This window comes from Phyllobates terribilis, unplaced genomic scaffold (genome assembly GCF_046119375.1).
Source record: "Phyllobates terribilis strain yellow unplaced genomic scaffold, ASM4611937v1 Scaffold_2__4_contigs__length_985480577, whole genome shotgun sequence".
Taxonomy (NCBI): Eukaryota; Metazoa; Chordata; class Amphibia; order Anura; family Dendrobatidae; genus Phyllobates; species Phyllobates terribilis.
This window is the reverse complement of record NW_027362762.1, coordinates 55,881,426-56,135,841: the sequence shown is the minus strand read 5'-3', so window position 1 is coordinate 56,135,841 and position 254,416 is coordinate 55,881,426. Positions and strand designations below refer to the sequence as shown.

General features: G+C 44.0%; 1 protein-coding gene across 1 annotated transcript; it reads left to right on the top strand.

Moving 5' to 3' along the window:
* The first annotated feature begins 58,414 nt into the window (after nt 1-58,414).
* RAB30 (RAB30, member RAS oncogene family) lies at nt 58,415-230,156 on the top strand. The gene is made up of 5 exons (XM_073661706.1): nt 58,415-58,633; nt 218,752-218,852; nt 226,000-226,083; nt 228,157-228,340; nt 229,002-230,156. The coding sequence occupies exons 2-5, from the start codon at nt 218,760-218,762 to the stop codon at nt 229,250-229,252; spliced, it is 612 nt and encodes a 203-aa protein (XP_073517807.1). The 5' UTR covers nt 58,415-58,633; nt 218,752-218,759; the 3' UTR covers nt 229,253-230,156.
* Nucleotides 230,157-254,416: the final 24,260 nt, after the last annotated feature.

Here is a 254,416-nt window from a genome sequence, read left to right as displayed (position 1 = left end):
TACTCTTTGCATCACACTAGCATCCATTATTTGTTATTTATATGTATACCTTTCCTTCATCTATTTACAAACAATGTGGGGGTTAGATTCACAGGTCTTCGTGTATGTATGGATGGTATTTAGTTGTAAATTTTAGTTACCATTGACAAGAATGTTTTTATATTGTGCCCTGGGCCTGATTTTTTTTTTTTTTGCATCCAACACATTCTCCTATTTTCTCATTTTAAATGATTTTAATATGTACAGTACAGACCAAAAGTTTGGACACATCTTCTCATTGAAAGATTTTCTGTATTTTCTTGACTATGAAAATTGTACATTCTCACTGAAGGCATCAAAACTATGAATTAACACATGTGGAATTATATACTTAACAAAAAAGTGTGAAACAACTGAAAATATGTCTTATATTCTAGGTTCTTCAAAGGAGCCACCTTTTGCTTTGATGACTGCTTTGCACACTCTTGGCATTCTCTTGATGAGCTTCAAGAGGTAGTCACCGGAAATGGTCTTCCAACAATCTTGAAGGAGTTCCCAGAGATGCTTAGCACTTGTTGGCCCTTTTGCCTTCACTCTGCGGTCCAGCTCACCCCAAACCATCTCGATTGGGTTCAGGTCTGGTGACTGTGGAGGCCAGGTCATCTGGCGTAGCACCCCATCACTCTCCTTCTTGGTCAAATAGCCCTTACACAGCCTGGAGGTGTGTTTGGGGTCATTGTTCTGTTGAAAAATAAACGATGGTCCAACTAAACGCAAACCGGATGGAATAGCATGCTGCTGCAAGATGCTGTGGTAGCCATGCTGGTTCAGTATGCTTTCAATTTTGAATAAATCCCCAACAGTGTCACCAGAAAAGCACCCCCACACCATCACACCTCCTCCTCCATGCTTCACGGTGGGAACCAGGCATGTAGAGTCCATCCGTTCACCTTTTCTGCATCGCACAACCACACGGTGGTTGGAACCAAAGATCTCAAATTTGGACTCATCAGACCAAAGCACAGATTTCCACTGGTCTAATGTCCATTCCTTGTGTTCTTTAGCCCAAACAAGTCTCTTCTGCTTGTTGCCTGTCCTTAGCAGTGGTTTCCTAGCAGCTATTTTACCATGAAGGCCTGCTGCACAAAGTCTCCTCTTAACAATTGTTGTAGAGATGTGTCTGCTGCTAGAACTCTGTGTGGCATTGACCTGGTCTCTAATCTGAACTGCTGTTAACCTGTGATTTCTGAGGCTGGTGACTCGGATAAACTTATCCTCAGAAGCAGAGGTGACTCTTGGTCTTCCTTTCCTGGGGTGGTCCTCATGTGAGCCAGTTTCTTTGTAGCGCTTGATCTTTTGTGCAACTGCACTTGGGGACACTTTCAAAGTTTTCCCAAGTTTTCGCACCGACTGACCTTCATTTCTTAAAGTAATGATGGCCACTCGTTTTTCTTTACTTAGCTGCTTTTTTCTTGCCATAATACAAATTCTAACAGTCTATTCAGTAGGACTATCAGCTGTGTATCCACCAGACTTCTGCACAACACAACTGATGGTCCCAACACCATTTATAAGGCAAGAAATCCAACTTATTTTAACCTGACAGGGCACACCTGTGAAGTGAAAACCATTTCCGGTGACTACCTCTTGAAGCTCATCAAGAGAATGCCAAGAGTGTGCAAAGCAGTTATCAAAGCAAAATGGTTACTTTGAAGAACCTAGAATATAAGACATATTTTCAGTTGTTTCACACTTTTTTGTTAAGTATATAATTCCACATGTGTTAATTCATAGTTTTGATGCCTTCAATGTGAATGTACAATTGTCATAGTCATGAAAATACAGAAAAATCTTTAAATGAGAAGGTGTGTCCAAACTTTTGGTCTGTACTGTATATACATATACAGTTAGGTCCATATATATTTGGACAGAGGCAACATTTTTCTAATTTTAGTTCTAGACATTACCACAATGAATTTTAAACAAAACAATTCAGATGCAGTTGAAGTTCAGACTTTCAGCTTTCATTTGAGGGTATCCACATTAAAATTGGATGAAGGGTTTAGGAGTTTCAGCTCCTTAACATGTGCCACCTTGTTTTTAAAGGGACCAAAAGAAATTGGACAATTGACTCCAAGGCTATTTCATGGACAGGTGTGGGCAATCCTTTCGTTATGTCATTCTCTATTAAGCAGATAAAAGGCCTGGAGTTGATTTGAGGTGTGGTTCTTGCATTTGGAAGGTTTTGGTGTGAAGTAAACATGCGGTCAAAGGAGCTCTCCATGCAGGTGAAACAAGCCATCCTTAAGCTGCAAAAACAGAAAAAACCCATCCGAGAAATCGCTACAATATTAGGAGTGGCAAAATCTACAGTTTGGTACATCCTGAGAAAGAAAGAAAGCACTGGTGAACTCATCAATGCAAAAAGACCTGGGCGCCCACAGAAGACAACAGTGGTGGATGTTCGCAGAATAATCTCCATGGTGAAGAGAAACCCCTTCACAACAGCCAACCAAGTGAACAACACTCTCCAAGAGGTAGGCGTATCAATATCCAAATCTACCATAAAGAGAAGACTGCATGAAAGTAAATACAGAGGGTTCACTGCATGGTGCAAGCCACTCATAAGCATCAAGAATAAAAAGACTAGACTGGACTTTGCTAAAAAACATCTAAAAAAGCCAGCACAGTTCTGGAAGAACATTCTTTGGACAGATGAAACCAAGATCAACCTCTACCAGAATGATGGAAAGAGAAAAGTATGGCGAAGGCGTGGTACAGCTCATGATCCAAAGCATACCACATCATCTGTAAAACACGGCGGAGGCAGTGTGATGGCGCGGGCATGCATGGCTGCCAGTGGCACTGGGTCACTAGTGTTTATTGATGATGTGACACAGGACAGAAGCAGCTGAATGAATTCTGATGTATTCAGAGCCATACTGTGTGCTCAGATCCAGCCAAATGCAGCCAAACTGATTGGTCGTCGTTTCATACTACAGATGGACAATGACCCAAAACATAAAGCCAAAGCAACCCATGAGTTTATTAAAGCAAAGAAGTGGAATATTCTTGAATGGCCAAGTCAGTCACTTGATCTCAACCCAATTGAGCATGCATTTCACTTGTTAAAGACTAAACTTCAGACAGAAAGGCCCACAAACAAACAGCAACTGAAAACCACCGCAATGAAGGCCTGGCAGTGCATCAAAAAGGAGGAAACACAGCGTCTGGTGATGTCAATGAGTTCAAGACTTCAGGCAGTCATTGCCAACAAAGGGTTTTCAACCAACTACTAGAAATGAACATTTTATTTACAATTATTTAATCTGTCCAATTACTTTTGGTCCCTTTAAAAACAGGGTGACATATGTTAAGGAGCTGAAACTCCTAAACCCTTCATCCAATTTTAATGTGGATACCCTCAAATGAAAGCTGAAAGTCTGAACTTCAACTGCTTCTGAACTGTTTTGTTTAAAATTCATTGTGGTAATGTCTAGAACCAAAATTAGAAAAATGTTGTCTCTGTCCAAATATATATGGACCTAACTGTATATATGTATGTATATTTATATATATATATATATATATACACAGTGGAGAATATAAGTATTTGATCCACTGCCGATTTTGCAAGTTTTCCCACCTACAAAGAATGGAGAGGTCTGTAATTTTTATCGTAGGTCACTTCACCTGTGAGAGACAGAATCTAAAAATAACAACCAGAAAATCACATTGTATGATTTTTAAATAATTTAATTGCATCTTATTGCATGAAATAAGTATTTGATCACCTACCAACCAGCAAGAATTTTGGCCCTCACAGTCCTGTTAGTTTTTCTTTAAGAAGCCTCCTACTCTGCACTTATTACCTGTATTAATTGCACCTGTTTGTACTCTTTACCTGTATAAAAGACACCTGTCTACACACTCAATTAATCACATTACAACCTTTCCACCATGGCCAAGATCAAAGAGCTTGTCTAAGGACACCAGGGACAAAATTATAGACCTACACAAGCCTGGGATGGGCAACAGGACAATAGGCAAGCAGCTTGGTGAGAAGGCAACAACTGTTGGTGACGCGCCCCCTGGGACATATTCCTTTTTGAGGGGAATACCCGGCACCGGATCAGATGGGGGGTTGTAGTCTCCGAGCGGCTGTGACCCGGCCCCGTGCCCAGGGCGTCAAGCTCAGTGTTATGTGGCAGTCCTACAGATGTTATTAGTTCTTAATGTCGACTACGCCACCCGTTGTGTTGCGGTCACTATGGCCGCCGCTGCAGCAGGGTCCGCTGAGGCTGATGGTGTAAGTGCAGCTTGTGATGGTATAACCCCCAACGGGTGGGGTATAGCCTCAGGGGGTCAGGTGCAGAGGATGGGGGTTGTAGTGGTGCAGCATAGATGTTAAAGGAAGACAGAGTCGGGTTGTGCAGTTTAGGGTATTTACTCACTGCTGATGTTCCGGTCACTCCAGCTGCTAGTGACCACCCGAGCCGTGCTGCGTCCACCAGGTCCTGGATCCAGCCAACCCCCAAACAAGTCCGGAGCGTGGCCCTGAGCTCTCTTTCTGTCCCGTTCTCTGGCCGTCCCCACCAGTAATCCACCTAGGTCCAGCTCCCTCGGGCCTTCTGTTGGGACACCCTTGGCCCTGGGTTCCCTGACCCTTCATGTGGTGTGCCTTCGGGGTGGATGTGATGGGTGGCCGTGGCAGATGCTGCCCACGGCCTCCGGTCTCTGGCTAGGGTGTGTTTTCTGCCCCCACCAGCTTGGGTTCCGGTACCCTGTGCCGACTCCTCACCCAGTGCTTTAATTTGGGTTCTTGGGTCCTCTCTGTTTTCCCCTCTGGGTACTCCTTCTTTGCTCCTCTCTCACTCAGGGTCTCTCTCTTGCTGCAGGCTGACTTCCTCTCTGCTTGCTGTCTGCTCCTCTGCAGCTGTCTTGCTGTCTGCTCCTCTGCAGCTGTCTTGTTCTCTGCATCTGACCCTGATCTTAGTTGGTGCCCACCTTATATACACCCTCTATGTGTGAGCTCAGGTGACCAGCACCCAATGAGCTCCTATCTTTACCCAGGCTGCTCCCCCTATCTGCCCCTACACTACATGGGATGTACCACCCCCCTCCCACTCCAGCCAGGAACAGACTCGGTCGTACCTGCACATTTCTAAGTGGGAGTACCGTCGGCCTGTTCCTCGGAAATGGGATGTGTGTAGTGCATGCAGCTTACCGAGCTCAGTTCCACACTCCATCCTTACCCGGGAGTGGAATATCACACCTCTGGGTTGAGGTGCAATACTCCTGTAGCAGCCGAATCCTCAGGGTGCTACATTCCCCCCTGGTAAATCACAGCACGTCCTCGGGCTGTAAGACATAAAACACCAAACATACATTTTTTTTTTATAAACATAAACATATAAAACATCATATAAAACTTTTCATATAAACATTCTCGTAGTCGTTTCTTGTTTCAGGTTCCTCCTCCGGACACTGTGCAACGTGTGTCCGGGAAAAGTACGACAGTCTCTTAGAAAAACTGGTTTTCTATAAAACCGGTAGGGGGCGCTTTAGGAAGCGCAACTATATACAGGGGAAGTTGGCCGCTCTCAGTCCTCGGCCAGGTATTGGGGAGGAATGACCGCTCTCAGTCCTCGGTCAGTGGGATTAAGGGGTAAACGGGTAAACAGTTCACTCATGCTGGTCCCAACGGGGACTATATATAAGTATCAACAGTTTCTTTGGTACCCGGTCGGGTAACTATTTACATCACTTGCTCTGCCGCACTCAACGGCGTCTTCCTCCTGCTCTTTGCTTATAGCTGGTTGTAACTTCAGACCCGTCCAGGCACGTATGCTGGGCGAACAGGTCCTCTCCCAGATGCGGCACTCTTGGTTTTACGGGTGCGGGCGCGGTGGTGGTGGCGCTCGGGTTGCCCAGGCCTTGCGGCCAGGCCTGGGGCACCTGGAAGGTGAAGGGCACCGTTAGGACGGCGGCGCCCTGGGCTACCTGGCCTTGCGGCCAGGCCGGAGGCTCCGCGGAGGTAGGGGGCGCTGTTGGTGATGCGACGCCCGGGAATTCTAGGCCCTGCGACCAGGCTGGTGGTACTTCCTGCTTGGTCACGCTCGGGGTCGAGGCGTGTGACGTCACAGGGGTCGCGGCGGCGGCTTCCGGTTGGGGCCTAGTCTGCGTCGGTGACATGGCGTTTTCGGGCACAGCAGGGGGACTTTCGGGCTCTGCGACGGGGAGCTGGGGCAGGTAAGCGGTGTCACGGCTTGGGGTATAGGCGTCCCCTTTACCTGCCTCCATGCGTTCGGCTCCCTCCTCGGCGCCGTCTCCGGCCTTGGGTCCTCCCGCGCCATCCTCAGAGGCGGTCTGCTTCCTCTTCCAGGGTAGCGTGCTCCGTTGACTGGTCTCTGCTTGCTGGGTCATCTCCCGGCTCCACTCCGCCAGTATCTCGCGCTGTACCCGGGCCATCCTCCGTGCGAGGCCCTCCAGGGCAGTCTGTGCACACTCCCGGTCTCGGGGGAGCTGTGCAAGGACCTCCACTAGGCCTAGTGGGGTCGTGGTGTCCAGCAGGCTCCTGACCAACGGGTCGGTGCTGCTCTGCTCTTCTTCCAGCAGGCTCCTGGCCAGCGGGCCGGTGCTGCTCTGCTCTCCTTCCTCGGTCTTTAGCAGACTCCTGGCCAGCGGGCCGGTGCTGTTCTGCTTTTTCTCCATATCCGGGTAAGCTTCTCCGCTACTCCTCGTTAGACTTCTTGCCTCCGGGTGCGCTCGCTCCAGACTGCTCCAGGCGGCACCCATCTTCGTTCTTTTCTTTCGTCTCCTCCCACTTCGAGGGCGGTCCCGGGGCAACTCGGTGACTGTCAGCTCCAGGGGTAGTTCTTTCACGCTGACAGACACCTCTAGCATCACAGTCTCTGTTGGTGGGGGCGGTTTCCACTTTTGGCGCCATTTTCTGTCCTGGCCCACGATGGGAGGTGGCCTCCTGCCCTCCTTTGGCACGCCCATAATGGCGTCCGCTGCTCTTCCAAGGCGGGAAATCTGCGGTTTTGGCGGGAAGCGTCGCCCAGTGGCGGGAAACTCTGCAGATGGCGGGAACAAGTTGGAAATGGCGGACAATCGGCGGGAAACGACTGGTGATGGAGTCCGATGGCGTGGACCCTCCGGAACCGGCGGGAGACTTCTTTCTGAGGTAAACTTGCACTTTTCTTCAGGCACGCAGTACCCGGGTGTTGCGGGCACGTAATCCTGCCGACTACGCCAAAGTTGACGCGCCCCCTGGGACATATTCCTTTTTGAGGGGAATACCCGGCACCGGATCAGATGGGGGGTTGTAGTCTCCGAGCGGCTGTGACCCGGCCCCGTGCCCAGGGCGTCAAGCTCAGTGTTATGTGGCAGTCCTACAGATGTTATTAGTTCTTAATGTCGACTACGCCACCCGTTGTGTTGCGGTCACTATGGCCGCCGCTGCAGCAGGGTCCGCTGAGGCTGATGGTGTAAGTGCAGCTTGTGATGGTATAACCCCCAACGGGTGGGGTATAGCCTCAGGGGGTCAGGTGCAGAGGATGGGGGTTGTAGTGGTGCAGCATAGATGTTAAAGGAAGACAGAGTCGGGTTGTGCAGTTTAGGGTATTTACTCACTGCTGATGTTCTGGTCACTCCAGCTGCTAGTGACCACCCGAGCCGTGCTGCGTCCACCAGGTCCTGGATCCAGCCAACCCCCAAACAAGTCCGGAGCGTGGCCCTGAGCTCTCTTTCTGTCCCGTTCTCTGGCCGTCCCCACCAGTAATCCACCTAGGTCCAGCTCCCTCGGGCCTTCTGTTGGGACACCCTTGGCCCTGGGTTCCCTGACCCTTCATGTGGTGTGCCTTCGGGGTGGATATGATGGGTGGCCGTGGCAGATGCTGCCCACGGCCTCCGGTCTCTGGCTAGGGTGTGTTTTCTGCCCCCACCAGCTTGGGTTCCGGTACCCTGTGCCGACTCCTCACCCAGTGCTTTAATTTGGGTTCTTGGGTCCTCTCTGTTTTCCCCTCTGGGTACTCCTTCTTTGCTCCTCTCTCACTCAGGGTCTCTCTCTTGCTGCAGGCTGACTTCCTCTCTGCTTGCTGTCTGCTCCTCTGCAGCTGTCTTGCTGTCTGCTCCTCTGCAGCTGTCTTGTTCTCTGCATCTGACCCTGATCTTAGTTGGTGCCCACCTTATATACACCCTCTATGTGTGAGCTCAGGTGACCAGCACCCAATGAGCTCCTATCTTTACCCAGGCTGCTCCCCCTATCTGCCCCTACACTACATGGGATGTACCACCCCCCTCCCACTCCAGCCAGGAACAGACTCGGTCGTACCTGCACATTTCTAAGTGGGAGTACCGTCGGCCTGTTCCTCGGAAATGGGATGTGTGTAGTGCATGCAGCTTACCGAGCTCAGTTCCACACTCCATCCTTACCCGGGAGTGGAATATCACACCTCTGGGTTGAGGTGCAATACTCCTGTAGCAGCCGAATCCTCAGGGTGCTACATTGGCAAAATATAAAGCAGCTCACTGTGTTTTGCATCCTGGAGGTGTTCAGAGCATGGAAACTCTGGTCAAGCTGTAGGAAAATGGGAAAAATGTGAAGAAATCCAGCTCCACGAACAGTGAATATTTTATTCACAAAAATGCTTAAGGGACATACAAACATACAGGGACATACAAAGTCAGCAGTACAGCTTACAAAGCATGAAACTGTTGGCACAACATTAAAAAATGGAAGAAACACAAGATGACTGTCAATCTTCCTCGGTCTGGGGTTCCATGTAAGATTTCGCCTCATGGGGTAAGGATGATTCTGAGAAAGGTCAGGAATCAGCCCAGAACTACACAGGAGGAGCTGGTCAATGACCTGAAGAGAGCTGGGACCACAGTCTCAAACATTACCGTTAGTAACACATTACACCGTCATGGACTAAAATCCAGCAGGGCATGCAAGATCCCCCTGCTCACGCCAGCACATGTCCAGGTCCTTTTGAAGGTTATCAATGACCATCTGAATGATCCAGAGGAGGTATGGGAGAAGGTCATGTGGTCAGATGAGACAAAATAGAACTTTTTGGTATTAACTCAACTCGCAGTGTTTGGAGGAAGGATGAGTACAACCCCAAGAACACCGTCCCAACTGTGAAGCGTGATGGGGGAAACATATTTAGAGGGTGATTTTCTGAAAAGGGGACAGGACGACTGCACCGTATTGAAGGGAGGATGGATGGGGTTATGTATTGCGAGATTTTGACTAACAACCTCCTTCCCCCAATAAGAGCATTGAAGATGGGTCGTGGCTGGGTCGTCCAGCATGACAATGACCAGGGCAACTAAGGAGTGGCTCCGTAAGAAGCATTTCAAGGTCCTGGAGTGGCCTAGCCAGTCTCCAGACCTGAACCCAATAGAAAATCTTTGGAGGGAGTATTGCGTGTGGCCTCCACGTGCCTGTATGACCTCCCTACAACGCCTGGGCATGCTCCTGATGAGGTTGCGGATGGTTTCCTGTGGGATCTCCTCCCATACTTGGACTAAAGCATCCGCCAACTCCTGGACAGTCTGTGGTGCAACATGACGTTGGTGGATGGAGCGAGACATGATGTCCCAGATGTGCTCAATCAGATTCAGGTCTGGGGAACGGGCGGGCCTGTCCATAGCTTCAATGCCTTCATCTTGCAGGAACTGCTGACATACTCCAGCCACATGAGGTCTGGCATTGTCCTGCATTAGGAGGAACCCAGGGCCAACCGCACCAGCATATGGTCTCACAAGGGGTCTGAGGATCTCATCTCGGTACCTAATGGCAGTCAGGCTACCTCTGGCGAGCACATGGAGGGCTGTGCGGCCCTCCAAAGAAATGCCACCCCACACCATTACTAACCCACTGCCAAACCGGTCAAGATGAAGGATGTTGCAGGCAGCAGATAGCTCTCCACGGCGTCTCCAGACTCTGTCACGTCTGTCACATGTGCTCAGTGTGAACCTGCTTTCATCTGTGAAGAGCACAGGGCGCCAGTGGCGACTTTGCCAATCCTGGTGTTCTGTGGCAAATGCCAAGCGTCCCGCACGGTGTTGGGCTGTAAGCACAATCCCCATCTGTGGACGTCGGGCCCTCATACCACCCTCATGGAGTCGGTTTCTAACCGTTTGTGCAGACACATGCACATTTGTGGCCTGCTGGAGGTCATTTTTCAGGGCTCTGGCAGTGCTCCTCCTTTTCCTCCTTGCACAAAGGAGGAGGTAGTGGTCCTGCTGCTGGGCTGTTGCCCTCCTAGGGCCCCCTCTATGTCTCCTGGTGTACTGGCCTGTCTCCTGGTAGCGCCTCCAGCCTCTGGACACTACGCTGACAGACCCAGCAAACCTTCTTGCCACAGCTCGCATTGATGTGCCATCCTGGATGAGCTGCACTACCTGAGCAACTTCTGTGGGTTGTAGAGTCTGTCTCATGCTACTGTAGCACCCCGAGGGCTCGGCTGCTACAGGGGTATTGCACCTCAGACCAGAGGTGTGATATTCCACTCCCGGGTAAGGATGGAGTGTGGACCAGGACTCGGTAGGCTGCATGCACCACACACACTCCATTTCCGAGGGACAGCTCAACGGTGCTCCCACTAGACAGAAGTGCAGGCACGACAGCATCTGTCCCTGGCTGGAGTGGGGAGGGGAAAGTACACCCAGTGGTGTAGGAGCAGATAGGGGTGGGTCTCTGGGCATAGGTAGGAGCCCATTGGTTGCTAGTCACCTGGGCTCACACATAGAGGGAGGTATATAAGGTGGGCACCATCTTAGGACAGAGTTCAGTTCAGAGAGGAGGAAAAGAAGACAGGAGCTCAGCCAGAGAGGGCTGACAGGGAGCTGTGGCTCAGTCTGGGCCCAGCTCCAGAGGCAGGCCTGGAGTGGAGGCCAGAAACAGCAGAAAGAGAGAGGAGAAGGAACGGAAAGGAAAGGAAGCAAGGAACACAGAGAAAGGCCCAGAGACACGAGGACAGAAGGAACCCCATATGCCCAGGAGATACAGGGTGAAGGGTTGGCAGAGCAGGGTACCGGAACCCAAATTGGTGGAGGCGACTAATCCTCAGCCCAAACCGGAGGTTGTTACCACATCTTGGTGCGACCCCTCACTACATCCACCAGGAAGGCATACCATATAGGGTCAGGGACGCAGAGATCAGCGTGCCCAGAGAAGGCCCGAGGGAGCTGGACAAAGGTGGGTCACTGGTGGGGACGGCCAGAGAAAGGAAAAGAAGGGAGCCCTGTGCCACGCTCTGGAATTGCCTGGGAGTTGACCAAGCCCCTCACCTGGTGGACGCAGCATGACTCGGGCGGTCCTAACTGCGCACAAGTGACCTGATAAAGAACTGTGAGTAAAGCATTGAAAACTGCAACTACATGTCTCTGTGGTTCATCGCCACACCAGCACCATCAGAACTGGGACACTCACACCATCACCACCATCATCTACTCTAGCTGCCCTGAGGCAATACTTCTCCCGTGGGGAGTTATCCCATTCTTGGCTGCACATATAACATCAGCCTCAGCGGTCTGCAGCGCAGCGGCGGTCCCCACTGACCGCAATCCACGGGTGGCGTAGTCGGACAATTACAATACAAATAGACTGCCACTGGTTTGACCACCCTGGGCACGGACCGGGTCACCGCCACACGGAGACTACAACCCCCAGCATCCTACAACAGGCCCGTTTCCGGGTTCCCCAGCACAGGCCCAGGGGGCGAGTCACTACCACGAGTGTGAAAGCATAACCAACATTCAAAAGTGACCAAAACATCAGCCAGAAAGCATTGGTACTGAGATGTGGTCTGTGGTCCCCACCTGCAGAACCACTCCTTTATTGAGGGTGTCTTGATAATTGCCAATAATTTCCATCTATTGTCTATTCCATTTGCACAGCAGCATGTGAAATTGATTGTCAATCAGTGTTGCTTCCTAAGTGGACAGTTTGATTTCACAGAAGTTTGATTTACTTGGAGTTATATTCTGTCGGCGAAGGGAGACGCACAGCTTCAGCTGCTTCACCGGGACATGCGCCGCGGCGGTTCAGGTAATGAACGTCGCGTGCGCGAGTCCCTGAATACACTCTGCCTGCGCTTTTAAAGGGCCTACATAGAAAAGAACACAGTACCTACAGTTAAATATGGTGGAGATTCAAAGACATTTTGGGGTTGTTTTGCTGCTTCTCGCACTGAGTGCCATGACTTTGTGCAAGGCATCATGAAATCTGAAGACTACCAAAGGATTTTGGGTCACAATGTAGTGCCAGTGTCAGAAAACTGGATTTGCGTCCTAGGTCATGGGTCTTCTAGCAGGACAATGACCCCAAACATACTTCAAGAAGCACCTAGAAATGGATCGAAACAAAGCGCTGGAGAGTTCTGTTGTGAGGTCTTAAAATTGCTGTTGGGAGAAGGCACCTTCAAATGTGAGAGACCTGGAGCAGTTTACAAAATAAGAGTGGTCCAAAACTCTAGTTGAGAGGTGTAAGAAGCTTGTTGATGGTTATAGGAAGCGATTGATTGCAGTTATTTATTCCAAAGGGTTTGCAACCAAATATTAAAGTTGAGGGTGCCAACAATTTTGTCTGACCCATTGTTGGGGTTTTGTGTGAAATTATGTTCAGTTTACCTTTTTTGTGTGTTATTAATACAATCCGCCAGAGAACAAGGAGAGTAATGAAGAAATCATTGAGAGTCTCGGAAAGACCTTTGCTGAACTGCACCTGAGAGCTGCATTATTCCATAGAACTTCAGTGGACCATTGCAGGAACTCGGTGCAACAGTCCTCAGCGGTGCAGGCCCCCCTGTGCTAGGTTCATGATCTTTGCCTCAGCGACCTGGATTCAAACTTAAGTCGTCAAAAAAGGCGTCAACAAAAGACTGTGGGGACAAAGAAAATGCCCAGGACTGAGGGCCCCCTCGCAGTAGGGACATGATTATCCCCACCCGCTGGAACTCATCCCCTGAAGATCAATGGTGCAGGGTAAAAAATAACCTACAGCACTCCCTGAACACCCTAACCTGGAATCAGGGTCTCTGTCCCTATATTATGCTGCTGTCAGATTACATAGAAAAAACCTGTTAAGAAAGTCCCTTTAACACTAACACCAATCCATGCAGGGTTGGACACAGAAGCTCCTTTCTGTTTTGGAGGTGGAAGTGGCCCCCTTACCTCTTGGGCCCCTGTGTAGCATAATGAATGGCTTCCTTTGCTCCATTGAAATACGCTGATTTGCTGTTCATCTTAGCAAATAGTGACATTGACTGACATGTTGTAATAAATCTTCAGCTATGCAAAAAAGTTTTTTTTTTTTCTGAAAATGCCTATGAAATACAGTGGTGGCCAAAAGTATTGGCACCCCTGCAATTCTGTCAGATAATACTCAGTTTCTTCCTGAAAATGATTGCAATCACAAATTCTTTGGTCTTATTATCTTAATTTAATTTGTCTTCAATGAAAAAACACAAAAAGAATTGTCCTAAAGCCAAATTGGATATAATTCCACACCAAACTTAAAAAAAGGGGGTGGACAAAAGTATTGGCACTGTTTGAAAAATCCTGTGATGCTTCTCTAATTGGTGTAATTAACAGCACCTGTAACTTACCTGTGGCACCTAACAGGTGTTGGCAATAACTAAATCACACTTGCAGCCAGTTAACATGGATTAAAGTTGACTCAACCTCTGTCCTGTGTCCTTGTGTGTACCACATTGAGCATGGAGAAAAGAAAGAAGACCAAAGAACTGTCTGAGGACTTGAGAAACCAAATTGTGAGGAAGCATGAGCAATCTCAAGGCTACAAGTCCATCTCCAAAGACCTGAATGTTCCTGTGTCTTCTGTGCGCAGTGTCGTCAAGAAGTGTAAAGCCCATGGCACTGTGGCTAACCTCCCTAGATGTGGACGGAAAAGAAAAATTGACGAGAGATTTCAACGCAAGATTGTGCGGATGGTGGATAAAGAACCTCGACTAACATCCAAACAAGTTCAAGCTGCCCTGCAGTCCGAGGGTACAACAGTGTCAGCCTGTACTATCCGTCGGCGTCTGAATGAAAAGGGACTGTATGGTAGGATACCCAGGAAGACCCCACTTCTTACCTCGAGACATAAAAAAGCCAGGCTGGAGTTTGCCAAAACTTACCTGAGAAAGCCTAAAACGTTTTGGAAGAATGTTCTCTGGTCAGATGAGACAAAAGTAGAGCTTTTTGGGAAAAAGCATCAACATAGAGTGTACAGGAAAAAAAAAGAGGCATTCAAAGAAAAGAACACAGTCCCTACAGTTAAACATGGCGGAGGTTCCCTGATGTTTTGGGGTTGCTTTGCTGCCTCTGGCACTGGAATGCTTGACCGTGTGCATGGCATTATGAAGTCTGAAGACTACCAACAAATTTTGCAGCATAATGTAGGGCCCAGTATGAGAAAGCTGGGTCTCCCTCAGAGGTCATGGGTCTTCCAGCAGGACAATGACCCAAAACACACTTCCAAAAGCACTATAAAATGGTTTGAGAGAAAGCACTGGAGACTTCTAAGGTGGCCATCAATGAGTCCAGACCTGAATCCCATAGAACACCTGTGGAGAGATTTCAAAATGGCAGTTTGGAGAAGGCACCCTTCAAATATCAGGGACCTGGAGCAGTTTGCCAAAGAAGAATGGTCTACAATTCCAGCAGAGCATTGTAAGAAACTCATTGATGGTTACCGGAAGCGGTTGTTCGCAGTTATTTTGGCTAAAGGTTGTGCAACCAAGTATTAGGCTGAGGGTGCCAATACTTTTGTCTGGCCCATTTTTGGAGTTTTGTGTGAAATGATCAATGATTTGATTTTTGCTTCATTCTCTTTTGTGTTTTTTCCTTGCAAGCAAATTAAATGAAGATAATAATACCAAAGAATTTGTGATTGCAATCATTTTCAGGAAGAAACTGAGTATTATCTGACAGAATTGCAGGGGTGCCAATACTTTTGGCCACCACTGTATGTCAGGAAATCTTTTGTTTGACATTAAGGGTATGTGCGCACATTCAGGATTTGAAGCAGAAATTTCTGCAGCGTTTCTGCATCTCCTTGGCAGGAAAAACGCTGCTGAAAAAACGCGCGTTTTGCCGCATTTTTTTAAAGCGTTTTTTAATGCATTTTTGTACATCAATGAATGCTTTTTGGATCTAAATAAAGTTATTTCAAAAGGAACGTGGGACATTGCTTTAACCCTTGGATTAACGTCAGAACTGGGGTGAGTATATTGGTTAATTAAGAATGTGTTTGTTGAATTTCAAATAAAGTGTTTACTCTGTGTCTGTGTGTTAATTTAACTCTTTGCTTTACTTTAATTAGGTTTGGTGATGAAAGGGTCTGATTGCCACTTGTCATCACCAATCAAAAGAACTAGGTGTCAGCTAATCCCATTCACCCAATCTTCATTAGCATTTCCATTCATGTAATTTATGCGGCAGCTGTGAGCTGCTATTTTTAGCCTAGGAAGGTGCCATTAGGCAAACATGGTCCCTGGCTATTATTAACAGCTCACAGCTGTTTTGTTAGCTGCTACATCCCCACGAATGTATCTGCAGCAGAGACTGGCGTGTCCACTATAGAAATTGACATGCTGCGGGTGAGTTTGGGTACGTGGCCACGGTCAGGAGCCGCTGCAGGTTTGGCGCTGCGTGTTTATACAGCGTCAAACCCGCAGCATCCAGATCTTACAGCATAGTGGATGGGATCTCTAGAAATCCCATGTCCACTATGGGTTCATCTGAGGCTGCGGATCACTTGTGGACACTGACATGCCGCACGTCTTTCAGCACCGCAGCATGTCAAATCCTCTTGCGGAGTCGCTAGTCTCTGCAACAGAAATTTGACTAGAATGTATTGAATGCGGTAAATACGCATGGTTCAGTGAACACATGTGGATTTACCTGCATTCAATAAAATGCAACGTTTTGGACGCAACAAAAATATGCTGCATCCAAAGCTCTGCTATGTCCGGATCGTGGGCACATAGCCTAAAGAATTTTAAAAAAAAATGGCTTGGGCTCCTGCATCATTTTCATAACCAGCAGAGTGAAAGCCGACTGCTGGGGGCTGATATTAGTAGCCGGGGAAAGGGCCATTAGCCAAAAATGTTCCCTCCCAGCCACAGCTGTTTGCTTAGCTTTTACTGGCTAGATTAAAGGGAGACCACAGAAAAGAATTGATGTAGGGTCCCCCTATAAAATCTAACGAGAAAAGGCTAAACAGACAGCTGCGGGCTGATATTGAAAGCCAGGGAAGGGGCCATGGATACTAGCCCCCTCCGCGGCTAATAATATCACCTCTCAGCAGTCCCAGAAATGGCGCATCCATAAGATCGCAAGTGGGGTAATGGGGTTGAGGTTCATGTCAGCCTTGTATTGGAGGCTGACGTGAAGCCCAGATTAGTAATGGAGGGCGTCTATAAGATGCCCCCATTACTAACCGCGTAGTAAAGTTTTCGCTGCTTTTTCAATAAAAACACAGCCAGAATAAAGTATTTTAATTAAATAAAATGACACATGGTTTTAAAAAATGTTTTATTTCACACTCAGTCCCCGAAGCCCTTGATCTTCTGTAAAAAAATGTAAAATAAAAAAACAACCATATCCCTCACCTATCCGCCGTCACGACATAGTCCACGATTACCGCCGTCACAAATGTCCCTCGGCGATCCGGGTCACTTCTACAGCAGTGACATCATCAATCACTGATGTCACTGCTGTAGAAGACAGCAATGTACACTGACAGGAGTGTAATCACTCCTGTCAGTGTACATTGCTGCTGCAGGAGTGAGGTCACAGGAGTTCATCAGCTGAAGATCAGCTGATCATCCCCAGTGACCTCAGCATCAGTACTGGTGGGAACATTCTTGAGAATGTTACCGGTGCCGTAAAGTGAGGTCACGTGAGCTCTCAGCTGATCTTCAGCTAAGAGCTCACGTGACCGTTTGCTGCAGTTCAATTAAAGTCAATGAGCGGGAAACGCTGCATAGAAAGGACATGCTGCGTTTTAAAACCCAATGCCAATCCTGAGCGGAAATTTCCGCATCATGTGCACAGCACATCAGGATTGCCATTGCAATAGCTGGCAGAGCGATTACCAAGCGGTTTTGATGCGTTTCCGCGCTGAAAACTGGGGCGAAAATGCATCAAAAACGCTACGTGTGCACTTAGGCGTTCAGCGAGGATCTGGTGCTTGATTCCTACTTGTAAGTTTCCATATGACCTCTGGGGGGCAGGATAAGTCTAGATCTCGAGCTGTTTGTACCGCTTTGATGCACTTGTGTATTTAATCAGTGTTTGTTTTATAGAGCTTTTTTTTTTTGTGTTTGCCAGAGGCTTCGTGGCTCCACCGTGCGGCAAGTCATCAAAAATACACAAGAGCCACGCGACGTTCCTCCGAGGAGAGCGAGAACCTGGGGCTTGCTGCATTATACCAATTCCCAATCCTCACAAATCTGCATTCTTAAACGCTTGTTATACATAGATCACGGAGGACAGCATCCTGCAAAATCTGTCACCTACCATGTGCCATTTATAATACTAGTGTCTTACGTGACAGAGGGGCATTGGACCCCTTAAGGCACCAGGGTCCGGGTGCAGCTACTACCTGTGCAGCCTTATTAGCTATGCCCCTGCTGTCTATCTGGAAAAGGGGCAAACTGACCAGAGAGAATTTGCTCCCACCTTGGAGAATAAGGCTACACACTCCTTAAACATTGAATTTTTTGCTTTACTTGGTCATGCTCACTCCCCCTACTGTCTTAAAAGGGTTGTCTCAAGTTTGGAAGTTATCCCCTATTCGTGGGTTCAACCGCTGGGATCCCCACCGATCCTGAGAACGAGGGCTGTGAAGAGCCCGTGTAAATTATCAACCACCACTCCATTCACACAGGGCTCTGCAGAGACTCAGTTCTCTGAATCAGTGAGGGCCCCAACGGTCAGACCCCCAGCAATTGAGAAGTTATCCCCTATCTAATGGATTACTTCCAAACTGTAGAAAATCCATTTAAACAGGTTGTCCAAGATTCATTTTTATTTGCCCAGTGGCTTGTAGACAAAGAAAATAATAGACACAGCAATACTGACCCTCAACAAGTCCAATGCTGCATCTCCGTTATCATGACACGAGAAGTGGTACTGTGCAGTATAAATATACACTGAAACTGCTGTATTCATCACATAGGATACACTGAGACTGCTGTATATAGATCACATGGGATAAACTGAGAGTGCTGTATATACATCACATAGTAGACATTGAGAATGCTGTATACACATCACATAGGAGACACTGAGAGTGCTATATATAAATCACATAGGAGACATCAAGACTGTTGTATATACATAACATAGGAAACATCGAGACTGCTATATACACATCACTTAGGATACACTGAGACTGCTCTATAAACATCACATAGGAGACACCGAGATTGCTGTATATACATCACATAGGAGACACACGAGACTGCTATATATACTTCATATAGGATACATGCAATTGCTGTCTATATATCACATAGGAGACACAAACTGCTGTATATGCATCATATAGGAGACATTGAGACTGCTGTATATACATCACATAGGAGACACTGGGACTGCTGTATATACATTACATAGGGTACACTGACACTGTTGTATATATCACATAAGATACACTAATACTGCTGTATATACCTCACATAGGATACACAGACTGCTGTGTACATCACATAGGAAACACTAATATTGCTGTATATACATCACATAGGATACACTAATACTGCTGTATACAACACATAGGAGACACTGAGATTTCTGTAAATATATTACATAGGAGACACTGAGGGCTCGATTCATCAAGAGGTGCACGCTTCTTTAGGAATCTGAAGTGTCTGACAAGTGGCGTGTGCATCCATGTGATTCACCAGAAATCTCACTCTAAGTCATGAATTAGATGACTTGTGGCATCACGCTTCCACCGCACCCCTGTGCTGCCCTAACTCCACCCATTTTATTCAAGCTGAGAGAAACTGGTGAGAAAGTCAGAGTTGCACCTAAAATTTGCAACTTTTCAAAGCTTTTACTACAGAATTCTGGCATGAAAGTGTTGACGAATTGGGCCCTGATACTCTTCTGTTAACATCACATAGGAGAAATCAAACTTGTTGTATACCTAACATAGGAGATGTAACGGGTCTGGGAGGCGGAACCTCTGGGCTACAATACAAGGGGGCGGTCCTTGTAAGGGAGCGGGTGGCGACCAGGCAGGCAGTCACAGGAGGTGACCTGGACAGTCTCTGAGTGAACGGGACAGTCTCTGAGTGAACGGGACAGTCTCTGAGTGAACGGGGCTGGAGGTCACGGCAAGTGACCGGGGCAGTCTCTAGGTATAGGGTTGGTACGACCTGTGGTGGCTGAAGATAGACGAGAGCTCCCAGGTGAGCAGGCGAGAGTCTCTGGATGAACGGGTGGTCACAGCATGTGACGGCGGAGCCTCCAGGAAGACCAGCGGACAGGCGACAGATGAGCGCTCCCAGGTGAGCGGGCAGAAGTCTCTGGACAGGCGGGTGGTCACAGCACGTGACGGCAGAGCCTCCGGGTAGGCAAACAGACAGGTAGCAGATGAGCGCTCCCAGGTGAGCGGGCAGGAGTCACTGGACAGGCAGGTGGTCACAGCACGTGACGGCGGAGCCTCCAGGTAGGCTAGCAGGCAGATAGCAGATGTGCGCTCCCAGGTGAGCGGGCAAGCTGGTCCATAGACAGACTGACAGGAGTTGGTAGGCAGACCGTCGGACCTCAGGCAGGCAGGCAGGTAGCTGATGTGCGCTCCCAGGTGAGCGGGCGAGAGTCTCTGGAATAGCTGGTGGTCACAGCACGTGACAGCGGAGCCTCCGGGCAGGCAAGCAGGCAGGTAGCGGAGAAGCGCTCCCAGGTGAGCGGGCAAGAGTCTCTGGAATAGCTGGTGGTCACAGCACGTGACAGCGGAGCCTCCGGGCAGGCAAGCAGGCAGGTAGCGGAGAAGCGCTCCCAGGTGAGCGGGCAGGCTGGTCCTTAGACAGACTGACAGGAGTAGTAAGGCAGACCGTCGGACCTCAGACTAGCAGACAGGTAGCAAGTAATCAGGCAGGAATCTGACAGGTAACTGGCAGGTAACTGGCAACGGGACCTGAGGGCTGAAGCACAGGTGAGACACAGGTGCAAACAACATTGCTCGGGCACCTCCATTTTGGAGGAGGTGCCTTATATATGATGAAGTCCTCCGGCCATTGGCCGGGGACTCCTTAGGACGACGCGCGCGGCCCCTTTAAGAGGAGGGGAGCGCGCGCGCCCTAAGCACAGGGGCCGGGAAGGAGCGCGCGCTGAGAGCAGAGCGGGAGGAGGACGCCGGGAAGGAGCGCGCGCTGACAGCAGAGCGGGAGAGGGACGCCGGGCACGGGGCAGAGCGGTGAGGGGAGCAGCGTCCCTGCCTAGCAGAGGGCAGGGACACCGGCACTACAGTACCCCCCCCTTTAGGCCCCCCCTTTTTTAGGCCAGACAGAAATTTAGCTAGGATGAGAGGGGCATGGATGTTCTCCCGGGGCTCCCACGTTCTCTCCTCAGGACCAAACCCCTTCCAATCTACCAGAAAAAAGGTCTTTCCTCTTACCCTTTTGGTGGCAAGAATGTTCTCTACCTCAAACTCGTCCTCAGCGGAAACCGGAGCAGGAGGCGTACCTGTAGACTTGGAAAAAGAGTTAAGTACCACAGGTTTGAGGAGAGATACATGGAAGGAGTTAGGGATCCGTAAGTTGGCCGGGAGTTTCAATTTATAGGCCACCGGGTTGATCTGACTGGTGACCTCCAGAGGTCCGATGAACCGAGGCCCTAACTTGTAAGAAGGTATCTTGAGTCGAACATATTTAGATGAGAGCCAGACCTTATCTCCTGGACGAAATTGAGGAGGATCCAGGCGTTTTTTGTCAGCGTGTCTTTTCATCCATTCGGACAACTGAAGGAGTGCGGATCGGGTACTCTCCCAAATGGAGGAAAATTTGCTAACGAGAGATTCCGCAGCCGGGTTGTCCACCGAGGTGGAGACAGGAAAAGGAATCCGAGGATGCTGACCAAAGACTACAAAAAACGGGGATTTGGAGGAGGATTCGCTCTCGTGATTATTGTAAGAGAACTCGGCCCATGGTAGGAGATCCACCCAGTCAGAATGGTGGGCATTAACGAAGTGCCGGAGGTAACTGGTCAGGTTCTGATTGATCCGCTCCACTTGACCATTGGACTGTGGGTGGTAAGCGGAAGAGAAGTCCAGGGTGACGTCTAGTAGTTTACAAGTGGCTCTCCAGAAGCGTGAGGTGAACTGTACCCCACGATCCGACACGATGTGGAGGGGCAGGCCATGAAGACGGAAGATGTGACGAATAAAGTCTCTAGCTAGCTCGGGTGCAGACGGGAGGCCTGGTAGGGGAACGAAATGAGCCATCTTGGAGAAGCGGTCAGCGACCACCCAAATGACCGTACAACCGGCAGAGAGTGGGAGGTCAGTTATGAAGTCCATTGCAATATGCTGCCAGGGGGCAGCAGGTACTGGGAGCGGAAGGAGGCGACCGGCTGGCAGATGTCTCGGAACCTTGTTGCGGGCGCAGGACACACAGGCAGAAACAAAGTCTATTACATCCTTGTGCAGGGTAGGCCACCAGTAGTGACGGGAAATAAGCTGGAGGGTCTTCTTCTGACCAGCGTGGCCAGCCAGTTTAGACGAGTGACCCCAGTGAAGGATCTTCTCCCGATCAGGTACTGATACGAACGTCTTTCCGGGAGGGAGACGATTTAGACTCACGGGAGCCACCTGCATTACTCTGGCGGGATCGATGATGTGTTTCGGATCTTCCTCGAGATCAGATACCAGAAAGGATCGAGACAAGGCATCCGCCTTGACGTTTTTGTCAGCCGGGCGAAAATGAAGGACAAAATCAAAACGAGCAAAAAACAAGGACCACCGGGCTTGGCGCGGGTTAAGTCTCTGGGCATGCTGGAGGTAAGCCAAGTTCTTGTGGTCAGTGTAAATTATTACCGGGTGAAGAGCCCCCTCAAGCAGGTAACGCCACTCCTCCAATGCCAGTTTGATGGCCAATAACTCTCGATCTCCTATGGAATAATTGCGCTCTGAGGAGGAGAAGAGTTTAGAGAAGAAGCCGCAAGTTACCATCCTCCCGGAAGAAGATTTTTGAGTAAGTACCGCTCCAGCTCCAGAGGAGGAGGCGTCCACTTCCAGGAAGAACTGCTTGTTGCCGTCCGGGCGATGCAGCACCGGGGCGGAAGAGAAGGCCTGTTTTAAGGAAAGAAAGGCTTCTTCTGCTTCGGGCGGCCACTGTTTGGGATTAGTACCCTTACGGGTGAGCGCGGAAATTGGGGCAGTCCGGGAAGAGAAGTGTGGTATGAAGAGGCGGTAGTAGTTGGCGAAGCCCAGGAACCGCTGAATGGCTTTCAACCCCTCCGGTCGGGGCCATTTCTCGATGGCAGACAGTTTCTCTGGATCCATTCGTAGGCCGGTCTGAGAAATAATGTAGCCCAAAAACGGAAGCGAGGTCTGCTCAAAGAGGCACTTCTCGTATTTAGCGAAGAGGTGATTCTGCCTGAGCCTGAGCAGGACCTGACGAACGTCCCTCCGGTGAGTCTGGAGATCCGGAGAGAAGACCAAGATGTCGTCCAGGTACACCACTACGCAGGAGTAGAGAAGGTCCCGGAAGATGTCATTGACCAACTCTTGAAAGACGGCAGGAGCGTTACAGAGACCAAAGGGCATTACCAGGTATTCATAGTGGCCGTCCCGGGTGTTGAATGCCGTCTTCCATTCATCCCCCTGACGGATACGAACCAGGTTGTACGCCCCACGGAGGTCTAGTTTGGTGAAGATTCTAGCCCCCCTCAGACGATCAAATAATTCTGGAATGAGCGGAAGGGGGTACTTATTCTTCACCGTGATCTGGTTTAGGCCTCTATAGTCTATACAGGGACGGAGAGAGCCGTCCTTCTTTTTGACGAAAAAGAAGCCTGCTCCCGCCGGGGAGGTAGATTTCCGGATGAATCCCCTGGCCAGATTCTCCTCAATATATTCGGACATCGACCGGGTCTCAGCAGCGGATAAAGGATAAATACGCCCACGGGGAGGAGTAGTACCGGGTAACAGGTCGATGGGACAGTCGTATGGTCTATGAGGGGGTAATGTCTCTGCCTCCTTTTTATTAAAGACATCAGCATAAGACCAATAAGGAATCGGAAGTCCAGGTAGATTAGCTGGGGTAGGAGAGGGACGGACGGGATGGACGGGAACCAGGCAGGTCTTATGACAGTCTTGTCCCCAGCGAAGGACTTCTCCGGTTTGCCAGTCAAGCACGGGTGCATGTTTCTGGAGCCAAGGCAGACCTAGCAAGAGGGCGTGAGAGAGTCCAGGCAGAACATGAAAGGAGATACTTTCAGAATGCAACATTCCCACCTGCAGAGTAATGGATTCGGTGATGAGTTGGATGGGGCGTGGTAAGAGCCCCCCATCCACGGCAGCCACAGACAAGGGTACAGCCAGAGGTTTGGTGGGGATGCGGTATTTCTCTACCAGGGACTGTGAAATAAGATTCCCGGCTGCTCCAGAGTCCAGTTGGGCTAGTTCGAAATAACGGTTCTCCCCGTAGACGATTGAAACTGACAACAGCAGGGATGGAGAGGATTTATTCTTGTCTAGGTGGACCTCTCTGAGCGAACCTAGACACAGGCGTTTCCCGACCTCTCCGGGCAGGCACGGATCCGGTGCTCCTTACTGCCACAGTAGAAGCAGGTCCCCTCGGCACGGCGTAAGTCCTGACGGGTCTTGACCATCTTGGTCTGGTCGACCTGCATAGGCTCAGGAGGGTGTACCTGGTTAGAGACAGAAGGAGTGACGGGTTTCTGAAAAGTAGGAGCTAGACGTAGTAACCTCCTCTCACGGGTGACCTCTCTGGCACGCTCCTGGAACCGTAGGTCAATCCGGGTGGCAAGAGTTATTAAGTCATCGAGAGTGGTAGGAATGTCCCGATCGGCAAGTTCATCTTTAATACGGCCGGACAGACCCTCCCAGAAGACGGAAACCAGAGCGTCGTTATCCCAGGCCAGCTCCGAGGCAAGGGTACGGAACCGTATGGCATATTGGCCCACGGTGAGGCTTTCCTGACGGAGGCGTAGCAATGATGATGCGGATGAGGTCTTCCGTCCGGGTTCGTCGAAGACTTTCCGGAAAGCCGTGAGAAAAGCAGGCAAGTTGGACACCAGGGGGTCTCCTCTCTCCCATAGAGGATTTAGCCAGGCCAGAGCCTCCCCGGTGAGATGGGACATGATGAATGCAATTTTGGCTCGGTCGGAGTTAAACTGGTGGGACAATAGTTCAAAGTGCAGGGTGCACTGATTTATGAAGCCCCGAGCCTGGACGGAGTCGCCTCCGAAGCGAGGAGGTGCAGAAAGCCGGGGTCCGGGGTAGGATACCATGGTATTAGTGGGCAGCGGAGCTGCCGGATTGCGAGACATGGCACTGGCGGAGGTTGTCGGTGGAGCAGTCAGAGTATCCAGGCGAGTATTGACATTCCGCAGGTGACCCAAGATGGACTCCTGTTGGGACCTTTGACGGGACAGTTCATGACACAGGTCCGAGAGCGAGGGAGCTTGGGTGCCACCGGGTTCCATGGCCCGAGCAAACTGTAACGGGTCTGGGAGGCGGAACCTCTGGGCTACAATACAAGGGGGCGGTCCTTGTAAGGGAGCGGGTGGCGACCAGGCAGGCAGTCACAGGAGGTGACCTGGACAGTCTCTGAGTGAACGGGACAGTCTCTGAGTGAACGGGACAGTCTCTGAGTGAACGGGGCTGGAGGTCACGGCAAGTGACCGGGGCAGTCTCTAGGTATAGGGTTGGTACGACCTGTGGCGGCTGAAGATAGACGAGAGCTCCCAGGTGAGCAGGCGAGAGTCTCTGGATGAACGGGTGGTCACAGCATGTGACGGCGGAGCCTCCAGGAAGACCAGCGGACAGGCGACAGATGAGCGCTCCCAGGTGAGCGGGCAGAAGTCTCTGGACAGGCGGGTGGTCACAGCACGTGACGGCAGAGCCTCCGGGTAGGCAAACAGACAGGTAGCAGATGAGCGCTCCCAGGTGAGCGGGCAGGAGTCACTGGACAGGCAGGTGGTCACAGCACGTGACGGCGGAGCCTCCAGGTAGGCTAGCAGGCAGATAGCAGATGTGCGCTCCCAGGTGAGCGGGCAAGCTGGTCCATAGACAGACTGACAGGAGTTGGTAGGCAGACCGTCGGACCTCAGGCAGGCAGGCAGGTAGCTGATGTGCGCTCCCAGGTGAGCGGGCGAGAGTCTCTGGAATAGCTGGTGGTCACAGCACGTGACAGCGGAGCCTCCGGGCAGGCAAGCAGGCAGGTAGCGGAGAAGCGCTCCCAGGTGAGCGGGCAAGAGTCTCTGGAATAGCTGGTGGTCACAGCACGTGACAGCGGAGCCTCCGGGCAGGCAAGCAGGCAGGTAGCGGAGAAGCGCTCCCAGGTGAGCGGGCAGGCTGGTCCTTAGACAGACTGACAGGAGTAGTAAGGCAGACCGTCGGACCTCAGACTAGCAGACAGGTAGCAAGTAATCAGGCAGGAATCTGACAGGTAACTGGTAGGTAACTGGCAACGGGACCTGAGGGCTGAAGCACAGGTGAGACACAGGTGCAAACAACATTGCTCGGGCACCTCCATTTTGGAGGAGGTGCCTTATATATGATGAAGTCCTCCGGCCATTGGCCGGGGACTCCTTAGGACGACGCGCGCGGCCCCTTTAAGAGGAGGGGAGCGCGCGCGCCCTAAGCACAGGGGCCGGGAAGGAGCGCGCGCTGAGAGCAGAGCGGGAGGAGGACGCCGGGAAGGAGCGCGCGCTGACAGCAGAGCGGGAGAGGGACGCCGGGCACGGGGCAGAGCGGTGAGGGGAGCAGCGTCCCTGCCTAGCAGAGGGCAGGGACGCCGGCACTACAGGAGACATCAAAACTGCAGTATATACATCCCAAATGAGACACTGATACTGCTGTATATATATCATATGTGATACACTGAGACTGCTCTATACACATCACATAGGAGACATTGAACCTGCTGTCTATACATCATATAGGAGACACTGAGACTGCTGTCTATACATCATATAAGAACACTGAGACTGCTTTCTATACATTAAACATGAAACATTGAGACTGCTGTGTATCCATCACGTAAGAGACACTGAGGCTGGTGTATTTACATCACATAGGATACACTGAGACTGCTGTATACAGATCACATAGGAGACACCGAGACTACTGTATACATCATATAGGAGACACTGAGACTGCTGTTTATACATCACATAGGAGACCCTGAGACTGCTGTATATATCTCACATAAGATACACTAAGACTGCAGTATACACATCACATAGGAAACACTGAGACCACTGTATACATCATATAGGAGACACTAAGACTGCTATATAAAGATCAAATAGGAAACACTGAGACTACTGTATACGTCACATAGGAAACACTGAAACTACTGTATACATCACATAGGAAACACTAAGACTACTGTATACATCACATAGGAGACACTGAGTCTGCTGTATATAGATCACATAGGAGACACTGAGACTGATTCTCTTCAATAGGAGCTGATCTGCAGTACAGGCAGTGTTACGTTTACTGCATACGCCAATGCAATATTTCATGGTTACATGAGGCCTGTCCCAAAGCAAGGTCTGATGATTCCAACTAAAGAGTCATATTATAATATAAAACTATCCCACTTCAGCGCCCTATAATAGTCAGATCCGAAATGGTTACCCACTGTAAGTCACTACATATGGCAACATATCCGTCCGCAGCGTTCTATGTAGCCTACCCCAGTAGTATCCTGTAATGGTCTGTGCTTCTGCACCGTCAGCTTATAATTTAACCCACTATTACAATCTATAATCGCCTATCCCTCTGCAGCATCCTGCAGTAATATAACCCAATCCTGCAATAACCTGTCCCACGCAGTGTCGTTTGGAAACCAACTTAGTATGGCATCCGGTAACAACTGATCCTACTGTGGCGCCCTCTCCGTTTGACATCCTATAATAATCTGTCCCGCAGCAGCGTCGTCCTCTGGTAACCTACTTCTGTATGGCATCCGCTAATACTCTGTCCCACTGTAGCCTTCTATGGTTACTGCAGCGTCCTCTGGTAACCTACTTCTGTATGGCATCCGCTAATACTCTGTCCCACTGTAGCCTTCTATGGTTACTGCAGCGTCCTCTGGTAACCTGATTGCACTTTGCAGACATTATTTCCATGTGAGACATAAAATAATTTCATTACTTTCATATTTTTGCTTCATTTTGAGAGATCAATGTCATCATCATTTCATCAGAAGCAGAAGAAGACTGAATTACCATCTCCTGGATAAGAAGAATAATCAGCTCATCTAAATTCTGTTCATACGCATCTTGCTCCAGGCTACCGGGAAGAAGCCGATAAACTTACTTATTAACAATAAGATGATCTGGGATTAGTCACAAGTAACGAGATCTCCCATTTAACCAGAGGCAATTTAGATAAGTGTCCTCTGCAATGCAGCAATGGATTATACACTGTCATATACACTTGGCCCGGGCTATGGAGAAACCTTACTGTAAGTGATAAAAGTCTCAAAAAGTGGCTAAAATAACTTCCAAAAAAAAACCATTCCTGCCCTCCCTTTAATGGATACAGCTGAAAACTATGGCGGAGCTGGGAGTTTACTGTCTCTCGTAGACTTGAACTTACAGCCTCATAGACACATGTGAGGTTGTGCGTTTAGGTTGTAAGACCCGGGCACTGCGATCCATATACGGACCAGAAAATATGCCTTACTCTGAGGAGAGGGAGACACCATAGTTGGCATCATTAGTGTGCGGGAGTACAAAGAGGGAACCACTTCTGTGTTTGGGCACTAAGAGGAGCACCGTTTCTGTATGGGACTTGAAGAGAGCATGTGGAAGCCAAAAATGATACTGTTATTGTGTAGGGCCCTATTACTATTTGGGGCACAATGTGGAGCACTGTTATTGTCAAGTGACGGACTGATGGGGTGCTGCGTACAGAGTGGGCATAGAAAAGTGAGGAACTCAAGCTGGCGAGAAGAGTTCCTGGCTAGGAGAAGTCTTCCTGGTGGTCTGGGCCTGAAAGAAAAGAAAAGAGAATGAACAAGTACAATTATTTTTATGATGTCCTTTCCAGTTTATTAAACCTATTAGTGGAGGACTGTTGGGGTGCCGTGTACAGGGGAGGTATAGAAAAGTGAAGACAACAAGTTGTCTCTGGTGAGAAGAGTTAAAGTTAGGAGAAGTCTTCCTGGTGGTCTGGGCCTGACAGAGAAGAAAAGAGAATGAGCAAGTACAATTATTTTTATGATGTCCTTTCCAATTTATAAAACCCATTTTCACATTCCCTATTATTGGATTTCCAGTTAATAGAGGGGGGGGATGTTCCTCTGTTTAGAATCCTCATCTCGTGGCCAAAGTGGAGAGTGGTTATAAAGAGCGTCTCTCTCACTGAAGATGACCTGTCCTATCTTGCATGGCATAAACAACGCACTGATATAAATGAACACTGTGTAATGCTTCATTTGTCCTACAGTGGCGCCGCAGGGAAACTGAACACTCACATGTTTCCCCACAGTTTACAGCTGATCGATGAGGATTCCTACAAGCGCAATACTTTGATAAGGATGCCTTCTAAAATGTTGGAACTGTCCAAGAAGCGGGCACTCAAAAAACTGTAGCAGAGAACCTACCAACGTATTAAAACAGTCCTGAAAGTCCCAACTTGTTTCTCATTTTCATCTTCATCCATTACTGAAGTAACAGCATAAAAAATGAAGATAACTTTGGCTACATGGGTATGAGATATATTTTATGGATATTGTGACTTTTCCATCAGTGCCATTTATGCTATATTGATTAGATTTGTCTTTAAAGGAAATGTATTATCCCTCCCTATACAGCTGTGTATAGGGAGGGATCTGGAGCTGCTGGGTCATAGGAGACCCAGACAGCTCTGATATGCAGCCAGGAGGCTGAAATTCCCCTGTAACCGGGGCTAATATACCAGCCCAGGTTACAAGGGAACTAAGATGAAAATAAAAATATTTCCATATTTAAATCCCCCCAAAGGTCTTTTTCTGATCTTATTTTGGGATTTAAACATTTTTTAGTGGTCCTACAGGGTCATAAAAAATGGGAAAAACAGATACTTGTTTCCCCTACTTTTCTACCGATATCACCTGAAATTTTCACAAAAAAAGAGAAAATATGACAGTGATATAAAAACAAATAAAAAGACACGAAAAGTACTTGAATATCCGAATTTTGTAGCTCTTTAAACTGCATGTATGGAAAAATTAAAAAAAAGTGCCTGGTCAGGAATGGGAGTAAATGTCACATTTTTTAACTGGCTAAATCAGATTTTTGTGTTAAACATATTTTTTTTTTGCTAATTTTTGCCTTTTTTTTTCATATAACGATCTTTATTAAAAAATAAAATAATCTTGCAATTTTCACACTGGCCACTTGGGCTTCTTTACACTCATATTTCCTATCCTAACAGGAACATTTTTCAGCAGGCTCCTTATCATCAGAGGCAGGATTTCAATGACAGGTAACACCTCTATATACTGCTGATAACAAGATCCACCAATCAGAATAGGCGATATCACAGCTGACCCTGCACGATAAATTTTGCACACGCTCATTCGATGCTTCAATATAAAAGTTAATTGTGGCTTAATTTTCTGAAACAACAGGAAGTTAGAGTCTAAAAAAAAGCCCTAGTGGTCTCAGTGAGAATTGCACTTTTCTATTTTTTATTTTTTTTTTAATATAGATTGTGATGTGTAAAAAAAAATAATATTGGCCAAAAATGTAAAAAAAAATAAAAAAATAAATTTAACTCAAAATCCTGATTTAAACAATAGGTCATTTTTTGAGGATAGCTCCCATTTAATCCCTGATGGGTGCGAGTTTCTATCACTGGGGATTCCGTCGCCAATCATGAGAGAGAAGGGATACAAATGCATGGTCGGGAGTGGAGAGGAAAAATTTCGAATGGACCGAGAAGACGTCAGTGGCATTAGCTTGCTTCTTTGGACCTGTCATGGTCTCATGCGTCTACTGTAAACCTCATTGATCAGTTAAGGTAATAGTTAGGGAAGACGCTTTCGTGGCAGGGATTTGACTATTTTTTAATGGTGAAGACGAGAATGCTGAAGAATAGTCCAGACATTGAGTTGAGCAAGCGATTCAATGTAGGAGAACTTATCTACTTGAATCTCCCTCATAAATGCCTTACGATCTGCAAAGGTTCCTCGATCTCCTGATTTTCTTCCGGAGTCCGCCAGCATTAACTCCACCGAACAAGCTGCGATGTCTTTTCTGCCATTCTCTAAGCTTTGTCCTCGAGCCTCGTCGCCACGTTCCGCGCAGGATATGAGCTTCTGAAATGTTTAAATGGTCACAAGGTTAAACTGTTGTCTCCCCAGAGCCGGTTGCAGCCTGAGGTTATGGCTGTAAACTCAGACATCTGAGAATTGAATTGTAGCAGAAAAAGAGGAAGACGGCAGTTCTCCAAGATTCTCCGCTATGTTTGATTTCATCAAGCGTGAATTAGCATAAGAAAAAAAGCTTGTAGTGACAGTTGACCCATTGTCAGAGGCTCAGTCTGGCAGGAGGTCTGACTTTTCCATTATCCGGTTGCCACCGATGGCTGACCCCCGTCTAAGGTACAAGATTGGGTCAGCGTTCCAGACCCCAAGAATCCCACGCTCATCTCCATTATTTCGTTTTCTATGGTCTCTCTCTCTCCTGTGGCCAAGAACTTGGCCTCTTGTTGCCGACAACTCATCCAGAGAAGTTTGAGTTCTCTGACAAAGTGTTAGGCGGTAAACTGAGTGTCTTGGAGAAGTCCAAGCTTTGGAACACTAGAATCTTTGTCCCCGTGATTCCATAGGTGTCTCTGGAAGCACCAGGCAAAAGCCTTTAAGGTGAAGTGACAGTGATATTGTAAACCTGGAAAAGCAGTGACATCAAAGAGCTCCCCCTAGTGGTAGCTGAAGCTAAACAGGATTTTATCTTGTAACTTCAACAATCCTCTGCATCACTCCAAATTGTCAAGAATATGAATGTTATTATCCTGTTCTAGCTCAAGCACCCACTTTTGGTTCCTTTTCCTACGGCCAGATTCCTTTGAGCAAGTTCACACCAGGTTCTGCTGTGACCCAGTTAATTACCTTTGACAACATCACCCAAGGCATATTACTGCCTCACCATCCATTATTCTCAGATGGTTAAACATTTCTTCAGCAACCTCCTTGCTTGTTTATCATCTATCTGCATTTACTTCCTGGCTGAGACCTGCAGTTGACCATTTGTCTGCGGTAACTATTCCGAACTCTTGTCTGCTATACTGTTGCTGTTCACGCTATAACACTGCAGCAATAGTGTGTAATCTTTTCTATAAGCTATTCAGTTTGCTGGTTCATCACTTCTGCCTGTGGTTAACCATTTTTTTGCAGATGGTCAATGGCAGTGACATAGGCAATCTGTCTACTGATAGCATACAACTCTGCCATTAACCATTTGCTTGCTGCAAGCCCCTAACTGACAATCCATCGAAAGTTTTTGGCTCTAAGTCTTCTTGGTGTTTCCTGCTCTGTTTGTTAGCCTGACATCCCGCATAGCCTGCTGTCCTGTTCATCACTCATCCACATGCTATCCGGCAAGTCCTGCCATTGCTTTCGGTCTTAAGATCTGGGAAAAATTCTCTGAGAAAAAGGGTGACTTACTGTAGAATAGGAGCAAGGCACTCATTAAATTGATGAGACCCCAAAATTATTTGATACCACAGTCCTTAAAGTTTTTGTCTATTCTAGTCCCCAAATTAATTTAGACCCCAGATCAGACACCTCAAGACCAATAAACGGCCAACAACTTCGAGACTCAGTGCAGTGGTGCCCAAAGGTGACGAAATCTCGAAAGTAAGGACCAAGACATAACCTTTTCAGCCGGTCCCATAAAGACCATATATCCTATATATCAAGGCCTTGTTCTTCCATACTAGAACACCAATTACTTTTCAGCTCAGCCACTGTGAAGAAACAGAGTCAGTTTAATCCTCGGGAAGTGTTACGTCTCCAGCAGAACAAGTGTCCCATGCTTCAAGAACCTCGCTGCTCGCTTCACGAGACAAACACAGTAACCGGCAAATCCACTAATTGGCGAGCATTTGCTTCTGAGATAAAGGAACGGCGCTGTTACAAAGAGAATTAATCCCCGTGTATTTTTTAGACTTTTTATTTTTAGACGCGCAAAGGGCAGGACTGTCAATTCCTCTTGACAAACGTTCCTCCGAGCGTGCAACCGCGACTACAGCGCTTGCTTACTCTTAATAATCCTTCCATAATCCCAAGTGCCGCAGAACAGACTCAGACATTTTATTATATGGGAAGAAGCTATAGCTGAGCTCATCCTAAACAACCTGGTTCAGGAATAGAATGCCAGAGCACAGTGAGGACTGACATAGGAAAAATGGAAAGCAAGATGGAGCAATTCCTACGCAACGCAATTTAGGATTGTGTGAAGGGGGAATTGCTTTTTTTGAAGGGTCAATGTAGAAAACTTCCTTTTCTCCATCATTCTTTCCATTTGTAACTGGATCCCTATAGAGTGACAATGACTGACACCATAGTTGTACCTGTAGTCCAAAGCCCGGAAATACCCCCGAATGGGGTGGGTTTACATAAACTCTGCCCCTTTATGGTCTGGGATAGCCTCAAGTTTGCCATAGGTTACAAAGTATTATACTAAGTGGAATATTCGGTGTTACAATGTATCCCACAGTAATGGATACGTTATAATGCCACTAGTGTTGAGCATTCCGATACTGAAATATCGGGTATCGGCCGATATTCACTGTATCGGAATTCCGATACTTAATTCCGATACTTTTATAATATCGAATACCGGAATCGGAAGTTCCCATAATGCCTGCGCTCTGCAGTGTCTGTGAAGGATGACAAGCTGGGTGGCAGCGCTCAGCTGCGATCCAGCTTGTCATCAGAATGCCATCCCAGCGTGGGAGAATTCTCCTGATTGTTTAAAAGCCGGCGCGCGGTAAAAAGCCGCCGGCTTTTAAACAATCACGCAGCCCCATACTGCTTCCCCGCAGCCTCCCACCCCGATCCTCCGCTCCCCTCGCCACCTCCCATCCCGATCGTAAATTAGGACCGGGCGGGGAGCGCAGCACCAAGGAGCGAAGGACCCGGGCGGGGAAGCCGGCAGTGAAAAGACTTCACCGCCGGCTTTCCCGTTCTGTGCTGCGCTTTCCCGCCGGTTATTTCAAATGAACAGCTGAGGTATCAGGTGATGCCGATCAGCTGTTCATTTGAAGTAGCCGCGGTGCCCTTAGAGGGTTCATGTGAGTTCATGCTTCACTGCATTGCATGAACTCACATGAACTTTCCCACGGCCGCACAGGTCAGCCTCACCTCCCAGACCCGTCATGATTAGTGTGTGCGGGGTGTGTGTGTGTGCGGGGTGTGTGTGCGGGGTGTGTGTGTGTGTGTGTGCGGGGTGTGTGTGTGTGCGGGGTGTGTGTGTGTGCGGGGTGTGTGTGTGTGCGGGGTGTGTGTGTGTGCGGGGTGTGTGTGTGTGCGGGGTGTGTGTGTGTGCGGGGTGTGTGTGTGTGCGGGTGTGTGTGTGCGGGGTGTGTGTGTGCGGGGTGTGTGTGTGCGGGTGTGTGTGCGGGTGTGTGTGCGGGCAGACATAGGCCGATGTGACACTACTACTCCCATCGGCCTATGTCTGTCCCCCGTCCACTCGTGCCAGCAGGATCAGCTCGATGGGAGCAGTAGTTCCCATCAGCCTGATCCTGCTATTTAAATTGCCCTACTGTGTCCCCAATAAATTTTAAATACATGTCATTGGTGGCCAGTGGTTACCTAAAAGAAATTAGTTCATACATTACCTGTCCCCGCCGATCGCCACCTAAAATAAAGTAAAAAATAAAAAACTACACCTATACTCACCAAGACACCTAATTCCCCGAAGCCATCGATCTCCTGTAATAAAATATAAAATAATAAACCACAACCTTATCCTTACCCCTCCGTAGTAGTCCACGAGTGTCCCACGAAGATCTCCAGTTCAGAGCAGCCACATAGAATGTGACCGCTCTGAACCGCTGCCGCCGCTAGAATGACGGGGCCGTAAGGGTTCACCGGAGTTCAGGCAGCGCTGCTCCGGTTAGCTCCTTTACGGCACTGCTGTATCGTGAGAAATTCCCACGGTACAGCACTGCCGTAAAGGAGGTCTCCGGAGCTGCGCTGCCTGAATGCACTCCGGTGACCTCAGTCAGTGGCTCCCGCTGCCGGGAGCGGACGTGTTCCCGGCAGCCTGAGCTTACAGCAGCCATGCACAGCTGTCACCATCTCCAGATGTGACAGCTGTGCATGGGAGATCAGCGCAGGAACGTGGACAGGTAACTATTTTTTTTTTAGTAAACTAAGAATTAAATAAAATGGTGTTTTATTTCAAATAAATTATTTTTTTCTGGGTGTAGTGTGTTTTTTCTTTTTAACACTTTGTAGGTTAGTAATGGGGGTGTCATATAGACGGCCATCATTACTAACCTGGGCTTCATGGCAGCTGGCGCTGACATGAACCCCACCACTATTACCCCCTGCCACCGCACCAGGGCAGCGTGGAAGAGCGAGGCTAAGTGCCAGGATTGGCGCATCCTATGGATGCGCCATTTCTGGGGCGGCTGACGGCTGGTGTTTCTAGCCTGGGAGGGGGCCAATATTCATGGCACCCTTCCTGGGCTATTAATATCAGCCCCCAGCTGTCTGCCTAGCCTTTGCTAGCTATTAAAATAGAGGGGACCCCACGTCATTTTTTTTTGGGGGGTCCCCCATTTTAATAGCTAGTAAAGGCTAGGTATTCAGCTGGGGGCTGATATTAGTAGCCTGGGAAGCTCCGTGGGTTTTACCCCCTTCCCAGGCTTCAAACATCTGCCCCAGCCGTCTGCTTAACCTCCGCTAGAGACTAAAATTATGGGGGATCCCACGCCATTTTTTTTTTAAATAAATCCTTTATTTTAACACTAAATGACATTTGAGGACTTAATAAAGATGCAGTCCCTAAATTATTATTTATTTTTTAATAAATTTTTCCCAAAACTTTTGACGTGGGCTTCGCCATATTTTTGTATGCCAGCCAGGTACAGCATCCAGCTTCTATGAACGCGCCATTTTCCGGGGCGGCCGCGGACTGCAATTTTCAGCGGGGGGGGGGGAGGGCAAAAAGCTTGGGCCTCCCTGCGCTGCAGATTCCATCCCCCAGCTGCCTAGTTGTACCTGGCTGGACACAAAAATAGGGAGAAGCTCCACGTTTTTTTTTTTTTAATTATTTCATGAAATTCATGGAATAATTAAGAAAAAAAGGGCTTCCCTATATTGTTGTGTCCGGCTAGGTACAAATAGGCAGCTGGTGGTTGGGGGCAGCCCGTTCCTGCCTGCTGTACCTGGCTGGACACAAATATAGTGCGAAGCCCCACGTCAATTTTTTTTTAATTATTTCAGGAAATTCATGAAATAATTAAAAAAAAATTATGTGGGGCTTCGCCCTATAATTGTGTCCAGCCAGGTACAGCAGGCAGGAACGGGCTGCCCCCAACCACCAGCTGCCTATTTGTACCTAGCCGGACACAACAATATAGGGAAGCCCTTTTTTTCTTAATTATTCCATGAATTTCATGAAATAATTAAAAAAAAAAATGTGTGGCGCTTCGCCCTATTTTTGTGTCCAGCCAGGTACAACTAGGCAGCTGGGGGCTGGAATCTGCAGCGCAGGGAGACCCAAGCTTTCTGGGTCCCACCCGCTGCAAATTGCAGTCCGCAGCCGCCCCGGAAAATGGCGCGTTCATAGAAGCGCCATCTTCTGGCGCTGTACCCAACTCATCCAGGGCCCTGGTGCGGTGGCTCACTGGGTAATAAAGGGGTTAAGGCCAGCTTGGCATTATCAGCTGGCCCTAAGCCCGAAATTCATGGGGTCACGCCAATATTAGACATGACCGCCATGAATTTCTAGTAAAGTATTTAAAAAAAACACAAACACCCAGAAAAAAGTCCTTTAATTGAAATAAAGACACAATTCTTTATTGTTCTAAATTAAACCATACTTACCGCCACACCCATTCCAGCTGAAGCCAACGATCTCCTGCAATAAAAGTAAAATAATAAAGCAACCTCATCCTTACCTTTCCATGGTTCCCAGGACAGCTTCAGCTCTGCTACATCGAGATGACAGGCTGGACCGCAGCAGAACGCTGCCATCCAGCCTGTCATCCCGCGGACACTGAGAAGCGCAGGCATGCTTGCGCTCCTCAGTGTCTTTCTGTGACGTCATCCAGATGAGCCGAGGTCATGTCCAATGAACTCAGCTCACCTCATGCACGTCACTGACAGCGTGGGAAAATTCTCCTGCACTCAGCGCTTCAGCGTGAGAATTCTCCCACGCTGTCAGTGACGTGCATGAGGTGCGCCGAGTTCATGGGACATGACCTCACCTCATGCACGTCACTGACAGCGTGGGAAAATTCTCACGCTGAAGCGCTGAGTGCAGGAGAATTCTCCCACGCTGTCAGTGACGTACATGAGGTGAGCCGAGTTCATTGTCGGCTCATCTGGATGCCGTCACAGCCAGACACTGAGGAGTGGAAGTATGCCTGCGCTTCTCAGTGTCTGCGGGATGACAGGCTGGATGGCAGCGTTCTGCTGCGGTCCAGCCTGTCATCTCGATGTAGCAGAGCTGGAGCCGTCGTGGGAGCCATGGAAAGGTAAGGATGAGGTTGCTTTATTATTTTTCTTTTATTGCAGGAGATCGTTGGCTTCAGCTGGAATGGGCGTGATGGTAAGTATGGTTTAATTTAGAACAATAAAGAATTGTGTGTTTATTTCAATTAAAGGACTTTTTTCTGGGTGTTTGTGTTTTTTTTAAATACTTTACTAGAAATTCATGGTGGTCATGTCTAATATTGGCGTGACCCCATGAATTTCGGGCTTAGGGCCAGCTGATAATGCCAAGCTGGCCTTAACCCCTTTATTACCCAGTGAGCCACCGCATCAGGGCCCTGGATGAGTTGGGTACAGCGCCAGAAGATGGCGCTTCTATGAACGCGCCATTTTCCGGGGCGGCTGCGGACTGCAATTTGCAGCGGGTGGGGCCCAGAAAGCTTGGGCCTCCCTGCGCTGCAGATTCCAGCCCCCAGCTGCCTAGTTGTACCTGGCTGGACACAAAAATAGGGCGAAGCTCCACGTTTTTTTTTTTTTAAATTCATGAAATTCATGGAATAATTCAGAAAAAAAGGGCTTCCCTATATTGTTGTGTCCGGCTAGGTACAAATAGGCTGCTGGTGGTTGGGGGCAGCCCGTTCCTGCCTGCTGTACCTGACTGGACACAAATATAGGGCGAAGCCCCACATCAATTTTTTTAAATTATTTCATGAATTTCCTGAAATGATTTAAAAAAAATTGACGTGGGGCTTCGCACTATATTTGTGTCCAGCCAGGTACAGCAGGCAGGAACGGGCTGCCCCCAACCACCAGCTGCCTATTTGTACCTGGTTGGACACAACAATATAGGGAAGCCCTTTTTTTCTTAATTATTTCATGAATTTCATGAAATAATTAAAAAAAAAAAATACGTGAAGCTTCTCCCTATTTTTGTGTCCAGCCAGGTACAACTAGGCAGCTGGGGGATGGAATCTGCAGCGCAGGGAGGCCCAAGCTTTCTGCCCCCCCCCTCCCCCCGCTGAAAATTGCAGTGCGCAGCCACCCCGGAAAATGGCGCGTTCATAGAAGCTGGATGCTGTACCTGGCTGGCATACAAAAATATGGCGAAGCCCACGTCAAAAGTTTTGGGAAAAATTAATTAAAAAATAAATAATAATTTAGGGACTGCATCTTTATTAACTCCTCAAATGTCATTTAGTGTTAAAATAAAGGACTTATTTTAAAAAAAATTGACGTGGGGCTTCGCCCTATATTTGTGTCCAGCCAGGTACAGCAGGCAGGAACAGGCTGCCCCCAACCACCAGCTGCCTATTTGTACCTGGCCGGACACAACAATATAGGGAAGCCCTTTTTTTCTTAATTATTCCATGAATTTCATGAAATAATTTAAAAAAAAAATGCGTGGGGCTTCGCCCTATTTTTGTGCCCAGCCAGATACAACTAGGCAGCTGGGGGCTGGAATCCGCAGCGCAGGGAGACCCAAGCTTTCTGGGCCACCCCCGCTGCAAATTGCAGTCCGCAGCCGCCCCAGAAAATGGCGCGTTCATAGAAGCGCCATCTTCTGGCGCTGTACCCAACTCATCCAGGGCCCTGGTGCGGTGGCTCACTGGGTAATAAAGGGGTTAAGGCCAGCTTGGCATTATCAGCTGGCCCTAAGCCCAAAATTCATGGGGTCACGCCAATATTAGACATGACCACCATGAATTTCTAGTAAAGTATTTAAAAAAACACAACACCCAGAAAAAAGTCCTTTAATTGAAATAAACACACAATTCTTTATTGTTCTAAATTAAACCATACTTACCACCACGCCCATTCCAGCTGAAGCCAACGATCTCCTGCAATAAAAGTAAAATAATAAAGCAACCTCATCCTTACCTTTCCATGGTTCCCATGACAGCTTCAGCTCTGCTACATCGAGATGACAGGCTGGACCGCAGCAGAACGCTGCCATCCAGCCTGTCATCCCGCAGACACTGAGAAGCGCAGGCATACTTCCACTCCTCAGTGTCTGGCTGTGACGGCATCCAGATGAGCCGAGGTCATGTCCAATGAACTCCGCTCACTTCATGTACGTCACTGACAGCGTGGGAAAATTCTCCTGCACTCAGCACTTCAGCGTGAGAATTTTCCCACGCTGTCAGTGACGTGCATGAGGTGAGCTGAGTTCATTGGACATGACCTCACCTCATGTATGTCACTGACAGCGTGGGAAAATTCTCACGCTGAAGCGCTGAGTGCAGGAGAATTTTCCCACGCTGTCAGTGACGTGCATGAGGTGAGCTGAGTTCATTGGACATGAACTCGGCTCATCTGGATGACGTCACAGAGAGACACTGAGGAGCGCAAGCATGCCTGTGCTTCTCAGTGTCTGCGGGATGACAGGCTGGATGGCGGCGTTCTGCTGCGGTCCAGCCTGTCATCTCGATGTAGCAGAGCTGGAGCTGTCCTGGGAACCATCGAAAGGTAAGGATGAGGTTGCTTTATTATTTTTCTTTTATTGCAGGAGATCGTTGGCTTCAGCTGGAATGGGCTTGATGGTAGGTATGGTTTAATTTAGAACAATAAAGAATTGTGTCTTTATTTCAATTAAAGGACTTTATTCTGGGTGTTTGTGTTTTCTTTTAACTTTGACTATGGGGTTAGTAATGGGGGTGTCTTATAGACACCTCTCCATTACTAACCTGGGCTTGATGTCAGCTGGCATTATAAGCTGACATCAACCCCAACCCTATTACCCCACTGCCACCGCACCAGGGCAGCGTGGAAGAGCGAGGCTAAGTGCCAGAATTGGCGCATCCTATGGATGCGCCATTTCTGGGGCGGCTGACGGCTGGTGTTTCTAGCCTGGGAGGGGGCCAATATTCATGGCACCCTTCCTGGGCTATTAATATCAGCCCCCAGCTGTCTGCCTAGCCTGTGCTAGCTATTAAATTAGGGGGGACCCCACGTCATTTTTTTGGGGGGGTCCCCCATTTTAATAGCTAGTAAAGGCTAGGTATTCAGCTGGGGGCTGATATTAGTAGCCTGGGAAGCTCCGTGGGTATTACCCCCTTCCCAGGCTTCAAACATTTGCCCCAGCTGTCTGCTTAACCTCCGCTAGAGCCTAAAATTAAGGGGAACTCCACGCCAATTTTTTTTTAAATAAATCCTTTATTTTAACACTAAATGACAAGTACAGTAATCAACACTGTCACTGTACTTCATATATATGTGACTGACATGTTTCTATCTATCTAATCTATGTGTGATTCTCTATTCCTTCTATTCTAAATTGTCGGGTACCGCTGCTGAATTGCCGGCCGGCTTTCTTAAAGAGACAGTGCATGAAAACACTATTATTTTTTTAAATAAATCCTTTACACTAAATGACAAGTTCTGTAAGCAGCACTGTCACTGTACTTCTTATATATGTGACTGACATGTTTCTATCTATCTAATCTATGTGTGAAGCTCTATTCTGTCTGTTATAAATTGTCGGGTACAGATGCTGAATTGCCGGCCGGCTTTTTTAAAGAGACGGTGCACGAAAACACTATTATTTTTTTTAATAAATCCTTTACACTAAATGACAAGTACAGTAAGCAACACTGTCACTGTACTTCATATATATGTGACTGACATGTTTCTATCTATCTAATCTATGTGTGAAGCTCTATTCTTTCTGTTGTAAATTGTCGGGTACCGGTGAATGCCGCTGATGAATTGCCGGCTTTTCATGTCATTCTACATTATTCTTAGTTGTTTTACTTCATGTAGAATTAACCTACAAGGAAAGAAAGGGTTTATTTTCATTCCGATATTTGTGTCCCATTGACTTGCATTGGTTTCCGGTATCGGAATCGGCGATATCCGATACTTTTTGGGTATCGGCCCGATCCAATCCGATACGATATTTCCTGATATCGGAAGGTATCGCTCAACACTAAATGCCACATATACCAGTTGGTTCTGTTCCCCGCAGGCTTCAGTCGCCGGTTCATTATTGCTTTCCCTGGGATTTTTGCAGGTTTCTCTTTGTTCTCGATGCCTTTGAACAGGTTGTCTGTTCTTGAGATCACCGGCCACGACAAGCTCTGCAGACGCTCTAATTATCCCCCATTGTCGCAAAATAGACATGTGCGTTTGCTCATTGTGTAATCACAGGGTTAACCCTACTATTCAAATGGCTGTACACTACTCTGAAATACTCTGCGCTGCTGTGAACTCTGCTCCTTCCAAGTTGCAAAACTAATTCTGTGACCATTCACAAGACCAAACGTCTTCTGTGCTAGTGGGCATCCAATTCCTACACCAGTGGCGTAACTTGGGTCCCAATGCAAAATCTGCAACGGGGCCCCCCAACCATTGCAAGTTTTTAATAGTAATAGTCTTTTAATATTGGCCAAAGGTACTTTCCCCTAGGCTCCAGGGCCCACCTACTCCTTTCACTATGATCTCCCACTAATGTCCAGTCCTTTCTTCAGACCATGACACTATTCCTGCCACCTACAACCCCGAGTGGCCTTCACTATTCCTGCCACCTACAACCCCGAGTGGCCTTGCCAGCATCATCAAGCATGTGTAAAGGTCACTGGCACTGCCTCCTACAAAGTTAGTGGAACTCTTTTTCCAAAGTTTTCCAACTTTTTCCAAAGTTTTCCAACTTTTTTTCCCCCCAAGTTTTCCAAATGGAAGCACAAGGAGATACAAACAGGCGCACACAATCAGGAGTGAATCCTCAAGATGTCCAGTCAATACCAGATCCTTTTTTTGTTGACCATCAGTCACTAATGTTGCAGTTCGGATCCTAACACTGCGCAAGACAGAAATTTACTTGATTTATACATTGAATTGCCTCATTCCACCACGGCCACAATTAAAGTAATTTTTAAAACATTCTGCTCTTATTTTTTTATATTTAATAGTTGAAGCCAATACTTCTCAGTTGCTCAACAACCACCCAAAATTAATAATTTTCACATAAGGTATTTTTAACTCCTATAAAATAAAAAAAATAAAAAAATAAAAAAAACATTTCATATCAAACAGCAGATAATAATGTTATTTATTTTTAATTTTTAATTATTTGTTAATCAACTCAATGATTTACACTCAACAGATATAGGTCATCTGGGCCATTCTGTGCAGCAACATTATATGGACATTGAGTCTCCATATTTATAGGTATCAATTTTAATAACCTTTTCAAGTATTCCGACAGCTCTAATAGCTTCTCCTAAACCTTGTCTTTCAGAGACGACCATTGTATGATCCTCAAAGGGAATCTAACGTGTCCCCAAACGCTATTGACTTGCAGTTATAGGGTTAATCTGCAGGTTAATAGCGTTACAAATTTGTGCTTCGGCCGCACTTATGGCGCGGCACCTGAGAAAAAATGAACTTTATTTCTCCTGGTAGCCGCCGGCTTTCAGTCATAGAGGAGTGTCCAGAGCAGTGTATCATCGCTGTAAGCACGCCCCGGCACGATGATTGACAGCTCACTCTGCATGGATGCACTGCACAGCAAGCTGGCAATCAAAGTGCAATTCCTGTATGTTTATTTGGCTCCTCGTGCCTTTAAGAATCACCATGTGTCTTATTTGTTTGCCGTCTTATCATGTGAACATGGAGCTGACTGCTCTGGAACAGACTGATAGTCAACAATAAAAGATCTTGTATCTCCTGCACGTCTTGATGATTTACTGCGGATTAGCTGCGCCTGTTCATACGTCCCGCGCTTCCAATTAGAAAGCTCTTTAGGATTACATTCCTCCTGGACAGTATCTCAGCCACTCCAAACCGCAGGATCCGGAGATCCGGCAGCACATCGGGTGGACAATAGGCGAGTCTTCTTCATCAACTATATTATCATTTATCAGTCGCTTATACACACTTACCCTATGAGCGCCTTCTCCATTTCTTTCATGGTCCTATCCCCTCCATATTGATCCATTTCTGCTACTGTCATCATTCTCAGTACATGACTGACCTCAAAGTTCACATGACACGATCGCAGTATATAGAAAAATATAGATAGCACAGGATCCACCATTCAAACTAGGCGATGTCACAGCTCACCTCCTCCTCCTGCACAATGACTGATAACACCTCTATATACAATAGATAACCCAGGATCCACCATTCACAATAGGTGATGTCACAGCTCACCCCTACGCCTGTACAATAACTGATAACACCTCTGTATACAGTAGATAACACAGGATCCACCATCCACAATAGGTGATGTCACAGCTCACCTCCTCCTCCTTCTGTACAATGACTGATAGCACCTCTATATACAGTAAATAACACAGGATCCACAATAGGTGATATCATAGCTCACCTCCTCCTCCTGTACAATGACTGATAACACCTCTATATACAGTAGATAACACAGGATCCACCATTCAAAATAGGTGATGTCACAGCTCACCTCCTCCTCCTCCTGTACAATGACTGATAATATCTCTATATACAGTAAATAACACAGGATCCACAATAGGTAATGTCACAGCTCACCTCCACCTCACTTACAATGACTGATAACACCTCTATATACAGTAGGTAACACAGGATCCACCATTCACAGTACGTGATGTCACAGCTCTCCTCCTTCTCCTGTACAATGACGGATAACACCTCTATATATAGTAGAGAACACAGGATCCACCATTCACAATAGGTGATGTCACAGCTCACTTCCTCCTCCTTCTGTACAATGACTGATAATAACACCTCTATATACAGTAGATAACACAGGATCCACCATTCACAATAGGTGATATCACAGCTCACCACCTCCTCCTCCTGTATAATGACTGATAACACCTCTATATACAGTAGATAACACAGGATCCACCATTCACAATAGCTGATGTCACAGCTCACCTCCTCCTCCTCCTGTACAATGACTGATAACACCTCTATATACAGTAAATAACACAGGATCCACCATTCACAATAGGTGATGCCACAGCTCACCACCTCCTCCTGTACAATGACTGGTAACACCTCCATATACAGTAGATAACACAGGATCCACCATTCACAATAGGTGATATCACAGCTCACCTCCTCCTCCTGCACAATGACTGATAACACCTCTATATACAATAGATAACACAGGATCCACCATTCACAGTACGTGATATCACAGCTCACCTCCTCCTTGTTATGCACACGCCCAGACTGGCTGGCGTGTGCGTGATTAGTGTTCCCACTGTACCATGAACTGAGAAGTGCCTGGAGGGGCGTAACTAAGTATCAACCCGATCCGACCAAGGTCGCACGGCGGCTCAATCGACTCCGTGCACCAAGGAGGAACCGGGCAGAGGGACCAGGTGCTACTCCAGGTCAGACCCTGGACACGGCTGTTGACCCACACCGGGGAATAAAGGAACAGGCAGGTTAGGCTGTCACACAGACAGGTGGGTATTGGCAGGCACGGCTGGAGTGCAGACAGGAGGATACTGGCAAGCACGGCTGGTATGTAGACAGGGGGGTATTGGCAAGCACGGCTGGAGTGCCGACAGGGAGGCACTAGCAGGTTGGAGCGCAGGCTGGATGGAGTCTAGTACAGACTGAGATTCAGGAACAGAACCGCAGATGCGGTAGACAAGAAGAGCAGAGAGGAACCGCCAGAGCGGTGGGTAAAGCAGAGCAGAGAGATACCGCCGGAGCGGTGAGCAAGGCAGAGCAGGGCGAAACCGCCGGAGCGGTGAGCAAGGCAGAGCAGGAGGAACCGCCGGAACGGTGAGCAAGGCAGATCAGGGCGAAACCGCCGGAGCGGTGGACAAGGCAGAGCAGAGAGGAACCGCAGGAGCGGTGAGCAAGGCAGAGCAGAGAGGAACCGCCGGAACGGTGAGCAAGGCAGAGCAGAGAGGAACCGCCGGAGCGGTGAGCAAGGCAGAGCAGAGAGGAACCGCCGAAGCGGTGAGCAAGGCAGTGCAGAGAGGAACCGCCGGAGCGGTGAGCAAGGCAGAGCAGAGAGGAACCGCCGGAGCGGTGAGCAAAGCAGAGCAGAGAGGAACCGCTGGAGAGGTGAACAAGGCAAAGCAGAGAGGACAGGGCTCTGTTCACACTGAACAGACTGGAAGGGACAAGCAGAACCAGATACACACAAGGTACTTGCAATGAAGTAGCGAGTGGACTCTAAACTGACACTGCAACAAGATACAGGAGCGAGTCTGGGTATGCGGCCCCCAGAGAGGCGGACAAACAGGCTAGGAGAATGTTCAGACAGGAACTGACACTGCAATGAGATACAAGAGCAAGTCTGGGCATACAGCCCCCAGAAAGGCGGAAACAGGCTAGAAGACACAGATAACAGGTCTGGGAATACAGCCCCCAGAAAGGCGGGACAGGCAAGAAACAGAAACAAGACCTGGCAACTTCAGAGTAAGAGCACACTGAAATTAGTGTTGCTCAGGCATCTCCTACCGGGTGGAGTGGGTTTAAATATCCAGTGACTCACAGCAATAGGCTGGGGACGCATGAGGAGTGTGCCCACAGCAGCTATAAGAAACAGGAAGTAACCGGGCCGCCACCCTAAGCAGTCAGACCAGAGCATGCACACAGTATGAACAGGAGCACGGCTTACAAACTGGACTGAAGGTTAAGTTTGCGATCTTGCATAGTGGGAGATGGTGCACTATGCAAGTACGCCGCCAGGTATGTTACACTCCTCCTGTATAATGACGGATAACACCTCTATATATAGTAGATAACCCAGGATTCACCATTCACAATAGGTGATGTCACAGCTCACCTCCTCCTCCTCCTGTACAATAACTGATAACACCTCTATATACAGTAGATAACACAGGATCCACAATTCACAATAGGTGATGTCACAGCTCACCTCCTCCTCCTGTACAATGACTGATAACACCTCTATATACAGTAGAGAACACAGGATCCACCATTCACAACAGGTGATGTCACAGCTCACCTCCTCCTCCTTCTGTACAATGACTGATAATAACACCTCTATATACAGTAGATAACACAGGATCCACCATTCACAATAGATGATGCCACAGCTCACCTCCTCCTCCTCCTGTGCAATGACTGATAACACCTCTATATATAATAAATAACACAGGATCCACCATTCACAATAGGTGATGTCACAGCTCACCCCCTCCTCCTTCTGCACAGGTCACAGAGCATGCCCCCTACAATTTCCCATAAAAATCAATGGCTCATCGTCAGACACCAGTTGCCATGTGAATGCTATAAATCAAGTCTCCAAATTGCTGTTCACAGCTCAGAAAAGCAACTCCGATAAGATAGCCAACCCTAGAATCATATATTGAAAATAATATAAAAGATTTATGATAATAACAAGAAGTTTCTGGATTAGCGTCTGATTTAATTAGTAAAAAGAAGCGACGTGATACATTCCCTTTAAGAGCGAGGAATATGGCCTTACAAGGTACCACCAACAGGTGGCGGTAGAGAGCCAGTTTTCTTCCCTTTGGAGCAGGTCTATAATTTATCCTCTGAGGTTACAGAACTTGGAGGAGAATCTTCCAGATACTGAATCTCACATAGTAAGATAAAATAATAGCTCAGTGAATGTGACTTTATTCATGTCTTTGATGCTCGGATGTGGCCGTCGTCTTCAGGCATCGCACAGATAACTATCAGCTCGTATTAGATAAAAACTTCCATCAGACGCAGATTCTGCCGCTGTGAATACTGCACATGTCAGCCACGTTACATCAAACGTTTTCCAGCACTATTTATTCTCATCATCTCTAATTTCCATGATTTCTTTAATTCCTTAAAGAACCTCTTAACCTAATGTGTCCCTGATGGCCTTTCAGTGGAATGTAAACTATTGTTCCCTGTTATCAGCCATTACAGACTGTAATGATTGCAGTGATCTTCAGTGGTGACTGATTAATCAAAGTGTTTAAGTGACTGTAAGATTTACTTAAAACTAGTCTTGTTATTTATTTATTTTTTTTAAGGGCAATCAGGAGTAATACGACAATAATAGGGCACGTATACCAGTGCAATACAGTGCTGTGCCCATTGTGGCAAGACGACTCGCTCGGCTCTCCCGGAGGCAGACTCAGGACACACGTTCTCAGGTTACCTTCCTGCTGATTTATTATATGGCATAAACTCATGCAGGGTTCCACAGGAGAAATAAACAAGACCCCCCCTGGGTTAAACGGGAAAACAAAACAAAATATAGCTCAGTCCATAGGTGAGCGGGTTCCGCCCGCTCTCGGTAGCACAAACTGCACAGGCAAAGTCCTTGTGAAAAGCTCTGCAGCTTCCACAACACTGTCTGGAGACTTCACTCTCCAGACCACACTCCAGAGAAAAAAAAAAGGACTGAGCTTTTACACATTGCTCAGCCACACCCTGAGGGGAGGTAGGGGAAATGGCGTCCCGCCCTCTTTGCCATTCCCATAAAACCGCACACCCTTTAAAAGAGTAAACCCACCAGCACATAACATGCTGGCAGAAATAAAGTAGGTCTTAGTTCACACAGGAGAGCATCCTGAGTGACACATACCTCCCCTCACATATAAAACCAGTGATACTGTCACATCATGTACACCCATAATGTTTCTATACAGTGCCCACATAATACTTCTATACAGTGCCCACATAATACTTCTATACAGTGCCCACATAATACTTATATACAGTGCCCACATAATACTTATATACAGTGTCCAGATAATATTTCTATACAGTGCCCACATAATACTTCTATTCAGTGCCCACATAATACTTCTATACATATCCAGATAATAGCTGTATACAGTGCCCATATAACACTTCTGTACAGTTCCCAGATACTAGTTCTATATAGGGCTCAGATAATACTTCTATCCAGTGCCCATAAATTACTTCTATAAAATGCCCAGAAAATACTTCTGTAAACAGTTTGATACAGTGCCCATATAATACTTCTATACAGTGCCCATATACTTCTATAAAGTGTCCACATAATACTTCTACACAGTGCCCATACAGTGGGTACGGAAAGTATTCAGACCCCTTTAAATGTTTCACTCTTTGTTTCATTGCAGCCATTTGTTAAATTCTAAAAAGTTCTTTTTTTTTTCTCATTAAAGTACACTCCGCACCCCATCTTGACTGAAAAAAAAACAGAAATGTAGAAATTTTTGCACATTTATTAAAAAAGAAAAATTGAAATATCACACGGGCATAAGTATTCAGACCTTTTGCTCAGACACTCATATTTAAGTCACATGCTGTCCATTTCCTTGTGATCCTCCTTGAGATGGTTCTACTCCTTCATTGGAGTCCAGCTGTGTTTAATTAGACTCATAGGACTTGATTTGGAAAGGCGCACACCTGTCTATATAAGACCTCACAGCTCACAGTGCATGTCAGACCAAATGAGAATCATGAGCTCAAAGGAACTGCCCAAGGAGCTCAGAGACAGAATTATGGCAAGGTACAGATCTGGCCAAGGTCACAAAAGAATTTCTGCAGTACTCAAGGTTCCTAAGAGCACAGTGGCCTCCGTAATCCTTAAATGGAAGAAGTTTGGGACCACCAAATGTCTTCCTAGACCTGGCTGTCCAGCCAAACTGAGCAATCGTGGGAGAAGAGCCTTGGTGAGAGAGGTAAAGAAGAACCCCAAGATCACTGTGGCTGAGCTCCAGAGTTGCAGTGGGGGGGTGGGAGAAAGTTCCACAAAGTCAACTATCACTGCAGCCCTCCACTAGTCGGGCCTTTATGCCAGAGAGGTCGACGGGAGTCTCTCCTCATTGCAAGACACATGAAAGCCCGCATAGAGTTTGCTCAAAAGCACATGAAGGACTCCTAGACTATGAGAAATAAGATTCTCTGGTCTGATGAGATGAAGACAGAACTTTTTGGTAATACTTCTAAGTGGTATGTGTGGAAAAAAACAGGCACTGCTCATCACCTGCTCAATACAATCCCAACAGTGAAACATGGTGGTGGCAGCATCATGCTATGGGGTGTTTTTCAGCTGCAGGGACAGGACAACTGGTTGCAATTGAAGGAAACATGAATGCGGCCAAGTACAGAGATATCCTGGATGAAAACCTCTCACAGAGTGCTCTGGACCTCAGACTTGGCCGAAGATTCACCTTCCAACAAGACAATGACCCTAAGCACACAGCTAAAATAACAAAGTAGTGGCTTCAGAACAACTCTGTGACCATTCTTGACTGGCCCAGCCAGAGCCCTGACCTAAACCCAATTGAGCATCTCTGGAGAGACCTGAAAATGGCTGTCCATCAACGTTCACCATCCAACCTGACGGAACTGGAGAGGATCTGCAAGGAAGAATGGCAGAGGATCCCCAAATCCAGGTGTGAAAAACTTGTTGCATCATTCCCAAGAAGACTCATGGCTGTACTAGATCAAAAGGGGGCTTCTACTCAATACTGAGCCAAGGGTCTGAATTCTTCTGACCATGTGATATTTCAGGGTTTTTTTTTAATAAATTTGCAAACATTTCTACATTTCTGTTTTTTTTTCAGTCAAGATGGGGTGCAGAGTGTACTTTAATGAGAAAAGAATGAACTTTTTAGAATTTACCAAATGGCTGCAATGAAACAAAGAGTGAAAAATTTAAAGGGGTCTGAATACTTTCTGTGCCCACTGTATAATACTTCTATACAGTGCCAATATACTTCTATAAAGTGCCCACATAATACTTCTATAAAGTGCCCACATAATACTTCTACACAGTGCCCATATAATACTTCTACACAGTGCCCATATACTTCTATACAGTGCTCATATACTTCTATACAGTGCCCATATAATGCTTCTATGCAGTGCTCATATACTTCTATACAGTGCCCATATAATGCTTCTATGCAGTGCTCATATACTTCTATACAGTGCCCATATAATACTTCTATAAAGTGCCCACATAATACTTCTACACAGTGCCCACATAATACTTCTACACAGTGCCCATATAATACTTCTATACAGTGCCCATATACTTCTATAAAGTGCCCACATAATACTTCTATACAGTGCCCATATAATAATTCTATACAGTGTACATATAATACTTCTATACAGTGCCCATATAATACTTCTATACAGTGCCCACATAATACTTCTATACAGTGCCCATATAATACTTCTATACAGTGCCCGCATAATACTTATATCCAGTGCACATATACTTCTATACAGTGCCCACATAATACTTCTATATAGTGCCCATATACCTCTATACAGTGCCCATATAATACTTCTATACAGTGCCCACATAATACTTCTACACAGTGCCCATATAATACTTCTATACAGTGCCCATATACTTCTATAAAGTGCCCACATAATACTTCTATACAGTGCCCATATAATACTTCTATACAGTGCCCATATAATACTTATATCCAGTGCACATATACTTCTATAGTGCCCACATAATACTTCTATATAGTGCCCATATACCTCTATACAGTGCCCATATAATACTTCTATACAGTGCCCACATAATACTTCTATACAGTGCCCATATAATATTCGATACAGTGCCCATATACTTCTATACAGTGCCCACATAATACTTTTATACAGTGCCCATATAATACTTCTATACAGTGCCCGCATAATACTTATATCCAGTGCACATATACTTCTATACAGTGCTCATATAATACTTCTATACAGTGCTCATATAATACTTCTATACAGTGCCTGCATAATACTTATATCCAGTGCACATATACTTCTATAGTGCCCACATAATACTTCTATATAGTGCCCATATACCTCTATACAGTGCCCATATAATACTTCTATACAGTGCCCGCATAATACTTATATCCAGTGCACATATACTTTTATACAGTGCCCATATAATACTTCTATACAGTGCCCGCATAATACTTATATCCAGTGCCCATATACTTCTATAAAGGGCCCACATAATATTCTATACAGTGCCCATATACTTCTATACAGTGCCCAGATAATATTCTATACAGTGCCCATATACTTCTATACAGTGCCCACATAATACTTCTATACAGTGCCCATATACTTCTATACAGTGCCCACATAATACTTCTATACAGTGCCCATATACTTCTATAAAGGGCCCACATACTTCTATAAAGGGCCCACATAATACTTCTATACAGTGCCCACATAATACTTCTTCTATACAGTGCCCATATACTTCTAGAAAGTTCCCACATAATACTTCTATACAGTGCCCATATACTTCGATACAGTGCCCACAAAATACTTCTATACAGTGCCCATATAATACTTCTATACAGTGCCCATACACTTCTATAAAGGGCCCACATAATACTTCTATACAGTGCCCAGATAATACTTCTATAGAAATTAATTGATCGCACACTCTCTGAAATTTGCTCTTTTGGTGTAAGTTTATTCACACAGGAAAATATATACAGTGGTGACAATAAATGGCGACAGTAAGACGTTTCGGCCACCCAGGCCTTATTCATTAAGTCGCTACTGCAAGAAAGACAAATAGCACGATGAGGATATAGAAAACATAAAAATAGTCCTATACAAGAAATACAGTTTAAAGGATACAAAAATACTGTGAAACTTTTAAAAAAAATACTGAATAAGTGTTCCTTAGATATCATTATACTTACTGTTGAATTCTTGCAGGAAGCTATTAAAGAAAGTGAGAAGTCTGTTGCCGCCATTGAAGCACAACTGTCTGCGAACCTATCTTCTACTGATTGGACTGCTCTAAAGAACAGGACCGATAAAATTCTCTTGGAACACCAGAAAACCCTACAAGAAAGGAAAAGACAAAAGTTCCATAGAGACAACGAGGACTATATTAATAACCGTGTGTACCGATGGAACGTCTCTGCAGGCCCTCAACCACATCGTCATTATCCGGGAAACCGCAACCCGAATTCGTACAGCTCTGGCAGCGACTCCTCTACTGGACCAAACGAACAGCGTTTTTTATGGAAAAATCGGAGAGGCGGACGCCAAAACGCAGACAAACTAGGAGATTGAGGAGGCGAAAGGATGACAACGCGCTCCCAGGTAAGAAGCCAAACCTGGTGAGGAACATTTCGGGCTATACCGAAAATGCGATCAATTAATTTCTATGCAATTTACGGACACTATCAGTCCATTGCATCTGCACCTCGATCATATTAGACAGTGTGCACGCTAATTTTCTACCTACTGGACTATATTTCTTAAGCGTCTGCACCAGTCTTCCTAATGTCAACTGACACTTTTGCATATGATGCCACGACAAGTCACAATATCTTGTCACTACTCACAACGTCTAACGAATTTCTCAAGACCCCTTCAGAGGAAATAAGGAGCAGGGACTACGAGAAAGAGAGACGACGACTCGTCTCCTATGACCTGCATGCAGTCACTTTAGCTGAGTACCATAAACAGGGGAAAATCCCCAGGGGCTTAAGGAGTCACCTCCGCCCTACATTGTTCTCTGACAACCCGGAATACTGTGAAACTTTTAAAAAAATACTGAATACACTCTCAGATTACAGCATTCAAAAAGAGTCAACTTTGCACTTGCTTCTCCGTCTTAGAGGGGGCATGCAAATCTTTGTGAAGACGCAGACTGGCAAAACAATCACTCTAGATTCTGCAGTGTATGCCCTGGACCCTGCAGAACTTTCAGTACTACAGAAAGGCTTGTCCTTCTGTCCAACGCCCAACTGGGACTCTTTCCAGTTGGAAAAGGACTTACAACGTTTCTACCGTTCCATACGTCTGAAGACCCATTTCGGTCTACTTAATGAGACCACCGTGAGCAGGATACCTTCACCAGGGGGTGACCCTGTCCCGGAGCTCTCCATCTCTCCCTCGGGCTACGCAACCCAAGCTCTTTTAATCCCCCTCGTACAAACCATGCAACAGAAACCACCATAGCTCTCATTGACAAAGACATTAAAAGCCTACTACACCAGCAACGTCTGGGGTTTTTCCCAACTCACCAAAATCTCACCACAGACGAGAAACAGGCCATAAAAAATCTGCAGAATAATAAACATATCGTTATCAAACCAGCTGACAAGGGGGGTGCTACGGTCATCATGGACCAGTCAGCCTACATTGACGAAATCCATCGCCAACTAGCCGATACCACCACATACAGACACATAAATCATGATCCCACCAGTATCATTCAGTCCAAAATCCAAACTACCCTGACCAAATACTTACACAAGAAAACCATTGACTCCAAAACTGCTACCTTTCTGACCAATACCCACCCCATCACTCCCGTATTCTACATTCTACCCAAAATCCACAAGTCCCTCACCAACCCCCCGGGCCGACCCATTGTGGCCTCCCCGGACTCCGTTTTATCTCCACTGGCAATTTATCTGGAAAAAATCCTGACATCACTGGTGAAAAAAACACGAGCTTTTCTGCTCGACACGAATGCCATTTTAGAAATAATTAGAAATATCCCCTGCCTCCCACAAGGAAGTCTACTAGTCACAATGGATGTCAACAGCCTATACACCTCGATAAGTCATAGCAAGGGCCTAGAAGCCACTTCACATCTCCTTCTACAATCTAACCTATCACCGTCATCGGTTGAATTCTATCTGGAACTACTTTCCCTAATACTACACGAGAATTTCTTCGTATTCAGGGACAAGTTCTTCATACAGATACGGGGGACAGCGATGGGCTCTAACGTAGCACCTGCTTATGCAAATGCATATATGCATAAATTTGAAGAGGATTTGGTCTACAGCCATGATTCCTTTAAACTACATTGCACCACTTATTACCGCTATATTGATGATGTCTTTCTCATCTGGCAGGGACTGATGGAGACCCTTACAACTTTCGTCACCTACCTTAACTCCATTAGACCTGAGTTACAATTCACCTTTAACCAAGACTTACACATACAGCGTTTGTTTACTATCACTACGACTACCTGGGCTAGACTCCCCCACGTGACCTACTGCGACGCATCACTCCTTAGTACCCGCCCTACGCTATGCCGGAGTCACACCTCCCCCTCTATGGTACTGCCCACCACATAGTGCGTTGTTTACCATTACTATGGCTACGAATGACAGCCTCCGTCACGTGACCGTGGCGCACCACTTCCGGGACACGCCCCCCCGTGATGCACTTCCGGCAGCGCGCGGCGCTACATACAAAAATACAAAAGGCAGCCGGGTCCCCACATTACCCACAGCACAGCGTGGGAACGCCGCTCATACACCCTCCGCAGCCACCACACGTGGGAACCTTGCCTAAGAGACGTCTATGACGCAGGAGCAACAGCCAAACGCTTCCATACCCCCATTACTGACACCATGTGCAATAGTCACTACCTCTATTTCAGCTCTCCACAGGCTGATGAACTCTGATACCACTGTGAAGGTATTCTTATCCATGGAATTATGTACTCATACTAGTACTTGATGACACTGACACGTATCCCCTCATCATTGCAGCTTCAAATTGGAACCTCCACTCGTATACCCTGGTGCCTTCCTTTGTCCCATTATCTAAACCAGATACAAGTAAGGAAACCCCCTACCCCTGTGGTTAACAGCTGGGCTCCCCCTGGTACTCTATGACTGTTTATGAATGCTTTTTACTGTTTTCACTCATTGTTCGTATAACTGTAACTACAACACCCCCCCTCCCCACCCTCCCTTTCCCCCTCCCCACCCTCCCTTTCCCCCTCCCTTTCCCCCTCCCCACCCTCCCTTTCCCCCTCCCTTTCCCCCTCACTTTCCCCCTCCCTTTCCCCCTCACTTTCCCCTTTCCCCCTCCCTTTCCTCCTCCCTTTCCTCCTCCCCCTCCCTTTCCTCCTCCCCTCTTTTCCTTACCTCCCTCCCCCACTACTCCTTTTACTTATACCATCTATCCTGATATTAACCTACCCAACATTTTTGTATCCTTTAAACTGTATTTCTTGTATAGGACTATTTTTATGTTTTCTATATCCTCATCGTGCTATTTGTCTTTCTTGCAGTAGCGACTTAATGAATAAGGCCTGGGTGGCCGAAACGTCTTACTGTCGCCATTTATTGTCACCACTGTATATATTTTCCTGTGTGAATAAACTTACACCAAAAGAGCAAATTTCAGAGAGTGTGCGATCAATTAATTTCTATGCAATTTACGGACACTATCAGTCCATTGCATCTGCACCTCGATCATATTAGACAGTGTGCACGCTAATTTTCTACCTACATATAATACTTCTATACAGTGCCCACATAATACGTCTATGCAGTGCTCATATACTTCTATACAGTCCCCAGATAATACTTCTATACAGTGCCCATATAATACTTCTATACAGTGCCCATATAATACTTCTATAAAGTTCCCACATAATACTTCTATACAGTGCCCACATAATACTTATATATAGTGCTCATATACTTCTATACAGTGCCCACATAATACTTCTATACAGTGCCCACATAATACTTCTATACAGTGCCAATATAATACTTCTATACAGTGCCCATATAATACTTCTATACAGTGCCCTCATAATACTTCTATACAGTGCCCATATACTTCTATAAAGTTCCCACATGATACTTCTATACAGTGCCCACATAATACTTATATACAGTGCCCATATAATACTTCTATACAGTGCCCACATAATACTTCTATATAGTGCTCATATACTTCTATACAGTGCCCATATAATACTTCTATACAGTGCCCACATAATACTTCTATATAGTGCTCATATACTTCTATACAGTGCCCATATACTTCTATACAGTGCCCATATAATGCTTCTATTCAGTGCCCACATAATACTTCTATACAGTGCCCACATAATACTTCTATACAGTGCCCATATACTTCTATAAAGTTCCCACATAATACTTATATACAGTGCTCATATACTTCTCTACAGTGCCCATATACTTCTATAAAGTTCCCACATAATACTTCTATACAGGTGCCCACATAATACTTCTATACAGTGCCCATATAATACTTCTATACAGTGCCCATATACTTCTCTACAGTGCCCATATACTTTTATAAAGTTCCCACATAATACTTCTATACAGTGCTCATATACTTCTATACAGTGCTCATATAATGCTTCTATGCCGTGCTCATATACTTCTATACAGTGCCCGTATAATACTTCTATACAGTGCACATATACTTCTATACAGTGCCCATATACTTCTATAAAGATCCCACATAATACTTCTATACACTGCCCAGATAATACTACAGTGCCCAGATAATACTTATATACAGGGCTCACATAATACTTCTACACTGAACCTGCATAATACTTCCATACAGTGACCAAATCATAATTGTGTACAATGCTCACTTAATAATCTTATACAGTGTCCACATAATACTTTTATACAGTGGCTACATAATTCATCAGACCAGTCGGTTCTGATACGGTATGTGTGTATAGGAGCTATGAATTATGGTCCTCCGAGCACCAGCACTATACTGGGCAGTCAGTTATCTCTACACCAGGCACCGATCTGTGAAGATTAAAATCAGTCTGCATAAATTATACAGCCGTCTGGTCTGTACATCTGTGAGGTCTTGTTTTTCACTTTTTTATTTTAATTATTTTTTGGGGGGTAAATTTTAGCATTTAAATTATAGTAATTTTTTTTTAAAACAGATTTTGCAAAAAAAATTGATTTTACCCTTAATTTATTATTTTTTTAATGTTGTAAAGTGATTATTTTGGATTTATAAGGGGCTATGTACTGTATATAAATATATATAAAATTATTATACATCAGAGGCTATATACAGTAAATATATATAAAATTATTATATATAAGGGGCTGTATACTGTATATACAGTAAATATATATAAAATTATTATATATAAGGGGCTGTATACTGTATATACAGTAAATATATATAAAATTATTATACATAAGAGGCTATATACTGTATATACAGTAAATATATATAAAATTATTATATATAAGGGGCTATATACTGTATATACAGTAAATATATATAAAATTATTATACATAAGAGGCTATATACTGTATATACAGTACATATATATAAAATTATTATATATAAGGGGCTATATACTGTATATACAGTACATATATATAAAATTATTATATATAAGGGGCTATATACTGTATATACAGTAAATATATATAAAATTATTATACATAAGAGGCTATATACTGTATATACAGTACATATATATAAAATTATTATATATAAGGGGCTATATACTGTATATACAGTAAATATATATAAAATTATTATACATAAGAGGCTATATACTGTATATACAGTAAATATATATAAAATTATTATATATAAGGGGCTATATACTGTATATACAGTACATATATATAAAATTATTATACATAAGAGGCTATATACTGTATATACAGTAAATATATATAAAATTATTATATATAAGGGGCTATATACTGTATATACAGTAAATATATATAAAAGTATTATACATAAGAGGCTATATACTGTATATACAGTACATATATATAAAATTATTATATATAAGGGGCTATATACTGTATATACAGTACATATATAAAATTATTATATATAAGGGGCTATATACTGTATATACAGTAAATATATATAAAATTATTATATATAAGGGGCTATATACTGTATATACAGTAAATATATATAAAATTATTATACATAAGAGGCTATATACTGTATATACAGTAAATATATATAAAATTATTATATATAAGGGGCTATATACTGTACTCGAATATATAAAAATGCCTTTTTTTTATTTCAACTTAAACTATCATGCGTGATTATTCTGTAGGGGGTACGGGCAAAAGTCTGATCTATCAAAATAAATATAATTATTTAACTCATAAGGTAAATGTGGCAAAGAGGAAAAAAAATGGAACTCCCTGAATTGCTGTTTTTGATTTCTGCAACCTCCTTCCAAAAAAAAAGAGATAAAATAAAAAGGGATCAAAACGTAATATAGGTCGTAAACTGGTACCATTAAAAACTCCATAAAAACTTCATCATACATTTAAAAAAAAAAAAGTATGAGTCTCAGGAACTGAGAACACTGGGAAAGCTGGGTGACGACACATAACTGTCCTAACTGTCGCTCAGCTTTCCCAGGATCGGACGGAATCAAGAAACTGCTGAAATAACATTTTTGAAAAATTTAGGAAAACCAAATCTGCCCTCGATGTAGGATCGGTAATGTCGGTTCAATGTCTTATATTTTACATTCTTTTTTAATATATATATTTTTTTTATTTAAAGGAAATGTCCTTGATCTCTCCTATAAATCCCGCCGCATCCTCTCGCTGTTCTATATCAGGAAACTTCCTAGCTTTTCCTTTAGGATCCGCTCTCCCTCCCAGTTCCAAATCTCTCCATGCCTCCTCCTGCTGTCAGGGTGCCTAATGTTGCCAAGTGTGGCCTCTGCTGGGAAGTGTAGTCCTCCAATCTCCATCCTCCCATAGGCTAGACTAAGAATTCCAGCCTGCAGGACTACAGCTCCCACAATGCAATGCAGCAGGCATCTACCTCAGTACAGTGATTGGACTGTGGTCCTGAGGAATGATGTCATTACAAGAAAGCAGAGGAGAGAGAGAGAGAGAACTCCAGGGCATTCATTGTGCATGGAGCAGAGGACAGGGCTTGCACCACATCCACAATACAGCATTGTCCCTATAGGCAGGAGCCTTCTTCTCGCCCCATGACCTGCTGATCCCATCATTTTACGCCCTATTCTTCTTGTGGTGTATGCATCCTACTCAAGGTGAGACCTGCATGCCTTTGTCTTATTGCATTTTGCATGCAATGATGCTGCTAAGTTGCCCTTGCAGGGATTGTCATCCTGGTCAGTGAGATGCTGCCAACTTCCAGGTGCCAGCCGCTGCCCTCTGCAATGCCGGATGAGCCTACGCTGGCGTTTCGCTGCTTTTCCTATTTTTCGACAGGCGGAGAAATATTTGGCTTGTAGGATCCTTGCCAGGCAGGAGGAGAGCAGCATCTGGATATCCTTAGGCTGTCACATTGTTATTATTGGTGTAGTAATGGGCAGCTCGGCAGTACCCGGTGCTACGATCAGGGGTGTACTTACTTACTACTAGGTAATATTAGTATTTGTATTATATTTAGTGCACTTTATGGGACGGCGGGTTTATGTGCATGGTATTCGGGGCTGTGGTCCAATCATAGACTGGAGTTAAAGGGGGATTCTATATCCTCCTTGGAGCAGATATATATATATGTATAAATATGTATATATAGTAGGTGCGGTATCAATAGTATTATTGCTTCTAATGGACTAATGACCATTTTTTTCTAACGGATACACACAATCCTGATGAACCCCGATGACTTTTAATAGGGTCCTGTACAGGTCAACGAGCCCCCATGGAACTGTCAATATCATTTAATCATGTATTATTATGATATTACGTAGTATTGTTATGGCTCATTATTTTTAATACACATTTATCTAGTTTATTTTTTTTCTTTATCATTATTTTATATTTTCTTTTATTACAATTTTTTTATGATTATTTGTATATATATATATATATATATTTGATTTTTATTTATTTTTTTATTATTTTACATTTTTCCTTTACTGCAATTAATTTTTTATGACTATTGTTATATATATTTTTGTTGATAGACTGTATATTCTAATCTATTTATTTTTTATCTATTGGTTGATATTTTTCTTTTATTACAATTAATTTTTTTAGAGTTATTTATATGTATAAATATATATATATATTTTAATTTTAATTTTTACCATTATTATGATTATTTTTATTATAATTATTGCTATATCTCTATATATTATTACTATTTTCTAAATTTTTTAAAATGTATTCATAGTGTGTTGTTATTATTATAATGATTTTTGCACATATTATTTTCCATTATTGTAAGGTTTTGTGACTTTATAGCACTTTTTAGCATGGAAACATGAGTTATGATGGGTAATAGGGCAAATAAACCTGTCGCCTATTTTTTATGATTATTTTTATTGTTTTTACTCATTATTTTATTCTTTACTCTTTTCTATTATTATTATTAGTAGTATTATTTTTTTTTTCTAGTATCTTGACTCTTTGGGCGATTATGTGTCCCCAAATTTTAGTTTTGATCTTCAGGTTTCTCATTGGCTTAAAGGGGAATATCACTTTAAGTGAGTGACACTTTGATGGATGGGGTCCAAATACAAGGACCCTCAACAATCAAAAGATTGATGGAGGGCCGACAGCTGGGGCCACAGTACTCCATAATGGATGGATGGCCCTTTCATTATAGCAATCAGCGGGGGTCCTATCAGTTAGAATGCTACTAATCCTTAAAGGGAACCTGTCGGCACGTTTTTTTAATATGAAAGTAGGTATATGACTGGGAAGGCCATTGTCCATCGATAAAAATGAGATCTTTTTTGCAGAGATGTGATGCACCAGTCCGGAGAAATTGAGAATAAAAGCCATATGCAAATCAGGCTGGAAGTGCACTGGGGGTGTGAGCTACTCTACATTGACACGCCCCCATTGTACTTCATTCCTGATTTTTATTTCATATGGCTTCTACACTCGATAACTCATGACTGGCACATCGGATCTTTACAAAATAGGTGTAATTTTAACTGGTGGACAAGCGATACCAATACTTTTATATGTAAAAAGGTGCTGGCACGTTCCCTTTAAATATTTGGATTCCCTCTGTGTATATTTCCACTGCGGCTGATGAGACAATCCCTTTAAGGAGTACTCCACTATCAATTCTCTGCCCTGTATCTGCCTTAGTCTAGGACAACCTGGAGATTTGTAGTTGCAATGTCGCACTACTACATTGCAAGTAATGCAGTCTGCAACAATTCAGCTCTGCTCAATCTGCGCAATTATATTGCAATTTGCACTGCATCATTTTCAGTCTTGCATCTGATAGCCCTAATCTGGGTTGGGGGTAGTACTTATTATTATAACTCAGGCTAAACTCTTCCATCCATCACAGCTGCAGGATGCGAAGACATATGTGTTTATAGAGCTGAGTTTGCAGTATGGTTTTACATAGGACTGCAGCTAAACCGACATGATTTCAGGAAACACACTGCAGTGCATTGGCTGCAAAAAAAAAAAAAAAAAGATGTGATGAAATGTGATTTTCTGCAAAATGCAACATGTAAAACCGCCCTAATATTGCACAATCAGCTCTGCTACATACTGTCTATGGCTGCTTGGGGCAGATAAACAAACATTGACTTACCCATCCCCCTTTCCGATGGCCCCCGAGATCTGTAAACTTTATTTTTACATTGCATAGTTTGAATACTTTGAGTGCTGAAAACGCTTTTGCTTTATTTACAGAACGGAAAATAATAATTATTAATACCGCAAAAAATTAGATGTAGCTGAGTTGAATTGGTTGCACGGTTATTCCAGGAGTTGGATACATTTACCTTTAAAACCACAAATGACAAACTCTTTTATTCTTGCTGCATGTATTTATGGAAGGTTATTATGGCGCTGTATATACAATAAAATCCCTTTAATCTCGTTTTCCTGTTTTTCTTTTTCTTTTTTTTGTTTTGCAGCAAACTTTTTTTTTTAAGTTCTGCCTATTTTTTATGTATTCCAGATATTTGCAGCGACTTTTTAAAAAGTTACAAACTTTTTGGGGCAAATGCACCTCACCCCCTCGCCACCCGATCCTCGGGTGATTTCTTTTTTTTTTTGTACAGCAGAAATTTATCCCCGAAAGGTTAGAATTGCTTGCTGCATTAAATGGATCATGTGACTTTTTGTTTTAAAAAGGCGCAAAAAAAGGTAAAATTCATAAATCACATGTGCCATTACGAAGAATTTGACGCAATAAACGGCAACAAATACAAAAAAAAAAGTAACTTAAAGAAAAAACTTTGCAAATGGTTAATCAAGCCCATAGGATCTACAACCCCTGGCAAAAATTATGGAATCACCGGGCTCGGAGGATGTTCATTCAGTTGTTTAATGTTGTTGAAAAGAAGCAGATCACAGACATGGCACAAAACTAAAGTCATTTCAAATGGCAACTTTATGGCTTTAAGAAACACTAAAAGAAATCAAGAAAAAAAAAGGGGGTACTCAGTAAGGGTAATTTTTTTCAGACCAAGCAGAGGCAAAAAAATTATGGAATCACTCAATTCTGAGGAAAAAAAATTATGGAATCATGAAAAACAAACACAAAAGAACACTCCAATACATCACTAGTATTTTGTTGCACCACCTCTGGCTTTAATAACAGCTTGCAGTCTCTGAGGCATGGACTTAATGAGTGACAAACAGCACTGTTCATCAATCTGGCTCCAACTTTCTCTGATTGCTGTTGCCAGATCTGCTTTGCAGGTTGGAGCTTTGTCATGGACCATTTTCTTCAACTTCCACCAAAGATTTTCAATTGGATTGAGATCCGGACTATTTGAAGGCCATGACATTGACCTTATGTGTCTTCTTTCAAGGAATGTTTTCACCGTTTTTGCTCTATGGCAGGATGCATTATAATCATGAAAAATGATGTCATCATCCCCAAACATCCTTTCAATTGATGAGATAAGAAAACTGTCCAAAATATCAATGTAAACTTGGACATTTAATGAAGATGTAATGACAGCCATCTCCCCAGTGCCTTTACCTGACATGCAGCCCCATATCATCAATGACTGTGGAAATTTGCATGTTCTCTTCATGCAGTCATCTTTATAAATCTCATTGGAACGGCATCAAACAAAAGTTCCAGCATCATCACCTTGCCCAATGCAGATTCACTATTCATCACTGAATATGACTTTCATCCAGTCATCCACAGTCCACGATTGCTTTTCCTTAGCCCATTGTAACCCTGTTTTTTTCTGTTTAGGTGTTAATGATGGCTTATGTTTAGCTTTTCTGTATGTAAATCCCATTTCCTTTAGGTGGTTTCTTATAGTTCCTTCACAGACATTAACTCCAGTTTCCTCCCATTCGTTCCTCATTTGTTTTGTTGTGCATTTCCTGTTTCGGAGACATATTGCTTTTAGTTTCCGGTCTTGACGGTTTCATGTCTTCCTTGGTCTACCAGTATGTTTGCCTTTAACAGCCTTCCCATGTTGTTTGTATTTGGTCCAGATTTTAGACACAGCTGACTGTGAACAACCAACATCTTTTGCAACATTGCGTGATGATTTACCTTCTTTTAAGAGTTTGATAATCCTCTCCTTTGTTTCAATTGACATCTCTCATGTTGGAGCCATGATTCTTGTCAGTCCACTTGGTGCAACAGCTCTCCAAGGTATGATCACTCCTTTTTAGATGCAGACTAACGAGCAGATCTAATTTGATGCAGGTGTTAGTTTTGGAAATGAAAATTTACAGGGTGATTCCATAATTTTTTCCTCAGAATTGAGTGATTCCATATTTTTTCCCTCTGCTTGGTCTGAAAAAAATTACATTTACTGAATACCACATTTTTTTCTTGATTTCTTTTATTGTTCCTTAAAGCCATAAAGTTGCCATTTGAAATGACTTTAGTTTTGTGCCATGTCTGTGATCTGCTTTTTTCAACAACATTAAACAACTGAAAGAACATCCTCCAAGCCCGGTGATTCCATAATTTTTGCCAGGGGTTGTAGAATTGCACATTTTTGGTCCGTCTCAAATATGTTCCAAAATATGTGCTGCCTGAGGGTGAAATCTGAGATGGAGTAAAATGTATGTAGGTTCATGAGAAAAATGTGTTTATTTTATTCCTTTTGACGTTTCAAATACTTTACTCTGTTTTATATTGTTTTTCTCTATTTTTCATCCAGAGCTGCATTCATAATTCTTCTGTTTGTATTTGTAAACAAAGAGCAGTTCAGTCTTTCATGTGTCATTCATGTATCCTAACAGATTAGCTATAATGATATATCCACATGTGATGATAAAAAAATCTGTTGCGGATTTTGCTGCTGATTTCTCTCTCTGGGTAAACTCTGTGACTTAAAACTGCATGAAGAATTGACATGCTGTGGATTTCAAAACCTGCCAATTTCTTCTTAATACAATGTTCTTATTGCAAAACCTCATCCAAATGGCTCTAATTACATTCCGCTGTTGATTTTCTGCGTGCAAATCCGCCCGTAAAATCAGCAGCAATTCTGCCCCGTGTGCATTTATCCTTAAGTCTCACCCTCGGTGCAGAAACTGACAAGTGGTGAGGATTTTAAATCCACAGTATATCAACTCACAAATTTTAACCATAAGGCGAAATCCTTGCAGATATACACAACAAAATCTGCATGTTAATAAATGTGGATTTTGCTGCTGATCAGCGCAATAATCTGCAGTGGAATTTATTTTTCTATGATTTAAAAACTTGGGACGTATTTACAGCAGAAAAAAAGATCTTCAACAAATCAGCGCCAAAATCTACTAAATAGAGCCAAATTTAGGCCATACTCGGACGTCCGTGAATCACTTACATGTTATGTTTTTCATGGTCCCATTATAGTTTATGGGGCTTTTCACATTGTTCGCTTGCTCTTCATGAATCAGGAGCTCCGTACAAGTGGCGTGCACATTTGTTTGGCCTCGCCACTAATTCTACTCCAGTCCCTGCTGGAGTAGAATTTGTGGCGTAGCGAATGCCCCCCTTCGTCCCAGCTACTCACACTTTGTTGGAGCTGGGTGAAAATGGTTTAAGAACGCCAAAAGTCTCATACTTTTAGTAAGTTTCGCCAACATTATGCGACTTTTCAAAGCTTTTCGCGCTCTGTTGGATCAGGCCCAAAGTGTGGAAAATATACTCAGATTTTTGGTGCTGAAAAGCTGCAGATTTCTTTTTAGAAATCCGCACCAAATAGGCAACGTGTGAACCCAGCCTTAACGTTCTGCCCCCTTACAAATGGGCTTTTTATATGTTTCTATGACTGTTTTCTAATCTGGAATTTTTGGTAATCCCATTTGACGTAGGATTAAAAAATATATATTTTTAATTTGTATAATTGTTTTATTATTTTGTATTAATCTATTTTTATTATACTTTTTTTTTTTTGTTAATTTAATTTCATTATCATTTATCGTTTTATTTCATTATTATTTTATATTTGTTTTAGTCTTTTGTTATTTCTATTTTTTTTTTTTTCTCTGCACGAAGTCACAAGTGAGCAGACGAACAAAAATCTGCAACCAATTAACCCCCTGAAGTCTCTGTAGAATAAGTTTCCTCTCCGCAGCCATATGGTGGGGGGTCTTCGACTTAATGAACCTTCTGGCCCCCACGAAAGTTGCATTCCAGGGAAATTGCGGTAACTTTATAGCGCCGGCGTAACATGGCGACTTGTGTAAGAGACATAACACATTCTTTTCTAAAGCTAAATCTGAGATCCGACGGGCTCCTTTTATTATAGAGCAGTGCATTGTGGGAACTCTGTCATTAGGTCACATGTCAGTGGGTGGAGAACAAAAATAATGTCTGTTTCCAAGGGCGACAGCAAAATTGTCACAATTATATCAATGGAGAAAATTCATTAATTCAGAAATTTACATAAACTGTTATAAAGAATTAGCTCTTCTATTTTTAATACACTCCCTAAAAAAATAAAAAAAAAAAAATGCTTGGAAATGCCACTTTAATGCAAATTAACTCAAATATGTTCCCTATTACGAGCCGGTTTTCGTGAACGGTGGCGGGAATGTCGGCAAATACGACACACTAGGCCTAGATTTACGGTTGCTAAACAGTAAAAGTGTTACCCATAGCAACCAATCAGATCATTTCTTTCATTTTCTAACCTGCATGGGATAAATGAAAGGTGGAATCTGATTGGTTGCCATGGATGGTTCATCAACTGGCTCCAACATGAAAATGGCGGCCTTTTGTATACGTCAGCGAGCATGTGTTGACACAGTGTGAGCAATTTTGTGTAGACTTGTAAATAAAATCGCTAAAGTAGGTAACTTATCACAAGATAAATATATATAAAGGCATGAATTCAGGTCTAAGATCAAACTACTGTTAAAGGCAATTTATTTATTTTCTACTTTTTTTTTTGTAAATTTTGAGAAAAAAAAAAATATCCCCCATCCATTTCCCCTAAAAACATGATCAAGTTTACTGACCCTCAATATCAGAATATAGAAACACTTACCTAAAGGGGTATTCCCATCTCCAAGATCCTATCCCAATATGTAGAAAGTGTAATAATAATAAAATTAGCAAATACCTCCAATTAGCAATGCAGTATAGTTCTACTGATTTACAATGTTGCTTATCCCATGTGCAGGGCATTGCAGTAGCTTAGGTATCCATGGTTATGACCACACATATAGTGACAGTTAGTTGTTAGTGATCGTAACCATGGATACCTAAGCTACTTCAATGCCCTTCACATGGGGTAAGCGACATAGCGAATCAGAAGAACTATACTACATTTCTAATTTGAGGTATTTACTAATATTGTTATTATTACACATAGTACATATTGGGATAGGATCTTGGGGATTGCAATACCCCTTTAAGCATCGCTATCTCTCTCTAGAGGGTCTGTCCTTTCTGTATATTACACAGGCCGGGGACTAGCACACAGTGAACCTTCACCACTCTCGGAGCCCACGAGACCTGGGGGGGGCCCCAATCTACTCAGGTTTCAATTTGTGACATTTGCCGTACATGTATGGCGGATGTGTACTCCACATGTATGATGCTGGGGGTCAAAATCGGAGCCCACTCCATACTGTGCAGGTGTCGGCTGTGATATACAGCCAACACCTGGGTCTAACGCTGTGATCAGAGTTATCTCCGATCACAGCAGTTTCACTTCTTAGATGCCTCTGTCAGTCTGGACAGCAGCATTTAAGAGGTTGTAAATTGGGGAAGGTGTTCCTTACGATGCCGATGACATTGTCATGACAACCAGGGGGCCTACTGAAGGCCCTCGTGTCGGCCATGTTTGTACAGCTACGTACATGGTCGGGCTTCCTAGAAGATTGGTAGTTTTCCAATACATTGCTTTACTACAGTATTGCAGCGTATTGCATATGTGATCAAGTGATCGCAGGTTTAAGTCCCCTAGAGGGGACCAATAAAAAAAATGGAGAAATAAAATAGAAAATATATTTAAACTAAATAAATAAAAGTTCATTTCACCTTCCTTTTCCTGGAAAGTAAATACAATCTAAAAAATAAAAAAAAATAAAAAATAGCGTATTCGGTATTGCCACGCGTGTAAATTTCCAACACTAATACAATAGGAAAATATTTATCCCGTTCGCTGAATGACAAATTGCGGAAAAAATCTAAATGACAGAATTCTTATTTTTTTTTATTTTTTAAAAAAGTCGCATATTGACCCCAAAATTACACCAATAAAAATTGCAGATTATACCAAAAAAAATCATCTCATGGCACAACTCTACAACTCGAAAGCGAAGAGGGGCCATCAAGGACTCAGTTGGACATAAATCTGGAGTCGGCCATTACACAGTCATTTATGCTGGGGGGGGATTTTAATTTCACCCTGCAATACAGTGGATTGTGGTAGGGGGAAGTTAGGCTTTTGGACCCTTAATAAGGGTTTAGGATGTAACAGCCATCTTGTCCAGCTTGACAAGAGTGCGTACAAGCTCTGTAGAAGAGAGCTTGTAAGCACTGCACATGTTCAGCTGTATAGCAGCGGTGGTCGGTCTCCATGCCAACGAGCTGTAAAGAGAAGAAAGGTGTTAATATCTTAAGAATGACTGAAAATTTTAAGAGGCAGTAAATTGCAAAATTGCTTGTATTTACTTGTACAATCTATCAATATCCATTTATGACTTTGGCAGTAACGCTTTAAGAGAGAATGACAGCAAACACAAAGTATATTGGAAAGTTGGATAACTTATAGTATTCCTCAATCCATGCAGTCAGAAAGTGTTCATTCACTTCTGTAGGTACAAGACTAAGTTGCAGCTCTCTTCAGTATGTAGAGATTTCTGATCACATCAAGGAAGTATTCAAAAATCAAAATTTTACATTAAGGGGATATTCATTAGAACATCCACGTCTGTATGCCCTATCAGGGCACATGCAAGTCACAGAGGAGGGTTCATACTTTATGACCTATTTCATAAGTGCAGAGAGCGACTACTTCGTTGGTGGACCCATCCCACCATATTTTACTTGCCCGATCATTTAAAAAAATTGCTTGCAACACCTCATTTCTCCAGTAGGGGCCATTGCAGAAAAATCACTCAGCCATCTGCAGATTCTCTTGTCAGTAACATCAGATCATAGGCGATCTTCATACACAATATCTACAATCATCAACCGATCCTAATTCATGGAATTGTTGTCAACCCCTTAAAGGATTTCTTTACGCTGAGTCTTTTTGCTGAGTTTATGGAGCGGCAACTGGGTGGAAATGCCAAATTTTTAGTAGAGTTTTGAGGAGGAATTTGGAGAGTGACTGTGCTCTGTTTGGAGCAGAAACTAAGAGGAAACTCTACAAATCCTACTAAAATAATGCAAAACTCCTCAAAAACTTTAAAGTTTTGCTCTGAAAACTCCTTGTGCACATAGCCAGTTTCTGCTTCAAATACTCAGCAAAAAAATTAAGTGTGCACACACCCTTGGGTCATTTTGCTGAGTTTTTGGAACAGAAACTGAGAGGAAACTCAAAGTTTTTGAAGAGTTTTGAGATTTGGAAGAGGATTTGAAAAGTTTTCTCTTAGTTTTGATTCACTGGCTATGTACACTTGGAGTCTTCTTGGAGCAGAAACTAAGATCCTTCTCAAAAATGCAAAACTCCTCAAAAACTTGGAAGTTCTGCTCAGTTTCCTCTAAAAAAAAAACTCAGCAAAAAGACTATAGGGTATACCTATAGGGTACGTTCTCAAAACATCTTTTAAACACCGGCGGACGCGTCAATTTTTTTCTTGTCAAAGCCGCTGCAAGAAAAAGTCACCGAGTCTTTTTCATGATGCGTCTTAGCTGACAGTTTTGCCATTATTTTTGCCTTTGGCCATGTTCACATGTTCAGTATTTGGTCAGTATTTTACATCAGTATTTGGAAGCCAAAACCAGGAGTGGAACAATCAGAGGAAAAGTATAATAGAAACCCACTTCTGGTTTTGGCTTACAAATACTGATGTAAAATACTGACCAAATACTGAACGTGTGAACATGGCCTTTCAAACCTGCCAGGGACCGAGACCGCGCTGTAGACTAGCTGGACATGCTGGTCCTGGTTGGCTCCTCCCCACCTGCTGCCCTGGATTGACAGGTTCGTGCGCGGTTGACAGGTTCACTTTAAGTCTGGCGTTTCATATGCCAGTCTTAATGATAGGCATGCAGGAGTAAGATGCGCTTAATTCACTAAGAAGCACCACGATGCGTAATGAATTAGTCACATCTTATCACTTGAGTCATGCCAGAAATGTGACTTCTCTTGAAGAATTTGTTGGGTGGGCTTTGTCATACCCCATCCTGCCCATGCTCTTGCTACCCCGCCCATGCTCTTGCTACCCCGCCCATGCCCTTGCTAGCCTGTCCATGCCCTTGCTACCCTGTCCATGCTCTTTCTACTTTGCCAGATCTGGGTGGGACTGCCATGAAAATTCCAAAAGTTGCAAAGTTTTTGTGCACTTTAAAAGTGTTTTACGCCAGAACATCTTGATGATTTAGGACACAACCGATCTGACCTGAGGACGCTTTTTGCTCTATCACTGGGTGCTATTTTCTACCTATATCAGCAAGTTTGCCCTTGGCCTTTTTACTTTGTAGCTGGGTAAATGGAGTATTGAAATTACGGCACCCATCTCTAGCAGCTGTATTTTTGTCACAGGGTCCCCCCGGGCTTCACTCTGTTCTTTCCTCCTCTTTCTCCAGGACTTTTCCTTTTAGGTGTAACTCTTAATTCAGTACATATCCTGATCTATGTCGGTCTGGGACGAAAAAAAAAAAAAAAAAAATCATATTAAACATAAAAACTAGAGTAGAAAAAGAAGAAGCTTCACATTTAAAATGGGTTTATGTTGTCTAACAACAACAAATTTAATTTGGCTTTAGCTGTAAGTCGGACATTCATCTGTTTGAGATGCCAGCGTTACATGGTAAAGTTCCCGTCCAGCTTGTTTCCTGCTTCCTAATTGTAGCTCTACAGGAAACTCTTCAGCAAAGTTGTGATTAGTGGTGTTCTAGTGGCAAACCACAGAGGACATTAAGACAACCTCAAGAAACTTGTGGTAAACCCACGAAGAAGATGACACTTCAGATGTCGATCCTGTACCTACAGCCAAAGATAACACTATAATCTGTTAGGGCTGAGACAGGAGACCAAAATGTGGCTGCATTTAATATTCCGTCACATGACCTGAACTTACAACATCTTATATGCCTATGCTGCTGTAAGTTCAGGACAACACATCTGCGGTCAGGTCATTAATCGTGGTTGTCATAGAGACCCTAAAATGCAGCTTGAATTCCTAATCTATCAATGTCATGTCTAGGAACTCGAGATATGAGATACTGTTTTTTTTCGGTCCTCTCTAGTAGATCTAGCTCTATGCTGCTGTAAGTACAGGTCCTAAGGTCGGAAGGTGGGCCAAGAATCATGGCTGCAATACAGACCCTAAATTGCAGCATGAATTCCTAATTTATCAATGTCAGGCTCACGAGTGTCTAGGAAGCTGAAATATGAGGCACTGCTTCTTTTCGGTCCTCTCTAGTAGATCTAGCTCTATGCTGCTGTAAGTACAGGTCCTAAGGTCGGCAGGTGGGCAAAGATTCGTCGCTGTAATACAGACCTTAAAATGCAGAACGGTTATATGAATTAGTCGTTGAAAAATAAGTTGACCTGAATTCTTGTCCTAACAGTGTTATACTCATAAATTTTTAGGAAGTTGAGATCCAAGGAATTGTTTTCATAGGTCCTCAGATCTGATTTAGTTATCCCTCTGCATCCCTGGATATAAATGAACACTAGGGTTGCTGACTTACAGAACCTGAGCCCATTTCTTCTTAAAAACTGAATTGTTAGCCTCGGAGGGTAAAATCAGGTCATAAACTCTATGGTGACCATAGCCTTAAGTCTCTCGAAGATACCGCAATAACAAGTCAACTGGTTTCATATAGCTATAATATGGGCGAAAATTAGGGTGGTACCATCACAGGACTTTGGTCTTCATACAGAGTTTGGCTGAGAAATTTGCATGGGCTTCATATCACGAACATATTGAATTTCCGCCAATATACGTTGTCTCCAGGTAGATGGCAGATATAATAAGAGTTTTCACCTCCCTGTAGTCTATGTCTGAATTCTAGGATTGTGTTTCTCAACATCATGCCATTATGTCTTTGGCACTCCTCATGATCCAGAAGGTTGTTGTCTTTGGTTTTTCCATTCAATATTTTGGTGTCCCCCCATTGACCATTTCCTAATAAAATAGCCTAGAGGAGGGAACTCTGTATCTACAATCTACCAATGATAACCAGTATAGGTAGAGGATCTGTAGCCCACGGTGGGTCTTAATTTGAAGCGCCCAACGAAGAAGAACATCTTACCTGAAACGAGGTGACATATTTTGGAACATGCTTGCATTAAAGAGTAAGTAGAATTCCCCTTTAATTTCCCAGCAGTTGATATGCAAAAAACAAAACGTTCCACTTTGTAATTTGTCGGATGTCTTGAAGTACTTTGCGGTGTAGGTTTTATGTACAGTTTGTTGCAGCAGATGACAGCACGGATCTAAGAGAAGTGATGTTAGGAGCCTTTGCTGAGCTCGTGGCATCCCGACAGCTTGGGATGTAACCTGCTTGCATTTTATGTATAATTAAACGGTACAATGTGGGCGCATTATGGAGCTCGGCAGGGCGCTCGGCACTGACAATAGGCTTTGAAGATTGTGTTGTGATTTTTTAAAAGGCCTCAGATCCATCTGGGGGAATATGATTAATTTTATTCGTATCAGGACTGGTATAATCAGGCTTATCTTTGGTCCTCACATCACTATGCTGGGTTAGAGGGCCAACATAGGACCCAAGGTTGCTCCTTTGGGACAAGGTCCTAATGTTGATATCGGCGCTCTACCGCAACATTACCCATTAGGTTCATGGTTGGTTGGACAGAATAGTACTGGCTCACCAAAGAATTCAAGATCCTCGTGTAGGTAAAGATTATCTCAACAAAATGAAGTCAATACAGCCGTAACATGGCCCATAAGGTCCAGCAGTGGTTGTGTGTGGACTAGCACACCAGAAGATTTATCGATTCTTCCATAAAACTCAGGTTTTGACTTGATAATGGCCCTTGTCCAGCCAGTCTAGAGGTCCACCAATGGTCATTTATTGAAGAACTGGTCAACCCAAATTATGGAATTATGGGTCCATGTTCTTGTAAAGACAAATAAGGTTTTTGAGGTCCAGCAAAGGTCATTATGTACTGATCCACTAGAGGACCCAAGCATTCTCGCATCAACGCAGGTTCTGATGTGATAATGGAGCTCATTAAACCAAACCATGGCATATGAGGACCACCTTTAGTCTTCTAGGGTTATTCTAGACTCTAGAATCTAGACCTTCACTGTACTTAAGAATTCTGCTGTGGACTAAGCTCCAGCCATACTAGTGCCCATTAGGTCCAGGGATGGTGGCACAGAGTTGGGTTGGCATAACCTTCACCCTCCATAAGCTTCATTGCTGTTTTTTTTTGGGGGGGGGGGGGGAAGACCCACTGCTGTAACTGGTGTTTTTCCTGAGATTTGGGTCTCATTGGGCACCACCAGAAATGGAGAGGTGCCATGCATGATCTGCTCTTTATTAATTTATGTGTGAGTTCTGAAAACAATGTGCAAGCTTGTTCAGTGATTTTTGGAACACCTATACACACAGCAACGTCTCCATTCCTCACATTGTTCGATAAGGCCTTGTTCTCGAGATAGATGTGGGTCCCAGTGTTGGAACCCGCATCCAACAAATATTTATGGCACATACTGTGCATAGGGATAGACAATTAGTAGATGCAACTTTTTTCAATTAATTGAACAGATGCGAGTAGAATAGAAATGTTAACAACCGTGGAATAAGACTATTCATAGACTTCTATTTACAGATGGGACGGAGGAATGGTAATATTTATCCAGGAAATTACCCATGGATTGTTTTGTTTGAAGTTTCCTCTTACATCACGTTAGTGAATCTTTGTGTCTTCGTCATGTGCATTTTGCAGGATTTATATCAATTATCCCATGTCATCAAAGAAGATGTTTTCTATAGAGTCTGAAACTGAGTAGACAGATGAATATCCTGTGTATTGTTCCTCCTGACAAAGCTGTGGCGAAACGTGGCTTGGCGCAGAGTACACTGAGACATTGCACTGTTTAGGTAAGGTGTTATTGTCTCCTTTGGATATGATACATGTGTGAATGGATCATAGTAACATACAGTACATTGTGATCTAAAGTGGATTTCTCACCAGATTTCATAGTACATACATTGCTAATTACACCGCGTGCAGAATTATTAGGCAAATGAGTATTTTGATCACATGATACTTTTTATACATGTTGTCCTACTCCAAGCTGCATAGGCTTGAGAGCCAACTACCAATTAAGTAAATCTGGTGATGTGCTTCTCTGTAATGAGGAGGGGTGTTGACTAATGACTAGTGTTGAGCGATACCTTCCGATATCGGGAAATATCGGATCGGATTGGATCGGACCGATACCGAAAAAGTATCGGATATCGCCGATTCCGATACCGGAAACCAATGCAAGTCAATGGGACATAAATATCGGAATTAAAATAAACCCTTTCTTTCCTTGTAGGTTATTTCTACATGAAGGAAAACAACTAAGAATAATGTAGAATGTATTGGGGGAGGTGGGGGAGACAATAAAGGCATAGAGGTTTAGCCCAGTCAAATGGAATAGCAGGAATTACTATTTTTTTATTATGTTCTGAGTTACGGAAATATTAACTATGTTAAGTATTTTTATATTTTGTCAGATATTTATGTTTCACTACTTCCATGCTCTTCACCTTCTTTTTTACTTCTCCCACACTTTCTCCTTCATCATCCTCAGCATCTTTTTCATCCACTTCTTCTTCACCTTCTTCTTCTTCACCTTCTTCGTATTATTCTTTTTTTTACATTCTTCATATTCTACTTCTTCATCTTCTTCATATTCTTCTTCTTCATCATATTCTTATTTGTGACAGGCATTCCTGTAGTTGTTATCTATAAAAGGTTGGACATTACACCTTTCGTTCTGCCCGTCACAAAAGATTTACAACAGGATTTGTCCGTGTTCAGTTTGGCCTGCAGCAGCAGGTCTTTTCCAGGGGCACCACGAGGAGGAACGGACTAACCCCCATACACTGCTTAGTCATCTTCTGCTTATAATTTAGATATTATCTTTTGCTCTGATTTTTAGTCTTATGCTTAATGTTCTTCCGCTTTTTGTTCTGCAGCTTCTTGTATTTCTGCTTCTTGGTTTTCTGTCTCTTGTTCTTCTGTATCTTGGTGCTTGTCTTCTCTTCTTTGTCTTCTTGGTCAACTTCTTCAGGGTCATCTTCTTGGTCTTCTTCGGGGTGGTCTTCAGGGTCGTCGTCTTCGGGGGTCCTCGTCTTCGGGGTCCTCGTCTTCTTCGGGTTGGTCTTCTGGGTCCTCGTCTTCGGGGTCCTCGTCTTCTTCGGGGTGGTCTTCAGGGTCCTCGTCTTCTTCGGGGTGGTCTTCAGGGTCCTCGTCTTCAGGGTCATTGTCTTCGGGGTCCTCGTCTTCTTAGGGTTGGTCTTCAGGGTCCTCGTCTTCAGGGTCCTCGTCAGGGAGATCCAGAGTGATTACCAAGAACCATTTCAAAAAGCTTGAACTTGGAAATGTAGCAGAAGGTACAAGAAAGCTGAGGAACTACCGAGGACCAGCTGACGGTACTGGAACCCGGATGGGTAGCAGAAGGTACAAGAGCCAATGGAACTACCGAGGACCAGCTGATGTTACTGGAACTCGGTTACTAAGCAGGAGGTACCTGTGCCAGAAAGCACTACCAAGGACCAGCAGACGTTGGTGGAACTTGGATACCGAGAAGGAGGCACCTAATCCAAAGGCACTGCCGAGAACCAGCTGACGGTACTGGAACCCGGATGGGTAGCAGAAGGTACCCATGTAAAAAAAAGTTCAAGGCCGCGAGCCGGCCGCAGTTACCAAAACCCACAGTCCTACAGGGGGTGCTTGTCCTATTGGCACTATGGAACCAGCCTTCATTGCCAGATCCCGCAGCCCACATAGGAGTCACCTAAACTGCAGGCACCATAGAGTCGGCTAACCCGACCGCAACACGACAGGACAACGCATTGGAGGCAAAGTGACGTTGACACTACCCGGAAACAGCTGGCGTGCTGGAACCAGGCTGGGCAGGAGGGAGTACCCGTGCCAAAGACACTGCCGAGAACCAGCTGACGGTACTGGAACCCGGATGGGTAGCAGAAGATACAAGAGCAAATGGAACTACCGAGGACCAGCTGACGGTACTGGAACCCGGATGGGTAGCAGAAGGTACAAGAGCCAATGGAACTGCCGAGAACCAGCTGGCGGTGCTGGAGCCCAGGGTAAATACTAAAAACAGAGGAGCCAGAGGTGTATTTGGAGGAGGTTTTAAATCCGTAGTACAGTGGATGTGGACAAAGCAGGAGAATTTGCCGGACACACAGCTGGGGATCAGCTGACGTTACTGAACCCCAATAACACTGGAGCAAGCGTTGACTGTGCAGACGGCACTTCTGAGCAGCAACTAGCGGTATTGGAGCCCAGGGTAAATACTAAAAACGGAGGAGCCAGAGGTGTAATTGGAGCAAGTTTTAAATAAGTAGCACAGTGAATATGGACAGAGCAGGAGAAATTGCCGTGAACACAGCAGGGGAACAGCTGACGTTACCGAACCCCAATAACACCGCAGCAAGTGTTGACTGTGCAGACGGCACTTCCGAGCGCCAACTGGCGGTGCTGGAGCCCAGGGATAAGAATGAAAACAGAGGAGCCAGAGGTGTAATTGGAGCAACTTTAAAATGTGTAGTACAGTGGATGTGGACAAAGCAGGAGAAATTGCCGTCCGTACAGCAGGGGAACAGCTGACGTTACCGAACCCCAATAACACGGCAGCAAGTGTTGACTGTGCAGACAGCACTTCCGAGCGCCAACTGGCGGTGCTGGAGCCCAGGGATAAGAATAAAAATAGAGAGGAGCCAGAGGTGTAATTGGAGCAAGTTTTAAATAAGTAGCACAGTGAATATGGACAGAGCAGGAGAAATTGCCGTGAACACAGCAGGGGAACAGCTGACGTTACCGAACCCCAATAACACGGCAGCAAGTGTTGACTGTGCAGACAGCACTTCCGAGCGCCAACTGGCGGTGCTGGAGCCCAGGGATAAGAATAAAAATAGAGAGGAGCCAGAGGTGTAATTGGAGCAAGTTTTAAATAAGTAGCACAGTGAATATGGACAGAGCAGGAGAAATTGCCGTGAACACAGCAGGGGAACAGCTGACGTTACCGAACCCCAATAACACCGCAGCAAGTGTTGACTGTGCAGACGGCACTTCCGAGCGCCAACTGGCGGTGTTGGAGCCCAGGGATAAGAATGAAAACAGAGGAGCCAGAGGTGTAATTGGAGCAACTTTAAAATGTGTAGTACAGTGGATGTGGACAAAGCAGGAGAAATTGCCGTCCGCACAGCAGGGGAACAGCTGACGTTACTGAACCCCAATAACACGGCAGCAAGTGTTGACTGTGCAGATGGCACTTCCGTGCGCCAACTGGCGGTGTTGGAGCTCAGGGATAATACTGAAAACAGAGGAGCCAGAGGTGTAATTGGAGCAACTTTAAAATCTGTAGTAGTGAGAATGTGGACAGAGCAGGAGAAATTGCCGTCCGCACAGCAGGGGAACAGCTGACGTTACTGAACCCCAATAACATGGTAGCAAGTGTTGACTGTGCAGACGGCACTTCCGAGCGCCAACTGGCGGTGTTGGAGCTCAGGGATAATACTGAAAACAGAGGAGCCAGAGGTGTATTTGGAGGAGGTTTTAAATCAGTAGTACAGTGGATGTGGACAGAGCAGGAGAAATTGCCGTCCGCACAGCATGGGAACAGCTGACGTTACTGAACCCCAATAACACGGCAGCAAGTGTTGACTGTGCAGACGGCACTTCCGAGCGCCAACTGGCGGTGTTGGAGCTCAGGGATTACAGTTCAGGTGGTAGAAACATGAACAGAACAGGAGACCTGGATACTGTTGCCAACCAATTATTTATTCTGGAAGAGGACTGGCAAATTCATGAGAGATCCAGGCCTTGTTCATTTTGAGAAAAGTAAGCCGGTCAACGTTATCGGAGGATAGTCGCATGCGACGGTCTGTTAGTACACCACCTGCGGCACTAAAGACGCGTTCCGATAATACACTAGCAGCAGGGCAAGCTAGCACCTCCAGTGCATACTGACTAAGCTCTGGCCATGTATCCAGCTTACAGACCCAAAACTTGAAGGGAGAAGAGCCGTCTGGGAGTACACTAAGAGGGCAAGACATGTAGTCTGTCACCATCTGACGGAAACGTTGCCTCCTGCTGACTGGAGCCGTCTGTGATGGTGTAGACATTTGTGGCGGCGGGGACACAAAACTTTGCCACATTTCGGCCATACTGGTCTTGCCTTGTGCTGAGGCGCTGCTTCTGCTCCCTCTTTGTGCAGAGCTTCCTCCACTGCCTCGACGCACTGAGCTGCTTTGTAAAGCACTAGCAGCACTGCTCTCGGTTGGAATGGAGAACATGATGGAATGCACCAGTGCGTCTTGGTACTCCCGCATTTTACGCTCCCGGTTCAACGGTGTTATGAGGCTTTGTAAGTTGTCCCGGTAGCGAGGATCTAGGAGGGTGGACACCCAATAATCAGCCGTGTTGAGAATGTGGGCGATGCGGCGGTCGTTTCTCAGGCACTGCAGCATGAAATCAACCATGTGCTGCAGACTGCCAACTGGCCAAGAAACGCTGTCCCCTGCTTGAGGCGTGATCTCTGCCTGCTCTGCATCACCCCACCCTCGCTCTAGATACTGACTACTAGAGCATTGTGTACCTCCCTCCTCTGGACAGATGTCTTCCTCATCCATTGACTCCTCCTCATCCTCCTCACAAAATGTCCCCTGCCTAGGCCTTTGTGAGGAACCACGTTGCGCAGACTGTAGAGAAGCAGATGGCATTTGTGACTCCTCATCCTCCACCTCTTCCAAAACCTCGTCCCTTAGTGCTTGCAGTGTTTTTTCAAGCAGGCAGATAAGGGGGATAGTCATGCTGACTAGTGCATCATCTGCACTCGCCATCCGCGTGGAATAATCGAAGGCACGCAAAACGTGGCAAATGTCCTTCATAGAGGCCCACTCAGTGGTGGTGAAGTGTGAACGGCGCGCACTGCGACTTGTTTGCGCCTGCTGCAGCTGGTACTCCATTACTGCTGCCTGCTGCTCACACAACCTCTCCAACATATGTAACGTTGAATTCCACCTGGTGGGTAGGTCACATATGATGCGATGTTCCGGAAGACATAATCGGCGCTGCAAAGCTGCAATGCGTGATCTTGCATTGCTGGAACGCCGCAAGTGAGCGCACTCTATGCGGACCTTGTGAAGCAGTGCATCAAGATCCGGATAGTCCCTCAAAAAACTCTGCACGACCAAGTTGAGCACATGTGCCAGACATGGGATGTGAGTGAGGTTGCCTAGGCCCAGAGCTGCCACCAGATTTCGGCCATTGTCACACACTACCATGCCTGGCTGGAGATTCGCTGGCACAAACCACACGTCACTCTGCTGCTTGATGGCATTCCAGAGCTCCTGCGCTGTGTGGCTTCGATTCCCCAAAGAAATTAATTTTAATACGGCCTGTTGACGTTTGGCCACGGCTGTGCTCATATCGGTCATCATAACAGGTAACCGTTCACGGGTCGATGTGGAGGTAGACCGTGACGGCTCCTGCAGCGCTGATTCAGAGGAACTGGAGTATGAGGAGGAGTCAATGTGTACAGACTGGATTCCTGCAATCCTTGGAGTTGGCAGAACACGTACAGCGCCACTCTCAAGATCTGTACCCGGCTCCACAACATTTACCCAATGGGCAGTGAGGGAAAGGTATCGTCCCTGTCCATGCTTACTGGTCCACGCATCAGTGGTCAGGTGGACCTTGCTACTGACGGCGTTTTGTAGCGCATGTTTAATTTTTCCCTCCACATGATGTTGCAGGGCAGGGACGGCTTGCCTGCTGAAATAAAAGCGGCTGGGCACGTTGTATTGTGGGACTGCCAATGCCATAAAGTTACGGAATGTGTCAGTCTCCACCAGCCTGAATGATAGCATTTCAAGGGCCAGTAGTTTAGCAATGCCAGCATTCAGAGCCTGTGCTCGGGGGTGGTTTGCCGAGTATGGGCGCCTTTTCTCCCATGCCTGTGCTAACGATGGCTGTAGACTGGCCTGGGAGTGTGAGGATGACTGGGAAAGTGGTGCTGTGGGTGGAATTACACTGTGTCTCTGTACAACAGTGCTAGAGATTCTTCCATGGCGATCCTGTGAGGAAGCCGAACCAGCTGTGTGTGAGCTGGAGGAAGAGGCTACAACACGAGCTGAAGAGGTGGTAGGTGGCGCTGTAGGTTGGCCTAGGTCTTCAGTGTGTTTGTGTAACTCCACCACGTGCTTGGTCCGCACATGTTTCCACATATTTGTGGTATTGAGGTTGCTGACACTTTTCCCTCTTTTCACCTTCTGATTACACAGCTTGCATTTGACAAAGCAAATGTCATCTGCAACTGTGTCAAAAAAGGACCAGGCACTGCAAGTCTTGGGAGCGCCCGCTTTGGATTTTGGAAGAGCCATGCTCCTAATGGGTGCCGAAGTGGAGGCTACAGGCAACCAAGTCTGCCCCCTCCCTCTCCCTCCTTTTTGGGCCGTTCGGGGAATCTCTTCCTCAGAGCTGCTCCCACCACCTTCCTGTCCCTCACGCCATGATGGGTCAAGGACCTCATCATCTACACCACCCTCTTCAAACAACTGCTTCTCCTGGGTAGTCTCGACAGCACAGTACGCACCAGAAAGTGGCACCTGAGTCTCATCATCAGATGCGTACTGAGGTGTGCTGCTGACCATAGGCACTGGCCCACCCGCCTCTTCAGATTCAGAGAGACAAAACGGTTGCGCATCACTGCACACTACCTCTTCTTCAAATTCTCGAATTCTGCTTGGCTGGCCCCCTCTTTCCAAGCCAAGAGATTCAGAGAACAGAAGTAGAGATGGCTCCTGTCCAGGGCTCTCTGACTGCCTGGGCAATTTGGCAGGTGGTGAAGAGACAGATGGGTGCTCTTCAGTGCTCAGGACCTGAGAGGATCTGGAACTAATTGAAGTCGATGCGTTAGCTGCCATCCATCCGACAACGGCTTCAATTTGGTCCTCGCGCAGCAGTGGGGTACGGCTAGCTCCTACAAAGCTGCGCATAAAGGACTGTTCCCTGGTAAAACTGGGGGATGCTGAGTCACTGGTGCCCGCAGCAGGCACAGAATCCCCACGTCCTCTCCCTGCAGGCACAGAATCCTCACGTCCTCTCCCTGCAGAAACTCCACGCCCACGCCCACGACCACATGCCTTACTCCCTGCCTTCTTCATTTTGGTAGACTGATAAAGATAGGCAGAAAAGTACTAAGGGCTTAGTGTGCTTATTCCTGAACAGCTGCTAACAGGTATAAGAAACACTAATTTTATAAAGTGTGGACTAGACTTTAATATGAGCTAATGTGGCCTACACAACTGTAAAGTGGAGTGTTTGGTGAACTTTATTTAGGTTTTTTTTGTCACAAAAAGACACTGGATGTGCCTAAAGATGTAATAACGATAGTATCACAAACTTTTTGTAGCTATTACAATGTAGGAAGGTAACCTACAATGCAATAGATGAGGCTGCAAAAAATAGGCTAATACTAATCTGGCTGGGGCTGCAGGGCCCAATGCTGCAGAAAGGCTCCTCTAACTACTCCTATATAGTGTGTTTGGAATCAATTTAGCTGAATACGGATGGAACCACCACACTAATAGGAGATATCAGGAAAAATTATGAATTGGCAATAAAGGACAATGTATGAGGCAGTGACACACACTGAGTGCACTACAACCAGACGGGGTTGAAGCACACACTACAGGGTGAGCTGCACTCACACACCAGACCTTGCAGACAGCGGTGAACAGTACAGATGCAGAGCACTGTGCACTAGCGCTGCAAGACCAAAAAAATTTCTCTATCTACTCCTATATAGTGTGTTTGGAACCAATTTAGCTGAATACGGATGGAACCACCACACTAATAGGAGATATCAGGAAAAATTATGAATTGGCAAAAAAGGACAATGTATGAGGCAGTGACACACACTGAGTGCACTACAACCAGACGGGGTTGAAGCACACACTACAGGGTGAGCTGCACTCACGCACCAGACCTTGCAGACAGCGGTGAACAGTACAGATGCAGAGCACTGTGCACTAGTGCTGCAAGATGGAAAAAAATGTCTCTATCTACTCCTATATAGTGTGTTTGGAACCAATTTAGCTGAATACAGATGGAACCACCACACTAATAGGAGATATCAGGAAAAATTATGAATTGGCAAAAAAGGACAATGTATGAGGCAGTGACACACACTGAGTGCACTACAACCAGACTTGGCTGAAGCACACACTACAGGGTGAGCTGCACTCACACACACAGACCTTGCAGACAGCGGTGAACAGCACAGGGAACTGTGCACTAGCACTGCAAGGCACAGTGATTTAGAAAGTAGCTTGGGTAAAGCAGTATAGAGCAAATAGGTAGCTAAAACTGTCCCTCAGAACAACAGCGTCCTATCCCTAACTGAATTCACAGCAGAGTGAGCTCAAAATGGCGGCGGTGGCTTTTATAGTGCATCATGACATCATTTCAGCAGCCAATCACAGCCATGCCATTAGTTAAGATGCCTACATGCCTAACAGGATGTGCCCACACTTCTTAGGATCGTCATTGGCTGAATAAAATGAAAATGTCTCATTGCATTATGGGAACTTCCGATTCCGGTATACGATATTGCAAAAGTATCGGAATTAAGTATCGGAATTCCGATACCGCGAATATCGGCCGATACCCGATATTTCAGTATCGGAATGCTCAACACTACTAATGACATCAACACCCTATATAAGGTGTGCTTAATTATTAGGCAACTTCCTTTCCTTTGGCAAAATGGGTCAGAAGAGAGATTTGACGGCTCTGAAGAGTCCAAAATTGTGAGATGTCTTGCAGAGGGAGGCAGCAGTCTTGAAATTCCCAAACTTTTGAAGCGTGATCACCGAACAATCAAGCGTTTCATGGCAAATAGCCAACAGGGTCGCAAGAAGCGTGTTGGCCAAAAAAGGCGCAAAATAACTGCCCATGAATTGAGGAAAATCAAGCGTGAAGCTGCCAAGATGCCATTCGCCACCAGTTTTGCCATATTTCAGAGCTGCAACGTTACTGGAGTATCAAAAAGCACAAGGTGTGCGATACTCAGGGACATGGCCAAGGTAAGGAAGGCTGAAAAACGACCACCTATGAACAAGAAACATAAGATAAAACATCAAGAATGGGCCAAGAAGTATCTTAAGACTGATTTTTCAAAGGTTTTATGGACTGATGAAATGATGGTGACTCTTGATGGGCCAGATGGATCGGCCAGAGGCTTGATCAGTAAAGGGCAGAGAGCTCCACTCCGACTCAGACGCCAGCAAGGTGGAGGTGGGGTATTGGTATGGGCTGGTATCATCAAAGATGAACTTGTGGGACCTTTTCGGGTTGAGGATGGAGGGAAGCTCAACTCCCAGACCTACTGCCAGTTTCTGGAAGACAACTTCTTCAAGCAGTGGTACAGGAAAAAGTCGGTATCGTTCAAGAAAAACATGATTTTCATGCAGGACAATGCTCCATCACATGCATCCAACTACTCCACAGTGTGGCTGGCCAGTAAAGGTCTAAAAGAAGAAAAAATGATGGCATGGCCCCCTTGTTCACCTGATCTGAACCCCATAGAGAACCTGTGGTCCATCATAAAATGTGAGATCTACAGGGAGGGAAAACAGTACACCTCTCGGAGCAGTGTCTGGGAGGCTGTGGTGGCTGCTGCACGCAATGTTGATCGAAAACAGATCAAGCAACTGACAGAATCTATGGATGGAAGGCTGAGTGTCATCATAAAGAAAGGTGGCTATACTGATCACTATTTTTTTTTGTTTTTGTTTTTGCATGTCAGAAATGTTTATAGTAATAGTTACCTGCACAAACAGATATCCTCCTAAGATAGCCAAATCTAAAAAAACAACAACTCCAACTTCCAAAAATATTAAGCTTGGATATTTATGAGTCTTTTCAGTTGATTGAGAACATAGTTGTTGATCAATAATAAAAATAATCCTCTAAAATACAACTTGCCTAATAATTCTGCACACAGTGTAGATCTCTTGGACCAGATAAAGATACTGTATTATTTTGAAAATGCATGTCACCATGGCTTTGTAATCCTTAAGGCTATGTGCCCACGATGCAGAAATGAAGCGAAAAATTTCCGCTTCATTTCTGCATGTCTATGCCCGTAAAAACGTGTGCGGAATTTGACACGCTTTTTTCGCGCGTTTTTGAAGCGTTTTGCACATGCAGAATTGCCTTGCGTTTTTTAATGCATTGAGAAGGCAATTCCGCCTGCGTAAACGCACAAATAATGGACATGCTGCGGATTTTTCCTCAGCATGGGCATAGAACATGCAGATTGTCATTGGGGGCCATGGGGGACAGATTACCAAGCGTTTTACAAGCGTTTACTCTGCGCCAATTCCGCAGCAAAAACGCTTGAAAAACGCATCGTGGGCACGCAGCCTTATACAGGTTTATCTCAATCCCCGCCAGCCTAGCCTCATTTATAGCTCCTCACTGTCCCTCTTCCCTGCAGAGATCACACAGTGTCCAGTACAAACTGCAGCTGTTATTCACACTGTGAGGACGGAGACTGAATAAACATACACACAGTGATCATTCATATCAGAGAGAAATCACGTGTTATATTCTTGTACATAGGGGCAGTATTATAGTAGTTATATTCTTGTGCATGGGAGCAGTATTATACTAGTTATATTCTTGTACATAGGGGCAGTATTATAGTAGTTATATTCTTGTACATAGGGGGCAGTATTATAGTAGTTATATTCTTGTACATAGGGGGCAGTATTATAGTAGTTATATTCTTGCACATAGGGGGCAGTATTATAGTAGTTATATTCTTGTACATAGGGGGCAGTATTATAGTAGTTATATTCTTGTACATAGGAGCAGTATTATAGTAGTTATATTCTTGTATATAGGGGGCAGTATTATAGTAGTTATATTCTTGTACATAGGAGCAGTATTATAGTAGTTATATTCTTGTATATAGGGGAGTATTATAGTAGTTATATTCTTGTACATAGAGGCAGTATTATAGTAGTTATATTCTTGTACATAGGGGGCAGTATTATAGTAGTTATATTGTTGTACATAGAGGCAGTATTATAGTAGTTATATTCTTGTACATAGGGGGAGTATTATAGTAGTTATATTCTTGTACATATGGGGCAGTATTATAGTAGTTATATTCTTGTACATAGGGGCAGTAATATAGTAGCTATATTCTTGTACATAGGGGGCAGTATTATAGTAGTTATATTCTTGTACATAGGGGCAGTATTATAGTAGTTATATTCTTGTACATAGGGGCAGTATTATAGTAGTTATATTCTTGTACATAGGGGGCAGTATTATAGTAGTTATATTCTTGTACATAGGGGCAGTATTATAGTAGTTATATTCTTGTACATAGGGGGAGTATTATAGTAGTTATATTCTTGTACATAGGGACAGTGTTATAGTAGTTATATTCTTGTACATAGGGACAGTATTATAGTAGTTATATTCTAGTACATAGGGGCAGTATTATAGTAGTTATATTCTTGTACATAGGGACAGTGTTATAGTAGTTATATTCTTGTACATAGGGGGCAGTATTATAGTAGTTATATTCTTGTATACAGGGGCAGTATTATAGTAATTATATTCTTGTACATAGGAGCAGTATTATAGTAGTTATATTCTTGTACATAGGAGCAGTATTATAGTAGTTATATCCTTGTACATAGGAGAAGTATTATAGTAGTTATATTCTTGTACATAGGGACAGTATTATAGTAGTTATATTCTAGTACATAGGGGCAGTATTATTGTAGTTATATTCTTGTATACAGGGGCAGTATTATAGTAGTTATATTCTTGTACATAGGAGCAGTATTATAGTAGTTATATTCTTGTACATAGGAGCAGTATTATAGTAGTTATATTCTTATACATAGGAGCAGTATTATAGTAGTTATATTCTTGTACATAGGAGCAGTATTATAGTAGTTATATCCTTGTACATAGGAGAAGTATTATAGTAGTTATATTCTTGTACATAGGGACAGTGTTATAGTAGTTATATTCTTGTACATAGGGGGCAGTATTATAGTAGTTATATTCTTGTATACAGGGGCAGTATTATAGTAGTTATATTCTTGTACATAGGAGCAGTATTATAGTAGTTATATTCTTGTACATAGGAGCAGTATTATAGTAGTTATATTCTTATACATAGGAGCAGTATTATAGCAGTTATATTTCTGTACATAGGAGCAGTATTATAGTAGTTATATTCCTGTACATAGGGGGCAGTATTATAGTAGTTATATTCTTGTACATAGGAGCAGTATTATAGTAGTTATATTCTTGTACATAGGAGCAGTATTATAGTAGTTATATTCTTGTACATAGGAGCAGTATTATAGTAGTTATATTCTTGTACATAGGGGCAGTATTATAGTAGTTATATTCTTGTACATTGGAGCAGTATTATAGTAGTTATATTCTTGTACATTGGAGCAGTATTATAGTAGTTATATTCTTGTACATAGAGGCAGTATTATAGTAGTTATATTCTTGTAAATAGGGGCAGTATTATAGTAGTTATATTCTTGTACATAGGGGGCAGTATTATAGTAGTTATATTCTTGTACATAGGGGCAGTATTATAGTAGTTATATTCTTGTACATAGGGGCAGTATTATAGTAGTTATATTCTTCTACATGGGGGCAGTATTATAGTAGTTATATTCTTGTATACAGGGGCAGTATTATAGTAGTTATATTCTTGTACATAGAAGCAGTATTATAGTAGTTATATTCTTGTACATTGGAGCAGTATTATAGTAGTTATATTCTTGTACATTGGAGCAGTATTATAGTAGTTATATTCTTGTACATAGGGGCAGTATTATAGTAGTTATATTCTTGTACATTGGAGCAGTATTATAGTAGTTATATTCTTGTACATTGGAGCAGTATTATAGTAGTTATATTCTTGTACATAGGGGCAGTATTATAGTAGATATATTCTTTTACATAGGAGCAGTATTATAGTAGTTATATTCTTGTACATAGGGGCAGTATTATAGTAGTTATATTCTTGTACATAGGAGCAGTATTATAGTAGTTATATTCTTGTACATAGGGGCAGTATTATAGTAGATATATTCTTTTACATAGGAGCAGTATTATAGTAGTTATATTCTTGTACATAGGGGCAGTATTATAGTAGTTATATTCTTGTACATAGGAGCAGTATTATAGTAGTTATATTCTTGTACATAGTGGCAGTATTATAGTAGTTATATTCTTGTACATAGGGACAGTATTATAGTAGTTATATTCTTGTACATAGGGGGCAGTATTATAGTAGTTATATTCTTGTATACAGGGGCAGTATTATAGTAGTTATATTCTTGTACATAGGAGCAGTATTATAGTAGTTATATTCTTGTACATAGGAGCAGTATTATAGTAGTTATATTCTTATACATAGGAGCAGTATTATAGTAGTTATATTTCTGTACATAGGAGCAGTATTATAGTAGTTATATTGCTGTACATAGGGGGCAGTATTATAGTGGTTATATTCTTGTACATAGGGGCAGTATTATAGTAGTTATATTCTTGTACATAGGGAGCAGTATTATAGTAGTTATATTCTTGTACATAGGGACAGTATTATAGTAGTTATATTCTTGTACATAGGGGGCAGTATTATAGTAGTTATATTCTTGTACATAGGAGTAGTATTATAGTAGTTATATTCTTGTACATAGGGACAGTATTATAGTAGTTATATTCTTGTACAGAGGGGGCAGTATTATAGTAGTTATATTCTTGTATACAGGGGCAGTATTATAGTAGTTATATTCTTGTACATAGGAGCAGTATTATAGTAGTTATATTCTTATACATAGGAGCAGTATTATAGTAGTTATATTTCTGTACATAGGAGCAGTATTATAGTAGTTATATTACTGTACATAGGGGGCAGTATTATAGTAGTTATATTCTTGTACATAGGGGGTAGTATTATAGTAGTTATATTCTTGTACATTGGAGCAGTATTATAGTAGTTATATTCTTGTACATAGGGAGCAGTATTATAGTAGTTATATTCTTGTACATAGGAGCAGTATTATAGTAGTTATATTCTTGTACATTGGAGCAGTATTATAGTAGTTATATTCCTGTACATAGGAGCAGTATTATAGTAGTTATATTCCTGTACATAGGGGGCAGTATTATAGTAGTTATATTCTTGTACATAGGAGCAGTATTATAGTAGTTATATTATTGTACATAGGTGCAGTATTATAGTAGTTATATCCCTGTACATAGGGGGCAGTATTATAGTAGTTATGTTCTTGTACATAGGGGGCAGTATTATAGTAGTTATTTTCTTGTACATAGAGGCAGTATTATAATAGTTATATTCTTGTACATAGAGGCAGTATTATAGTAGTTATATTCTTGTACATGGGGGCAGTATTATAATAGTTATATTCTTGCACATAGGGGCAGTATTATAGTAGTTATATTCTTGTACATAGGGGCAGTATTATTGTAGTTATATTCTTGTACATAGGGGAAGTATTATTGTAGTCATATTCTTGTACATAGGGGGCAGTATTATAGTAGTTATATTCTTGTACATAGGAGCAGTATTATAGTAGTTATATTCTTGTACATAGGGGCAGTATTATAGTAGTTATATTCTTGTACATAGGAGCAGTATTATAGTAGTTATATTCTTGTACATAGGGAGCAGTATTATAGTAGTTATATTCTTGTACATAGGGGGCAATATTATAGTAGTTATATTCTTGTACATAGGGGCAGTATTATAGTAGTTATATTCTTGTACATAGGAGTAGTATTATAGTAGTTATATTCTTGTACATAGGGGGCAGTATTATAGTAGTTATATTCTTGTACATAGGAGCAGTATTATAGTAGTTATATTCTTGTACATAGGGAGCAGTATTATAGTAGTTATATTCTTGTACATAGGGAGCAGTATTATAGTAGTTATATTCTTGTACATAGGAGCAGTATTATAGTAGTCATATTCTTGTACATAGGAGCAGTATTATAGTAGTCATATTCTTGTACATAGGGAGCAGTATTATAGTAGTTATATTCTTGTACATAGGGAGCAGTATTATAGTAGTTATATTCTTGTACATAGGAGCAGTATTATAGTAGTTATATTCTTGTACATAGGGGGCAGTATTATAGTAGTTATATTCTTGTACATAGGAGCAGTATTATAGTAGTTATATTCTTACACATAGGGGGCAGTATTATAGTAGTTATATTCTTGTACATAGGAGCAGTATTATAGTAGTTATATTCTTGTACATAGGAGCAGTATTATAGTAGTTATATTCTTGTATATAGGGGGCAGTATTATAGTAGTTATATTCTTGTACATAGGAGCAGTATTATAGTAGTTATATTCTTGTATATAGGGGAGTATTATAGTAGTTATATTCTTGTACATAGAGGCAGTATTATAGTAGTTATATTCTTGTACATAGGGGGCAGTATTATAGTAGTTATATTGTTGTACATAGAGGCAGTATTATAGTAGTTATATTCTTGTACATAGGGGGAGTATTATAGTAGTTATATTCTTGTACATAGGGGGCAGTATTATAGTAGTTATATTGTTGTACATAGAGGCAGTATTATAGTAGTTATATTCTTGTACATCGGGAGAAGTATTATAGTAGTTATATTCTTGTACATAGGGAGGAGTATTATAGTAGTTATATTCTTGTACATAGGAGCAGTATTATAGTAGTTATATTCTTGTACATAGGGAGCAGTATTATAGTAGTTATATTCTTGTACATAGGGAGCAGTATTATAGTAGTTATATTCTTGTACATAGGAGCAGTATTATAGTAGTCATATTCTTGTACATAGGAGCAGTATTATAGTAGTCATATTCTTGTACATAGGGAGCAGTATTATAGTAGTTATATTCTTGTACATAGGGAGCAGTATTATAGTAGTTATATTCTTGTACATAGGAGCAGTATTATAGTAGTTATATTCTTGTACATAGGGGCAGTATTATAGTAGTTATATTCTTGTACATAGGAGCAGTATTATAGTAGTTATATTCTTACACATAGGGGGCAGTATTATAGTAGTTATATTCTTGTACATAGGAGCAGTATGATAGTAGTTATATTCTTGCACATAGGGGGCAGTATTATAGTAGTTATATTCTTGTACATAGGGAGAAGTATTATAGTAGTTATATTCTTGTACATAGGGAGCAGTATTATAGTAGTTATATTCTTGTACATAGGAGCAGTATTATAGTAGTTATATTCTTGTACATAGGGGGCAGTATTATAGTAGTTATATTCTTGTACATAGGAGCAGTATTATAGTAGTTATATTCTTGTACATAGGGAGCAGTATTATAGTAGTTATATTCTTGTACATAGGGGGCAGTATTATAGTAGTTATATTCTTGTACATAGGGGCAGTATTATAGTAGTCATATTCTTGTACATAGGAGCAGTATTATAGTAGTTATATTCTTGTACATAGGGGGCAGTATTATAGTAGTTGTATTCTTGTACATAGGGGGCAGTATTATAGTAGTTATATTCTTGTACATAGGAGCAGTATTATAGTAGTTATATTCTTGTACATAGGGAGCAGTATTATAGTAGTTATATTTTTGTACATAGGGGGCAGTATTATAGTATTTATATTCTTGTACATAGGAGCAGTATTATAGTAGTTATATTCATGTACATAGGAGCAGTATTATAGTGGTTATATTTTGCTTTATGTTACAATAACACGGATGTATTGACGGTGTAATTTAGGATGGATTACAGCTTTATTGATATTAGTGTAACCTGTGACTGGAGCGAGTGCCTCAGATAATATTGAATTGAGGTATAACTGATAACAGCTTATCCGTGTTCCCCTGAGGTCCATACTATAAGACGGTAATAGTCTTATCAAGGCTTCTGGCAATGTAGTTCAGGAACCGCTGCAGGCAGTGGAGGCGGCAGATTGCGGCACTTCATGGGTCAGTGTTGGGGGTTGGGTTGGAGGGAAATGTTCCTATGGCTGGTTACACAGATCTCATACAAAGACATCCCCAGTTCCTTCCCTTCCTACTATATTAACTCTGTGTCTTCACCTCCTGCTCTCATTTCCATCTCTGTTGTTTTCTTCCACACTTTATTTGTAAATAAGACGTCTTTTTTTTTTATTTTTATTTTTTGAAATTTAAAGGAGCGGTAAACTGAAAGGTGATCTCTTAGAAAAGGGCTATTGATAAGATGAGCTTTTTACATGTTGTGCCTCTGTTATGATACGTTTCCAGGAGTAATAACAGAGCAACGGCGCATAGCTGAATTTTAAAAAAAATAAATAAAAAAAAAAGAGGTTGATTTTTTTGTTTTCTGCAGGAGAAGCCGCTGCCAGAGAAGTTTGACGGAGTCTTTTTCAAAGAAAATATAGAAGTGTTCAGAAATAGGAGAGTGTTGTACTCCACAGTCCCTTAGAGAATGAATGGAGCGGAGGCCGAGCATGCGCATCTCTGCTCCATTCTGCAAAACTTTCATATCGGGATTGCTTCGGGGTCCCAGAGGTCGAAACCCCCCAGTGATGAGCAAATTATCCCTTATCTTGTAGATAGGAGATAACTTGTTATATTTTGGAATAACCCTTTAAATCTCCCGACATATGCCATAATAGTTGCCTGCACACAGACAGAAATGCATTGGAATATGTACAAAATAAAATTTAAACAAAAAATAAAAGCAAAAACAAACAAAAAAAGAGGTAAATACGCTTTGTTTAAAGGTCAAAATGTGCCACGTTCTTAAAGGGTTAATGGAATTCTTCTGAATTCTATCTGAACCAAATGTATCGCCCCGAGCAAAATAGAATGTTTGAGATCAGAAATGAAGTTCCCCTTAAAGTTGTTTGCCAGAGCTTGCGTTCCTCCTTTAAAGGGATTGTCCACGATTAGACAAACATGGCTGCTTTCTTACTGTCCGTGGTATAGCAGCTCTTTTGCAGTAATTGAGACTGAGCCTGCAATACCACACACAACCTATAGACAGATGTGGCGCTATTTTTTTTTTCTTAAAGAAACAGTTAAGTTTTTAAAATTCTTGACACCCCCTTTAAGTCCAGGACTGTATAAGTTTTTATAAAACCATTTCTGCCATACTTAATTTCTAAATTTTCTTCAGTTTAAAAAGGGGCGAAACATGAAAGCAGAATATGGGGGATTTGCTTCATCCGGCGCTCGGTTTCTTTATCCATATGCTTTGGGCATGATGGCTCCCTGTGCCGAGTGCTTGTCCGTACGAGCCTTTTATTAAAGAACTGCAGACAAATTACCGCTGCTTGTAAAGCTAATGAAGACCACCAGGAACAACTCTCAGTAATTTTCCTTTAATTTAGTCTAGGGGGTTTGTTGCTGAAAATGATTCAATTTAAGCTGAAAATTGCCGGCACAAAAACAAGCATGTACCTCGGCAGCGTGTTACAGGAACGTAAACATTAACCATTTGTGCTTTTTGACACAGATACTTTCTCATTTATAGCAGTCTGAGCTCCATTTTACTGAGTCAAAGCTCCAAATCCCCTGCTGAAACATAGAGCGAAACCATAAGATTCTGGCTTCATGCAGCCACCACTAGAGGGAGCTCACTGTATACTGTATTATCATTAACTCTTTACCGCCCTATGATACTGTTACGTCATGGAGCAGCTGCAGACTTGTAGCTTAAGGCCAGACAACCCTTTTAAAGGGGTTCAACGGGTGTTTCAGGACTTTATATATCAATTATCTGTTTTTAGAATAGATCAGCAATGCAAGATTAATGGGGGTCTAATACCCAGCAGCCTCCCCCCTCCACTGATTAGTTATTTTAAGCTGTGGATGTACAGCGCCGCCCAATGTGTAGTGGCCGTTTTTGTGTACTGCAGCTCACCGATACCATTGAAGTGAAGTAGAGCTGAGATACAGAAGCGGAGAACTGAGCCTGAACTAAGAGCTGATGCTTTAGCTTCCTGTTTATTACCCAGAGTACGGCCGACACTACTCCGAGTACAAGTCATCAGAAGAATCTCTGAGCATAAACTAAACAAGCAGTGAGGGCAACGAGAATACAGCTCTGAAGTCTGCAGAACTGTAGTTTTATTTCTAGCGTATAACACAGGATGTAACTCAGGATCAGTACAGGATCAGTAATGTAATGTATGTACACAGTGACTGCACCAGCAGAATAGTGAGTGCTGCTCTGGAGTATAATACAGGATGTAACTCAGGATCAGTACAGGATCAGTAATGTAATGTATGTACACAGTGACTGCACCAGCAGAATAGTGAGTGCTGCTCTGGAGTATAATACAGGATGTAACTCAGGATCAGTACAGGATCAGTAATGTAATGTATGTACACAGTGACTGCACCAGCAGAATAGTGAGTGCAGCTCTGGAGTATAATACAGGATGTAACTCAGGATCAGTACAGGATCAGTAATGTAATGTATGTACACAGTGACTGCACCAGCAGAATAGTGAGTGCAGCTCTGGAGTATAATACAGGATGTAACTCAGGATCAGTACAGGGTCAGTAATGTAATGTATGTACACAGTGACTGCACCAGCAGAATAGTGAGTGCAGCTCTGGAGTATAATACAGGATGTAACTCAGGATCAGTACAGGATCAGTAATGTAATGTATGTACACAGTGACTGCACCAGCAGAATAGTGAGTGCAGCTCTGGAGTATAATACAGGATGTAACTCAGGATCAGTACAGGATCAGTAATGTAATGTATGTACACAGTGACTGCACCAGCAGAATAGTGAGTGCAGCTCTGGAGTATAATACAGGATGTAACTCAGGATCAGTACAGGATCAGTAATGTAATGTATGTACACAGTGACTGCACCAGCAGAATAGTGAGTGCAGCTCTGGAGTATAATACAGGATGTAACTCAGGATCAGTACAGGATCAGTAATGTAATGTATGTACACAGTGACTGCACCAGCAGAATAGTGAGTGCAGCTCTGGGGTATAATACAGGATGTAACTCAGGATCAGTACAGGATCAGTAATGTAATGTATGTACACAGTGACTGCACCAGCAGAATAGTGAGTGCAGCTCTGGGGTATAATACAGGATGTAACTCAGGATCAGTAATGTAATGTATGTACACAGTGACTGCACCAGCAGAATAGTGAGTGCAGCTCTGGAGTATAATACAGGATGTAACTCAGGATCAGTACAGGATCAGTAATGTAATGTATGTACACAGTGACTGCACCAGCAGAATAGTGAGTGCAGCTCTGGAGTATAATACAGGATGTAACTCAGGATCAGTACAGGATCAGTAATGTAATGTATGTACACAGTGACTGCACCAGCAGAATAGTGAGTGCAGCTCTGGAGTATAATACAGGATGTAACTCAGGATCAGTACAGGATCAGTAATGTAATGTATGTACACAGTGACTGCACCAGCAGAATAGTGAGTGCAGCTCTGGGGTATAATACAGGATGTAACTCAGGATCAGTAATATAATGTATGTACACAGTGACTGCACCAGCAGAATAGTGAGTGCAGCTCTGGAGTATAATACAGGATGTAACTCAGGATCAGTACAGGATCAGTAATGTAATGTATGTACACAGTGACTGCACCAGCAGAATAGTGAGTGCAGCTCTGGAGTATAATACAGGATGTAACTCAGGATCAGTACAGGATCAGTAATGTAATGTATGTACACAGTGACTGCACCAGCAGAATAGTGAGTGCAGCTCTGGAGTATAATACAGGATGTAACTCAGGATCAGTACAGGATCAGTAATGTAATGTATGTACACAGTGACTGCACCAGCAGAATAGTGAGTGCAGCTCTGGAGTATAATACAGGATGTAACTCAGGATCAGTACAGGATCAGTAATGTAATGTATGTACACAGTGACTGCACCAGCAGAATAGTGAGTGCAGCTCTGGGGTATAATACAGGATGTAACTCAGGATCAGTAATGTAATGTATGTACACAGTGACTGCACCAGCAGAATAGTGAGTGCAGCTCTGGAGTATAATACAGGATGTAACTCAGGATCAGTACAGGATCAGTAATGTAATGTATGTACACAGTGACTGCACCAGCAGAATAGTGAGTGCAGCTCTGGGGTATAATACAGGATGTAACTCAGGATCAGTACAGGATCAGTAATGTAATGTATGTACACAGTGACTGCACCAGCAGAATAGTGAGTGCAGCTCTGGAGTATAATACAGGATGTAACTCAGGATCAGTACAGGATCAGTAATGTAATGTATGTACACAGTGACTGCATCAGCAGAATAGTGAGTGCAGCTCTGGAGTATAATACAGGATGTAACTCAGGATCAGTACAGGATCTGTAATGTAATGTATGTACACAGTGACTGCACCAGCAGAATAATGAGTTCAGCTCTGGGGTATAATACAGAATGTAACTCAGGATCAGTACAGGATCAGTAATGTAATGTATGTACACAGTGACTGTACCTGCAGAATAGTGAGTGCAGCTCTGGAGTATAATACAGGATGTAACTCAGGATCAGTACAGAATCAGTAATGTAATGTATGTACACAGTGACTGCACCAGCAGAATAGTGAGTGCAGCTCTGGAGTATAATACAGGATGTAACTCAGGATCAGTAAAGGATAATGTAATGTATGTACACAGTCACTGCACCAGCAGAATAGTGAGTGCAGCTCTGAGGTATAATACATGATGTAACTCAGGATCAATACAGGATAAGTAATGTAATGTATGTACACAGTGACTGCACCAGCAGAATAGTGAGTGCAGCTCTGGGGTATAATACAGGATGTAACTCAGGATCAGTACAGGATCAGTAATGTAATGTATGTACACAGTGACTGCACCAGCAGAATAGTGAATGCAGCTCTGGAGTATAATCCAGGATGTAACTCAGGATCAGTGCAGGATCAGTAATGTAATGTATGTACACAGTGACTGCACCAGCAGAAAAGTGAGTGCTGCTCTGGTGTATAATACAGGATGTAACTCAGGATCAGTACTGGATCAGTAATGTAATATATGTACACAGTGACTGCACCAGCAGAATAGTGAGTGCTGCTCTGGAGAATAATACAGGATGTAACTCAGGATCAGTACTGAATCAGTAATGTAATGTATGTACACAGTGACTGCACCAGCAGAATAGTGAGTGCAGCTCTGGGGTATAATCCAGGATGTAACTCAGGATCAGTGCAGGATCAGTAATGTAATGTATGTACACAGTGACTGCACCAGCAGAAAAGTGAGTGCTGCTCTGGAGTATAATACAGGATGTAACTCAGGATCAGTACTGGATCAGTAATGTAATATATGTACACAGTGACTCCACCAGCAGAATAGTGAGTGCTGCTCTGGAGAATAATACAGGATGTAACTCAGGATCAGTACTGAATCAGTAATGTAATGTATGTACACAGTGACTGCACCAGCAGAATAGTGAGTGCAGCTCTGGAGTATAATATAGGATGTAACTCAGGATCAGTACAGGATCAGTAATGTAATGTATGTACACAGTGACTGCACCAGCAGAATAGTGAGTGCAGCTCTGGAGTATAATACAGGATGTAACTCAGGATCAGTACAGGATCAGTAATGTAATGTATGTACACAGTGACTGCACCAGCAGAATAGTGAGTGCAGCTCTGGAGTATAATACAGGATGTAACTCAGGATCAGTACAGGATCAGTAATGTAATGTATGTACACAGTGACTGCACCAGCAGAATAGTGAGTGCAGCTCTGGGGTATAATACAGGATGTAACTCAGGATCAGTAATGTAATGTATGTACACAGTGACTGCACCAGCAGAATAGTGAGTGCAGCTCTGGAGTATAATACAGGATGTAACTCAGGATCAGTACAGGATCAGTAATGTAATGTATGTACACAGTGACTGCACCAGCAGAATAGTGAGTGCAGCTCTGGGGTATAATACAGGATGTAACTCAGGATCAGTACAGGATCAGTAATGTAATGTATGTACACAGTGACTGCACCAGCAGAATAGTGAGTGCAGCTCTGGAGTATAATACAGGATGTAGCTCAGGATCAGTACAGGATCAGTAATGTAATGTATGTACACAGTGACTGCATCAGCAGAATAGTGAGTGCAGCTCTGGAGTATAATACAGGATGTAACTCAGGATCAGTACAGGATCTGTAATGTAATGTATGTACACAGTGACTGCACCAGCAGAATAATGAGTTCAGCTCTGGGGTATAATACAGAATGTAACTCAGGATCAGTACAGGATCAGTAATGTAATGTATGTACACAGTGACTGTACCTGCAGAATAGTGAGTGCAGCTCTGAAGTATAATACAGGATGTAACTCAGGATCAGTACAGAATCAGTAATGTAATGTATGTACACAGTGACTGCACCAGCAGAATAGTGAGTGCAGCTCTGGAGTATAATACAGGATGTAACTCAGGATCAGTAAAGGATAATGTAATGTATGTACACAGTCACTGCACCAGCAGAATAGTGAGTGCAGCTCTGGGGTATAATACATGATGTAACTCAGGATCAATACAGGATAAGTAATGTAATGTATGTACACAGTGACTGCACCAGCAGAATAGTGAGTGCAGCTCTGGAGTATAATACAGGATGTAACTCAGGATCAGTACAGGATCAGTAATGTAATGTATGTACACAGTGACTGCACCAGCAGAATAGTGAGTGCAGCTCTGGGGTATAATACAGGATGTAACTCAGGATCAGTACAGGATCAGTAATGTAATGTATGTACACAGTGACTGCACCAGCAGAATAGTGAGTGCAGCTCTGGGGTATAATACAGGATGTAACTCAGGATCAGTAATGTAATGTATGTACACAGTGACTGCACCAGCAGAATAGTGAGTGCAGCTCTGGAGTATAATACAGGATGTAACTCAGGATCAGTACAGGATCAGTAATGTAATGTATGTACACAGTGACTGCACCAGCAGAATAGTGAGTGCAGCTCTGGAGTATAATACAGGATGTAACTCAGGATCAGTACAGGATCAGTAATGTAATGTATGTACACAGTGACTGCACCAGCAGAATAGTGAGTGCAGCTCTGGAGTATAATACAGGATGTAACTCAGGATCAGTACAGGATCAGTAATGTAATGTATGTACACAGTGACTGCACCAGCAGAATAGTGAGTGCAGCTCTGGGGTATAATACAGGATGTAACTCAGGATCAGTAATATAATGTATGTACACAGTGACTGCACCAGCAGAATAGTGAGTGCAGCTCTGGAGTATAATACAGGATGTAACTCAGGATCAGTACAGGATCAGTAATGTAATGTATGTACACAGTGACTGCACCAGCAGAATAGTGAGTGCAGCTCTGGAGTATAATACAGGATGTAACTCAGGATCAGTACAGGATCAGTAATGTAATGTATGTACACAGTGACTGCACCAGCAGAATAGTGAGTGCAGCTCTGGAGTATAATACAGGATGTAACTCAGGATCAGTACAGGATCAGTAATGTAATGTATGTACACAGTGACTGCACCAGCAGAATAGTGAGTGCAGCTCTGGAGTATAATACAGGATGTAACTCAGGATCAGTACAGGATCAGTAATGTAATGTATGTACACAGTGACTGCACCAGCAGAATAGTGAGTGCAGCTCTGGGGTATAATACAGGATGTAACTCAGGATCAGTAATGTAATGTATGTACACAGTGACTGCACCAGCAGAATAGTGAGTGCAGCTCTGGAGTATAATACAGGATGTAACTCAGGATCAGTACAGGATCAGTAATGTAATGTATGTACACAGTGACTGCACCAGCAGAATAGTGAGTGCAGCTCTGGGGTATAATACAGGATGTAACTCAGGATCAGTACAGGATCAGTAATGTAATGTATGTACACAGTGACTGCACCAGCAGAATAGTGAGTGCAGCTCTGGAGTATAATACAGGATGTAACTCAGGATCAGTACAGGATCAGTAATGTAATGTATGTACACAGTGACTGCATCAGCAGAATAGTGAGTGCAGCTCTGGAGTATAATACAGGATGTAACTCAGGATCAGTACAGGATCTGTAATGTAATGTATGTACACAGTGACTGCACCAGCAGAATAATGAGTTCAGCTCTGGGGTATAATACAGAATGTAACTCAGGATCAGTACAGGATCAGTAATGTAATGTATGTACACAGTGACTGTACCTGCAGAATAGTGAGTGCAGCTCTGGAGTATAATACAGGATGTAACTCAGGATCAGTACAGAATCAGTAATGTAATGTATGTACACAGTGACTGCACCAGCAGAATAGTGAGTGCAGCTCTGGAGTATAATACAGGATGTAACTCAGGATCAGTAAAGGATAATGTAATGTATGTACACAGTCACTGCACCAGCAGAATAGTGAGTGCAGCTCTGGGGTATAATACATGATGTAACTCAGGATCAATACAGGATAAGTAATGTAATGTATGTACACAGTGACTGCACCAGCAGAATAGTGAGTGCAGCTCTGGGGTATAATACAGGATGTAACTCAGGATCAGTACAGGATCAGTAATGTAATGTATGTACACAGTGACTGCACCAGCAGAATAGTGAATGCAGCTCTGGAGTATAATCCAGGATGTAACTCAGGATCAGTGCAGGATCAGTAATGTAATGTATGTACACAGTGACTGCACCAGCAGAAAAGTGAGTGCTGCTCTGGTGTATAATACAGGATGTAACTCAGGATCAGTACTGGATCAGTAATGTAATATATGTACACAGTGACTGCACCAGCAGAATAGTGAGTGCTGCTCTGGAGAATAATACAGGATGTAACTCAGGATCAGTACTGAATCAGTAATGTAATGTATGTACACAGTGACTGCACCAGCAGAATAGTGAGTGCAGCTCTGGGGTATAATCCAGGATGTAACTCAGGATCAGTGCAGGATCAGTAATGTAATGTATGTACACAGTGACTGCACCAGCAGAAAAGTGAGTGCTGCTCTGGAGTATAATACAGGATGTAACTCAGGATCAGTACTGGATCAGTAATGTAATATATGTACACAGTGACTCCACCAGCAGAATAGTGAGTGCTGCTCTGGAGAATAATACAGGATGTAACTCAGGATCAGTACTGAATCAGTAATGTAATGTATGTACACAGTGACTGCACCAGCAGAATAGTGAGTGCAGCTCTGGAGTATAATATAGGATGTAACTCAGGATCAGTACAGGATCAGTAATGTAATGTATGTACACAGTGACTGCACCAGCAGAATAGTGAGTGCAGCTCTGGAGTATAATACAGGATGTAACTCAGGATCAGTACAGGATCAGTAATGTAATGTATGTACACAGTGACTGCACCAGCAGAATAGTGAGTGCAGCTCTGGAGTATAATACAGGATGTAACTCAGGATCAGTACAGGATCAGTAATGTAATGTATGTACACAGTGACTGCACCAGCAGAATAGTGAGTGCAGCTCTGGGGTATAATACAGGATGTAACTCAGGATCAGTAATGTAATGTATGTACACAGTGACTGCACCAGCAGAATAGTGAGTGCAGCTCTGGAGTATAATACAGGATGTAACTCAGGATCAGTACAGGATCAGTAATGTAATGTATGTACACAGTGACTGCACCAGCAGAATAGTGAGTGCAGCTCTGGGGTATAATACAGGATGTAACTCAGGATCAGTACAGGATCAGTAATGTAATGTATGTACACAGTGACTGCACCAGCAGAATAGTGAGTGCAGCTCTGGAGTATAATACAGGATGTAGCTCAGGATCAGTACAGGATCAGTAATGTAATGTATGTACACAGTGACTGCATCAGCAGAATAGTGAGTGCAGCTCTGGAGTATAATACAGGATGTAACTCAGGATCAGTACAGGATCTGTAATGTAATGTATGTACACAGTGACTGCACCAGCAGAATAATGAGTTCAGCTCTGGGGTATAATACAGAATGTAACTCAGGATCAGTACAGGATCAGTAATGTAATGTATGTACACAGTGACTGTACCTGCAGAATAGTGAGTGCAGCTCTGGAGTATAATACAGGATGTAACTCAGGATCAGTACAGAATCAGTAATGTAATGTATGTACACAGTGACTGCACCAGCAGAATAGTGAGTGCAGCTCTGGAGTATAATACAGGATGTAACTCAGGATCAGTAAAGGATAATGTAATGTATGTACACAGTCACTGCACCAGCAGAATAGTGAGTGCAGCTCTGGGGTATAATACATGATGTAACTCAGGATCAATACAGGATAAGTAATGTAATGTATGTACACAGTGACTGCACCAGCAGAATAGTGAGTGCTGCTCTGGAGTATAATACAGGATGTAACTCAGGATCAGTACTGGATCAGTAATGTAATATATGTACACAGTGACTGCACCAGCAGAATAGTGAGTGCTGCTCTGGAGAATAATACAGGATGTAACTCAGGATCAGTACTGAATCAGTAATGTAATGTATGTACACAGTGACTGCACCAGCAGAATAGTGAGTGCAGCTCTGGAGTATAATACAGGATGTAACTCAGGATCAGTAAAGGATAATGTAATGTATGTACACAGTCACTGCACCAGCAGAATAGTGAGTGCAGCTCTGGGGTATAATACATGATGTAACTCAGGATCAATACAGGATAAGTAATGTAATGTATGTACACAGTGACTGCACCAGCAGAAAAGTGAGTGCTGCTCTGGAGTATAATACAGGATGTAACTCAGGATCAGTACTGGATCAGTAATGTAATATATGTACACAGTGACTGCACCAGCAGAATAGTGAGTGCTGCTCTGGAGAATAATACAGGATGTAACTCAGGATCAGTACTGAATCAGTAATGTAATGTATGTACACAGTGACTGCACCAGCAGAATAGTGAGTGCAGCTCTGGAGTATAATACAGGATGTAACTCAGGATCAGTACAGGATAGTAGTTTAATGTATGTACACAGTGACTGCACCAGCAGAATAGTGAGTGCAGCTCTGGAGTATAATACAGGATGTAACTCAGGATCAGTGCAGGATCAGTAATGTAATGTATGTACACAGTGACTGCATCAGCAGAATAGTGAGTGCAGCTCTGGAGTATAATACAGGATATAACTCAGGATCAGTACAGGATCAGTAATGTAATGTATGTACACAGTGACTGCACCAGCAGAATAGTGAGTGCAGCTCTGGAGTATAATACAGGATATAACTCAGGATCAGTAATGTAATGTATGTACACAGTGACTGCATCAGCAGAATAGTGAGTGCAGCTCTGGAGTATAATACAGGATATAACTCAGGATCAGTACAGGATAGTAGTTTAATGTATGTACACAGTGACTGCACCAGCAGAATAGTGAGTGCAGCCCTGGAGTATAATACTGGATGTAACTCAGGATCAGTACAGGATCAGTAATGTAATGTATGTACACAGTGACTGCACCAGCAGAATAGTGATTGCAGCTCTGGAGTATAATACAGGATGTAACTCAGGATCAGTACAGGATCAGTAATGTAATGTATGTACACAGTGACTGCACCAGCAGAATAGTGAGTGCAGCTCTGGAGTATAATACAGGATGTAACTCAGGATCAGTACAGGATAGTAGTATAATGTATGTACATATGGAATACACGTTTAGCTACATGTTTCTATATGTAAGGTTATATACACAGTAGGACATGTGCTGTACATTTGGAAAGCATGGGTATTTCAGTAGTGAACATCTGCTCCAATAACTTAAAGACATTTTTTCAACTTGAAATGTTTCCTTGTTTCGGTAAAACGTTATACGTTCTTCACGTTCTTACATGCGGTAGATCTGGTGGAGCAGATGTTCCAAGTATAAGCCAGTTAGGTCTCCAGATCACTGGAAAACAAATAATAGAAAGAAGTAGAGTGTGAAATAATAGATCTACTTTGATCAGGTTGTACAGACCACACCTGTGGGTAGAGATCCAGATCTTACCTTCATCTATCATCTTAGTAGGTAGATATAAGTTCTTGGGTCTCTTTTTTTAAAGTCAATGACTAGTGTCCTTTTGGCATCCATCAGTTTTGTTAGCCTTGTACAGTCAAGTGGTCATTACAACTTTTTGTTATTTAGATTGTCACCTGGGTTCTGTAGTAAAAACTATGCTGGTAATTAGATTGGGAGGCAATAGTTGAAGACATATTGAATCGGATCTTGCATCAAATTTGGCCTTTGGTAACCCCCATGAGTTGGTTCACGAATATGTTCACGGGCAGTAGTAGCCTTATAGTTGGGTAGATGGAAAAAAAATGAATTGTTGCTTGATATCATGAGGTCTTGAAGTTGAGGAAAGCAAATTGCTTGTGGTGGAGCCCCTGAAAAAGCACTTAACTTAGAGGATAAGTGAGAGGTACATAGTGCCTTCAAGTTGTTTTACATCCATGTCTCCCTTGGACTTTACCAAAGCCGATATTATGTCCTCAGTTGATTGGCTTGGAGGTTGTTGACACTTGACTTTTCTCTCTGGAAGGTCCATAATGATGTCAGATAGTAAAAGATTTCAAGCATGGAGACAGTGGTTGGACTTTTGGAGCTGGAACCCCATTGTTGATTGTCTGATGGCCCATCAGGAAGGTTCCTTGGCATTAGTTAGAAGAAACCAGAAGTTGTTTTACCAGTATTCAAGTGTCCAATGGCCGGTAAGTTTAGGAAGCCAAAGGGCTGAAAGTGTGTTGTCCACTCAAGGTGAAGCCCCAAAAGTAAATTTTATGTAAGCAACAGTAGGAACCTCTGAAAAAGTAGGACACCTTCTAGGTTCGATAGTCCCATTGAATTCCCATTGAATGGTAAGAATGGTGGGATCTTCTAGGGAAGCATAGTTGGATGAGGTTGGAGCCGCATGATGCAGTAGAAGGGGACATAATGGATGTCTGCGAATCATGTATCCATCCATCAACATTCCTAATCAACCCGTAATTTCGGTCATCAGGGCCGTACAATCCTTGAAGTGTCTGTATCAGCCCTTGAGGTAATAGTCACCTTCACCTTATGAAGAATGTTCCTGCTGTGTTCTCTCTGTGTCTCTCCTTCCTCCATTTTGTTAATCGTTACTACTCTGACTAATTGCTTAATTAGATCTTCCTCAGAAGGTTGTGAATAATAAATCCAGAATCAAAATACAATTTTGGCAGCCGGAAGGATTCGAGACGCAGTTATTGGCAGGAAGGGTTCTATCTCGCTGATGATGAAGCAGCAGGGTGAGGACAGAGGGAAAATTCATCCTAGAAACCGCGTGCACTACAGTCCAAGAAAACAAAAGGCTGTTACCGCAATCATAATTCTACTGCCACGGCGGAAGTAGTTATCCACCATGTAACAGCCAAGACGAGTCCATATTCTACTAAGACGGAGGAGGGAATATTATCACGTACATGTCTACTATGTTCGGTATGGTCCTGATTTGCAGTCCAGCAATATTCACAAGTACTGTAAAAATTGGGCGCTGCAATGACTTCCCCCAATCTGTTATTAATATAGATATAGAAATAACAATTTTAATATCTGTAAAATTCCATTTTTTTTGTCCAAAGGGAGTCAGTATTATAGTAGTTATATTCTTGTACATAGGAGCAGTATTATAGTAGTTATATTCTTGTACATAGGGGGCAGTATTATAGTAGTTATATTCTTGTACATAGGTACAGTATTATAGCAGTTATATTCTTGTACATAGGGGCAGTATTATAGTAGTTATATTCTTGTACATAGGGGCAGTATTATAGTAGGTATATTCTTGTACACAGGGGCAGTATTATAGTAGTTATATTCTTGTACATAGGGGGCAGTATTATAGTAGATATATTCTTGTACATAGGGGCAGTATTATAGTAGTTATATTCTTGTACATAGGGGGCAGTATTATAGTAGTTATATTCTTGTACATAGGGACAGTATTATAGTAGTTATATTCTTGTACATAGGGGCAGTATTATAGTAGATATATTCTTGTACACAGGGGCAGTATAGTAGTAGTTATATTCTTGTACATAGGGGCAGTATTATAGTAGTTATATTCTTGTACATAGGGGCAGTATTATAGTAGGTATATTCTTGTACACAGGGGCAGTATTATAGTAGTTATATTCTTGTACATAGGGGGCAGTATTATAGTAGATATATTCTTGTACATAGGGGCAGTATTATAGTAGTTATATTCTTGTACATAGGGGGCAGTATTATAGTAGTTATATTCTTGTACATAGGGACAGTATTATAGTAGTTATATTCTTGTACATAGGGGCAGTATTATAGTAGATATATTCTTGTACACAGGGGCAGTATAGTAGTAGTTATATTCTTGTACATAGGGGCAGTATTATAGTAGTTATATTCTTGTACATAGGGGCAGTATTATAGTAGTTATATTCTTATACATAGAGGGCAGTGTTATAGTAGTTATATTCTTGTACATAGGGACAGTATTATAGTAGTTATATTCTTGTACATAGGGGCAGTATTATAGTAGGTATATTCTTGTACACAGGGGCAGTATTATAGTAGTTATATTCTTGTACATAGGGGGGCAGTATTATAGTAGATATATTCTTGTACATAGGGGCAGTATTATAGTAGTTATATTCTTGTACATAGGAGCAGTATTATAGTAGGTATATTCTTGTAGTAGATATATTCTTGTACATAGGGGCAGTATTATAGTAGTTATATTCGCGTACATAGGGGGCAGTATTATAGTAGTTATATTCTTGTACATAGGGACAGTATTATAGTAGTTATATTCTTGTACATAGGGCAGTATTATAGTAGTTATATTCTTGTACATAGGTGGCAGTATTATAGTAGTTATATTCTTGTACATAGGAGCAGTATTATAGTAGTTATATTCTTGTACATAGGGGCAGTATTATAGTAGTTATATTCTTGTACACAGGAGCAGTATTATAGTAGTTATATTCTTGTATATAGGGGCAGTATTATAGTAGTTATATTCTTGTACACAGGAGCAGTATTATAGTAGTTATATTCTTGTACAAAGGGGGCAGTATTATAGTAGTAATATTCTTGTACATAGGGGGCAGTATTGTAGTAGTTATATTCTTGTACATAGGGGGCAGTATTATAGTAGTTATATTCTTATACAGTACAGACCAAAAGTTTGGACACACCTTCTCATTTAAAGATTTTTCTGTATTTTCATGACTATGAAAATTGTGCATTCACACTGAAGGCATCAAAACTATGAATTAACACATGTGGAATTATATACTTAACAAAAAGTGTGAAACAACTGAAAATATGTCTTATATTCTAGGTTCTTCAAAGTAGCCACCTTTTGCTTTGATGACTGCTGTGCACACTCTTGGCATTCTCTTGATGAGCTTCAAGAGGTAGTCACCGGAAATGGTTTTCACTTCACAGGTGTGCCCTGTCAGGTTTAATAAGTGGGATTTCTTGCCTTATAAATGGGATTGGGACCATCAGTTGGGTTGTGCAGAAGTCAGGTGGATACACAGCTGATAGTCCTGCTGAATAGACTGTTAGAATTTGTATTATGGCAAGAAAAAAGCAACTAAGTAAAGAAAAACGAGTGGCCATCGTTACTTTAAGAAATGAAGGTCAGTCAGTCTGAAAAATTGGGCAAACTTTGAAAGTGTCCCCAAGTGCAGTTGCAAAAACCATCAAGCGCTACAAAGAAACTGGCTCACATGAGGACCGTCCCAGGAAAGGAAGACCAAGAGTCACCTCTGCTTCTGAGGATAAGTTTATCCGAATCACCAGCCTCAGAAATCGCAGGTTAACAGCAGCTCAGATTAGAGACCAGGTCAATGCCACACAGCGTTCTAGCAGCAGACACATCTCTATGTAACATACCTGGCGGCGTCCTTGCATAGTGGTCCATCTCCCACTGTGCAAGAGCGCGCACTTGATCTCCAGTCCAGTCTGCTAGCCTGGCTTCCCTCCATGCTGTCTGCTTGCCTCTGTTTCTGCTGCTTAAGGGCGGCGCCCGATCACTTCCTGCTTCTTGTAGCTGCTGCAGGCACACCCCTTGTGCGTCCTCAGCCTATTGCTGTCTGTCACCTGGTATTTAACCCAGCTCCTCCCTGGAATCCATGCCTGAGCATTGTGTTCTGTCAGTTGGCGTCTAGTCACTGATGTGCCAGGTCCTGTCTATGTTTCCTGCCTTGCGGTATCAGTTCCCATGTCTGAACTGTGTCCTGTCTGAACTATCTTCTAGCCTGTTGTCTTCTGCCTATCCTGGAGGCTGTATTTCCAGGCCAGTGTGAACACGCTCCTAGCCTGTTCTTTCTGCCTTCTAGGGGCCGCATACCTAGACCCTTTCCTGTATCTTGCCTGTTCCTGTCTGAACACGCTCCTAGCCTGTTCGTTCCGCTTTCTAGGGGCCGCATACCTAGAACCGCTCCTGTATCTTGCCGCTGTGTCTGTTCTTGTCTGAATACTCTCCTAGCCTGTTACCTGTTTTTCTCTATGTCCGTACCTTTCCTTTTCCTGCCGAATCTGATCCCGTACCTAACTCCTACTCGTTGTCCCTGTACTTCCGTTTGTGAGTTTAGAGTCCACTCGCTACTTCATTGCAAGTATCTTGTGTGTACCTGGTTCTGCCTCTCCCTTCCAGTCTGTTCCGTGTGAACAGAGCCCTATCCCCGCTGCTCTGCCTTGCTCACCGCTCCGGTGGTTCTTGCCTGCTCTGCCTTGCTCACTGCTCCGGCAGTCTCGCTCTGCTCTGACCCTTTGCTCGCTGCTCCGGCAGTCTCGCTCTGCTCTGACCCTTTGCTCGCTGCTCCGGCAGTCTGGCTCTGCTCTGACCCTTTGCTCGCTGCTCCGGCAGTCTCGCTCTGCTCTTACCCTTTGCTCGCTGCTCCGGCAGTCTCGCTCTGCTCTGACCCTTTGCTCGCTGCTCCGGCAGTCTGGCTCTGCTCTGACCCTTTGCTCGCTGCTCCGGCAGTCTCGCTCTGCTCTGACCCTTTGCTCGCTGCTCCGGCAGTCTGGCTCTGCTCTGACCCTTTGCTCGCTGCTCCGGCAGTCTCGCTCTGCTCTTAAACCTTTGCTCGCTGCTCCGGCAGTCTCGCTCTGCTCTGACCCTTTGCTCGCTGCTCCGGCAGTCTGGCTCTGCTCTGACCCTTTGCTCGCTGCTCCGGCAGTCTCGCTCTGCTCTGACCCTTTGCTCGCTGCTCCGGCAGTCTCGCTCTGCTCTGACCATTTGCTCGCTGCTCCGGCAGTCTCGCTCTGCTCTTACCCTTTGCTCGCTGCTCCGGCAGTCTCGCTCTGCTCTGACCCTTTGCTCGCTGCTCCGGCAGTCTGGCTCTGCTCTGACCCTTTGCTCGCTGCTCCGGCAGTCTCGCTCTGCTCTGACCCTTTGCTCGCTGCTCCGGCAGTCTCGCTCTGCTCTGACCCTTTGCTCGCTGCTCCGGCAGTCTCGCTCTGCTCTGACCCTTTGCTCGCTGCTCCGGCAGTCTCGCTCTGTTCTGACCCTTTGCTCGCTGCTCCGGCAGTCTCGCTCTGCTCTGACCCTTTGCTCGCTGCTCCGGCAGTCTCGCTCTGCTCTGACCCTTTGCTCGCTGCTCCGGCAGTCTCGTCCTGCTTCTCTCGCTCACCGCTCCAGGCGGCCTTGTCCTGCTCTTCTCTCGCTCACCGCTCCAGGCGGTCTCGTCTTGTTCTGCTCTTGCTCGCCGCTCTGGGCGGCCTCACTCTGCTGTGTTTGTCCACCGCATCTGCGGTTCTGTTCCTCAGTCCCAGTCTGTACTGGGTCCTATCCACTCGGTGCTCCAACCTGTCGTACCTGCCAGTACCTCCCTGCCTGCATACCAGTCGTGCTTACCAGCATCCGCCAGTCTGCATACCAGCTGTGTCTGCCTATACCCAGCAGTCTGTGTGCCAGCCTAACCTGCCTGTTCCTGTATTCCCCTGTGTGGGTCAACAGCCGTGTCCGGGGTCTGTCCTGGAGTAGCACCTGGTCCCTCTGCTCGGTTCCTCCTTGGTGCACTGGCGTCGTATGCCGTCGTGCGACCCTGGTCTGATCGGGTGGATACTTAGTTACGCCCCTCCAGGCATTCACTCTCCGGCACGGTCCAGTGGAATCACTACATATACACGCACACGCCAGTCAGCCCGGGCGTGTGCATTACAGCATGCTCAGGCCATGGTTCCCGTTGAGCCCCACGGCCTTCGCTCTCGGAGACGTTTTCCAGTGAATACGTGCATTAAAAATAAATAAATTTAAAAAAAAATAAAATTTTTTTCTTTAGCTGAGTTCCAGGCGAATTACGCACCCGTCCAGCTGGAATTTTCTGCACTCGTTCCTGCGGATCTGCCACGGTACTATGGGGATCCAAGACAGAGTCGTGCATTTGTGGAGCAATGCTTGCTACACCACAAGTTCTACCCTCTTTGTTTTTCCACCGATCGGGCTAAGGTGGGATTCATGATGTCTTACCTAGCGGGTGATGCCTTGAATTGGATCACCCCCCTATGGGACGCACAGGATCCTATCGTCCTGGACATAATGGCCTTCCTGGTGGCCTTTCTAATGGTCTTCGATGACCCTAATCCGGAGGCTCCTGCTGAAGCTTCACTTCCCAATAACCCGGAGCAGCCCCATTGGGTAATGTGTGTGGGTAGCGCACTAGTCCTCCTGCCCGAAGAGACTACAGCCCATGCAGAATCCACACAGGATGACTACGCTCTCCGGAATACTTCTCCCAACCTCAAGAGGCAGTCCAGACGTGCTAGGCGTAGAGGCAAGCCGTCACGCCAGGGTCTGTCCTCCCAAAGACCTCCTGACCCCAACCTTGAAGTCCCTGCTGAAGCTTCACTTCCCTGTATCTCGGAGCAGCCCCAACGGGTAATGTGCGTGGGTAGCGCACCAGTTCTCCTGCCCGAAGAGACTTCTGCCCACCTAGAATCCACACAGGAGGACTTCCTGCACCCAGTATCTGATGCTTCACCCACTTTAACCGGTGAGCCTGTCCAAGGGTACTCCGAAGCAGTGATTACCTCCGAGTCTGTGCATCTCTACTACCTGGCGGAGGACCCCCTGTTGCCTCCTGAATCCTCCGGGATACCACCTGATGACAAATGGAGAGAGACTTCCCTACACCCGGTACCCGATACTTCGTCCGCTCCGTCCTGTGAGCCTGACAATGGGTACCTCAAAGCGGTAGTTAACCCCGAGTCTCTACACCCCTCCGACCAGGCGGAGGACCTCCAGTTGTCTCCAGAACCCTTCGGGGTGCTACCTGGTAGCGAATGGACAGAGTCTTCCCAATACTCTGTACCTGATACCTCGCCCGCTTCGTCCAGTGAGTCCGACCTAGTGTACTCCGAAGCAGAGGTTACCCCCGAGTCTCTACACCCCTCCGACCAGGCGGAGGACCTCCAGTTGTCTCCTGAACCCTTCGGGGTGCTACCTGATAGCGAATGGACAGAGACTCTCCTATACTCGGTACCTGATACCTCGGCCGCTTCTTCCAGTGAGTCCGACCTAGTGTACTCCGAAGCAGAGGTTATCCCCGAGTCTCTACACCCCTCCGACCAGGCGGAGGACCTCCAGTTGTCTCCTGAACCCTTCGGGGTGCTACCTGATAGCGAATGGACAGGGACTCTCCTATACTCGGTACCTGATACCTCGCCTGCTTCTTCCAGCGAGTCCGACCTAGTGTACTTCGAAGCAGAGGTTACCCCCGAGTCTCTGCACTCTTCCCACCCGGCGGAGGACCCCCAGTTGTTTCCTGAATCCTCCGGGGTACCAACAGATAACAAAGAGACAGTGACTTTTCTACACCTTGTACCTGATAACTCGCCCATCTCATCCTGTGAGCTTGACAAGATGTACCCCGAAGCAGAGGTTACCCCCGAGTCTCTGCACCCCTCCAACCCGGCGGAGGACTTCCAGTTGTCTCCTGAACCCTCTGGGGTGCTACCTGATAATAAGTGGAGAGAGACTTCCTTGTGTGCTGCTCCTGGTACTCCACCAGTTTCGTCTGTTGCTGAGGATGGCTGGATAGGAGGTAGCATCCTAGCTACTCAGATGAGACCAGTTTTTCCTGTGGACAGTGGAAGTGATCTCCTTGAAGTGAAGGATTGGCCCTCGAATTCCCTGCGGAACATTCTGGCAGGCCTGAAGAAGAGGGGGCATAAGGGGGGGGTACTGTAACATACCTGGCGGCGTCCTTGCATAGTGGTCCATCTCCCACTGTGCAAGAGCGCGCACTTGATCTCCAGTCCAGTCTGCTAGCCTGGCTTCCCTCCATGCTGTCTGCTTGCCTCTGTTTCTGCTGCTTAAGGGCGGCGCCCGATCACTTCCTGCTTCTTGTAGCTGCTGCAGGCACACCCCTTGTGCGTCCTCAGCCTATTGCTGTCTGTCACCTGGTATTTAACCCAGCTCCTCCCTGGAATCCTTGCCTGAGCATTGTGTTCTGTCAGTTGGCGTCTAGTCACTGATGTGCCAGGTCCTGTCTGTTTCCTGCCTTGCGGTATCAGTTCCCGTGTCTGAACTGTGTCCTGTCTGAACTATCTTCTAGCCTGTTGTCTTCTGCCTATCCTGGAGGCTGTATTTCCAGGCCAGTGTGAACACGCTCCTAGCCTGTTCTTTCCACCTTCTAGGGGCCGCATACCTAGACCCGTTCCTGTATCTTGCCTGTTCCTGTCTGAACACGCTCCTAGCCTGTTCGTTCCGCCTTCTAGGGGGCCACATACCTAGAACCGCTCCTGTATCTTGCTGCTGTGTCTGTTCTTGTCTGAATACTCTCCTAGCCTGTTACCTGTTTTTCTCTATGTCCGTACCTTCCCTTTTCCTGCAGAATCTGATCCCGTACCTAACTCCTACTTGTTGTCCCTGTACTCCCGTTTGTGAGTTTAGAGTCCACTCGCTACTTCATTGCAAGTATCTTGTGTGTACCTGGTTCTGCCTCTCCCTTCCAATCTGTTCCGTGTGAACAGAGCCCTGTCCCCTCTGCTCTGCCTTGCTCACCTCTCCGGCGGTTCTTGCCTGCTCTGCCTTGCTCACCGCTCCGGCAGTCTCGCTCTGCTTTGACCCTTTGCTCACTGCTCCGGCAGTCTCGCTCTGCTCTGACCCTTTGCTCGCTGCTCCGGCAGTCTCGCTCTGCTCTGACCCTTTGCTCGCTGCTCCGGCAGTCTCGCTCTGCTCTGACCCTTTGCTCGCTGCTCCGGCAATCTCGCTCTGCTCTGACCCTTTGCTCGCTGCTCCGGCAGTCTCGCTCTGCTCTGACCCTTTGCTCACTGCTCCGGCAGTCTTGCTCTGCTCTGACCCTTTGCTCGCTGCTCCGGCAGTCTCGCTCTGCTCTGACCCTTTGCTCGCTGCTCCGGCAGTCTTGCTCTGCTCTGACCCTTTGCTCGCTGCTCCGGCAGTCTCGCTCTGCTCTGACCCTTTGCTCGCTGCTCCGGCAGTCTCGTCCTGCTTCTCTCGCTCACCGCTCCAGGCGGCCTTGTCCTGCTCTTCTCTCGCTCACCGCTCTAGGTGGTCTCGTCTTGTTCTGCTCTAGCTCGCCGCTCTGGGCGGCCTCACTCTGCTGTGTTTGTCCGCCACATCTGCGGTTCTGTTCCTGAGTCCCAGTCTGTACTGGGTCCTATCCACTCGGTGCTCCAACCTGTCGTACCTGCCAGTACCTCCCTGCCTGCATACCAGTCGTGCTTACCAGCATCCGCCAGTCTGCATACCAGTCGTGTCTGCCTATACCCAGCAGTCTGTGTGCCAGCCTAACCTGCCTGTTCCTGTATTCCCCTGTGTGGGTCAACAGCCGTGTCCGGGGTCTGTCCTGGAGTAGCACCTGGTCCCTCTGCTCGGTTCCTCCTTGGTGCACTGGCGTCGTATGCCGTCGTGCGACCCTGGTCTGATCGGGTGGATACTTAGTTACGCCCCTCCAGGAATTCACTCTCCGGCACGGTCCAGTGGAATCACTACATATACACGCACACGCCACTCAGCCCGGGCGCGTGCATTACACTCTACAACAACTGTTAAGCGAGGAGACTTTGTGCAGCAGGCCTTCATGGTAGAATAGCTGCTAGGAAACCACTGCTAAGGACAGGCAACAAGCAGAAGAGACTTGTTTGGGCTAAAGAACACAAGGAATGGACATTAGACCAGTGGAAATCTGAGCTTTGGTCTGATGAGTCCAAATGTGAAATCTTTGGTTCCAACCACTGTGTCTTTGTACGACGCAGAAAAGGTGAACGGATGGACTCTACATGCCTGGTTCCCACCGTGAAGCATGGAGGAGGAGGTGTGATGGTGTGGGGGTGCTTTGCTGGTGACACTGTTGGGGATTTATTCAAAATTGAAGGCATACTGAACCAGCATGGCTACCACAGCATCTTGCAGCGGCATACTATTCCATCCGGTTTGCGTTTAGTTGGACCATCATTTATTTTTCATCAGGACAATGACCCCAAACACACCTCCAGGCTGTGTAAGGGCTATTTGACCAAGAAGGAGAGTGATGGGGTGCTACGCCAGATGACCTGGCCTCCACAGTCACCAGACATGAACCCAATCAAGATGGTTTGGGGTGAGCTGGAGCGCAGAGTGAAGGCAAAAGGGCCAACAAGTGCTAAGCATCTCTGGGAACTCCTTCAAGATTGTTGGAAGACCATTTCCGGTGACTACCTCTTGAAGCTCATCAAGAGAATGCCAAGAGTGTGCAAAGCCGTCATCAAAGCAAAAGGTGGCTACTTTGAAGAACCTAGAATATAAGACATATTTTCAGTTGTTTCACACTTTTTTGTTAAGTATATAATTCCACATGTGTTAATTCATAGTTTTGATCCCTTCAGTGTGAATGTACAATTTTCATAGTCATGAAAATACAGAAAAATCTTTAAATGAGAAGGTGTGTCCAAACTTTTGGTCTGTACTGTACATAGGGACAGTATTATAGTAGTTATATTCTTGTACATAGGGGCAGTATTATAGTAGTTAAACTCTTGTACGTAGGAGTCAGTATTATAGTAGTTATGTTCTTGTACATAGGGGACAGTATTATAGTAGTTATATTCTTGTACATAGGGGGCAGTATTATAGTAGTTATATTCTTGTACATAGGGGTCAGTATTATAGTAGTTATATTCTTATACATAGGGACAGTATTATAGTAGTTATATTCTTGTACATGGGGGGAGTATTATAGTAGTTATATTCTTGTACATAAGTGGACAGTATTATAGTAGTTATATTCTTGTACATAGGGGCAGTATTATAGTAGTTATATTCTTGTACATAGGGGCAGTATTATAGTAGTTAAACTCTTGTACGTAGGAGTCAGTATTATAGTAGTTATGTTCTTGTACATAGGGGGCAGTATTATAGTAGTTATATTCTTGTACATAGGGGGCAGTATTATAGTAGTTATATTCTTGTACATAGGGGCAGTATTATAGTAGTTATATTCTTGTACATGGGGGGAGTATTATAGTAGTTATATTCTTGTACATAAGTGGACAGTATTATAGTAGTTATATTCTTGTACATAGGGGCAGTATTATAGTAGTTATATTCTTGTACATAGGAGCAGTATTATAGTAGTTATATTGTTGCACATAGGGGGCAGTATTACAGTAGTTATATTCTTGCACATAGGGGCAGTATTATAGTAGTTATATTCTTGTACATAGGAGCAGTATTATAGTAGTTATATTCTTGCACATAGAGGCAGTATTATAGTAGTTATATTCTTGTACATAGGGGCAGTATTATAGTAGTTATATTCTTGCACATAGGGGGCAGTATTATAGTAGTTATATTCTTATACATAGGAGCAGTATTATAGTAGTTATATTCTTGTACATAGAGGCAGTGTTATAGTAGTTATATTCTTGTACATAGGGGCAGTATTTTAGTAGTTAAATTCTTGTACATAGAGGCAGTATTATAGTAGTTATATTCTTGTACATAGGGGCAGTATTATAGTAGTTATATTCTTGTACATAGGGGGCAGTATTATAGTAGTTATATTCTTGTACATAGATGCAGTATTATAGTAGTTATATTCTTGTACATAGGAGCTGTATTATAGTAGTTATATTCTTGTACATAGGGGCAGTATTATAGTAGTTATATTCTTGTACATAGGGGGCAGTATTATAGTGGTTATATTCTTGTACATAGGAGCAGTATTATAGTAGTTATATTCTTATACATAGGGGGCAGTATTATAGTAGTTATATTCTTGTACATAGTAGCAGCATTATAGTAGTTATATTCTTGTACATAGGGAGCAGTATTATAGTAGTTATATTGTTATACATAGGGAGCAGTATTATAGTAGTTATATTCTTGTACACAGGGGGCAGTATTATAGTAGTTATATTCTTCTACATAGGGGGCAGTATTATAGTAGTTGTATTCTTGTACATAGGGGGCAGTATTATAGTAGTTATATTCTTGTACGTAGGAGCAGTATTATAGTAGTTATATTCTTGTACGTAGGAGCAGTATTATAGTAGTTATATTCTTGTACATAGGGGGCAGTATTATAGTAGTTATATTCATGTATATAGGAGCAGTATTATAGTAGTTATATTCTTGTACATAGGGGGCAGTATTATAGTAGTTATATTCTTGTACATAGGGGGCAGTATTATAGTAGTTATATTCTTATACATAGGGAGCAGTATTATAGTAGTTATATTCTTGTACACAGGGGGCAGTATTATAGTAGTTATATTCTTGTACATAGGGGGCAGTATTATAGTAGTTATATTCTTGTACATAGGGGGCAGTATTATAGTAGTTATATTCTTGTACATAGGAGCAGTATTATAGTAGTTATATTCTTGTACATAGAAGCAGTATTATAGTAGTTATATTCCTGTACATAGGGGGCAGTATTATAGTAGTTATATTCTTATACATAGGGGGCAGTATTATAGTAGTTATATTCTTGTACATAGGAGCAGCATTATAGTAGTTATATTCTTGTACATAGGGAGCAGTATTATAGTAGTTATATTCTTATACATAGGGAGCAGTATTATAGTAGTTATATTCTTGTACACAGGGGGCAGTATTATAGTAGTTATATTCTTCTACATAGGGGGCAGTATTATAGTAGTTATATTCTTGTACATAGGGGGCAGTATTATAGTAGTTATATTCTTGTACGTAGGAGCAGTATTATAGTAGTTATATTCTTGTACGTAGGAAAAGTATTATAGTAGTTATATTCTTGTACATAGGGGGCAGTATTATAGTACATATATTCATGTACATAGGAGCAGTATTATAGTAGTTATATTCTTGTACATAGGGGGCAGTATTATAGTAGTTATATTCTTGTACATAGGGGGCAGTATTATAGTAGTTATATTCTTGTACATAGGAGCAGCATTATAGTAGTTATATTCTTGTACATAGGGAACAGTATTATAGTAGTTATATTCTTATACATAGGGAGCAGTATTATAGTAGTTATATTCTTGTACAATGGGGGCAGTATTATAATCGTTATATTCTTATACATAGGGGGCAGTATTATAGTAGTTATATTCTTGTACATAGGAGCAGCATTATAGTAGTTATATTCTTGTACATAGGGAACAGTATTATAGTAGTTATATTCTTATACATAGGGAGCAGTATTATAGTAGTTATATTCTTGTACAATGGGGGCAGTATTATAGTAGTTATATTCTTCTACATAGGGGCAGTATTATAGTAGTTATATTCTTCTACATAGGGGGCAGTATTATAGTAGTTATATTCTTGTACATAGGGGGCAGTATTATAGTAGTTATATTCTTGTACATAGGAGCAGTATTATAGTAGTTATATTCTTGTACATAGGAGCAGTATTATAGTAGTTATATTCTTGTACATAGGATCAGTATTATAGTAGTTATATTCTTGTACATAGGGGCAGTATTATAGTCGTTATATTCTTGTACATAGGGGCAGTATTATAGTCGTTATATTCTTGTACATAGGGGCAGTATTATAGTGGTAATATTCTTGTACATAGGGGGCAGTATTATAGTAGTTATATTCTTGTACATAGGAGCAGTATTATAGTACTTATATTCTTGTACATAGGAGCAGTATTATAGTAGTTATATTCTTGTACATAGGGGCAGTATTATAGTAGTTATATTCTTGTACATAGGAGCAGTATTATAGTAGTTATATTCTTGTACATAGGAGCAGTATTATAGTAGTTATATTCTTGTACATAGGAGCAGTATTATAGTAGTTATATTATTGTACATAGGTGCAGTATTATAGTCGTTATATTCTTGTACATAGGGGCAGTATTATAGTAGTAATATTCTTGTACATAGGGGGCAGTATTATAGTAGTTATATTCTTGTACATAGGGGCAGTATTATAGTAGTTATATTCTTGTACATAGGGGGCAGTATTATAGTTGTTATATTCTTGTACATAGGGGGCAGTATTATAGTTGTTATATTCTTGTACATAGGGGGCAGTATTATAGTTGTTATATTCTTGTACAGAGGAGCAGTATTATAGTAGTTATATTCTTGTACATAGGGGGCAGTATTATAGTTGTTATATTCTTGTACATAGGGGGCAGTATTATAGTTGTTATATTCTTGTACATAGGAGCAGTATTATAGTAGTTATATTCTTGTACATAGGGGCAGTATTATAGTAGTTATATTCTTGTACATAGGAGCAGTATTATAGTAGTTATATTCTTATACATAGGAGCAGTATTATAGTAGTTATATTCTTGTACATAGGAGCAGTATTATAGTAGTTATATTCTTGTACATAGGGGCAGTATTATAGTAGTTATATTCTTGTACATAGGGGCAGTATTATAGTAGTTATATTCTTGTACATAGGAGCAGTATTATAGTAGTTATATTCTTATACATAGGAGCAGTATTATAGTAGTTATATTCTTGTACATAGGAGCAGTATTATAGTAGTTATATTCTTGTACATAGGGGCAGTATTATAGTAGTTATATTCTTGTACATAGGAGCAGTATTATAGTAGTTATATTCTTGTACATAGGGGCAGTATTATAGTAGTTATATTCTTGTACATAGGAGCTGTATTATAGTAGTTATATTCTTGTACATAGGGGGTAGTATTATAGTAGTTATATTCTTGTACACAGGAGCAGTATTATAGTAGTTATATTCTTGTACATAGGAGCAGTATTATAGTAGTTTTATTCTTGTACATAGGGGCAGTATTATAGTAGTTATATTCTTGTACATAGGGGCAGTATTATAGTAGTTATATTCTTGTACATAGGAGCAGTATTATAGTAGTTATATTCTTGTACATAGGAGGCAGTATTATAGTAGCTATATTCTTGTACATAGGGGCAGTATTATAGTTGTTATATTCTTGTACATAGGAGGCAGTATTATAGTAGCTATATTCTTGTACATAGGGGCAGTATTATAGTTGTTATATTCTTGTACATAGGGGGCAGTATTATAGTAGTTATATTCTTGTACATAGGAGCAGTATTATAGTAGTTATATTCTTGTACATAGGAGCAGTATTATAGTAGTTATATTCAAATAACTATATTTAAAAATATGGAGAACATCTTTAAGATCTTTCTATTTTTTTTTTTTTTTTTATGATGTTCTCGATGTAAACCTCTATACAAATAATTTATACCACCTCCTTTTATGTTTTAAAATACTTCATATACTGACTTGTGTTAGTGTGAACCAGTAGGACAGACGCCGGTGTTCTCAGAATCCTTGGTAGCATAGCATATTATCATACTGATATTACACATGAGATTTCGTCACCCCCGACCCCTCACATTCCAGCCCCAGGGACCAAACATTACCAGAACCTGGCAAAAACCTGTCATCACCTGTCCCCCCCTGAGAACGTTCCCTTTGAAGCTGTGAGTGACGCCTTCCTCTGCGTTCACATATGGATGCAAGATGTTCGTGGTGATTATTGTGAGAGAACCTGTCCTTCATGGAACATCGGAAAAGCCCCAAAGATGACCACATTCCAGAAGCTTTTCTATCGCGGACTCTCCATCTTCTCACCATGGATGGACTTCAGCAAATTTTTTAATGGGAATATTTCTTATGATCATTAAAAAAAAAATCATTTTGATTAAATGTTTAGATTTTTTCACCTGGAATAAAATTATAATTTCTTAACCCCATAATGACCAGAGAATCACGTTGGCCACTAATAATAAGAGACTTTTTTATGATTTTGCGCACATCCTGGGACAACAGTCAAAATAATTTTAAGGATTTTTTTTCCTTTAGCGGTTTCCCTGCCTGTCTTTGTTTACTTCCCAGCATTGATAATGTCACTTTAATTCCAATTGACCGCTGCAGTCAATCACTGGTACAGGTATGGCACCAGCCCACGGAGGTCGAGATTGGCTGCTGCAGTCAAATGGATGTAAGTGATATTAACCATGCTGAGAAGAAAACAGAGACCGGCGGGGAGCACCGCAGTGTCAGTGCTGCGGTGGCGGTGAGTATTTTTATTTTTTAATCTTTGTAAAAAAATTATTTTTTTTTTGTGACTTTTTCAGCCCATGGATCCACATTGCTTTTGTTATTATGTTGCTCCTGAGTTGTTTTTTGTTATATTTTTGACAAGGTCACATGGTCAAGCCAGTAGTAATGTGCCAGAAATCATTAATGTCTGTGTGACCGCTTCGTGCCGTAACGATTTTCAGAACGGCTTTCCAGCCCATCGCAGCAGGCGGCCGCTATTAACCCAGATATAAGAGCTCATACATGCAGCCGTCAATAATCCCTGCGCTGATCACATCCCTGCCGGAGATTCTCACTGTGCATAAAGGGGCGCGGAGACCATCAGCAGGGTAAAGTCATACACTTGTAAGGTGGAAACAATAGGTTTAGGGAGAGGCCGTCTGCCAATACAAGTCACTGCCCCCTTATAGTAACAGAGATAGACACAGGAACACAATGCCCCCCAACAGTCGGCCCCAGTGTCCTCATAACTGAGCTAAGTTCTGGTACACTCATATTGTGACTGCTATAGAAGAACCTGCCCCAGAGCCCCCATAAGCGAATCAGGCATAGTGCCCCACAACAGAGCCAGCCACAGTGCCCCCATAACTGAGCCAGGCATAGTGCCCCACAACAGAGCCAGCCACAGTGCCCCCATAAAAGAACCAGGTATGGTGCCCCATAACAGAGCCAACCACAGTTCCCCCATAAAAGAACCAGGTATGGTGCCCCATAACAGAGCCAGCCACAGTGCCCCATGCATAGTGCCCTACAAACAGAGCCAGCCACAGTGCCCCATGCATAGTGCCCTACAACAGAGCCAGCCACAGTGCCCCCATAACTGAACCAGGCATAGTGCCCCACAACAGAGCCAGCCACAGTGCCCCCATAACCGAACCAGGCATAGTGCTCCACAACAGAGCCAGCCACAGTGCCCCCATAACCGAACCAGGCATAGTGCTCCACAACAGAGCCAGCCACAGTGCCCCCATAACCGAACCAGGCATAGTGCTCCACAACAGAGCCAGCCACAGTGCCCCCATAACCGAACCAGGTATGGTGCCCCATAACAGAGGCAGCCACAGTGCCCCCATAAAAAAAACTAGGTATGGTGCCCCATAACAGAGCCAGCCACAGTGCCCCCATTAGCGAACCAGGCATAGTGCCCCACAACAGAGCCAGCCACAGTGCCCCCATAACCAAACTAGGTATGGTGCCCAATAACAGAGCCAGCCACACTGCCCCATGCATAGTTCCCTACAACAGAGCCAGCCACACTGCCCCATGCATAGTGCCCTACAACGGAGCCAGCCACAGTGCCCCCATAACTGAACCAGGCATAGTGTCCCACAACAGAGCCAGCCACAGTGCCCCCATAACCGAACCAGGCATAGTGCCCCACAACAGAGCCAGCCACAGTGCCCCCATAACCAAACCAGGTATGGTGCCCCATAACAGAGCCAGCCAAACTGCCCCATGCATAGTGCCCTACAACAGAGCCAGCCACAGTGCCCCCATAACTGAACCAGGCATAGTGCCCCACAACAGAGCCAGCCACAGTGCCCCCATAACCGAGCCAGCCACAGTGCCCCCGTAACTGAACCAGGCATAGTGCCCCACAACAGAGCCTACCACAGTGCCCCCATAACTGAACCAGGCATAGTGCCCCACAACAGAGCCAGCCACAGTGCCCCTATAACTGAACCAAGTATACTGCCCCACAACAGAGCCAGCCACAGTGCCCCCATAACTGAACCAGGCTTAGTGCCCCACAACAGAGCCAGCCACAGTGCCCCTATAACTGAACCAAGCATACTGCCCCACAACAGAGCCAGCCACAGTGTCCCCATAACTGAACCAGGCTTAGTGCCCCACAACAGAGCCAACCACAGCCTGTGACGCTGAATTACTACTAATGGCAAGCCGTCAGAAAGGGTAGTCATAAGGTCCGAGATCAGATACCAGGAGGGCTCGTAGTACAGAGGAGTAAGACAAAGGCGTGGTCAGGTAACAGTCCGTGGTCAGGTCACAGTCCAGGGTCAAATGCCAGTCAGAGCTCAAGTCCGGGGTCAGATACCTGAAGTCAAAGAGTGTCAAAAGCAGAAGGGATAATCCACACGAATAGTCACAACAAATCAGAGGTCAGCAACAAGATCAAGAAGTCAGACATAGAGCACCTAACTAAGCAAAGCTACAACTAACACTGGACTGCAGACAGCAACCCAGCTAAATAGCTTGCAAATGATTAAAGACGAGAGGCACCTGGGGACACACCGGTAGACCAGACCAGATTGAGCAGCAGGGCTGTCAATCAAGATGCTGACAGCCCAGCACGCCCCCGGATTAGATTGGATGACAAGACTGTCACTCACAACACTGACAGTCCAGCACACTCCAGATCCCATAGGGCGACTGAGCCGTCACTCAAGGCGTCCCTAGGCCACAGTGCAATATGAAACCGTGAAATTGCTATTTAGAACCACGAAATTCTCAGAGCTAATGTTACAGTGCGAGCTATATTACCCCCTAATAGCCACAACCACAATGCACAGTAACCCCAATACCAGTGCCCCATGCAGCCATGTTGCCTTCATAGCAATGACAAACATAATATGCACAAAACGCACCTATTCGCAGAGTCCTAGTGACAGCTACAGAGTCCTCATAATCAGAGACGGACACTGACAGCTTGGGTCCCATGTGCAAGAAATGTGTCTGAGCCCCCCTCCTTTTTAGGTGATAAAGCTACATATATATATATATATATATATATATATATATATATATACACTGCTCAAAAAAATAAAGGGAGCACTGAAATAACACATCCTAGATCTGAATGAATGAAATATTCTCATTGAATACTTTGTTCTGTACAAAAGTTGAATGTGCTGACAACAAAATCACACAAAAATCATCAATGGAAATCACATTTATTAACAAATGGAGGCCTGGATTTGGAGTCACCCCCAAAATTAATGTGGAAAAACACACTACAGGCTGATCCAACTTTGATGTAATGTCCTTAAAACAAGTCAAAATGAGGCTTAGTATTGTGTGTGGACTCCACGTGCCTGTATGACCTCCCTACAACGCCTGGGCATGCTCCTGATGAGGCTGAGTATTGTGTGTGGCCTCCACGTGCCTGTATGACCTCCCTACAATGCCTGGGCATGCTCCTGATGAGGCTGAGTATTGTGTGTGGCCTCCATGTGCCTGTATGACCTCCCTACAACGCCTGGGCATGCTCCTGATGAGGCTGAGTATTGTGTGTGGCCTCCACGTGCCTGTATGACCTCCCTACAACGCCTGGGCATGCTCCTGATGAGGCTGAGTATTGTGTGTGGCCTCCATGTGCCTGTATGACCTCCCTACAACGCCTGGGCATGCTCCTGATGAGGCTGAGTATTGTGTGTGGCCTCCACGTGCCTGTATGACCTCCCTACAATGCCTGGGCATGCTCCTGATGAGGCTGAGTATTGTGTGTGGCCTCCACGTGCCTGTATGACCTCCCTACAACGCCTGGGCATGCTCCTGATGAGGCTGAGTATTGTGTGTGGCCTCCACGTGCCTGTATGACCTCCCTACAACGCCTGGGCATGCTCCTGATGAGGCTGAGTATTGTGTGTGGCCTCCACGTGCCTGTATGACCTCCCTACAACGCCTGGGCATGCTCCTGATGAGGCTCAGTATTGTGTATGGCCTCCACGTGCCTGTATGACCTCCCTACAACGCCTGGGCATGCTCCTGATGAGGCTGAGTATTGTGTGTGGCCTCCACGTGCCTGTATGACATCCCTACAACGCCTGGGCATGCTCCTGATGAGGCTCAGTATTGTGTGTGGCCTCCACGTGCCTGTATGACCTCCCTACAACGCCTGGGCATGCTCCTGATGAGGCTGAGTATTGTGTGTGGCCTCCACGTGCCTGTATGACATCCCTACAACGCCTGGGCATGCTCCTGATGAGGCTGAGTATTGTGTGTGGCCTCCACGTGCCTGTATGACCTCCCTACAACGCCTGGGCATGCTCCTGATGAGGCTCAGTATTGTGTGTGGCCTCCACGTGCCTGTATGACCTCCCTACAACTCCTGGGCATGCTCCTGATGAGGCTGAGTATTGTGTGTGGCCTCCACGTGCCTGTTTGACCTCCCTACAATGCCTGGGCATGCTCCTGATGAGGCTGAGTATTGTGTGTGGCCTCCACGTGCCTGTATGACATCCATACAACGCCTGGGCATGCTCCTGATGAGGCTGAGTATTGTGTGTGGCCTCCACGTGCCTGTATGACCTCCCTACAACGCCTGAGCATGCTCCTGATGAGGCTCAGTATTGTGTGTGGCCTCCACGTGCCTGTATGACCTCCCTACAACTCCTGGGCATGCTCCTGATGAGGCTGAGTATTGTGTGTGGCCTCCACGTGCCTGTATGACCTCCCTACAACACCTGTGCATGCTCCTGATGAGGCTGAGTATTGTGTGTGGCCTCCACGTGCCTGTATGACCTCCCTACAACGCCTGGGCATGCTCCTGATGAGGCTGAGTATTGTGTGTGGCCTCCACGTGCCTGTATGACCTCCCTACAACGCCTGGGCATGCTCCTGATGAGGCTGAGTATTGTGTGTGGCCTCCACGTGCCTGTATGACCTCCCTACAACGCCTGGGCATGCTCCTGATGAGGTTGCGGATGGTCTCCTGTGGGATCTCCTCCCAGACCTGCACTAAAGCATCCGCCAACTCCTGGACAGTCTGTGGTGCAACGTGACGTTGGTGGATGGAGCGAGACATGATGTCCCAGATGTGCTCAATCGGATTCAGGTCTGGGGAACGGGCGGGCCAGTCCATAGCTTCAATGCCTTCATCTTGCAGGAACTGCTGACACACTGCAGCCACATGTACAGTGTCCATTTTAGGACATGATCAGATATCAAAATCAAACATCAGAATGATGTCAGTTTGAGGTTAAATACCCTGTCTGAGAACTGATTCTGACAAGTGATTCTGACAAGTGACTTTTACAACTGTAATAATAAATAAAAAAAAAAAAAGTAACTGTTCGCTGATGGGACTTGAACCCAAAATTCTGTGTCCCAAAGCCAGTGCACTAACCAATGAGCTATAAACTCAGTTGTAGAAACCTAGGAGTTCTATTTGGTTATATGATTTCCAGTGCAAACCTGTTCCTCCTTGCACAAAGGCGGAGGTAGCGGTCCTGCTACTGGGTTGTTGCCCTCCTACGGCCCCCTCTATGTCTCCTGGTGTACTGGCCTGTCTCCTGGTAGCGCCTCCAGCCTCTGGACACTACGCTGACAGACACATCAAACCTTCTTGCCACAGCTCGCATTGATGTGCCATCCTGGATGAGCTGCACTACCTGAGCAACTTCTGTGGGTTGTAGAGTCCGTCTCATGCGAAGTGTGTGAAAGCACAACCAACATTCAAAAGTGACCAAATCATCAGCCAGAAAGCATTGGTACTGAGATGTGGTCTGTGGTCCCCACCTGCAGAACCACTCCTTTATTGAGGGTGTCTTGATAATTGCCAATAATTTCCATCTATTGTCTATTCCATTTGCACAACAGCATGTGAAATTGATTGTCAATCAGTGTTGCTTCCTAAGTGGACAGTTTGATTTCACAGAAGTTTGATTTACTTATATTCTGTTCTTTAAGTGTTCCCTTTATTTTTTTGAGCAGTGTATATATAGCGACATATATATCTTACATAGTCTCCTTTATTATGTATATTATCGTCCCTTATTACACAGTGCCCTCTCTTGTTATGTACAGTACATATCGGATAATATAGTGCCCAGTTTTTTATTACATACCGTCCTCTCTTGTTAGATATTGTTTTACTCACTCAGCAGCTTTTGAGGTAGGCACAGGAAGCGGTTTCTTTAAAATGTCCATGGCAGGTTTATTTTAACTTCATAAAGTGCACCGCAATTTAGAAGTAAAACAAAACACAGCCTTGTCCGACACAGTGTAACAAAACAGAAAATAAACAGTCCATACAGTATGGCGGGTTTGCCCGCTCACGGTCAGTGTCCTTTAGCACAAACACGCTAGAGGTCTCCACACCTCCAGCCACAGACACTGAATGAGACACTTGGTCTCCATTTTATTTACAAAACCATGTCCCCGGGGATGGGGATATGTGAGCAGCCATTCCATCCCATCTCTTATGACTGCTCGTAAAACCTGGCCCTGGTGCGCCCTATTAACCCTCTCGGCACTATATGTGCTGGAGCATGCTTACCCGGGTTTACATCACCGAAGCTACCAACCTCGATGATACATATCTTCCCTCAAGGACCTGTCCGGCAGCCATCTTACAATATATAATACAGTGACAGCTAATGGAGCATGGGAAAGCTTCTTTGCTGATGGACTGATCTTCTGGTCAAATGCTGCCTCACCAGCTCCTCCATCAGCAGTCATTTTATACCTAAGAAGTGACGACTATGTAATAAAAGAAGGCGCTGTGACTGACAAAAATAACAAGAATACGCTATGTAAGGGACAGTGCTGTGCATTACATTGGAAGAAGATATAAAATAAGGGACGGAACCATATATAACTAGAGAGGTTGGTACGTAATAAGGGAGAGTGTTATACGTATTAAAAGAGGAAACTATGTAACTAAGGACGGAGCTATACATAATAAGTGAGTACACTATATACTAAGGGACTATGCTATACATCATAATGCTACATTCCTGCATCTGTGTGCAGTGTCGGTGTGCTGTCCTCTTTTACAGACGCATTGAACATGTCCTATTCTGATCCTCAAAATCGGATCAGAACAGGACATTCTCTGACCCTCACAGATCTCATTCTCAGATCCTTGATTTTCATGGATGTGTGAATGGACCCAGAAAACTCTATAAGTCCGTGTGCCGTCCTATAAAAAAATCTGGCAGCTCACGGACATTTCACACAAATGTGAGAATGCAGCCTTACGGATTTTACAGATAACATTATCACTGCAAGTCGCACAGTGCAGATACAGAATAAATTTTCATGTCGACAGTTACCGCTGATGTCTCATCTGATCAGAGTTGGTTTCTGCTGTTTCTTCTCCATCTGGCCAGACCTTCATGTCGACATCTCCCAACCATGACTTATCTTGTCATGATGATCACCGCAGCCCTAAAAATAACAAGGTCACATATATTGTATAGATACATGTGTCTCCCCCGCACTGCTCCCCTGAATACAGATATGTACCCTACCATTAATATAGTATTGGCCACGCACCAATCAAAATATATTCATCATTGTCCTCTCCCCCACCTCCATCATTGTCTTCTCCCTCACCTCCATCATTGTCATCTCCCCCACCTCCATCATTGTCATCTCCCCCACCTCCATCATTGTCTTCTTCCTCACCTCCATCATTGTCATCTCCCCCACCTTCATCATTGTCATCTGCCCCACCTCCATCATTGTCATCTCCCCTACTTCCATCATTGTCATCTCCCCCACCTCCATCATTGTCCTTTCTCCCACATCCATCATTGCCCTTTCTCCCACATTCATCATAGTCATCTGCCCCACCTCCATCATTGTTCTCCCCATCATTGCTCTCCTCCATCATTGTTCTCCCTACCCCACCATTGTTCTCCCCATCCCCATCATTGCTCTCCTCCATCATTGTTCTCCCCACCCCATCATAGTTCTCCCCATCCCTATCATTGCTGTCCCCCTCCTCCATCATTGCTCTCCCTCACCTCCATTATTGTTATCCCTCATCCCCATCATTGTCCTCTCCCCCCATCTTCCTCATTGCTCTCCCCCACCCCCATCATTGCTCTCCCCCACCCCCATCATTGTTCTCCCCCACTTTCATCATTATTCTCCCCCATCCCCATCATTGTCTCCCCCACCACCTCTTATTGTCCTGGACCTCTCCCCAGTGTATTAGTTAAAAAACAACACTCACCTCTCCTTCCATTCCCCACAGCATTGTCATTGCTGGCAACTTTCTCTCTGACCCAGGCACGCGCTGCATGCTTTCGTCATCAAGCCGTGTGAGCCTGTGTCAGGGAGAAAGCGCCGGGCAGAAAGCAGAGGACGGATTCCCTCAGCTCCGCTGCCATTCTCTGCTGTAGGCAGCGTAGCTGCAGAGATCGCTCTCTGCCCGCCGCACATGAGAGGGCAATCTGGCCATGGGCCCCCTGGAGGCTCAAGCTCCGAGAAGCCCCCATTATTAGCCACCCTGCAAGGGACCCCCCTCCACCTCCAGGCCCCGGTGCAGCTGCACCGGTGGTATGTCCGCCCCTGCTCATATAACTGTGACATCAATAATGCCCCCGTAACAGTGACAGCCACAGTGCCCCCCAAAGTATTAGTCAGAGTGCCCCGATGACGGTGACATAATATGCTTAACTATTCCACAATCCTGTCTAACCCCAGAAACAGGAGAAACCACAGTAATTCTCAAATAAAACTTTATAGAAAGTTACAATAAATAACTCACTTTCTTTCCTTACATGGGCCTGAGCGGTTGCATAACGCTCTGCATATGAGGAAGCTCTGCTGGCATCTATTGTCCTGTAGCTAATGGCTTCCAGATGTCCTCACTGTCCCCACGTGCTGTTGTTCTGCTTCATTATGTGCAGCAAATTAGGACCATATTGTATTTAAAGTAAACGGTAATTCAGAAACGCTCATTCGTGTTCAGATTCTCATTCAGCGTCTGTACACCATGTGCCGGGCGGCATGTTGTGAGCTCAAATACCTCAATATACAGAACTTCTGGTGTCCTCCTCCTTCCACGGCCATAATGTAGTATAGAGTTTCATAATATGTCAGTTTGCTTTCCTACGTCAACACGACCTGACGTTAATTTATTAAACAGATCACTAGAAAATCTATCTACCATACAACAGACTTCCTCTCCATCCTGCACAGACTTGTTTTAGTCTACATGAGCAGAGAGGACCAAAATACATCTGTTCACCCGTAACCCAGCCACCATATTACTTTCCTAGACCAACACAACCTGGCTTAGATTTTCTAGTGATCTGTTCAGTAAATTAATCTACCATACATTAGACTTCATCTCCATCCTGCACAGTCTTGTTTTAGTCTGCATGAGAAGACTGGACCAAAATACATGGAAAATATTTATTCTAATTCTACGGCCTCACAAACCTAAATAAGCGGCCTCTGTTCTGTCAGACATCTTGATCTCATTTGATAGATAATGTAATAAATCTGCAAATTTTATAGATTATCCCAAAGAGCCGGCCACCAGGTGTGTCCATCTGTAACTTGTTCTCTGCCTGTTGTCAAGTGTAATCCATCTCTAGCAGCAAAGACGCAGTGACAGATTACAGTGGAGTCAGATCTTTGTCTCTATACGGGAAGTGATGGTGGGTCTTTGTCTCTTTACAGGATGTGGTGGCAGGTCTTTGTTTCTCTACAGGAAGTGGGGGCGGGTCTATGTCTCTCTACAGGAAGTGGAGGCGGGTCTATGTCTACAGGAAGTAGTGGTGGGTCTTTGTCTCTCTATAGTAAGTGGTGGCGGGTCATTGCCTATACAGGAAGTGTGACGGGTCTATGTCTCTCTACAGGAAGTGAGGGGGGGTCTATATCTCTCTACAGGATGTGGTGGCTTTTCTATGTCTCCTTACAGGAAGTGGGGATGGGTCTTTGTCTTTACAGAAAATGGGGGCGAGTCTCTATCTCTCTACAGGAAGTGGGGAGGGTCTTTGTCTTTACAGAAAATGGGGGCGTGTCTATGTCTCTCTACAGGAAGTGGGGAGGGTCTTTGTCTCTACAGTAATCAGAAGTGGGTCTTTGTCTCTTTACAGGAAGTGAGTACGGATCTTTGTCTCTTTACAGGAATTAGGGTCAGTTCTTTGTCTCTTTGTCAGAAGTAAGAGTCGGTCATTGTTTCTTTGCAGGAAGTGGGGATGGATCTTTGTCTCTAAAGAAAATGGGGGCGAGTCTATGTCTCTATAAGAAGTGAGGGCAGGTCTTTGTCTCTTTACAGGAAGTGGGACGGGTCTATGTCTCTGTACAGGAAGTGGGGGCGAGTCTTTGTCTCTACAGCAATCAGAAGTGGGTCTTTGTCTCTCTACAGGAAGTGAGTACAGATCTTTGTCTCTTTACAGGAATTAGGGTCAGGTCTTTGTCTCTTTGCCAGAAGTAAGAGTGGGTCATTGTTTCTTTACAGGAAGTGGAGGCGGGTCATTGTTTCTCTACAGGAAGTGGGAGCAGGTCATTGTCTCGCTACATGAAGTGAGGGCTGGTCTTTGTCTTATTACAGAAATTGGGGGCAGGTCATTGTTTCTTTACAGGAAGTGGGTGCGGGTCATTGTCTCTACAGTAAATGGGGGCAGGTCATTGTTTCTTTACAGGAAGTGGGGACGGGTCATTGTCTCATATTGGAATGTGGCGGCGGATCATTGTCGCTACAAGAAGTAGGGGCGGTCTTTGTATTTTTACAGGAAGTGAGGATATGTTTGCCTCTCTACCGGGAGTAGGGCCATGTCTTTATCACTCTTCAAAAAGTGGGGGCAAATATTTATCTCTGTACATGAAGTGGGTTAAGTCATCTCTCTACAGGAAATATGGGCGGATCTTTGTCTCTACAGGAAGTAGGGGCAGGTCTTTATCTCTCCAATGTCTGTCGGACAGCATACAGTTACAACAGAAAGGCGGTCTTTGATTTTAGAGCAGGCAAGGTATTGTTCCGGCACATATAGTGCTGCAAAAATGAAGAATAAGAAAAAAAACCTGGAAAATAATAAATAGCTTTACTAAAGCTAAAGTGCGTGAGATTTGGCATAGTTCCCGGATATATCAGACTGGTATGTTCGCCAACAGCAGTTTTAACTTGTTTTGGGACATGATGGCACGAAGAATATGATTTTATTATGTTTTTGGTGAGATGACAGGAATTCTTTAAACGGTTCATGCATAGCCCAGTGCTATACAATGTCTAAATAATACAACTCATATTAAGATTTGTGATGGTCCTGATCCTTAGATGCGAGGTCATATGTGGCGCCCCCTAGAATTTAAGTGGCTAATGAGCATTGTTAGTCCTGGTTTGACCAATTGACTAAAAATTCCATCTCCTTTAAGAAATTTTCAAGATTCTTTTATTGTTTCCTCTCCTGGGAAGTGTGTAAGGTTCAGGCCATTTATCTTGGCAGGAAATTAACTTTTCCTGCAAAAACTGAAGAAGGATTTGGACGAGGAACGTGGAGTTTATTCATCTCAAGGAAAAATTATTCTTATGCTGCTTTTTCGTTAGACGGGGAATGGAAAGTAATGAAAGTTTTGTATGTGAGAGGATTACACAGAGCCGCGCTCAGCCCAGAACGCCCGATATTTACTGATACGTTCTGCTCGTATTATGTTTATTGCAGCGGTAATTTTGTGTTTGCAGCATCTTTTCGCTGCGCAGTGAAATCTTCCTTCTCATTTGTATGCTTCGTGTGCGTCAGCAGCCTGTGCCGAGGCTCGGAGATATATTCATTAAAGACATGAATCATCAGTTCTAAGCGCAAAGAATGTGGCGGCTTTTACCGAGAACAATCATAATGACAGCACGGAGAGAGATGCCCGCTTTTTCTGTTTGGTTGTTATGTATGGCATTCAACAGAACCAGCTTAGATGGTACCAGAAGCCCAAATTGGTGGAAACCTTTACCTGGACCCAACACCACATGCCCGAAAAGTCATGTAAGCTGAGGAGGTAATCACCTGGGTCTGAAGGTCCAGGTGAGTTGGCACAATCTTAAACACTGGGACATTCAATTCATCTATATGTGAAGAGTGGAACTGAATGAATCAATTCATCAATAATCTAATTTGTCACAAATTTCCTGAAAAATTCAGATTCTATAGAATACGAAATTTTCATAATTTGATTACCTGAAAAACCAACAATATGGCGACTAACCTCCACCTGTACTGCCACAGCAGCCATTAGGCTAGCCCTCTGGTCTTTGTTTTGGATCTTCCAGTCTCCGGTCTTTGGATCTTCCAGTCTTTGGGTCTTCCTGTCTTCTGGGCTGTGGTCTTTGGGTCTCCTGGCCTCTAGTCTTTGGGTCTCCTGGATTCTGGTCTTTGGGTCTCCTGGCATCTAGTCTTTGGGTCTCCTGGCCACTGGTCTTTGGGTCTCCTGGAGTCTGGTCTTTGGGTCTCCTGGCCTCTGGTCTTTGGGTCTTCCGGTCTATGGATCTTCCGGTCTTCTGGGCTGTGGTCTTTGGGTCTTCCAGTCTTCTGGGCTGTGGTCTTTGGGTCTCCTGGCCTCTAGTCTTTGGGTCTCCTGGCCACTGGTCTTTGGGTCTTCTGGATTCTGGTCTTTGGGTCTCCTGGCCTCTAGTCTTTGGGTCTCCTGGCCACTGGTCTTTGGGTCTCCTGGAGTCTGGTCTTTGGGTCTCCTGGAGTCTGGTCTTTGGGTCTCCTGGCCTCTGGTCTTTGAGTCCCCTGGAGTCTGGTGTTTGGGTCTCCTGTCCTCTGGTCTTTGGATCTCCTGGCCTCCAGTCTACAGATCCTCCATCAATGACTATTTCTCAAGTGGTCACATGCACCATGTGTGCCACACCCCACATGATTTCGCAAGACCCAGTCAGTTCTGGGAGACCCAAAGACTGGAGGGAGGAAGATGCGTATACATTCTCCTCAGTTTATTATGTTGTGGGGTCTGAAGAGCTTAATAAATATCTTTTTGGGTTACGTATGATTCTTAAGAAATTGATACCATCCAGTTCAAATATTTTTGGCCGATTCCTACGAATCAAATGCAAAACTAATTTTTAGAACTCCTATCGAGTGAGGAGTCATAGTGTACGGCCTTATAGTAGGAAGTAAGAGGCTTCTCTTGGGTTTCTCTTAGAGGAGAAGAGGAAGGGGCCACAATGGAAAAAAATTGGCATGCGCTTATTGCCCCTCTTGCCACCTCATCATCTCTAGGAACGAGAAGAGGTGCTCGAAAGCTTTCTAGAAAATGTCAAAACCTGGCTGTGCTGGCTTTTCCAGGACCAGAATGAAACCCTAAACCCCACCATGATGGGCGCTATATATATCTTTTGTTATAGTAGTGCTTGGTGATATCTATTGCACTGTATACACTATGAAAAAGAAAATAATTTTGCTTAATTTACTATAATATGTCCTGTTGTAAAAACTTTTATAGCAACGTATAGTGAGCAAATAATGTCAGTGTTATGGTGGAACACTTGTCCTCTAAGAACCCCAAATGGCCAACATTATCATCAAGTCCTTACCATTCTAAAACTTGCCTGCAAAAAAAACATTTTATCACCCCTAATAATTGACAAATTAGCCAGGAGTAGTCCGGCCTCAGAGGTCGTAGGCACCTGATATCTCATGTCTTATCTTCAGTGAACGATGTTGTGCACCTTCGCCAGCTCTCCAGCCTACACTGAAGCCATGACCCCCTCCTGCTCCGAGGGGGTTGTGATTACAGCATCGGAGGCCGGACTTGTCCAGGGGAATAGACAACCCATTGCACAACCCCCAGCTAATTAGCAGATTATAAACATCAATTTAAAAGTGTTTTTGCTGCACATATCAGCAGAGTTTTGGAGCATGAAATACTTGACTAAAATTCAGGACCAGGGTCCTATCAGATACTGGTGGCACTTTGGGGGTCTAGTGGAACCTGACAGGTCTCAAGTCTTTTTCTGCCATTCTGAGGATTGACAGTGACTTTAGGGAGTGATTATTTTCTAGTCAAGTCTAGAAGAATGTCGATGCTAGTGTAAAATCTAAGATCCATGATACTTGGGTGACTTTATGACTGACGGGTGGCCACCGCTGCAGTATTTACAAGCTCTTTTCAATAGAACTTGTAAGCGCTGCCCTAAAGTCGGCCAGACTGCCTGATCCAGTAAGATTCAGCGCCCTCATGTGCTTCTCCAATGCCGCAGAGGCAAAGCTTCCTTTGCTTGGAGCAGGGGAGGAGAGCACACAGTTCGGGCCAGTAGCCAACTCCATGGCTGCAAAAATGACTGCTGTAGCCTAAGTGGAGAGATGTGGGATACCTAAGAGACTTCCGTTAGCCGAGCTCGATTGTTTAGACAAACCTAACTCCATCGGCAAGGGGTTTAAAAGGTGAAAAGATGGTGCAGAGGGATGGGACAAGAGTTTTCTGCTCAGATTTTGCAACACATCTGCACTTCATCATGCGGTCGCCAATGGGCTTGACAGAGGAAGCCGTCTCCTTCTGATAAACTTTTTGGGTATGTATCTAAATGGTTAGTAGTCAAGTCCAAGAGTGAATTTTACCAAAAGCCAGTCACCCCCGACCACCCAAGTTGTGCCCTTTAAGTAACCCTCTGTAATACGTCTAGTTCTTTCCTTGCAGACAGACATTCGACATCAGAGGACGGCTCTGTACATAGTCCCCATTGAGCCGCAGTTCCAGTTGGCTAGTTTCGGTCTAATGTTGATATTCTCACGCTTTGGTGCGATTGTTTTGTCTCCAACTTCGAGATTTTTTTTTTTGTGTATTTTATGTTTAGAAGATTGATGTCACAGCAGGTTTTGTGATTGTAGCTCGGCTACCGGAGAATTATGCTCAGTTCTTGCCTTGCTCTGTATAAACATTGTGAAAATGAGTCTTTTTATTGCTTCGATATGAGGCAAAGCCCGTGCTGGGAATAGAAGAAGAGAAATTGTAAGACGCTGCCGTCTCCGGAGAAGCCTCAATATATCCTTCTTTGGAAAGAAAGGAGATAAATAGCATTTCGTATTTAGGTCCAACATTTATCTACACGGGACCCAAATCCCCTGGATTTCCATATCTATCCAACTATCTATCTATCTATCTATCTAGCTATCTATTCCTCGGCATTTCCATAGAATTCAGCGTTAGAAATCTAAAAAGTCTTGGAAAGGTCCTTGACTCTACTGAAGAACCGTAAGTTCAACTGCTTTACCTGGACAAAAGCCCTAACCCAAGGCTCTTTGGGTTGTGTAGGCCACGGCAATGAGTAAATATACTCTTTGGTTGCCCAATGTCCCACATATACCTGTAACTGGTCCTGTTGCATGTTTTGGAACCTTGAATTCTCCAATTTTTTTTTCAAGCTGCCAGTATTAAGCGTTCATACAATAATCTTGATCATTGAACCCCTCTTGAGGTAGGGAAGAAGTTGTATCATGGGTGGTCGAAGGCCGGCAGCTTGATGATGGACTTTTTGCCAACACTTGTGGGAAATTGTTGAGTGCATAATGTTTTTTTTGCATAGCTGCCATCCTTTCCAGACCACATCTTCCACACCTTCTTCACACCTTTTGAGTACGTGTTTGGACGCTGCAGCTGTGTGAAGATGGAGCATCCCAGTGTCATTTGTAAGAAACCTTCCAAGATGTTTAAGGAGGTTTCTTCCGTGCCCAAGAAGTTTGGAAGCAGAATTTGTTTACAGCATGGGGAAAATGCACAGTTCAGGCCAGAGGTTCATCTATGCCCACAGCCTGAACTGTCAATCATGAGGAACACACTGCTCCCTAGCAAGCAAGAAGCTGACATCAGGAGCGCACCACCCCCTGGCAAGCAAGAAACTGGCATCGGGAGCGCACCACTCCCAGGGAAGCAAGAAACTGACATTGGGAGAGCACCACCCCCTAGCAAGCAAAAAGCTGACATCAGGAGCGCACCACCCCCTGGCAAGCAAGAAACTGACATCGGGAGCGCACCACCCCCAGGGAAGCAAGAAACTAACATCGGGAGAGCACCACCCCCTAGCAAGCAAAAAGCTGACATCAGGAGCGCACCACCCCCTGGCAAGCAAGAAACTGACACCGGGAGCGCACCACCCCCAGGCAATCTAGAAACTGACATCGGGAGCGCACCAACCCCTAACAAGCAAAAAGCTGACATCGGAAGCGCACCACCCCCTGGCATGCAAGAAACTGACATTGGGAGCACACCACCCCCAGGCAAGCAAGACACTGACATCCAGAGCGCACCACCCCCTGGCAAGCAAGACACTGACATCGGGAGCGCACCACCCCCTGGCAAGCAAGAAACTGACATTGGGAGCGCACCACCCCCAGGCAAGCAAGAAACTGATATCGGGAGCGCACCACCCCCTGGCAAGCAAGAAACTGACATCAGGAGCGCACCACCTCCAGGCAAGCAAGAAACTGACATCAGGAGCGCACCACCTCCAGGCAAGCAAGAAACTGACATCGGGAGCGCATCACCCCATGGCAAGCAAGAAGCTGACATCAGGAGCGCACCACCCCCGGGCAAGCAAGAAACTGAGATCAGGAGCGCACCACCCCCAGGCAAGCAAGACACTGACATCGGAAGCGCACCAGCCCCTGGCAAACAAGAAACTGACATCGGGAATGCACCACCTCCTGGCAAGCAAGAAACTGAGATCAGGAGCGCACCACCCCCAGGCAAGCAAGACACTGACATTGGAAGCGCACCAGCCCCTGGCAAACAAGAAACTGACATCGGGAATGCACCACCCCCTGGCAAGCAAGAAACTGACGTCGGGTGCGCACCACCTCCAGGCGAGCAAGAAACTGACATTGGGACTGCACCACCCCCTGGCAAGCAAGAAATTGACATCGGGAGCACAACACCGCCTGGCAAGCAAGACACTGACATCGGGAGCGCACCACCCCAAGGCCAGCAAGAAACTGACATCGGAAGCGCACCACCCCCTGGCATGCAAGAAACTGACATTGGGAGCGTAGCACCCCAAGGCAAGCAAGACACTGAAATCGGGAGCACACCACCCCCTGGCAAGCAAAAAGGCTGGAGACAGGAGCAGTGCACTCCTGAAATACCATTTTGAAAAAAACCCTTTAAGTGACATTTTTATGCAAATTGGTTTGTTGCAATTTCCCTGCAGCACCCCCACAGGAGAAACCTAGTATTACACAGTGCCAATTAAAATTGAAGCACTGAGTGCCTAATAAATAGATGTGCTATGTCCTCCATAATGTGAGTTGCTTTTTGTAGTTGTTCTCGGCTCCAACTACAAAATCTGAATGCAGGACCCCCCCTCACCACCATTAGTTTACATTTCTCTAATGGAGTATCTGAAATCCAGACCATCCCTTTAGAGACAAAACAGCGGTGAATCAGACAGTTCAACCCATGTCCCTTTATCAGAAACATTAAGTGATGAACTAAGACATGAGGGCGAACTACACGTGAGTCATGAGTCATTGCAGCATGGGTCACCACTTCTGGGAAGACTGTGAGCGAAACGCGATGTTCTGCAGCAGTCCTGTGCATCCATCGCATTACTCTCAGAAGGTTTTGGAGCCAGAGAGCGCTCATTAAGCATGCCCTGTCATCTCTCCCTGATGCCGGAATCCACCGGGACCTGATTATTTCCTACCTTGTCGTCCAATAAAAAATCTATTTAAAGGAGAAGTCTTTTTTTTTGGGGGGGGGGGGGTTGCATTTCTGCAAATTGAGATTCTGATTTGGCTTTTATCCTAAGTCATATTGCATGATTCGTTAAAGAGTTGATTGTGACTTAGGATTGCTGCTTCCAATAGGTGGCGCTATAGAGTTCAAGTCCTTTTTTTCTCTGAAGAGGCAATTTGCCTACTCCAAATTGCACCTTCAGAGCTGAAATCTGATTAGTTGATATAGGTGACTCCTCCTGGCTTCCTTCCTACTTTTAACATAAAAACAGCAGCTAATTTCCTGATAACACTTTAAAATCAGTGGGGCCAATATAAACATGTATAGCTAGCTCCCCCTAGTGGTGGCTGCCAGCTCCGTTTGCTCTTGCTGCACGCCACCATACTGCACTGCTTTGGATGTGACCAGAGAATATTACGCACAGCACATTGTATGGTGAAATGTTGTTCTAGAGGGATTCACTTTATTAAATGCCCCCCCCTCTATCATTTTGGCCGAGTTCATTGTTACCCATTGACTGGTGTCTGCCTCTACCCTGCCCAGCATGGGCTTCTCCGGCTCCGTGAAATGAATCAATAAACCTTTTTTGCTTTTTTTTTTTGTTAACGTTTTGCATGGATGAGTAGAAATAATTAGTGACCCCCCCCTGGTTTTTACCGGAAATGAAGCCAAATATTCTGTGTTTTACCACCGTCGTCATGTTGATGAGCCCGGGCTGCTATTTGTATGGTAGCCCATGAAGCGTGAAGCACATTCGTCCCCGCTCCTGAGGAGCTGTCTGTCTTATTACTGTTCTGGCTCTTTATAAAAGTTATTACTTCACGGGACCAAATATGCAAAAAAGGGCAATAGAAGGAGTGAAACACACATATATATATATATATATATATATATATACACATATACATACCCCGGCAGAATTTTTCCTTTCTTGGCCTTGTTTCAGAGAATATGAATGATAACAAAAAAAACTTTTTCTCCACTCATGGTTATTGGTTGGGTGAAGCCATTTATTGTCAAACTACTGTGTTTTCTCTTTTTAAATCTTAATGACAACCAAAAACATCCAAACGACCCTGATCAAAAGTTCACATACCCCAGAACTTAATACCGTGTATTGCCCCTTCTAACATCAATGACAGTTTGAAGCCTTTTGTGGTAGTTGTGGATGAGGTTCCTTATTTTCTCAGATGGTAAAGCTGCACATTCTTCTTGGCAAAAAGCCTCCAGTTCCTGTAAATTCCTGGGCTGTCTAGCATGAACTGCGCACTTGAGATCTCCGCAGAGTGGCTCAATGATATTGAGGTCAGGAGACTGAGATGGTCACTCCAGAACCTTCACTTTGTTCTGCTGTAGCCAATGACAGGTCAACTTGGCCTTGTGTTTTGGATCGTTGTCATGTTGGAACGTTCAAGTACGTTCCCATGCGCAGCTTCCAGGCTGATGAGTGCAAATTTGCCTCCAGTATTTGCGGATAACGTGTTGCATTCATCTTTCCTTCAACTTTTACCAAGTTTCCTGTGCCTTTGTAGTTCACACATCCCCAAAACATCAGTGATCCACCTTGGTGCTTTACTGTAGGAATGGTGTTCCTTTCATCATAGGCCTTGTTGACCTCTCTCCAAATGTTTATGTTTGTGGCCAAAAACTTACATTTTTGTTTCATCACTCCAAATTACCTTGTTCCAGAAGTTTTGAGGCTTGTCTCTGTGCTGTATTGTAGGAGAGATACTTTGTGGCATTTGCGCAGTAATGGCTTTCTTCTGGCAACTCGACCATGCAGCCCATTTTTCTTCAAGTGCCTCCTTATTGTGCATCTTGAAACAGCCACACTGCTAGTTTTCAGAGAGTCCTGAATTTCAGCTGATGTTATTTGTGGGTTTTTCTTTGCATCCCGAACAATTTCGGCAGTTGTGGCCGAAATTTTTGTTGGTGTACCTGACCGTGGTTTGGTTTTTACAAAGTCCCTGATTATCCATTTGTTAATCACAGTTTGAATGCTGCTGACTGGCATTATCAATTCCTTGAATATCTTTTTGTATCCCTTTCCTGTGTTATACAGTTCAACTATCTTTTCCCGTAGATCCGTTGACAATTCTTTTGTAAACTTCTGAGCCCAATTGTGTGTATATCTATCTATATATATTGTGACAAAGTCACTGGCAGAATACTGGAGGGGAGATACCTGTCTCTGAGACTTTTTGCTTCTGTGATGTAAAACATGGAGGTTTCTCCTGCACATTAGGTGCAGAGAGGGTTAATAGCCAGAGTTACAAGGGCATGCTTTACAGGTGGATAGCTAAGTGCTGGGAGGGAAGCTATCCACCCTATCTCCACTCCAGGGCGTGGTTTAAAGGCTATAAAAAGCCAGCCTTTTGACTCAGGAGAGGAGCTTGTGTTTGTTCCTGCTAACCCTGAACCGTGTGTTTTTTTTGCTAACCTGGAGTAACCGGACCCCGGCTGGTGCAAAGACTTTGCTGGACTCTTTACTTATTTTGTTTGCCGTTAGGCCGGATGGGACAGGACTCACAAGCTTATTTATAAAAGGGAGGGCAGGACTCACAAGCTTTCTTTGAGTGGGGGAGGGACAGGACTCACACTTTCTCTATCAGTGGGGGGACAGGACTTGCAAGATTTTTCTATGAGGGGGAACACAGGGCTCAAAAGCTTTCTCTACTAGTGGGGGAGGACAGAACTCACAAGCTTTCTCTATCAGTGGGGGGACAGGACTCACAAGCTTTCTTTATCAGTGGGGGGACAGGACTCACAAGCTTTCTCTGAGTGGGGGAGGGGCAGGATTCACACCCTTTCTCTATAAGTGGGGTCGGGCAGGACTCACAAGCTTTCTCCATGAGTGGGGGAAGGACAGGACTCACAAGCTTTCTCTGAGTGGGTTTGGGACAGGACTCACAAGCTTTGAGTGGAGTGGGAAAGGACTCACAAGCTTTCTCTATGAGTGGGAGAGGGACAGAACTCACAAGCTTTCTCTATGAGTGAGGGAAGACAGGACTTACAAGCTGTCTTTATGAGTGGGGGAGGACAGAACTCACAAGCTTTCCCTATGAGTGGGGGAGGGACAGGACTCACAAGCTTTCTCAGTGAGTGGGGGAGGACAGGACTCACAAGCTCACAAGCTTTTTCTATGAGTGGGGGAAGGACAGGACTCATAAGCTTTTTCTGAGTGGGGGATGTCAGGACTCACAAGCTTTCTCTATGAGTGGGGGAGGACAGGACTCGCAAGCTTTCTGTGAGTATACTGGGGAAGCAGGATCTGCAGACTTTTTCTCTGAATGAGTAAAAAATACATTTCCTGAGGATTTCCTCCATGTAATGTTTATACACACTAAAGTGAAAATTTATCAAGCTTAATATATCACATTTCTGATGTAATTTGCGCCAAAAACCTGTCTCACATGATTTGTGATGCCTTTTTAGGACACTTTTTATGACTTGTCCAACTGTGAGGTGTGGCCTAGGTGAAGAGGGATGTGGCTTATTGGGAAAGGGGCGTTACTTTTTGAGTGACCCAATGCACCAAAATTGAGTCACACATTTCTGGCCCAAGGTAAGCCAATTAATAGCTGGTGTAAACTTAGACCTCAGTCTAGACTTAAAATTAGGCAGATTCATCAAACTTCATGAACCACTTTGATAAATTTGGTGCATTTTAAGACTGTCAGGTCTAAAAATTAGACAGTTTCCCTGTCTAAAAATTATTTAGTTTTGATATACAATTGTGCTCAAAAGTTTACATACCTCGGCAGATTTTTCCTTTCTTGGCCTTGTTTCAGAGAATATAAATGATAACAAAAAACTTTTTCTCCACTCATGGTTATTGGTTGGGTGAAGTCATTTATTGGCAAACTACTGTGTTTTCTCTTTTTAAATCTTAGTGAAAACCAAAAACATCCAAATGACCCTGATCAAAAGTTCACATACCCCAGAACTTAATACCGTGTATTGCCCCCTCTAACATCAATGACAGCTTGAAGTCTTTTGTGGTAGTTGTGGATGAGGTTCTTTATTTTCTCAGATGGTAAAGCTGCCCATTCTTCTTGGCAAAAAGCCTCCAGTTCCTGTAAATTCCTGGGCTGTCTAGCATGAACTGTGCACTTGAGATATCCCCAGAGTGGCTCAATTATATTGAGGTCAGGAAACTGAGATGGCCACTCCAGAACCTTCACTTAGTTCTGCTGTAGCCAGGTCGACTTGGCCTTGTGTTTTGGAACGTCCAAGTATGTCCCATGCGCAGCTTCCGGGCTGATGAGTGCAAATTTGCCTCCAGTATGTAACATCCCTGGCAGCTTGCTTGCATGGTGCAACACCTCCCACCATGCAAGACCGCAATCTTACCTGTCAGTCCATGCTGCACTCTTTGCTCCAGTACCTGCTGTGTCCATGTCTCTTGTCTGATTGCTTAGGGCGTCGGCGCGGCTTTCTGCTTGTTTGTTATAGCTACTGTGTGCACAGTCCTAATTTTTCCCCAGCCTATTGCTGTGAGTCACTGGATACTTAAACCCCCTCCACCCAGTGGGAGGTGCCCGAGCAACACTTTCACTCAGTTTGTCTTTTGCAACTGAGGTGCCAGGTCCTGTCCTGACTCTAGTCTGTCCGCCACCCTGGGGGCTGAGTACCCAGGGCCTTTTCCTGTACCTGTGACTTCTAGTCTGTTTCCGCCACCCTGGGGACCGAGTACCCAGGGCCGCTACCTGTATCTCTGACTTCTAGTCTGTTTCCGCCATCCTGGGGGCTGAGTTCCCAGGCTCGTTCCTGTATCTTGTTCCTGGTTCAGTTCCTGTCTGAACAGTGTCCTAGCTCGCTACTTGTTTCTCTCTATGTCCATACCTTCCCTTTACCTGCAGTGTCTGAACCTGCACCTAACTCCAACTCGTTGTCTCTGTACTTCTGTTTGTGAGTTTTGTGTTCACTCGCTACTTCATTGTAAGTACCTTGTGTGTATCTGGTTCTGCTTGTCCCCTTTCCCTGCCTCCGTATCTACCTCCTGTGTTCTAACCATCTTCCTGTATTTTGCAGTCTGTTCCATGTGAACAGAGCCCTGTCCTGTCTGCCTTCACCTTCAGCTCTGTTCTGCTCTGCTTGTTCACCGCTCTGGCGGTTCCGCTCTGCTCCGCTTGTTTACCGCACCTGCGGTTCTGCTCCGCTCTGCTTGTTCTCCGCACCTGCGGTTTTGCTCCGCTCTGCTGGTTCTCCGCACCTGCGGTTTTGCTCCGCTCTGCTTGCTCACCGCACCTGCGGTTTTGCTCCACTCTGCTTGCTCACCGCACCAGCGGTTTTGCTCCGCTCTGCTTGTTCACCGCACCTGCGGTTTTGCTCCGCTCTGCTTGTTCACCGCACCTGCAGTTTTGCTCCGCTCTGCTTGTTCACCGCACCTGCGGTTTTGCTCCACTCTGCTTGCTCACCGCACCTGCGGTTTTGCTCCGCTCTGCTTGTTCACCGCTCCTGTGGTTTTGCTCCACTCTGTTTGTTCACCTGCACCTGCGGTTTTGCTCCGCTCTGCTTGTTCACCGCTCCTGCAGTTTTGCTCTGCTAGTCCACCGCACCTGCGGCTCTGTTCCTGTATCCCAGTCTGTACTGGTCCCTATCCAGCCTGCGTTCATACCTGCCAGTATCTGCCTGTCTGCATTCCAGCCGTGCCTGTCAGCACCCGTCTGTCTGCATACCAGCCGCGCCTGCCAGTACCCACCTGCCTACATACCAGCCGTGCCTGCTAAGTACCCACCTGACGTCATACCAGCCGTGCCTGCCAGTACCCACCTGTCTGCATACCAGCTAACCTGCCTGTTCCTGCATTCCCCGGTGTGGGTCAACAGCTGTGACCGGGGTCTGACCTGGAGTAGCACCTGGTCCCTCTGCTCGGTTCCTCCCTGGTTCACGGAGTCGACTGAGCCGCCGTGGTCGGACCGGGCTGATACTTAGTTACACCCCTCCAGGCACTCCTCGGTTCATGGTACAGTGGGATCACTAATCACTCTCACGCCCGTCAGTCTGGGCGCGAGCGTAACACAGTATTTGCTGTTAACCTGTTGCATTCATCATTCCTTCAACTTTTACCAAGTTTCCTGTGCCTTTGTAGCTCACACATCCCCAAAACATCAGAGATTTACCTCCGTGCTTTACTGTAGGAATGGTGTTTCTTTCATCATAGGCCTTGTTGACCTCTCTCCAAATGTAATGTTTATGGTTGTGTCCAAAAAGTTAAATTTTGGTTTCATCACCCCAAATTACCCTGTTCCAGAAGTTTTGAGGCTTGTCTCTGTGCTGTTTGGCATATTGTAGGCGAGATACTTTGTGGCATTTGCGCAGTATTGACTTTCCTCTGACGACTCGACCATGCAGCCCATTTTTCTTCAAGTGCCTCCTTATTGTGCATCTTGAAACAGCCAACAGTTTTCAGAGAGTCCTGAATTTCAGCTGATGTTATTTGTGGGTTTTTCTTTGCATCCTGAACAATTTTCCTGGCAGTTGTGGCCGAAATTTTTGTTGGTCTACCTGACTGTGATTTGGTTTTTACAGAGCCCCTGATTATCCATTTGTTAATGACAGTTTGAACGCTGCTGACTGGCATTATCAATTCCTTGGATATCTTTTTGTATCCCTTTCCTGTGTTATAGCGTTCAACTGCCTTTTCCTGTAGATCCGTTGACAATTCTTTTGCTTTCCCCATGACTCACAATCCAGAAACGTCAGTGGCTGGATGAAAGCTGCAAGAGCCTGTCTGGATCCCAGAAACTCACTCAGCTTTTATGCACACACACTGATTACAAGCACACAGGTCACAGGTGAGGATGTTACCTTTAGTAGCCATTCAAACCCATTTGTGTCAAATTCTGTGCATGTTATCAGGCCAAAATCACCAGGGTATGTGAACTTTTGATCAGGGTCATTTGGATGTTTTTGGTTGTCATTAAGATTTAAAAAGAGAAAACATAGTAGTTTGACAATAAATGGCTTCACCCAACCAATAACCATGAGTGGAGGAAAAGTTATTTTGTTATCATTTATATTCTCTGAAACAAGGCCAAAAAAGGAAAAATTCTGCCGGGGTATGTAAACTTTTGAGCTCAACTGTATATGTAGCATTCATTTTTGGCTCTTTTTTTGGGGGGGGGGTGGAAGTGGGGGCGAGCCCGGGCCAACCCCAGTGTTGTTAGCTATACAGAAGGCGTACTTGATGTCATGTACTGGTGGCAGCTGGGCGCTCTGCGTGCCTTCTCTTCACTCCATTGTCTGCCGCCCACACTCTCTGACACAATGCCCGCTGCTCTCTGCAGTAATTGAATGGTCAATGTGACATGATGGGAGATGGATCAGACCCGTTCCTGTACATTGTGATAATCCGGGGTGTCAGGGCTGCGTTTCCTGTTATCAGTGGTGCATTAGGATTACTAACCCCACCATCCGTCTTCTATACCAGCTGATTCTGCTCCTCATTCCCTCTTTGTTGGATTCAGCTGCAGCCATTTTTAGCAGCAAAGGAGCTATCATTTTGTCACAGAGTCACCCAGGCTTCATAAATATTCATACTTTTTTGGCTCAGATTCTGCGGCAAAATACGAAACCACTTCAAATCTGCTTGCAACAAGTTTATATATTTTTTTCTTTATATGTGTTAGAAAAAGCATCATGAGCTTTGTTTACCCCCTGTTTTTTTATTTCCAGATTTTGATGCATTTTTTGGGGGGTGATGCAAATGCACTAAAAACACACCCTATTGCTACAAGTCATATCATCTGCATCAAGATATTGTAAAAAAAATGCATGTTCTGATAAAATCCAGGTGTCTTTTTTAAAACCTTATGGATTTTTTAGCCCGAAAAATCCATGTAAAAAAAAGTATGTGAACATAGCTTTAGAGCCACCCACTACTCTACCGCCATATTGTGCTCTGCTCTGTTCCTGGTCTTATCTCTGCTTGTGGGGCAATGCAAGAAACACTGGATGGTGGGATCTCTGCACAGCAATCCTCTGCTTCAGGGTCTCTGCACAGTGCTCCTCTGCTACAGTGTCTCTACACAGCACTCCTCTGCTTCAGGGTCTCTGCACAGCACTCCTCTGCTACAGTGTCTCTGCACAGCATTCCTCTGCTAGTGTCTCTGCACAGCACTTCTCTGCTACAGTGTCTCTGCATAGCACTCCTCTGCTTCAGTGTCTCTGCACAGCGCTCCTCTGCTACAGTGTCTCTGCACAGCACTCCTCTGATACAGTGTCTCTGCACAGCACTCCTCTGATACAGTGTCTCTGCACAGCACTCCTCTGATACAGTGTCTCTGCACAGCACTCCTCTGATACAGTGTCTCTGCACAGCACTCCTCTGATACAGTGTCTCTGCACAGCACTCCTCTGCTTCAGGGTCTCTGCACAGCACTCCTCTGCTAGTGTCTCTGCACAGCACTCCTCTGCTACAGTGTCTCTACACAGCACTTCTCTGCTACAGTGTCTCTGCACAGCACTCCTCTGCTACAGTGTCTCTGCACAGCACTCCTCTGCTACAGTGTCTCTGCACAGCGCTCCTCTGCTACAGTGTCTCTACACAGCACTACTCTGCTTCAGGGTCTCTGCACAGTGCTCCTCTGCTACAGTGTCTCTACACAGCACTCCTCTGCTTCAGGGTCTCTGCACAGCACTCCTCTACTACAGTGTCTCTGCATAGCGCTCCTCTGCTTCAGTGTCTCTGCACAGCGCTCCTCTGCTACAGTGTCTCTGCACAGCACTCCTCTGCTTCAGTGTCTCTGCACAGCACTCCTCTGATACAGTGTCTCTGCACAGCACTCCTCTACTACAGTGTCTCTGCACAGCACTCCTCTGCTACAGTGTGTCTGCACAGCATTCCTCTGCTACAGTGTCTCTGCACAGCACTCCTCTGCTACAGTGTCTCTGCACAGCATTCCTCTGCTACAGTGTCTCTGCACAGCATTCCTCTGCTACAGTGTCTCTGCACAGCATTCCTCTGCTACAGTGTCTCTGCACAGCGCTCCTTTGCTACAGTGTCTCTACACAGCACTACTCTGCTTCAGGGTCTCTGCACAGTGCTCCTCTGCTACAGTGTCTCTGCATAGCACTCCTCTGCTTCAGTGTCTCTGCACAGCACTCCTCTGCTACAGTGTCTCTGCACAGCACTCCTCTGCTTCAGTGTCTCTGCACAGCACTCCTCTGATACAGTGTCTCTGCACAGCACTCCTCTGATACAGTGTCTCTGCACAGCACTCCTCTGATACAGTGTCTCTGCACAGCACTCCTCTGATACAGTGTCTCTGCACAGCACTCCTCTGATACAGTGTCTCTGCACAGCACTCCTCTGATACAGTGTCTCTGCACAGCACTCCTCTGATACAGTGTCTCTGCACAGCACTCCTCTGATACAGTGTCTCTGCACAGCACTCCTCTGCTTCAGTGTCTCTGCACAGCACTCCTCTACTACAGTGTCTCTGCACAGCACTCCTCTGCTACAGTGTCTCTGCACAGCATTCCTTTGCTACAGTGTCTCTGCACAGCACTCCTCTGCTACAGTGTCTCTGCACAGCATTCCTCTGCTACAGTGTCTCTGCACAGCATTCCTCTGCTACAGTGTCTCTGCACAGCGCTCCTTTGCTACAGTGTCTCTACACAGCACTCCTCTGCTTCAGGGTCTCTGCACAGTGCTCCTCTGCTACAGTGTCTCTACACAGCACTCCTCTGCTTCAGGGTCTCTGCACAGCACTCCTCTGCTACAGTGTCTCTGCACAGCACTCCTCTGCTTCAGTGTCTCTGCACAGCATTCCTCTGATACAGTGTCTCTGCACAGCACTCCTCTGCTTCAGTGTCTCTGCACAGCACTCCTCTGCTACACAGCGCTCCTCTGCTACAGTGTCTCTGCACAGCACTCCTCTGCTTCAGTGTCTCTGCACAGCACTCCTCTGATACAGTGTCTCTGCACAGCACTCCTCTGCTTCAGTGTCTCTGCACAGCACTCCTCTGCTTCAGTGTCTCTGCACAGCACTCCTCTGCTACAGTGTCTCTGCACAGCATTCCTCTGCTACAGTGTCTCTGCACAGCACTCCTTTACTACAGTGTCTCTACACAGCACTCCTCTGCTACAGTGTCTCTGCACAGCATTCCTCTGCTACAGTGTCTCTGCACAGCACTCCTCTACTACAGTGTCTCTGCACAGCATTCCTCTGCTACAGTGTCTCTGCACAGCACTCCTCTACTACAGTGTCTCTGCACAGCACTCATATGTACCTATCATACACCTCTGCTCTTACACTGCAAATGCAGCAATGTCCTTGTGTAGTTTGGGATTTTATTCCTCGCAGGTGGAGCCGGGTCTGGTCACACCCTATTGACAGTTTATGCATGTGCCTTCCCAGGAGGAATAACAGAGGAACAGCACTATACAGAGTTGTAGGAAAATACGCTTTAGATTTTTTAATCTACTAATACAGCAGAGCTGTCAGATCCGCTTGCATTTGAAGAGCTCCTATATATAGTCAAGCGTTGGCTCTTACCCCAGTGTAGGGGCTCCAGTATTGCCTTTTAATAGCATCCCCTTTTAAGGGTTAATACTCCGTACTTGTCAATGAGAGAGTCACTTTCCCTCCTGAACACGTTTCTTTCCACTTAAGTGTATCCGTGTCAGTTTCCCTTTAATTAGCAAGAATGGAAGCGTGGCCCCGGATTCGGCCCTTTGTACCCGCGCGGTTCAGTTGTGTCTTACAGCATTAATGCAGTAATCGCCCTGACATTGCAGAAACGGAGAGAGGAGAAGAAGGAATCCGTGTGTTAGAAGTGTCAGGACCGGTTATATCAGCAGCAGATGACACCAGATATGGAGAGATGTGACCCTGGTCATGGAAGCTGCGTGTAACCTCCTGTCTGCTGCACATGTAATATTAATCACGCTGCACAGTCATCGGCCTGCATTGCGGAGGAAGACAGCGGGGGCTGGTTATAGTGGGCGAAAACATAGAAATGCAAAGTATGATGTCATACACCCATCCCTGCACCAACATGACTATTATACCCCAGAGCTGCACTCACTATTCTGCTGGTGGAGTCACTGTGTACATACATTACATTACTGATCCAGAGTTACATCCTGTAGTATACTCCAGAGCTGCACTCATTATTCTGCTGGTGCAGTCACTGTGTACATACATTACATTACTGATCCTGTACTGATCCTGAGTTACATCCTGTATTATACTCCAGAGCTGCACTCACTATTCTGCTGGTGCAGTCACTGTGTACATACATTACATTACTGATCCTGAGTTACATCCTGTATTATACTCCAGAGCTGCACTCATTATTCTGCTGGTACAGTCACTGTGTACATACATTACATTACTGATCCTGAGTTACATCCTGTATTATACTCCAGAGCTGCACTCACTATTCTGCTGGTGCAGTCACTGTGTACATATATTGCATTACTGATTCTGTACTGATCCTGAGTTACATACTGTATTATACTCCAGAGCTGCACTCACTATTCTGCAGGTGCAGTCACTGTATACATACATTACATTACTGATCCTGAGTTACATCCTGTAGATCTTTTATTATAAAAATGAAAAACATAACAATAATAATAACAGAAACACAACAAAATTAATAACCAGAAAATAAACAATGTAATGAACTGGTCCAGCCGCTCCCTCTCTCCTCACACACATATTATACATATATACACAATAATAACTACCTACACCATGACATCTGGTCCGGTTACCAAACAAATAATAACAATATAATAAACAATAACCGACAAATTATATACATACTAATATATACATTCTTTTTTTTTTTTTTTTTTTAATAAATAAAATAAATTCTAACTATACAAATATATACAAGACAAAACAAAACCCCCCACACTCAAGCCCACCAGTCCCTCCCCGGCACTGACCTGAGAGCTGGTCCTGCGCCTCATGCCTCAGTCCAACGTCCATAGGCCAGATCAGGCAGTGCCAGTTTTTCACCCAAATAACCAGTGTCCCACAAGATGAACCCACCTCCCCCCTTTTCCCTCCACCCAACCTAACACCTACACCCAAACCCATATATACAATATATACAGAAACAAACAATACAATAACCACAACTGACAAAGCCCAAGTTCGGCGCCTGCAGCCCTACATCACGGTCTACTGATCAATAAAACAAAAATCTATGGTGTCAGCAGCAGCCCACCACCAGGAGAGGAGATGACCAGACTAGGGCACACTAAAAGAAAAGCCCCTCCAGAGGAGAGCGGCCCTCCGTGTACCCAGTCTCTCATACTCCAGAGAACGCACCTTCACCAGGTCACCGAGTATGGTCCTAAACACATCGTCCACTGGGAGGATTTTCCGCTGCGTCGATACTAAGCACCGTGCGTTCCACGTGTGATACCTAACCACTGTGCTAACTAGAAATAAGGTGCAACGGTCCCGACCACCCAGGTCCCCGAATGCTCCATAGGCCCATTCCGCATAAGAGAGACCGGCCAGCCGGGGCCAGCCAATGGAGGTGCCCACCCTGTTGTACACCTCTGTGTTAAAGGGACAACGAAGCAGGAAGTGGTCCATGCTTTCAAGCATGGTACCACAATGCTCCCGAGGACAGTTCCTGTCCTCAGAGCTCCTACACTTCAGATTGTCCCTCACACACAGTTTCCCATGGAAGCAGCGCCAAGCCAAGTCCCAAACCTTCGAGGGGATCCTGATAGAATTCAAAAGATGCAGACCCACCCCAAGATCCCGACTTGGGCAATCCCTGAGCGCCAGAGGCCTCTGAAAATGGGTCAACAGAACCCTTTTGTCAAGGAGCTTCCTTGGCAGAGTCCTGACCTCCCACATTCCCAGACCCCACCGGCGAATTACCTTCAGAACCACGGTAGCGTAAGCCGGGAGATGTCCATGCGGTGTGCGGAGATCCTTCACTTGCCCTCCTGTCTCCCATTCCTGGAAGAAAGGCTGAAACCATCCCTTACAGGAGAATACCCACGGAGGAGCCCTCTCTTTCCAGAGGTTTGCAATATTGATCTTAATGAAGGTATTCACAAGGAATACCACAGGGTTGACCATACCCAACCCTCCTAGTCTCCTCGTACGGTAAGTAACCTCCCTCTTGACCAGGTTCAGTCTATTCCCCCATAACAGTTGAAAGAACAAACTGTAGACCCGAGTCCAGAGAGGCTCTGGCAAGATGCACACACTGCCCAGATAGATCAGCAAAGGGAGCAGGTAAGTTTTGATCAGGTTTACCCTTTCCCTTAGGGTCAAAGACCAACCCTTCCATTGGTTCACCTTCTGAGTGGCGATCTCTAGCCTGCTGTCCCAATTTTGTTTGGGGTAATCCCCCTGGCCAAATTCGATGCCAAGAACTTTTGCAGAGACTTTGGGTTCTGGAAGGGTGTCCGGGAGATCAAAACCAGGATCTCCTCCTCCCAGCCAGAGACTCTCACACTTATCCCGGTTGATCTTAGACCCGGATGCCTCCGAGTAGCGATTTACCTCTGACATCAGCCATTCTGCCTCCCCATCAGAGGAAACAAAAACGGTGACGTCATCGGCATACGCCACCACTCTCAGAGTGGCTTCCAGTGCTGCCCGGTCCATCCCGATCCCAGCTAACGGTCCACGCTCCACCCTCCTAAGAAGTGGGTCAATCGCAAACACGTACAGTAGCGGGCTCAAGGGACAACCTTGGCGAACACCACACCCAACCTCAAAAGAGCTGCCAATCCAACCGTTCACAAGCGGGAAACTCTCTGCCCCAGAGTACAAGGTCTTAAGCCAATCAACGAACCCCCCCGGCAGGCCATACCTCAGAAGGACAGACCAGAGGTACTCATGATTAACCCGATCAAACGCTTTTGCCTGGTCCAATGACAGCATGTACCCCTTCCAGTGGCCAGCCCTACCCTGCTCCACCGCCTCTCGGACACAGAGTACAGCACTAATTGTACTGCGGCCCCGAACAGAGCAATGCTGGGCCCCCGAAATGAGCTGGGGTGCAAATTTCACCAGCCGATTAAACAGCACCTTTGCCAAAACATTCCTGTCTGCATTGAGAAGCGCTATGGGACGCCAATTCTCAATGCAAGATGGGTCCTTACCCTTTGACAAGATGATCAGGGCAGACCTCCTCATTGACTTTGGCAGAGTGCCCGAGGAAAGACACTCATTGAATACCTCAGTCAAGAGGGGAACCAAGGCGTCCTTAAAGGTCTTATAGAATTCAGATGTTAAGCCATCCGGACCGGGAGATTTCTTCAGGGCAAGCCCTTCAATCGCCAACTTAACTTCCTCTTCCCTGATCATCTCTGTCAAAACGCCAAGAGAGGGGTCTACCCCTGGTTCGGGGACAGCTTCAGCCAGAAAAGCCGATATCTCATCCCATTCCAGATCCCTCTTCCCCAAGAGGTGCGAGTAGAAGGATCTGACGACCTCCAGGATCCCTGATCTGGATCTTTTCAGGGACCCCGCAGTGTCAACCAGTCCTGTAACAACTTTACTATTCACTGACATCTTGCAGTTTCTGTAAGGGTCGGGCGAGCAGTACTTCCCGTAATCCCTCTCAAAAACCAAAGATGCGTGTCTATCATACTGACACCTCATTAGCAAAGATTTCACTCTGGAGATCTCCTCGTGGCTACCTCCAGTTGAGACGAGATGCTCGAGTTTCCTCCTCAGGCCCTGATACAGGCGGTACCTGTCCAGGCTCCTGAGGCTCGAGAGCTGGCGGAAGAATCTCGCCACCCTTTTCTTAAACATCTCCCACCACTCTGACTTACTACTACAAAGATCCAGTAAGGGTACCTGGCTCTGAAGAAAATCCTCAAAGGACTGTCTTATCTCCGCTTCTTCCAAGAGAGACGAATTGAGCCTCCAAAAGCCTCTTCCCATCCGGGGGGTCTCTGTAACATTCAGGGAAAACAAAATCAAACAGTGATCGGAGAACTCCACCTCAACAACAGATACTGCTGAAGAGACGGCTTCCTCCTTTAAATAAAACCTGTCTATCCTGGACCTACAGTTACCTCTATGATAGGTGAACCCCTCGTGGCCTGCGGTGTGCCGGATGTGGACATCCACCAGGCGAGCCTCACTAGCTATACTATTAAGGGCGACGCTATCATAAGTCAGCTTGTCTCTGGAACCTCCTCTATCCCGGGGCCTCGTGACAGTGTTGAAGTCCCCTCCAAAGACGACCTGCCGACTCGTAAAAAGGTAGGGCTTGATCCTCATAAAGAGACACTTCCGGTCCCATTTAGATTGGGGACCATAGATGTTAATGAGCCGAAGCTCTTGTCCCTTCATGAGGACATCTAATATCAGGCACCTCCCCATTTCTAACTCAATAACCCGTCGGCATTCTACCGGTGCGGTAAAAAGGACCGCCACTCCGCTATACGGCTCGGCCGCAATGACCAATAGGAGGTCCCGAGTCTCCACTCCCTCTTAGCTATAAACACCTCTGCCATATTTGGCAGCCTAGTCTCTTGCAAAAAGAAAATGTCAGCTTCAACCCGGCTGAGAAAATCAAAGGCCGCAAATCTAGCCATGTTTGACTTAATGCTGGCGACATTAATGGACGCCAGCGTCAACGGAGTGGGTACCGCCATCATTGGTGATTGAGTTAGATGGCTTTCTTCTTCCCACTCCCCTTATCCTCTGCCTCAGAGGAGGAATCCTTCCCCCTCTTTAATGACACAGAGGTGTCCATTCCCACATTTTTCCTTCTTTTTTCGTCCTCGTCTCCGGACTCTGGGCCAGTCCCTCCCCCCAAGGACCTTGCATCCCCAGGAGAAGGAGACTCGGCGCCCCCTGTAAGCTCCGCTGAAGCCGGATCCTCACCCTCAGCCTCCTCCTCAGAGGAAGAGATGTTATCAAGGGCTTGGAACCGGTTAGAAAGACCAACTAGAGGGGAGTCGGTTTTACCTTCCTTAGGTACCTTGGTCAGAGCGGGAGAAGATGTTTTATCTCCCTTCTTTTTCTTCTTTTTGGTGCCGAGCTTACGCTTGTTCTCTAGCCACCGCTTATTATCCTCATCCATACTTTCATAATGGGAGGATTCTGAAGCAGAGGCAGTTTCCTCCCTGTGGATCCTCCTGACCTCCTCATCCAACTCATCATCCCTCGGGGCCTCAGCAGCAAGACTGGCATCCAGGACAGGGGCTGCCCCGGTAGTCTGGGGCTCGCCCCGCTCCCTCTCCTGTCTGCGCTTGTCTAGACGCCTCAGCTGGGCAGGCGTCTTTTTATTGCTTTTCTTCCCTGGCCCCTCAGCTCCCCCACCCCTGCTAGTCCCCTCCCCAGCAGAATCGGCCTCACGGCTTACTCCCACCGGGGTCTCGACTGCATTAGCAAAGGAGCGAGGACAACGGCTGAATGGGTGGCCTAACTCACCACACAGGTGGCACCTAATCTCCACACAAGAGGTGGCAAGATGGCCGACACCCCCACACAACGCGCATTTCTGCACGGTGCAGTTTGCACTGAAGTGTGTGGGGTCGCCGCACCTGTGACAGAGCTTCGGTTGCCCCTGGTAGAAGACCAGGATACGATCCCTACCCAGGAAGGCAGACGATGGAATGTGGGCAACCGTACCACCTAAACGCTTAAGTTTTACCATAAACGTTCAGGCCCCTGACCAGATACCAAACTCGTCGCGGTTTTTCTTTGGCATCTCCACCACCTCTCCATACCGACCAAGCCACGTCATGATGTCATAGCAAGAAAGCGACTCGTTACGAGTCATCATGGTCACTTTCTTGATCTGGTTTTGGCGAGACACTGCCTGAACGACAAAGTCTCGCCAGCCGGGCTCATTTTTTGCCAACTCATAATTCGCCCAGAAGAGCTCAAGCCCCTCCGGCCGAACAAAGCTGACATCAAACTCAGGCGTGGAATAGGGATGTATCAAGGCGTAGATGTCAATCGCCTTGAAGCCCATCCTCAGCAGGAGCTCCACAACTTTAGACCTTGGCGGACATGCATCACTGCCCCTCCACCGAAGACGGACCACATTCCTACGCACACTGCCTGGCCCGGCTGTTGGGAGGGACCACACTGTATCTCCCCCTTTTTGCTCTCGGAAGGCCCCGAGGCCATGCCTCTCTATCCAGAAGGATAGATCAACCTCTCGACCCTCTACCATTAGTGATCTCTCCCCCTTCTTTAGAGCCTCCAGAAGGCGCCGTTGCAACATGCCGTCCCCAAAGCCCGGAGACGAGGAGGATGCCCTATTTGCCCCGGAGGTGACACTGGCATAACTCCGGACAGGTGTTGCCACCCCCGGGGGGGCAACCGGACCAGTGACCACGTCAGCCCCAACAGTATCACCATTACCCACCTCCATCTCACCCTCCACCAAACCAGCAACCACACCACCAGACAATGAATTATCCTCATTCACCTCCACCACCACATTCATTCCTGCTGGACCAGTAACAATGGTGGATGACCTGTTGACCTCCGCATGAGGCACAAGGGGCTCAGTCACCTCCATAGAACTGGAGGCGACCTCACCCCCGGTCTTATGTGTGCCCTCCACATCATCGGTCGGTAATTTCCGCTGTTTGGCATTTGGTATAATGTGCCGCTGATCTCTAGCTGCAGTTAGGCGCCGCTGATCTTTAGCATCAGGATCTTCCGGAACAGCGACGCCAACACAAAATAGCACTTTCGTGGGAGGACCGGAACGCTCAGCCCCAACTGCCCCCTCACACTGCCGCCGCTTCTCAACTAAGTGATCAGCGGCAACAGCATTCAGAGGCGCCGAGGCTACCGGAGCTGCCCCCGACACCGGGCTGCTCCCCCCTCCCACTGAGGAGCGCACCACAGCATCGTGGCCTGATGGAACGCCCGCCGCCGGGCCGCCCTCACTGTCCAGCCTCTCGGCTGATGCACCTCCTGCTGCGTCCCCGCTACTACAGCAGAACCCGGGCTGGGCTGGGCAACGGGGCTTATACAGCGAGCTGAGCCTGCCGCCGACTCAGGGGGTACAGGGAGGGGGGCATATACTTATCTTACCGCTTCCTGCAGCTTTGGCTTGGTCTTCTTTGCCTTTTTGTGGCCCCCAGGTGCCTCTTCTGGTAGATCGTCACCAAGATGGAAGTTTTGGAGGCACACTGGGGACTCCAGGAGCTTAATCTCCGCCATTAGCGCTGCTGCTGTCACTGTCCTCCCCAGAGCCGGCAGAACTGCGACCGGATGTCACTGTCGCCTGTCCTGCAGGGAGCTCGCTGCATGTGGCCTGCGGGTGACTTTGCAGGCTGCCAGGTGGGGCTTCCTGCTGGTCATCATCACTCTCATCATCCACCTGGCTCTCAGGCTGCAGCCCCATCTGCCTTTGCTCTCTGGTATCAGCCATTTCTCTGTAGCAGTCTTCATTTATAAGTTTTTCTTTGAAATGACCACTCTGCTCCCTGATGTCAGCTTTCCTAAGTTCCAGGCGTTGAATTTCAGTCTTTTTACCTCGGCTTGGAGCTTGGCCTTCCTTGGTTTGGAGGCCCCTGCAGCTTTGGTGCTTGTGCAGCGCAGCTCCTCCCGGAGCCTCCTGATGAGCTTACTGGCATCTTCATACTCACGGAGGTGGATCATGACCCGGGAGGCATAGGTGGACACAGACTCCCGGGGTCCCTGCTGCGCCCACCCCCCCTCAGGGAGGTCGGCCTCACCTCCGTGAGCACTCAGCTTTCCTCCGGAAGGAGCGCCATCTTGCACGCCGCTGTCAGGCTTTTCCTCCATGCTGGAAGCCTTGCGGCTTCTGGGGGTCTCCACAATCCCGGGGGGAGTAGGAGCCACATTGCTGCGACTCCTGGTGCAGCGTCTCACCCCCGAGTCCTCTGATGTGCAGGCCGGTTGCTGGTTTCTTCTGCCCCCCGCCGGCCTGGTTCGGGAAGCAGAAGCCTGGGACTTGGCTCCTTCACTCATCCCAGAAACCAGCTCTCCCTCCGGGAAAGAGAGAGAGCAGGTCCCCAGGTGGAGAGGTGTTGGTTCTCAGAGATCAGGAGCTCACAGCAGGATCTGCTGCCACCACACCCGTAATCAGCACACTGACTAGCAGCTGATCAGAGCTGCACCCAGTATGCTGCTGGTGCAGTCACTGTGTACATACATTACTGATCCTGAGTTACATCCTGTATTATACTCCAGAGCTGCACTCACTATTCTGCTGGTGGAGTCACTGTGTACATACATTACATTACTGATCCTGTACTGATCCTGAGTTACATCCTGTATTATACTCCAGAGCTGCACTCATTATTCTGCTGGTGCAGTCACTGTGTACATATATTGCATTACTGATCCTGTACTGATCCTGAGTTACATCCTGTATTATACTCCAGAGCTACACTCACTATTCTGCTGGTGGAGTCACTGTTTACATACTGTTAGAACCCTCCTGTTAGTTTTTGCTATTTTGTGTTTTGAGGTCACGTGACCTGCTGCCTATATATTCCAGCTCCGCCCTTCTGGCTTTGCTGGACTTCAGTGTTTTTTCCTGTCTCTCTAGCCAGGTGCTTCGGTGCCTATCTCTGTCAGTTTGCTTGATCTTCTGGGATCTCTAGTACTTTTTGTCAGTTTGTCTTTTTGCTCTGCAACAACTTCTGTTAGGAGGTGTCCCATTTTTGTCCCAGTCCTTAGTTCTTTTAGGGACCCCTCCCTTTATTCTATAGGTCTCCATTCAGACTAGCCGAGGACGAAGGCGGGTCTATTCACAAGGAACAGGTAGCCCACTACATCGTAGGGATTCAGCTTAGTCTTACTGTAGGGACAGCTTTTCCCATTCTTTCCTTAGTTTATGTTGCAGTTCATAACAGTAAGTCCAGCCCAAAAAAAAAAAAAAACTAAAAGGAAAGAAATTCGGGGATCAATATGGTTTCCATCCAGGAGTTGGCTCAACGCCTGAAGGGATTGTCTCGGGAGGTGGCATTCCCTGCACCTGAGACTCTACAGGAAGCTATGCAGTTAGCTGTTCCTGTGGACAGGAGAATAAGGTCCAGGGTCAATGATGTAAAAACTCCTGTAACTTCAGGTCCTAGTTTCCAGAAAATATGCTCTGACAGCGGAGAGCCAGTGGAGGTTGGGGCGATGTCACTCCGCTCTCAAGAAAGAGATCGGAGACTCAGCGAAGGTTTGTGTCTTTATTGTGGTAAAGCTGATCATTTCATTAAGTATTGCTAGCGTTGTTTAAGGAAAGAAAAAAAAAAAGGTCAGTTATGCCCGTATAGCTTGTTTACACTCTGCAGGAGTATTTCTTTCTGGGAGTACTACTCTGCAGGGAGATTTGATTGAATTTCAGGTATTTGTGGATTGTGGTTCAACACTTTATGTGATTGATAAAGGGTTTTTGGAAAACCTTAAATTGAAATCCAAACCTTTGTCATCACCTATTTCTGTGATTGCAATTGATAACACTCCTTTGAAATGTATTACTCACAAGGTTGCTGCATTTCCCCTCACTATCAATGGAGTTCACCAAGAAATTTTGGACTTAGTTGTATTAGATAATTTACCCTCTCCGGTCGTTTTAGGTTTGCCTTGGTTAAAACTGCACAATCCTTTATTGGACTGGTCTACTAATGTGATTAAGTCTTGGAGTCCGAAGTGCTATGATAAATGTTGTAATGGTCGCATTGCAGCTGTGGAAAAAGGGGAATTACCTGTACCTATTGAAGATTTTTGGAGGGTTTTTCAGTGGAGGAGTCGCAAGTTTTACCTCCTCATAGGGATTATGATTGCGCCATTGAGTTTGTTCCTGGAGCTACTGTTCCCAAGAGTCGCTTGTTTAATCTGACTATCCCTGAAAGAAAAGCCTTGGAGGAGTACATAGAGACTAGCCTGGCTGCTGGTCACATTAGACCTTCTAAGTCACCTGTGGCAGTCGGATTCTTCTTTGTTAAAAAAAAGGACGGGGGTTTACGTCCATGTCTGGATTTTTGTGAAATTAATAAGATTACTGTACGCAATTCCTACCCATTACCGTTAATTCCTGACTTGTTTAACCAGTTAGTGGGAGCCAAGTGGTTCTCTAAGATTGATCTCCGCGGGGCATACAATTTGTTATGAGTGAAGGAGGATGATGAATGGAAAACTGCTTTTAACACTCCGGTAGGTCATTTTGAGAATCTGGTGATGCCTTTTGGTCTTACCAATGCACCTGCATTTTTTCAGAACCTTATTAATGACATCCTGAGACCTCTGATTGGTAAGAATGTGGTTGTGTATTTGGATGACATTTTGATTTATTCACCAGATCTGGAGTCCCATTGGCAGAATGTACGTGAAGTTTTGCAGTTATTGGGTGATAAGTCACTGTTTGCTAAACTGGAGAAATGTGAGTTTGCTGTGCAGAGAATTAGTTTTTTGGGCTACATTATCTCCAGCGAGGGCTTTGAGATGGACCCTGTGAAGGTTCAGGTGGTTCAGGAATGGCCTAGGCCTATTGGTTTGAAATATATACAGAGGTTTTTGGGTTTTGCCAATTATTACAGGAAATTCATTAAGAATTTTTCTATAATTGTTAAGCCACTGACCGATCTCACCAGGAAAGGTGCGAATACGACCCAGTGGACTACTGAGGCCATTGAAGCGTTTGAGTATCTCAAAGAGAGGTTCAGTTCTGCTCCTATCCTTATGCAGCCTGATGTGACTAAGCCGTTTTTGGTCGAGGTCGACGCTTCATCGTTGGGGGTCGGAGCAGTTTTGTCTCAGGAGAACAGGGATGGAGTACATCCTTGTGCCTTCTTTTCGAAAAATTTTTCGGAAACCGAACTGAATTATGATGTTGGAAATCGGGAGTTGCTGGCTATTAAACTCGCGTTTGAACATTGGCGTCATTTTTTGGAAGGCGCTAGATTTCTTGTTCAGGTTTTCACAGATCATAAGAATTTGATCTATCTGGATGCTGCCAAGCGCTTGAATGCCCGTCAAGCTAGGTGGGCACATTTTTTTTCCCGGTTTCATTTTTCTGTTACCTATATCCCTGGTATTAAGAATGTTAAAGCCTATGCTTTATCTCGCAGCTTCTCTCCTACGGTCGATGCCGAGGAGGAGAAGAGCATTTTACAGAAAGGAGTTGTGGTGGTGGCTTTGGACTCCGATTTGGAGAATGGGATTCTGAATGCTCAAGATGATGCTCCATCTAACACTCCCCATGGGAGGTTGTTCGTGCCTAGAGCCTTTAGGAGAGATTTGTTTGTTGAGTGTCATGAGTCTCGGTTGGCAGGTCATCCAGGAATTTCTGAGACTAAGAGACTTATCAGTCACAGTTTTTGGTGGCCTGGATGGCAGAAGGAAGTCATCAAGTGGGTGCCTCAATGTACTGTGTGCGCAAGATCCAAGTCTTCGCATGCTCCTGCTGCGGGGTTGCTTTGCCCTCTGGAGGTTCCTAGTGCGCCTTGGACACATCTCACTACGGATTTTATTACTGATCTTCCTGTGTCTGAGGGTTGCACTATTCTGCTGGTGCAGTCACTGTGTACATGCATTACATTACTTATCCTGAGTTACATCCTGTATTATACTCCAGAGCTGCACTCACTATTCTGCTGGTGCAGTCACTGTGTACATACATTACATTACTGATCCTGTACTGATCCCGAGCTACATCCTGTATTATACTCCAGAGCTGCACTCACTATTCTGCTTGTGCAGTCACTGTGTACATACATTACATTACTGATCCTGAGTTACATCCTGTATTATACTCCAGAGCTGCACTCACTATTCTGCTGGTGCAGTCACTGTGTACATACATTACATTACTGATCCTGAGTTACATCCTGTATTATACTCCAGAGCTGCACTCACTATTCTGCTGGTGCAGTGACTGTGTACATGCATTACATTACTGATCCTGTACTGATCCTGAGTTACATCCTGTATTATACTCCAGAGCTGCACTCACTATTCTGCTTGTGCAGTCACTGTGTACATACATTACATTACTGATCCTGAGTTACATCCTGTATTATACTCCAGAGCTGCACTCACTATTCTGCTGGTGCAGTCACTGTATACATACATTACATTACTTATCCTGTACTGATCCTGAGTTACCTCCTGTATTATACTCCAGAGCTGCACTCACTATTCTGCTGGTGCAGTCACTGTGTACATACATTACATTACTGATCCTGAGTTACATCCTGTATTATACTCCAGAGCTGCACTCACTATTCTGCTGGTGCAGTCACTGTGTACATACATTACATTACTGATCCTGAGTTACATCCTGTATTATACTCCAGAGCTGCACTCACTATTCTGCTGGTGCAGCCACTGTGTACATACATTACATTACTGATCCTGTACTGATCCTGAGTTATATCCTGTATTATACTCCAGAGCTGCACTCACTATTCTGCTGGTGCAGTCACTGTGTACATGCATTACATTACTGATCCTGTACTGATCCTGAGTTACATCCTGTATTATACTCCAGAGCTGCACTCACTATTCTGCTGGTGCAGCCATTGTGTACATACATTACATTACTGACCTGTACTGATCCTGAGTTACATCCTGTATTATACCCCAGAGCTGCACTCACTATTCTGCTGGTGCAGTCACTGTGTACATACATTACATTACTGATCCTGTACTGATCCTGAGTTACATCCTGTATTATACCCCAGAGCTGCACTCACTATTCTGCTGGTGCAGTCACTGTGTACATACATTACATTACTGATCCTGAGTTACATCCTGTATTATACTCCAGAGCTGCACTCACTATTCTGCTGGTGCAGCCACTGTGTACATACATTACATTACTGATCCTGAGTTACATCCTGTATTATACTCCAGAGCTGCACTCACTATTCTGATGGTTCAGTCACTGTGTACATACATTACATTACTGATCCTGTACTGATCCCGAGTTACATTCTGTATTATACTCCAGGGCTGCACTCACTATTCTGCTGGTGCTGTCACTGTGTACATACATTACATTACTGATCCTGTATTGATCATGAGTTATATCCTGTATTATACCCCAGAGCTGCACTCACTATTCTGCTGGTGCAGTCACTGTGTACATACATTACATTACTGATCCTGTATTGATCATGAGTTATATCCTGTATTATACTCCAGAGCTGCACTCACTATTCTGCTGGTGGAGTCACTGTGTACATACATTACATTACTGATCCTGAGTTACATCCTGTATTATACTCCAGAGCTGCACTCACTATTCTGCTGGTGCAGTCACTGTGTATATACATTACATTACTGATCCTGAGTTACATACTGTATTATACTCCAGAGCTGCACTCACTATTCTGCTGGTGGAGTCACTGTGTACCTATATTACATTACTTATCCTGCACTGATCCTGAGTTACATCCTTTATTATACTCCAGAGCTGTACTCACTATTCTGCTGGTGCAGTCACTGTATACATACATTACATTACTGATCCTGAGTTACATCCTGTAATATACTCCAGAGCTGCACTCACTATTCTGCTGGTGCAGTCACTGTGTACATACATTACATTACTGATCCTGTACTGATCCTGAGTTACATCCTGTATTATACCCCAGAGCTGCACTCACTATTCTGCTGGTGCAGTGACTGTGTACATGCATTACATTACTGATCCTGTACTGATCCTGAGTTACATCCTGTATTATACTCCAGAGCTGCACTCACTATTCTGCTGGTGCAGCCACTGTGTACATACATTACATTACTGATCCTGTACTGATCCTGAGTTACATCCTGTATTATACCCCAGAGCTGCACTCACTATTCTGCTGGTGCAGTGACTGTGTACATGCATTACATTACTGATCCTGTACTGACCCTGAGTTACTTCCTGTATTATACTCCAGAGCTGCACTCACTATTCTGCTGGTGCAGTCACTGTATACATACATTACATTACTTATCCTGCTCTGATCCTGAGTTACATCCTGTATTATACTCCAGAGCTGCACTCACTATTCTGCTTGTGCAGTCACTGTGTACATACATTACATTACTGATCCTGAGTTACATCCTGTATTATACTCCAGAGCTGCACTCACTATTCTGCTGGTGCAGTCACTGTATACATACATTACATTACTGATCCTGCACTGATCCTGAGTTACATCCTGTATTATACTCCAGAGCTGCACTCACTATTCTGCTGGTGCAGTCACTGTATACATACATTACATTACTTATCCTGCTCTGATCCTGAGTTACATCCTGTATTATACTCCAGAGCTGCACTCACTATTCTGCTGGTGCAGTCACTGTATACATACATTACATTACTTATCCTGCTCTGATCCTGAGTTACATCCTGTATTATACTCCAGAGCTGCACTCACTATTCTGCTTGTGCAGTCACTGTGTACATACATTACATTACTGATCCTGAGTTACATCCTGTATTATACTCCAGAGCTGCACTCACTATTCTGCTGGTGCAGTCACTGTGTACATACATTACATTACTTATCCTGTACTGATCCTGAGTTACCTCCTGTATTATACTCCAGAGCTGCACTCACTATTCTGCTGGTGCAGTCACTGTGTATATACATTACATTACTGATCCTGAGTTACATCCTGTATTATACTCCAGAGCTACACTCACTATTCTGCTGGTGCAGTCACTGTGTACATACATTACATTACTGATCCTGAGTTACATCCTGTATTATACTCCAGAGCTGCACTCACTATTCTGCTGGTGCAGTCACTGTGTACATACATTACATTACTTATCCTGCACTGATCCTGAGTTACATCCTTTATTATACTCCAGAGCTGCACTCACTATTCTGCTGGTGCAGTCACTGTATACATACATTACATTTCTGATCCTGAGTTACATCCTGTAATATACTCCAGAGCTGCACTCACTATTCTGCTGGTGCAGTCACTGTGTACATACATTACATTACTGATCCTGTACTGATCCTGAGTTACATCCTGTATTATACCCCAGAGCTGCACTCACTATTCTGCTGGTGCAGTCACTGTGTTCATGCATTACATTACTGATCCTGTACTGATCCTGAGTTACATCCTGTATTATACTCCAGAGCTGCACGCACTATTCTGCTGGTGCAGCCACTGTGTACATACATTACATTACTGATCCTGTAGTGATCCTGAGTTACATCCTGTATTATACCCCAGAGCTGCACTCACTATTCTGCTGGTGCAGTCACTGTGTACATACATTACATTACTGATCCTGTACTGATCCTGAGGTACATCCTGTATTGTACTCCAGAGCTGCACTCACTATTACGCTGGTGCAGTCACTGTGTACATACATTACATTACTGATCCTGAGTTACATCCTGTATTATACTCCAGAGCTGCACTCACTATTCTGCTGGTGCAGTCACTGTGTACATACATTACATTACTGATCCTGAGTTACATCCTGTATTATACTCCAGAGCTGCACTCACTATTCTGCTGGTGCAGTCACTGTGTACATACATTACATTACTTATCCTGCACTGATCCTGAGTTACATCCTTTATTATACTCCAGAGCAGCACTCACTATTCTGCTGGTGCAGTCACTGTATACATACATTACATTTCTGATCCTGAGTTACATCCTGTAATATACTCCAGAGCTGCACTCACTATTCTGCTGGTGCAGTCACTGTGTACATACATTACATTACTGATCCTGTACTGATCCTGAGTTACATCCTGTATTATACCCCAGAGCTGCACTCACTATTCTGCTGGTGCAGTGACTGTGTACATGCATTACATTACTGATCCTGTACTGATCCTGAGTTACATCCTGTATTATACTCCAGAGCTGCACTCACTATTCTGCTGGTGCAGCCACTGTGTACATACATTACATTACTGATCCTGTATTGATCCTGAGTTACTTCCTGTATTATACTCCAGAGCTGCACTCACTATTCTGCTGGTGGAGTCACTGTGTACATACATTACATTACTGATCCTGAGTTACATCCTGTATTATACTCCAGAGCTGCACTCACTATTCTGCTGGTGCAGTCACTGTGTACATACATTACATTACTGATCCTGTACTGATCCTGAGTTACATCCTGTATTATACCCCAGAGCTGCACTCACTATTCTGCTGGTGCAGTCACTGTGTTCATGCATTACATTACTGATCCTGTACTGATCCTGAGTTACATCCTGTATTATACTCCAGAGCTGCACGCACTATTCTGCTGGTGCAGCCACTGTGTACATACATTACATTACTGATCCTGTAGTGATCCTGAGTTACATCCTGTATTATACTCCAGAGCTGCACTCACTATTCTGCTGGTGCAGTCTCTGTGTACATACATTACATTACTGATCCTGTACTGATCCTGAGGTACATCCTGTATTGTACTCCAGAGCTGCACTCACTATTACGCTGGTGCAGTCACTGTGTACATACATTACATTACTGATCCTGAGTTACATCCTGTATTATACTCCAGAGCTGCACTCACTATACTGCTGGTGCAGTGACTGTGTACATACATTACATTACTGATCCTGTACTGCTCCTGAGTTACATCCTGTATTATACCCCAGAGCTGTACTCACTATTCTGCTGGTGCAGCCACTGTGTACATACATTACATTACTGATCCTGTACTGATCCTGGGGTACATCCTGTATTATACCACAGAGCTGCACTCACTATTCTGCTGGTGCAGTCACTGTGTACATGCATTACATTACTGATCCTGAGTTACATCCTGTATTATACTCCAGAGCTGCACTCACTATTCTGCTGGTGCAGTCACTGTGTACATACATTACATTACTGATCCTCTACTGATCCTGAGTTACATCCTGTATTATACCCCAGAGCTGCACTCACTATTCTGCTGGTGGAGTCACTGTGCACATACATTACATTACTGATCTTGAGTTACATCCTGTATTATACTCCAGAGCTGCACTCACTATTCTGCTGGTGCAGTCACTGTGTACATACATTACATTACTGATCCTGAGTTACATCCTGTATTATACTCCAGAGCTGCACTCACTATTCTGCTGGTGCAGCCACTGTGTACATACATTACATTACTGATCCTGTACTGATCCCGAGTTACATTCTATATTATACTCCAGGGCTGCACTCACTATTCTGCTGGTGCTGTCACTGTGTACATACATTACAATACTGATCCTGTACTGATCCTGAGTTACATCCTGTATTATACTCCAGAGCTGCACTCACTATTCTGCTGGTGCAGTCACTGTGTATATACATTACATTACTGATCCTGAGTTACATACTGTATTATACTCCAGAGCTGCACTCACTATTCTGCTGGTGGAGTCACTGTGTACATACATTACATTACTTATCCTGCACTGATCCTGAGTTACATCCTTTATTATACTCCAGAGCTGCACTCACTATTCTGCTGGTGCAGTCACTGTATACATACATTACATTACTTATCCTGCACTGATCCTGAGTTACATCCAGTATTATACTCCAGAGCTACACTCACTATTCTGCTGGTGCAGTCACTGTGTACATACATTACATTACTGATCCTGAGTTACATCCTGTAATATACTCCAGAGCTGCACTCACTATTCTGCTGGTGCAGTCACTGTGTACATACATTACATTACTGATCCTGTATTATACCCCAGAGCTGCACTTACTATTCTGCTGGTGCAGTGACTGTGTACATGCATTACATTACTGATCCTGTACTGATCCTGAGTTACATCCTGTATTATACTCCAGAGCTGCACTCACTATTCTGCTGGTGCAGCCACTGTGTACATACATTACATTACTGATCCTGTACTGATCCTGAGTTACTTCCTGTATTATACTCCAGAGCTGCACTCACTATTCTGCTGGTGCAATCACTGTATACATACATTACATTACTTATCCTGCTCTGATCCTGAGTTACATCCTGTATTATACTCAGGAGCTGCACTCACTATTCTGCTTGTGCAGTCACTGTGTACATGCATTACATTACTGATCCTGAGTTACATCCTGTATTATACTCCAGAGCTGCACTCACTATTCTGCTGGTGCAGTCACTGTGTACATACATTACATTACTGATCCTGTACTGATCCTGAGTTACATCCTGTATTATACTCCAGAGCTGCACTCACTATTCTGCTGGTGCAGTCACTGTGTACATACATTACATTCCTGATCCTGAGTTACATCCTGTATTATACTCCAGAGCTGCACTCACTATTCTGCTGGTGCAGCCACTGTGTACATACATTACATTACTGATCCTGTACTGATCCTGAGTTACATCCTGTATTATACCCCAGAGCTGCACTCACTATTCTGCTGGTGCAGTCACTGTGTACATACATTACATTACTGATCCTGTACTGATCCTGAGTTACATCCTGTATTATACTCCAGAGCTGCACTCACTATTCTGCTGGTGCAGTCACTGTGTACATACATTACATTACTGATCCTGAGTTACATCCTGTATTATACTCCAGAGCTGCACTCACTATTCTGCTGGTGCAGTCACTGTGTATATACATTACATTACTGATCCTGAGTTACATACTGTATTATACTCCAGAGCTGCACTCACTATTCTGCTGGTGGAGTCACTGTGTACATACATTACATTACTTATCCTGCACTGATCCTGAGTTACATCCTTTATTATACTCCAGAGCTGCACTCACTATTCTGCTGGTGCAGTCACTGTATACATACATTACATTACTTATCCTGCACTGATCCTGAGTTACATCCAGTATTATACTCCAGAGCTGCACTCACTATTCTGCTGGTGCAGTCACTGTGTACATACATTACATTACTGATCCTGTATTATACCCCAGAGCTGCAGTTACTATTCTGCTGGTGCAGTCACTGTATACATACATTACATTACTGATCCTGTACTGATCCTGAGTTACATCCTGTATTATACTCCAGAGCTGCACTCACTATTCTGCTGGTGCAGCCACTGTGTACATACATTACATTACTGATCCTGTACTGATCCTGAGTTACTTCCTGTATTATATTCCAGAGCTGCACTCACTATTCTGCTGGTGCAATCACTGTATACATACATTACATTACTTATCCTGCTCTGATCCTGAGTTACATCCTGTATTATACTCAGGAGCTGCACTCACTATTCTGCTTGTGCAGTCACTGTGTACATACATTACATTACTGATCCTGAGTTACATCCTGTATTATACTCCAGAGCTGCACTCACTATTCTGCTGGTGCAATCACTGTATACATACATTACATTACTGATCCTGCACTGATCCTGAGTTACATCCTGTATTATACTCCAGAGCTGCACTCACTATTCTGCTGGTGCAGTCACTGTATACATACATTACATTACTTATCCTGCTCTGATCCTGAGTTACATCCTGTATTATACTCCAGAGCTGCACTCACTATTCTGCTTGTGCAGTCACTGTGTACATACATTACATTACTGATCCTTAGTTACATCCTGTATTATACTCCAGATATGCACTCACTATTCTGCTGGTGCAGTCACTGTGTACATACATTACATTACTTATCCTGTACTGATCCTGAGTTACCTCCTGTATTATACTCCAGAGCTGCACTCACTATTCTGCTGGTGCAGTCACTGTGTACATACATTACATTACTGATCCTGAGTTACATCCTGTATTATACTCCAGAGCTGCACTCACTATTCTGCTGGTGCAGTCACTGTGTACATACATTACATTACTGATCCTGAGTTACATCCTGTATTATACTCCAGAGCTGCACTCACTATTCTGCTGGTGCAGTCACTGTGTACATACATTACATTACTGATCCTGTACTGATCCTGAGTTACATCCTGTATTGACCCCAGAGCTGCACTCACTATTCTGCTGGTGCAGTCACTGTGTACATGCATTACATTACTGATCCTGAGTTACATCCTGTATTATACTTCAGAGCTGCACGCACTATTCTGCTGGTGCAGCCACTGTGTACATACATTACATTACTGATCCTGAGTTACATCCTGTATTATACTCCAGAGCTGCACTCACTATTCTGCTGGTGCAGTCACTGTGTACATACATTACATTACTGATCCTGAGTTACTTCCTGTATTATACTCCAGAGCTGCACTCACTATTCTGCTGGTGCAATCACTGTATACATACATTACATTACTTATCCTGCTCTGATCCTGAGTTACATCCTGTATTATACTCAGGAGCTGCACTCACTATTCTGCTTGTGCAGTCACTGTGTACATACATTACATTACTGATCCTGAGTTACATCCTGTATTATACTCCAGAGCTGCACTCACTATTCTGCTGGTGCAGTCACTGTATACATACATTACATTACTGATCCTGCACTGATCCTGAGTTACATCCTGTATTATACTCCAGAGCTGCACTCACTATTCTGCTGGTGCAGTCACTGTATACATACATTACATTACTTATCCTGCTCTGATCCTGAGTTACATCCTGTATTATACTCCAGAGCTGCACTCACTATTCTGCTTGTGCAGTCACTGTGTACATACATTACATTACTGATCCTGAGTTACATCCTGTATTATACTCCAGAGCTGCACTCACTATTCTGCTGGTGCAGTCACTGTGTACATACATTACATTACTTATCCTGTACTGATCCTGAGTTACCTCCTGTATTATACTCCAGAGCTACACTCACTATTCTGCTGGTGCAGTCACTGTGTACATACATTACATTACTGATCCTGAGTTACATCCTGTATTATACTCCAGAGCTGCACTCACTATTCTGCTGGTGCAGTCACTGTGTACATACATTACATTACTGATCCTGAGTTACATCCTGTATTATACTCCAGAGCTGCACTCACTATTCTGCTGGTGCAGTCACTGTGTACATGCATTACATTACTGATCCTGTACTGATCCTGAGTTACATCCTGTATTATACTCCAGAGCTGCACGCACTATTCTGCTGGTGCAGCCACTGTGTACATACATTACATTACTGATCCTGTACTGATCCTGAGTTACATCCTGTATTATACTCCAGAGCTGCACTCACTATTCTGCTGGTGCAGTCACTGTGTACATACATTACATTACTGATCCTGTACTGCTCCTGAGTTACATCCTGTATTATACCCCAGAGCTGTACTCACTATTCTGCTGGTGCAGCCACTGTGTACATACATTACATTACTGATCCTGTACTGATCCTGGGGTACATCCTGTATTATACTCCAGAGCTGCACTCACTATTCTGCTGGTGCAGTCACTGTATACATACATTACATTACTGATCCTGCACTGATCCTGAGTTACATCCTGTATTATACCCCAGAGCTGCACTCACTATTCTGCTGGTGGAGTCACTGTGCACATACATTACATTACTGATCTTGAGTTACATCCTGTATTATACTCCAGAGCTGCACTCACTATTCTGCTGGTGCAGTCACTGTGTACATACATTACATTACTGATCCTGTACTGATCCTGAGTTACATCCTGTATTATACTCCAGAGCTGCACTCACTATTCTGCTGGTGCAGTCACTGTGCACATACATTACATTACTAATCCTGAGTTATATCCTGTATTATACTCCAGAGCTGCACTCACTATTCTGCTGGTGCAGTCACTGTGTACATACATTACATTACTGATCCTGTACTGATCCTGAGTTACATCCTGTATTATACTCCAGAGCTGCACTCACTATTCTGCTGGTGCAGTCACTGTGCACATACATTACATTACTGATCCTGAGTTACATCCTGTATTATACTCCAGAGCTGTACTCACTATTCTGCTGGTGCAGTCACTGTGTACATACATTACATTACTGATCCTGTACTGATCCTGAGTTACATCCTGTATTATTCTCCAGAGCTGCACTCACTATTCTGCTGGTGTAGACACTGTGCACATACATTACATTACTGATCCTGAGTGACATCCTGTATTATACTCCAGACCTGCACTCACTATTCTGCTGGTGCAGTCACTGTGTACATACATTACATTACTGATCCTGAGTTACATCCTGTATTATACTCCAGAGCTGCACTCACTATTCTGCTGGTGCAGTCACTGTGTACATACATTACATTACTGATCCTGCACTGATCCTGAGTTACATCCTGTATTATACCACAGAGCTGCACTCACTATTCTGCTGGTGCAGTCACTGTGTACATGCATTACATTACTGATCCTGAGTTACATCCTGTATTATACTCCAGAGCTGCACTCACTATTCTGCTGGTGCAGTCACTGTGTACATACATTACATTACTGATCCTGTACTGATCCTGAGTTACATCCTGTATTATACCCCAGAGCTGCACTCACTATTCTGCTGGTGGAGTCACTGTGCACATACATTACATTACTTATCTTGAGTTACATCCTGTATTATACTCCAGAGCTGCTCTCACTATTCTGCTGGTGCAGTCACTGTGTACATACATTACATTACTGATCCTGAGTTACATCCTGTATTATACTCCAGAGCTGCACTCACTATTCTGCTGGTGCAGCCACTGTGTACATACATTACATTACTGATCCTGTACTGATCCTGAGTTACATCCTGTATTATACCCCAGAGCTGCACTCACTATTCTGCTGGTGCAGTCACTGTGTACATACATTACATTACTGATCCTGTACTGATCCTGAGTTACATCCTGTATTATACTCCAGAGCTGCACTCACTATTCTGCTGGTGCAGTCACTGTGTACATACATTACATTACTGATCCTGAGTTACATCCTGTATTATACTCCAGAGCTGCACTCACTATTCTGATGGTTCAGTCACTGTGTACATACATTACATTACTGATCCTGTACTGATCCCGAGTTACATTCTGTATTATATTCCAGAGCTGCACTCACTATTCTGCTGGTGCAGTCACTGTGTACATACATTACATTACTGATCCTGTACTGATCCTGAGTTACATCCTGTATTATACTCCAGAGCTGCACTCACTATTCTGCTGGTGCAGTCACTGTGTACATACATTACATTACTGATCCTGAGTTACATCCTGTATTATACTCCAGAGCTGCACTCACTATTCTGATGGTTCAGTCACTGTGTACATACATTACATTACTGATCCTGTACTGATCCCGAGTTACATCCTGTATTATACTCCAGAGCTGCACTCACTATTCTGCTGGTGCTGTCACTGTGTACATACATTACATTACTGATCCTGTACTGATCCTGAGTTACATCCTGTATTATACTCCAGAGCTGCACTCACTATTCTGCTGGTGCAGTCACTGTGTATATACATTACATTACTGATCCTGAGTTACATACTGTATTATACTCCAGAGCTGCACTCACTATTCTGCTGGTGGAGTCACTGTGTACATACATTACATTACTTATCCTGCACTGATCCTGAGTTACATCCTTTATTATACTCCAGAGCTGCACTCACTATTCTGCTGGTGCAGTCACTGTATACATACATTACATTACTTATCCTGCACTGATCCTGAGTTACATCCAGTATTATACTCCAGAGCTGCACTCACTATTCTGCTGGTGCAGTCACTGTGTACATACATTACATTACTGATCCTGAGTTACATCCTGTAATATACTCCAGAGCTGCACTCACTATTCTGCTGGTGCAGTCACTGTGTACATACATTACATTACTGATCCTGTATTATACCCCAGAGCTGCACTTACTATTCTGCTGGTGCAGTGACTGTGTACATGCATTACATTACTGATCCTGTACTGATCCTGAGTTACATCCTGTATTATACTCCAGAGCTGCACTCACTATTCTGCTGGTGCAGCCACTGTGTACATACATTACATTACTGATCCTGTACTGATCCTGAGTTACTTCCTGTATTATACTCCAGAGCTGCACTCACTATTCTGCTGGTGCAATCACTGTATACATACATTACATTACTTATCCTGCTCTGATCCTGAGTTACATCCTGTATTATACTCAGGAGCTGCACTCACTATTCTGCTTGTGCAGTCACTGTGTACATACATTACATTACTGATCCTGAGTTACATCCTGTATTATACTCCAGAGCTGCACTCACTATTCTGCTGGTGCAGTCACTGTATACATACATTACATTACTGATCCTGCACTGATCCTGAGTTACATCCTGTATTATACCACAGAGCTGCACTCACTATTCTGCTGGTGCAGTCACTGTGTACATGCATTACATTACTGATCCTGAGTTACATCCTGTATTATACTCCAGAGCTGCACTCGCTATTCTGCTGGTGCAGTCACTGTGTACATACATTACATTACTGATCCTGTACTGATCCTGAGTTACATCCTGTATTATACCCCAGAGCTGCACTCACTATTCTGCTGGTGGAGTCACTGTGCACATACATTACATTACTGATCTTGAGTTACATCCTGTATTATACTCCAGAGCTGCACTCACTATTCTGCTGGTGCAGTCACTGTGTACATACATTACATTACTGATCCTGAGTTACATCCTGTATTATACTCCAGAGCTGCACTCACTATTCTGCTGGTGCAGCCACTGTGTACATACATTACATGACTGATCCTGTACTGATCCTGAGTTACATCCTGTATTATACCCCAGAGCTGCACTCACTATTCTGCTGGTGCAGTCACTGTGTACATACATTACATTACTGATCCTGTACTGATCCTGAGTTACATCCTGTATTATACTCCAGAGCTGCACTCACTATTCTGCTGGTGCAGTCACTGTGTACATACATTACATTACTGATCCTGAGTTACATCCTGTATTATACTCCAGAGCTGCACTCACTATTCTGATGGTTCAGTCACTGTGTACATACATTACATTACTGATCCTGTACTGATCCCGAGTTACATTCTGTATTATACTCCAGGGCTGCACTCACTATTCTGCTGGTGCAGTCACTGTGTACATACATTACATTACTGATCCTGTACTGATCCTGAGTTACATCCTGTATTATACTCCAGAGCTGCACTCACTATTCTGCTGGTGCAGTCACTGTGTATATACATTACATTACTGATCCTGAGTTACATACTGTATTATACTCCAGAGCTGCACTCACTATTCTGCTGGTGGAGTCACTGTGTACATACATTACATTACTTATCCTGCACTGATCCTGAGTTACATCCTTTATTATACTCCAGAGCTGCACTCACTATTCTGCTGGTGCAGTCACTGTATACATACATTACATTACTTATCCTGCACTGATCCTGAGTTACATCCAGTATTATACTCTAGAGCTGCACTCACTATTCTGCTGGTGCAGTCAATGTGTACATACATTACATTACTGATCCTGAGTTACATCCTGTAATATACTCCAGAGCTGCACTCACTATTCTGCTGGTGCAGTCACTGTGTACATACATTACATTACTGATCCTGTATTATACTCCAGAGCTGCACTCACTATTCTGCTGGTGCAGTCACTGTGTACATACATTACATTACTGATCCTGAGTTACATCCTGTATTATACTCCAGAGCTGCACTCACTATTCTGCTGGTGCAGCCACTGTGTACATACATTACATTACTGATCCTGTACTGATCCTGAGTTACTTCCTGTATTATACTCCAGAGCTGCACTCACTATTCTGCTGGTGCAATCACTGTATACATACATTACATTACTTATCCTGCTCTGATCCTGAGTTACATCCTGTATTATACTCAGGAGCTGCACTCACTATTCTGCTTGTGCAGTCACTGTGTACATACATTACATTACATTACTGATCCTGAGTTACATCCTGTATTATACTCCAGAGCTGCACTCACTATTCTGCTGGTGCAGTCACTGTATACATACATTACATTACTGATCCTGCACTGATCCTGAGTTACATCCTGTATTATACTCCAGAGCTGCACTCACTATTCTGCTGGTGCAGTCACTGTATACATACATTACATTACTTATCCTGCTCTGATCCTGAGTTACATCCTGTATTATACTCCAGAGCTGCACTCACTATTCTGCTTGTGCAGTCACTGTGTACATACATTACATTACTGATCCTGAGTTACATCCTGTATTATACTCCAGAGCTGCACTCACTATTCTGCTGGTGCAGTCACTGTGTACATACATTACATTACTTATCCTGTACTGATCCTGAGTTACCTCCTGTATTATGCTCCAGAGCTGCACTCACTATTCTGCTGGTGCAGTCACTGTGTACATACATTACATTACTGATCCTGAGTTACATCCTGTATTATACTCCAGAGCTGCACTCACTATTCTGCTGGTGCAGTCACTGTGTACATACATTACATTACTGATCCTGAGTTACATCCTGTATTATACTCCAGAGCTGCACTCACTATTCTGCTGGTGCATTCACTGTGTACATACATTACATTACTGATCCTGTACTGCTCCTGAGTTACATCCTGTATTATACCCCAGAGCTGTACTCACTATTCTGCTGGTGCAGCCACTGTGTACATACATTACATTACTGATCCTGTACTGATCCTGGGGTACATCCTGTATTATACTCCACAGCTGCACTCACTATTCTGCTGGTGCAGTCACTGTATACATACATTACATTACTGATCCTGCACTGATCCGGAGTTACATCCTGTATTATACTCCAGAGCTGCACTCATTATTCTGCTGGTGCAGTCACTGTGTACATACATTACATTACTGATCCTGTACTGATCCTGAGTTACATCCTGTATTATACCCCAGAGCTGCACTCACTATTCTGCTGGTGGAGTCACTGTGCACATACATTACATTACTGATCTTGAGTTACATCCTGTATTATACTCCAGAGCTGCACTCACTATTCTGCTGGTGCAGTCACTGTGTACATACATTACATCACTGATCCTGAGTTACATCCTGTATTATACTCCAGAGCTGCACTCACTATTCTGCTGGTTCAGTCACTGTGTACATACATTACATTACTGATCCTGTACTGATCCTGAGTTACATCCTGTATTATACTCCAGAGCTGCACTCACTATTCTGCTGGTGCAGTCACTGTGTACATACATTACATTACTGATCCTGTACTACTCCTGAGTTACATCCTGTATTATACCCCAGAGCTGTACTCACTATTCTGCTGGTGCAGCCACTGTGTACATACATTACATTACTGATCCTGTACTGATCCTGGGGTACATCCTGTATTATACTCCAGAGCTGCACTCACTATTCTGCTGGTGCAGTCACTGTATACATACATTACATTACTGATCCTGCACTGATCCTGAGTTACATCCTGTATTATACTCCAGAGCTGCACTCATTATTCTGCTGGTGCAGTCACTGTGTACATACATTACATTACTGATCCTGTACTGATCCTGAGTTACATCCTGTATTATACCCCAGAGCTGCACTCACTATTCTGCTGGTGGAGTCACTGTGCACATACATTACATTACACTGTGTACATACATTACATCACTGATCCTGAGTTACATCCTGTATTATACTCCAGAGCTGCACTCACTATTCTGCTGGTGCAGTCACTGTGTACATACGTTACATTACTGATCCTGAGTTACATCCTGTATTATACTCCAGAGCTGCACTCACTATTCTGCTGGTGCAGTCACTGTGCACATACATTACATTACTAATCCTGAGTTATATCCTGTATTATACTCCAGAGCTGCACTCACTATTCTGCTGGTGCAGTCACTGTGTACATACATTACATTACTGATCCTGTACTGATCCTGAGTTACATCCTGTATTATACCCCAGAGCTGCACTCACTATTCTGCTGGTGGAGTCACTGTGCACATATATTACATTACTGATCTTGAGTTACATCCTGTATTATACTCCAGAGCTGCACTCACTATTCTGCTGGTGCAGTCACTGTGTACATACATTACATCACTGATCCTGAGTTACATCCTGTATTATACTCCAGAGCTGCACTCACTATTCTGCTGGTGCAGTCACTGTGTACATACATTACATTACTGATCCTGTACTGATCCTGAGTTACATCCTGTATTATACTCCAGAGCTGCACTCACTATTCTGCTGGTGCAGTCACTGTGTACATACATTACATTACTGATCCTGTACTACTCCTGAGTTACATCCTGTATTATACCCCAGAGCTGCACTCACTATTCTGCTGGTGGAGTCACTGTGCACATATATTACATTACTGATCTTGAGTTACATCCTGTATTATACTCCAGAGCTGCACTCACTATTCTGCTGGTGCAGTCACTGTGTACATACATTACATCACTGATCCTGAGTTACATCCTGTATTATACTCCAGAGCTGCACTCACTATTCTGCTGGTGCAGTCACTGTGTACATACATTACATTACTGATCCTGTACTGATCCTGAGTTACATCCTGTATTATACTCCAGAGCTGCACTCACTATTCTGCTGGTGCAGTCACTGTGTACATACATTACATTACTGATCCTGTACTACTCCTGAGTTACATCCTGTATTATACCCCAGAGCTGTACTCACTATTCCGCTGGTGCAGCCACTGTGTACATACATTACATTACTGATCCTGTACTGATCCTGGGGTACATCCTGTATTATACTCCAGAGCTGCACTCACTATTCTGCTGGTGCAGTCACTGTATACATACATTACATTACTGATCCTGCACTGATCCTGAGTTACATCCTGTATTATACTCCAGAGCTGCACTCATTATTCTGCTGGTGCAGTCACTGTGTACATACATTACATTACTGATCCTGTACTGATCCTGAGTTACATCCTGTATTATACCCCAGAGCTGCACTCACTATTCTGCTGGTGGAGTCACTGTGCACATACATTACATTACACTGTGTACATACGTTACATCACTGATCCTGAGTTACATCCTGTATTATACTCCAGAGCTGCACTCACTATTCTGCTGGTGCAGTCACTGTGTACATACGTTACATTACTGATCCTGTACTGATCCTGAGTTACATCCTGTATTATACTCCAGAGCTGCACTCACTATTCTACTGGTGCAGTCACTGTGCACATACATTACATTACTAATCCTGAGTTATATCCTGTATTATACTCCAGAGCTGCACTCACTATTCTGCTGGTGCAGTCACTGTGTACATACATTACATTACTGATCCTGTACTGATCCTGAGTTACATCCTGTATTATACTCCAGAGCTGCACTCACTATTCTGCTGGTACAGTCACTGTGTACATACATTACATTACTGATCCTGAGTTACATCCTGTATTATACTCCAGAGCTGTACTCACTATTCTGCTGGTGCAGTCACTGTGTACATACATTACATTACTGATCCTGTACTGATCCTGAGTTACATCCTGTATTATTCTCCAGAGCTGCACTCACTATTCTGCTGGTGTAGACACTGTGCACACACATTACATTACTGATCCTGAGTGACATCCTGTATTATACTCCAGAGCTGCACTCACTATTCTGCTGGTGCAGTCACTGTGTACATACATTACATTACTGATCCTGAGTTACATCCTGTATTATACTCCAGAGCTGCACTCACTATTCTGCTGGTGCAGTCACTGTGTACATACATTACATTACTGATCCTTTACTGATCCTGAGTTACATCCTGTATTATACCCCAGAGCTGCACTCACTATTCTGCTGGTGCAGTCACTGTGTACATGCATTACATTACTGATCCTGTACTGATCCTGAGTTACATCCTGTATTATACTCCAGAGCTGCACGCACTATTCTGCTGGTGCAGCCACTGTGTACATACATTACATTACTGATCCTGTAGTGATCCTGAGTTACATCCTGTATTATACCCCAGAGCTGCACTCACTATTCTGCTGGTGCAGTCACTGTGTACATACATTACATTACTGATCCTGTACTGATCCTGAGGTACATCCTGTATTGTACTCCAGAGCTGCACTCACTATTCTGCTGGTGCAGTCACTGTGTACATACATTACATTACTGATCCTGAGTTACATCCTGTATTATACTCCAGAGCTGCACTCACTATTCTGCTGGTGCAGTCACTGTGTACATACATTACATTACTGATCCTGCACTGATCCTGAGTTACATCCTGTATTATACTCCAGAGCTGCACTCACTATTCTGCTGGTGCAGTCACTGTGTACATACATTACATTACTGATCCTGTACTGATCCTGAGTTACATCCTGTATTATACCCCAGAGCTGCATTCACTATTCTGCTGGTGGAGTCACTGTGCACATACATTACATTACTGATCTTGAGTTACATCCTGTATTATACTCCAGAGCTGCACTCACTATTCTGATGGTTCAGTCACTGTGTACATACATTACATTACTGATCCTGTACTGATCCCGAGTTACATTCTGTATTATACTCCAGGGCTGTACTCACTATTCTGCTGGTGCAGTCACTGTGTACATACATTACATTACTGATCCTGTACTGATCCTGAGTTACATCCTGTATTATACTCCAGAGCTGCACTCACTATTCTGCTGGTGCAGTCACTGTGTATATACATTACATTACTGATCCTGAGTTACATACTGTATTATACTCCAGAGCTGCACTCATTATTCTGCTGGTGGAGTCACTGTGTACATACATTACATTACTTATCCTGCACTGATCCTGAGTTACATCCTTTATTATACTCCAGAGCTGCACTCACTATTCTGCTGGTGCAGTCACTGTATACATACATTACATTACTTATCCTGCACTGATCCTGAGTTACATCCAGTATTATACTCCAGAGCTGCACTCACTATTCTGCTGGTGCAGTCACTGTGTACATACATTACATTACTGATCCTGAGTTACATCCTGTAATATACTCCAGAGCTGCACTCACTATTCTGCTGGTGCAGTCACTGTGTACATACATTACATTACTGATCCTGTATTATACCCCAGAGCTGCACTTACTATTCTGCTGGTGCAGTGACTGTGTACATGCATTACATTACTGATCCTGTACTGATCCTGAGTTACATCCTGTATTATACTCCAGAGCTGCACTCACTATTCTGCTGGTGCAGCCACTGTGTACATACATTACATTACTGATCCTGTACTGATCCTGAGTTACTTCCTGTATTATACTCCAGAGCTGCACTCACTATTCTGCTGGTGCAATCACTGTATACATACATTACATTACTTATCCTGCTCTGATCCTGAGTTACATCCTGTATTATACTCAGGAGCTGCACTCACTATTCTGCTTGTGCAGTCACTGTGTACATACATTACATTACTGATCCTGAGTTACATCCTGTATTATACTCCAGAGCTGCACTCACTATTCTGCTGGTGCAGTCACTGTATACATACATTACATTACTGATCCTGCACTGATCCTGAGTTACATCCTGTATTATACTCCAGAGCTGCACTCACTATTCTGCTGGTGCAGTCACTGTATACATATATTACATTACTTATCCTGCTCTGATCCTGAGTTACATCCTGTATTATACTCCAGAGCTGCACTCACTATTCTGCTTGTGCAGTCACTGTGTACATACATTACATTACTGATCCTGAGTTACATCCTGTATTATACTCCAGAGCTGCACTCACTATTCTGCTGGTGCAGTCACTGTGTACATACATTACATTACTTATCCTGTACTGATCCTGAGTTACCTCCTGTATTATGCTCCAGAGCTGCACTCACTATTCTGCTGGTGCAGTCACTGTGTACATACATTACATTACTGATCCTGAGTTACATCCTGTATTATACTCCAGAGCTGCACTCACTATTCTGCTGGTGCAGTCACTGTGTACATACATTACATTACTGATCCTGAGTTACATCCTGTATTATACTCCAGAGCTGCACTCACTATTCTGCTGGTGCAGTCACTGTGTACATACATTACATTACTGATCCTGTACTGATCCTGAGTTACATCCTGTATTGACCCCAGAGCTGCACTCACTATTCTGCTGGTGCAGTCACTGTGTACATGCATTACATTACTGATCCTGTACTGATCCTGAGTTACATCCTGTATTATACTCCAGAGCTGCACTCACTATTCTGCTGGTGCAGTCACTGTGTACATACATTACATTACTGATCCTGTACTGCTCCTGAGTTACATCCTGTATTATACTCCAGAGCTGCACTCACTATTCTGCTGGTGCAGTCACTGTGTACATACATTACATTACTGATCCTGTACTGATCCGGAGTTACATCCTGTATTATACTCCAGAGCTGCACTCACTATTCTGCTGGTGCAGTCACTGTATACATACATTACATTACTGATCCTGCACTGATCCTGAGTTACATCCTGTATTATACTCCAGAGCTGCACTCATTATTCTGCTGGTGCAGTCACTGTGTATATACATTACATTACTGATCCTGTACTGATCCTGAGTTACATCCTGTATTATACCCCAGAGCTGCACTCACTATTCTGCTGGTGGAGTCACTGTGCACATACATTACATTACTGATCTTGAGTTACATCCTGTATTATACTCCAGAGCTGCACTCACTATTCTGCTGGTGCAGTCACTGTGTACATACATTACATCACTGATCCTGAGTTACATCCTGTATTATACTCCAGAGCTGCACTCACTATTCTGCTGGTGCAGTCACTGTGTACATACATTACATTACTGATCCTGTACTGATCCTGAGTTACATCCTGTATTATACTCCAGAGCTGCACTCACTATTCTGCTGGTGCAGTCACTGTGTACATACATTACATTACTGATCCTGTACTACTCCTGAGTTACATCCTGTATTATACCCCAGAGCTGTACTCACTATTCTGCTGATGCAGCCACTGTGTACATACATTACATTACTGATCCTGTACTGATCCTGGGGTACATCCTGTATTATACTCCAGAGCTGCACTCACTATTCTGCTGGTGCAGTCACTGTGTACATACATTACATTACTGATCCTGCACTGATCCTGAGTTACATCCTGTATTATACCCCAGAGCTGCACTCACTATTCTGCTGGTGGAGTCACTGTGCACATACATTACATTACTGATCCTGAGTTACATCCTGTATTACACTCCAGAGCTGCACTCACTATTCTGCTGGTGCAGTCACTGTGTACATACGTTACATTACTGATCCTGTACTGATCCTGAGTTATATCCTGTATTATACTCCAGAGCTGCACTCAGTATTCTGCTGGTGCAGTCACTGTCTACATACATTACATTACTGATCCTGTACTGATCCTGAGTTACATCCTGTATTATACTCCAGAGCTGCACTCACTATTCTGCTGGTACAGTCACTGTGTACATACATTACATTACTGATCCTGAGTTACATCCTGTATTATACTCCAGAGCTGTACTCACTATTCTGCTGGTGCAGTCACTGTGTACATACATTACATTACTGATCCTGTACTGATCCTGAGTTACATCCTGTATTATTCTCCAGAGCTGCACTCACTATTCTGCTGGTGTAGACACTGTGCACATACATTACATTACTGATCCTGAGTGACATCCTGTATTATACTCCAGAGCTGCACTCACTATTCTGCTGGTGCAGTCACTGTGTACATACATTACATTACTGATCCTGTACTGATCCTGAGGTACATCCTGTATTGTACTCCAGAGCTGCACTCACTATTCTGCTGGTGCAGTCACTGTGTACATACATTACATTACTGATCCTGAGTGACATCCTGTATTATACTCCAGAGCTGCACTCACTATTCTGCTGGTGCAGTCACTGTGTACATACATTACATTACTGATCCTGTACTGATCCTGAGGTACATCCTGTATTGTACTCCAGAGCTGCACTCACTATTCTGCTGGTGCAGTCACTGTGTACATACATTACATTACTGATCCTGAGTTACATCCTGTATTATACTACAGAGCTGCACTCACTATTCTGCTGGTGCAGTCACTGTGTACATACATTACATTACTGATCTTGTACTGCTCCTGAGTTACATCCTGTATTATACCCCAGAGCTGTACTCACTATTCTGCTGGTGCAGCCACTGTGTACATACATTACATTACTGATCCTGTACTGATCCTGGGGTATATCCTGTATTATACTCCAGAGCTGCACTCACTATTCTGCTGGTGCAGTCACTGTGTACATACATTACATTACTGATCCTGCACTGATCCTGAGTTACATTCTGTATTATACTCCAGAGCTGCACTCACTATTCTGCTGGTGCAGTCACTGTGTACATACATTACATTACTGATCCTGTACTGATCCTGAGTTACATCCTGTATTATACCCCAGAGCTGCACTCACTATTCTGCTGGTGGAGTCACTGTGCACATACATTACATTACTGATCTTGAGTTACATCCTGTATTATACTCCAGAGCTGCACTCACTATTCTGCTGGTGCAGTCACTGTGTACATACATTACATTACTGATCCTGAGTTACATACTGTATTATACTCCAGGGCTGCACTCACTATTCTGCTGGTGCAGTCACTGTGTACATACATTACATTACTGATCCTGAGTTACATCCTGTAGATCTTTTTATTATAAAAATGAAAAACATAACAATAATAATAACAGAAACATAACAAAATTAATAACCAGAAAATAAACAATGTAATGAACTGCTCCAGCCGCTCCCTCTCTCCTCACACACATATTATACATATATACACAATAATAACCACCTACACTGTGACATCTGGTCCGGTTACCAAACAAAAAATAACAATATAATAAACAATAACCGACAAATTATATACAAACTAATATATATATTCTTTTTTTTTTTTTTTTTTTTTTTAAATAAATAAAATAAATGCTAACTATACAAATATATACAAGACAAAACAAAACCCCCCACACTCGAGCCCACCAGTCCCTCCCCGGCACTGACCTGAGAGCTGGTCCTGCGCCTCATGCCTCAGTCCATGTCCAACGTCCATAGGCCAGATCAGGCAGTGCCAGTTTTTCACCCAAATAACTAGTGTCCCTCAAGATGAACCCACCTCCCCCCTTTTCCCTCCACCCAACCTAACACCTACACCCAAACCCATATATACAATATATACAGAAACAAACAATACAATAACCACAACTGACAAAGCCCAAGTTCGGCACCTGCAGCCCTACATCACTATCTACTGATCAATAAAACAAAAATCTATGGTGTCAGCAGCAGCCCACCACCAGGAGAGGAGACGACCAGACTAGGGCACACTAAAAGAAAAGCCCCTCCAGAGGAGAGCGGCCCTCCGTGTACCCAGTCTCTCATACTCCAGAGAACGCACCTTCACCAGGTCACCGAGTATGGTCCTAAACACATCGTCCACTGGGAGGATTTTCCGCTGCGTCGATACTAAGCACCGTGCGTTCCACGTGTGATACCTAACCACTGCGCTAACTAGAAATAAGGTGCAGCGGTCCCGATCACCCAGGTCCCCGAATGCTCCATAGGCCCATTCCGCATAAGAGAAACCGGCCAGCCGGGGCCAGCCAATGGAGGTGCCCACCCTGTTGTACACCTCTGTGTTAAAGGGACAACAAAGCAGGAAGTGGTCCATGCTTTCAAGCATGGTACCACAATGCTCCCGAGGACAGTTCCTGTCCTCAGAGCTCCTACACTTCAGATTGTCCCTCACACACAGTTTCCCATGGAAGCAGCGCCAAGCCAAGTCCCAAACCTTCGAGGGGATCCTGATAGAATTCAAAAGATGCAGACCCACCCCAAGATCCCGACTTGGGCAATCCCTGAGCGCCAGAGGCCTCTGAAAATGGGTCAACAGAACTCTTTTGTCAAGGAGCTTCCTTGGCAGAGTCCTGACCTCCCACATTCCCAGACCCCACCGGCGAATTACCTTCAGAACCACGGTAGCGTAAGCCGGGAGATGTCCATGCGGTGTGCGGAGATCCTTCACTTGCCCTCCTGTCTCCCATTCCTGGAAGAAAGGCTGAAACCATCCCTTACAGGAGAATACCCACGGAGGAGCCCTCTCTTTCCAGAGGTTTGCAATATTGATCTTAATGAAGGTATTCACAAGGAATACCACAGGGTTGACCATACCCAACCCTCCTAGTCTCCTCGTACGGTAAGTAACCTCCCTCTTGACCAGGTTCAGTCTATTCCCCCATAACAGTTGAAAGAACAAATTGTAGACCCGAGTCCAGAGAGGCTCTGGCAAGATGCACACACTGCCCAGATAGATCAGCAAAGGAAGCAGGTAAGTTTTGATCAGGTTTACCCTTTCCCTTAGGGTCAAAGACCAACCCTTCCATTGGTTCACCTTCTGAGTGGCGATCTCTAGCCTGCTGTCCCAATTTTGTTTGGGGTAATCCCCCTGGCCAAATTCGATGCCAAGAACTTTTGCAGAGACTTTGGGTTCTGGAAGGGTGTGTCCGGGAGATCAAAACCAGGATCTCCTCCTCCCAGCCAGAGACTCTCACACTTATCCCGGTTGATCTTAGACCCGGATGCCTCCGAGTAGCGATTTACCTCTGACATCAGCCATTCTGCCTCCCCATCAGAGGAAACAAAAACGGTGACGTCATCGGCATACGCCACCACTCTCAGAGTGGCTTCCGGTGCTGCCCGGTCCATCCCGATCCCAGCCAACGGTCCACGCTCCACCCTCCTAAGAAGTGGGTCAATCGAAAACGCGTACAGTAGCGGGCTCAAGGGACAACCCTGGCAGACACCACACCCAACCTCAAAAGAGCTGCCAATCCAACCGTTCACAAGCGGGAAACTCTCTGCCCCAGCGTACAAGGTCTTAAGCCAATCAACGAACCCCCCCGGCAGGCCATACCTCAGAAGGACAGACCAGAGGTACTCATGATTAACCCGATCAAACGCTTTTGCCTGGTCCAATGACAGCATGTACCCCTTCCAGTGGCCAGCCCTACCCTGCTCCACCGCCTCTCGGACACAGAGTACAGCACTAATTGTACTGCGGCCCGGAACAGAGCAATGCTGGGCCCCCGAAAGGAGCTGGGGTGCAAATTTCACCAGCCGATTAAACAGCACCTTTGCCAAAACCTTCCTGTCTGCATTGAGAAGCGCTATGGGACGCCAATTCTCAATGCAAGATGGGTCCTTACCCTTTGACAAGATGATCAGGGCAGACCTCCTCATTGACTTTGGCAGAGTGCCCAAGGAAAGACACTCATTGAATACCTCAGTCAAGAGGGGAACCAAGGTGTCCTTAAAGGTCTTATAGAATTCAGATGTTAAGCCATCCGGACCGGGAGATTTCTTCAGGGCAAGCCCTTCAATCGCCAACTTAACTTCCTCTTCCCTGATCATCTCTGTCAAAACGCCAAGAGAGGGGTCTACCCCTGGTTCGGGGACGGCTTCAGCCAGAAAAGCCGACATCTCATCCCAATCCAGATCCCTCTTCCCCAAGAGGTGCGAGTAGAAGGATCTGACGACCTCCAGGATCCCCGATCTGGATCTTTTCAGGGACCCCGCAGTGTCAACCAGTCCTGTAACAACTTTACTATTCACTGACATCTTGCAGTTTCTGTAAGGGTCGGGCGAGCGGTACTTCCCGTAATCCCTCTCAAAAACCAAAGATGCGTGTCTATCATACTGACACCTCATTAGCAAAGATTTCACTCTGGAGATCTCCTCGCGGCTACCTCCAGTTGAGACAAGATGCTCGAGTTTCCTCCTCAGGCCCTGATACAGGCGATACCTGTCCAGGCTCCTGAGGCTCGAGAGCTGGCGGAAGAATCTCGCCACCCTTTTCTTGAACATCTCCCACCACTCTGACTTACTACTACAAAGATCCAGTAAGGCTACCTGGCTCTGAAGAAAATCCTCAAAGGACTGTCTTATCTCCGTTTCTTCCAAGAGAGACGAATTGAGCCTCCAAAAGCCTCTTCCCATCCGGGGGGTCTCTGTAACATTCAGGGAAAACAAAATCCTACAGTGATCGGAGAACTCCACCTCAACAACAGATACTGCTGAAGAGACGGCTTCCTCCTTTAAATAAAACCTGTCTATCCTGGACCTACAGTTACCTCTATGATAGGTGAACCCCTCGTGGCCTGGGGTGTGCCGGATGTGGACATCCACCAGGCGAGCCTCACTAGCTATACTATTAAGGGCGACGCTATCATAAGTCAGCTTGTCTCTGGAACCTCCTCTATCCCGGGGCCTCGTGACAGTGTTGAAGTCCCCTCCAAAGACGACCTGCCGACTCGTAAAAAGGTAGGGCTTGATCCTCGTAAAGAGACACTTCCGGTCCCACTTAGATTGGGGACCATAAATGTTAATGAGCCGAAGCTCCTGTCCCTTCATGAGGACATCTAATATCAGGCACCTCCCCATTTCTAACTCAATAACCCGTCGGCATTCTACTGGTGCGGTAAAAAGGACCGCCACTCCGCTATACGGCTCGGCCGCAAGAGACCAATAGGAGGGCCCAAGTCTCCACTCCCTCTTAGCTATAAACACCTCTGCCATATTTGGCAGCCTGGTCTCTTGCAAAAAGAAAATGTCAGCTTCAACCCGGCTGAGAAAATCAAAGGCCGCAAATCTAGCCATATTTGACTTAATGCTGGCGACATTAATGGAAGCCAGCGTCAACGGAGTGGGTACCGCCATCATTGGTGTTTAAGTTAGATGGCTTTCTTCTTCCCACTCCCCTTACCCTCTGCCTCAGAGGAGGAATCCTTCCCCCTCTTTAATGACACAGAGGTGTCCATTCCCACATTTTTCCTTCTTTTCTCGTCCTCGTCTCCGGACTCTGGGCCAGTCCCTCCCCCCAAGGACCCTGCATCCCCAGGAGAAGGAGACTCGGCGCCCCCTGTAAGCTCCGCTGAAGCCGGAACCTCACCTTCGGCCTCCTCCTCAGAGGAAGAGATGTTATCAAGGGCTTGGAACCGGTTAGAAAGACCAACTAGAGGGGAGTCGGTTTTACCTTCCTTAGGTACCTTGGTCAGAGCGGGAGAAGATGTTTTATCTCCCTTCTTTTTCTTCTTTTTGGTGCCGAGCTTACGCTTGTTCTCTAGCCACCGCTTATTATCCTCATCCATACTTTCATAATGGGAGAATTCTGAGGCAGAGGCGGTTTCCTCCCTGTGGATCCTCCTGACCTCCTCATCCAACTCATCATCCCTCGGGGCCTCAGCAGCAAGACTGGCATCCAGGACAAGGGCTGCCCCGATAGTCTGGGGCTCGCCCCGCTCCCTCTCCTGTCTGCGCTTGTCTAGACGCCTCAGCTGGGCAGGCGTCTTTTTATTGCTTTTCTTCCCTGGCCCCTCGGCTCCCCCACCCCTGCTAGTCCCCTCCCCAGCAGAATCGGCCTCACGGCTTACTCCCACCGGGGTCTCGACTGCATTAGCGAAGGAGCGAGGACAACGGCTGAATGGGTGACCTAACTCACCACACAGGTGGCATCTAATCTCCACACAAGAGGCGGCAAGATGGCCGACACCCCCACACAACGCGCATTTCTGCACGGTGCAGTTTGCACTGAAGTGTGTGGGGTCGCCGCACCTGTGACAGAGCTTCGGTTGCCCCTGGTAGAAGACCAGGATACGATCCCTACCCAGGAAGGCAGACGATGGAATGTGGGCAACCGTACCACCTGAACGCTTAAGTTTTACCATAAACGTCCAGGCCCCTGACCAGTTACCAAACTCGTCGCGGTTTTTCTTTGGCATCTCCACCACCTCTCCATACCGACCAAGCCACGTCATGATGTCATAGCAAGAAAGCGACTCGTTACGAGTCATCACGGTCACTTTCTTGATCTGGTTTTGGCGAGACACTGCCTGAACGGCAAAGTCTCGCCAGCCAGGCTCATTTTTTGCCAGCTCATAATTCGCCCAGAAGAGCTCAAGCCCCTCCGGCCGAACAAAGCTGATATCAAACTCAGGCGTGGAATAGGGATGTATCAAGGCGTAGATGTCAATCGCCTTGAAGCCCATCCTCAGCAGGAGCTCCACAACTTTAGACCTTGGAGGACATGCATCACTGCCCCTCCACCGAAGACGGACCACATTCCTACGCACACTGCCTGGCCCGGCTGTTGGGAGGGACCACACTGTATCCCCCCCTTTTTGCTCTCGGAAGGCCCCGAGGCCATGCCTCTCTATCCAGAAGGATAGATCAACCTCTCGACCCTCTACCATTAGTGATCTCTCCCCCTTCTTTAGAGCCTCCAGAAGGCGCCGTTGCAACATGCCGTCCCCAAAGCCCGGAGACAAGGAGGATGCCCTATTTGCCCCAAAGGTGACACTGGCATAACTCCGGACAGGTGTTGCCACCCCCGGGGGGGCAACCGGACCAGTGACCATATCAGCCCGAACAGCAACACCATTACCCACCTCCATCTCACCCTCCACCAAACCAGCAACCACACCACTAGACAATGAATTAGCCTCATTCACCACCACCACCACATTCATTCCTGCTGGACCAGTAACAATGGCGGATGACATTTTGACCTCTGCATCAGGCACAAGGGGCTCAGTCACCTCCATAGAACTGGAGGCGACCTCACCCCCGGTCTTATGTGTGCCCTCCACATCATTGGTCGGTAATTTTCGCTGTATGGCATTCGGAATAATGTGCCGCTGATCTTTAGATGCTGTTAGGCGCCGCTGATCTTTAGCATCAGGATCTTCCGGACCAGCGACGCCAACACAAAATAGCACTTTCGTGGGAGGACCGGAACGCTCAGCCCCGACAGCCCCCTCACACTGCCGTCGCTTCTCAACTAAGTGATCAGCGGCAACAGCATTCAGAGGCGCCGAGGCTACCGGAGCTGCCCCCGACACCGGGCTGCTCCCCCCTCCCACTGAGGAGCGCACCACAGCATCGTGGCCTGATGGAACGCCCGCCGCCGGGCCGCCCTCACTGTCCAGCCTCTCGGCTGATGCACCTCCTGCTGCGTCCCCGCTACTACAAGCAGAGACGGAGCTCTGCGCCTCACTACCGCGCTCTGTAATCTCCCCGCGCCTTTGCACCGGATCCACAGCAGAACCCGGGCTGGGCTGGGCAACGGGGCTTATACAGCGAGCTGAGCCTGCCGCCGACTCAGGGGGTACAGGGAGGGGGGCATATACGTATCTTACCGCCTCCTGCAGCTTTGGCTTGGTCTTCTTTGCCTTTTTGTGGCCCCCAGGTGCCTCTTCTGGTAGATCGTCACCAAGATGGAAGTTTTGGAGGCACACTGGGGACTCCAGGAGCTTAATCTCCGCCATTAGCGCCCCTCCCTGGCCGCTGCTGTCACTGTCCTCCCCAGAGCCGGCAGAACTGCGACCGGATGTCACTGTCGCCTGTCCTGCAGGGAGCTCGCTGCACGTGGCCTGCGGGTGACTTTGCAGGCTGCCAGGTAGGGCTTCCTGCTGGTCATCATCACTCTCATCATCCACCTGGCTCTCAGGCTGCAGCCCCATCTGCCTTTGCTCTCTGGTATCAGCCATTTCTCTAAAGCGGTCTTCATTTATTAGTTTTTCATTGAAATGACCACTCTGCTCTCTGATGTCAGCTTTCCTCAGTTCCAGCAGGTGAATCTCGCTGGTCAGTCGCTTTACCTCGGCCTGGAGTTTAGCCTTGCTCTGTTTGGAGGCCCCCGCAGCTTTGGCGCTTGTGCAGCGCAGCTCCTCCCGGAGCCTCCTGATGAGCTTACTGACATCTTCATACTCACGGAGGCGGATCATGACCCGGGAGGCATAGGTGGACACAGACTCCCGGGGTCCCTGCAGCGCCCAACCCCCCTCAGGGAGGTCGGCCTCACCTCCGTGAGCACTCCGCTTTCCTCCGGAAGGAGCACCATCTTGCACGCCGCTGTCAGGCTTTACCTCCATGCTGGAAGCCTTGCGGCTTCTAGGGGTCTCCACAATCCCGGGAGGAGTAGGAGCCACATTGCTGCGACTCCTGGTGCAGCGTCTCACCCCCGAGTCCTCTGATGTGCAGGCCGGTTGCTGGTTTCTTCTGCCCCCCGCCGGCCTGGTTCGGGAAGCAGAAGCCTGGGACTTGGCTCCATCACTCATCCCAGAAACCCGCTCCCTCCCTGGGAAAGAGAGAAAGCAGGTCCCCAGGTGGAGAGGTTTTGGTTTCTCAGAGATCAGGAGCTCACAGCAGGATCTGCAGCCACCACACCCGTAATCAGCACACTGACTAGCAGCTGATCAGAGCTGCACCCAGTATGCTGCTGGTGCAGTCACTGTGTACATACATTACATTACTGATCCTGAGTTACATCCTGTATTATACTCCAGAGCTGCACTCACTATTCTGCTGGTGCAGTCACTGTGTACATACATTACATTACTGATCCTGTACTGATCCTGAGTTACATCCTGTATTATACCCCAGAGCTGCACTCACTATTCTGCTGGTGCAGTCACTGTGTACATACATTACATTACTGATCCTGAGTTACATCCTGTAATATACTCCAGAGCTGCACTCACTATTCTGCTGGTGCAGTCACTGTGTACATACATTACATTACTGATCCTGTACTGATCCTGAGTTACATCCTGTATTATACCCCAGAGCTGCACTCACTATTCTGCTGGTGCAGTGACTGTGTACATGCATTACATTACTGATCCTGTACTGATCCTGAGTTACATCCTGTATTATACTCCAGAGCTGCACTCACTATTCTGCTGGTGCAGCCACTGTGTACATACATTACATTACTGATCCTGTACTGATCCTGAGTTACTTCCTGTATTATACTCCAGAGCTGCACTCACTATTCTGCTGGTGCAGTCACTGTATACATACATTACATTACTTATCCTGCTCTGATCCTGAGTTACATCCTGTATTATACTCCAGAGCTGCACTCACTATTCTGCTTGTGCAGTCACTGTGTACATACATTACATTACTGATCCTGAGTTACATCCTGTATTATACTCCAGAGCTGCACTCACTATTCTGCTGGTGCAGTCACTGTATACATACATTAAATTACTGATCCTGCACTGATCCTGAGTTACATCCTGTATTATACTCCAGAGCTGCACTCACTATTCTGCTGGTGCAGTCACTGTATACATACATTACATTACTTATCCTGCTCTGATCCTGAGTTACATCCTGTATTATACTCCAGAGCTGCACTCACTATTCTGCTTGTGCAGTCACTGTTTACATACATTACATTACTGATCCTGAGTTACATCCTGTATTATACTCCAGAGCTGCACTCACTATTCTGCTGTTGCAGTCACTGTGTACATACATTATATTACTGATCCTGAGTTACATCCTGTATTATACTCTAGAGCTGCACTCACTATTCTGCTGGTGCAGTCACTGTGTACATACATTACATTACTGATCCTGAGTTACATCCTGTATTATACTCAAGAGCTGCACTCACTATTCTGCTGGTGCAGTCACTGTGTACATACATTACATTACTGATCCTGAGTTACATCCTGTATTATACTCCAGAGCTGCACTCACTATTCTGCTGGTGCAGTCACTGTATACATACATTACATTACTGATCTGTACTGATCCTGAGTTACATCCTGTATTATACTCCAGAGCTGCACTCACTATTCTGCTGGTGCAGTCACTGTGTACATACATTACATTACTGATCCTGAGTTACATCCTGTATTATACTCCAGAGCTGCACTCACTATTCTGCTGGTGCAGTCACTGTGTACATACATTATATTACTGATCCTGAGATACATCCTGTATTATACTCCAGAGCTGCACTCACTATTCTGCTGTTGCAGTCACTGTGTACATACATTACATTACTGATCCTGAGTTACATCCTGTATTATACTCCAGAGCTGCACTCACTATTCTGCTGTTGCAGTCACTGTGTACATACATTATATTACTGATCCTGAGTTACATCCTGTATTATACTCTAGAGCTGCACTCACTATTCTGCTGGTGCAGTCACTGTGTACATACATTACATTACTGATCCTGAGTTACATCCTGTATTATACCACAGAGCTGCACTCACTATTCTGCTGGTGCAGTCACTGTGTACATACATTACATTACTGATCCTGAGTTACATCCTGTATTATACTCAAGAGCTGCACTCACTATTCTGCTGGTGCAGTCACTGTGTACATACATTACATTACTGATCCTGAGTTACATCCTGTATTATACTCCAGAGCTGCACTCACTATTCTGCTGGTGCAGTCACTGTATACATACATTACATTACTGATCTGTACTGATCCTGAGTTACATCCTGTATTATACTCCAGAGCTGCACTCACTATTCTGCTGGTGCAGTCACTGTGTACATACATTACATTACTGATCCTTAGTTACATCCTGTATTATACTCCAGAGCTGCACTCACTATTCTGCTGGTGCAGTCACTGTGTACATACATTATATTACTGATCCTGAGATACATCCTGTATTATACTCCAGAGCTGCACTCACTATTCTGCTGGTACAGTCACTGTGTACATACATTACATTACTGATCCTGTAGTGATCCTGAGTTACATCCTGTATTATACTGCAGAGCTGCACTCACTATTCTGCTGGTGCAGTCACTGTGTACATACATTACATTACTGATCCTGTACTGATCCTGAGTTACCTCCTGTATTATACTCCAGAGCTGCACTCACTATTCTGCTGGTACAGTCACTGTGTACATACATTACATTACTGATCCTGAGTTACATCCTGTATTATACTCCAGAGCTGCACTCACTATTCTGCTGTTGCAGTCACTGTGTACATACATTACATTACTGATCCTGAGTTACATCCTGTATTATACCCCAGAGCTGCAATCACTATTCTGCTGGTGCAGTCACTGTGTACATACATTACATTACTGATCCTGAGTATGGGGTCAGATCGGGAGTAATGTTGTTGCACCCCAGCCCCCCATATATTCGAGTCCTCCTGGGGAGTGAAGCCCCTTGCTGTGCCCCTGTGATCTGTTACATCTTGCAGTATAGGGAATGTCTTCTATGTGTCCTTTCACCTAAAGCCTGAAGTCCTCAGATAAGACAAGTCTCTACTTCTCCCCTGCGTGATTTGTTATTTAGCTTTAGGGGGGCGTGTGGGTCTGACTTTGTTATTCCGACTTCCATGGTGGGGGAGACGCACTCTCCCTTGGTCCTAAGTTCAAGGGTTAGGGGCAAATGTCTATCCTGAAGGTACCTAGCGTCTGAGATAAAGCTTCCAGTTTTAAGACAATCATGGAAACCATTGACATTGGGGAAAGAATTGAGAAATCTACAATTTTGGGTTAGCAGACAATGTAGGATGCGAAGACCCCATCCTGGACGTGGGTAACTTCAGTAGCTCAACCTGATCAAAACCGGGAGATCTTCACAGTCTGTATTCAATACATTTAGAAAATTAGTCTATGGCTGACCCTTAACTTTATAATGGAGTTGTAGAAGCATGGAGATCTGCTGTCACCACCTGACACCCAAATCTCTTCTCACCCACTGCCCAAAAAATTAAAAAAGTCCCTTTGCTGTACATTTAAAATGTGAAAACCCTGTATCAATATCTTATTTCTATGCTGAGATATGATCAATTGAAACTACAGGCTTAAAGCCTGAGGCTGCACCACTGAGAGATTCTGAGGACATCACATCTAAATCCTTTCCTGGGGCGCCCTGTGTGAAAGTTACAAGTGTGTATGTGAGGACATTGATTTATGTAGAAATCAGAATTGATAAAAATCCAAAGGGACGTGATGATATCAGAGTCTCTCAGTAGTGCAGCCTCACGCTTTGGGCCTGTAACTTCAATGGATCATATCTCAGCTTGGGAAAGAGATATTGAAAAACGGTTTTCACATTTTAGCTATACGCCTAAAGCCCTCTTTTTGTGAATTGAGAAAATTTAGCTTTTTTTTTCTTTTCAAAAAATAGTGCCGATTTTTAGCGTCTGCCATTATTGAGTTGAATTGCAATAGCAGACATATATATATTTTTTTTTTCATTTGTCTCAATTTTTTGGTAATTCATAGGAGCAACCTGTAGTTTTGCGCTATGACAGGAAGAGTCCAATCTATGGTATTGTATATATGCAGATAAGCTGATTATTTGCATATATGTAAATACTGCTAATAATTTGCACAGCGAAAATGTGTTTTCCACCCTCTCTCACATGACTGGCCTTTAAAGGCAGGGAGATGCCTATTGATTTGCTGTATCGATCCCTCGGCACTTTGCGTGCTAACCGCGGTGATGTCCAAATCATTTAACTCCTTCTGTGCTAGAAGCTTCCCCCCCCCCCCCCAATGTGGGAAGCGATTCACTTAAACTCTATGCAATTTAGGGGACGCTGCACTGAATATTGGGTTGGGGTACTGTCCCTTTAATAAATCTGGACGTTAGATTAATAAGGGGCTTTGGGTCTACAAAAATTGGGGGTGTTAAAAGGGGCTTGTGCTTTTTATATGGACGTGATATGGACGCTGCATATAAGGCTGCAGTCGCTCCCTGCTCCACCGCAGATCAATCCGCCGCAGTGAGTGAATATTGAGCGCGGTGACAGGTCATTTTCACGTGTTTAATGGTGAAATTTCTCCCAGGAGCGACTTACACAGATAGCAATCAAGCGCATGAGTGAGCGGCTAATGCCCGGCCATCCTGATTACTCCGCCAGGTCACATAGATATTGGCCATGCTTCAAAGTGTAACGGCTAAAGAATGATGGAGTAGGGATGTGCATGCTGATGTAGCAGAGCTGTGTGTGTCACATAACCATTTGGGGACTGCACCGCTAGGGATAAGGCAGTAGGGTTATTTGCAGTCCTATGTAAAGCCGTAGAGGAAAAAGTGGGGTGCATTTATCACTCCCTTCTCATCCATCCTAGGTTCCTTTGGTGGTATCACAGGCGTTGCACATTTCTCTTAAAGGGGTTGTTCGGAGTTGCGCACTTCTGCATCCGGAGTTGAGCAGTGATAATGATGTTGCAGTTGCACATACTTGTCGGGATGCCTGTACGATTCCTGATGATCATACATGCATCCAGAAAGCAGACGCAACGTCGTCAGATGCCATACCATGCCAGTCATTGTACCGCCATACCTTGCCAAGCATAGTTTGCCTTCCCTCCTGTACTCTACTTATTATCCCACAAGATGGAGACTAACCAAGATGGAGCCAACATTACAGCCAGAGAATCATTTAGCGACCACTGTAAAGAGTTCTCATTTGCCATAAATATGTTATTTTATTTTTGTCTGGTGTAAATGCCGCTGTTCTCCTGAATCCGGCGATGTTTTTCTTTTGTTCCTGCGCTTCTCCATTCCTGAGATACGGCCCTTTTTTTCCTGATATAGAAATCTGGTCTTTTTAGCCAAGTGGGGGTGGTCCTCGTCTCTTTATGGGCGTCGTCTTGCGATCCACGCCCAAATGGCTAACACAAGAAGAACAGGTGACATCTCAGGAGAGGAGAGGCGTAGAAACAAAAGGAAAACCACACCAGATTCACGAAAACAGAGGCATTTACACCAGATTAGACATTTTAGGGAGGAGCTAGAGGAACACACAGACATTCTAGGGAGGAGCTAGAGGAACACAGACATTCTAGGGAGGAGTTAGAGGAACACACAGACATTCTAGGGAGGAGCTAGAGGAACACACAGACATTCTAGGGAGGAGCTAGAGGAACACAGACATTCTAGGGAGGAGCTAGGGGAACACACAGACATTCTAGGGAGGAGCTAGAAGAACATACAGACATTCTAGGGAGGAGCTAGAAGAACACACAGACATTCTAGGGAGGAGCTAGAGGAACACAGACAGTATAGGGAGGAGCTAGAGGAACACAGACATTCTAGGGAGGAGCTAGAAGAACATACAGACATTCTAGGGAGGAGCTAGAAGAACACACAGACATTCTAGGGATGAGCTAGGGGAACACACAGACATTCTAGGGAGGAGCTAGAGGAACACACAGACATTCTAGGGATGAGCTAGAGGAACACACAGACATTCTAGGGAGGAGCTAGGGGAACACACAGACATTCTAGGGAGGAGCTAGAGGAACACACAGACATTCTAGGGAGGAGCTAGGGGAACACACAGACATTCTAGGGAGGAGCTAGAGGAACACACAGACATTCTAGGGAGGAGCTAGAGGAACACACAGACATTCTAGGGATGAGCTAGGGGAACACACAGACATTCTAGGGAGGAGCTAGAGGAACACACAGACATTCTAGGGATGAGCTGGAGGAACACACAGACATTCTAGGGAGGAGCTAGGGGAACACACAGACATTCTAGGGAGGAGCTAGAGGAACACACAGACATTCTAGGGAGGAGCTAGAGGAACACATAGACATTCTAGGGATGAGCTAGAGGAACACAGACATTCTAGGGAGGAGCTAGAGGAACACACAGACATTCTAGGGAGGAGCTAGAGGAACACACAGACATTCTAGGAAGGAGCTAGAGGAACAGAGACATTCTAAGGAGGAGCTAGAGGAACACACAGACATTCTACTGCACCTTCTCCTGAAACAACAGTTACACTTCTCCATAGAACTTTATAAGTACCAATTGTCATCTTCCATCTCAGTACAGTAATGGGAAAGTCTGTATTCACCGAAGAAAGATTTTACCCATGAATTGAGAATTTTGGGAATTAAAAATCAGTCCAGGAGGAAAAAGAAGCAGATTTTCCTTAAAAGATATATTACAAAATGTCTTATTTTCAAGTGTACTATTGATTTATGAAAACAGATTAAAATGACCAGACAAAAGTGTGGACAATATGGAAAATGCAGAGAAGATAGGGAATAAGTCCAGATGCTGTGATTGAACTTGTAGAAGAATGTAGGACAAAGGAAATCTCAATGTTCTGCTGCAGCCAGTGGTGAAATACTTGTAGAATCAGGAATGTGGCCATCCCTGGTGGGAGATAAGATACACGCTCTCTGGATGCTGACAGTTCATACTGTCATGCCTAAAAAATCCTTCACTCCCGCACCCAGTGGCTTAGGAAGTACTGACCCTCATCTTCTGGACAATTCCTCCTATAATTAATCAAAGAGGCTGGGTGCTTATGTATACAGTATATCACAGCTCAAATCACCAGTGATGTAAACATTAGTAAACGCAGAAAACATTTCTAAGGCTATGTGCCCACAATGCAGAAATGCTGCATATTTTTTCCCCATCTCCCTGGCAGGAAAAACGCATGCGGATTTTACATGCGTTTTTCCTGCCAGGTAGAAGCGGCATGGATTTATATAGTGTGACCAAGTAATAGTTAAAAAAAAGAATAAGAATTGTAAAAAATAAAGAATATACTTACCTTCCGATGGCCCCCGGTGTTTTCTCCGCTGCGTCCAGTCAGTTGTATCGGTCGTGGTGGTGTGAAAGGACCTGCCATGACGTCATTTAGTCATGTGACAGGTCACACGCCCGCCGACGTCAGCAGTCGCATAACCTGTCACATGACTAAATGACGTCATGGCAGGTCCTTTCACACCACCACGACCGATACAACTGACTGGACGCAGCGGAGAAAACACCGGGGGCCATCGGAAGGTAAGTATATTCTTTATTTTTTATTTTAAATTCTTTTTTTAACAGGTTCTATGGTACCCGGGTCTGGATGAGAATCTCCTCTTCTCCAAACCCGGGTACCATCCGCACATTGAATCGTATGATATCCGCATGTGCACATGTGAGCACACGGATAATATGCGGTTCAATGCAAGTCAATTGCGTGTCCGCAAAATTAATGGACATGCTGCGTATTTTTCCGCAATGATAATCCGCAGCGGAAATTTCCGCAGCTTGTGCACAGCACATGCGGATTATCATTGGGGACCTTGGGGCACGGATTACCAAGCGTTTTCACTGCAGAAATTCCGTTGCAAAAACGCTTGAAAAACGCATAGTGGGCACGCAGCCTAAAGATGTTATTATAATATATGTGTTCTTTGTCGCCCCCTGTTGAGCAGCTAATATGCAGACTACACCCTATGTACAAGAATATAACTATTATCATACTGCTCATATGTACAAGAATATAACTACTATAATACTGCCCCCTATGTGCAAGAATATAACTACTATAATACTGCCCATATGTACAAGAATATGACTACTATAATACTGCCCTTATGTACAAGAATATAACTACTATAATACTGCCCTTATGTACAAGACTATAACTACTATAATACTGCCCCCTATGTACAAGAATATAGCTACTATAATACTGCCCCTATGTACAAGAATATAACTACTATAATACTTCTCCCTATGTACAAGAATATAACTACTATAATACTGCCCCTATGTACAAGAATATAACTACTATAATACTACCCTTATGTACAAGAATATAACTACTATAATACTGCCCTTATGTACAAGAATATAACTACTATAATACTGCCCCCTATGTGCAAGAATATAACTACTATAATACTGCCTCTATGTACAAGAATATCACTTCTATAATGCTGCCCCCTATGTACAAGAATATAACTACTTATATTCTTGTACATAGGAGGCAGTATTAAAGTAGTTATATTCTTGAACACAGGGGGCAGTATTATAGTAGTTATATTCTTGTACGTAGGGGCAGTATTATAGTAGTTATATTCTTGTACATAGGGGGCAGTATTAAACTACTATAATACTGCCCCTACGTACAAGAATATAACTACTATAATACTGCCCCCTGTGTTCAAGAATATAACTACTATAATACTGCTCCTATGTACAAGAATATAACTACTATAATACTGCTCCCTATGTACAAGAATATAACTACTATAATACTGCTCCTATGTACAAGAATATAACTACTATAATACTGCTCCTATGTACAAGAATATAACTACTATAATACTGCTCCCTATGTACAAGAATATAACTACTATAATACTGCTCCTATGTACAAGAATATAACTACTATAATACTGCTCCCTATGTACAAGAATATAACTACTATAATACTGCTCCTATGTACAAGAATATAACTACTATAATACTGCTCCTATGTGCAAGAATATAACTACTATAATCCTGCCCCCTATGTACAAGAATATAACTACTATAATACTGCTCCTATGTACAAGAATATAACTACTATAATACTGCTCCTATGTACAAGAATACAACTACTATAATACTGCTCCTATGTACAAGAATATAACTATTATAATACTGCTCCCTATGTACAGGAACATAACTACTATAATACTGCTTCTATGTACAAGAATATAACTACTATAATACTGACTCCTATGTACAGGAATATAACTACTATAATACTGTTCCTATGTACAAGAATATAACTATTATAATACTGCCCCCTATGTACAAGAATATAACTACTATAATACTGCCTCCTATGTACAAGAATATCACTTCTATAATGCTGCCCCCTATGTACAAGAATATAACTACTTTAATACTGCCCCCTATGTACAAGAATATAACTACTATAATACTGCCCCCTATGTGCAAGAATATAACTACTATAATACTGCCTCTATGTACAAGAATATCACTTCTATAATGCTGCCCCCTATGTACAAGAATATAACTACTTTAATACTGCCCCCTATGTACAAGAATATAACTACTATAATACTACCCCCTATGTACAAGAATATAGCTACTATAATACTGCCCCTATGTACAAGAATATAACTACTATAATACTGCTCCCTATGTACAAGAATATAACTACTATAATACTGCCCCTATGTACAAGAATATAACTACTATAATACTGCCCTTATGTACAAGAATATAACTACTATAATACTGCCCTTATGTACAAGAATATAACTACTATAATACTGCCCCCTATGTGCAAGAATATAACTACTATAATACTGCCTCTATGTACAAGAATATCACTTCTATAATGCTGCCCCCTATGTACAAGAATATAACTACTTTAATACTGCCCCCTATGTACAAGAATATAACTACTATAATACTGCCCCTACGTACAAGAATATAACTACTATAATACTGCCCCCTGTGTTCAAGAATATAACTACTATAATACTGCTCCTATGTACAAGAATATAACTACTATAATACTGCTCCCTATGTACAAGAATATAACTACTATAATACTGCTCCTATGTACAAGAATATAACTACTATAATACTGCTCCTATGTACAAGAATATAACTACTATAATACTGCTCCTATGTACAAGAATATAACTACTATAATACTGCTCCCTATGTACAAGAATATAACTACTATAATACTGCTCCTATGTACAAGAATATAACTACTATAATACTGCTCCTATGTACAAGAATATAACTACTATAATACTGCTCCCTATGTACAAGAATATAACTACTATAATCCTGCCCCCTATGTACAAGAATATAACTACTATAATACTGCTCCTATGTACAAGAATATAACTACTATAATACTGCTCCTATGTACAAGAATACAACTACTATAATACTGCTCCTATGTACAAGAATATAACTATTATAATACTGCTCCCTATGTACAGGAATATAACTACTATAATACTGCTTCTATGTACAAGAATATAACTACTATAATACTGACTCCTATGTACAGGAATATAACTACTATAATACTGTTCCTATGTACAAGAATATAACTATTATAATACTGCCCCCTATGTATAAGAATATAACTACTATAATACTGCCTCCTATGTACAAGAATATCACTTCTATAATGCTGCCCCCTATGTACAAGAATATAACTACTTTAATACTGCCCCCTATGTACAAGAATATAACTACTATAATACTGCCCCCTATGTGCAAGAATATAACTACTATAATACTGCCTCTATGTACAAGAATATCACTTCTATAATGCTGCCCCCTATGTACAAGAATATAACTACTTTAATACTGCCCCCTATGTACAAGAATATAACTACTATAATACTGCCCCTACGTACAAGAATATAACTACTATAATACTGCCCCCTGTGTTCAAGAATATAACTACTATAATACTGCTCCTATGTACAAGAATATAACTACTATAATACTGCTCCCTATGTACAAGAATATAACTACTATAATACTGCTCCTATGTACAAGAATATAACTACTATAATACTGCTCCTATGTACAAGAATATAACTACTATAATACTGCTCCTATGTACAAGAATATAACTACTATAATACTGCTCCCTATGTACAAGAATATAACTACTATAATACTGCTCCTATGTACAAGAATATAACTACTATAATACTGCTCCTATGTACAAGAATATAACTACTATAATCCTGCCCCCTATGTACAAGAATATAACTACTATAATACTGCTCCTATGTACAAGAATATAACTACTATAATACTGCTCCTATGTACAAGAATACAACTACTATAATACTGCTCCTATGTACAAGAATATAACTATTATAATACTGCTCCCTATGTACAGGAATATAACTACTATAATACTGCTTCTATGTACAAGAATATAACTACTATAATACTGACTCCTATGTACAGGAATATAACTACTATAATACTGTTCCTATGTACAAGAATATAACTATTATAATACTGCCCCCTATGTACAAGAATATAACTACTATAATACTGCCTCCTATGTACAAGAATATAACTACTATAATACTGCCCCTATGTACAAGAATATAACTACTATAATACTGCCTCCTATGTACAAGAATATAACTACTATAATACTGGCCCTATGTACAAGAATATAACTACTATAATACTGCCCCCTATGTACAAGAATATAGCTACTATAATACTGCCCCTATGTACAAGAATATAACTACTATAATACTGCCTCCTATGTACAAGAATATAACTACTATAATACTGCCCCTATGTACAAGAATATAACTACTATAATACTGCCCCTATGTACAAGAATATAACTACTATAATACTGCCTCCTATGTACAAGAATATAACTACTATAATACTGCCCCTATGTACAAGAATATAACTACTATAATACTGCTCCTATGTACAAGAATATAACTACTATAATACTGCTCCCTATGTACAAGAATATAACTACTATAATACTGCTCCTATGTACAAGAATATAACTACTATAATACTGCTCCTATGTACAAGAATATAACTACTATAATCCTGCCCCCTATGTACAAGAATATAACTACTATAATACTGCTCCTATGTACAAGAATATAACTACTATAATACTGCTCCTATGTACAAGAATACAACTACTATAATACTGCTCCTATGTACACGAATATAACTATTATAATACTGCTCCCTATGTACAGGAATATAACTACTATAATACTGCTTCTATGTACAAGAATATAACTACTATAATACTGACTCCTATGTACAGGAATATAACTACTATAATACTGTTCCTATGTACAAGAATATAACTATTATAATACTGCCCCCTATGTACAAGAATATAACTACTATAATACTGCCTCCTATGTACAAGAATATAACTACTATAATACTGCCCCTATGTACAAGAATATAACTACTATAATACTGCCTCCTATGTACAAGAATATAACTACTATAATACTGGCCCTATGTACAAGAATATAACTACTATAATACTGCCCCCTATGTACAAGAATATAGCTACTATAATACTGCCCCTATGTACAAGAATATAACTACTATAATACTGCCCCTATGTACAAGAATATAACTACTATAATACTGCCTCCTATGTACAAGAATATAGCTACTATAATACTGCCCACTATATGCAAGAATATAATAGGGCCCATGAGTTGGGGGGAGAGGGCCCATTGACAGCTCCAGCAAAGCAATGGTGTAACAGGGAGCTGTCAGCCCCCTCCTCCATCATTCTCCCTGTGTGTCTGAGCTGTAATGCCTCAGCGCACCGGGCACAATGACGTCACTACATCGCACTCGCTGTGCGCAGCTTCAGACCACACACTGTGGAGATCGGAGCAGCAGGGGAATGGGGAGAGGTGAGTATTTTTTTTAATCAATGAGTACATTGTGGGGCCTATTTTACTATATGAAGGTCTAGGTGGGGGCGGCATTATACTGTTTGGAGGGCTTTGTTGGGGCCATTATAATGTGTGTGGGGGCCTTAATACTGTGTTGAGGACACTGTGGGGGTATCATACTTTGTGGGGGGTACTGTAGGGTCATCATACTGTGCATGTGGAGGGTACTGTGGAGGTATCATACTGGTGTTTTGGGGACACTTTTCCTGGCCTCTGTGTAAACTGAAGAATGTGAATGGGATCTTGTCCATCTGTGCCTTGGTCCGTACAGTTCTCTAGATAAGAGGATCTTGCAGTGATGAGACGTTCTTCTGATCCTGGAATATGTATCATCTGCGGAGGCTTTCATGTTGCTTTTCTCTTCTTCTTATGACAGATTATTAGTTGTGCTTTAGGTTTTATGTCCACATTCGGATTCCTGTTACTAATGATCTCTGGAGTCAGAGGTTCGACTTCTCCTTGAGTAGAAGAAAGCTATACAAATTCTTTTGATTGGATACATCACATGACTGCCGGCAGTGAAGTCTCCCTTTTATTTTTCTTGATGAAGTGCGGCCAGCCACAAGGAACGCTGCTACAAGTTCCCCCCCTTGTTGATTGTCGTCCCAAAGATCAACACCCAAGAAACAAATTGAGATACTGAAAAAGTTGAGCATATCTGCGTTCTATTAAAATAACCTTAATCCTGGACAACCCCCCTTTTTCCCCAATAAATGGAATAAAGGAGCTCTGAAAGTCGTAAGAACCTCAAAAAAGTACCAATAAAAACTGCAGCTCGTGGCGCAAAAAAATGAGTCGATTTTATCGGCTGAAAAATAAAATGTGAACAGGTGCCAGCTGCTGTGACCGTATGATATACAAATGAATAATAGTTTGTATATATTCATTTATTGTTTCATTCTGTTTGGTGCTGGTCAGCTTTTAGTTTTTTTTGTCATTTGGTGATGACGACTGCCTCCATTTTTGGCTGAGCTCCTCCCTTTAGTGTAAAACTTTTTTTAATTAGTGATGGATCTACTTGCCTTTTAATTTTGTACACTTTTGACCCAGGAGAGGCATATCTGATCGAAATGCTTTGGGTCCATGCAGAAAAAGGTCAGTGCCTTGATGTGGCTGGTGGTCACTGCCTAGCTGTGTCGTGCTCACCAGCTACAACAAGACAGTGGCCTTGTCATGTTATGTGTGTTCCCACCAGCCATGACAAAACAGTGACCTTGTCATGTCATGTGTGAGCCCACCAGCCACAAGACAATGACCTTGTCATGTTATGTGTGTGCCCACCAGCCATGACAAGGCAGTGACCTTGTCATGTCATGTGTGTGCCCACCAGCCATGACAGTGACCTTGTCATGTCATGTGTGTGCCCACCAGCCATGACAATGCTGTGACCTTGTCATGTCATGTGTGTTCCCACCAGCCATGACAAGACATTGACCTTGTCATGTCATATGTGTGCCCACCAGCCAAGACAGTGACCTTGTCAAATCATGTGTGTGCCCACCAGCCATGACAAGACAGTGACCGTGTCATGTTATGTGTGTGCCCACCAGCCATGATAAGACAGTGCTCACTTTACTTTTATTATTATTATAGAGCCATTTATTCCATTGCGCTTTACATGTGAGAAAGGGATATACATAGCAAAAACAATTACAATAATCTTGAACAAAACGTGATGGCGACTGGTACAGGAGGAGAGAGGACCCTGCCCGCGAGGGCTCACAATCTACAAGGGAAGGGTGAGGATACAGTAGGTGAGGGTAGTGCTGGTCGTGCAGTGGTATAGTGGAGCGGTGGTTACAGTGACCTTGTCATGTCGTGTGTGCCCACCAGCCATGACAAGGTCACTGCCTTGACATGGCTGGTGGGCACACTCATGATTTCGCCATAAGTACCTTCCTTTTATATCTACAGTCTATATAACAGTAATACAGTTTAAATTTCACATATTCAATGTTTGCATATATCTTAGCGCCTGCAGTGGCTGCTGCAATCTGTTGGTGGATTATTAAATACAGTCAGATCCCAGGTATTCCACATTTTATACTCCACTTATGGACGTTGCTATAAGATCAATCGCATTAAGATTGAATTCCCTGACTCCTTTAAGAGTGCGGTGCAACGTTCCTTTTATTGTAGAACATACGGCATTGTGTGTATCCAGGCAACTACTTCATAATGAGATCACTCTCTTCTGAAGAATAATTATAAGGTATGATCACTATACGGAGAGGTATAATGAGGACCCTGATGAGTGAACGCTTGCATCCTGAGCTACTATCTGAAAAATAAACACTTTCTGGGTTTAACCCCTGGTGCTCATCAGATATGTATGCGGAAGTCTGGATTTATTAAAGTGGAACTCCACTGTTGTAACCGCATAGAATCCGATTATTTAGGATCACGTGTGTGACCAGGATCCACCGTTTATTCCTTTTCTTGGAGCCCCCTGAGAGCTACAGTACTTCTAGAAGACTAGCACCCACTTGACTTCCTGTTTGGGTGACTACCATATGAACACGTGTAACCATGAAGGAAGTCAGCAGGAAAGCTAGGTATATCGGAAAAGGGACCTTGTATATCCCCCCTCTTACTAATTAGGTAATTTACCCTAAAAAGGTTATGAAATGTCTCTGCAATGTGTCTACTTTCCGAAGTCTATAAATCCATTTTTGAGACCTTTTAAGCTCCATATTAATAGGTGTAGTTTTTGGGTGTGTTTTTGCAAAATCCCACCCTTTTGTATAGTCCGGTTTGCCAGACTGTTGGCAAGTATGATTGTGCTTGGTGTGAAGAACTGCAAGGGACATTGTTACTTATTGTCTGGATGTCTACCAATATAATAAAACCAAGCTAAGTTTTCCAGGAGTGTTCTAGATAGATTTTGAACAATTTAATTTTTTAGCGGAAACCCCCCTCACCCACCGTAATGTGGCCAATCCAGGCATTGACATCTATGTTGTGTGGCCATATTTGGTACTGCAGGGGAAAGACTAAGTGCAACACAAAGGGATGAGGGGAAGGGAGCCCAGACACTAAGGAAAGGGGGAGTGGAGACCCCTAGACTGATCTAATAACACTCTGCCTACCCTACCCTCCCTATATTGGTTCCACACAAATCGCCGAGCAGGAAACCTAAGCCCTGTATATTCCTAGAAACCTCCCTCACCCACCCTAATGTGGCCAATCCAGGCATCGACGGGCACAGCGCTTCTATGTTGTGTGGCCATGTCTGGTACTGCAGGGAGACTTCAGTGCCAGAAAGAACTACAATGTCACGGACAGTGTGGGAAAGACTAAGTGCAACACGAAGGGATGAGGGGAACGAAGCCCAGACACTAGGGAAAGGGGCAGTGGAGACCCCTAGGCATACCTAATAACACCCTGCCTCCCCTACCGTCCCTATATTGGTTCCACACCAATTGCCGAACAGGAAACCTAAGCCTTGTATATCCCTAGAGCTAGGCCCTTGATAGGGAGGGAGGGGGATGAGCACTGGTCAGTCCCCACTATAAACTAAAGACAACAAGGGGGACAAACAAAGGGGGAAAACTTAGCTTGAGCAGACAACGGAGAGATAACACCAAACATCCTCCAAGGGCACCACAGAGGAAGCTAGCTGACTGCTATAGCTCCAAGTCTTCACAAGTGAAAATGTGAATATCACCGGCGACTCCCTAAAGCAGACTGATAAACACCCAGACCAGGGTGTGTCAATCAGAGCAGGTGGGAGATTGCCGCTGGGTCCAAAAGGCAGAAGGATTAAGACGGCGTCTGTAATGCCAAACGCAGTGACCTTCTGCAGCCAGATGTAGAGTGTGTTAGAACTCTCCTGTTAGGTTTTTTCTATTATGCTGGTCACATGACATTTTTTTGCCTATTTAATCCTGCTCCGCCCTTCTGGTCTTGCTGGACTTCATTGTAATTTCTACTCTTAAGCTAGCCAGGTGCTTTGTTTCCTTTCTCAGTCAGTTTAGCTAGGTCTTTTGACTTCTATGTTCTATGTTGTTTGTCTTTTTACTGCTACAATTTCTGCTAGGAGGTGTCCATCTTTCTCCCAGTCCCTAGTTCTTGTAGGGATCCCTCCCTCACATCTATAGGTCTTCGTTCAGACTAGCTGAGGACTTTAGCGGGTCTGATCGCAGGATCGTAGGGATCTAGCTTAGTTCTATTGTAGGGACAGATCTCCTGTCTTTCCTTAGTGCTTGTAGCAGATCATAACAGTAAGTCCAGCCCAAAAAAAAAAAATTCTCTAAGGAAAGACCTCCAGTTTCCATCATGGTGTCGGTTCAGGATTTGGCTCAACGCCTGCAGGGACTCTCTCTGGAGGTGGCCGAGCTCTAACAACATGTGAGTAGCTGTTCTGGAGCGCATTTTGTGGAGCCAAAGGTACGATTGCCTGATTTATTTTTTGGTGAACAACAAGATTTTTTTTCCTTTAAAAATGCTTGTTTATTGTATTTTCGTTTGAGACCCAGATCCTCTGGTGATGAATCACAGCGCATAGGGTTCATAATGTCACTTTTGCGCAAAGAACCTCAGGGATGGGCCTTTTCTCTCCAACCTAGTGATCCGTGCTTTAGATCAGTGGATAGTTTTTTTTCTGCTTTGGGGTTGTTGTATGATGATCCTGATCGTGTCTCATCAGCTGAGACGGAATTGAGACTTTTGAGGCAGGGATCAGGTAATGTGGAAAATTATTGTACTTACTTCCATCGGTGGTCTGCTCAGGTGGGGTGGAACGATTCAGCTCTGAAAAGTTTGTTTCTTGCTGGGCTAGGTGAAAGGGTTAAGGATCTGCTGATTGCTTATCCTACACCTGGAAACTTGCAGGAGGCTATGCAATTAGCTATACGGGTGGACAGGAGATTGCGTGCAAAGGTTAATGAGAGTAAATCCTCTGCCATGTCAGCTCCGAGTCTTGAGAGGGTCTGTACTGACACTGGAGAGCCGATAGAGATTGGGGCGATGTCACCCCGCTCTCAGGAAAAAGACCGCAGGTTTTCTGAAGGTTTGTGCTTTTATTGCGGCAAATCTGACCATTTCATTAAGAACTGTGTGCTTCGTATGAACAAAGAAAAAAAAAAGGTCAGTTACGCCCGTATAGCCTGTTTAAGCACTAAGGGTGTATTTCTTTCTGCTACCACCGCAGCTCAGGAAGAATTAATTGAATTTCGGGTATTTGTGGATTGTGGTTCAACTCTGAATATGATTGATGGGGGATTCTTGGAAAAACTTAATTTAAAACCCAAACCTTTGTCATCCCCTATTGCCGTGGTTTCTGTCGATGGCTCTCCCTTGAAATGTGTTACTCACAAGGTTTATGAATTTCCCCTCACTATTAATGGTATTCACCAAGAAAATTTGGATTTGGTGGTATTAAATAATTTGCCTTCTCCAGTAGTTTTGGGGTTACCCTGGTTAAAATTGCACAATCCTGTACTGGATTGGTCTACCAATGAAATTAAGTCCTGGAGCCCTAAGTGTTATGACAAGTGTTGTAACGGACGTATTGCTGCTGTGGATAAAGGGGAATTGCCTGTACCTATTCAGGATTTTTGGAAAGTTTTTTCTGAGGAGGAGTCGCTAATTTTGCCTCTCCATAGAGACTATGATTGTACCATTGAATTTGTCCCTGGAGCGACTCTTCCTAAAAGTCGTTTATTTAATCTTACTATTCCTGAGAGAAAGGCTTTGGAGGAATACATACAGACAAGCTTGGCCGCCGGTCATATCAGACCCTCTAAGTCACCTGTGGCTGTTGGATTTTTTTTTGTTAAAAAAAAGGACGGCGGTTTACGTCCTTGTTTGGACTTTCGCGAGATTAATAAAATTACTGTACGCAATCCTTACCCACTGCCATTGATTCCTGATTTGTTTAACCAGTTAGTGGGGGCCAAGTGGCTCTCTAAAATTGATCTCCGGGGGGCATACAATTTGTTGCGCATGAAGGAGGGTGATGAATGGAAGACTGCTTTTAACACTCCTGTGGGTCATTTTGAGAATCTGGTTATGCCTTTTGGTCTTACCAATGCTCCTGCATTTTTCCAGAATCTTATTAATGACATCCTTAGACCTTTGATCGGCAAAAATGTGGTTGTGTATTTGGATGACATTTTGATTTATTCGCCTGATCTGGAGTCTCATTGGCGGAGCGTATGTGAGGTTTTACAGTTATTAATGGACAATTCGCTTTTTGCTAAGCTGGAGAAATGTGAGTTCGCTGTACAGAGAATTAGTTTTTTGGGCTACATTATCTCCAGCGAGGGCTTTGAGATGGACCCGGTTAAGGTTCAGGCTGTGCAGGAATGGCCTAGGCCTATTGGTTTGAAATTGATACAGAGGTTTTTGGGTTTCGCCAATTATTACAGAAAATTCATTAAAAATTTTTCTATTATTGTTAAACCTCTGACCGATCTCACCAGGAAAGGTGCTGATGCGGTTCAGTGGACTTCTGAGGCCATTGAAGCTTTTGTGTTTCTAAAGGAGAGGTTCAGCTCTGCTCCCATCCTTATGCAGCCTGATGTGACTAAGCCGTTTTTGGTTGAGGTTGATGCTTCCTCTGTGGGGGTTGGCGCAGTATTGTCTCAGGAAAACAAGGATGGAGTACATCCCTGTGCCTTTTTTTCAAAAAAATTTTCTGAGACTGAACTTAATTACGATATTGGTAATCGGGAATTGCTGGCTATTAAACTTGCATTTGAACACTGGCGTCATCTCTTGGAAGGTGCTGAATTTCCCATTCAGGTTTTCACGGATCATAAAAATCTGATCTATCTTGATGCTGCCAAGCGCTTGAATGCCCGTCAGGCTAGGTGGGCACTTTTTTTTTTCGCGGTTTAATTTTTCCGTTACTTACATCCCGGGTACCAAGAATGTTAAAGCGGATGCTTTGTCTCGCAGCTTTTCTCCCATGGTCGGTGCTGAGGAGGAGGAGGAGAGCATTTTACAAGAAGGTGTTGTGATTGCTGCTTTGGACTCCGTTTTGGAGGATGAGATTCTTAAAGCTCAGGAGAATGCCCCATCTAACACTCCCCATGGGAGGTGGTTTGTGCCTGGGACCTTTAGGAGAGATTTGTTTGTTGAGTGTCATGAGTCTCGGTTGGCAGGTCATCCTGGAATTTCTGAGACCAAGAGACTTGTGGGTCGCAGTTTTTGGTGGCCTGGATGGCAGAAGGAAGTCATTAAGTGGGTGCGTCAATGTACTGTGTGTGCTAGATCTAAGTCTTCTCATACTCCTGCAGCGGGGTTGCTTTGCCCTCTGGAGGTTCCTAGTGCACCTTGGACACATCTGGCTATGGACTTTATTACTGACCTTCCCCCCTCTGAGGGTTTCACGGTCATCTGGGTGGTCATGGACCGTTTCAGTAAGATGTGTCACTTGGTTCCCTTCATCAAACTGCCCTGCGCTAAGACACTCGCTAAGGCCTTTGTCAAGGAGATTGTCAGACTCCATGGTTTTCCTACTGACATTGTTTCTGATAGGGGACCTCAGTTCGTGGCTCGTTTTTGGCGTGCCTTCTGTGACAGGTTGGGAGTTCATTTGTCATTTTCATCTGGATATCATCCTGAGTCTAATGGCCAGACAGAAAGAAAGAACCAGGATGTTGAGCAGTTTTTGCGTTGTTTTGTGGCGGACAATCAGGAGGGGTGGTCTGAGTTTCTGCCACTTGCTGAGTTTGCTCTTAACAACCATACATCCTCCTCTGCTGGTTGTTCGCCTTTTTTTTGTTGTTCTGGGAGACATCCGTCGTTTGGGTCATTCTCCAAATTGGTATCGGCTGTGCCTGAGGAGGAGAGTTTTTCCGGTGATTTGGAAAGAGTTTGGACGGATGTGCGTGGTAATCTTCAGGAGGCTAACAAAAAATCTAAGAGGTACTTTGACAGGAAACGTCAAGAGGTTTTGTTTACGGTTGGTGACATGGTTTGGTTGTCCTCTAAGAATCTGCGGTTGAGGATTCCTTCTAAAAAATTGGGTCCCAAGTTTGTAGGGCCCTTTAAGGTGCTTCAGGTGGTTAACCAGTCTGCTGTTAGGTTGGAGGTTCCTACCTCCTGGAAGATTAATCCGGTGTTTCATGTTTCTCCATTGAAAAAAGCTTATGTATCAGATAGAGACGCCACTGCCACTGTTCCTCCGGTGGTGGAGGACGGGGAATATGAAATTTCCCGCATCTTTAATTCTAGACGGTATAGAGGGAGTTTGCAGTATCTCGTCGCTTGGAAGGGTTTCGGTCCCGAGGATAACTCATGGGTGAGGGCAGATGATGTTTCTGCTTCCAGACTTGTCAGAGCGTTTCACAAGAGGTTTCCTGATAAGCCGGGGCCTAGGGGATCCGGAGGATCCTCATAGAAGAGGGGGTACTGTTAGAACTCTCCTGTTAGGTTTTTTATATTTTGCTGGTCACATGACCTTTTTTGCCTATTTAATCCTGCTCCGCCCTTCTGGCCTTGCTGGACTTCATTGTAATTTCTACTCTTAAGCTAGCCAGGTGCTTTGTTACCTTTCTCAGTCAGTTTAGCTAGGTCTTTTGACCTCTATGTTCTATGTTGTTTGTTTGTCTTTTTACTGCTACAATTTCTGCTAGGAGGTGTCCATCTTTCTCCCAGTCCCTAGTTCTTGTAGGGATCCCTCCCTCACATCTATAGGTCTTCGTTCAGACTAGTTGAGGACTTTAGCGGGTCTGATCGCAGGATCAGGTTCCCCGTTACATCGTAGGGATCTAGCTTAGTTCTATTGTAGGGACAGATCTCCTGTCTTTCCTTAGTGCTTGTAGTAGATCATAACAGAGTGACTGTCAGTTACATCTGACACACCCGTGACACACAAGGACTGGAGTAGAAAAAACATTGTAGCTCCTTGTTGCTGGTGGTCGTTGGGGTGTTGTGTGGATGGAAACTCGTCTCTCGTCTTTAATTGCTATTATTTGGAATCAGGGTGACTATTCGTTACTGTACAGAGAGCTTATTCCAATTAAATATATTACATATATCAAGGTAGCTAAGAAATAAAGGCAGCAAAGGCGTAATCCGTGCGACACATGCTCTGCTAAATGAAACAGTTTAGCAATTACGGGAAGATATTTATACCCTGAAACTCTTCGCTCTGTGAAATGCCTCATTGATTCATTAACGGAGAAATCAGATGCTTGTGGGCCCAGCTGGGAACGTGGCGCTGCTCATCCCCGTCCACGAGCCTCAGACTACTATATATACGCTTATCTCCAAATAAAACTGGATAAGTCATAATCCAGCTCCTTCATAATCAGCCCGGAGCAAGTGGAAATTCCTGTTAGCCTGGCATCTGGTGGTCCGACATACCTGAAATATAAATCCACTATTTGGAATCTTTGCAAAACCAGAATTCCGAGCTACAAACACAGAAAGTAAAGTATCAAGTAGAAAGAACCACAAGATTTTTTTGGAAGGTTACTCGTGTCAAAGGATCCTTTTTTTGGATCTGTCCGCATGGGTTTAGCTAAGGAAGTCTCACTAATTCCTGTCCCCCGCCATCTGCAGTCACCTAATCCTAGGTGGTCTACATGGACGATGCCCCCTGATATTAAGGATAATGCACTTGATGCGCGCACATAAATAGCAGTTCTATATCATACAAATGTGTTACACTGCTGTATCATAGACATATTTGTATGGGATAATAATGTAACATGTATGATACAGCAGTGATATTTATGTGTATAGGATAGCAGTATTATTTGTGTATGATACAGTGCTATTTATGTGTATAGGATAGCAGTGTTATTTGTATGATACAGTATTATTTATAGGATTCAAGTGCTATTTATGTGTATAAGATAGCAGTGTTATTTATGTGTATGATTCTGTACTATTTATGTTTATAGGATTACAGTGCTGTTTATGTGTATGGGATAGGTGTGTTATGTGTATGATACAGTACTACTTATGTCTAAAGGATTGCAGTGCTATTTATGTGTATAGGATAGCAGTGCTATTTATGTGTGTGATACATTACTATTTATGTGTATAGGATAGCAGTGTTATTTATGTGTATGATACAGTATTATTTATAGGATTCAAGTGCTATTTATGTGTATAGGATAGCAGTGCTATTTATGTGTGTTATACAGTACTATCTATGCTTATAGTACTGCAGCGCTGTTTATGTGTATGGGATAGGTGTGTTATGTGTATGATACAGTACTACTTATGTCTAAAGGATTGCAGTGCTATTTATGTGTATAGGATAGCAGTGCTATTTGTGTGTATGATACAGTACTATTTATATTTATAGGATTGTAGTGCAATTTATGTGTATAGGATAGCAGTGTTATTTATGTGTGATACAGTACTGTTTATGTTTATAGGATTGCAGTGCTATTTATGTGTATAGGATAGCAGTATTATTTATGTGTGATACAGTACTGTTTATAGGATTGCAGTGCTATTTATGTGTATAGGATAGCAGTATTATTTATGTGTGATACAGTACTGTTTATGTTTATAGGATTGCAGTGCTATTTATGTGTATAGGGTAGCAGTATTATTTATGTATGATACAGTACTGTTTATGTTTATAGGATTGCAGTGCTATTTATGTGTATAGGATAGCAGTATTATTTATGTGTGTGATACAGTACTATTTATGTTTATAGGATAGCAGTGCAATTTATGTGTATGAGATAGGCGTGTTATTTATGTATATCTGACACATTCAATGGACAGGCGTGGTGCTGTTTCTGGAAGGAATCAGCTATGTTTTTCTAATCTAGTGCAGCCTCTTTAATCTTCAAGGAATATTCTTTATATCATTGCAGAAGACATGAAGTCTTCAACCTGCCTGTGGTTGCAGTGATGGCTATTGAGATTTCATACAAATCATCTTTAATGTTACAATGTGTCACAAGTACAGATATAGATGGCTTAATAACAAAGTATCCGCAGCCAGCTGATGGAAAGTTTTAAGGAAATTTAGTTTGATATCTCACAATTTTCAGGCAGAATTTTTGCAGATAAATGTGTCATTTTTAGTAGTAATGATGACATCTGTATGACAGCCCGCCACGTAACCGGGGAAAGAAGGTGGTAGAAGCAAAGACTGATTATTACTTAAGATCGTGATGTCTCAATATGTGCAAAGGGGAAATTTAAAGGAGCACATTGTGTCTGCCGCACAGAAAATATAAAATTATACTCCGACCTTCCTCTTCTCTTGGGTAAAGAAAGTAACAGAGATGAGTGCAGGTGCTGAGGCTTTGGATTTACTTTTAATTTCGGATGTTCTGATTAAGTTTTATCTAATAAAAGTGAGCCGAAAGATTCAAAGGACCCTGGTCCAGAGGCATCCTCGGTAATCCGTGGCCGCTGGACCAAAGCCTGCGAACCTCCTCCTACCTGCGCCATTCCTGTTTTTTTTTTTTTCACGAACCCATAGGCTTGCATTGCTGATTTTGATATGATGCTCGGATCAAAATCTAACATGTCTCCAATATTTTCCCCGGAACGTTCAGTCCAAGGAAAAAAATCGGACATGTGGACGGCCCCATAGAATATCATAGGTACGAGTGCCGCCACGAGCCCTAAGGGTATGTTCACTTCACGTTTTGTTCATCTGGCTAAAAATGATGAGTTTTAAAGTGGAAACCGTTTGAGTATTCTTGAAGATTTTTTTGTTTTGTTAATACTTTGTTAACTTTCTTGAAGCATTTTGTTAACGTCTAACGTCTGTGAATATTTTTGAGCGTTTCTTTTTTTTTGTGAGATTTTCTTACGATTTTTTTTTTAAATCCATTAATTTGATGAATAAATCGTTTTTGCCTAAATAACAATAAACACAAGCAGCTCAAAAGAACTCCCAGGCATCTTTATGATGACGCCTTTTTGTAGCCTTCCCAATGATTTCTATTGTAAAGTATGGAGCGACTTCAGAGCGGAAAACGCTAGAAGAATGGTACAATCACTTCTTTTAACCGCTTCTGGCTGTTTTGGAAACCTGAAGCAGTTTAAAAAAAACGCTCAAAAGCCGGAATGTACGAATGGAAGTTACATTTTTCAACGGAAATGAACAGGAAGAGCTTTTCTCATTGCTTTTTTAGGTATTTTTCAGAACGGACTAGCTAAAAAAACACTTAAAAAAAAATGTCTGAACATATCCTTAGGGTCCCATCAAAGAATGATGCTCCCTGGGCACACACGAATTGGTCTATTTATCTATCTGCTTAGTTATATCATTGTTGTGGATCAGTATTGTCAGTGTTATATTCGGATGGTGTCATCCTCTGAATACTGTTACCATGGTTACCTGCCGAGAGCCGACATTTGTTGTATTAAATGACACGGTGCGTCGTGTACTTCATCAGACTAATGGCAGTGACAGCGTAATACGAACTATTTACTTAGCAAACTAATTGAAATCAGATCGTGAGGGATTTTACAGGGAGGCTTATTGATGAGGGGTTTGTCTGCTCTTATTAGTGACATTATATACAATCAGCCATACAGTACTGGCTGCAGAAATGGCAGCTAAGACAGGGAAAAAAGCACGCCCGTTATTCACTATTGGAATTGGCGCAAGAAATTTATCCAAAATAATAAGTAGGGAAAAGTGAAGAGGTCACCCATAGCAACCAGTAAGGATGCTGCTTTCATTTTCCAAAGGTTCTCTGAGACATGAGAAGAGGAATCTTATTGGTTGCCATGGGCCCCTGTATAAAAGCCAAGGCAACAGGACATAAAATGAAGAAGTAGATGTGGCCCAGGTTACTGGACTTGGCAAATTTGCTGTTTATGAGTCTAGAAAATCTGGGTAGCCATTAGAATATTATGCCGATCAGCGGGAGGCCTACAGGAGAACCCGGCTGCTGCCATTTTGGTCCTTGCCTGTAGTAAATATATATGTGTGTGTGTGTGTGTATATATAAACTTGGAAAATGGGAGAAATTCCAACTTTTATATATTTTAGATTTTTTTTCAATCTTTATTTTTCACTGTGTACTGCAATAGTGCTATATATAATATAATATAATATATATATATATATATATATGTCTGTATATATGTCTGTATATATATATAATCACTATTGCAGTACACAGTGGAAAATAAAATGGTCCATAAAATAAATTAGTTAAAAAACAAAGACTGTGTACTGCAATAGTGCTATATATATATATTATATAATATATATATATATATATGTCTGTATATATATATATATATAGCACTATTGCTGTACACAGTGAAAAATAAATACTGGGTCTTTGTTTTTTAACTAATTTATTTTATGGACCATTTTATTTTCCACTGTGTACTGCAATAGTGATTATATATATATATATATACAGACCTCTTGAAGCTCATCAAGAGAATGCCAAGAGTGTGCAAAGCAGTTATCAAAGCAAAAGGTGGCTACTTTGAAGAACCTAGAATATAAGACATATTTTCAGTTGTTTCACACTTTTTTGTTAAGTATATAATTCCACATGTGTTAATTCATAGTTTTGATGCCTTCAGTGTGAATGTACAATTTTCATAGTCATGAAAATACAGAAAAGGCTTTAAATGAGAAGGTGTGTCCAAACTTTTGGTCTGTACTGTACATATACAGTGGGGGAAATAATTATTTAATCCCTTGCTGTTTTTGTAAGTTTTCCCACTGACAAAGACATGAACAGTCTATAATTTTAAGGGTAGGTTATCTTTAACATTGAGAGATAGAAAATCCCCCAAAAAATATCAAGAAAATCACATTGTAGATATTTTGTTTTTAATTTTGCAGTGAGAAATAAGTATTTGATCCCCTACAAACCATTATGAGTTTTGGCTCCTCCAGATTAGTTAGACGCTCCTAATCATCTTGTTACCTGCATTAAGGACAGCTGTCTTACATAGTCACCTGTATAAAAGACTCCTGTCCACAGACTCAATTAATCAGTCAGACTCTAACCTCTACAACATGGACAAGACCAAAGAGCTTTCTAAGGATGTCAGGGACAAGATCATAGACCTGCACAAAGCTGGATTTTCTTGATTTTTTTTGTGGATATTCTGTCTCTCAATGTTAATATTAACCTACCCTTAAAATTATAGACTTAATGTTTGTTTTTAATTTTCCTTTTTTTTTTACAGTTTTTTTATTTTAAACTTGGAAAATGGGGTAAATTTCAATTTTTATATACGGTATTTTTGAATTTTTTTTATATATATATATATATATATATATATATCACTTTTGCAGTACGCAATGAAGAATAAAGTGAAAATTTAAAAAAAAAAAACTTAAAAATGTAAAAGTATATAAAAACTTAAATTTCCCCCATTTTCCAAGTTTAAAATAAGAAAAGCATTTAAAATTCAAAATAAAAAATGTAAAAAAAAAACAAACATTAAGTATAGTCGCTTCCATAACAGTCCGATCTATGAGGATATAAAATTAATTGATCTAAATGGTAAAATAATGCCAAAATTGTCATTTTTTCACCGGATATTCCTCCTCAAAATGCAATAAAAAGTTTTAAAATGTCAGATGTACTCCAAAATGGTACGAGTAAAATCAGCAAAACACAAGCCCTCACACCGCTCCATGGATGGAAAATTGTTTAAAAAAAGTTACAAGTCGCAAAAAAAATGGCGACACAATTTTTTAATTTTTTTATCACTAAATTCTGAAAAAAAATGGAAACACTAAAATAATAATAATAATAAAAAATTATACAGTTTGGTATCTCTGTATTTGTATTGACCTGGAGAACCATTTTGCTGGGTCGGTGCACAATGAACACTGCAAAAACTAAACCCTAAGGCTATGTTCACACACGTGTTTTTTTTACGTCAGAAATCTGCTGCAAACTTTTCTCTGGCAGGAAAACTGCTTCGTCAAAAACACAGGTTTTGATGCGTTTTTTGTTGCGTTTTTTCCACTCACCTTCTGTCTCTATGCATGTACATAAAGTTCTGTGAGAAAAAAAAGAACCCCATTCTATTTTGCCATCAAAAACGCTGAAAAAACACAGGTATGTTTTTTGATACGTTTTTGGTGCCTTTTTTGAGCGTTTTTTTACACCACCCATTACTTCCTATGGGTGAAAAAATGCTAAAAAAACGCTGAAAAAAGTGACATGCTCGATTTTCCAAGAACAAAAACCAAGGCTCAAAATACGCAGCAAAAAGGCAAATTTGTCTAAGCATATTGTTATAAACTTCCATATGACTACATGCCTGGACACATTTGTCACTCTGGTTATCTAGGGAAACTCGGTGACAATTCCTGTGAGATATAATGGCGGCTATGGTGGTTGTCACCCAGCTTTCCCAGACTCCTGACACCAAGATGTAAGCAATTTGCCTAATCACCTGGTGATACATCTCTCTATTCTCATATACATTCATGGCTGCACAGATTTTAAATTTCAGTCAAGCTTTCTAACAGCGGCAATATTGTTTCTCACCCAGCTTTCCCAGACTCCTGAAGAGCAAATGTGCCTACTTATGTGGTTGTCGGTCTCTCACCCCCAAAATAAGCAGTTCTGCCAATTCAATTTCTAAAAAAGCTGGGTAATGATTCTGTGACATCTACAATAGTAACCATAAAAAAGCCACCCAGCTTTCCTAGACTCCTGAACAGCAATTATTATGTAAACATACGTCCAACACTTCCAGACTGCTTCATGACTAGGCCGATTCTCAGTCCTTATCTATTAGATGATGATTCTTGTGAGACCTATAATGGCATCCATATTTGTTATCACCCAGCTTTCCCAGACTCCTGAACAGTAACTTTATTTAACCTTGTAATTCAACATTTCCAAATCACTACACGTAAGGCAGATTTTCAACTTGGTTATCTAGAAAAGGTGGGTGACGATTTATATGAGTCCTATAACGTTATATAGCCATATTGGCTGTCACCCAGCTTTTCCCAGAACAGCAGATTTGTCTAATCATGTGGTCATAGATCTAACGCTTCCATATTGTTACAGGACTAGGCAGATTTTCACCTCTTACCTAGGAATGCTGGGTGACTATTCTTGTGCGACCTATAATGGCAATAATATATTGATTTTACCCAACTTTCCCAGACTCCTGAACAGCAAATGTGTTTAAACATGTGCTAATTCACCTCTGTGCTCACATATAGCTGCAGAACTGGGCATCTCTGACACATGAAAGCTGGGTGATGAATCCTGTAGAGGCCATAATAGACCATATTGGTGGTCACCCAGCTTTCCCACAAGCAAATGCTCATTTCTCACGGGCGGATCTGTGCTAATTACATAACCCGATGCAATAAGCTGTGCAATCAATCCCACGACGAGCGGAGCGGAGACCTTTGTCCTGTTTGCTTGGAGGGATAAAGTTCCCAGTTAATGTCACAACAACCCGGAATCAGGCGACGTAGTCATCATCCACTCGACGTAGTCATCATCCACTCGACGTAGTCCGTGCTCAGTCCTCAGCCGATGTACTGACCGCTCCTCTCTGTCCCTCCACAGCTGTGTAAATGAGTATGGAAGATTATGACTTTCTATTCAAGATTGTACTCATAGGGAACGCCGGCGTAGGGAAGACCTGTCTGGTGCGGCGGTTTACTCAGGTAAGGACCTCTCCATTCACTGCATGCGCTAGGAAAGATGGATATTGCCATGGTTGGGGGGTATACACTGGGCAACGGCAAATAGTGGTAAAATTGCAGCATTAATATGACTTATACTTTTCCCTAAGGGGAAAAAAGTTTTGTGTAACTTTATGACTTGATATTGCGTGACTTTAGATATGGCCATACGTTATTGGCACCATTTTACGGTAATATGTTGGTGTCTGCAGTCCCGCTGGCATAGTGTGGGCTGTCACCTCTTAACCTGTGGATAGTTAGCGCTCCATGAGTCCCTTTCACCAGTCAAGTATTGAACCCCTTATCCCCCAAGCACTTGTAATTATAGTTTGCCCTTTGGCCCTCTTGATTTTTTTTTCTGCATTTTGCTGAAATTCAACATCAAATTTAAAAGGTTAGACATTGTATTAGCTTTACTTTTTATTACTAATGCTATTGTTTGTTTTGTTTATTATAGAACTCTTCTATTACTGTAGCCCTAATTGTAACCCTAGCCCTAAATGCAGCCCCAACCCTACCCCTACCCCTAACCACTAATTCCAGTCTTATTCCCAACCCTAGCCCTAACTGTAGTCCAAACTCTAACCTTTATCCCAGTCTTCTATCAGCAGGTTTTTGCTACCTCAACTGAGAGCAGCATGATGTAGGCAAAGAGACCCTGATTCCAACGATGTATCACTTAGTTTACTGGGTGCAGCATTTGTAACACAAGAGTTCTTAGATTTAGCAGTGCAGCAGAGCTGAGAAAGATGCCCCCGCCCACGCCAGACTCTGTATGTACATTGTCTATAGACAGTGAGCTGCTTATCACAGGAAGGGGCGGAGACGGACAAGTGCCCGTGCACCAGCTAGTCACAGCAATGATAATGTCATAGTGATAAAACCTTAATTGTGAGTAGGCAACACACAGCCTGATATGTGACACATTGCTGAGTTCTGTGTTTTAACCACTACCTCATGCTGTCCTCAGATTACATAGCAAAAAATTGCTGCCATCCCCTTAATCCCAACTCTAACCCTAGCCTTAATCCTAGCCCTAACTGTAGCCCCAACCCTAGTCCTATACCTAATCCTAGCCTTAATTGTAGCTCATCCCTATCCCTAATCCTAGCCCTAACTGTAGCCCCAACCCTAGCCCTATACCTAATCCTATCCTTAATTGTAGCTCATCCCAATCCCTAATCATAACCCTAACTGTAGCCCCAACCCTATACCTATACCTAATCCTAGCCTTAATTGTAGCTCATCCCTAGCCCTAATCCTAGCCCTAACTGTAGCCCCAACCCTATACCTATACCTAATCCTAGCCTTAATTGTAGCTCATCCCTATCCCTAATTATAACCCTAAGTGTAGCCCCAACCCTAGCCCTATACCTAATCCTAGCCTTAATTGTAGCTCATCCCTATCCCTAATTATAACCCTAACTGTAGCCCCAACCCTATACCTAATCCTAGCCTTAATTGTAGCTCATCCCTATCCCTAATTATAACCCTAACTGTAGCCCCAACCCTAGCCCTATACCTAATCCTAGCCTTAATTGTAGCTCATCCCTATCCCTAATTATAACCCTAACTGTAGCCCCAACCCTAGCCCTATACCTAATCCTAGCCTTAATTGTAGCTCATCCCAATCCCTAATTATAACCGTAACCGTAGCCCCAGCCCTATACCTAATCCTAGCCTTAATTGTAGCTCATCCCTAATCCTAGCCCTAACTGTAGCCCCAACCGTAGCTCTATACCTAATCCTAGCCTTAATTGCAGCTCATCCCTATCCCTAATTATAACCCTAACTGTAGCCCCAACCCTAGCCCTATACCTAATCCTAGCCTTAATTGTAGCCCCAACCCTAGCTCTATACCTAATCCTAGCTTTAATTGTAGCTCATCCCAATCCCTAATCATAACCCTAACTGTAGCCCCAACCCTATACCTAATCCTAGCCTTAATTGCAGCTCATCCCTAGCCCTAATCCTAGCCCTAACTGTAGCCCCAACCCTAGCCCTATACCTAATCCTATCCTTAATTGTAGCTCATCCCAATCCCTAATCATAACCCTAACTGTAGCCCCAACCCTATACCTAATCCTAGCCTTAATTGTAGCTCATCCCTAGCCCTAATCCTAGCCCTAACTGTAGCCCCAACCCTATACCTATACCTAATCCTAGCCTTAATTGTAGCTCATCCCTAGCCCTAATCCTAGCCCTAACTGTAGCCCCAACCCTATACCTATACCTAATCCTAGGCTTAATTGTAGCTCATCCCTATCCCTAATTATAACCCTAAGTGTAGCCCCAACCCTAGCCCTATACCTAATCCTAGCCTTAATTGTAGCTCATCCCTATCCCTAATCCTAGCCCTTACTGTAGCCCCAACCCTATACCTATACCTAATCCTAGCCTTAATTGTAGCTCATCCCTATCCCTAATTATAACCCTAACTGTAGCCCCAACCCTATACCTATACCTAATCCTAGCCTTAATTGTAGCTCATCCCTATCCCTAATTATAACCCTAACTGTTGCCCCAACCCTATACCTATACCTAATCCTAGCCTAATTGTAGCTCATCCCTAGCCCTAATCCTAGCCCTAACTGTAGCCCCAACCCTATACCTATACCTAATCCTAGCCTTAATTGTAGCTCATCCCTATCCCTAATTATAACCCTAAGTGTAGCCCCAACCCTAGCCCTATACCTAATCCTAGCCTTAATTGTAGCTCATCCCTGTCCCTAATTATAACCCTAACTGTAGCCCCAACCCTATACCTATACCTAATCCTAGCCTTAATTGTAGCTCATCCCTATCCCTAATTATAACCCTAACTGTAGCCCCAACCCTAGCCCTATACCTAATCCTAGCCTTAATTGTAGCTCATCCCTATCCCTAATTATAACCCTAACTGTAGCCCCAACCCTAGCCCTATACCTAATCCTAGCCTTAATTGTAGCTCATCCCAATCCCTAATTATAACCGTAACCGTAGCCCCAGCCCTATACCTAATCCTAGCCTTAATTGTAGCTCATCCCTAATCCTAGCCCTAACTGTAGCCCCAACCCTAGCTCTATACCTAATCCTAGCCTTAATTGCAGCTCATCCCTATCCCTAATTATAACCCTAACTGTAGCCCCAACCCTAGCCCTATACCTAATCCTAGCCTTAATTGTAGCCCCAACCCTAGCTCTATACCTAATCCTAGCTTTAATTGTAGCTCATCCCAATCCCTAATCATAACCCTAACTGTAGCCCCAACCCTATACCTAATCCTAGCCTTAATTGCAGCTCATCCCTAGCCCTAATCCTAGCCCTAACTGTAGCCCCAACCCTATACCTATACCTAATCCTAGCCTTAATTGTAGCTCATCCCTATCCCTAATTATAACCCTAAGTGTAGCCCCAACCCTATACCTATACCTAATCCTAGCCTTAATTGTAGCTCATCCCTATCCCTAATCCTAGCCCTTACTGTAGCCCCAACCCTATACCTATACCTAATCCTAGCCTTAATTGTAGCTCATCCCTATCCCTAATTATAACCCTAACTGTAGCCCCAACCCTATACCTATACCTAATCCTAGCCTTAATTGTAGCTCCTCCCTATCCCTAATTATAACCCTAACTGTAGCCCCAACCCTAGCCCTATACCTAATCCTAGCCTTAATTGTAGCTCATCCCTATCCCTAATTATAACCCTAACTGTAGCCCCAACCCTAGCCCTATACCTAATCCTAGCCTTAATTGTAGCTCATCCCAATCCCTAATCATAACCCTAACTGTAGCCCCAACCCTAGCTCTATACCTAATCCTAGCCTTAATAGTAGTCTAATCCCAGTCTTAATCCTAACAGTAGATCCAACCCTAGCCCTGAACCTATCCCTAATCTCAACTCTATCCCAAGACCTATTCCAAATTAGGGTTGGGAAAAGTGTTTAAAAACATAAAATGTAATGATAGTGTTTTTTTTATTATTACAAGGGACACTTTTTTTAAATTTGGCACAGCTCTCCCAGCAGGTCTCTGTCTCTCCTCTGACAAGATTACAAGAGAGAGGAGAGGTGGGCTGCTACAAGAGAGGAAACTGCAGCACATACACATTGCACATGATTCAATACTGTCTTGCTCAGCTCCTGTCTTCTCGGTCGCTGCCTATGCAGAGCACAGTGATGACAAAGTCAACCTGACTGCTGCGCTCTGCATAGGAACATGTGCAAAAGCAGCAGCCAAGAGGGTGCAGTCGCTCTGAGAAGAAGCGGTTCTTGCCGCTGGATAACAGAGTGATCTATTTCAAGTGTTTATTTCTGTTAATATTGATGATTATGGCTTACAGCCAATGAAAACACAAAAGTCATTATCTCAGTAAATTATAATAATTAACAAAAAACACCTGCAAAGGCTTCTGAAGCGTTTAAAAAGGTCCCATAGTCTGTTTCAGTAGGCTCCACAATCATGGGGAAGACTGCTGACTTGACAGATGTCCAGAAGGCAGTCATTGACACACTCCACAAGGAGGGTAAGCCACAAAAGGTCATTGCTAAAGAAGCTGGCTGTTCACACAGTGCTGTATCCAAGCATATTTATGGAAAGTTGAGTGGAAGGAAAAAGTGTGGTAGAAAAAGGTGCACAAGCAACTGGGATAACCGCAGCCTTGAAAGGATTGTTAAGAAAAGACCATTCAAAAATTTGGGGGAGATTCTCAAGGAGTGGACTGCTGCTGGAGTCATTGCTTCAAGAGCCACCACACACAGACGTATCCAGGACATGGGCTACAAGTGTCACATTCCTTGTGTCAAGCCACTCATGACCAATAGACAACGCCAGAAGCGTCTTACCTGGGCCAAGGAGGAAAAGACCTGGACTGTTGCTCAGTGGTCCAAGGTGTTGCTTTCAGATGAAAGTAAATTTTGCATTTCATGTGGAAATCAAGGTCCCAGAGTCTGGAGGAAGAGTGGAGAGGCCACAATCCAAGCTGCTGGAGGTCTAGTGTGAAGTCTCCACAATCAGTGATGGTTTGGGGAGCCATGTCATCTGCTGGTGTAGGTCCACTGTGTTTTATCAAGACCAAAGTCAGCGCAGCCGTCTACCAGGACATTTTACGGCACTTCATGCTTCCCTCTGCCAACAAGCTTTTTGGAGATGGAAGTGTCATTCTCCAGCAGGACTTGGCCCCTGTCCACACGGCCAAAAGTACCAATACCTGGTTTACACACAACAGTATCACTGTGCTTGATTGGCAGCAAACTCGCCTGACCTTAACCCCATAGAGAATCTATTATAGAGAATCTATGGGGTATTGTCAAGAGGAAGATGAGACCCCAGACCCCACAATGCAGACGAGCTGAAGGCTGCTATCAAAGCCACCTGGGCTTCCATAACACCTCAGCAGCCACAGGCTGATCCCTCCATGCCACAGGCTGATCCCTCCATGCCACATTGCTGCCGCATTGATGCAGTAATTGATGCAGAAGGAGCCGCGACCAAGTATTGAGGCATTTACTGAACAGACATTTCAGTAGGACATTTCGGATTTTAAAAAACATTTTTCAAGCTGTTGTTATAAAGTATTCTAATTTACTGAGATAATGACTTTTGTGTTTTTATTGGTTGTAATCCATAATCATCAACATTAACTGAAATAAACACTTGAAATAGATCACTCTGTGTGTAATAACTCTATATAATAGATCCCTCTGTGTGTAATGAGTCTATATAATAGATCCCTCTGTGTGTAATGACTCTATATAATAGATCCCTCTGTGTGTAATGACTCTATATAATAGATCCCTCTGTGTGTAATGACTCTATATAATAGATCCCTCTGTGTGTAATGACTTTATATAATAGATCCCTCTGTGTGTAATGACTCTATATAATAGATCCCTCTGTGTGTAATGACTTTATATAATAGATCGCTCTGTGTGTAATGACTCTATATAATAGATCCCTCTGTGTGTAATGACTCTATATAATAGATCCCTCTGTGTGTAATGACTCTATATAATAGATCCCTCTGTGTGTAATGAGTCTATATAATAGATCCCTCTGTGTGTAATGAGTCTATATAATAGATCCCTCTGTGTGTAATGACTCTATATAATAGATCCCTCTGTGTGTAATGAGTCTATATAATAGATCCCTCTGTGTGTAATGACTCTATATAATAGATCCCTCTGTGTGTAATGACTCTATATAATAGATCCCTCTGTGTGTAATGACTCTATATAATAGATCCCTCTGTGTGTAATGACTCTATATAATAGATCCCTGTGTGTAATGAGTCTATATAATAGATCCCTCTGTGTGTAATGACTCTATATAATAGATCCCTCTGTGTGTAATGACTCTATATAATAGATCCCTCTGTGTGTAATAACTCTATATAATAGATCCCTCTGTGTGTAATGACTCTATATAATAGATCCCTCTGTGTGTAATGACTCTATATAATAGATCCCTCTGTGTGTAATGACTCTATATAATAGATCCCTCTGTGTGTAATGACTCTATATAATAGATCCCTCTGTGTGTAATGACTCTATATAATAGATCCCTCTGTGTGTAATGACTCTATATAATAGATCCCTCTGTGTGTAATGACTCTATATAATAGATCGCTCTGTGTGTAATGACTCTATATAATAGATCCCTCTGTGTGTAATGACTCTATATAATAGATCGCTCTGTGTGTAATGACTCTATATAATAGATCCCTCTGTGTGTGATGACTCTATATAATAGATCCCTCTGTGTGTAATGACTCTATATAATAGATCCCTCTGTGTGTAATGACTCTATATAATAGATCCCTCTGTGTGTAATGACTCTATATAATAGATCCCTCTGTGTGTAATGACTCTATATAATAGATCCCTCTGTGTGTAATGACTCTATATAATAGATCCCTCTGTGTGTAATGACTCTATATAATACATCCCTCTGTGTGTAATGACTCTATATAATAGATCCCTCTGTGTGTAATGACTCTATATAATATATCAGTTTCACTTTTTGTATTGAAGAACTGAAATAAATTAACTTTTTGATGATATTCTAATTTTGTGAGAAGCACCTGTATATTGAAGTAAAGGGGGCATCCTGCACTCATCGATCTTTCATAGAGTGTTTCATTTCACAGGGTCTCTTCCCACCAGGCCAGGGGGCCACCATCGGGGTAGATTTTATGATTAAAACAGTGGAAATAAGGGGTGAAAAAATAAAGGTAAGATTACCAATTATATTGTGAAAATTCTACAATATTGTATAGGTAAATTGTACAGATTGTATACATTTAGGACCCTCCTCCTTTATAAAAAGTTGCCTTAAAGGAGGAGCAAAAACCATCTTCACAGGCTGTATGTGGTGCTGAGGTTCACTTACTTAAATGAAACAAATCTGCAATACATTACAACCCATGTACAGTCTTACGATATTATTTATCTCTACAGGATGGCGGTGTAATATATGTGTTTGATATAGCAGTATTATTTATACAAATAGAATAATTGTGTTATATGTATACATTGCAGTGATACTATTGATATCTACAGTATAGTGACTATTTGTGGGTAGCGGTTAGCAATTTTATTTATGTATGTGTTATAGTAGTACTATTTATGGGCATAGAATAACATTGTTATTTATGTATTCATTGTAGAGGTACAATTAACGAGTACAGTTTAGCGGATATTTTTATGTGTATTAGTTAGCAGTGTTTTATTTATATTTATGTCATAGCTGCACTATTGATGTGTACAGTATAGTGGTACCATTTATGTAAATGGGTTAGAAGTGTTATCAATAATACTGCTATATCATACATATAAATGGTACTACTATACTGTACACATCAATAATACAGCTATATCATACACATAAATGTTTACAGTATAGCCATAGTAATTTTGTGTATGGTTTAGCAGTGTTCTTATGTGTACTAAAAAGTGGTACTATTAATGTGTACATTCTAGCAGTATTATTATTTGTGCAGTATAGTGGTGCATAGTTGGGGAGCTGTTTTTAGATGAAAACAGACACGCTTTTCTAAATCTGGACATTCATTTTTAAGCAGTGTGTTAAATCTTGTTGAGGCATGTTATGGGCCCTTACTAAACTGTAGGTGAGTGTGAGCAGCAAGGACTAGAGGCGATGATGCCGCGGAGCAACACTTGCCAGACAGCATTTGGATCAGTGAAAACCTTGACGGCAGAGTATGCAGGACTGTAGATGGGCAAGCATTAGATGCAGCTGCACGACAGATACATACAAGAGTAGCAGAGAAGTACATGCATGCAATCGGGTATCTTGCAGCAAGGATACTGTTAACCACAGGAATAGCAGATACGTATATGCAATCAGGTATCTTGCAGCAGGGATAATGTTAACCACAGCAATAGCAGAGTTGTATATGCAGTTAGTTATCCTGCAGCAAGTAATGGTTAACCACAGGAATAGCAGAGACGTATATGCAGTCAGGTATCTTGCAGCAGGGATATGGTTAACCACAGGAGGAGCAATAGAGTAGTAGTGTGTAAAAGCACCAAGAAAACCATAATAAATAACTAAACTGGTACCTTGATAGCAGAGATGAGCTAGTATTTTGTAGCTTGACACAGTAGAGTCGAGAGAGTAATAGCTGCAATATTCACTGGATTGAGCTACGAAAGCAGGCAGGAGTTGCAGGGGGAGGATAATCGTCCACTTGACTGAAGCAGAGTCAAGAAGAACATGAGGCTAAATCCTGCAAAATAAAAAAAAATCTGGTAGCAAGGTGCCATACTTCCTGAATACTCAGGCAACTCATGGCTGCCTGAGCAGGCCTTAAAAGGCCTTGGGTGATGACAACAGAGATGCTTGACAGGTTACCAGACTAAACTGGCAGAAACTAGGACTGAGGGAGCCGGCCATGGGAGAAGGGAACAAGGCTCGGTGCTGGAACCATTAGGTGGCAGTAGAGATGAAGCTTTATTTTAGATGAGTCAATCATTCTGGCGCCAGGGAGCTGATGGGGGTTTGTGTCCTATTTTGCTATTGTGATAGGATCCTGCCTGTTCTGTGCACATCTGAAAGGATTCGCTGGTTGTTTTGCTGAGTTGGTCCAAAATTTTCCTAAGAGTCGCTACAAATCTCGCAGCTTTCGGGGCAGAGCGGCTGGATCATATTATCTCTGCCAGCCGGACTCTGTCGAAGCTTACGGTGTATTTTTTATTCAAGCAGACTCGCTTAAGTATATCCGCTGTTAATTTCGGAAATACTAATACTCCTCTGTGCTTCTTTTTTTTTTTGGGCTCCTTAGCTCCAGATATGGGACACCGCCGGCCAAGAGAGATTTCGTTCCATCACCCAAAGTTATTACCGCAGTGCCAACGCGTTGATTTTAACCTATGATATTACATGCGAGGAATCTTTTCGCTGCCTTCCGGAATGGCTGCGGGAGATTGAACAGTACGCTAATAATGACGTGATCACTGTGCTAGTGGGTAAGTCAGGAGCCTAACCCTAAAACTGCCATAATTTATACCCCACATTCTCCCATGCCAACACCTCTCTGATTCACGTTTTTGCACCATTTGGCTTTTACAGTCCTTTTTGTTCCCTGAACACTGCTGGCTGTAGAATGAGTTAACTGACATACATCAGTGAGCCCATCTGATGAGCGAGCTGGTAACTATTGTCTTTTTCTGAGCTACTCTGTGCTAATTTATGACCACATAAAAGTTCAGCTCAACTTTGATGTGGTCCGTGGTCATAAATCAGCATAGAAGAGTTCCGAAAAAGACAGGTAAAAGAGTTCAAATGAGCTTACTGACAGATTTTTGTGTCTGACGGTGTCCTTGCCCTTTGATTTAAGACTTTTGTAAAAAAAAACAAACATCATGGGTTGGAAAATACATATCAAAAGTATGCCCTTTTTTACTTCAGTTCACCCTTGAGCACTCAAGGTACTAAATAAGAAGGATAATTATACTAAAACAGATCCCTCAACAGCAGTTTTGTGATAGTTTTTGGATATTTTGTTTTCTACAAAAACAAGACAGTGTTAATGCGAGGGAATCAAATTCTGTACATTTTATTTTGTTCCAATCTTCATAGACCACAAACATTTCACATCACACTTTGTTCTTCACCTCCAAAATACAGGAAACAAGATCGACCTGGCAGAGCGGAGGGAGGTCTCCCAACAAAGAGCTGAAGAATTTGCTGGATCCCAAAACATGTATTACTTAGAAACCTCGGCCAAAGAATCAGACAACGTGGAGAAACTCTTCCTGGACTTAGCGTGCCGCCTCATCAGCGAGGCCAGGCAAAACGCGTTGGTGAACAATGTAGACTCTTCTTTGCCGGGAGAAGGAAAAACCATCAGTTATTTGAACTGTTGTAATTTCAACTAGTCGGCAGGAAAAGCGAAAAAGCAAAAAATAAAACATTCTCTATGGGCTGAAGGCCTTTTCACCAGATGGATTCCCTCTGGTTGATGTTGCTACTTTTCTGGCCATCGCAAGCAGAGGACCAATACAGAAGTCACCAAAATTTGGTGGCAGGCGGCCAAGAGGAGGACACAAAGTTGTGAGTCCTGTCGATAAGTCTTGGGTACAACTTGGAACATAAACTGCCCTATATACATATATAACAACATGCTGCGAACCACGCTTGGGATTATGTTCTACATCTTGAATATTTTTTTTTATTTCTCTTTAGAGTAGATAGGAAAGTATCATCGAGGGAGCAGAAGACAAGGGTCGCAGAAGACAACGGTCTTAGATTAAAACTGGAGATTATAGTTATCTGGAATGCTAGCTCCACTTTTAATGCAACTTTTTTTTCAGACAGAGGGTGGCCCTTGACCATCTGAGACCTTCTCATAGATTTTAATCATCAATTTTATGGATATCTTATGGACAGTGATAGAAAGAAGAGCAACTTTCCATGACTTCCTCCGGAAAAGAACGAACGTTGATTCTTTATTTTGCATTTATAACCCTACAAAAAAGATCTCCAGCATAAAATCTTGGCTGCCAGTACAGATCTTTTATTTTTGCCAAAAAGAATTAAATATGTTCTTTTGTGAACGGTTTTAAGTAGAGAAGCCATTGTTTGTACAAAAATATCATCCCACAGTTGTGGGATGAGGGGTTCGGGGGATTTAATGGTTTTACGGGCGGACCTACCAAGCCTTCCTAATCATGTCTGTAGAATTGTGCAAGAGGATTACACTGTAACCCATAGAAATAAGTCTTTTTTTTTTCTATTTCACGATGGTATACCCTTGAATTAATGAATAAACAGTTGTATGGGCATCGACTCCCTCCACCATTGTAGAAGAAATATTTATCTGACATGCATGGTTTGGCGATAGCAAGTATAAGCTTTAGCGGAACGGCAAACAAAACATCTTTTCTCTTTGGGCTACCATGTAGTCTATATGTTTACTATTGCTTTAATTATATAGGCTCATGGGTCATCATAGTCATGTCTTCTAGGCTTCAGTCTGCTTTTATGCAGGACATGTCCCTTTCCATGCCCTTAGTTTGGAGCGTGGGGCTGAGACTTGGTGGCAAACACAGAAAAAAAATCAGGGAGAGCTATTTTTGAGGCTTCTTTGGTGCCTAAGAGACATGACAACTATTCCAGGAATGTTGGAGGTGTCATCCATATCTGGTAACCTTCTGGATTTTCCAGGAAAGTTGGCAAGTATACTTATTTGCCTTCTAAGTTTAGGCTTCATCATAAACTAATTTCTTCCCATTCTTCAGAGGCTCTAAATCTAACATACATGCCTATATCTTCATATAATTTTAGGCTTAACGTGAAAACATAAAGTCATCTTGGCTTCAGTCTTTGCTGGCCACCATAAATTCATAAGTCTACATAAGTCTTCTTCCACAAATTGTCATAGATTAATTGGCCGTCCTAGATTCTTATGTCTTCTCGGTGTCAGCCTTTACAATCCACCATATATTCATATGTTTATGTCACTTTGTTCATCCAATGTCTTTTAGGTTTCATTTTTCAAAGGCCACTGTATATTAGTGTTTCCATAAGTCTTATAGGCTTCGATCTTTATAGACCTCCATAGAAAACTATTCAAGGCTTCATCTTTTGTAGACTACCATAGACACATTTCCTCCAAAAAATTTCTAGCCTTCGATCTTCATAGACCACCATAGATAAATATTCTAAGAGTCATCCTTTATAGGCCACAATAGACAAACATCTCCATAAGTCTTTTAGCTTTCGATTTTCATAGAGCACCATAGATAAATGTCTCCATAAGTCTTCTAGGCTTCCATCTTCATACACCACCATAGATAACTATTCTAGGTTTCTTCCTTAATAGGTCACATTAAATAAATATCTCCATAAGTCTTTTAGCTTACGATCTTCATAGATCACCATAGATAACTATGCTATGCTTCATAATTTGTAGGCCACCATAGATAAATATCTCCATAAGTCTTCTAGCCTTCGATCCTCATAGACCACCATAGATACGTCTTCTAGTCGTCATCCCTCATAAACCACCATAGTTTAATACCCTAGTAAGTCTTATAGTCTTCAGTCTTCATAGATCATCATAAATAACTATTCTAGGCTTCTTCTTTAGTAGGCCACCATAGATAAATATCTTCATAAGTCTAGACTTTGATCTTCATAGGCCCACCATAGAAAGCTATGTTAAGTTTCTTCTTTCGTAGGCCACCAAAGATAAACATCTCCATAAATCTTTTAGGCTTTAACCTTCATAGATAAATTTTCTTGTCCATATCCTTCATAGGTCACAATAGATAATTGTCTCCATAAATATTATAGCCTTTGATCTTCATAGACCATCATAAATAACTTTTCTAAGCTTCATGTTTTCTAGGGAACCATAGATACATGTTCTCCATAAGTTTTCTAGCCTTCAATCTTCATAGACCCACCATAGATAAATATTCTAGGTTTCATCATTCATAGGCCACCAAAGATAAACATTTCCAGAACTCTTTTAGGCTTCGAACTTCATAGACCATCATAGATTACTATTGTAAGCTTCATCTTTTGTAGGCAATCATAGATAAATATCTCCACAAGACTTCTAAACTTCAAATCTTCCTAGTCCACCAGATATATTTTTTCTAGGCTTCATCTTTTGTTGGCCACCAAAGATATACATATACATATATATATAAGTCTCCAAAGCTTCTATCTTCGTACACAACCATAGATACTTCTTGTAGGTCACATCCTTTATAGTCTACCATCAACATCTTATTCTATAGGTTGAACTCAATGGACTTATGTCTACCTTCAACCTTACAAAACTATGAAACCATAGATAAATATCTCCATAAGTCTTCTAGGTCTCAAACTTCAGAGCCTTATAAGCAACCCTAGATTTTTATTTAGCTATTGAGTTCCTGTCAAAAACTAGTCCCTCAGTTATTGATATCTCCATCCTAATTTAACCCTGCCTTAGTGGAGCTTGCAACCATATTTCTGTTTGACTTTTTGGTTCAGTATTAAATCAAATATGGAAAATTGAAAGACCTATGCAATCTGCTGCCTCCATGATCATTTTTTTTTAAAGGTTTTATATTGTATGCTAATGAGAAATAACTAGAAAAGAACAATGAAGGATCTCTATGGGGTAGGGATCCAGAATAGACTTCCTGAGGTGTTGGATTTTGTGACTGAGAAAGAATCACTACATCCGTGTATGATTCTTGCCCATGAAAGTCATATCCACCGAAGGAGTCAAATAAAAAAAAAATTGCCTATAGTAACACATATTACTGAATTTTTAATATGTCCTAAATTCGTTTTCACGCTGCTTGGTTTTTGGTTTGGCCCACCAACTCGATCATGTAGGGTGTCGGCTAACTTTGGAGGTGCTTGTCGTTCTCAAGAGATTTACGACACATTGTAGATTTTTAAGCAATTTCAGAAAGCCGAAATATAAAAAAATAATAAGAAAAAAATCTCTCCTTTCTTACTGGGAGGAGCTTTAGTTTGTAGAGGACATGAGGACATGACAACTGCTCCTAGGACAATTCTGAGAAAAGTGGTTTTCAAATATTTGCCAGATCCATTCAGCCTTAAGCCCAAGAAGCAAAACAGAAAATACAGAATATATTGAAAATATCTGCTGTATCCCCTATATTTAAGAATTCGGGAACAGATAGAATTGTTTTCGTATGATAAGATTTGCTCTTTAATGGGGTCTTGGTAACTGGCACATTTATGGCCTATCGATAGGGTAGGCCATAAATGTTTGATAGATGCCGACTTCCCCACTATCGGAGAGAATGGAGACCCTTCGCACTGTCTGTAAAGGAGAGGTATCTGCGAATGTGCATAAAAATGAATAGAGAGGGCCCCATGTACATGGTGGTGATCTCTCTACTCCAGACAGCATGCGGATGGGGTCCGTTCTCGACAGCACCACCGACAGACTCTTTACAAGCGCTACATAACAATGGAATTTTAGCCATTATCTCATTACTTGGTATCATCGATGCACGCCTCGACAATGAGAAATTCATTGCGTATCCGCTACATAAGCCATAGACGCCTCACAAGTAAGGAGACTTTCCACATTAGCGCATGTCACAAACTGATGTCACTCATAGTAATGTATCTCATGGAGGCATCATCACTCCGTGTAACTGGGGTTCTCCAGCTTTGCTGACTTTTTTTTCTTAATTAAATGCCTGTAATTATGGCTAAAAATTAAATGCCCCCCCCCCAAAGCTGGACAACTCTCCTCACAGAAGGTTAGTCCTATGAAAAACATGGAATCTAGACCTCAGATCCCACCACAAGAACTCAGCCTTGACCCTGGGATGCCAAACTTTTCCATGGGGCCATCAATAGGCATGTTCATCCGTATGATATGCATGGTCACCTCTGCATGAAAAATGGGAACGACACCAGGTCGCATTTTGGGACTGGAGGTTGTTTGAAAAATATAGTCCCCGTTCCATGGCTGGAAAGCCAAATCATTTTCATTATGAATGGCCATGCGGTCTTGCTGTTTCGCTGCCATTAAAGAGGTTTCACAGGACTTTATCACTGCTAAAATAATTTTAGGATACTCCATAAATGTCAAATTGGTATGGATCAACTCCCGGCAACCCCACCGATCAGCCGATTGAAGGTGGTGCGGGTCACTGGAAGGAACACAGCGCCATAGACTGTGTATTGACCGTAAACGGTACTGCAAGCTTTTCCCCTATACAAGAGAATGAGTGTTATGGTCAGACCGTGTAAAGTCAGCCTAATAAGTCCAGCACCCGCACAGATTACTCATTAGGGAGTCAGAATTTCACCTCAAAGAGTCATTTTAATAGGAAAGTCTAAAGTGTGTCTTTTTTTTAATTAAAAATTGCCTTAAAGTTAAAAAAAAAAACATACTGACCCACCGGACCCCCTCAGTTCCTCTACACCGCCACCTATGTCTCCTGATGAAGACCAATCCTTCTGGCTCAGATGTAAGGTCACCATGCAGCCAATCAGTGGCCACGGGCAACAGTGCCGAGGAACAACTTGGGTCTGGTAGATGAGGGGGTTTTTTGTTTTCGGGTAATCCTGGGCCCATTTTTAAAATAAAATAAAAATGGTCAGTAAACTTAAAGGGATTGTCCACTTTTTATTTTTTTAATAAAAAATACGCCCAAACCATACATACCGGACCCCCACTGCTCCTCCACACCGCTAGCAGTGTTCCCTGAGGCTCTTCTGGCCCAGGTGGAGAGTCACTGCTGCAGACACTCTGTGGCCACAAGCAGCAAAACAAAGGAACTAATGGGGGTCCAATAGGTGATTTTTTTACTTTTTTTTTTAAATTTTAGGGCCCTCGTGACTTCATTTTAAAAATACAAAAAGGTCAATGGCTTTAAGGGATTGTCAGCTTTTTTTTTTTTCTTCTTTAAAAATCTGCCTATGGTAGTCTTAAAATACCAATAAAAAAATACACAATTTTAAAGGGGTTGTCCAGGTTTGGGGTTCAAGTTTGCAGTTACTCGATGCAGTCACAGTGCGCGCTGTCAGGATTCTCTGGTAATGGACGGCCACAAGTATGTGATTTGCATACATGTGGTCACATGCCAAATAGACTTGTGTGGCCCCGCTCAAATACAAGTTAATTGAGCAAGGCCGGACAAGTCTAGTCGGAATGTGGCCGGACAAGTCTAGTTGGAATGTGGCCGGAAGTATGCAAAACGCATAAGTGAGGTCACATGACTGTCTACTCCCGGCAACGGAGAATCCTGACAGTGTGTGCCCTGTGAGGATCCACAAGTCTGCAGTCACATAGAGTGAGCCCCAAGTCTGGACAACCCCTTTAAGGCCACTGACCAAGCTCTCAGAATGCATCCAACTTCACTACTTTAAGTAAAAACCTTTGATGTCATCTCATTATGGAGGCTAAAGAAATCGAACGAGATGTGAGACCTGCCTACAATCTTAGGACTACGACGTATACATTTTACATAATTCTCCAATAATTTTTTATTTGTCCATATTGCATGGGGCCAGCGTTCCTCCAGCACCGTTCGCAGTGTTGTCTTCTCATTAATGACCTCCTTTCTTACCTAACACTTGGCATCGTCCACACCATTAAACCCGTAATCATCCATAGGACTCTAGAGCTTGTGTAACGACCGATTTAACAGTAACACCCAGAGAGCGATGGACTCCGAGAGAGACGGAGCTGTTAAATCCTTTGTATCATTTTGCATTTATTATGAATGTATTTGATATGTATTTGTCTGTATTACTTAGGAGCTTTGATCACAATTGTTTTTTTTATATATATAAATTAAAAAAAAAAATCACAATTAAGCTTGTGAGTCACTGATAATGTCTGCTGATTTATTTTTTGGAATATTGTAATAGCTAGTGTCAGGCAGCTGCCGCAAAGCCAAGGGTTATACTAAAGTATCACAATATAATGTACAGGTGATCGCAGGTTCAAGCTCTGAGACTAAAAAAAGTTTTAAAAAATCTTTTTTTTTTCAAAATATAAAAACATAAAAGTTTAATTCACATCCTTTTTCTATAAAAAAAAATAAAATAATTAATAACCATATTTATTATCGCTAGATACATAAACATCTGATTTTTCAAATATGACATTTTATCTTTCAACCTATATGGTAAATGCCATGAAAAATGTTTATGGTCGCCATGTTTCATAAGAAAAAAAAACCAATAACAAGCATCTGATAAGTTTTATGTCTCCCAAAATGTAACTAATCAAAATGACAACTACACAAAAAAACAACTACCGTAATCATACCGCTCCATCGACAGAAAAATAGGATAGGTCAAACTCATAAGTCATTGTACACACAGATAAGGCTCTGTATTCCACCCTCTTATCCCTCCTCTGTATTCAATCACTTCCTGGAGACTGAAATAATCAATAATATTTATCAGCTGAGCTTCATTCATTCCTATATATTAATATACTGTATGAAACTTTGTAATCTATTTTAAAAGGAAAAAGTGGCTTCTTTTTTATTTTCCAAGAATGTCCTGGTCCAATGTTCTCACAGGCTCTCTGTAAACTTTCAAAAAGTTATAAACAGTAACTGATATGTCTGTCAGAGGCTGAAGGCTCAAAAAGGTTACCTTAGACAGACTTGGCGCAGATACCAGAGGGACCCTGGCCTTCACCCTTTAACCCCTGTACAGGTAACTGGTCTTACAACGGTGTCCAATGGTTGCTTCCATGGAAGGGCTACCATCCAGAGGAACAAGCTAGGGCAAGAGAATGGTATGGCAGCTGGATCAGAACCAGGAGGTCAGTGTAGGGACAAAATAGTAACAAAGGAAAATAGTCAGAACCCGAAGTTAAAATCAGGAATGTCCACTGGGAGAACAATAAGGCTAGAAGTGACCAAGAAGTTCACAGAAGCAAGTCAGATTATAACTGGCAGTGAGCAGCAGGATTTCAGGAGCTTAAATAGCTTGCAGACCCACCCAAATCGATACAGCGGGGAGCAAATACTGACAGAAGTCAACTCTATGTCTCCCAGCCTGGACAGATCTACAAGTCCCAGAAGACACAGAACTAGAACTTTGGCCCGGAACGAGAGCACAGCACCGCCCAGTGACAGAAGCAGAGGCAGGAAGGGCAGGCACCGATACAAATGTTGCAGTAAACAGCAGATAGAGGGGAAGGGTATATGAAGTTGGGCTTCCATGACTGCTGAGTTAGCAGGCTCTTTTTGGGTTGATATAAGAGCTGTGTAGTCTATTCATCACCCACTTGCCGACACATATGAAGAAGAGAAACTCCAGCCACACACCCCTCCTCCCTCCAATGTGCAGAAATCAGGATGAAAACCAAGTCAAAAGGTATTACAACTGGCAAAAAAAGGGGATCGTGTTCTTGTAATGATGTCTACACTTTCAATTAGAAATGACCAATTATCCAGACAATTTTACCAAACTTTACAGTTTGAACAAACTTTCCTATTATAAGTGATTAGCAATAAAGTTGAACTTTTTTTTTTGTAACAAGACGAAATGACGCAGTCACCAAGAACAATGTAATCAATGTAAAACGCCGGACTCAGAAAACCTCACGGTTAAATCCCATTTAAAGTCCTATTAAGCTTGTTTTCCGCTGCCCGAGAATACAAAAAAGGATTAATTACAGATCTCTGTGACCATGAATAAAAATAGAGCCGTGAACATTAAATAAATTGATTGTTCCGGGGAAATGAGGCGACAAATTCTAATTGTGACGGATTCATTTATTATGTGGAAAGTTTATGTGAGCGCAGTGAGTTCCGAAATGGCATACAGTAAATCCTATACTATAAAACATCACTGGAGAACTGGAGACCTTATAATATACAGCACAGCAAGGACGTGAATTTTATAATATGGGTGTTTAGCATGCCTAAAAAGTATAAATATTCTGATCATAAAGTGTTAGAATTGTCATTATCACTTCTTCAATTTAAAAATATATATATATTAATAAAAAAAATAAAGATTTGAATGAGGTTTACCAGCTGCAGCCATAGGGGGGCAGTGTAACTTTCATTCACAGTGTCACAAGGAGGCTGAGCTAAATTGTAGATGGCCGGGGAATATGGTGAATTGACTGCAATGCTTTCTTGGGCAAAAGCTGGCACTATTGGACTCTATATAGGTGCTATATGGCACTTTTTAGGTACTTGCAAAATGTTGGCAAAAATTTGGTATTGTTTCACCCTGACTTAATCCCAGGAGAGTATTAGATTCTAGGATCTCCAGAACTATGTGGGAAAAGTATGGCACACACTCGGTACTATGTAGCTCTACGTGGGCAACTTATGGCACTCCCTGGGCAATGTTTGACTTTATATAGGCAATGTTTAGAGGTGGGTACTAATTAAATCACTGTGGCAAAATATTGGCTTCTGGTAAGTGAAATCATAGGGGAAAAGTTTGGTACTAACTAGGTACTTTGTAGCTCTATTGTCACGCTGAGTATGGGGGGAACCCAGCATATAACGACAGGAAAAGGAAAGGGTGCCCTACAAGTAGAGAAAGGGGGAGTGAAGACCCCTAAACAGCTCAAACGACAAACTCTGAATCCCCTATGGACCCTATATAGGTTCTGCACCTATCGCCGAGCAGGAAACCTGGCCCTAGCTAACCCTAAAGTTAGGCCCTAGGTAGGGAGGGGGAGGAGTGAGCACTAGTCAGCCCCACTGCAACTAAAGTACACACAAGGGAAAAAAACAAGGGAATACACTTAGCTTTAAGATGACACTGGAGAGAACACGACAACAATCCACAAAGGAACTCCAAGGAAATTCTAGCCGACTACTAGAATTCCAGGCCTGAATAGAAGAACACTCTATCACCAGCAACTCTCTGGAGAAACCGAGTGTATTTAAGGCTATAGCAAGGGTGTGGTAATTAGCAGCAGAAGGTAGTGACTCGCCCCCTGGGCCGTGGGGCACGCGGAACCGGGCAATAGGGAGACGCTGGGAGTAGTAGTGGCGGCCCGGTCCCGCGGCTCAGGGTGGTCAGACCAATGGTAGTCTGCTGCTGTACTTTAGATAATGTCCGACTACGCCACCCGTGGATTGCGGTTATTAGGAACCGCCGCTGCAAGGCAGTCCGCTGGGGCTGATGATGGGTGCAGCTGAGGTGATGAGACTCCCCACGGGAAGAGTGCGGCCCCAGGGCAGTGTAGTGGATGGTGGGAGTGATGGTAGTGTGAGTCCCGGTGCTAATAGTGCTGGAGGCGCGAAGGAGCACACAGACAACAAGTTACAGTCCAGGGTCTTTACTCACAGTTCGTTTGTTCCGGGTCACTTTTGTCAGCAGTGACCGCCCGAGCCGTGCTGCGTCCACCAGGTGTGGGGCTCGGTCAACTCCCAGGCAGTTCAGGAGCATGGCACAGGACCCCCTTTTATACTTTCTCTGGCCTGCCTCACCAGTGACCCACTTTTGTCCAGCTGCCGCGGACCTGTGCGGTTAAACATGGGCCCCGTCCTCCGCTGTCCTATATGGTGCCTTCCTAGCAGGTTTGATGAGGTGTCGCACCAATATATGATCACGACGACCGGTCTTTGGCTGAGGGTAGTTTCTCCTCCACCAACTTGGGATCCGGTACCCTTAATCTGCCTGACCCTGCACCCTGGATTCTCGTGGGTTCTTAGGGTCCCTTCCACCTTCTTGTTCCTGAGCCCTTCTGTTTCTCTCTCTCTCCTTCTTTGCAGCTCCTTTCTGCTTCTGTTCCTTTCTCTTGGAGCTGAGATGAGCTAGAATCTCAGCTCCCCTTCACCTCCTCCTCGGCCTCTTCTCCAGGCCCACTTCTCCGTCTCCTCTCAGGCCCCGGCCTCTTCCCTAGGCCTGCCTCTGGAGCAGCACTCAGCCTGAGCTGCTGCTCCCTGTCAGCTCTCCTCTCCTCACAGACTGAACACTGTTCTAAGATGGTGCCCACCTTTTATACCTCCCTCTAGCCATGAGCCCAGGTGACCAGCAACCAATGAGCTCCTATCTACGCTCAGGAACCGCCCCCTATCTGCCCCTACAGCACTGGGTGTTCCACCCCTCCCTCCCCACTCCAGCAGGGACATGGTCGGTCGTGCCTGCACTTCTGTCTAGTGGGAGTACCGTTGAGCTGTCCCTCGGAAATGGGGTGTGTGTGCTGCATGCAGCTAACTGAGCCCTGGTCCATTCTCCATCCTTACCCGGGAGTGGAATATCACACCTCTGGTCTGAGGTGCAATACCCCTGTAGCGGCCGAGCCCTCGGGGCGCTACATTCCCCCCTGGTAAAGCACAGCACGTCCTCGGGCTGGAAAAGAGCAAAAACAGTTAAATACAGGACATGAAACCTTTTTTTAAAACTTTTCACATTTAGAAACAAAAACAGTTAAATACAGGACATGAAACCTTTTTTTAAAACTTTTCACATTTAGAAACAGACAATACGGTTCAGTTCCCTTTATGGGACATACTTTTCTTTTCACTAGACATTATAGAAAACTTTTTCAATACTTCCGGAACTCTTTTGTATAAAACATTATAGAAAACTTTCACATTACTATTTAGCAGCATATAAAATCTAAAACATTTTTAATTAAAGCACATCCTTGTATTCTTGGTTCACGGTCGCGGTGCAACTTGCGACCAGGTGTTCATTCTTCTTAAAGGTGCAACACTCTAGCGAACTTGTCTTGAGGTAGACGTTGCAGTTCTTTTATAAAACCAGTAGGGGGCGCTTTAGGAAGCGCAACTATATACAAGGGATTGGCCGTTCCCAGTCCTCGGCCGGTGGGGATAGGGAAATGGCTGCTCACAGTCCTCAGCCTGGTAGGGGATAACTTTCACACAGTCCTATATCAGTCCCAACGGGGACCACACTCAATTTGAAACAGTTCTCATACCCTGATGGGTAACTATATACAGTTCAATTTACCGTTCCTTAGTAACGGTGTTCTCCTGATGCTCCTTCTTCCTCCTCATATGGTTCTTCAGACCCGTCCAGGTCCTCTTGGCTCTCCTCACAGCCGTAGTGCTGCTGTTCCTCCTCGGCAAGCCGATGGACATGGAGGGCGTACGGTCCTTTGGCGCCTGGGGAGTTCAGGCCTTGCGACCGGGCCTGGAGAGGGCCGCTGTTGATGACGCCCGGGATCAGAGGGTGCGACTTTGGGCCTGGGCGTGGGCTGGTGGTGGCAGCGCCCAGGGCTGGAGGGCTCGGCAGCAGGGCTTGTTGCGGGGTCTGGAGCAGGTCGATGTTTGCAGCGCCCGGGATCGGCGGCTCCACCAGGGGGCCCGGGAGCAGGCTGACGCTGGCAGCATCCGGGACAGGGAGACTCCTCTTACCTGCTCCCGCGACCGCTCCTGCATCACGCGTCTTCTCCTGGTGCTGGTCGGGACCCGCGACGGCTGGGGCACTGCCGATGCTGGGCAGCTTGGTCTGCTGCCGGTCCGCCATCTTGCTCTCCGTTCCTGGTGTCCTCCTCCCCCCTGGTGGACCGTGGCCTACCTTGCGATGATCTTCCTCCGTAGGCCGCGGCTCCGCAGTCGATCGTCGGGGTTGAGGACCTGGCGTCGCGCTCCTGTGACGTCAGCGTCGCTCCCTCTCCCTTCCAGGACCTTGCGCAGCGTCAGTGCGTGGGGCGGAGCTTCGGATCTCGCGCGCTTTCGGCGTCCACGCCCCTCTTCTTCCTGAGCGGCGTCCCGAAGATGGCGTCCGATGGCGGGAAGCGGCTGCGGATGGCGGGAAACAGTCCAAGATGGCGTCTGAGGGCGGGAATCGGCTTGGGATGGCGGGAAATGACTCCGGACGGCGGGAAACTTCTGGAAATGGCGGGAGACTTCTTTTCAAGGTACATGTACAATCTTCTTCAGGCACGCAATACCCGTTTGCGGTGGGTTGGTCACGATCCTGCTGACTACGCCAAAGCTGACTCGCCCCCTGGGCCGTGGGGCACGCGGAACCGGGCAATAGGGAGACGCTGGGAGTAGTAGTGGCGGCCCGGTCCCGCGGCTCAGGGTGGTCAGACCAATGGTAGTCTGCTTCTGTACTTTAGATAATGTCCGACTACGCCACCCGTGGATTGCGGTTATTAGGAACCGCCGCTGCAAGGCAGTCCGCTGGGGCTGATGATGGGTGCAGCTGAGGTGATGAGACTCCCCACGGGAAGAGTGTGGCCCCAGGGCAGTGTAGTGGATGGTGGGAGTGATGGTAGTGTGAGTCCCGGTGCTAATAGTGCTGGAGGCGCGAAGGAGCACACAGACAACAAGTTACAGTCCAGGGTCTTTACTCACAGTTCGTTTGTTCCGGGTCACTTCTGTCAGCAGTGACCGCCCGAGCCGTGCTGCGTCCACCAGGTGTGGGGCTCGGTCAACTCCCAGGCAGTTCAGGAGCATGGCACAGGACCCCCTTTTATCCTTTCTCTGGCCTGCCTCACCAGTGACCCACTTTTGTCCAGCTGCCGCGGACCTGTGCGGTTAAACGTGGGCCCCGTCCTCCGCTGTCCTATATGGTGCCTTCCTAGCAGGTTTGATGAGGTGTCGCACCAATATATGATCACGACGACCGGTCTTTGGCTGAGGGTAGTTTCTCCTCCACCAACTTGGGATCCGGTACCCTTAATCTGCCTGACCCTGCACCCTGGATTCTCGTGGGTTCTTAGGGTCCCTTCCACCTTCTTGTTCCTGAGCCCTTCTGTTTCTCTCTCTCTTCTCCTTCTTTCCTCTTCTGTCTTCTCCTCCTTCCCTTGGCCTCTTCTCTAGGCCCACTTCTCCTTCTCCTCTCAGGCCCCGGCCTCTTCCCTAGGCCTGCCTCTGGAGCAGCACTCAGCCTGAGCTGCTGCTCCCTGTCAGCTCTCCTCTCCTCACAGACTGAACACTGTTCTAAGATGGTGCCCACCTTTTATACCTCCCTCTAGCCATGAGCCCAGGTGACCAGCAACCAATGAGCTCCTATCTACGCTCAGGAACCGCCCCCTATCTGCCCCTACAGCACTGGGTGTTCCACCCCTCCCTCCCCACTCCAGCAGGGACATGGTCGGTCGTGCCTGCACTTCTGTCTAGTGGGAGCACCGTTGAGCTGTCCCTCGGAAATGGGGTGTGTGTGCTGCATGCAGCTAACTGAGCCCTGGTCCATTCTCCATCCTTACCCGGGAGTGGAATATCACACCTCTGGTCTGAGGTGCAATACCCCTGTAGCGGCCGAGCCCTCGGGGCGCTACAGTAGGATCACCGCTGGGTCCTAAAGGTATAATCCCCAAGCAAGGTGAGGATCACCGCTGGGTTCTAGAGAGAGAGAGATCATGAAAGTATCAGGGAGATATTTGCAAGGCCAAATGCAGCAACCTTCTACAGCCGGACCCCGTATGACTGTTTGTCAAACCTGACACACTTGTAACATCTATTCAGACAATTTATGGCTCCTTCTGGGCACTGTTTAAAATCTCTAGACAAAGCATGGGTGAAACAAGTAATCTCAGGTGTGATGTAAGAGGTGTGCTGGCAGGATGAGGAAGAGAAACTGCAGAAGCATCTCCCTCCTTCCTCTCAATATCACAAGAAACTTTAAAGGGGTTGTCTTGTCAGGGAAATGTATGACATATTATTGCCCAACAGAAGCCGGTCTGAGAAGGTTGTCCTGATGTACACTCTCAAGGAATGGAGAGTTGGCTGCTCACATTTATGCCAGGTCTACACCCATGCCCCCGGGCACTAATTATACGTTCACTCGATCGATCTATACTTGCAATGCAGAGCTCTGTCCAGCCAGTTTAGCATTTTTTTGGGCAGTGACTATTTGTAGGAAACTATGAGGCACAAAGAGAGCAGAAACACTAACAGTGAGCAACTGTGGGTAGGGGCGCATAAGGGGGCTCCTTTTTATATGGGGCGGACCATTACAGCAGGTTCTAAGGTCAAAACTACAAAAAAAAATACTTTTCATTCTACCCCCAAGAAGTAAATGAAGAAATGTTGGAGTACAAAGTATACTACACGAATAGCTGTAGAAACCTTCTTGGCACCGCCATAGACCTCATTATGACCCTGTTACGTATCATAGAGGATAGGATGGGATTATGACCCTTCTTATGATCCATGTGTCCCCTGCAGTCTATCGATAGTATGAGGTTCTGTGTATCACTAGTAATAAATCTGCCTACAATGTAAAATTGGCTCATTTTCCACTCGGTGACAGGTTATTATTCCTGTCTGTATTTGTTGCTCATTTTCCAGCACATGTAATAGCTGCAGGGTAATAACATCTCCCTGAAATGTGACTCCGCGGATGTATCAGGACCCAGAACAATGACATCCTGAGGAGTTTATCAATTATCTTTCCACCAATACTACAAGAAATGTTCTTACAGATCCAAGTACTGGGTTATTTAAAGGGGTTTTCTGCTACAATTGAAGGACTAGCTGTACTGAAAAATCTAAGATATTACAGCCAAGAAAGACAACAGCCATGAGCATTAAGAAAAGGTTAAAAAACATGGGTCACAAATAGAGACTGTAAAGTGACCTGGCCTCTATAAACACTGGATCATGGGTAGCACCGCCATTGTGCTCTAACTAGCGTAGGGACAGTGTAAAATAAATAAATAATTTAAAAAAATTATGTAGAGTCCCCCTATTTTTAACAACCAGCCAAGGGAAACCAGACAGCTGAGGGCTCGTCTTCTTATGCTGGGAAGGGGCCAATATCCATGGACCTTTCCATCCTAATAATATCAGCCCCCAGCTGTCTGCTTTGCTTTTGCTTGTTATTAAATATGGGTGCACCCCACAAAAAATGACATGGCCCCCCCCCCTATTTTTAAGAACCAGCTATGGCAAAGCAGACATTTGGGGGCTGATGGTAATAGGCTGCGAAGGTCCATGGATATTGTCCCCTTCCCAGCCTAATAAGACCAGCCTTCAGCCGCTCCAGAAATGGTGCAACCTTAGGCGCTTGACCTCGGCTCTTCCTGATTGCCCTGATGTGGTGGCAATTGGGAAAATAGTTTTTGTGGTTGATGTCAGCTGTGTGATGTCAGCTGGCATCAAGCCCAAGGGTTAGTAATAGAGAGGTGTCTATCAGACACCCCCATTACTAACCTCATATTTAAAAATAAAAAGGCGCACACACAGCAAAAAAAAGTTTATTTGAATTAAGACTCCCCCCCACATTCCCCGATTTACTAATTTATTATTAAAAAATAATCCCAGCAGCTAAGCCATAATCCATTGTGGTTCCCACGACGTCCAGCGATTCTCTCCTGCAACCTATGGAGCGTTATTCTGAGAACGACGCTTCATAGGTTCCTCGCGGTCATGTCTCACGGGCGATGACGTTATATTAAAAAAAAATTACAGGACCCTGGTCCATTGGCCATGTCGATAGTCCATGGCTGCTAGACCAGGGCCCTGCAAAACCTTCTCTCACTTACTGGCATACCTGGCACCTTTTCTGATTAATAGCACTGGAGAAACGTCATGAGTATGCTGCACCGGGCAAACCAATCAGAAGAGGTACCGGGGATGACGGCAAGTAGAAGGAGGTTTGCAGGGCTCTGGTCCTGTCTGTAGCCCATGGCTGCTAGAACAGAGACCTGCACTCATCCTACTTGCCGTCATCTCCGGTACCTCTTCTTATTGGTTTGCCAGGTGCAGCGTGCTCATGATGTTTCGCTATTGATCCGAAGAGGTGCCTGGTATGCGGGTAGGTGAGAGGAGGTTTGCAGGACTCTGGTCTATCAACCACGGACTACTGATGTGACCACTTGACCTGGGTCCTGTAATTTATTTTTTTGTTCAACTCTACCAACTCCCTAAATGGTGGGAAATGTCAGTCACAGGTCTCAGAAAGTAAAGCAGTGCACTTGCGTGATTGGACTTGGACAAGTCAAAGACATAATTTACCCTGATTGCCTATCCATTGATGACCTCCATTCCTTCCCCTGCAGTTCATCATTATAGCAGAATCGCCAGCAATTTTTAGGTTTCAGTCACCGGGAAATCCAACAAGGAAGATCACACCTCCTTGCGATGGTTTAGGTTAAGGAATGGGGAGATTCCTTAGACTCCGCACCATGTAGAATATTTGCCAGCGCCAAACTGATGGCACCTTAAAAGATCCACTTTTCCGGTTAGAAATGTAACATACAAATTAAAACGATAAGGAAGATATGGAGGACCAGACTTAAAAGGTCTTAAATCTCATGAGTGAAATGTATATAAATGAAATATTCCCAAGGTAGGAAAGACAGCAGGGAGCCTCATGAGCTTAGCACATCAGCAAAAAGTCCTCCGATACCCAGATCTTACTCCCCCCCCCCCCCCCGAGAAACCATCATTAACAAGCTCAAACTGCAGACGCTGCACAACCTCAGCCAGGACAATCGCCTGAAAAAAAACCACAGCCTCCGACGCCTGCACTGCTTGGATCTTCTGGCCGAGTATTCCACATGTGATTCCCATTTACTGCTTATGTGCCAGGATACCGGCAAACTACAAGGCTTACAGAAATCTGTATTTCAAGACTAAGAATCACAAAAAAACACAAGGACCCTGCAAAATTCTTCAGTTACACAACTATTCTGGTCATCTGAATTTAAAGGGAATCTGTCACCAGGTTTTTGCCACACCATCTGAGATCAGCATAATGTAGGGGCAGAGTCCTTGATTCCAGCTATGTATTTCTTACTGGGCTGCAATTTTGATAAAATTAGTTTTATCTGCTGCAAATGTGCCAGTTCTCTGAATGCTGAGCTGTGTATAACTCCGCCCACAACACTGATTGGCAGCTTCCTGTGAACACTGTGCATAGGCAGAAAGCTGCTAATCAGTGGTTGGGGAGGAGTTATACTGATCTCATGAATATGGTGGATTACATGGCAGTAGGGTAATTAGTTCTCTGGTGATAATATCCTGCTGATAAAAAAATTAATTTTATGAAACTACAGCACGAAGCCCAGTAAGTGACACATTGCTGGAATCAGGGTCACTGTCAGATTCCCTTTAAATAATACTTTGCATAAGTCTTCTTTCATCTTGAATTGAAGGCAGTTGAATAAATTACAGTATGTTCTTGTATATAGGGGCAGTATTATAGTACAGTGGCTTGAGAAAGTATTCACCCCCTTTGGCTTTTTACCTATTTTGTTACATTACAACCCGTGTTTATATATTTTTGTAATCCGATTTGTGTGTGATGCATCAGCACTAAACAGTCTAAGTTGGTGAAGTGAGAAAAATATAGGCATAAATTACATTTATGGGATCAAATAACTAAAAATTGGCATGTGCATATGTATTCACCCCTTTTGCTATGAAGTCCGTAAAAATTTCTGGTGCAAGCAATTCCCTTCATAAGTCCCATGCTTAGTGACAGGACGTCCCCCTGTGTGCAATCTAAGTGTCACATGTCTGTCAGTATATACACTTTACCTTTTCTGAAAGGCCACAGAGGCCGCAACACCATGAACAAGAGGCACCACTAACCAAACACCATGAAGACCAAGGAGGTCTCCAAACAACACCATGAAGACCAAGGAGATCTCCAAACAACACCATGAAGCCCAAGGAGATCTCCAAATAACACCATGAAGACCAAGGAGATCTGCAAACAACACCATGAAGCCCAAGGAGATCTCCAAACAAGTCAGGGACAAAGCTGTTGAGAAGAACAAGTCAAGGTTGGGTTATAAAAAAAATATCCCAATCTCTGATGATCCCCCGGAGCACCATCAAATCCATTGTCATCAAATGGAAAGAACATGGTACCACAACAAAACGGCCAAGAGAGGGCGCCCACCAAAACTTTCAGCCCGGGAAAGGAGGGCATTAATCAGAAAGGCAGCACAGAGACCAAAGGTAACAGGTGAAGGAGCTGCAGAGTTCCCAAGCAGAGACTGGAGTATCTGTCCATACGACCACAATAAGTCATACACTCCATAGAGGTGGCCTTTATGGAATAGTGGGCAGAAAAAAGGCTTTACTTATACACAAAAAAATTGCAAGGCTCATTTTGAGTTTGCCAAAAGACATGTGGGAGACTCCCCAAATGTATGGACGAAGGTGCTGTCGTCAGATGAGACCAAAATTGAACTTTTTGGCCAACAAGGTAAACGCTATGTCTGGCATAAAACCAACACAGCATACCACCCTAACAATACCATCCCCTCAGTGAAACATGATGGTGGCGGCATCATGCTGTGGGGATGTTTTTCAGCAGCAGGGACAGGAAAAATGTTCCGAGTCGAGGGGAAGATGGATGGTGCAAAATACAGGGATATTATAGTAGCTATATTCTTGTACATAGGGGCAGTATTATAGTAGTTATATTCATATACATAGGCGCGATATTATAGTAGTTATATTCTTGCACATAGGGGGCAGTATTATAGTAGCTATATTCTTGTACATAGGAGCAGTATTATAGTAGTTATATTCTTGTACATAGGTGGCAGTATTATAGTAGTTATATCCTTGTACATAGGGAGCAGTATTATAGTAGCTCTATTCTTGTACATAGGGGGCAGTATTCTAGTAGTTATATTCTTGTACATGGGGGCAGTATTATAGTAGTTATATTCTTGTATATAGGGGGCAGTATTATAGTAGTTATATCCTTGTACATAGGGAGCAGTATTATAGTAGTTATATTCTTGTACATAGGGGCAGTATTCTAGTAGTTATATTCTTATATATAGGGTGCAGTATTATAGTAGTTATACTCTTGTACATAGAGGCAGTATTATTGTAGTTATATTCTTGTACATAGGAGCAATATTATAGTAGTTATATTCTTGTACATAGGGGGCAGTATTATAGTAGTTATATTCTTGTACATAAGAGCAGTATTATAGTAATTATATTCTTGTCCATATAGGCAGTATTATAGTAGTTATATTCGTGTACATAGGGACAGTATTATAGCAGTTATATTCTTGTACATAGGGGGCAGTATTATAGCAGTTATATTTTTGTACATAGGAGGCAGTATTATAGTATATTCTTGTATATAGGGGACAGTGTTATAGTAGCTATATTCTTGTACATAGGAGCAGTATTAGAGTAGTTATATTCTTGTACATAGGGGGCAGTATTATAGTAGTTATATTCTTGTACATAGGGGGCAGTATTACAGTAGTTATATTCTTTTCCACGGGAACAGTATTATAGTAAATATATTCTTGTACATAGGAGCAGTATTATAGTAGTTATATTCTTGTACATAGGGACAGTATTATAGTAGTTATATTCTTGTACATAGGGAGCAGTATTATTGTAGTTACATTCTTGTACATAGGAGCAATATTATAGTAGTTACATTCTTGTACATAGGGGGCAGTATTATAGTAGTTATATTATTGTACATAGGGGGCAGTATTATAGTAGTTATATTCTTGTACATGGGGGGCAGTATTATAGCAGTTATATTCTTGTACAAAGGGAGCAGTATTATGGTAGTTATATTCTTGTACATAGGGGCAGTATTATAGTAGTTATATTCTTGTACATAGGGGGCTGTATTATAGTAGTTATATTCTTGTACATAGGGGGCAGTATTATAGTAGGTATATTCTTGCACAAAGGGGGGCAGTATTATAGTAGTTATATCCTTGTACATAGGGAGAAGTATTATAGCAGTTAAATTCTTGTACATAGGGGGAAGTATTATAGTAGTTATATCCTTGTACATAGGGAGAAGTATTATAGTAGTTACACTAAATACTTGTACATAGGGGGCAGTATTATAGTATATTCTTGTATATAGGGGACAGTATTATAGCAGTTATATTCTTGTACATAGGAACAGTATTATAGTAGTTATATTCCTGTACATAGGGGGCAGTACTATAGCAGTTGTATTCTTGTACATAGGAGCAGTATCATAGTAGTTATATTCTTTTACATAGGAGCACTATTATATCAGTTATATTCTTGTACATAGGAGCAGTATTATAGTAGTTATATTCTTGTACATAGGGGGCAGTATTATAGTAGTTATATTCTTGTACATAGGGGGCAGTATTATAGTAGTTATATTCTTGTACATAGGGAGAAGTATTATAGTAGTTATATTCTTGCACATAGGGGGCAGTATTATAGTAGTTATATTCTTGTACATAGGGGCAGTATTATAGTAGTTATATTCTTGTACATAGGGGGCAGTATTCTAGTAGTTATATTCTTGTAGATAGGGGCAGTATTATAGTAGTTATATTCTTGTACATAGGAGCAGTATTATAGTAGTTATATTCTTGTACATAGGGGGCAGTATTATAGTAGTTATATTCTTGTACATAGGGAGAAGTATTATAGTAGTTATATTCTTGTACATAGGGAGCAGTATTATAGTAGTTATATTCTTGTACATAGGGGCAGTATTATAGTAGTTATATTCTTGTACATAGGGGGCAGTATTCTAGTAGTTATATTCTTGTAGATAGGGGCAGTATTATAGTAGTTATATTCTTAAACATAGGAGCAGTATAATAGTAGTTATATTCTTGTACATAGGAGCACTATTATAGTAGTTATATTCTTGTACATAGGAGCAGTATTATAGTAGTTATATTCTTGCACATATGAGCAGCATTATAGTAGTTGTATTGTACATAGGGGTTAGTATTATAGTAGTTACATTCTTGTACAAAGGAGCAGTATTATAGTAGTTACATTCTTGTACATAGGAGCAGTATTATAGTAGTTGTATTCTTCTACATAGGGGCAGTATTGTAGTAGTTATATTCTTGTACATAGGAGGCAGTATTATAGCAGTTATATTCTTGTACATAAGAGCAGTATTATTGTAGTTTTATTCTTGTACATAGGAGCAGTATTATAGCAGTTATAGTCTTGTACGTAGGGGTTAGTATTATAGTAGTTATATTCTTGTACATAGCAGTATTATAGTAGTTATATTCTTGTATACAGGGGGCAGTATTATAGTAATAATATTCTTGTACATAGAGGACAGTATTATAGTAGTTATATTCTTATACATAAGAGCAGTATTATAGTAGTTATATTCTTGCACATATGAGCAGTATTATAGTAGTTGTATTCTTGTACATAGGGGTTAGTTTTACAGTAGTTATTTTCTTTTACATAGATGCAGCATTAGAGTAGTTATATCCTTGCACTTATGAGCAGTATTATATCATTTGTATTCTTGTACATAGGGGTATTATAGTACTTATATTCTTGTACATAGTAGCAGTATTATAGTAATTATATTCTTGTACAAAGGGGTTAGTATTATAGCAGTATTATAGTAGTTATATTCTTGTACATAGGGGGCAGTATTATAGTAGTTATATTCTTGTACATAGGAGCAGTATTATAGTAGTTATATTCTTGTACATAGGGGTCAGTATTATAGTAGTTACATTCTTGTACAAAGGAGCAGTATTATAGTAGTTACATTCTTGTACATAGGAGCAGTATTATAGTAGTTGTATTCTTGTACATAGGGGCAGTATTATAGTAGTTATATTCTTGTACATAGGAGGCAGTATTATAGCAGTTATATTCTTGTACATAAGAGCAGTATTATTGTAGTTTTATTCTTGTACATAGGAGCAGTATTATAGCAGTTATAGTCTTGTACGTAGGGGTTAGTATTATAGTAGTTATATTCTTGTACATAGCAGTATTATAGTAGTTATATTCTTGTATACAGGGGGCAGTATATTAGTTATAGTCTTGTACATAGGGGGCAGTATTATAGTAATAATATTCTTGTACATAGGGGACAGTATTATAGTAGTTATATTCTTATACATAAGAGCAGTATTATAGTAGTTATATTCTTGCACATATGAGCAGTATTATAGTAGTTGTATTCTTGTACATAGGGGTTAGTTTTACAGTAGTTATTTTCTTTTACATAGATGCAGCATTAGAGTAGTTATATCCTTGCACTTATGAGCAGTATTATATCATTTGTATTCTTGTACATAGGGGTATTATAGTACTTATATTCTTGTACATAGTAGCAGTATTATAGTAATTATATTCTTGTACAAAGGGGTTAGTATTATAGCAGTATTATAGTAGTTATATTCTTGTACATAGGGGGCAGTATTATAGTAGTTATATTCTTGTACATAGGAGCAGTATTATAGTAGTTATATTCTTGTACATAGGGGTCAGTATTATAGTAGTTATATTCTTGTACATAGGGGCAGTATTATAGTAGTTATATTTTCGTACATAGTGGCAGTATTATAGTAGTTATATTCTTGTACATAGGGGGCAGTATTATACTAATTATATTCCTGTACATAGGCGGCAGTATTATAGTAGTTATATTCTTGTACATAGGGGGCTGTATTCTTGTACATAGGGCAGAAGTCTGGAGAAATAAGGGACAAGACTGGGAATATTGAGGCTTTACATAAACTTGTGAACTGTTTATAATTATACAACCCTAATTCCAATAAAGTTGGACGCTGTATAAAATGTGAAGAAAATAAGAATGCAATGATTAGGAAATCTTTTATCTGTTATTTTTATTCACAGTATACAGATCTGATCCCTCAGTTTCATATTTATTCTTATTTTTGTAGATGACATTTTGGTAAAATCCATAAATCTTACAGATACAAAGTCATTGGTGTCATCAGAAAAAAAAGTAAAAATCACTCAAATCCCTAAAAGTAGAATAAAAATTATTTGGCCTCCACATCATGGGAAAATACTGTGATGTCACTGGAGAAATCCGAAGCTGATGTCACAGTCTACAGAATGTTCTATGCCGGCCCGGACTGGTCCACAGAAGGGCAGGATAATTCTCTGGTGGACCCGTGAGCTGCAGTGGGCACCCGGCCCCCCACACCTTACAAGACCAGTGCTTGGATGCCCTATGTACAGACGGGCCGTAGAGCCTCAAGGGTCCCACTGTGTGACCATTCTTCACCCCCTCATAGAACTACGAGAGTCCCTGATCGAAGACAATGGCCGGGAATCAGGACAGAAACCTGCTGGGAGTTATAGTTTTCTACATAAATTGTATTCTTAAGTGTTAGTTCACATGTAGAGGTTAAACTGATTGGCGCGCAGTTTTGCGGCTATGGCTTTTGTTCATGTGTTGAGGATATAACACTTTTTTTTTTGCAGCAAAAGAGTTTATTTAAAAAAAGCAGCGTGTGAATGCAGCCTAAAACGTTCCAATAACTGTGAACCTGCATGTGACACCGGCCATATTGTGCAGCAAATGCCATAAATTGGGTGAGCGGTCCAGCAAATTCCCCCCCACACTGCATTCTCCATATACTTCAGTGGAGATGTGGCTACACACAGATGGACCTCTTCATTCCAATAAATGGAGAATGAGGCTGGAAAATTGTGAACAAGGGTCAGAAAATAACTGCATGTAGCCATAGAGTGCCCCAGCATCAATCTTACTGGTGGGCCTGTAGCAGCTGAGCCTGGAGCAGTGATGTCACAATCTACATGGAACGTTGATGTCATCATCTACTCTATGACATCACAATGGGAGTAAAAGTCTATATAAAGCCTGAGCGCAAAGCCAAGGCTGTTATTTGTGTGACTCCCTATTGGATACACAAAGCTTCAGAAATACAAAGAAGAAAGAAAGCATCTTCAGAAATAGAAAGAAGAAAGAAAGCGACGCCATCATGAGGATTCATGGGCGTCCCCACTATGGCCAGCGGCTGCTGGTCAAGACTCTCTCCTCCTGCAAGTCAATTGGCTTTACCCTTCTGACCCGATTCAAGAAATCCCATCGTGAGTGGAGAATTCCTTCCTGGCCACAAAATCCGCCACCATTACAGCGATCAGGAGCTTCAGGTCAGTTGCTATAAGAAGACGTAAAGACCACGTCATGAGCCAAGACAGCGGAGAGAAGAGCCCCACCTACATAGTAGGTGATACTGACTCCACTTCTAGCATTGCAGAAACTGGAGAGGATCCTGCTGATCCAGTATGTGCACAAGATGTGCCACAAACAAGACCCCGAAACGGTCTAAAAAGAAAAGCACCAGCCTCCGAGGACAGTCAGCCCGGGACATTCCCACCAGCCAAGAGAGCTGCTGCAGAAACTGATCTATTTAGAGAAGTAACCCCGGCGCTGGAGACCCCACAAGTGGAGATCCCTGATATCTGGAACCAAGAGGACAACCTGTCTCCTGAGCACTTAGCCATCCTGAAGAGCAAAGGCAAGGCAGGCATGTTGGTTGACGACATTGTCAGCTTGGCCCAGGACCTGCTGCAGAGTCAGTTTGAGGGTTTTGATGGCCTGCAGCCCCCCTGCGCTCTTCTAGTGCCAGGATACAGCGTACTGAAGAAAGCGGTACAAATCCACTATGATGAGGATAGAGTGCACTGGCTGACAACGTGCTACAAAAATGGCCAAATCTTGGTGGCCGACAGCTTCAAATGCAGAAATCTGTCTCCATCCATCCGTCAGCAGATTAACAACATTTACAGTGAAGTGGTCAACGAGCCTCTGAAACATCTGAGATTTATCGATGTGGATCAGCAGAAGAACAACTATGACTGTGGAGTATTCGCCATAGCGTTTGCCTACGAACTTCTGGCAGATGGCGGTGAACCTAGAGCCGA

Coding starts and splice junctions, on each gene's coding strand:
- RAB30 (XM_073661706.1), top strand. CDS start 218,760: ATGAGTATGGAAGATTATGACTTTCTATTCAAGATTGTACTCATAGGG. Junction 218,853..225,999: donor TGGTGCGGCGGTTTACTCAG/GTAAGGACCTCT, acceptor TTCATTTCACAG/GGTCTCTTCCCACCAGGCCA. Junction 228,341..229,001: donor CGTGATCACTGTGCTAGTGG/GTAAGTCAGGAG, acceptor TCCAAAATACAG/GAAACAAGATCGACCTGGCA.